Here is a 241,498-nt window from a genome sequence, read left to right as displayed (position 1 = left end):
CCTCCACTTCTGTCACTATCTTATGCGTTCCCTCTCTGCACCCTCATCCTATGCTCATACTGTAAGCTCTCTCTATGTCTGATTCTCTCTTGCTCTGCACACCCCCCCTCTCTCTCTCTCTTTCCCTCCTCTCTCCTCCACCTCCCTGCTTCCTTTCCTTTCTCTCTCTTTCTCCTCACAAAGACTTGTTAGCTCGATGCTGCTGCCGGCTGGAGCGCTGGAGCTTGACTGAGGTGAAGCAAGCCCTTTGAGATCACAGAGAGAAAGGAGGGAAGAGGGGGGGTTAGTAGATGTGGTTGTGGATGTAATGGGGTGGGGGTGGAAAGTGTAGAAATCTGCTGTGTGAAACACCTCTTCTCCACAGTCTTCAGGAGAATTATTAACACAAATATATAAGCAATTATTTCTACACTTGAAACTAAATAAGTGAAAACTGTTTCTCCACCTTTCTCCAGTTTTTTCACTCCCTATAATAGTTTATTCCTCATATTCATTATTATTATTATTACTGCAGCGTATTTATCATGCAAATGTGTTTTTTTTTTGCTTTGTATCGTTCTCTCTTTTTGTGTCCGTAAAGCTCATTTGAAATTGAAATAGACGGCAGAGACAAATAGATCAGAGGAAACCAGAGAAAAGAGAGATAATGAATGAGAAATCAATATGCAGGAAAAAAAAAGTCAGTCGGTGACATTCATCTAGTAGAAGAAGAACGTGAAGAAGTGCAGAAAGAGACTTGTGTAGTTGACCAGTGTTCAGACACACAGAGCAAGAACTACAGAAGCAGTAAAGTTGAAGAAAAAAATGGGTTTTTGTGTAGATTCCATTTATTCTGGTTACTTAACAATCTTCATGGAATAACAAGAGGAACATGTAGTATCTAGTATGAAATAAAGTACTGCTTTAGTCATCTTGTCCATCTTAAACCAGTTTAAGAACTTTATGTAGATCATTTAGTCCAATAGTTGAGGATTAGACGTATCTCTGTGCTTGTCTGTCTCTATATATCTTGTAATCTTTACACTCATAGGCTACTTTATTGGTCACACCTGTTTAACTGCAAATATCTAATCAGCCAATCACCTGGCAGCAACTCAGTGTGTTAATGGTATGTTGGTTGGTGCCAGATAAGCTTGTTTGAGTATCTCAGAAATGTTCACTCCCAATCATCTGAAGGGTTTATAGAAATATCTAAAAAAAAAAAAAAAAAAGGATATATATATCCATTGTTGAGTAGCAGGTGTGTGGGTGAAAATGCCTTGTTGATGGCAGGTCAGAGGAGAATGTGCCAGGACAGGAACTCAATTAACACTCGTTACATCTGAGGTCTGCAGAGGAGCATCTCTAAACATGAAGCAACACGTCGAACCTTGAAGCAGATGGGCTCCAGCAGCAGAAGACCACACTGAGTGCCACTTCTGTCAGCTAAGAACTGGAAACTGAGGCTACAATTTGCTCAGGCTCACCAAAATTGGACAATAGCAGATTGGAAAAATGTTGCCAGGTCTTGATTTCTGCTGGACATCCAGATGGTTTGGTCAGAACTCATTTAAATACCACAGCCTACCTGAGTATTTCCATGTCCATCCCTTTATAACCTCCAGTATACCTATCTTCTAACAGCTACTTCAAGCAACATGCCACAAAGCTCAAATCATCTCAAACTGGTTTCTTGAACCTGAAAAAGAGGCTCAAACGGCCTCCACAGTCACCACATCTCAATCCAGTAGAGGCACCTTTGGGATGTGGTGGAACGGGGGATTCGCATCATGGATGAGAGCCGTCAAATCTACAAACGTGCGATGCTGTCATGTCAAACATGGACCAAAATCTCTAAGGAATGTTCTCCAGCAGCTTGTTGAATCTAGAGCCATGAGAATGAGGGGCAGATCCGAAGGCAAAAGAGGGTCCAACCCAGTACGACCAAGGTGAACCTAATAACGTGGCCGGTGAGTGTATAGTAAAATCCATTTTAACACAAGTTAACAGTTTCACATTCAATTTAAATATGTAACTTAAAGGTAACACACAGTTTCACATTATTACAATCATCTACAATTATCTACTAATGCAGCAACAGTGAAAAAGACTGCAATCTAGATAATGTAGATGTAAACAAGGCAACATTTAAGATACTTTAAAAATAGGTTTTACAGATGTTTTATGTTAAAGCTTTAGAATACACACAATGGGATTTGGTGAGTGACTTGGTTTGAGCAGTTTAACTTAAATGGTTGAGTGTAGATAATAAATACAGATGAGCATGTATTGAAACAGCAACACAAAGCCAAGAGCTGGAGGTAGTAATTACGTTTTGCAGTAACTGCATATTTTACATGCTATTTTCACACCAATTTCTATAGCTGTTTTTTGTTTTGTTCTCTCTCTCTCTCTCTCTCTCTCTCTCTCTCTCCTCTCTCTCTCTCTCTCTCTCTCTCTCTCTCTCTCTCTCTCTCTCTCTCTTCTCTCTCCTCTCTCTCTCTCCTCTCGCTCTCTCTCGTAATTAATTTGAATAAGAGATTGGTATACAACATTATTTAACCAGGAAATTTACCTCACAATGACTAACAATATTTCTCAATAAGTCTCATCTAAGATAGGCAGCACCACATACTAGAACATATAACATTAACATAACTATTAAACTCACATTAGTTATACATTAAGTCATAATGACAGATTTACAAAATAATGACAATTTTATACCATAACCACGAATTAAATTATAATCCTAAAATCACTCTAATAATCCTAATATTCCAACTAACTAAAAGTTTAAAAGTACTTACTAAAAATCACTTTTCCAAACACAAATGTATTCCTGCCTGCCAGGCCTGCTTCACTGGGAGGATCCTAAGCTTGTCACACAGTGTTTGGAGCTGGTGGGAAGTGTTTGAAGTTGCATGTTCTGATCATATGCAGTACGCACGTAGAGACACACAGACACGTCTGACATGCAGAAGAGACATTAATTAAAAAGAGGAGAGGGACCAGCTGTGCAGACACGGCGGTCAATACATGTTCCAAACTGTCACATTCACCACAATACCGCACTATTACCACAACATCCTGTTCAGTTGAGTCACGCTCATGTTTTTCTACTGAAATCTTTGTCAAGTCATTTGAATAACACCAGAGCCTCACACCAGCAATTTCCAGGTGTTTCATTTTGTCTGAGAGAATTCTGGTTGGTTCTGTTTTTTCACTGAAGTGAACCTTAACAGAAAACCAATCTAATTAATAGTTCATCCTAGCTGTAATTAAGTAGCCTGTCTTAAACTCCCAAATCAAAAGAAATAGATTCAGCGCCAGGATTTTAGAAATACTGATGTAATGTAAGACATTTTTTCACATTTTCGCATTTATTAATTTAAGTGAGACTGTGGATGTTCAAACTTTCCATGATTCTCTGCAGCTATCTGATGAAAACAGTCAAATGAAAGTTCTCTGCAGTCTGGTGAAATCAATTAATTCTAATAGAAACACTGAGGTTAAGTGAATCTGCATTTTTTTTTTGTGCCGAGTACAACTACGGCGAACTTTAACCTTCTAATTCATGCGCTTGACCGATAGCATGCCTTCTTGACAGTGTTGTCATTTGAGGGACCGGAGGTTTGGAGAATCTTTGCTTATTAGCCGCGTTGCTCCGTCCACTTTCATTTAACCTCCTCTGTCGGAGTAAAAAGCTGCTCCACGGATACAGGCGGGCTATGTTAGACAGTAATGAGACAGGAGTCAATGGTACGAATATGAACGTCTGTTAGCGACCGTGCTAATGAGCCTGCTAACTGACAGTTAGCTCCGAATGAAGAATATCATTAATTTTATGATTTAACACTGTGTAGAATTTCAGTTCCTTTTCTAATTTCTTGAGAGCTAAATTTGAATCTTTAAACCTGATTTTATATTATAAAAACAAACGTGTCTTTACTGTACATATAATGCTCATGAAGGTTAACATAAATACACACAACAAAGTCTTTGAAAAATATGTTTTTAACCAGCCAACCCCCACCCACGAGCCCTTAAACATTGTTGCTATAGCAATGCCAGTCTGTGAATGTTCAGTCTTCCCATTATAGTCGTACTTGGTCGAAAAACATCAGAAATGAAGAGCCTTAGCCTTGAGTTTGTATGTACAGTACTGCACAGACAGAAAAAACCTGTTAGTATTCCAGCTTCGTCTGGAAATTAGATTTTTTTTTTTCTTTCATTTTTCAGAAGCGGCATCGAGGAAATGAAAAACTGAATTCCTGAATTAAGTTTATAGCTTAATTCTCTACAAAAATTAAATCATTTATGTAGAAAATATACTTATAATTGGTGCATTTATGGTAGATTCTCAAGAAAATATCCATAATAAATCTAGTTACTAGGTTTAATATAATATATGATAAACAAATATAGTTTTTATGTGTGTTTGTGACTATGTGCATCTGTCACATAGTGTATAATTGCACTCTGTACTAAGATCTGCAACAGCTGATAATTCTCCTCTTTCTCTGCAGCACAGAGCCTCATTAATTAGTTTATAGGGTGATTAAAAAGTACTGAAGCTTGTGTTCTGTCAGGGTGCTGTTTGCTGTTGGATGAAGCTACCGGTGTGTGTGTGTGTGTGTATGTCTGTGTGTGTGTATTTCTGTATGTGTGTGTAGACCAAAATGCCCTTGACCATAAAACTAAGGGTGAAAAACACATCGCAACATAAATCAAGTGCTTGATATGAATGTTTCACACAGCTGTGGACATCTATAAATTCTCTTTCATTATTTCTGTACAATATGTGAGGTGAAAATGTAAGTAATGACATGAAAAGTTAATGCATTTAAATAAAGAAACCTAAAAATATATATACTATGATTAAAAAATGAATCATTAGTTTTTATATATATATATATCTCAGTGACTAATACCTGATCTCCACTTGGTGCTTGGGATGGAGGTTTTTTTTTCAGTTTTGTGCTGTGCTCTAAATCGCCTTGTTTTCTCCTGGCAAGGATGGAGTGGCAATGTGCTGGAGAGACGGAGCGATCCTTCCAATCAGCTTCCATGGCAACGGGCCATGAGAGGGAGGTGGGGAGGGGCGGGGGGGGTGGGGGGGGGGGGGTGGGTAGGAGTCGTTGAAGAGGAGGAGGAGGAGGAGGAGGAGGCAGCTAGAGGGGTTGTGGGGAGGTGGGGGCTGGGATGTGGCAGCAGCTCCCAACGTTGAAGCATGAGGGGAGGCTGGAAGAGGTCTGCATTTTCACAGTGAGAGGAAAAATACAGTGTGTGTGTGCGTGTGTGTGTGTGTGTGTGTGTGTGCTTGCAAATTTCGAACAATGAGTGCAGCTAAGGAAAATGAGACACTAAAACAACAGTCTGCCAGGCAAGAATAGCATCACATTATTGTAACAACAGCACAGACATGATCATGTTTTAAGCGTGCCAGCATTCTATTTATTACAAGATCCATCAAATACTTCATTATTATGGGATGGCATACACACATAAACACCATAATGATTTCCACATAATACTCTCGCATACACATCCTTATAAAAGTGTGTGCTGATGTGGCTGTCGAGGTCAGTGGAGGACACTGCAACCATCTGTACATGTGCATTTGGCTGGGGCTGGGGTTGTGTGAGGCTCTAATCCAGAAACCTGTAATAAATAATCAACACAACATACAAAGATCCATTTCCTTTATTTTTATTGGATGTTTCATGGTATGCTGGAAAAATCCTGCATGGTACCAAACAAAATAATCACTGTAATTATCTTGTATTTTACCCCTGTAGTGCGCCCTTTGTATTAAATGTGTTTACTGTGACTTTACTGACCTTCTGCTGCATGACAACAACTTTTTTTTTTGGAATATTACAGTCATTTATTTTGTGTGTGCTCTTCCACCGATATGATATATATGATATATGATACAATAATATCGTAGAGAAGCGTACATGTCGGTGTGGAACAAGTCAAATTAAGTGATTCTGGGAGCTACACCGCTTTAATTTACCACGGTGTCGGTAATAAGGAAGAGGGGGTTGGGTTTGGGGGAGGGGGGAGGGGGTTCCTGGTGAGTGGCACCAACCGTTCACTGTAAGTTTTTTGCATCAGCTTGAGTCTTGAGCCCATCATTTATTCCCAGCCTCTGTCCTGCTCGGCTGCCTGGTTTGGGTGTAATTGTTTCCCCGGGGAACCAGACGAACGGCTCAGCTGTCTAGCTGCGCTGTGACCCACAGACCTGCGTGTGTGTGTGTGTGTGTGTGTGTGTGTGTGTGTGTGTGTGTGTGTGTGTGTGTGTGTGTGTGTGTGTGTGTGTGTGTGTGTAAGAGACAGTGAAAAAGAGAGAAACAGGAAGAGAGGTGGAGTTTCTTGACCTCAGGGGTAAAATAAATGGATAAATAATATGAATTACATCATTTCTGTGTCATCTATTTGTTGCATTCCCATTTCTACCGGAACAACATTTTTCCAGCTGACTGAAGAACAGGACGTAGAGTATATATAAAGTAGATTTCTATGGTGCAGGTGCAGTTTGGTCTTTACAGAAATGGAGTCGGGGAGAGATTAGCAGAGCTGCCAGTACTTTCCTTCTTGGGAGTCATAACTGTCATTTTGTTTAAATCTGTAAGCTCCGTTCACTCTTCCAAGTACATAAAACAGATTACTTACTTGGCAAACTTTTACTTTCCCACCTGTATCCCTCACCGAATCTTCACGCCATGTATATTTCCCTCTCACGTGATTCCTTTCTGCTTTAATTAACGCATCAGTGATCAGTGAATGTTAAAGCAAAGAAAAGCTCTACAAAGTTTAAAGGAATGATTTGGGGATTACAGTACATGTAGAAATAATCAGCATGGTGTGTGATGAGGCTTAGTTTAGTCTAAATATTGTCTTCACATGGGAATAAAACCATATCTAAGCAAATCAAAAAAATGTATGTTAGCAGTTGCTGTTGAAATATATGCAGTCAGTATGTTAATAGGGTGGACAAAATATTAGCAACACCATTCAGTATAGTGCACCTTATTAAATGGACTGTACTTAGGCTATATAGTACACCACCATCACCCACTATGACCTCAATAATAAGCACAAAGTATAATTATCCCCTTCCTAACAAAGTCAGCACATACTGAAAATGTCTAAGCTTCATAAATGTAGAATTTAAAGCAGAGCTGTTGTATTGGATTGCATTAGATTGCAAAGGTGTACCTAATAAAGAGGCCAGTGAGTATCTAGCATTTTCAACAGTATGTATATAAGAATGAGCTACATTTATGGGTCATATGTGCATGCTTTTAAAGGCTAGTTGGTCTTCATTTATCCTGTCTGATTAAACCTCAGCTCAGGGTGATGTTGGACGAGGCAATACTAGAAACCACGTGAGGTCACCGAAATCATTATAGTGATAATCAGGTGCAAAAATTAAACATTTTTATTGGAATCGACATGATCTGTGGATTTGCTAACGAGGAAGGACGTAGATATATGCACATTTTTTGTGTCAGCTTCAAATTTGATGAACTCTGACGAGCCAAAGTGTGCTGTTGATCAGTAAGAAACCATCTTGACAATGCTGACCTTTGAGAGAGAGACCAAAATGGACGGCGGTCGCACCATTTATTGTCCCGTTAGCAACCGAGCTAACGGAACAATGAGGTCGCTAACTGCTGTGTATGCCGGCTCACTGTGGATCAAGGGCGTGCAGTGATTTTGAATGCTGGCCCTGTAGATCTAATTACAGCAGCTGCATTCACCTGGTGTCGCAGGTGTGAATAAAACCCTCATTAACTTGCTAAAAGGAGAACTTCACTTCCTAGATTGAATAACAGTTGCCAACACAAAAGCTACTCAGCTCCTAATTCCCTTTTAAATGCTTTGTTGCCTACAATAATGACTTCCACTGCTGCTTTTAGTCAGAAAGACCCTGATAATAATCAATTCTTTGTTCAACATCAATCAGAACTTGATTAACAACTCTCTATCTTTTATCATAAATCATTCATCTCAAGTATACATTTTTTTTTAGCATAGTATGATATAATTATTAGAAATCTACATTTTTTTATTATCTATATGGAATCAAGGCATATCATGGAGTAAATAGAAGCATGGATTTAAATCTAATTCTAATTCTAAAACAGATTTGGTAAAAAAGGTGAACTGAAAGCTAAAACAGTTTTAATGATTCACAAAACCAAAATAAATGCATAAATGTTCTTTGTTCTGTTTTACATCTAGGGCAAAGTGGTGAATTGTTTTTGGAGATTTTATGCATTTTTTTTGGAGTGAGATAGAAATGTGTTTCTTTGATCTTGTTACTTGAATGAATGACCTCCTTTAGACAGCACCTCATAAAATTAATTTCATGTTATTAATAGGTCTTCCATTTCAGATTTAACAAAACTCAAAGTGCCATCCTTAATGAGTGTACAAACTACACTCCGTACCTGTAAATATATATTTTTTAAAAATCTGTACCGTTGATACCATGACACCAGCTTCTGTTGAATAATCTCATGGTGTGTTTCCATGTGTTGACCAGCAGAGGGCAGACTTGGCATTGAAAACAAATAAAGTTGTGCTGGTGGGATACAACAGATAGAATAGATAGAAAGAAAGATCATCATTTCAAGATTAATGCCAAAGCAGCCATATGTAGCAGCATATCTTCATTTAAAATATAAGGGGGACTTTTACTGTCTATAATATGCGTGGAAATTGTTCAGTAAAACCTATAATAGGAGAATTCTAATTATTTCTAGTTTGCTGGAGACCATATTGAGACCCCCAGTGGTACCCAGATTTAGCTTTGAAGACCTCGTAGATGCCAGCTGTGTACTGGCTTGAAAATGAGATTCCATTAGAGAAACAGCCTAATAGCCCATTAAAGGATTCATGCAAACTTGCAATATCTCAACAGAGGAGGAACCTTGTGTGGTTTATTGCTCTGTTTAAATCAGACTAAAGTGTTGCAGCCAGCTGTGATGAACGTGAAAAAAAAAGGAGGCAGTCACTTTTTCCTATTCAGTAAAGGAGGAGATGGCTGAGAACCGGTCAGGAGAGCAGATGGCATCTCCGTCTGTCTGGTCTGTTTAAAGAACACCGCAGGCGAAGCCCCAAGTCAAACAAGCCAACTACACGGCCCGGGGTGATCTCAGAGCTTCCACTGCTTTTCCACCCTGAACACATCAAGATTTAATTCCTTCTCCAATCTCCAAATCATTGCACAGTGCTGTGTAACCAACTCTAAAGATTTTTTCCTGGAATGCATTGATTTGTTATTTTGAGAGTCTTCCTGAAATTGGAGAGGATGTTACAGTCCCACAACGTGTAGTATAACCTACTCCGTATTCAGCCCAGCTGCACTTAACAGATTTAAATATTTATTTCTTTGCGTTGCCCACAGCTTCACCTTACAAGACTCCTGTGCATGCAGTGTTATGTTTTTACTAAAGGTTCACCAGACTGTTACTACTCTACATTGCTATCCTCTGGCCCTATCAGATGACCTGTTGTGTTATGGCGAAGGCGAGCTAGGAGGTAAAGCCTCAGTAATTGGAGTAGTGTAGCTGTCATCTGACCTTTACAGACTGCTGTGTCTCCCTGTGTGCCTAGAAAGCGAGCAGTGAGTATTATAGTGTGTATAGAGGGAGGTACAGCAAATAGAGAATTCCAAGAATTCCTACATGGTTCACAGAGTCTACAGGTGTTAGAAATGTCCAGATCTATGGAAGTTTAAACATTGACAGGATCTTAAATATGTTGAGGGATGCTTTTCTGGAGTAAGTTAACTCTATTCTGTAGTAGACCAATAATAAACTTGCAATTATAATTGGGTGCTAGGGCGATTAGCCTCATTACCCTACCACCCTATTATCAATGGCAATGGGGCTTGATTTAGCACAGTCAAGCCCTGTTGCTATTAGTAGCGGGGTTCCACAGGGGTCTTTTCATGGTCCATTAATATTTACATTATAGATGTGTAAAATTATTCTTCCAAGTCAATTCTTTAACATGCATTTTTACACTGACAGCATATTTTTATCGCATCTCAGTCATGGACTAGTTTTAAATGGATGTAGATATGACCAAGTACATGGTATTCTCTACATTAATCTATGTGCATGACTATTCTGTCATTAAAACTTTAATGGTTCGGAGTCATGCATGGATCTGGCTTGACAGCAGACATTCAAGATACAGTATATTCATTTAACACAGAAATTAAAACTAAAAATAGCATAAAAATTAAAAGCTGTCTGTTCTCTCTAAACCATAAAACCTTTGTCCAGACAACTATTATGTTTCACTTGATTCATTGGCTATGGTGTCATGCTGCCCCATCATATCTGCCTTCAGCAGTTAGCAGTTTATCACAGTGCATTAGGCTTTGTCATTAATGACACATTTCAAACTCATCCCTGCTGTCTGTATCACAAAGTTGAATTATGGATTATATAGAATAATCATCTCATGACATTGAGCTATAATGCTCTACTGTTAAAGCTGTATATGCTGTCATCACTTAATCTTAATATTCCATATGCATGCACTAATCTGCACTGACAGCTTACAGGCGAGTAGTAGTGAGAGATAGTAGTGCATTGTAAACCTACTTGTTAAAATGTAAGTTGAAAATTCTTGTCACTCTTTAAGAAGGTCAGAGGTCTGGAACACAATTTATTGGCCAAACATTGGACGTGAGTCTTTTAGAAAATCAATACTAAAATACAGCTGTTGGTTATATACTTTGCTTTCTGGGCCAATTCTGTGGTGTCTTTTCCCTACTTCTGTGGGCAACTGGAGTCAGAGTTCCAGTTGCCAGCAGGAAGGATTTTGGTCAATGACGAAATTCTGTAACTGTAAACATTTGCTTCAGCTGGACACATACTTTCCATAATCTTTTAAACGCTGGTTTGATTCTGCTTGTCATGTCATAACATTCAATATACTGCATCATAAAAAAAAGACACCAACTCAACCACTTCTCCAAGAGTTGTCCGCAATGCACATCTGATGTTGAAGTAGAGAAGGCGAGCTGAGGATAAATGATTATACAAAAAGAGCAAACTGCAGCTCCTCATTGCAGTGTAAACGTGTCTGTGGGGAGACTCTCTATTCAAGATGAGATGATGAGATTAAACGTTATCGATCCCCGCTGGAAAATTAGGTCACTGAAGTATCAAACAAGATAAATAGATTAGAAGATAAAAAGGCAACAACAAAAACAGAAAATAAAATACAAATTTAACAGAACAACTTAACATTTACATGCTGTATGCACAATGTAACAGTGAATGTGCAAGTTATTCATATGAATTCACATTAGTCTTAAGTAGTTCTTAGATATTACTGAATGTCCCTTCTTGATATGTATCACCAGATATCTCTGGTGAAAAATATGGTTTCAATACAAAAACTATTATTGGATTTTTAGCTCTCAAGTGCCAGATTTATCTCAGTCATACAGTTACATAACTTTTTTTTCTGAATAGTTGCCACTGTGTCCACAAGTGGCACAAATTGTGAGGGTGTGTTTATTTTAGTGATTAAAGAAGAGTCAAAAAGTTGAGACAATTTCTCAGTAATGTCAGTTAGTTGATCTATGTGAAGTTTGCTTATGATAGCGGTTAGCTTCCATAACCTAATAATACCAGAACAAGTTACTCTGCAGCAAAACCCCTGAGTGTACTGAACAGAGCAAAGGCATGTTTTATTGCTTATAATATTCAACTTTTCATTACTAGGTGGAAGGCTGCAATATATCTTCTGTCAAAAGTTACATTATCTCTCTGGAAAGCTGAAAGACTACAGAGCCCAGTTTAGGTAAGTAGCATATATCAATATGGATGTCATATAAAACTTTTTATGACACAACTGTTCCCATACACAGCAATTTAATAACTAAATTACAGTCAGGGAAAGTTTTTTATTCACTTGGAGATAAACAAAGAAACAAAAAAAGATCACCACCCCCACATGGCTAACATGTTAGCTGTTGCTAATTTTTTGACATCCAGACGAAACAGAGCTACATTAGCATTAACTTGGAGTTGTATTTCTGGCCAACTGAAACTATAAATTCAATATCCAAACTTTTTATTTATTTTTTGTTCTGTTTTGGTCTTTAACAACTTCTGAGAAATATAACTGTTGTTTACTAAATGCTCCGGCTATTTACATGCTAGTTGCTACCTTTGTAGTTTAGCTAGCCAGCTAGCATGAAGTGAACAAGGCTAGTTAGTGTAAAACACATTATATAGCCTAGCTGTAAAATAAGAACAGTTAGCTGAAAGATGCTAAAATGCTTTACAGTTGAGGTTACAACACTTCACTTTACACACAGTCATTTGAGCCATTATATAAGAATATTAGTGCAACTTCAATGAATGTATAGCGCTTATAGCTCAGAATGCAGCTTCTCCAAGAGCATGATGATACTTTGATAAGCCAGGCTTTTGAAAGGCCTCATACTTAGATCATTTCATCTTTGGCAGTCAGAAATTTCTGAGTATGGCATTCTGCATAATGTCAACAAACCAGCAAGAATGACTAATGTGTGGTGGGCTGGGAAACAATTTTTCCTGGCTGGATGCACCGTTTTACAGCTGAATCTGTGACTGATATATACTTTTTTTTTTGGTATTTCCAGACATTTTCTTGGGAATCAGATAGGACCTTTTGGCTCTTCTACAAAATGCCATGTTAAACTATGTTAAGTGGGGCTATTTGGTGACAGCAGCTTTAAATAGTTTTCTGGAAAATTTGACATCTGTGCATACTTCTTCGTTGCACTGTAGACTAAATAAAATAATAACTGTTATTTCTATCTTCTTATCTTATCAAAAGGATCATATTTCAGTCTGTCCTCTAAATAAAGTCTGGAGTCCTTGGCCATGCATTCAACATGAGAGCAAACACAGAAGTTGGACATCTTTTATTAAATAGAAGCAGGCAGTGTTTTTACCCTGGTGAATCTTCACCAGAAAGCCTCTCTGTAACCCCACAAGGGCTGAAATATTGCCTTATTGTATTAAAGAAAAGCTGCTCTGGAGCTTTGTGTTAGGGGCATTATGTTTGCTCTCATACTGAATTCCACTCAGCCCTGCATTTTAAAACACTGTATAGTAAATGTGTATGTGAGTGTATCTCCTTTCACAAGCCAACAAATCATGATGCATATCACGAAAAATCTTTATTACTCCATTAGTCCAGAACATGTCCTTCGCCTCCTGTTTTCTTCAAAATGTACCTTTTTTTTTCACCTGCATAAATGAAATAATATTGAAAAAACTAATGAATGGCACAACCAGATATGAATTGCATTTGTGTGTGTTTTTCTATGCAGACTATATGTGAGTAACTGCTGTAAACTGAGCGGCCTCTATGGACACAGGATCCAGCTGAAAGTGACACACATTCCTTCAGCCCTCCTTGAATAATGTATCCCCCTCTAGTTTGAATGGAGTGATACTATGTCCTCCAAAGTACTATCAGATGCGTATAACATGACCATTCATTCATCAAGATTGGATTATCTGGATTGCATCTCAGCTCCTTTCTCTGTCCCTCCCTCTCTCTATGTATTGATGTCTCTATTGTGTCTCTGACTGAGTGTCTCATGCTTGTAACTCTGCTGTATTTGTCTCTACGCGATCCTGTAACTAAGCTGTCAGTCTCTCTTGGCTTCCTCTGTCCGCCTCTCAAACTCCTCCCCTCCATCATTTGACCCCTGCCCTTCTTTCCCAGCTCACATGAGCATAACAGGGTGAAAATTGTGAGCCCAGCTAACGACACCCCGCTTTCTCAAGTTTTCGTGAGAATCACGTTTAAATCATGACGGGAGGAGACAGGAACAGCTGAAATATGTGTCACACAGGAAAGCCGAATCAACGTGTTAATTTCCTTTTTCATGCCAGTACAGAGAGCAGGAAAACACTCCCCTGGAAGTGCTGGTGAAAAATTAACAATATCCACAATCATAGCTGCAGGGCAGGCCAGCAGGGTTAGTTGTTATGGGCCTTTCCTTGATTTGTTCAGGAATAATAAGCTTTCCTACCCGCCCAAGAACTGGACCGATGGGTGAGGAGGGTAGAGGAAGGTGTGAAAGACAGGATGGGTGAGGCGAAAAGCTATTAAAGCTGTTTCCTGGAAGCCAACAGAGGTTCACTGAGGACCAGCTGATCGGAGAAAAAAAGTAATGCAACTGCATTGTTGTCAGCTTTTAACCCTTTTTTTATTTTGTTACCTTCACAGTGTTTGGGGTCCCACAGTTCCCTACGCTGCATCAGCAGTATAGGTCAAGTTACAGATGGAGAGCATGTGAGAATCTATTATATTTACTATGCCTTTAACATGTCATCTGTACAAAATCATGTTTAAAAGCAAGTATCAGTACAGATGACATCAATATAAGGTGACTTGACCGCGAGTCAAGACATTTAAAAAAAATCATAACGTTGTAGTGTTTACTGTTACCATGACAACAGACATGACCACAAATATTCTCCATTTAATGTGTAGAAACCAAAAACAAGATATTATATTTGAACAAGTAGTTAGCCTACATTTTGGAGGTATTTACTCGACGTTGGCTAAAACAGCAGCAGTCCAGAAGTCCCGTCCTCACAGTGAAGTTGCAGTATTCCAACTCAGAGCTCAGGCTAACCTGCTGCTTATGCTATCAAGACAGCTAATGTATACATTAGAGAATTTTGGATTAACTGGTCATTAACATGCCTCTTTATCTGTGCCAAGCTAATTTGTCCTGGACCGGTTTGTACACTGAATGCAATTAGACTAAACTAACATCAACACTCAAATCAAGAGAGAATAAGCTGACCCCTAATTGTCAAAGTAAAATAGCGTTTCTGAGATTATTACCTATCTGAATTTCAAATTGAAATCCCTTACTCTATCACAATTACCCGCCACTGAACAAAAAAAGTCCTCACCAATGTGATAAATTACTGCCAACACTATTTACGTAACGGGCTCTGTATGAACAAATATTTGGGGTCTTTTGATTGGAATAATAAGCATCTGGGAGAGTTTCCCATGAATTCCTATTGCACCATGTGGGGACTGGTTTGCATGTGTGTGTGTGTCCACATATTTAGCCTAAGGGTGGGGTCGCACTGCTTAAAAACTACTTTCAACAGCAATACCAGATATACAGCTGGTGAAAATCTATCATATTTACAATGTTTTATACCTCAGATGTCTTTAATATGGCATCTGTACAAAATCATGCTTAAAAGTAAATATGAAGATGATAAAATAATGTTAAGAATGTTTTTGAGCTTTTTCTAGAGCACAGAACTTTCTTAGAACTCATAACCCCCCCCCCCCCCCCCCCCCACACACACACCCTTTTTTTCTGTCACCCTCTCTTTTTGTGTTTTCTTTGTCGTCACTCTTGTGGCATGCTCTCACAACTCATATCTCAATTTGCTTTTCTTAGCCCACATGAGTTTACACAGGCTTCTGTGTGTGTATGTGTGTGTGTATGAGTAATTACAGGGCAGACGAGAAAGGAAAAAACTTCCCCTGTGAACTTTTCCTTTTCTCCTCCTCTTTCCTCCAGCCGCTCTGTGCCTGCACACAACCCAGAGAGCCTCGCAGACAAAGAGGAACCCCAGCAACTCCTGCATCTTCATCTCTATTCCTCACCCTCTCTTTAACTTCTTTTTTTTTTTTTTTTTATCCCTCACTTCCTCACCCCTCCCAATTCACCTCACATACAATAGACTTCCCCTGCAAAACGCCAGCCTGAAGGGAAAAGCAGGGGAGATACTGTTTCTCTTACAACAATGGAAATTCAATCAGGAAATGGAGAGGAGGTGGCGAGGGCCGTGTCGGCGACCTCGGGCTCCGTTTCCCGTAGTCACTGTGGGCCACAGGTAGAGGCATCAGACGATCCAATGCTCAGAGAAGACCTGCCGGCTGCTAAGAGGATTGAGAGGTTTGACATCCCACTTGATAGCCTGAAGAGGATGTTTGAGAAGCCTGCTGTGGCAGACACAGTAAGTACTGCACTTTTTTCTTAATCTTTTGGCTCTAAACTGTATTTTTTGTGCAATGAAATTCCACTTTTTTGCAGATTAATGGGCTGTCAGGTTACTGCCATTCCTTGACTTTGTGCTGAATGTGTCAGATAGATGGATAGTCTAGATGCAGCCTGCATTTCAATGAAATAAAAAGCTTCACTAACCTTTAAAGATACTTGAAAAGTCAGTAGTGGAGACACGACCATGAGGTCATGCCTCTGGCAAAACAGTTCTGGTGTCTGAGTGAGCAAATTGTACACTGTAGATTTCACTGCTGGTATGTAAGCTGTAGCTTTATATAATGAGGTAGGAAGTTATTGGTTGACCAAATGGGAGGCTTATTTATAGGATATAATGACTGGAAAATATTTGCGGCAATTATGCAAAGCATAGACAAAACAGGATGTAGCTTATCTCACTATTTGCTTTGAGTTCAGATATGATTCACTTGCTGAAAATTTGTGGTTTTTTCCCTTTCGTTTTGTTGATTTTGGACAAACACTACCACGTCTCCTTGCTGAAGAGGAGGGTGGCTTTCTCTCACGCTCTGTTTTTCCATCTCAGCTGGCTTCTGTGAGAGGAAAATCTAAGTCTGTTGGAAGTAAAGCGGGTCATTATGAGAAAACCTCCCATTTACCAAATGTCTGATGAGGAGGCAAAAAAAAGGCCCACATGACCTACTTTTTTGCCCTAATGTGGTTGTGACATCAAATCTTTAAAATGCTCTTGGCTGATGAGCTCAGTGATGCAAACCTCTCTCTCCTCATAGTATCCAAACTTGAAATAAAACTCAATAAAATCCCAAAGGGTCAATGCATCATGGGGAATGTAGTTCCTCAGTGTGTGCCAGTGCTAGCCGGTGGCACAGATACACACAGTGCAGTGCCACAGGGATATTTGACACCCTGTTATTTAAGAGCTATTTTGGAGAGCTTTATGGTTAAGCAGGATTTTAAAAATAACCCTGTAATTGGTATGTCTGCTGAGGCTGGAAGCAGCGCGGAGCTTCTCCACAAGGCTAAAGACACACACTGGGAGAGAGAGAGTGGACATGGATCTATTAGAATCACATCTGGCTCCTAAGATGAAAACATTTTACAGATTACTGTGGTTAATGATCCACATCACTAAAGCCAAAGTCAAAGATAGCATCATTTGAAAGTTTCTTTTTGCTGCTCAGTCCAGCTGTAAAAGCTGATATCTGGTCTAGAGAGTCTTGAGGAAAAAGGCTAATGGATCCTTATTTTTTTCATCAGACATGAGCGTTTGAGCCATAACAGCTATTGTAGTCTGAGCCATAACAATCACAAGTGATAAGAGCTCAGCTTGTACATTCCAGAGTTTCTCATTGACTATTAAGTATGTGTAAAACTCTCTTTATACTCTTTGTGTGGCTCAATGTTATCAGACTCTCTTTGTTTATAGTGTTTGACTATTAAAGCTGCTCTAATCACAGTTTTTCTATTAGCAAAGGATCACATGACTAAGTGTGAATTATCATGTGTTGCTCACAGTGATGAACCCACAGAGAATTATCACCTGCAGACTGTGCAGTTCTCCTTAAGCTCCACAGAGAATTTCAGCTTCTTTTTTTTTGGCACAGTGTTTTGGTTCTGCAGCTTGCAACTTTGCTCTCTACTTGATGCTCCCATCAGCGTTTTTTCCAGCCACAGCAGACAGCTGTTTTCAGGTAGAAAGATCTGGATAATCCACTCTATGGGAGCTAAGAGCAGACACATATAAAGTTAGCAGCTAGTCAGTTAACTGAGCATTTAGCAGCTTTATCGATCAGCTGAATGTTTTTCTCAGGAGTTGATGGAGAGCAGAACAGAGCTAAAAGGAGAGTAAGATTGGATTTATTTTGTCAGGTGGTTAGCCATATGACTCCAAATGAATACTAATGTTGCATGTTGTCTGCCGGATGTGTAAATAAGTAGCAATTTTCTAACAAATTTGCCATGTTGTGCCCGTCCTGTCCCAAAAAAATAATCATTTAATGCATTTGTACTCAAACTATTACTTATTGCACATAAAAACAATTGATTTTTAACATCTAGTTCCAAATACAGGAGCTATTTATGTCTTTTCCTTAGATTATCTCTGTCTGGTAAAGGTCCACGCCTTTGAAACTCTACACCCTCACTTTGTAACAGAGGCTTTCTGCCCCACAATCCCAATCAAGCCTTTTTACTTTCTTTCATACGTTTCTGTTGTTATGGTTAAAAACTTGGTCTGGTTTGCAGAATTATGTTTGTTCTGGTTAAAAGAAACCCAACACAGACCATCAATAGGAAGTAGAAAACAAACAGTGTCAAAGTTGGAGGTCCATCCACCCCCAACCTCCTTCCTCTGGTGACCTGGTGGCTCTTTATTAATGTCACATTATTTCCTTTTGCTCCAGATGGGCGACAGTTGCAACTTTGCTCACCAGCTTTGTCAGATGAAAGTAGACATTTGTTGTTGTTACTGGGAATATGCTTAAATTAGTGATGCAATTGTTTTTCTTCATCTCGTCTCCTCTATACTTGTAGTTTGTTTCTACTAAGTATTTCTTCTCCCTTGTTTATCCGTGCATGTATCTCCTTGTTTATCCCTGAATGCATCTTCAGTGTTTCCCACAGGATTCTGTGAGGCTGTGAGGTGGTTCGGGGGAATATTCCCCTAAAAGGAAATTTTGTGCATTTTAAAGTTAAATGAATCAATCTGGTGCACTTTGAGAGCAAAATTAAGAGGTTAGATCTTTGAAAAACTTAGTGCTCTAGTAAACAATTGTGTGCTCTAGTAAACAATCCTAAACACACTGGCTGTATAGACATGAATGGCGATGACACAGCAAATATGACCAACTTCTTGTGCTGAAACCAGGAGGATGAAAAGGTAGAGCTGCAATAATTAATTGATTACTTAAGTGAAGAGCAGAAAAATGAATCGGTAACCATGTTATAACCAAATAATAATTTTTAAAGGAATAATGCCAAAAATGTATTTGTTGAAGCTTCTGTAATATGAGTATTTTAAGCTTTTTTTGTGTCATACATGATAGAAAACGGAATATATTTGGACTGTTAATCAGACAAAATATGACATTAGAAAGCATCATCATGTGCTTTAAGAAATTATAACCAACTATTTTAACATGGCTGAAGCGACAGCATAAAACACAATATTAGAGCTCTTTTATGTTATTAGGAGATGCATCAAATTATTTTCAGTTCATTTATGAAACTGTGGTGGGACAAATTAGCCTAATGGGAAACACTGATCTTTTAACTTATCCATCCCAGCATTAATTCTACTCACTAAATCCTTTTGGGATGCTTGAATAATTAACTTTGACCTTTTCTGTTGACTTGTAATAGCCAACCAGCTTCCCACTTTACAACCATTTCCATCAGATTTAAGTTTAGCATTTGTTGTAGCTCTTCTAGAAATAGGTAATTTATTTATGTTGTTTTTTTTATAAATAGTGCAGTGCAGTGCAGCTGTATGTCACAGGCTGGTATTGCAGCACATGCCGTATCTTGGCATTGTATCATAAGTGCTTATAGTCTGTTCTTATCTTCTTCTTGTGTTCAGTATTAATGGAGCGTATGGGCAGTGTTCCCAGATTCCCAGAGAGAGGAGAGAGGAGCTGTGCAGTTGGCTGGTTATAAAACATGACCTTGTGTCCAACTCATCTGTAAGGCTGAGCTTAATATTTGATGATGCGCTGTATTTTTTTTTCCTGTGCCCCATTTCATTTATTTAAACGGTGCAATGTCATTGGCCAGCCAGTCATAACAATGACTGATGGATTCCCAGGTGGTCGCTCAGCTGTGGCCAAAACCCTCACTGGGGGAGAGGATAGTCCTTGTTTCCAACAACCCCAGATGTGAAGTGATGCAACGGTTTACCTTGAGTACAAAGTGCGTGTTTCCTGCTTGCGTAGCAGGCCCATCCTCAAGGGACTCATGCTTGTGTTTACAACATCTGTCTGAACCTCTGGTCATGGAAGAATACACTCACACTGATGCACATGTATAAGACAGATGAGGTGAAACTGTGGTGCAATGTCATATCATATTAAGCAAAGGTGCTAGAATTCTAGAAGCACACATGCACACACTGTTCAGTAATTTATATGCGCCAAATATGCACAAAATCTGTTCATTCATCAATAATGCTGAACATTTGCACTGTGGAGAGAATGGGCCATTATATTTTTACTAACTCATTAAAACATTCTGGCATTAATTAGTGGTTACATAAATGTTTCTAATACTTATGTGCAGTCCTGGCACTCATTCAAGCTGTGATGACAGGTATTGGCCAGTGGGTGGCAGTGTGGCATCTATGAGACTGTGTGAGGAACAGTCACTGTATGAAGCAAAGTGCAGGAGAAGGAGGGTAAATTATATGCACTTAATCAGGAGTTTATCACAGTGGAACAATTACTAATCACCTGGTGTTAATTGGAGTTTGTTTTTAATTCCTGGAGGTTTCTTAAAATGGCTTTTTTAAAATGTGTGAGCCTGTCAGATTATGCTGATTTGCATAATTGGCAAAATATCTAATTCTGATGTGCTTGGTAAATTTGACAAAATATAAAAGATTGTTAAAGGATTTTGTACATTGGGGCAAAGCTGGTCACACCTGTTTAATTGGATAACATGGTGAAGTTTATAAAGTGGACTCTGATGGCAGTGTGGTGGTGGTTGTTGGGGGGGGGGGGGGGGGGGGGGGGCAGCAGTCTGACTCCATGAGGTGTATACATATATCAGGACAGTGGTACTAGAGGTCTGGAATGTTCCCTCAGTGTATTTTCATATCCTGACTCGTCATTGTTACTAACTTGTGTTTTTTTAGATGACACTACATGCATCAGGCTTTTCATATACTTAACTTCTAAAGCAAAGTCACCTTTCTGCAGCTTTTAAGCGAAGAGTGGGAAATTTGTCACTCTGCCGTGTTCAATTATCACACTTAAAAGCGTCAAATGATATACTGAAAGATGAGAATGAGGCTTTTTGCTAAATGTGGACTATTTCCACCCCCATCCCTCCCAAAAAAAAAAATCAATCAATATGCACCACCGTTCCTAAACGCACTTAATTAAATGTTAAATAAACTAAACGCTGCAATGTGCCTGCAAGAAATTGATCCAGACTTGATGAGGACACCGGCGTCCTCATCAAGTCCATTGAGCTCGTAAAAATTCCATTAACTTTTACCAGGCATCTCTTTCATCTCAGTTTCACAGATTCAAATCTTTTAATGGAGCTGGCAGCGGGGCCCCGCATGTGTGTGACGCATTGCTTAGGCTGCTATGTGATGATGACTTGTTGCTCTCTACCTCGCCTACCGAGAATAGTTGCACTATTATGTGGTCTGCCAAACAAAGCTCTGAAAAAAAAACCAATCCCTGTTTCATTTTTGACTCATTCAGATAACTCCAACTCATTTGACTACCTGGCATTAGTTTTGTTTATGGATTTGGCAAATTGAAACATGAATAAAAGCTCTGCAGTCTGCACTGTGTTGATGTCAATACTTGCTAATTCAATTGTACCGTGAAACCATGTGCATATTCACTCCAACATGTGATAATCCATTCCCGTAGCTATAATGAATGCATATCTGCAGGCTTCTTTCCATTCAATACCGCTGTGTGACTGAGATTTTCTTTTCTTTAACACAATTTGACACCCACAGCCCCCAAAGAGCATGTGTTCAACAGTTAGCCAAAGACCTCAAGGCTTACTGTTTTAATCATTTATTGTAGATATGGCACTATGTCATCGTGAGGGCAACGCTGCCATCTCCCTCTCTTTCTGCCATTCATCGTTGCCATAGCAAAGAATGAGGAAGGACTCCTCAGACAAGGTTTGTAAAGGCAAATCTTTTGGCTGTATCTCAAACTAAAGCTCAATCATTAAACTGTATGACACGAGCAAAGAGAAGCAGAGAGTTTAGGAACACGCGGAACAATGAGTTCACAGTCTTAGCAGCTCTGGGAGGCTGTAGCTGAATACCGACGTCAGCATGCTCATAATGAACATGGTCATGTATAGCAAGGGTAATGTTCACATGTCAGTTTAGCTAAATGGCAATTAGCACCAAACACAATGTAGCTTTACAGATTTAATGAAGAGGAGGCCATATCTATTGTTAGCAACTCCCTCTGTTTAAATAAAATAGCACCTTTGTCTTTGCAAATATTGTAGAACATGCTTAATTGAGAAGCTGTTTGTGTTTCTTTATTAAACTTTATTGAACAATTTAGCATATTAAATAGTCACAGTTTGGCTGTCAGTACTCATTTGCTCGGGTAGAAATGCTTGTTACAAGTGCTTAAAATACTATACAGGATCAATTTATGGTGCAAGTTATATTAGTATTAATAGAAAAGAAGCAGCCAACCAAAGCTTAACTCATTTAAAGTTTCTACTGAGCCATATTTGAGTCTTTACAGATTTAATGAGGAAATGATTTATACTAACAAAGTCATGCTAGCATCTTTGTGAGGCTGTACTTATAGGCAACAGCAGTGCTTTGAGCTAACTGCTAACATAACAGTGCTAACATGCTGATATGAAGCAGGTAGCTTATATAAAGTTTAACATTTTCACCTTAGGTTAGCATGTTAGCAAGCAAATATTTGCCTTTGAACATGTATATCTACTAAATTTAACAGTCATGCTAGCATATTTGTGAACCTGCTAATAAGCAGCTGCGCTTTGAGCTAACTGCTAACATTAAAATGCTAAAATCCTTATATTTAGCAGAGTCATGCTAGCATCTTTGTGAAGCTGTACTATAAGGGCAACAGTGGAGCTTTGAGCTAACTGCTAACATCAATGCTAAGTTTTTACTTTAGAGGTCTGTCATTTTCACCATATAATGTTTAATAATTTTAGGTAAACAGACAAAGACAAACCTTTTTTTGTTAAAGTTTTGTTGGTTACATAGGGAGCAAAAGATTTTCAGATGAATTTAGTAAAAAGAAAAAAAGCAGCTTAGCGTAAACCCAAGTAATATTAATTAATGATTCATTTATTAGTGGAAACCTTATTCTTCATATATGTTGAGTTGGTGTGCTGCCTGTAGATACATTTTTACATTTTTCTGTCTTCAGCTTACTGCACACTGACAAAAAAGACTGTCTAGGTTACACTAGCAATTAATTCATTTTAATTATTGGAATTAATTGAACACTGTCTCCAGTTTTTCAATAATTAGTACTAAATTGCATAGTTCTTTCCAGAACACTCAGTGGGAATTTATTAGAAAATTACTGACCTGTAAAATGAAGCATTAGCCCAAATTTCATGGTTATTTATCCAACAGTTGTTAACTTTCAAACTCATGATGGACGGAAAATAATGGATTATCAAAGTCATTAGGATTGATCATCTCATCATTTAGTCAGTAGTTGTTGAAATATCTCAGTCTGGATCAAAGTGGTCGACTTTTTGGTTTAATATAAAAGTCAGTAGGTTAAGGTGACATGAAGTTCATCCACCTGCATGAGCTTGTATTACAAACTCGAACAATTATAGACTGAAATCCCCAGAATATCAACGAGGTATGCAGCATGTCAGCCGATGTCAGTTCCATGGTTGCGTGTATATTTGGAGAGGCTGAAAACAGAGCCGCATCCCAAGCCACTTTAAAGTCGTCATGTATAAATAGTAGTGCCTGGCGATGTTGGCTTTGCTCACAGAACATTAAGAGAGCACAGGGCCTGATGAAAGAGACTGAAATATGATTTACATTCAGCGAGCATAGGACCATATTGTGCAAGTGCGGACTGAGAGAATGGATGGGAGGGGAAGCCAGAGGGTAAGAGAGATGAAGATAGATAGGGAGCGATAGGGAGTGAATCAGCAGGGGGGGTTTAAAGAGAGAGAATCAAAAATGGTGAAATGAAGAGAGAGTCCATATTTTAGCAGATGAAGCAGGTCAGAGTCTGATTAACAAATTACATTCATGTTTCAATAATAATAAGCTTCATCAAGCCCTACTTCAGGGCTGCACAATCTCTGACACTGACGGTCTTTTCTTTTCTATCCTTTTCTCAATTTTCCCACAACTTTCTCTCCCTGGAGACAAGCAGATGTCTGTCAGGTCTCAGCCCTACTTAAGCGAACTGATAATCAGGGGAAGAAAGACCCAGAATACAGAGTGAGGAGCTCCGGCTAAGGCCACAATATACAGAAACAAAATATACGAGCACAGTTGCACCTTATACATGAGTCAACAAAAAGAAAGTAACTATCATTCATTCATATAACATTGTCATGAACATAATACCATGTTAATGTAAATCTGTAACTATAACAGGAACAATATGTAAAATGACTACATCCAATATATGTGAAACGTTACGTACATCTATATCTGAGGTCATCTTCATTGAATAACATCCGTGTTGCCATTTACTGGATTACCTCCCGGCTTCCCTGTTGCGACACTTCCCCCTTGAGAAATGATATAAAAATAGCAGCAGCTTTAGTCATCATCTCCAACTGCTCCGGTGACGCTGCTCGGTGACCAGCAGTAGACAGCTGAGGTTGTGCCGGGCGGCTCCCAGGTGTAAATGAGCGAGGATCGAGCTGTTGACAGCGTGAGGGTGAAATCCGCTGTGGATTGTGGATTTTTTGGAAATATTTGTCACATAGAACCAGCCTTTGAATGTGAAATACCACACCTGACACTATCTGAGTCGCACAGAGTCATAGTTTTAATTAAGAAAATGTTCGATCCAGTTTTTTTAACCACACTCAATGAAACAGAGGTTTGGGAGAATAAAGAATAAAGAGTAGATACCTCTGCGCTGTTTTTCAAGAAGACACAAGGGAGGAGAGTGTTGACAGTGTTGACAGTAGAGAACAGAACCACAAATACCACTGAGGGGAAACTCTGACTAAATGTTGCATCATGTATTCAGAAACCCCCCCCCCCCCCACCAACCAGTTTTTTTTTCACCTAAAAATGAAAAGTTTTTTGTGTCAGAAAACTGCCAGAGAGGAAAATGAAGCATGAGCTGCAACGAGAGCAGTAATATATATATGTGCCCTTTGCTCATATATCAAGCTACCATTCTTGAGAATTGGGGCAAAATCTTTTTTTTTTTGGGGGGGGGGTTTGACTTTTACTCTTCAATTATGCTGCGAAAATATATTTCCAAAGATCAAAGTCTTGGCTATTAAACCTTGTGACAGGCCAACCTCCCAGTGATTTCATTTTTCCTTAAATAGCACTTTTTACAGTTAAGGGCTTGAATTTTGTCAACCTCACAGTATTATGATATAAAACATGAAGGAAATGTTTAATAAGTAGTATCAAAGTTACTTTCTGATGATAATGTAATTTGTCTTTCTTATTTATAACACCAAGAACACACATTAAGTGTACCATACAAACCTATTATTGACATGAACTAGCTTTGTAAATCATCATGAACATACATTTAATGACTGTAACTAAAAATATCCATCTGATGCTTCCTCAATGACAGAGTTGACGGCCAACTGAAGGAGTGGTAATTGCATACATTCAATCATGCACTTACTGTTGTAATAACTGTTGTTTCAAAATCAATAACTATAACTCAGGTGCCCCCTCCAACCCTCTTGTTTGTTACATCATTAAACCAAAAACTCTCCTGGAAGAACACAGGAAGCAATTTCAAACATGAATCTTATCTTTTTGCTTGTTTTCCGATTTTTATAGATGTCATCCAAACCTTGAAAATGAATCTTAGCAGATGTGAGTCTAATAAAGGAGCTTCTCACACTAATCATTTTCTCAGTCATGGTCTGTGGAGAGTTCATGACACTTTTCTTATTTCTTTTCCTGGCTCTCTCTTCTGCAGGGGACTGTCTGCTAACACCTGGCTCATCAAGGCTCTCATCTAATGGACTTACTCTCCATCTTTCTCACTCTGTTGTAATTCTTCTGCCTTTCTGTCTGGATGACTATTTGTCCTCTCTCATCCTGTTCTCTGGTACTCTCTGTTTCTGGCTCTTTTTGACCTTTAATGACAGGTTGTGTTTTGCCATTTGTACCAGAAATATTTAGAAGTAAACATCCTTCTTAGTCATTGATATGTATCTATTAACACGCTTGATTTGCGTTATTTACATAACACAAATACATAATAACTTTCATACCATTAAGTTGGGGGGGCATGTCATGTAGTAAAGTGGGCATGTCATGATGTGAAGTGGGTGTATCGTGTATTAAAGTGGGTGTGTTGTGTAGTCCAGAGGGTGTGTTGTGTAGTAAAGTGGGCATGTTATATAGTAAAGTGGGTGTGTTGTGTAGTAAAAAGGGCATGTTATGTGGTAAAGCGGGTGTGTTGTGTAGTAAAGTGGGCATGTTATATAGTAAAGTGTGTGTGTTGTGTAGTAAAGTGGGCATGTCATTTTGTAAAGTGGGCATGTTATGTTGTAAAGTGTGTGTATCATGTATTTACGAAGTCGAGTGGGTGTTGTGTAGTGAAGTGGGTGCGTTATGTAGTAAAGTGGGAGTGTTGTCTAGTAAAGTGGGTGTGTTGTGTAGTAGAGTGGGTGTATTTTGTAGTAAAATGGGTGTGTTGTGTAGTAAAGTGGGTGTGGGTGTGTTGTGTAGTAGAGTGGGTGTATCTTGTAGTAAAGTGGGTGTGTTGTGTAGTAGAGTGGGTGTGCCGTGTAGTAAAGTGGGTGTGTTGTGTAGTAGAGTGGGTGTGCCGTGTAGTAAAGTGGGTGTGTTGTGTAGTAGAGTGGGTGTATCATGTAGTAAAGTGGGTGTGTGAGTAGTAGAGTGGGTGTGTTGTGTAGTAGAATGGGTGTATCATGTAGTAAAGTGGGTGTGTGAGTAGTAGAGTGGGTGTATCATTTAGTAAAGTGCAATAATAGAAAAGAGTGAAAGTGGTCCAAAATGTTTTATAAATGATATTTATTTCATATATATAAAAGACTTTAATCTTTAAAAAAAGCTTGTTCATAGTAATAATGTTAAGGTGGATTTTGGTAGGACATGATTTGTTCCAATTCTCAAGAATGTGTGCAAGACAGCTTTTTGTACTGCAAGGCTTTAGTATAAAATATCCCATCTGTTGCAGCTGCTACCTGTTTGTGTGGCAATGAATATGAATCATACATCCCTGTTGGCTTTGTGCTGGCTCGCTACATGTCGGTTTGTCCCCTCTCCTTTTTTTTTTGTTTCCATTCCCTCTGCTCTCCTCTAGAAATTCTTATTTGCGCCGTTGTCTGCCTCCTAGCTTTTCACTGTGACTGTGTCTGGTAGTTTGGCCTTTAGTTAATCCATTCTGTCCCAGCTGGCCTTGGTAGAAAAACTCAAATCAGTATGACAACACATTCCTTCTCCCACAGTCGCCTTCTCTAGCTCTCCATCGATCTTTTTCTGCTGTTTATCAGGTTTATTTCCTCCGTCTGGCTTCCTTCTGACTTTGCTTTTCTTTCTCAGTCTTTCCATCTATGTGTACGTCCATCATCTCAGTTCTTACTACTTGTGTTGTGGTTTATGGTTCATCTCATTCTCTAGCCTCTTGCCTCTTTCCTCTCTCTTTCTGGACCGTGTCTATTTTGTGCCTGTGTTTACCCACGAGTGTTTGAAATATTGATGTAGGCGATTCTCGCTGTGCCTCAGTTATGTCATAATGAGGACAGTCGATAGAGGATTTGTGCGGCTGCAAAACAAAACAAAAAAAAAAATTGTTTTCATACTTCTGCCGGATTGCAGAAGGGGAGCGCTTATGGCACCCGGCACAAACAAAAACACTAGCCAAAAGAAAGTGGCTGCCAAAGACTAGACAAAGAGAAGAGGGAGAGGAAGGGAGGATGGCATAAAAGCCGGGATGACCTTCAAAAAAATAATACACACACTGGCACCGACACAGACGATGTGATAGTCGTCGTCTGATTTGCCTTGAGATCCAAATTCAGGCATTATGAGACTTGTCTGCTTGCTGTTTTATTGTTGTTAAGCTGAGAGATTTTTACTGTTGAGGTTTATCGTCTCAGTGTAACAAAAGTTGCTCATTAGCAGTAGACACAAAGTACAGCTGAGCCTGATAGGTATTTCATTAGCTTTGCAAGTATTTACTCCCTTGTTTGAGGATAATGTTTTTGACTTTGCCCGCCAGAGCAGAATATTCAATGGAATAGTTGTTCCTGTACAGTATATGAATTTGCCTAATACGTGTGTTCTTTTATCGGCCAAGAGTTTTACATTATTCCTGGTTAGCCTGTGCAGAATAGTTGGAGGTATGAGGCTTTGGTTCACTCCTGTACATGCAGCAGTCCCACAATGATAGGCAATCCATCACAGTAAACACAGAGGCTTAATTTAATTTGGTCAGAGTTTCTCTTTACTATTTCATTACGCCCAGATTGAGTGGTTTCATTTTCCACTGCATAATATCAATCACCTGACACCCAGCAGACGAAACGAAAGTCACACAGGAAATAATCCCCTGAAGAAAATGTTGCCTTAAAGGGTTTATTTTTATATCCGTCTTTTGATAGGTTGCATGAACTGTGGAAGCTGATTTTAAGCACAGTGTGACACTGACATTAACATATAAATATAATATAAAAGTAGTAAATGTGAAAAAACTCAATTATACTTCCAAACATTGCAAAAAGGACTTGGGTAAATGTGAACTAAAAGGGTTGCACCCCTGTAGATTGAATCTATTAGATCTTTTTTGTGCAAATCAATCTCTTCTCACAATAGCTGTCTCTGTCAAGATGAAAATTACCTCATATAATTAACAAGGCCTCTCACTCAGGCACTCATGCGTTCATTCACTCAACTATTTATTCACAGCCTGAATGATTTTGCCCCAGAGGTTGAGGCATTGCAGAGTCTACAGCCAGCTGCAGCTGAATGTTGAAGCCAAAGCCAAAGAGGATGCAGTTAAAGCTAAAAAAAATGATGCAGTATAGGATACAATATCCTGATTGTTAGCACCTAAAAGCAAATGTTTCCTACATTTCTCATAATGCAACCAATGAGTGTAAAAAAATTAATTTAATTGTCAAAAAAAAGAAAGAAATTCTCTATTGAAGGTGCATTTCCTAGGTTTTTCTGGACCTTCAAAATGCATTTTACATGGAATGCTCTCAATAAATAGAAATTGCTGTTTGGAGACCATGAGATGTGGAAGTTTATTTATCATAATTCAAATATTTGTTTGGTAAATGTCCTTCAAACTCAACGCTCTTACTTTGTAACACATACTTCCTGTTCTGAATATATAAAACTTTTCACAAGCGTGAAATTAATTAACTATCCGTGTAAAATTGATGCAGTTCCTCTTTTAGTTTTCCCTGAATATTTAGTATGCTTTTACATTTTTGTTCTGTCACCGCAGCAGATGACTTTGTAAGAGTTCTCAATGATATGGAAATTGCAAATAAGAGTATAAAACAAAAAAGAACACCCACTGTCACCTTCTATTAAGAAGACAATCCATTCTCTATTAATTAGCCCAGTAGATTATAAATGCAACATTTTGAACAGATACACCTGTTCAAGTCTCACATTTACTTACTGTAACATGTTTTATTACTCAATCTCATTTCTCCACCGCAATAACCCACTTTCATCACATCATATTACATGTCAGCACTCTAGTCATGCTTCTGTTAATGTTACATGTGACTGGCTTGTAATTAAAGGAATAGTTTGAGAGGAATTTTGCAAGGTTAGGAATTTATAGTCGGTCGATCCTTGAAACTATGTATGCATGTTGACCTTAGATTATCCACTTATCTGTCTTCAGGAAAAGGAGACACATCTGATTGTCTGAGAGTTGAAAGAATCAAGAGATTTATGACTGATATGGGATGCTGTTTGATGAAGGTAATAACATGAGAGAGAAAAGAGCCCCAAGGTTGGACAGGTGAAAAGAGGCATTCCAGATGTTGGTCAGAAGAGTATTGAAACCCTGGGACTCGCTGTAGATCCAACAGGTTTCTTCAGTTCGGACTGCCTGATGGGGAGAACCCAGGTCATCAACAACCACACATTAATCCTTTTACACTCCAAATTTTGTGGGTTAAACAACAACAGAAAAGTCAAACTGTTCCTTTAGGTGCATATAACTGAGCCAGTTGATAACCAGCTTCGGGGACACCAGTTTGCCAGGACCAGCGATGTTCCTCAGTGAAAACATGTAAAACATAGAGAGCCAGAGCTGTCGAGCTTTTCTTTGTGAGTCAGACCAGTAGCTGTAAAAAAAATACCTTAAATCCAAGCTTCAGAAAGCAGTGGACAAAGACTGTGATGCTCCTCTTGCATAAAAACAGTTCAAAATGACTGCTGAGACCTTTGGTTCACTGGTTCACATCATTTGGAGAAGGTCAGGCGACACATCTAAAGTAGTAAAGAGAAACACATCTAAAGTAAGCGGTTTTCCTCGGTCAGCCCAGTGATTTGTTTACTGTTGTAGAACCTCATGAGTCATGTTTGAGAGCAGCCACTTGTATGTTATGCCAGCAAACCCATAAGGCAGCTTTCACAGCCAGAAGCACTCAGTCCAAGAGCTGTCGGAGGGAGTGTGCATGTGGGTGAACTGCATGTGAAAATACAGTGTCTGTATGCATGTGTGTGTGTGTGTGTGTGTGTGTGTTGACAAAGGAATCCTGTAATTTAAAATGAAGTACCCAAACAGTGAGTAATGTGTGAGTGACTTCTTTTCTTGGCATGCCCCTTGAGTGATTCGCCACTCGCCACTCACTACAGCTACAGTACAGCACTATCACAGACATGAATGGCTCATAGGCATTAAATTAACAGCATCAAATGGACTGTATCATTCGGAAAGTGCCAAGAGGACATGCGGTGGACTAATCGAGTAAAAGTCTGAGCGGATTGGTGAGGGAATTCGGTGTGAAAATAGAGGAGCAGAGGAATAAGCTTTTACACATTTTTAGCTTTTATAGATCTGCATTGGAGCGTTGGACCATCGGATTGGCAACAAGCTGGAGACACATTCGAGCACGCCAGAAAGCTTGCTTCCACACAAAGAAAGAAAGAACAAGAGAAAGGAGTAGATAGATGGACTGTACGGTGAATAAATAGGGAGAGCAGGGGAGGGAAATGAAAGAGCAAAGGAGAAGGGAGTAGAAAAAGGAACAGCCAGAAATACAAAAATAAATTCTTTAAAAGTGTTTAAGGAGTACGTCCCGTTTGAGGTGGATGACCTCTCTCCTCCAAAATGTCACATCTGATATCGAACCAGCAGTCCTTATTGATTTGAGCTACCTCTATATATCTTCAAGTCCAGCAAAACCACTTGGAGCAATTTCTGAGCTATTTGAGTCCAAAGTAGTCGCAGGTGCAGCAGAGACTCATGGTAACTTCACTCATAGTCATTTGTAATCTTTTGATAAGAGCCCTGACTGAGCTTCCAAACTCCATGTCTTAGCCACAAATATGATCAACAGATACTGTGTTAGAGAAGAAGATCGATACCACCCTTATATCTGTCTGTTATGTATATATGAACCTATAGCTAGCAGCCTGTTAGCTTAGCTTAAAGAAACTTGGGAAACAGTTAGTCTGGCACTGTCTGGTAACAAAATGTACCTACCAGCCCCTTTTAAAGTTCATTAATTAAAATATAAATGCCTCTCATTAGTGTAATTTGTACAAAAATAGAAGTGTTGATTTAGTGGTTTTATGGGCAGCTGTGTCAAACTATTTCTGCCACTAGAATCCAATATAACCAGATATGACATGTTAATCAGTGAGCTTTAGAGGTGCTGGTAGGTGGATTTTGTTACCTTTGGACAGGTGCCAAGCCAGCTGCTTAGGCCTGTTTCCAGTCTATATGCTAAGCTAAACTACATTGGCTGTAGCCCTACAACAGACAGACGTGACAGACCTTAAGAGATCCACTCATCTAACTCTGCTTAACTATGCTTAAAGATGCAGTGTGTAGAATGTAGTGGCATCTAGCAAAAATGGAATGTAATATTCATAAGTATGTTTTAATTAGTGAATCACCTGAAAATAACAACTGTATGTTTTCATTAGCTTAGAATATCTACATAGGGAGTAGGTCCTCTTCCATTCAGGACGCCACGTTGTACACTAAGTTGTACGCCACCTTGTATGCCACCTTGTACGCCACCTTGTACGCCACCTTGTATGCCAACTTGTATGCCAACTTGTATGCCACCTTGTATGCCACCTTGTATGCCACCTTGTATGCTATCTTGTATGCCACCTTGTACGCCACCTTGTACGCCACCTTGTATGCCACCTTGTATGCCACCTTGTATGCCACCTTGTATGCCACCTTGTATGCCACCTTGTACGCTACCTTGTATGCCACCTTGTATGCCACCTTGTATGCCACCTTGTACAACCACCTTGTACGTCACCTTGTATGCCACCTTGTACAACCACCTTGTACGTCACCTTGTATGCCACCTTGTATGCCACCTTGTACTGCCACGTTGTATGCCACGTTGTATGCCACCTTGTATGCCACCTTGTACTGCCACGTTGTATGCCACATTGTATGCCACATTGTATGCCACATTGTATGCCACATTGTATGCCACATTGTATGCCACGTTGTATGGCATGTTTCTACAGTGGCCTAGGACGGACAAACCAAACATTGGATCTAAAGATGGCTTTTCGCGTTTTTCATGTTTTTTACATTTTTCACATTTTTCACATTTTTTTGCTGCCACAGTAGGTTGTCCTACACACATGGAAGGGGAGGTTTAGGGGAGAGATATTCAGTTGGTTTCAATCTGCAATCTCACCACTAAATCCTACACACTGGTGCTTTCAAATGAAGTAGTTGTTGGACCATGTACAAACGTGTTGTAGTTGTTCAAAACACCACTCGAAGGCAGGGTGAAGAAGATACAAAAGAGAGCTTGAGAGAGAAATTCACTTCTGTCTAACGTGGGCGTGCTTGTTAGATTTTCAATGGTTTCAAGTGTTGTTTGGCTGTGAGCACTTTGTTTGAAGGCCTTTAGTTTGATCCTTGATTCACCATACAGCAGATGATCCTTAGTTCACAAGTCAAGTAGTCCTCGATGTTTGCATCTTGTTTCAGGTTAAGACAAGTATCAAAGCATCCAAGAGAACTTTTCCTTACAAACATATAACTGATGTTATCTCACCTAACCAGCATACCTTCGTCTAGACAAATTGACTTATTAAGACTGACATTTTTAAACAGAGGGTGACACAGGAGGGCAGATGGAGAGGACAGATAAAGAACATTTGATGAAAAAGAGGCAGACAGCTCTCCTCAGAGGCCCTCCATGCGCCGCTGCATGTCATTAAAGCCCTACTAGTAGGAGCAAGGGTTATTAGAGGACGAAAATGTCAACAGCTGACATCGGGCAAAAAAATTGGTAAAGTCCCTGCGTGTGTGACGGTTTCCCGGAGCGGTCTATGCGCTGGTAATATTTCCCTCTTATAGGTACCAATGTGAGGATGCGGAGCGGGGGTGTCATGGTGTCACCTCCCCAGGCTAGCAGTATTACTATTTCCCGTTACCATGGTTTCGCCATCACGGGACCGACTGGCCTCTTTGTAGGCGTCTGTCACACATGAAATGGTCCCAGATGGCCTGCATTGATTTCATTAGCCGAGCTTCTTTTAGGAAGATCCAGTGAATTTTTTTTTTTTTTCACTGGGATTATCTCTTGCGACAGGCCTGGCACGTTTAGACAGATTTCACCCGGCACTGTCCCTTATTAACTCTGTCAGTCTGTTGGAGATACGCAGACACACACCACCACCATAGCTACCCTCTATTCCTCCTTCCTGCGTGGCAGCCTGCGCCAAAAAGGAACATATGGCAGGGACTCAATGCGAGATAACACTTGATGACAGTTGCATGAGATACTGTGCCACTGTTCATCCAGTTACTGTATTTCATCAAATGGATAACTGCCGTCTTAAGTTGTGATTGGTGGAATCATATCATAACATTTCTAGTGTATCTTCTTCAGGGACAATCCTCACTTTAGTATCCTATCAGCTGATTGTAAAGACATCACTGGTGATTCCGGTTAACAGAAGGCACCCAAATAAGAAATCAATATTTTTTTGTCTTCTATTTCAAACTTAGACTTGCCACTCTATCTATTTCTACTCTCATTTAAAAATGAATGCATTGTCCTGTTTGAGTATACTTACTGTAGCTGATGCTGTTTACTGACACTAAGTAGTGTTTTTCTGTGAAGCTCTCTCTCTCTTTCTGTGTGTGCCCATCACCAGCTTTCTAAAGAGCCTCCTTGGTTGTTTGCAGCAGAATTACAGCACATTATCAATCTCTCGTGCAGACTGGCTGTTTTCCCCGAAAATTGCCTTTGTATGGCCTCTTCTGGAAAGAAGAAAAAAAAACACAACAGATTATTAATGCCAGTAACACGAATAACTCCAGGCCACTTTCCAACCTAATGTATTTTTGAGAAACTTGTTGACTCGCAACTCTCAAATTTTATTGGCTTCAATTCTAATTTCAGTCGTTTCAGTGCCAAATGTAGCACTCTGCTCAAAGACGTAAACAATATCTGAACAGGCTTGACACCTATTTTATTATCTTTTTTTCCCTGGACGGTAAATTGACTTTAAAAAAATCCTGAAGTGGTGAAGCCTCAATTCTCCAACTTTAGACAGGGTGTAGATTTAAAGACGCTTTAGAGATGTAGCCTCAGGTACTGTATCTCCTTTATTATTGCCTGGGTACAATATACTCTACTGCCAGCTTTTCTCCGAAATTTCACGCTGTTCCATCTGCTGTGATGTAACTGGAATGCATCAATTTACCCTACAGAGAAAGTCTTAGCAATGTATGTTCCCACCCACTCACCACATGTGTTGGAGGGATGATTTACCACACACAAAGACCAGATTCACTTCTCCAACATGCTATAATCATATCAAACTGCCACAAACACACACCATTTTTCACACGCTGGCCCATAAAACATCCTCACAGATAGTGCACTTGATCATCCCCGGAGCAAAGTAACACCCTGTTGTATATAGGATCTTGTGAGCAGTCACACACACACACACACACACACACACACACACACACACACCGCACAGGGAGTTGTGGTTATAGCAGCCGGTTTGCTTTTCGCTCTCTGATTTGAGCTTCATTCGATGTGAGTGCTACTTCAGCAACAGAGAGAATGACAGTGACAGAAAGGGAGAGATTATGTTTACATCCTTGTTTTGTCCTCGTGTGCGTGTGTGTGTGTGTGTGTGTGTTTATTACTGTAGGAAAGTATGCAAATGAGCATGCATGTCTTTCAGGGATTTGCTAAATGGGATTTTGGAGGACAATGTTTTGTCCTCTGGTGCATTTTGAAATTACGCTTGACACCTTCAGCTGAGAGAAGAAGAACCGAGCATGACAGGCACAAGTTTATGTATGAATGTGTGTGTGTGTGTGTATGCACCACATGTTTCTTTTTTTTTTGCCATGTGTGTAATTGCTGTGTGTTTGTTGTCGCTCCATGTTGATGCCCGGCTAGAAGCTGTCGAAAGAACTCTATGGGGGATACATTTGATTTGCAAATGAAAAAAAAAACAAAAAACACACCAGCGCATTTGCAAAGATACACACACACACACACGCAGACGCAGGTGTGTTTGTTACCCGCGGGGGATAATTTGCAAGTGAATAGGAGTGTAGCAATGGCTGACTTCTAAGTTTTGACAAAATGCTTCCAGGGGAAAAACAACCCTGTAAGCACCAATGACATGCCATTTACCAATGTTCTACCTTTTATCAATAGAAGCCTGTTCAAAAAAGCCACACTTTCAGTTACAGCTAGAGTGGCTCTATTAAAATTCAACTAAGTGCTGTTTGCACTAACTTTCCAGTCAATGCCTCATGCTCACATTCTGTTCAAGGTCATCTCTATTTACACTCAGATGTAAGTGTGTGTGTGTGTGTGTGTGTGTGTGTGCGTGTGTGTGTGTGTGTGTGTGTGTGTGTGTGTGTGTGTGTGTGTGTAGACCAGACAGGCAACAAAGTTTCACAGGAATCCAGAGCTTAACTGTCACCAGACGCTTGACTGTATCATTTTTCATACTTAAGGTATGCGTGGTGGCATGTGTGTCTTGTTTTTCTTCTCTCTCTCTGTCCGTGTGTCTGTGTACGTGTGTGTGTGAGTGTGTACGTGTGTGTGGGTGTGTGTCAGGGGTGTATACAGGCGATCTGGGCGCAGCCAGCTGGTTTTGACGACCTGTAGCAGCACCTTTCCATCTCCCTGCTGTAAAAGCACAGGTGTTTCCTCTGATAGCTCTCTCTCTCTCTCTCACTCTCTCTGTTTTCACTCACTGTCTCTCTCTCTCTCTCTCTCTCTCGCTCTCTCTGACCAGGAAGTGACAACCGTCCACACATCCCCAGCCAAAAGACTGACGTCCAGCAGTCTCGCACAGCCTGAACCGTCAGATCAGACCATGGCTTCAACTCAGGACGCCTCTCTGTGTGAGTGTTTTTTTAATTCTTTTTCATTTTTCATTTTGTTTTATGAGATACTTTTCAAAGCGCTTTGTCCACAACATCACTTATATTACAGAATATGACATGAGGCCTGGCTTTATGATTTCATCACGGTTTCACTAGTCTGCCAAACAAACAGCCAAGGCTCAGGACGGTTAATGCGGCGTGTTGTCCCATTTGTCCAATGAGATAAACATTTGTCAGAAAGCAGCTTTTGAAAAGTAGATTGCTCATTGCCAGATAAGGCTGCCTCCCTGGCAGCTTTTTAATGGGAAGCTTGGGGCTCGCTAGATACTGTGCTTCCATTATTGTGATAGCAGTGCTGTGGTGGCTACCTCCAGTTTGTTTTCCACTGGTGCTGATAATGATGTACACACAGATGGAGCTTACAGTGCAAGGTACAATCCATTTTTTTTAACTCTGCGAGGATCACAAACAAGCTGAAGATAGTGAGTTGGTCACATAGTCGCCTCTCAGGTAACTCAGTATGTTGATCATAGAGTGTGTACTACTTATGTGTGTGTGTGTGGAAGTAATAGAAAGTAGAAGATTCAAAAATGAAGCTACCCCTCAAAAAAACTTGAATTCTGTAAGACAATATTAAATTATAAATATATTTCTCCACACTGACCACTGCAAATATTCAGCTTTTGAAAAACACCTTAATTCAGTGAATAAATCTCATAGTAAACTGAGCTACTGCCAATCTCTCAACAGATACATTAAATTGGTATCTAAAAAAAAAAGAACTGAATGAAAGCAAATTCTTAATTTAATAAAGTGAGTAATCAGCTATGAACTGGAGACTCAGTTATTTGGGGGATTTTTTATGCTGTTATTGGACAGCGACAGCAGAGAAATAACAGGAAATAAGTGGAGAGATGTGGAATGGCAAACAACAATGGTACAGGATGCCAACGGGGGACATTGTGGTTCACGGTTGGTGCCTTAACCCCTAGATCACCAGGGCGCCTTTCGAAAAGGGTAACTCTTACCCTCTAACCCTAACGCTTTAACCCTAACCCTCTAACCCTAGAGGCGCCCTGGTTAAAGGGTAAAGATTAGAGGGTAAAGATTAGACGGTTATGGTTAGGGGTAGCAGACGCTTTTACCTGCAAATACTGTCACCTAAACACTATAAGAGGGGTCACAAATGAAAGGAAGAACCATCATAAAGTGTTGAGCCGTCATGTGCCACTAGAACAGCTTCAGTGCTCCTTGCCATTGATCCTACAGTCTCTTAACACCATTCTTCTAAAAGTCGGTCCACAATCTTTAAGTGTTCATTTGACTATGAAAGCCATAGCACCTAGTTCACATCACTTCCCTACTCTTCAACCCATTCAGTGACCCCTTGTGCCCTATGGATTGGGGCATTGTCATCCTGGAGGAGACCACTCCCATTAGGATAGAAATGTTTCATCACAGGATAAAGGTGATCACTCAGAACTACTTTGTATTGATTTGTAGTGACCCTTTCCACCAGGGGGACAAATGGACTCAAACCATACCAGCAAAATGCTAATCCTAACCCTAACCCTAACCCTACATCATAACAGAGCCACCACACCAAGCATTCAGATCTGTACCAGTTTTTCCTTTAATGTGTTATCCATGTGTGCCATTCAAGATAAATATTATCAAAGCTCCTCCAGGCTGTATGACCTTGTCTGATGATGATTTAAAAAAAAAACAACTACCTTTCCTGTTAGGAAAACAGGAGGACAGGAAAACAAGACTAGCAGCTCAGTTTGTTTACCTGCTGCAGCAAGTAAACACAGACAGATAGCAAATAACCTGAGAACATACATCTGTTTTACATTTTTACAAATAATATCTGCAGTGTACAGAATGTGTAAGACATGAAATCAGCTTTTGACTGTGTTTGTAAAATGTGACTGACTATATGAACATAATAGCTGTGGGCAGTGGAAACAAGCTGTTAACACAACATGGACTTTTAAAGGTGACCTTTTAGGGTGACATAGGAAACTTGGGAGCAAACAGTTGCTTATTAAACATCTATTAGATATGGAGCCATGTGAGCATTTATTCAGAGTTGTATTTAAGACTACTAACTGATAAATTCTCTCTCTTTTTAGCTTGTTTTTTTTGCCTCTACCAACTCCCTAAGTGCTCCATTATGTTCATCAGGTAGTTGTTAACTTGCTGGGCGGGTAGCATATTGTAGGTTTTTAGTTGGTTTTATTAAAAAAACAGCTGCCTGCTCCTGCTAAAAAAGGCTGTTAAGAGCAATGAGAGTGAACCAAAGCAGCAAAAAAACAAAAGCTTGAAAGATTAAAACGCTCTGTTGAGTTAAGAGGAACTGCAGAGTCTGAGATTCACTTGTTACATACAATTAGTCTTGATCAGTACTTTCCTATAACCAGTTTGTATCATAATCACCATTTTCTATGTTTGACCACACACGTCTTTACACGTCATGCCAATGCGAACAGAAATAAACCCTGACAGAAGGGTGGTGATACTGGATGACAAACTTTAGTGATGAATGTGTTGCTTACATTCAACACACTCAGACAGACAGACCGAGAAGCTCTCCATCTCTACCTGAGATCAGCGAAGCTTTCCTGTCGCCTCTAAATCTCCGCTCCATATCTAAAATTGGAGCTTGTTGACTATCCCGCCGCTTTGTCCCGCGTGAGCGACGGCTTTTGTCTAGGCAGATAAGTTGTCGGTGACAACGGCGCATAAATCTACGAGGTCAAATGACTGACAGCGGTGGCAGAGGGGGGGGGGGTTACGGGAGCTGTTTCCTGCAAAGCCGCAGCGTTTAAATAAAGCATGGTGGTGGTGTAACTGCTCTTTAAACAGATGCAAAGCTCACCTCTAAATCTCCATGCTGCTGCTCTTTCTAAATAGGCATCCTTGTTTACTTGTTTCCTCGTGTTACGCCATAATCACTACCATGAAACTGTGTCTGCCTTTGTGTCACACACAGTAGCGAGTGCCTTTTATTTTTCTTATTTAAAACTTGTGTGTGTAGTAAATATAAATATATATATATATATATATGTATGAAGCAGTCTGCAGCTGATTAAACATGTGTGTCCCTAGAGACCTTTCCGTTTGCGCAACTGTGCAAATGATGCCAATTGGAGCTAGATTGCCAAAAAACAGTTTTTTAATCTCCTCCCAGATTTTCCTGCCAAATGATGATGTCTTTATAATATTATCCTCAGGAAAAACAAAGATTTTTCTTTCTGGCAATTTCACTTTTGATTCCCTTAGCAGTAATTATGAGAGTCAATTTATCCCCCTAAGACCTGATTGATGTTCGTAAATTGAACATTGAGGATTTGGCTATATTGCCTATTGATGTATTGAACAGTGTAGGTTTGAAGTGGATGGAAATATGCAGGGTAATTGTTCCTTTCACCTTTAAGCACCTTTTTCAGTCTCATCTCGGGTCCATTGATTAGTTGTTTGGTTCATAAAGTGTCAGAAAATAGTGCAAAAATGTCAATCACTGTTTCCCAAAGTCCAAGCTAACTTCCTCAAATGTCCTGTTGTCCGACCGACAGTCCACAACCCGAACACCTTCAGTTTACTGTCATAGACTATCATATAAACATTTGAAAAGCTAAAATCAGAGAATTCTGAACCTTAAAATGTCCCAAAAATAATAAATAAATTCGTAAAATATAGTATTTGTTGATCAATTTAATTATTGGCAACTTAACAACATGAATCGACTAATTGTGGCACCTCCAGTTTGTCCTTGTTGTCCTTGACAACGGTCCAGGTTTGCAATGAGAGGCTAAGGTTTCAAAGTATCATTTTAAATTATTGCTTAAAATGAATTGTAACAGTGATTAAAGGCTATGTAACTAAACTTGACTTGCCACGTCTCTGACAGCCAATGGAAGCCAGTCCCTGCCGAAATCATTTACACATTACACATTTCTTTGATCAAAGCTTCAAGAGAAACACTGTATACATTGTAGTTCACAATGTAGTAATTGCACACCTTTTTGATGCGTTTTTGTGGCCTGAGGATAATATTCTATAACTGTGTCCATTAGGTTGTACATTACTGAAAATGAAATTGAAAGTGAACGGGAATGTCTTGAAATTGTGTTGTCACAGACAAAAAATATCAAGAGAAATATTCCTTGAGTCAGTAGTATTGATTAACAGTATATGAAGCTCACCATTACATTATGAGGAACAGTAGATCCCTTTACTTATCTTACTTTCACAATTTAATGATACTAACTATATGCACAGTTAAATTGTCATGTGAGTTTAAAGCTCATTTGATTGTGGACTTTCTCTGGACATCAGTCTGGGAATATTCTCATACTCCTTCACTAGGTATTCTACTGGAGTATATTTATTTTCCACTTTCGGAACAGGAAATCCATGTGCAATTTCAGTGGGATTATCAGCAGAGTGCAGCTTCTCTACAAGCCTGATAACCGTGCTTTCTGTAGTCGATGTGCTGCCAACGGCAGCTCATGGGGTGGGCTTCCAGGAGAGCACCTTGTGTTTCATAAATGAGGTGGGTAAACAGTTGTGATCACAGCTTATAATATGGAGAGGACAGACATAAATGATTCCCACAGGGTTATTTAAGATAGATACGCTCTTGTATTGTCAGGAAGGATGTAGGTAAAGAAAGCTTGAATAAAAAGGCCCTGAGGCTGATCGCACACAAACAGGAGGTCACTGGTTTGAAAGTCTAACTTTGCCATTGCTTTAGGGCAATGTATGTTCAAGATAGAAGAAGACGGGGGAACACAAGAGAGGAAGTCAGAGAGAAAGAGATGAGAAAGAAAGGATATGATATATTATCATATCACACATGGAATGTTTTCTGATCGCTAAAGGTTTCTAGCTCGGTCCTCTTGGGCCCTCTACACTGAATTTTTTCACTTTGCATTAGTTTGAGTGCCCTTCTGTCCATCTAAGGAGATGTCTTTGAAAAGGGTTCAAAGACATCTTGATGGCATACGGTGTACAAGATGGGTTAAGCAACGGTTCACATAGAAAGGTTCACAGCTTGTTTTAACAGAAAGTTTCATGTTCACCATGTTGAAAAAAAATCATCAAATTCACCGAAAGTCGGGTAGTTGAGACCTGCTGTATACAACGACAGTTTGAACAGATTGTCACACTGTCAATCACAGAAGAGGCATTAATCTAGAGGTAGTGTTAACATATCCATTCCCTGACGAATGGTTCCATAACTCAATCAATCAATAATGTACATAGAGAGGCAAGGCTCTGCAGTGAGACTGTATATTAGTATGACCTGGGGAAGTCAATTCCATGTCCAGCCAGAGATTTCAAAGGAGAGGTTTGACATTTGGAGAAAGAACTTTATTTCCAGCTGTGAGTTACATAAGCGATCGATACCACCTTCATGTCTGTAAGCTAAAACAGAAAGAAACAGCTAGCCAGTCTTTATGCTATGCTAAACGTTTTGCCTCCTGCCCTAATTTCGATACTTATGAGTATTGACATGATGAAAGTCATATCGATCTAACTCTCCACAAGAAAGGGAATAAGCATGTTTGCTGTAATTACTGTATGACAGACTAGGGGAAGCCCACCTCCCTGGTGTTTTGCTGTAGTTAAATGTTGTCTATGAAACATCTGAATGAAATCTATCTCCAGTGTTCATGGTGAGTCATTAAATGCTATGATATTTACCATGCTAACAACAAGCCAAGTCAAATGCAATGTCTTCCTGCTCTCTGCTGTTTAAATGACGGATGTATCCACAGTGTCTGTTTCTGCAGCTCAGAGTATGGGACGTCTGTGTCTATAAGGCTACTGTGACATAAGGCTAAGGGCATGTTGGGTACCTCGACACTTGATACTAAAAAAAGCCAACCCACATCCACCTACCCTCTCGCCTAAGTCCACCCTATTTTTTTTACGAAGGGGGACTTCTAAAATAAAATCAGCTGTCACTGGATGCCTGGGCCTCATTGAGCTGTGGAACACACTGCTGGAGCTGGCCTCCAAGCCCTTACTGTCTATCTCTGCCCAGGATTTGCTTTCTTTGCTGGGTTAAGGCCAGGTGTCTAAGCCTATTCCATTTTCCGGAGTTCCAAGGCCCTTTTCTATATAGCTGGATTCTATTGTCATTTGACATAAAGAGCAACCTACACATTGGAAGAAGGTAAGCGATCTATGTGGATTATCAGCATTTAAAGGCCGACTCTTGTTGCATAGCTATCAACATAAGCTCCACTGTCGGCACAGCTCTTTCAAGGTGATTTTCCACCAGAGCACAAGTGGAAGGAAACAGATTGGAAACGGTAGATGACATTTCAGTCGATAATGAATTGGTTTGATGTACCCAGGCTGCGCAGACAAGAAACATCTTCAGTGTAAAATCAGAAATAAGATGAGATGGAGGGGCTGTATTGTGTCGGAACATCAGACGCCGGAGCTTCACAAAGAACGAGACGTGATATTTCAGTAGGTTTACTGTGATTCCGCTAGGATTTGTGCATTGTCATAAAACATTCATGGGTTCTTTTTGTTTCCTTCCACCAGACATAACCAGCAGCAATCTGATCTGGAATGTTCCGAAAGCGTAGCAAATCGGAGACAAAGTGCTTAGCCTAGCATAAGGAAGCACTCAAAGGCAATCCAGTCTCAATTTAAAGAAGTTATTTTGATAGATTTGACAGCTCAATTATTGTGCCTGTTTAGCTTTCATCGGTAAGGAGGAAATCGCCCTCCACGGCTGACATTTCAATTAGTGTAGCTCATTTTGGCGCTCCTGTCAAACCTTGCCAGTTGAAAGCTTTGGTCAGTGAGTATTGAACAGAAAATTGGGTTGCTTAAGGCTTCTATTGTAGAGAGAGCAGAGAAAGGGGTGACACCTCTGTGATTAGGCAATGGCCTCTTCTAGACACAGATCTGTGAGTCTGGATTTAGCTTTGAGCTCTAAGCCATACTGCCTTTTTCTCACACACTTAAACGGTGAAATTGCTCTCATTTGTTTTCTGTCTCTTCCCCTGGCCACATTCTCTTCGGCTGTCTCTTTCCCAAACACACCACGCCGCCCCTTCGCCTCCTCTCTTCTAGCCAGCCGGCGGGGCAGCACCTCACCTCGCCAGGCAGCAGCGACGGGGCAGTGACAGGGAGGTCAATGGCCCTCGGCTCGGCCCAATATAGCCACTGAGTCGTGCATACCGGCAGCAGCATAGCCTCCCCTTAGTGACCCCCACTTCCATTACCCCCTCCCGCTCAGTGCTGCCTCTGTGAAAATGAGGAGATAAGAAACTAATGCTGAGAAGACTAAAAACAAATAACCAGTATAATGGTAAATATGCCCCCAAAAGTAGCAACGACACAGGTTTGAAGTATAGGCCTGTGAATTATTTATTTCTGATATCAATATCGCACTGTAAACAGAGACTTGGCCTTCATTATATTAGGGCATCTAGAGCAATGAGACAGTGTTTGAAAGCAATTATTTATGCTAATTAAACATTCGTTGGTGCCAGTACTAATTAGAGCTAGCATGGGGAGATGGAGAAACAACTTGATAATATTCTATTCTATTCTATCTCATTAGAAGGTCTTGAATTTTGAGTTTGACTTCTTTTTATCCTTTGATTTCTCTAGCACACACACATACACCGCTACACACACTTCCACGCCATAAATCTCCTTGTTACAGGGGAACATGACGCTGCAGACAGGCCCGGTTTATAAAAAGGCTGGGTTTTTTTTCTTTTTTTTTTCTTTCCTCCAGTCAGCCTCCCCCTCCTCCTCCTTGGAGCCTGGTTACCTCACCTCCCTGCTATGGCATCTTTGCATACAGCATACCCCTCTCAGGAGCCAGAGATATCCAAAGCGTTGTTGTCACCGCTCTAAGGCATAAAAACCCCTCATGTCTCTGTCTCTATGACAGCTCCAGACCATGACGTGAACATTTATCTCCGGTGATAAACGAGGGCATTATCCTTGCACCTCTGTCATCAAGCAGGTATTAGGTTACGCTGCAGCCTCAGGTGTAGGATTTCTGACCCATATTAATAGGACGTAGCCGGTAAAAACCCTGTTTATTTTCAGAGGCTGCTGTCTCGAACATCCTATTTTCTCTCCCTGATGGTTTACTGGTTACACTAACATGCCAGGTGTAGCAGAAAGCTAAAATTGGTAGGGTGAGGAGAGCATGCTTTTATCACATGGTGTCTGAATTAAGACCTGGTCACACAGCGGCATAGCAAAATTCATCCATACATCTTCCTGAAATATTTTTTTTTCAAGAAATTTGGTGGCGTAGTGACTTCTCTCAAGGCTAGCTAGTGAGCTGCTAGCGAGCAAACCGCAAAGATGCTTTTTTCCGTTAGCTTGTTAGATCAATCGCTAACTGTCAGTTTATGCTCTGACAGAGAAGGCTAAATAAAAGAACATGGCACAACACTGCTAATTAGCTATGATAGCTTCTGTCTCCGTTCCCTCAAAGTTCAGTACTGTCAAAAGTTCTGAAGTGGGAGGATCTATTTCCAGCGCCAGTAGTTCCTGAAATAAAAGTGCCATTCATTTTTCAACTGAACCAGGGTCAGAACTTGCCTACAGCTTGGATGGACATGAAACTATCCTGGTTGACTCATCAGTACAAAAGATGAACTACTGTTTTATAAAATATCTGGTTCTTTGATAAAAACTCAAAGGCACCAACAAACAATCACAAAGCATAACATTTTATGTACGTTGCTGACGATAGGTACCAGCTGAAGATAACTCTAACTGACAACACAACTTACAGCTTAAATCAATTCACTTTTGGATTCTGGGTCAGTTTGTTCTTTGTCCACAAATTCAATAGTGAAGCATTTGGAATTTGCCTCCACACTATTTGATGTCTCCGGCCGGCTTCCTTTTATGGAAGAGTGACTGAGGCTCATCTGTGTGACATACCATACAGATGGACAAAACTTGAATTTCTCTGAAATGAGGTTGAAAGGCTTCAAATTGGTGGCGCTATTTCACAATAAAAGAATTTTCGGTAAAATGTAACATATTGTTTGGATAAAAAAATTGAAAGGGGATTACAGAATGGAGAAATGTCTCTGGAACCTCTTTGTGGTTGTGTTGATCAATGGTAGGAATCAAATTGAGGTAGATGTGAACAATTTGCACGGACCTGCTTCACCCCCGGGAGCGAACCCACTGATCCAGACAACTTGAATTCCATTGGAATCAATTCATCATTTTAAAAGCTGGTGTGATTAGGGCTTTTTAGACTGGATTAATGACTCATATGATATCATGTGGTTTTATCCACCAGATACTGAGGTCAAACCTGTGGGTGTTTGATTTCTTCATTCTGATGATATGGATTCCAGGAAAAGGTTATATTGAGCATGTGTATTCATAGATATAGTGTACTATAAGTGAGCTGAGAGAGGTGGTTAAATAGCTTTCTCTGCACGGCTAAGCATGACCAGTATTATACCAAGTACTGAAGCACTGTCATTGATCTCTATAATACTGGATCCATATGCATTTAAGACGCAGCTGCTGTAAGGCATTCCTGCAGTTGAACTGATTTTCTACTCACATACATGCACAGAAAATATGTAAGCACCTAGTTTGAAAAACACAACAAGGAGGAGGATTTTAAAATGTCAAAAGGTTACCGGGTGAGCACATAATGAGAGAAAATACTTTCTATTTAGGGTCTTCTTTCATCCCACGGTGTTGTTGCCCAGAGAGAAAGAACATGCCAAGAGCTAAAAGGTCCAGTGTGGGTGTTATGCTGGGCCCTAGCCGAGCCTTCTCTGTTGCCTAATGATGCTTTGTAGCACAAAAAAGTCAAATGTAAAATCAATCCTCTTCACTAATTGGCTGTCCGCAGGGATGCGTTGAACAATATGAAGAATCACAAAGTGGTGCTTTATGATTGATGAATATTCTACGTTGATTTCGTGTCGACATTAGTAATGGATTGTTTGCCTCTGGCCACTTCTTGGTTGAAATATCTTCAGTATCTACAACTTAAGCGGATGTCTTGGATTTTAAAGCAGTTATGAAACTAAAGCTACACCACTCTAGTGTATACATGTGTTTGCTTCCTTTTCCAATGAAGTGGTGTGTTGTAAACCCGTCACCCGTGTAATTGCGGTGCTACAGTATGATTATGTCATATTTTAGTAAGGCTGCTGTTCTCTGTGAAACAGCTAAAAGAAAAATATACTCTTGTCGATTGTGGTTGGAACATCAGCTCAACCTGTTCCAGAATAATGATCTCATATAAACTCATACAAAAGCCTCCAAGTCCAATTATTAAAGGGCAAGCTCTGCCTCAGCCTTCATTGGTGTGTCAAGAGAGTAATGAGGAAGTGGCAAATATCAGCAGACATTCTGAGAAGACATATCTGATAATGACGTGAAGTTGAGTTTGGCGTTTGGCTACACCTTCCATAATGATCTAAGGATTCTTGCATTGATAAAGGGCATTCTCATCTCTTTGTGTTTTGTGTGTGTGTGTCTTTCTGTGTGTGTGTGTGTGTATAGCTGCAGGCAGTGCAGGCAGATCCAGGTCAGAACGTCCTGAGGAAGAGCCGAGCCAGGGGAACAGGGCCCCCAGCGCTGAGGAGCAGGAGGCCGAGCGGGTGTCAGTGAAAGAGCGGATGGCAATGTATCAGGCTGCCGTATCCAGCAAAGAAACCAGCAGTTCCTCCTCTGCTGTGGTAAGACAATACTTCCATATGGATGAAAGAAGAGATAGCAGTGAGGATTCACAGACAGCTGGCAGACAGTCGCATATGTTGATGTTTAATATTCTCTCCTTAAAGTGATAAATGGATTCCATGTGACAAACGTTGTCAGTATTAGGACCACATTTTTTACATTTAATCTTCCCTAAAGAACAAATCTGCCGTCACGGAACACTGTCCTGCTCGTGGGCTACTTTTCAGAACAAAACAAAAAAGAGGGACAGGTGCCTCAGGGCGGTGGTGGGAATGGGAGGATTATTTGTCAAAGTGTCAAAAGGCTCAGTTCTGGACAGGCACCTCTAGAGTGCGACTGACTCAGAAGGAATTAACAGTCATTTTATAAACAGTGGGGCTTTTGGTTCAGCATGACATGATGTTAAATTGCTCAACATGAATTTAGGAAATTTGGAGCCAATTCTCACAAATTAGAGCCAGTTCAGTACTTAACATGAGTAGCTGGAAGGTTCAGTCTAAACCCTTTGGTACTTTTATTAGTACTATAGCTGAATACTAATTTGACACACTGGTATTTCCAACATTTCAGAGAGAAATATTGTACTTTTAAGCCATTACAATAATCTGACAGCTAGTGACTTTTCAGACTCATTTCTTTTTATAAAGTTTTTTTGGTTAATCACTCCTTAGAGAAAAGCTAGTGTCTAGTCGGAGTTGTTAGCACTTCCACCAAAGACACATTTCTCCTCTAAACTTCTCATACAGTTTCATTTAAGAGGCTCAAAGAAGTCAAACTATATTTCATAAAACAGTTAAGATTAGAAAAAAAACCCAAACAATCAATAGAAATGTGTGTGGTAGAGCTTATCTTTTTTATTTTTCTTTCATACTCCATTAATCATCCCACAGTATGACCCCCCCCCCCCAGATTTATCTTGTGACCTTTTAAAGGAGGTCCAGAACTTTAGATTCTTTTAATACATTTACTTCAATAAGATTGAATGTGGAGCTTTTAAATGCTATGGAGTATTTATTAGTACTTTAGTTTAGCTTATTTAGTAAAACATCAGAGTACTTCTTCCTCCACTGGCCTTTAAGGTTAAATCTGTTAACTTAAAACATCAAACATACTGTAAGTCTCTTGCATGCATCATACATTTTATCCTCAGCAGAAAGCTTTTGATCTATTTAGTTTCTGCATTAAATGTAAAAAAGCTACTTTTTAATAGATGACAGTAGCAGTCAGAAGTTTGGACACACTTTCTTATTCAAGGGAATGTGAATGTGTGTCCAGACTTTACACTGGTACTCTATTTATGAAAATAATATTACATTTGATACACAAGTACAAAAGTGTTTGTGTCAGAATCTTAATATAAAAATATTGCTCAGGCGTAAAAGGCTTGTGTATGCACTGACAACATGTAGACAGGGGGTAGCCACACACACACACACACACACACACACACACACACACGCACACACACACGTCTTGTTACAGTACAAAGAGGCACAATACCATCAATCACCACGTAAGACTCATTTCATCTGCATCTGCGGGAGGAAAAAACGAAGTACTTTCCAGCAAAGTCAGATGAGCCCACACAGCCAGCACATCAGCAAGCCTTCACACATGATTCCTCCTTTAATTAAACACAAAAACCATTTCTGAATATCACTGAGTCATTAGTCAGTAACAAGGAAATAAGCCTCAGCGGCTTTGAAGAGCCTGCATGCACTTTAAAAACCCAATAATTCAACTGTGTGAGCAATCAGTCAGCCAAGGCCATTACAGTAAGTCAGCTCGTTTTCTAAAATAAAGCCCTACCAACTGGAAGATGTCTGTTCTTCGCTTGTAAATTATGGTCTACTACTAGAGCACATAACAACTTGATGGAAATATCACTTACAAGCACTGAAATGTTATTACCTGCTGTAGATTGAAAGAGAAGGTAGACGAGAACTGCAGTGGTGAAACCTGTCAGAAGGTTAGGCTTATAATGTCATAGCTTACATAATGCAGGCTATCTGTTATAAAATGCTAGTCTTAAGTATGGCCTGACCAATATTGGGTTTTTGGATGCTGATACCAATATTCCGATATCGATGTATCGGCCGATAATCTAATATATACAGAGTATGTACATAAAACACCATTTTTTTGGCAATCAATCAGCATTCCAGTCATGATATTTGAAGCGATGTACAACAGTATTGAAGAGGTCGAGTTCATAACAGTATAATAATTCATATCCACTAAAGATCCTAAAGTATTCAAGAGTTCTTCTGTTCATTTGTTAATGCGTAGGAAGACCCAACGGCACTGTGCAGGAACATTTCACATCATGTAGTGAATTTTAACATCGTACTGCTTTTTATCAGACTTGACATCTATAAGAAAGGAGGAGACAAACTCATGGACGAGGCTTTAATCTATGGAATAACACTCAAAATAACTGAACAAAGTAAATATAGTTTTCTTTAAGAAGCGTTTCCATCAGCAGATATGAACCTTCGTTAAACAGTATAGATAAAAAGCTTCAAAGGAGCTGAAGGTGTTGACGGGACGTTCAGAGCGTCGGGTGTTGACGTGTTGATGCTACCGACGGTGACATCATCGGCCTAATTAATGCAACTGAGCCATCACCTGGCGCTGGATGCATAAAACTCGTGACTCGTAACAGCGTGTCTGCACAAAGGCAGAAATATGCACACACATTCTTTTTGTCAGATTTATGAAGCCGTGCTCATGCATAACTCTGTTACATAAATCTCTATCACTGTGGAACCTGCACGAGCCTCATTTCCACTCCCATAACTAGCCATAAATGGATAGAGACACACCCTTAATCACCCGTTTGCATATCAATATGCAACCTGCTCCACCACTCATACATTGATTGTGTTGCATCAGCAAGGTTCTCCAGCAATGCCGGGCCAGCTGTCATTATGTGTGACCATTACACACGACTGTGGCTATTTATAGCACCAATATCATTAATTCATCATATGTACCTGCAGTGATAACTCACTCATCATTATTAGACATGAGAAATGTCATCAATTATTGCTTTAAGATGCTCATATCAAAACAAACTTCACAGGTAGTGTCACAATGAAGGATCAAATTAAAGGAATATTAGGAGTAATTCAAGCATCATGTCCAAACCTTGAATCATTGGACTGTTAGGGGATAAATAATCAATGTCCATCAGTCAGTAATCAGGTCACACTGTAGAGAGCGACCTGCCCCCTTGTGGAGTCTTTGTGCATAGATGAGACGACACAGTTGATGTGAAGAAGCCATTAAAAAAAAAGCTGTGATTAAAAGAAACAGAATTCAAAGTAAACTGGAAAATGTGAAAAAAGGATGATTATGTTCACTCTGTTTAATGTTGTCCTCCACTATGTGGTGTTACTTCAGCTCCCATGAGTGTTGATTTTCAGCGAGTGCATTATCTGTTAGCCGGTCGCAGGTCTGCATGGCAACAAGCCACTTGAGGCCTTGAGCTTTACAGCTATTTCAGAACACATAAGAGATGTTGTTAACATAATACAGAGTGCTTTTCTAGCTGCACTAAAACCACTGTGAGCACAGCCTCAAGTGGCCCGTTGCTTTTTATAAAAAGGCTGTAATGTAATTATCCTTAAAATAACAACCATTGGACAAATTCAATGGATCTTTTATATTCTTTTAATGATAGTTAAATAATAGCAATAGTTTAGCATTACTGCTCCCAAAGAGCAGCTTACTGTAGCTTCACAAAGGACTTAGTGAATCTTCTTTCTGCACTTCACTTCAGTAATTGCCGGTGTGGCTGTGCTGCAACCTTCCCAGCCTCACTTGATCCTCAGTGTCAGGCCTCATGCGGTGGCTCCTGACAGCTGAATGGGAATGAATGCGTGTGTGTGAGTGTGTGATAGGGGTAGTGGTAGGTGGTGGGGGCTACTTGCCAGACGGAATCTGCATGGGAATTTTGTTTTTCTCTACCTTTCGCAGCTGTCGTCTGCATGTCTACTCGCAAGTGACAAGGTGCTTAAAGATAGCAGCACTCCAGTCCATCCAGCATATCATCCAGCAAATATTAGTATTCCATTTCTCTTCAATGTCTGTTTGTAGCAATTAAAGCATGGTTACACCTTTTTATGGTAATGTTTCAAAGGTTGAAAGGAAAGATTGAGGTCTTGATTTAATTTTGAAGAGCACAAGAAAGATGTTTGCTTCATTAAAAAACACGTCTCCCAAATATTAGAGGACGTATTGGGAAATCTACTTATTTGCTTTCTCATTGAGAGTTACATGAGAGGATTGATGCCACATTGAAATGAAAGTGGTATCAATCTTCTCACCTAACTCTCGCCAAGAAAGCAAATAAGTGTATCTCCCGAAGTGTTGGATTTCAGATCTCAACCAAAGTGCACAAAGTCCTTTGCTTCTAATAGTTCCTCTCAAAATAAGCATGGTAGTTAAAACTATATTCAATGTTTTTAACTGTATTTATTGTAAGTATTCATGATTCAAAATAATGATTTAAAAATCCAAAAGGAACCAAAAACTGCACAAGAGACTCAATCAGTTTACGTATTTGTCAGATTTTCTTATGCTTGACCCTGACTGTACGCATTATGTGTATGACATGTCATTTTTAATGAGAAATGTTGCTTTCATGTCACATCAATGAAGCTATTGTATCCTGAAACAGTCAAATATTGATAACATGGTGGGCTGCCAGAGAATTTCACTGACCTAAACTCCTCTGCAATAACTTGCAAATTGCAGCGTACTCCTCATTTGCATTAAAAAGGATAGGTGACGGGTGCGTGGGCTCTGACATGCAATTACACACACACACACATACACACACACACACACAGTCAACATCAAGCTTGGAAACGCTCATATATATTGCAGCCTCCTTGAAGCTATATGCAGAAAACTATCTATAAATGTTTTATTAGGAAAGTAATTGACAATCCCAAAAGGAGATTATTGTATCAAAAAGTCAGTGAGCATTCTGGCTCAGATCGTAGGGTGAGGGCTGTATATTCCATACTAATGGCATTTAGAGAAGTCCTCTTCCTTCCATTGCCCAATAAAAAGTAATGAAAAGTTTTTTTCTTACATTAAACTGAATAATCTAGAATACCAAATTTTCTTATTGATGTTTCACTCTGTGTTGCAGGATAGACAATGAAAAGCAAATGGATTAAAACTGGGTGCCTGCCATCTATTTCCTAAATTCCTGCCAGAAATAAACACAAAAATTGACTCAGTTGATTGAATTTAGGTTTTATTCCTTTTTCAGCTAGTTGTATCAAAAAGCTGTAACTCTGTCACGTTAACATCTGACCACCTTGTCTCAGTATTATTTAAGGTGATACATACCAAACATTACCCTCCCTATTCCTATACATTCCCTCCAGGATCCTAAAGGAAGCACCTTATCTACATTGTTACAGCAATGTTTAAAAACTGCAGCACTGCTGATGTCTCTAAAAACATTAGCATAATGCTATTGCATCCACTTTTTGATTAGCATAAGTGAGTGTATAACATATTCACAAACAATGAAAGAAGAAGATTAGTTCATGCTGGGTCAAATTCAATCTACTAAATCCCATATAAACTGTAGGCTTTAGGTGTATTAGTCTATGATACATAAAGAAGTGGATTCCCAGGTGTAATGTTGTTGTTATGGAGAATTGTTTGTCAGTGGTTAACCTCAACAGGAGTCCAGGATGTCTTATGCTGAAAGTGTTGGGAGAATCAAATTATTATCAATTCACCCGTCTGATGCATGATGCCATCATGATTCTGAGGAGACTGTCCTCCATGGACACTCTTTAAGCCATCACATACCACAAATACTCTATGTCCATAAATAGTCAGACTCAATGCATCTACAGTAATGGACTTAGCCTATTTGGTTCATTATTCTACAAAAACGGGAAACCGTTAATAAAGTGACTTACTGCTTGCCCCAAAACACTACAGACAGTTGCCTTCACTGTCTCAAGGAGAGAAACAGTAAAGTCTTTCTGCAAAGATGATAGTGCAGCCTTTTACTGTGACATCAGGGTCCATGCTTGACCCTAAATATGGAACATTCTCTAACAGTTGTTCTCTGTTTTTCTGCTCATAGCTAATGGATGACTCAGAGGCTTGTTCGCTGCCTGGAGGCCTGGCCAGTGTGAAGAGACAGTTTGAGAACCAGGAGTTTACCTCCTCTTCCTCCCAGTCCAGTGTCACCCAGATCCAATACCAGCAGAGATCTGTGCAGGTGAGAACGTTATCATAATCACTGCTAAAAATCATCTACAAGATACAAGATATATAGTCAGTGCAAGTAGAGTAAAGTGTTGTCTACAGTCATTTAAATGTTCTTTTGAAATTAGCATGAAGTGATTTCTATACCACAAGTTAGTATGTGGCAAAGCTTGGTAGGAACATGGTATTTACAGTTGCTAATCACGAAAAAGTAAATCTTTTTGGGAAATACACTTAATCATTTTTTGCTGAGAATTAAATGAGACGACTGATGTTACTCTCATTTCTGTACACTAAATATGAAGCTAGAGCCAGGAGACCGTTAGCTTAACTTAGCATAAACAGTGTGAGCAGGGGGAAACAGCTAGCCTAGCTCGTCCAAACGGGGGGGAAACACCCTCTAAAGCTCATCATAAAAATCAAAACAAAAACAAAAGAACAATTACTAAATACTTAATATTAAACACCTTTGGACAGAATCATGCTAGCTCTCCCCTGTTTCCAGTGTTTTTTAAGCTAAGCTCCCGTGTTAGCATGCCATCAACTACCTAAACACATGAGAGTCTCTGCAAGAAAATAGTGTATTTCCCAATATGTCAAACTACGCCTTTAGATTTTGTGTTAAGATCATGGTTAAGATTACTGTAAGATTTAACAAGGTTTGGTCTTTGTTCAACACCTTTTCTTAGAAGTATAAATTTCAAAATATTTGTACTTTTTTCTTTGTTAAACCACTAAACCTATTTTATTCACAAAGCACATATTTTCTTTATGTGCACATAAACAACTTTCTCATAAATCTTGAATATGAGAAAAGAAGTGAGGCTGGAGTATGTGATAATATCATCAGGTATTAAATATGCACCTTATCCTCAGACAATAAATTGTTAGCGATAGTGAAGACGACACAGGAAAGGGACATTTTTCTTCCGTCTATTTAAAGTCGACAGAACTTGGAAGAGTGTTCTACTGTCCTTTCTGTTCCTGAACTCGGTGTAAAAGCAAGAAACACATTGAATGCCACTGAATGATTTACATTCCACTGTAGCTCTTTATTGGAAAATCTTGGCTGGTACAGTGTGGCTGCGTCTCCGAGGCGTTCTTGTAGGTCGAATCAAAGAGGGCACCTTGAACTTTGCTCGTCTATCTGCCACTGTCATCCAAGCGCGTGAGGAAAATGCCAGAGCATGTTAGCGGCCTGAGATGGAGCCGGATGTTGGTGAAGTAAGGTCACCCCCCACCCCACCTCCACTACTCCATGCATTCTCCCCCATCTGCTCATTCAGGCAGGAAGCAGACTGGATTAATTCAGCGCATGAGGAATTTGCTGAATGCTAAATTTTACATACGAGTTCGTGTGTGGAAATGTCAGAGCCTGTTAGATCGAGTTATTGCAACGGCAAACCACTTTCTGCTCAAGTTTTCTTCACAGGTGTAATATCCAAAACGGGCCGTACATCAGGAAAGATATTATTAAACTAAGTGGTTTCAGCAGTACAGAACTCCCTTATCCCCCATGTATATTTGATGTCAACAGCAGAGGTACAACCTCAAATATCATATTTTCCCCTTATCTTAAATTGTATGAATCTTACTGAAGGAAATGACTGATGCAGTTTCAGTAATCTATTGCTTTCTTTTCTCCAATACTGAAATCTTCCTTTAGTAAACTTAGTAGTTCACTGGGAAGCAGCTCAGTAAATGGAAACACATTTGTAACTGGTCACAGAGGGGTTTTATTAAGCTCTTTCATCATATAAAAATGACTTACTGTGCCGCTGCTTCTCACAGCTCGCAGTCATGGGGTGATTAAACCACTGTGTAGAGTGTGTGTGTGTCTTTTTAGAGGGTCGTATGTGTGATCATGTGTTGCGAATGGGCGAGGGGGTTCAATGTATCAACTTTCCCATTTCTATGTCTCTAACAGGAGATGTCAAGCTCCTCAGAGGTGACGGTGAGAAGCAGTGCCAGAGAGGTCGTCCCCACCACAACCCTCTTTCACAATCAACAAGAGGTACTGGCTGTTACACTCACCATTTGTCACTTGTGATCTGGTAGCATCTTACCACTGACAGACTGCTTATAAACACAGTCAGAACTTTATGGTGCACCCTGTGTGCCCTGTATAGAAAATGAATCTTTTATATATCTGATTGAAACCAGTTGGAGACTACAGTGCAGTTGCCAGTATACTAATGATTTGCCTCTGTCTTTTCACAGGTGATCCATGATCAAAGAGTCCACCATAACAATGTGGCCGCCACTGACGGGAACCATTACAATGAAACAGGTTATTCCGCTCATGCCTTTTATATTGTAATTTTCACGTTTTATCACAGCATGGCTTGTGTCCTGTATATTAATGATTGTTCCCACTATGGCTGAATAAGGGATGAGCTATGAAAATGAGTCGGAGGGCTGATGATTTTCTATTCAGTGCATAGCAGCAAATCTAATCAGGGCAAAGTCAGGAAGGTAAAATATTGGAAAGTGGAAATTGGGCAATCACCGCTGCATGGTTTCAGAAAATGAAAACTACTCAGGTTTTTAATGAAATGATTTATTTCTCTTCCCAATCCCCCTGAGCTCCCTCACTGGGAATGACTTAATGAGGCAGCCTTCTTCTTGTGTCTAATTCAGTTATGCTCGTCGGAGGAGAAGACCTACCAAAGGTTTCCACTCAGGCTTTGAAGCAGCAGTATGAAAAAACGATTGAAGAGGCTTCACCAGCCAAGGAAATTAAGGTAATGATGCTGTCTGTTTATCTAAATAGATGGTAGTTTGAGTTTTTTTTATGAGGTAACAGTATGAAGATGAGGCCACATCATGAAATCATCAAAAAGAAATTGTGCATGCCAAGATTTTATGGAGAGTAAATTGGATTGGATAACAGGACATCACGTCATTACAGTATGAAACTTTTTTTTCAGAGTGTGAAAATCTGTACCCAAAAAGAACTTGGATATATCAATCGCATCATTTATAAGGAACATGCATAACTAAACACGTCTAGACTGACAGATGTAAGATGTTTCTGTATTTGTGCATTTACAGCCAAATTAGGTTTGCTTATTTTACAGCAAAATTGAAACAAAAAAAAACTGTAGGAATAACATTTATAGGTATTATTATTTCAGATTTAAAGTTGGTGCTTCATTTCCTAAATTACTCTGTGACTCAAAGGTGTGCTATACATGACACGAAAAAGGGAAATCATTTCCATTTTCTAACTACAACACAACCTTCACTGTCCTTCTCTCCTTAACCAAAACCACTTATGAACCATAGGTTGATGTGGATTACAGCCAGTTTCAGTGGGTGCCAGTAAACCAGTCATCCAAAACATCAGCCATGACAAGCTATGACAGCTCATCCACTGTAAAGACTGCCACTGCCTCATCATTAGCATCTACTTCGACAGTGGCTCATGAGACAACGGATCATTTTCCTCCTCCGCCCTCAAACCTGCAGGTATCACAGGAGGTTCCAGAGTACAATGTCTCTTCCCAGTCTCATGAGCAATCGTCCCAACAAAAGTACACAGTTAATAAGGAACAGTACATTAAACACAGGAGCATGGCTGAACTAAAGCGCCTCTACAAGCACATTCATCCAGATGTCCGCAAAAACCTGGAGGAAGACTTTATGAGTGAGCTCACCGAGGCAGAAAAGAACCTTTTGGAAACTGAGGAAGTGGGTGGTGTTCAGCAGGCATGCTATATGTTTGAAAATGATGGTAACTCAAGTCAGTGTTCAAGCCCTGACGGAGAGTACATCGACTGGGATGAGATCCTTAAAGGGGAAGTGCAATCCAAGAGCTGGATGTTTGAAAACAAGCCACTAGATGCAATTAAAGATGACAGCCAAGATGAGAATGGGGAGAGGAATATTGCCCAGCAGGAAATCATAGCAGGCAAAGATGTCAAATACACAGCTTGGATGTTTGAGACTAAGCCTATGGATGCTCTGGGGAACGAGACTTCTGACTCCACTGAGCAGTCACAAAAAACATCCGATCTTGCAAGAGGAGATGTCCGCACTGCTACTTGGCTCTTTGAGACGCAGCCACTGGATTATCTGAATAAGATCTACCAAGAGGACGAGCAGGAAATAGAGGTTGTGATCACAAACGACATCACTGGAGGAGATGTGAAAACGGCCAGGTATCTTTTTGAAACCCAGCATCTGGATTCCCTGGGCAAAACAGAAACATTTGAAGAGAGCCACTTTCTGAACCTGAAGTCTGAGCTGGAAGAGATCAAAGGGGATGTGAAGACAACCACTCGCATGTTTGAGACTGAGCCCATGTGTGTTATCAGGGGGGATACAGGAGAGATGCTCGAGATTACAACCATCCGCAGGGAGGAGACTGAGAAAGGAGACGTGAAGACATCACGCTGGATGTTTGAAACTCAAACTCTAGATATGATCAACAAAGACCCTTCTCAAGTAAAGCTGATATGTGGTATTTCCATGGAGGACAACGTTCAAGGTGGCGTCAACAAAGGTAGATGGCTTTTTGAGACAAAGACTCTTGACACCATTAATGATGAGGAATGGGAAAGTTCCAGAAAGCAAAAGGAAGAAATAATTGGAGCTGATGTGAGGAAGCATTGTCTGGTTTTTGAGACTCAGCCGATGGATACTCTAAAAGATAACACCAATGCTAGACCTTTACCCTCTGAGGAGATTGTAGGAGGTGACGTTCGATCTGCGAAACACCTGTTTGAAACAGTACCAATTGAAAATCTGAAAGAACTACTTGAAGTGGGAAAACTTCAGAAAATGGTTGCATCTGAAGAGGAAAAGGGTGATGTGAGGCATCAAAAGTGGGTCTTTGAAAGCCAGCCGTTGGAGAATATAAGGGAGGAGAAAAAGGAGTATACAAGAACTGTGAACATTGAAGATCTTGACAAAGGAGATGTGACAAACTACAAAGAAAGGTTTGAAACGATGGATTTAAGCAAATGTGAGGGAACACAGAAAATTCAAATTGAGGGTGTCACAAGTGGATCCGTCAAATCCAACAGAGTCCTTTTTGAATCTACCCCTATGTATGCTATGCAAGACAGCTCTGGCCATTACCATGAGGTGAAGACTGTGAGGCGTGAGGAGATTGTGAAAGGAGATGTGCGCAGCTGCAGATGGATGTTTGAGACGCGTCCTATTGATGAGTTTGATGAGAGCATCAATAAGTTTCAGATCATAAAAGGTATATCCAAACAGGAGATTGAATCAGGGGATGTCAAAACAGCCAAGTGGTTGTTTGAAACGCAATCGCTTGATGCCATTAAAATGTTCACTAATTCTGAGGGTGAAGAAATCCAAACTAAGGAAGACGTTGAAATTGAGAAAGGGGACGTTAAGACTTGTAAATGGCTGTTTGAGACACAACCCATGGATGTCTTGTATGAGAAGGTAGAAAAGAGCGAGACTGATGTCGAGGAAGTCCAAAAAGGTGACGTCAAAACGTGCACTTGGCTCTTTGAGACCCAGACACTTGACAACATACGCGACCATACAGAATCCGAGTCTGAGACTATACTGAAAACCTGCACCGTGAACCAAGAGGACATCCACGGAAAAGACGTGCGACTGGCCCGCTTCCTCTTTGAAACAGAGAACCTTGAAAACATCACAGGTGAGGACAGCGGCTCTTTCAGACGGGTCACGGAAATCGACATCAACTCAGGCGACGTTTCCAGGATGAAGTTCATCTTTGAGAATCGTTCCTCTGACATCATGACCTCCACCTCTGAGGAAATGATGCAGAGGTTGAAGACGCAGCAGGCCGAGGACATCCAGAAGGGCAATGTGGGAAACTGCACCTGGATGTTTGAGAATCAGCCAATGGATGCCATCCGTGAAGAATCCGAAGAGGCGAAAGAAATCCGCACTGTGATTGACGTTCAGGGGGGCGACGTTGACAAAGGCCGCTTCATTTTTGAGACATTCTCTCTGGATAAAATTAAAGAGGAGTCCACTGAGACTGATATTTCAAAATTCACTAGTATCTTTAGAGATGAAGTAGAGAGGGGAGATGTGAAAAATTACACTATGATGTTTGAAACTCAGCCTCTGTATGCCATTTGTGACAAAGAGGGCCACTACCATGAAGTAACTACAGTTACCAAGGAAGAAGTCATGAGTGGAGATGTAGTGGGGGCCCGATGGCTGTTTGAGACAAAGCCTCTTGATTCAATTAGAGATTCGGAGGAGGTCTATGTTATAAAAGCTGTGACTGAAGAAGGCATCAACAAAGGAGACGTTAGCTCTGCCAGATGGAGGTTTGAAACACAACCTCTTGATGAAATTGCAGAGGAAATAAAAGAAAGGTCGAAAACAGTTGAAGATATTCAAGGTGGTGATGTAAAGACAAACAAGCAGCGATTTGAGACTGATGATATGTCTCAAAAGTACATCAGAACCGTCAGTGTGAGTGAAATCCAAAAAGGTGATGTCAGATCTTCCACTTGGATGTTTGAATCTCGCACAATTGACGAGATCCGTGGCGAGGGCGCCGAGTATGATGGCATGGAGAAAGTGACAAAAGAGGAAGTGATGAAAGGGGATGTAAAGCAGTCTGTGTGGCTCTTTGAGAAGCAGCCCCTTGATAGTATTAAAGAGACTGATGACACAGAGGTTGTTGTCACAAAGGAGGAAATACCACAGGCCGATGTGAAGTCGACAACATGGCTATTTGAAAGTACTCCTTTCCATGAATTCAATGAGAGCAGCACAGAAAAGACAGAAATAATAGGTAAAAGCATTAAAGAGACACTTGAGGAACTTTACTGTCAGAAAATGGTTGACTCACAAGGTATACTTATTGAGACAGATGAAATTGGCGATGTCCGTATGGCGAAATATAATCTGATGAACCAGGAGGCCCCAGAAATCCAAAAAGAAGAAATTATTAGAGGGGATCTGAGCAACATAATGATGAACCTCCTAAACCGCAGGGAGGCCACTGAAAGGGCAATAACTATTGACCAGGAGGAGCGGGGTAACATCAACACCACAGTGAAGCAGCTACTCACCCAGGAAAGGGGAATCAATGTTGAGAAAGAGGAAATTATCCGCGGTGACATTCAAGAGGCCATAAACAGTCTAGTCAAGAACGAGGGTTCCTCCAAGCGTGGCATTCTGATTCAAGAGGATGAGAAAGGAGACGTGAGGATGACTATCTATTCTCTCTTAAATAAAGATGAGAGGGCTAGCATGGAGAAGGAGGATATAATTCACGGTAACGTCAGCAGAACTCTTCATCGGCTTCTCTCAAACTCAGGAGCCGAAGACTCTGCAAAGATAAGGGTAGGAGACACGGAAAGGGGGAATGTCAGCTTTTACTCCACGTGCATTGAGTCTGGGGCCTTGGATTACCTGAGGCAGCTTCAGTACGAAGCAGACGAAGAACAGGAAAAGGTGGAGAAGGAAAGTATCATAGGTGGTGACATTGAAGAAACCAAAATCTTGCTGAGGAAGAGTCAGCAGGAGATAGGTCGCACAGTGGCAGAGGATGATATAGTTCCTGGTGATGTACACAGCAGTGTTAAAGTCTTTATGACGGAGCCTACAGTTGCCTACAGAAACCTAGAAGAAAAGGACATTGTTAAAGGTGACCTTAATGCAGCCCTGGATTCACTGACCCAAGCCATCAATCAGAAGGTGGTGATAGAGAAAGAGGAGGTGGTGAAAGGAGACATACCCTCTACTCTGAGGTCTCTGGAGGAGGCCCAGCGTCAAGCCAAAGATATGGAAAAGCCAGAAATCCTCAAGGGAGACATCCGAGGTGCTCTCGAGTCACTGGAGAAATCTACAACCACGAAAACAGAAGCGACTGTTGAAGATTTAGTATCAGGTGATATCAAAAGGACCCTGATGTCCCTGGAGGAGGCGAAGCAAGCTGTGAAAGACATGGAAAAAGAAGAGATCGTCAAAGGAGACATCCACACTACCATGCAAAGTTTACACGAGGCATCCAACGACAAAAAGGTTTACCAACATCAAGTGAGCGAACAAGGGGATGTTAAAGCCACCATGCAGCTTTTCCTCGAGTCGACGACTTCTCCGAGAATGCAGCGCCGGGGGAGCACCGAGGGAGATGTGAAAGGATCCATAAAATGTCTTTATGACGGACAGGACGGAACACAGTTGGAAAAAGAGGAGGTGGTAAAAGGGGACGTTCAAGGGGCGATAAAGTGCCTAATGCAAAGAAAGCAGTATTCAAATAAGAAACGTATGCATTCTTCCAAGAAAGCAAAAGCACCCATGAAAAATCCATTAACTGTAAAGCAAGAAGAGCATGAATGCTTACAAGAAGCTAAGAGGGAGAGTGTAGCAGTCTGTTCAGCCCCCGTTGTGAAAAACCTGTCTGAGAGCAGTGAGTCACAGAAGCACATACAGAGACACAACGAAAGCAAATCACTGAAAACACAGGTAATAACCCAAGAGGACCACTCCGTTACTGTAGCCAAAAAAGACAATACTACCGAGGCCTCTCAACAGACGAGCATAAAAGAACAGAAACAGACAGTGCTGCCCCCACAGAAAACACAAGCTCCAAAGCCCATTATGATAAAGAATAAACAAATGACTAATAATGATAAAGCAGAGACGAAAGCAGTTGATGTGAATGTGATGAAAGAGGTGCAAAACACATCACAGACAAATATTTCAAACAAGAAAATATGCGAAACAAAGACAATCAAACAGGTGCAGACTACGGTGACGGAGAAAACTGTCATGCACAAGCAAAATGTAACCGTGTCAGAGCAAATGTCGACATCTCAAAAGCAAACAGAGAATAAGGCTCTCACACAAAAGCAGAACTTCAAAAACATGAAGAGTGATTACCGTGGCCTTGACATGAAAGGGAAAGGTGTGATCAAAAAGGTGAAGCCAGAGATTCACTTCCCTCCTCCTCCCTCTTCGCCACCTCCACCCTCAGAGTCTGAACTCTCTCTGCCTCCACCACCACCGCCGGTGCTGGAGAGCCCAGCATCCTCCACGTCCCGCCCTCCTATCATGAGGCAGGACAGCGACCTCCCGCCTCCACCTCCTCCGCCGCCGCCCCCAATGGAAAGCATTAAGTCTGAGCTTGAATTTTTCCCCCCTCCTCCTCCTCCTCCTCCACCCTCTGCGAATGGGCAAGACTTCCTTCCTCCACCTCCCTCGCAGCAAGAGCTTAATGCGATGCCTCATCCTCAGCCTCAGCCTACAAAGCTGGGGAAACCCATCGGCAGGCCTTTATTCAAAATGCCCAAGCAACCAGAAGTGCAGAAGCCTATACAAGTTAAACCCAAATGGCAGAAAAAGATGCCAACTCCCCCTCCTCCACCTCCTCCTCCTCAGCTCCCTACTGACAATTTAACAACAGTGTCAACAGAATGTAAAGAAGAAATCAAAGTTCAGGAAGTGAAAAAGGAAACAACTCAACAGATTGAAACAAGCAGACAAAGTCAGTGTGAAACAGCAGCAGTGTCAGCAACAAAAATACCGACCATCCCAGTATTTAAACCAATGCAAAGAGAAAGCACACCGCCACCTAAAAAAGGGTTTGTCCCTCCCCCGCTTAAATTTACTCCACCTCCCGAATCAGCTCCAATGCCAAAGCCGAGGCCATACGCTCGCAAATTTAAAACCCCTCTAATGCTTGCGGAGGAAAAATACCGCCAGCAGATGATTGACAAAGAGGAAACAGATAGGAGTAGAGCCTCGACTCCTATTCCTATTTCCCCACCAGCTAATACACCAGTGCCCTCCTCTGTTGCCAGCCCCGAGCCTCCTGCAGTACAGAAAACTGAAAAAGAAGTGATCACAGAAGTAACAAAAGAAAAGGCGAAAGAAGCTCAGACAGTTTCTAAAGAAGAAATATCAACACCAGATACATCTGCAAAGAAAACACCCTCCCACATCCCTATGAGCAAACCCTTGATCTCGGCTGTAAATAAGAAATCAGCCTCTGGATCTTCTAATATATCCTTCGATAAAAAACATATTTCAAGCAAACAATCCTCAGAAAAAATCCTCGCCTCTACCGATGTCATTAAAAAGAGTCAAAGCACACCTGCACCCAAGAGTCAGGCTGTTTCACAGTCTCATCATGAGGCCTCAAATATTGAAGTCCAGTCATGCTCAAATGTGGTCACTTCTTCTGTCACGGAGCAGCAGCAGCAGCAGCAGTTTATTAAGAAATCCAGCACCAGGTCTATCACTGCCACACAGAGCACTGTCCAGGAAAATGTAAATCTTCAAAGTCAGGCTGCAGTCACATCGAGAGCAGAAGATGTAAAGAATATTAATGTTCCCCTGACACAAGAGGGAAGAATGACTCCCTCTCAACCTACTAAAATTCCAAAGGTAACACCAAGTTTCAAGGTGAAAACCTTTAAGATGCCAACAGAGAAAAAAGAGGAGAAATTTGACACTTTGGGACAAACGGAGGCGATGAAAAGCGAAATGCATTTACAGCAAGAGAGAAGTAAAGTGTCACTAAAAGGTGAGACAAAACTGAGTCAGGAAAGCAACCAGCTGACATCAGTGAAAACTGAAGTGAAATCAGACATTAAAGCAAAGGAGAAGAGGATCCCTACTGTAAAAGAAGTGGAGGTAAAGAAAGGAAAACAGGTGCAAAAGAATGAGACTGAAGTAAAGTTGTCACCAGCAGTTATTGCTTCAATGCCCAAGGAGGCTAAGATAACATCTGCAGCAACTCATCAAGGCCACATATCTGTCTCCCACAGTCAGCAGAGCATGAAGACAGAACAAATTCAAAGACACGAGGAGGTGGTAGTGACTGAAAGTGTAGTACAGCAGAGCCTTCATAAGCAGGAAGCTGTTCACACACAGAAACAGCAAATAAAGCAACAAGCGGTGGAAACAAATAAAATACAGATGAAAGCAGGAAAGTCAAAAGGCGAGTCTAAGGATGTGTCGGTGAAAGTGATAGGGAATATAACCCATAAAGAAGAAGCTCATTCAGAAAAAATCATAGATTTAGAGAAATGTAATGTAATGCAGAAGCTGCTCGCTCAAATGAAAGAGCTGGAGGGCACACCGAGCAAAATAGACTCTAACGCTGTCAGGATGATTATAAGCGAACTCCCTGACTGGGTCGTGGGCTCAGATGAGAAAAAGAATTTAAGTGAAATTGCTGCTAAACAGCAAAGTAAGAAAAAGTTGAAAGAGATGATGGTCTATGTGAGAAATATTGTTCAAACAAAATGCATAGTTTTGGAAGAAAGAATGACAGCTGTGGAAAAGGAGGAAAAAGAGGAAAAGGAGGAACTGCCAGCACCACCACCACCACCACCAGTGGCTCCAAAACCAGACAAGAAGGTTTTCAGTGGAGCAACTACAAACATATCAAAAATCAGTATTGGCTCATCCAAAACTGAAAAGAAGGTGGTTGAAGAGAAGAAGGTTAAAAAAATGCACCATGAGCTGAGTGAAGTGTCTGAGCATAGAGTGAGCTCGCCTTTAGCAAGCATCCGCTCCCCTTCACCGTCCTTCATTAGTATCGAATCAAGGAAGGTAGACTCCCCGCTCAGAGTGACCCCTTCTCCTCCGCCCTACAAATCTGTCGGGACGCCGCCGCCCCCTCCTCGCAGGTCCTACACACCCACGTCCACCTTCAGCAGGGCCACGCCATCCCCCACCTTGAGCCGCTCGGAGAAGCTGATGAAACTGAGGGACACCACCAAGCTTTCTTGTAGCATGACCCCTCCGCCTCCGATGTCGATGCCAGAGGTTTCTGAGGTTGAGGTTGAGAGAGAGCAGTCTTCCCCTTATGGTGACAGAGAGACTCCTGTAGAGAGAACTGAGGAAGGGTCAGTGGAAGTTGCGGAAATCGGCGACTCCATGAAGTCAGTCAAAGATAAAAAATCTTTCTTTGAGGAGGCACAGAAGGCTGAGGTGAACAGGACATACATTCGGAAGGATCCGATCGATATCCCCATTCGCCTGGGACTTGACGCCGAGGATGCTGCCGAGGTTGTGACCATAGAGCTCCCGAAACAGGATCTCCCAAGAGTGGATCTGTCTAAGCTGGTAAACCAATTTGAATCTCCACAACCGAAGGTCTACAGCAGGAAAGATCCTATTGTCATCACAGAGAGGCTGGGGAGCGATACAGAGGACGCAGAGGCAGACCCACTTACCCCAAGGACCGACGATGTCCCGGTCTTCAACGTCAAAGCAATAAAGGATGTGTTTGAGACAGGAGAGCTTAGTTCTCAGGCAGCCAGAGAGCTGAGAGAACAAATAGAAAGACGAGAACCTGAGTTGGCCCAGCCGGTGTGTCACTCTGAGGCGATATCAGTCACTGAGCAATTCTGCAGCATTGGTGACTTCGGAAATATAACGACAGAGACAAGGAGCGAGATGCATTCTGGGAGCTCCCTGACCCGTGGTAGCCCTCCGTCCTACGCCGACGTAGTGAGAGGCAGCGTCCCAACAGTCGGCGCGACCCCCGATGACCCCGCCGAGGAAATGCTGAGAAACTTCCAGCAGTCGTGGGCCGAGAGCCAAGGTGTTTTCCAGAACTTGGGTTTCAGTGTCACGGAGCAGAGGACCTCGCAGATCGTAACGCACCAGCAGGAGACTGTCGTGACGGGTAAACCGAGCTGTGCAGCATGAGGATACTAAACAGGCGTGACGGTGTGTTTAACACGCTTTGTGTGTGAGATTTTACAGCATCTACTGCATTTGTGTGGAAAGAAAAAAGACATTAATGTCAGTTTTTGATGTGTTTTCTTTTCTTTTAAACCTTCAAACAATGGGTTTGAGCAGCTAACAATGGAAATACTGTCAGCTTCACACCTTTTATTATTCACAGGTTACACTTTGTCCTGTTTATTCATGCCTCTAATGTGTGAAGCTGGCAGAGATGCTAACATATTGAACTAATATTTCTCATGCCTGGGTGTGTAATGCTGTTCTCATTGCACGACAGCAGAGAACTGCCTGAAATGTCTCCAGCAAGTAGAACAATGGTTTGAATTCATTTTTATTCTGCAGTTGAAGGTTGAAGGCGCATGAATACGTTTCTTTTTATTCCATGTTGAAGTGAATTCCAAAATAGTCACACTGAAGTAATTACAGTCATAACTATAGCAATATTTGAAAAGCTCTCTCATTCCTTCTAACACAAGACCTTTAAGAAAATACTGATAGTAATAACAATGCATTTCATACACCTTATTTTGTTTGTTGTCACCCCATATAACGCAATTAAAGTTTGTTTTGTCCTTTTTTGTAATTTATGCATTTTTAAATAATTTGACCTTAAATTTAATGGAAAGAACCAAGTCATTTTATTCAAATAACTTTATTTAAACCCACATAAATACTGATTCATTATCATTTATGATTGGAAACATCTCTATTGAACTATAATCAGAATTTGCTATAATTTAAACTATTATTTATATAGCTTTTATATATAGTTAAGCTGACCTGACTGTTGGTGATTGGTTCCCAACTTGCAGTTCGGGACCTCTAAGTGGTCTCAAGATAAATCTGAGGGGTCATAAGATGCTTAAAGGGATAAGATACACATATTGCGTTTTAAGGGGACTCTAAGTTATACTAGCAATTCATTAGAAATGTTCTAACTGTATGAACTATATTCATTTGTACCAAACTTGGTTCTGTCCAGGAAATTGCCTAAGAAAACTAAATTCAAATGTCTGTCTGACTGTAAATTAAAGTATCCCCTCTTCTTTTTTTTGCAGAGAATTCGCGTTCCAGAGTCCGAACTGTGTCGGGTATGTCGGAAGAGGGTGTACCCCATGGAAGCGCTGATAGCAGACAAACAAAACTTCCATAAAAGCTGCTTTCGCTGTGAACACTGCAGAGGCAAACTAAGGTGAAGCTATTTCACAGAGCAAACACACACTTATTGTTCGCCTTTGCATTGTTTTAACCTCATGTTTATTTTTTTTTTTTTGCTCTTTTCTAAAACAGTCTTGGCAACTACGCCTCTCTCCATGGACGAATGTACTGCAAGCCACACTATAAGCAATTGTTCAAGTCCAAAGGGAATTACGACGAGGGATTTGGACAGACACCACATAAAGAACTATGGAATAATAAGAACCAGCAAGATTCCGCCGAAAAGACAACAATCAAATCACCATCGCCTGAAAGGAAAGTCATGGAGTCCAGATTTTCCACCGCTCAAAGCACATTAGTTACTCAGGATCAGCCCATCAACAAATCTGTGGAGGAAAACAAAAAGCCCACAAGTAAGATTGCTGTAGTGTGGCCTCCACAAACAGATTCTCCAAAGAAATCCTTCTCTATCGAAGACGAGCTGAAGTTGGTTAAGCCGTCATGGCCCCCTAAAGAGGATTCAGCTCAGGATAATGAACCCCTGAATCAGCCTGTGATGCCTGCAACTCAAGACACACGTAGTCCCGCAGATAAAGTACAAAATGAACCCTGGGAAATGACGCGATGCAGGAGAGCGCCTGTTTAACAGAGTTTGTGAGAAAGCCTGATGAGACTCCAGCAGAGTCAGAGGGTTCGGCCTCCCCTGTAGCAGCCGCCGAGGAACCAGAGAGTGTTACTCACACTAGAGAAACCAAAGAGTCAAACAGTGTTGCTGAGGCTGTGGCACAAGTGGATTCTGAAATGGACTCTGAAGTGTGCCCTGGAGTGGAAGAGAAAGAACAAAGCGAAGGGAATGATGGCAGAGCCGTGGAAAGCATGAAAGCGCCAGAGCAAAATGAAGAGAAAAGTGTAGAAAGGGTGGAGGAAGTGAAAGTAAACGGACATGACGGGCAGATAGAAAGTGCAGCAGGTGAAGAGAGAAGCCAGGAGGAGAGAGATGAAGGGAATATTAGCAGCATGAACAATGGGGAGGCGGTAAAGGTCACGTTAATAGATGAGGGGGCGACAGCAGGGCAGGAGCTGAATGCAAACACCAACAATAATAACAATAATAACCAGACGCTGCTCGACCATGATATCTTGCTTCAAGGGCTTAATGAGGACGAAGAGAAGGAGAAGCCGTCACTCTTTTTGACAGATGCATCTCCAGCAACGGATCCTCTCCAAGCCGACCGCTGCGAAGAATCCAAATGGATGCCAAGCGAAGTGCTGCAATTGGCACAGAGGGATGACGCTTTCGTGCCAGCGGGTGCCAAATGTACCGAAGCCACAGACTGCTATTCAGACACTAATTTCTTCACAGACGCAGCCGAGGAAATGTACCCTTTCAAAGACGAGGCGGCCGAGCCAAAGATTAGCACGTCGAGCTTCCTCGAAGACATTTTCGCCGGCCTGAGCACCAGCGGCTCCAGCCTGCTCTCCGATTTCAAATCCGACATGTTCGGCGAATCGGCGAGGGATGGGCCCGCGGGGTCGGCGCTGGATGACCTTTTGGATTTCGGGATGGAGGCAGGAGAAGGTAAAGCGGCGGATAGGAAGGGAGAGGATGAGAGCGGAGATCTCTTTGCCACAAGCAGCACGCGAAAGGAAGGCAGCTCTCTGTGGGATGACGATGATGATGATGCCGATGACTCCCTGACGGTGGAGGAGAGGATCAAGAAGAATAGATACTACGACGACGACGACAGCGACCACTCTTAAAAGTCGACCCATTCACATTCTAATCAGGCGAACGTTGACCACATATAACTTTGCATCCGTGTCCATGGAGAGATGAACTGCTCTGAATTAATTTAGTGTTTTTGTACTGCTCTTTTATTCAATATCTAGCTGTTTTTGAAGTTGATTGAATGCACCTGGTGTGCACCGGAAAAAAAATGGAATTGTATTTTACTTAGTATGCATATCTATATTTTTGCTGACTTTGAGGAACTATCCAAACAGGGCTATATTTTAAAAACAATTGCAATATATGCATTCATTACAAGTTTCTCCTCTCAATGAATGGCTTTCTTTTGTGTCTGAATAAAGAGCTTTTCCCCTTTTTTTCACCTATTCTGTCTTCTGGTTGAAATAAAGCTTCATGAACTCCACAATATATGACTTTTTAATCAGCGAGCGCACCGACAAGCCGGAGCGATAATAGAGCTTAACCCGTATCCCTCTTTTGTGTGTGGTTGAGGTTTGTATGATGTATGGCTCACCTACATAACACAGTCCAGCTGAGATCTCTTTGGAGAAAAGGCGTATTGATTTTCACTGATAGAGCAGGCCTGTTGTAGAAGTTACAGATTTTTCCATTAGGTGGCTTTCGTCACCACTGACAGATTTCCCTGCCTCAGTTACAGCTTGAACACGTTGGGGTAATTGGCTGCAAAGAAAATATACTGCAATGTTAATTACACTGGTGAAAAAAAAAATACTGTACCTTAGTGTCAGGAAAGTGATGGCTTAACAATTTCTCTGTGGGTCATGCTTACATTTTGCTGACAGTTCCTTTAAGTTGGTGAAGCTCTGTTGCTAGTTCAATAATTCAGCATCCTTTTTGTGTCCCGAAATGCTGCTCGGCATATTTTTAATTGGGCTATTTGTTTTCCGGTAACGTTTTTTGCATTGACAATCCAAAAGTAGATGCTATTTTGTACATTTTTAATCGTTTTATCACGCTTGCCAAGCAATTATAAACCCAGACAACTGCCTGTCCAATTACACACAGGACAGGAAACGGATAATCAAAATCCAGCGCACAGCTGTTGGAGATATCTGAAATAGTGGTGGTTGAAAATGTTGCAATGAAAATGTAGATTTTAACATGAGCCGACAAAGGCTGAAGGTTCAGGGCTTTATGTGTGACCTGCTGACTGATAGATCACCAAAAGCTTAAAGGATAAAGTCAAGTGAGTTTTAAAATAATAATCACATATGTATATTGAAAGAGTGATTGTTGCTGCAAATGTTTTGTTCTTCCTGTGCATACTGGACCAGGGGCGGATTTAGGAGTTGACAAGATTCAGAGCTAAGCTATCCATCCAGAGCCAGGACCATTTCATTTGACTGCATTGTATGACCACTGCAAACATAGGTAGTAGGTAGTGGTAGTGATTTATTTTGGTCCTTATCAACAATTTCCCATAAATAAATAAAAATAAGAAATCAGATCAAAAGGAAAACAAAAAATATTACATTCATATTATATTTGATGCATTTATTGCATTTTATTTTGTAACATTGACTCAACTGAAATGTCTTCAGAAGTTTCACTCTTAATAACAATTGTTATAAAGTCAGATTAAGAAAAAAGAAAAAGATTCCCTTGCTCTGCCCCTGTACTGGACAAGAGGAGAGTCCTTCTCAATGTGATTCCAAAAGTAGGTGATGGGGGGGGGGGGGGGGGGGGGGGGGGGGGGGGGGGAGAGAAACCCACAATCCTCATTTTGTGTAAGACTGAATTCAAGCAAAGCTGACTCAGCAGTCTCTTTTAGGCAAAACAAGTGAGCATCTTCATATTTTTATCCTCTTTGTATAAGGCGACCTGGCCTGAGGGATTTGAGGCGCTGACCATGAACGGTGTCAACAGGGTTGAATCTCTCCCCTCATTTCTTATTCACACTGCAATAAAGGTGCTTATACTTATGGCAGCGTCATATTAAATTCCAACTCCACTCAAAATATGTGTTTTGCTTATTCACTGTCACTGTGACATCACATGTTTGGACCATTTAGCAACTCACACTGTCAACTTGACACCTTCCCAATCTGAGGATGGAATTTCAGTGAAGTCTGAGACATCTTGTGTCCAACTTTTCCACATTTGCATATTAATAAATTACATTTTTTTTCCAACAAGGCAGATGGAGGAGATGTCATTTTAAGATTAGATGTAGATAATTGAACTTTTTTTTTTAGTGCAAAACATCAGACACACATAATCATTCATAGTAGACATGTAATCAAACATGTCTGGAGGAGATTGGATTTAATGCACTGTTGAACAACAGGACGAGTGATTTAAAGCATCCAAGCACGTACGAGCGGGGGAGTATATTGTATGGAAATGGATGGATGACATGAATAGGCTTGAGAAACGTGAACCTATCCTTTAATAGGGTTTCAATCAAATAAGGACGAATCAATCAGCTGACTGATATCACCTGTGAAAGCCCCCCCCCCCGCAGTTTACTGGGACTTGCGTTTATTTTCGCCTACATGCCGTCAGATCAGCGAGGCATCTCTCTCTCTCTCGCTCTCTCTCTTTCCCTCTCTGCGATTGGCTGCTATCTCTACTCATCAGGCGGCCGCTGATTGGTCGGCTCCTCTCCTCCGCTCCGCCGGCTGCAGCGAGCGAGACTCCGCCGAGCAGAGGAGGCATCCGACCGGCGTGGAGTGGCAGGAAACCCCCTCGTGTACACGCAGGAGCAGCTGAGCCTGAGCGGACACTGAGGACAAAAAAAGCGGGGTAGGTGTTAAAAGAAAGAAGCAAAAAACGAAGAAAATGTTGCCTTTTTTTCGGTGTTCTGTGTGAACGCGCGTTTTCTAGGCACTAATTGTTCGGCGTGGACGCGCACAGCTACGGCTCGGACGCTGTTATTATTTTTTTAAATATTTTTTGGGAAGTGAAATTGATGTTTGACACGCGCTGTTTGACCCCGCCAGGTAAATATGTCCTCTATTGTTGGCAGGCTTTTCAAAATAAACAAAAACAACAGTCAATACAGTCATAAAGGAGGAATTTTAAACTTCCTATTGAGGCTTTTACTTTGAATACATGTTAGTTTGCCTCCTGTCATGTGTGGCTGCTGGTTGGAGCTGTTTGGAGCTGCTGTCATTGATGGACTTGACGTTTTTAAGTGCCTTCTATCATTTAAATAAGACTCGATTGTGTGTGGCTTATTGGCTTTAATGTGTGTGTGTGTGTGTGTGTGTGTGTGTGTGGGAGACCAAAAATAAAAAAAGAGCAAAGCAGAGATAAATCCAGATAAGCAGATGAGTGCATTGTGCATTTCATGATGCTGTCTGTGCACTTTATAGCCTAATATCAAGTGCAATGATTTATCTGGCTTCTAATCCATGTCACTTAACACGAACTAGTAAAAAAAAATCCCTGGTTCCCTTGTTCACCCCCCCCCCCCTCCCTCCCTCTCTCTCATCCTCTCTCTCTCTTTTTCATCGCATAAAGGGATGAGTGTCACCACGCTGTGTTTTATCACTCCGTCAGATGCTGCAACAGCACTCCAAAGGAGGTGGAAGGGACAGTAAAAAACGGAAAGCTGGGGAGATGGTGGAGAGGAGGAGGAGGAGGAGGAGGAGGTGGTGGGTGGAGGTGGGTGGAAGGGGGTATAACCCTCTGTGGCAAGCTGCTCAATGGGATTTTTTACCTCGTAGTCAAAGGGGTCATAACAACAATTCACGGCCACTGTCTTCTCTGCTGTGCTGTGAACAGAACTCCTAAGCCTTTAAAAAAAAAAAAAAAAAATCCATTTCTAGAGATTTATGTTGACAGAAGCTTTGAAACATCTCCCTCCTACAGGACTGATCCTCCTTTCTTTTTTGGAATTACGCCCTTGAAGTTGTAACATCAATACTTTTTTTCGCACTGTGTTTTCTCGCCGTGGAGTAAAACCAAAGAAGACAAGCACATCTCTTCTTTTTGTGTGTGTGTGTGTGTGTGAGTGTGTGTGAGAGACACCGTTGGCTTTCAACCTTACAACGCCGCCGCTGCCGGGGTCGTTAATACCGCTGGCCCTGCCAAATTCGCTCATTTTAAGCCTGTGTGTGTGTGTGTGTGTGTGGGCTGGCACGAGACCAGATGCTTCTATTGTATGAGTGAGAAGGGTGGGGGGGTGTTCCATTTAATTTTTAAAATGCCCCCCCCCCTTTCCATTCATCTCCTGTGACATGAAATACGCTGGTTTAATCTCAATTAGGCAGTGACATCAAAACGAGTACCTCACACACACACACACACACACACACACATGGATGGTTTTCAGATGATAGTGATGAATGTGGGGGTTTTTAGGGGGTGAGAGGGGGCTAGTTTGAACTTGGGGTGAAATGGGAACTGATTTCAATGTTCTCAGCTTTGTTTGATTTCCTTTTAAAATGTCCACGTTTCTCCTCTCCTGTAAAGCCTCCAAACATTCAGATTTAACTACTTCCAGAATTAACAAGCTAAGTTCACACCGCAGCTGTTCCTCCGGTTATGATAACGATTATAGATCGTTAAGTTAGTGCTGTATTATTGGCAAAAAACCTTTTTTAAAAGTTCCTAAAAATGAGTGATTTTCAGCCCTCTGTTGTAAATCATCATTAAACACATGCTTATCTGAGCTGTGTATCTTTAAGCAGGCTGTTTACATGTGCTGTGTTATAAACTACATCTCATTGACATCCCATGAGAGGAATCAAGCCCCTGGGTCTGTATCTAATAGGCCTGGTTTTAACTCATTTAACCCTCACATCGGGGGGGGGGGGGGGTGTTTGTATGTCAAGGCTGCCTGTCAGAGTTATCAGAAGCAAATGTGACACAGAACTGATCATTTAGAATGTCCTACGCTATATCATTTAATGCTTTTCTCATCTTGGGGGAAATTGAAGACTTTTTCTTAGGCTGAAATGAGTGTGCAAAAAGGCTTCAGGCAACAGCAGATTCTCTTAATTACATCATATTTTTGTGCTGGAAACGATTGGAATTCGATATACGGGTGCGACGCCGGGTTCCTCCGATGAGATAAACAGCATGTGACATTGATGAATGGCGTTTTGTAAAGAGCGCAATAAAGCGGTTTATTAAATCGCTCGCGATTTCAATGCACTTCTGACGCCGCTTGTTCTTGTCGACACAGATTTTAAGGGGGAAAGCTGTCAGTTCGTGGGTTGCCGATTTGTTACCGAGCGCAGTGGCATTTTTCGGTGCCCTCGGGGAGCGTATTTCTTTTAAGTGTACAGCCACGGCTTGTCAAATGTCACTGTTGTTTTGTAAGAGTGTCCTTTGGAAAGTGCTGCTTTATTAAGACCTTTGGTTTATGTCAAATGTAGCTTTTCTTTCCCCCCTTTTGACTGCTGCTGGTTTAATTTGATGCGGTTGATGAACCAGCCCTTGCTGCTCACCACCAGCGTTCACTGTCGGGTTTTTTTAGCATTAACATTCAACTGTCATACAGAGAGGAATCCTTCACAGAGGAGGTAGATATACCAATTTCTTCAGTGAGGGTAGGGGCACGACCGCAATCATAGATACACCCAAATGTTCATGGATACAGTTGGCTGGCGAGCTGCGTCTGTATGACCACCTGTGATTGACACCGTCCTGTTCAAGAGCGCCGCCATTGTGGGAAACATCCAAAATCATGGAAAAGAAATTGTAGTAGTTCTTCTTCTCTGCGCCCGAACATCCCAGAATGACTTTCAGTATTCAAGGCTGCTGCGCTGAAGTGACAGGTTGACAGTGGAAAAATGATAATAGAGGGAAATGTGTTATCTGCCAGGTCCTGCAGTGCCTGTAACATGCAAGTCAATATTTACATACGGCATGTCGTGTAATATATATCCTGTCATCAAGACACATGCCTCAGCACTGTCTTGCAAATGCATTTAAAATGCAGCCGGGGTGATAAAATGATAGTGATATGTACCTGCAGCTGACATTTCATCAACAGGAATGGTGAAATTCAGTTGCATGAAGAAAGTGGCTGGCTCATAAACAGCCTGATAACTGAGCGTGGTGCGTGTGGCATGTAAACAGCCAATCATTGAACAGCTGTGTTGTTTGGTTACACCAATGACATGTGACACAACAACAGAAACAGCATAGAGCGAGACAGTGAGTGCAGACAGGGACGAAATTATGGATAATATCAGCCTGATTTAAATGTGTTCACTGCATGTAGGGACCAACTATTGATAACTTTTATACTGAAATTGCGATTTGAAAGAGGGCAATTTATCAAATAGTTAACATCATTAATCACTTTAGTCAGTTTTACCATATGTAAGAGCTAAAATGCAGCTTTTTTTTATCAATAATTATACTACTACTTTTCACTGAGTAATGTCAAGTAAACCCTTTTAATATCAAATATTAATAAGTATGAGCTAAACTGGTTATTCCATGGAAAAAAAAGGTTGCTTTGAAGTTGACTTCCCTCTCACTGACTGGTTTAAAAAAAGAGCCATGGGACAAAAAGCAACTGCATTATTCAATCTGATTCTATTAAGACAGACATAAGATTATAATAAGTCTTTTTTTTAAATGTGGACCTCTCTTCCAGGCCTGTATTTGAATTTAGAGACAATAATTGGTCAGAAAAATTGAATATTTCCTCAAATCTTTCAGGGTTAACTAGTTGTATTGTGTGGAAATAAATGAGGAGGGCATCAACAGTGGAGCTTTAAAACAGAAGCATCTTTAAACAGGCTTTCAGAGTGTGCTGGAGTTTGTTGTTGACCTTGCACTTGAGCAGAACAGGAAGACACCTGAGATCAGTACAGTATCACATTATTGTTATTCAGGTGTTCCTCTTTTTTTCCTTCTCTTTTTTTAAATAATTAACGATCAAATAGTTTGATTTCATCTCAACACGGAGCGGAAGGGAAACAGAGAACGTTGCCCAGTTGCCCTTTTTTCATGCAGAATTAATGGTTTCTATGTTACAACTCATCATTTACAATGCATTGGATTTCATGACTGTCTGGTTACACTGTAATTACTGATAGCAGGAGGGCTGAGAGTTACAAGGCTGTCATCTTTTATAAGGTCTTGAGTTTTTGTGCTACTCTGGCTAGTATTTTCAAGGGATTCTTTTCTTTCTCTGAGGGCATTCACTGGTTTCACATTGATGTGCTCTGACCTGTGCTGTCTCTCTCTCTCTCTCTCTCTCTCTCTCTCTCTCTCTCTCTCTCTCTCTCTCTCTCTCTCTCTGTCTCTCGGCTATGTGCTTCATCCGCCGGGCCGAGCTTAGAGCGTCGCGATCATGTCTGTGACAGTCGTCCAAAGTTTATTGGATCATCTGATAATCTCGTTGGCCGGTGCTTAGCCACGCATTTCCCCCCCCCCAGTTCGGCGTGTGACTCTGTAGGCACAGATGACAGATTCAAGTCAAACAACACCATACTGTGATCGTCATACAGACCAACATAGCACACGAAGAAGCGAATAAACAGGCTTGTTGTTTACTGTGTATATTTACTGGCGTTGACATTGTAATACATGGATGCCACAGTGATGCTTACAGTGATAACAGAAGTCAAGAGGAAAGTAAATAACATCTATTGTCTTGTTTTTGTTTACGAAAATGACAAATGATACGAGACGACAAAAGTAAAGGGCTGTTATTATCTAAAACGCCCAGTCAGCACACGTCTCACGGTTTTACTGGAGACGGTGAAGCAGCACATTGTGAAAAGACTGACCCAAAATGACAGTGGTACCCTCGTCGCCGGTGCATTTCAGATTGATGAGGCGCTTTACCTCCCGCCACAGCCAGGACTGATAAAACAGCCGGGTGATTACATTCTTCGATTAAGCCGGGGGAGTCTTTAAGAGCTGAATTGCATTTTTATTCCTTTTGTGCAAAGCTCTGAGGTCGTGTCTTTTTATGATTGTAGTGGTATCACATAGCCGCTTTTAAAAAAGGAGGAGGGGAAGGGGAGGGGAGGCCTTGCCAAGCTTCACGGAGGCTTCACGCCGCTTCCCCCGCATCCCCGTTATCTCACACTGTACCAGCTGCGGTTGTGGTGTTGGCCACCGTCGCCTTTTCCATTTCCACACGCGGGGGCCCTGTGTTAAGCCCCCCCCCCCCTCTCTGCCACCACACTTGGCACGGGATGAGTGCCGGAGCAGAGTCTCCCTAGCCCTGGGTTTTTTTAATAGGGTTCTGATGATAGGAGCGCGCCGGGTTTGCCAACCTGGCCGGTGTGACTACTGATGTCTCCCAGTACCCCCTCGGTCAAGTAGATGATTGGATTTTCACTGGAGTTGTCAAATAACAGAGGCACAGAGGGGTGAGCACCCTATCTGCATTCTCCTCGTGTAACTCTACGGGCTGTTTGGGCTTCAAGAGCCCTGAATTGAAAGATAGAAGAGGATCATAATAGCAGCAAGCTTTGTTTGTGTCAGGGCATTTCCACCTTATCTCTGCTGCCGTATGGATACCTTGTCACTCTTAATTTTGAGCCCCTGAAACGAAAGTTTATGTAGTCTGTCATGTAGAGCATATTCAGAAGCCCTGTAGCAAATGAAACACATTCAAAACCATCTGTTTCCATATAACCCAACAGCAGAGGAAGGATTTTCTCTCAATTCTTTAAAAAACAGACTGAGAAGGCATGTTGGACGGTAGCATTATGCTTCTGCAAGGCATTATAATATTTTCTTATGTCTGGCCCCCCTCCTCGCTTTAATCCTCTTTATGGAAGCCCAACATGGTTCCATACTGATATTAATATGCAGCAAAGGTTCAGGGGAAAAAATGGGATGAGAAGTCAAAGTCATGCTGTTTAAAAAAAAAAAAAAAAAAAAAGTATTCAGCTAATTAAATACATAGAGAGGCTTACCCCTCATTCACCACAGAACATATTCATTTCATCTTTCCAAGGTTTTCTGTATGACATTTTATACTGCTTTTAACGTCATACTGTAGGTGTGATGCACGGTTGATTTCAATCAGCTTATGCTCCCAAATTCCTCCACAGAGCCCAACGTACACATTTGAATAGTTACGTGTTTGACTCGTAGGCCTAATTATACAACATCATTAATCTTAGCCTAACTAGACGTAACACCAATTACATCAGGTACGCCCGATACACTTGACGAGTGGAGTTTAAGCATCTTCATCCGTCGAGGCCTGTATGTAAATGTGACGTCGGCTTCTTAAAATGATGTCTAACAAATTGATTTTGAGGGGAGGCAGATTAAGTGTGGAGCAATCTTATCCTCGTCTTATCCCAGTTGGTCTAGTTAACCGCTTTCAGCCGTAAGAAGAAAAATATATGTACTAGACTGACAGACATAGGTATTGAACTGTCTGAGATGACCTTTTGGACTTAATAGATGTTCCCCATCAAACAGCTGAGAGGTTGATCTTGATCTGCGATGCCTCCTCTCTTGTTGACGAAACACCGCCGGTCGAGGCCGCCGAGCTGGAATACACAAGACGGCCTCGAGGGAGCGATGAGACAAGAGTCGAACCTGCAAAGTTTTATTCTTCACTTTCGGATTCGTACATGTGAAGCCTCGGTGTTATTTGAGGCACAAAGCAGCACTTCACTTTAGTGGAACATCTCATAGAAGTTGAGGAGTTGTCGATATCCAGCGCCGGCTGCTTTGGGGATTTGCTGCCACTGCTCACATTTAGAAGTTGTTTTTTTTTTTCTTCAGCTCTGTGATTCTATGATTGCGGATAGTATGGATTACTCCCTGGAAAGTTAGGAGTGGTTGGAAAGCAAGCAAAATAGTATATATTATCATTTTCTTTTATTTCTACTGGCAAGGAGTTACATTTTCAGTTTTAGTTTTTAATAAATGAATATTTGATCAGTACAACAGCTTTCCATTTAAGCCATAATGATCAAATTAATACACAGTTGCTTTCTGGATGAAAAAAGTGAATAAGTTGGTGAATGTTCAGCCTTGGTGGAAGTTTTACCCTCCTATTAAAAACTTCTCTTTTCTACATGTTCATGTTCAGTGTAATCATAGCAGTAGTGTACAAGGTTAAAGTATATTGTAAGTAAGTCCATTCTTTCCATTCATGGACTTCTAACATGCATTAAAGCCTTCATGTTCAATGAGGCAGGACATAAGGACATGAATCTGGAGAGTATCTTCTATATTTGTTCAGAGTTTTGTCTCATTTATTCCTTTTCTTTGCTTTGGAATAGCTGCGACAAAGCCTGAAAAGGTCAAATAATACCCCATAAAGTCTCCTCAATGAGTTTTATTCAGCATATTTTTTTTACTCTTACATGTTTGATCTTATATTCTACCTAGTTAAGAGTGTTATATCACCATGCATGTGTCCTGTGGTGTGTTACAGTCACCACAAAAGGCCCATGTGGTTGAAACATTGACGAATGAAACCAATATACTATATAAGGAGCATCTGAGCAAGTGTGTCGACTCTATTTTTCTTTTCTTATTTATTACAGCAGACATGGTTTATTTGTTGTTTGACGGTGCTCTTATGATGGCACCGGGGTTAAGAGAAAAAAAAGAAAAAAAAACAATTCTTCCCCTTGACCACCCATGAAGACACGAGGATAGAGGCAGCACCAGTCAGAGGTTTGTTTGCTGTAATCATTTCTCGGAGCATGTCTGTTGTTTCTGTGCTCCAGGCGGGCAACACACAGTCACCCTCCCCAGCAAAAAACCTGTAAATATTTCGCGTATCGATTTGAATACGGTACGTTTTAGCCCCATTAGCTTGGACCGCACACACACGCTCGGCAACATGAGCGTTACGATCTGAGAATGATAAATGACTGGTCTCGAGCTCCCCCCAGCTTCTAAAGATCCTTTTATCTGCTCAGATTACTTCAGGAATGTCTTGTCTCATCCAGTTGCCTTCACAATGAAAATAATGGAACCGGGCCGGGCTAAATGTGTGTTCTGGTGAGATGCACATTGCGTCCTCGCTAATATGTGAACTCCATGCATTTTTCACAACGCGGTTGATTACATTCTCTGGATGATTTTTCATATTTAATCAGCTCCGGGCGCTATGGGTTTTACTTGCACAAGAGTGGCCATTAATATTCAGCGTATGCACATTACAGACATGCATTCACTTATTGGTTTATGCGCTTTGAGTAGTTTCTGTGTGCTGCTCTTGCTCTTGCATGCATTTGAAACAACACATTTATTAGGTGATAATGAGCCCTAGTCAAGATTTTTATTTTTTTTTTTGGTCGAAGGCTTTTATAATAAAAATAATTGCAGCAACTTCATCTTCTGTAATGAGTTTGAATTAGATACAAAAGTTCTGAGATCCGTCTTCAAATAACTCAGATTTAATCTAATTTAATATTGAAGGTTGACAGAAATGAGAGTGAAAGCCGGAATGGTAATGATGATCATAATTGCACCTGAAAGCAACAAAACAAAGTTATCGCAATGATGTGGAACAAAAGCCGTCAGCCGGAAAGAGAATTCTTCGATAATTTGCTTGATTTATGCAGGCTCGCCTTTCTGTTTTTTAAAAAATGTGGAAACGTAATTTTGATAGTCGGATCATTTTTCATTCATTCGTCACTGTCATCGCCCAGCTGGCCCCGAGGGGGGGAGGGAAGCGGCGTCTGCTCAATCATGGACACCCGGTGACCTTTATGGTGGAAAAATCCGCTCTGGGGGAAGTTTTGTCACGGCGTCATTTAATTCTGCTGAGTTATCAGTGATGCTTCCCAACTGTCGGATCATTGCCGCGTCCCCTGCTCCATCATGTCACCGAGCAAACACAAAACTTTTTATAATACAAGACACCTGTTATTCTGCAGCCAGAAAACAGGAAAAAGCGTGTGAGCATCATCTATCTGCCGCTCCTATTCACACTGACATAAAAAAACAGGCCATGTGTAATGAACCAGAGGATGATAGTCCTGCTTTGCGGTTTGTAGGGTTGCAGCCCCGACTCCCCGCAGCTTTTTTTTTTAGATGTGTTTGATGTGCTGTGACGCCGAAAGATGCCGTAATAGTCCTGCAGGTTCAAAGCCTAAAAAAACACACAACCGTTCCCCACACATGCTAAATAGAACACATAGAAGGATCATATGGAGCCAGGCTGCAGCTATCCAGTTATTTAGTTCAACACCGCAGATGAAACGCTTGGCTGTTAATCCATCATGTTAAATGTATTTTTAATAGTTTTTTGATAAAGAGGTGTAGACTAGGGCTGCCCTCTAAACGTCAGTGATTAAAATCATCAGTCAACGAGGCCTCATGTCGTCAGTTAAATCATTGGCTTGTTTTTTTTGGCTGCATCATTCAGTGTTTCCCCTTGGTTCACTGCTTTGGTGCGGTGGAGGGGCAGAAAGAGGAGGAGGAGGGCTGCACTGAGCACATTTTGGAAGAGACTCTTCTCTGTTCTCAGTTTAAGAATGGCTATTGACACTAAAATGAGAATAGCTGGTCCACCTTTAAAGTTCAGTCCACCTTAAGTGAGCCTGGTCAGGTTAAGCCAGAGGTGTCCAAACTATTCCATAAAGGTTCATGTGGCTGCAGGTTTCCAACCAAGCAGGAGCACACCAGGCTTGACTTATTTAATCAACTGATCTCAGTCTTCAGACAGTTGATTGGTTGGAACAAAAACCTGCAGGCATATGGTCCTTTATGGAATAGTTTGGACATGCCTTGGTTAGGCTGACCCATTGTTACTAACTTTTGGGCTAACTCCTGTCACTCCCAGCAATTAGGGAAACAACAGATAACACTTTCTTGGTCTTGAGGAGCTGCAACATTTATTAAGTCTTGACTGTACATTTACTGCCATGTTGACAGCTTACTAACCTTCTGCATTGTACTACTACTACTACTTCCTACTAATTTATGACTAGGGCGCAGACTTGTTATTCGTCTGACTGGTGTGAAAGTTTAATGTTTTCCCAAAGGCACCTTACAGATTAAACTTGAGTCTTGACATAGGCTGTTCATGGAGTTAAGTAACATCTTGGCTTCAAATAGTCATCTCAAAGTAGAATGATTAGGGTACAGCTTGATAAGACCTTCTAGTTTACATTATTCCTGGTGGTGTCTGCCCACAATCAGTGTATAGAGCTAGAAAATTCATCATGAGAAGTTGCCATTTGGTTTCTGTAATAGTTTATGTTTCATTGTCATTAAATCAATGATGTCATTGTGCCTACAGTATGTTTACCACCTTACTAAAAGGAGGATGCCTGCTAGGAAACAACCACCAAAAAATGGCAGTTATCAAGCAAGTAGAAATTTAGAATAGAAGATGGAATTAAAGCTGGGTTAGGGTTAAAAAGTGAGGTACAGGAAAACGTATGTAGGATGTAATTTTTTTAATGTATGCATCATCTTTCATCTTCTCAGGTCAAACTGTGAGCACATACCTTTTACTGGACCGTCACCACTTATTTTAGTGCTTCCAATGATGACGGTTTGCACTCTGTGAAATGATGTAGAGTTATTGGTCCCTTCCATCACTGCATCTGTGGCAGTAAGGCTGACATTTCCTGTGCATTTTATCACCATTAAAAGCGCAATCAGTGGTGCTGAAGATCAGCTCAGGCCATAAGAAACATGCAGCATAGACGGCAGGTTAAGATTCAGCCACCCCCCCTCCCCTTCTTCCCCAATCACCAACTCCCCCCTTCCCGTCCCGCCCGATCATTTTATCGAGCGCTATGATCTATTGAGGGAGAGAGCCGGAGCAGTCTTCAAATAAAAGCAATAACTCTGCTGCTGTGGAGAAGGAAATCAGAAGGCAGGCATGTCCTACCAAGCCAGACAGCCATCCTTCCCTTACTCAGCTGTGTATATATGGACATACGTTTCTAACCCCCCCCCCCCTTTTGTTACTACCTCCTCACTCAAGTTTACTCAACTCAAGTTTATCATCAGCTGCTCCCCGTAGATGGCTTATTGCCTTTTCCACCCTCATCTGTCCGTGTGGCTGAAAAGGCCTCCCAGCAAGAGATTAGCAATCCAATAACTCATGGAGCATCCACCTCAGCAGCAGGTGCTCCCCAGAGTGAATGCTGATGAGAACAGCCAGGATTCAATAATAACAGGCAAGGACAGTATTTGCTAACAGCGAGCAGCCTCCCATAGGCCTCGACCTGCTGGTGATCCTAACTTGTTGTTAAGTTATAGCAGGTTTCAGTGCCATCCTGTATATAGTTCTACATTATTCAGAGAAATTGAGTCTCTAAATTGGCTGGGATTGGTGTCTGGGGTGTTACTGAACTGTTTAACTAGCCCTGATACTGAACACAATTGAATTAAGTAATGGTAAGTAAATAAGTAGTAGTATTAGGTTGTAGACGTTTTGTCATTATCTGAATCCAAATATTTACTGACTGAATTTATTTGTGTTGCTTAAATTCACATGTAGAACAGTTATTACCAGTGAACTTGCTTGGTGACAAATGATTATCAAAGCAGTTACACCATAATGATATATATTAGTGATAATTAAACAACTTAAATGTTAGACCCATGAGAGCAGCCTGCAGTACTAAATCTCTGAAATCTCTGATCGATTCCAAGCATGCTTCTGATTTTGGCCCAAACATTTCTCCATTGTTGAATAATCCATATTTGGACACCCAAATCAAGTTTAGACTGATTTCAAATGTAGAATTGTAGCAAACAATACTGTGAATTCACTAATGATACCCTTCCCCAGTCTTCAGTACTTGGCCATATCTACAATGTACTTTATTATGCAGATGATACCCAATTTTACATTCATCTTAAGGGCCGATCTCAAGAGCACTTTGAAAAGGGACACCAATTCAACACATGATTTAGCACTCTTGACCAATAGAAAACTATCTTGACAGGGTTGACCTTTAAGTGAACAGAAGCCTGTGTCTAAAATGGAAGGAGTCATAGCTTTTTTGCTGCTCCTCTGCTGTACTACAGACAGCTCCACAAAGAGGAATGGTTTCAAGGCAGTATAAACTGGCTTAAATATAAAAAGAAATACTTAACTGTGTGAACCTATATCTGTTAGCTGCCAAGATAGTTGGGAAACCTTTTGAACCTCATCAGTAACTCATACTACACAATCAGTATTGCTTACCGAAGCCTTAAGCCCAATTTCCACTGGGTCCGTCAGCGGCACGTTACGGCTGCGCCGCGGTCACCGGAGCTGATAGGTACCACTATAATCAATGAGAGTATTTCCACCAGGAGCGTCTCAGCAACGTTCCAGCAGCGGCTCTCCGCGCCGCAGCACTATCAATCCGCAGCATTTCTATTTTTGACGGAGCTGTTTCTAACTTGCGACAAGCTCAACAGAGCAGATTGTACCAGACAGGAAGTCAAACACAGAATCAGCATAATAAAACTTCTGTCTTTCAAAATAAAACAACCTGTGCAGCCTCCCGATCGTATTTAAGCAACAAACACGAATAAAACAGACAAAGACACCATCTAGCTACTTAGCCTAGTGACACATGATATAAGCACAAAAATCTAAGAAAATTACCAAATCAACTAAATTTTAGCAAGTTAACAAAATCGGGCCGTTTAGTTGTGCTGCTACTACAGTAAATACTAAAGTCACTCGTTCGGATTTGATTGGGCTGCCGTAATTACTGTATTAACAGTGCAACTTCATTTTAAAAGGCAGATTTCTCTCCCGTAACGCTCCCGGTGTGAGTTGACGCTGGGCAGAAGACGGAGCTAAACTGTGGCGCAGCTGTTTCGCGCCGCTGACGGACCCGGTGGAAATCCCGTGAGAACAAATGATCAGAGAGTAGCATAGAAAGAAGCTCTGAGAACTATTGTGACAGACTAGCATTGGCATTCTCCCTCTCCTCTCTCTCTATGTAACTATCCAGTTTATACAAGCTGCAGGAGTTCATCAACCATCCCTGCAAGTATTCCCTATGTCACCGAGCCTGTAGCACTGCTTATTTTACAAAGTCGCACAGGGGAATTTGTTTTGCATTCTCTTGTGTGACCAACTCAGCTGAAATAAAGTGATTACTATTTGCGATTCCTACTTAATTTAAGTATTATTGCACTCAAGGCTCCTCAGCAATGAAACTCTCTGTCTGAACGCCATAACTATTTTCATGCAAAAGCCTTTTTATGACCCCCCCTTTTTACAGACTTTTTTGATTTTATTGACTTTGGTTTTATTGGTAACTTTCCACATTCCTTATGTTCTGCGTTTTACGGTTTTGTTAGTTCCTTGTCTTGTTTCTCACCTCATTCTCTGGCCCAGTAGATAACTATAACCTGCTGTTTTATGGTGCTGTACAAGGCCTTTTTACTGCAGGCTAGTGTTTTGTTGCTTATTAATATAAGCCATTTAAAAAAAATACACCTTTCATATGAAGCTTTGAGGTCATGTGATGTAGTGTGGACTTAGATGCACTGAACAGTTAAATGTGGACAGTATTATGCATTCAAAAGTTATATAAGTAAGAACCCTATAACACATTAGCCATATTATCTGCAACCCCACAGTCCTTTCTAACTTTGCTTTTCTTTTACTTTATTATATCTACTTCTGATATCAAGCCTCCAACAAAAGACTGCACAAACACAACCTCAGCACAAAACCAACTGTGTATGTGTGTGTGTGTGTGTGTGCGTGTGTTTTCTTTTTTTTATGGGGAACACAAAAGGACTTAAACGCCCTATAGCATCACTGCAAGTCTTCTCCCTTGTCCATAAATCCCCCTCCAGCTTCCTGCTGTAGGCCGCACAGTGAATTTATGTGCTCTGCTTGTGTTATCTGTAGTTTGTGTTTTCTTCAATTTCACGGGGGCTTGTGTTTCATGATAAAGAGTCAGTCGGAGTCAGTTCCTCAAGGCCACCTAAATGTGGCTGCTGTAGTGTTGCTGTAGTGCATGAATCACAGTTAGTTATATATTATCTTTGATGCAGTAAAAAGGCTGCTTTTCATATGCTGATTTCAGGGGTCAGTGGGGATTATTTTTAGATTGGGAATATAAAAATGTCACCTGTTTTTTTTTTTTTTATATAAAGATTGACAGTCACACACAACTGAAATCGGATTTCTCCTTATCTTCTTCACAGCTTTCATCTCAGTCACCTGTCAACAGATTCACAGAAAGTGGCAGGCTTAGTTTGTGTTTCCCCAGGTGCTGCAAAAAATCACTCAAAGTATCTATTTTTGATAACCGTTTGCTGTCTAAATATCAAAGAGGAAGAGAGAAAAAGAGACGAGGATAAAAGGATCGTCTTCATTACGCTTCTGGATGTTTGCCATCTTTAGCACGGAAAAGGGAAAAAGGGCACGCACAGGCCGCTGAATGTGAGGCACAGGTGCAATAAAGGATATTCACTAATTGAGTGAAGTACAGGAGCCCAGGAGGGACGCACCAGGTGCACAGATACTAGTCAAGGTTAGCTGAGGTCCAGAACAAACCAAGTGAATCCTCCCATTTGCTGTTCTCCTATAATTGCGGTTAGCCTAATCTGTCCCCCCGGCTTCCTGTCTGTGAGGAGGAGAAAAAAAAAAAATAAATAAATATGTGGAGCGCTGAGCAGTCATCTGGCATGAGTCTCAGCAGAGATCTCTGCGGCAGGCTTGGCATTCACCAGGTTGCGAGATGAGGAACAAATGAAAACCGAATTACCAGGCTGAGAGATTAATGGAGAAAAATGAAAAAGGATGGATGGATAGAACTGCCGGAAACGACGGTGTTACAGGTGTCTGGAGAGCAGAGACGGATGCCAGACTAATCCAGCAAGTGATAGCCCTATGCTATAATAAAACAGGCTGTTGAAAAGTAGCATGATATTAATTGCAACAGGCATCCTCTTCTTCTTCATCTGTAACCACGAAAACATGTTCACATTTCATTTTTATCTCATTACAGCACCGATAGTTATGTTACATTTTCATCTTTTTCACATCTACATTGAATTTAGCTTCGGTTTAGTGACGATTAACAGCTAGAATGCATTGAAATGTTGACATTTTCAGTACAACCCCACTGGATGTCATTATTGTCTCCACTATGTTGCTCTCAGGGTCATTTTTAACGAGTGATTTCTCTGCAGATGACATCTCGGTCTTTATTTTCCATTCAGGCAAGGGAGGAGACAGTTTCGTCTTTCATGGGATTATGCAGAATTGAATTGAATGTCACAGGGAAGATATTCGGTACAGTCGTATTGATCATTGTGAAGCCTAAAGTTCAAGCACAATAGTCACTGTCTGAGGCATGTTTGAAAATGTCAGCAGAACTGTAGATATTGTAGTCATCTGTAGTAGGAGTAGAGGATTTTTTTTGCTGCTTTTACTACAACTCACCATGCACATTTACATCTGAATTTATGGCTCAGTGACAAGTAAGGGTTGGCAAGATGAGCAATTCAAAAATATCTTAAATAGTTTTAAGAATCAGGTTTGTTAAAATGTACATTTTTTAGTTTTGTTGGTTTTATATTATTTGAAATGACTTTGCACCATTTTTTTTTTAACCAAAAGTAAGACTGAATGATCCTGAAAATGTCAAATGGTGTAACCACAAAAGAATGATAATTATTACATACACCGTATATCACAAACTTATCAATTGTTCCAGCTTGTCAGTCTTTGTATCAAGACACCCAAACGATGAATGAATAAATGCTTACAGAAGCTTTTCTGCAGCGAGGCATCCCCCCTGCGTGCTTTTGGATTATAGATCGGACCTTTAATAATCAATGACAGCGTGGTTGTCGGAACAGATTAGCGGCATAATCTCCTGTGTGTGTGCCTTTATAATACTCTTTACACTGTAACTCTCAGAAGCAATAAAAAGCCCCGGCTTAGTGAAGCTGCAGCTAATGTTTGTCACCATATTGGTTTCCGTCAAGCGACATTGTCGAGCTCCTTCCTAACCCCTCAGTGTCAGCGTCGCTTGCTTTGAGGGTTTCATCTGAGGTTATTTTTGAAGTGACATTTTTGGGGGGGAACTTGACATTTTGATCAAATTGATAAGAAAGTTTATTTGACAGCTTTAGGTGTCACAGAAGGCTGCTGTACAGACTGATAGAGGAAATGTCGAGCTCAAGCAAAGTCGATGCAAACATCATTTTAAACTCTGCAACACTTCCCTGCCCTTCATTTCTCCACACGTTTTGCGAGGCAGGAGGTCACCATCTGTTGTAATCACGCCAGAGCAATGCCTTCCCAATTTACATTCATCCGTGTTTATTGAGGTGTGGGACCCTGGCACGCAAACGCCATTATTCTCACTCTTGCCGCTGGCTGATTTCCCAGTCCTGTTGGCTGATAGAGGTGAGCCGAAGACAGCCCCAGTGGAAGAGGAGCAGCGCTCTGCGGGCAACAAGTGTTACACAGTAATTATGAAAAACGGACAGCAATCAAGCCCGGACATAAATCTTCAGAGTGCACGCTATGTGACAGCCTAGTTTCTGTTTAGTGAATTGGTGGGAAACAGCTCTTTTATGAGGAAAGCTCTCAGTGTGAGAAGGATTGTGACTGGATTGGCAACCAGGATTTAGAGTCTGAGATCCACAGAAAAAGTCTTTTTGGGGTTTTTTTATTTTCTGGAAAGGAATGAAACTAGTTTGAAAGCAAAGTTTCACTGATCTGTTGCCTCCAGCTAAAGCTGCAGTGTGGGACTTTTCCCCCTCTGACAGTGAGAGTAATTACAAAAACACTGTTGCAATTTGCTAACATTATAGGCTTTGCTGTAGCCTGCGCTGTTGCTACTGTTGCGGCTGTAAAACGGTGGATAAATGATTGGTTTTTCTCTTAGAATTCGATCGATTTGGACCGATAACATTTGTAAAGTCTAGAAGAGCCACCCTCCAGTTAGCAGAGAGCTAATCTGAAGTTAGCTCCTCAGCTTTTGGAGCACACACTCAGCCGATAGATCACACACACTTATACAATCATCCAGCCAACGCAGCAAACCTGACACCAGATTAAAAACGACGGTACACTGTGAAATACAATACAGAGAAATGTATCTGGCAGTGATAGATTTAATCAGCATTGCTCAGCAAGGGCTCCAATGTAACGGATGTTCTTTTATTAGTACGGTTTAAATCAAAAGCAGCATTTGAGGATTCAGATAAGGTTAACTGCTAGAACATGCTGAATGGTACAAAATAAATCTGAGCCATATGATCTCAGTCACTTTTCAAAGTGACAAAGTGAAGTCTTTGTGTTGAAATGTTGATACTGTATCTATAGTATGGTGCTGCTTCATGTGCCTTTTACCTGACTAGACTTTGACTGGTAATCTAGTTTACGTGTGGTTTATACAGGAGAAATAACAAGGCCTCTCCAGATGGAGGCTCATATGTTGAGCAGTGACTCAGTGGTAGTTACAGATACATTAGATAACAAGGAAGCATCTGAAAACGCAAGGCGTATGTTTAAGAGTTGTTCAGATGGACGGTGGCACTTATAACTGGAGGTGTTTTTCTTCTGATAAACAGCAGGGGAGAGGGAAACATTGATTGTTAGATGCATCACAATGCAGACATGGAGGATTCTGCATGGATTCACAAAGGTCTAAAATCAATTTTCTTGATGTTGATGGAAGATACATGAAGAATATGGATCGTGGAGGATGTCAAGCAGCTAAAACAAGCAGGACCTGAACCACACAACCTTTTCTGTACTAAAAAGACCTGGAAAAAGGGACACACTGCACGCACACGCACACACACACACACACACACACGAAACCGACTCAAAGACACTCAAGGGAGAGAGACAACTATTGAGGACAAAGATCCAGATGCAAACGTTTGGAACGAGGCGCTGCCAGCCACAGGGAGAGAGAGAGGTCCCAGAACGGCCGACGGTCCAGCAAAGAAAAGCTTAAGTAGAGAGAGAAAGAGAGAGAAAGTGAAAACAAGGAAAGAAAAAGAGAGACAGGGACACACAAACAGACAGCTTGGACCCTCATTTACTCATGGCTGCTGGACAACAAACTAAAAGAGGGTCAAAGAGATGCAGTGTTTCAGAAAGTTTATCACTTTCCCGTCGGCAGGAAAGACATGGATTTTAATTACTGAGGCTTGATAGATACATCCAGACTGAGACCGACCTGCCGGAAGGATAATGGTAACAGGTGCAGGGGGGCTAAGTAATCGAAGAAAACACAACTAATTGAAAGTTTAGGTGAAAAGAGAGGCTGACTCATCGGAGTCAGATTGTCTGATGTCAGCAGGGAGATTATTCCAGAGAAAGGGGGCACGATAAGAAAAGCCCCTGAAGCCCGCTGACTCCTTTTATCTCTGGGAACAGACAGGAGCCCTGTATTCTTAAAGTGAACAGCACATGAAGCAATGTGAGGTTGGAGGGGTGTGTTATACATGTAGAGTCAGCTGTTTTGTTTTGCTCCAGTTTGACACTCTTAGGGCATGTCGGCCTGTTTGCCATATATACACTCATGACTGGCTAGGCCAATATATCCAATTCATTTGATAAATTCGAATTTTTGTTTTTGCATGATGTGTAAAATGTCTAAATCTTTCAAATCAAGTCATTATAATTTACCCAAATGTATATTTAGTCTAAAAAGTAACATAGATGACTCTGCAAACTGATCTGTGTGCTCAATTTGTGCTGACATGGCATGATGTCTGGTTACAGGAGCTGAAGTGCTTTTCTAGATTCTACTCTCATTTATGCATAATGATGACAGTCTGCAGGTAATGCAGCTCTTAATATTCTCGTTCAACTGTCTAAAAAATATACGACAGTTCAATCCTGCATTTTGCAAGCAAAAAGAAAAAGTCATGAATCGACCCCAAAGGCTGGAAAAGGTTTTAATTTTTCAGCCGTATCGTCCTTCCCTACTCCATGATGACCAGGAATGCATCATCATTAGAGGACAGCTGCAGGTTAGGAGGAAGATAATTTAACAGAAGGCAACCTGAGAATGAATACAAATGAATGAATTATGTTCATATACCACTGCAGTAGCTTATCAGTATTATGGTCTTATGATTCTGATCAATCAGGAGCTGGTATGAATTTAACCCATCCCTAGGACCGTCACGATCATTTGTTGGACGATATATTGTCTCAGAAATAATCACGATAAACTATATTATTGTCATTTGAGGATCATGTTATACCACTGATATAATGATAATATAATAGCATAATAATGCAAGGGGGCAGGGGGTGGGATTGGAGAGTGCCATTATGGTCGGTTATTTACCTTTTAATTCTTCTGCAGTCTTCCCATCCCTATTAGTTTGTGCATATTTCTCCAGGTTCAAATGACAGATGCAGTATCATAGCAACCATAGCAACGGTTAATATACTTTAACCTGCCCTGTCGGTGCTCATATGTGGAGAAAAAAGTCACCATTGAATTTGCTATCTGCAGTTTAAAAGACTAAATAGATTTCTGCGGAAAATTCCCTGGTCAGACTGAAGCAGATTCATTTACTGTCAGACATTATCCAAAGTAATGATATTTCAGTCTGTGTAAGGCTAAATGACACGCTGCCGTAGTGTGTGAACATTCCATTTGTTTGCGAGGACACAAAGTTTCATTTGTTGCCGGTCTAAACGTCGTGTTTTTCAGGTTAACTGGCTACACAGGCCAGGTCTCAGGGGGACAGCTTGTTTGTTTTTTTCCCTCTGTTGTATAAGAGCAGTGGAGCTGAAATCCTGTTGTGTCACAGGCTTTTCACATAACTCACACTTTGTACTAACCATCTCTGCCGCAGTGGCAACATAAGCTTGGAAATTATTGATTTGATCTCATCTCAGTTGGGTTTTTTGCTGCATGTGTTACATTGTGTGGTTCTAATAGCTCATCAGTCCATCAAAGAACTGAGAATGGTACCCATACATACACACACTAAAAGTCACAATAAGAGCTCAGATTCTAACAAAAAAAAAAAGAAGCTCATACTGTACATGGGCGTGTGGAATAAAATCCATCTTTGGTAATTTAATGAAATTCAAGCATCTCAACCCAATTAGAAATGAGAAACTGAGAGCACAAGGGTAGGTTATTATTAAAAGAACAGTGGGGTGTAAGTGGAAATTACAGAACGCCCTCTTCCCTTCGTTCCTCTTTGAAAAGTGAATGTCAGTGGAACATTGTTAGCAAAGGGTAAGGTGGTCATTAGAATTCCGCTCGCGGCACCTCCTAATTTATTCCCAAAGTGATGTCGTTCAGTTATGGATCCGTTCCATATTTAGGTGGCAAGATTTCCATCGCAGAATGTCATTTGGAAGAACGACATGTCTTATACGAGACACTTTGCTGGGTGTCTCTGTCTTTGACTTACAGGTCAGGGATTAACACTAGCAGGACGTCACCTGCTGGCATTCAAAGCCCGCAACTAAATCTAGATCATTTGAATAAAATGAAGACGTCCAAGTCAACTAAGTAAATTCAGAAGCCATTATGCGTTTTTACTTGACAACGCTACTTGATCTTCATTTTCTGTATCCCCAAGTTAAACATTGAGACAACAACACTTGTCAGCCTGATGCGCGGCTCAGCTGAGGAAAATGCAAAAGGCATTTTGTGGTGCCTACGTCTCTCCCACTGATTAATGGCTAGAGGTGGAGGACCCATGTTGTGGCTTTGATGAGGCAATTTGTACAGTTCTGCAGGAAAACAATGGCAGTTCATTTTATTGCAATGCGTCTCCAGGGATACATCAGCACCGCTGCTACTCCGTACAGTGTGGAGTTTAGGCCAATAATAAATCAAAAGATGTTGGTGTGCCAGGGAGGGGTGGTATTACATCTCACTCTTTAATGGCCCATGTGCTGCGTAGCTCCATTTGGATGCAGAGTTTGAAGCCAGCGTCTTATTGTACTCAGTTATGAATACAAAGTCAGGGAGCGTTAACGCTGATGCTTTTGATACCTCCCTCTGCGTGTGCAGAAAGGCAGCAGTTGATCATTTAGCTATTGTGTTCTAAACATGACATCTCCCAGATGAACAAAAAGAGTTACAGAGAGAGAGTTACAATCACAGCATACATAGAACTAGTCATCAATGACAGAAGGTTGTTAGCCTGATGACAGGCATTCATATATTCTACAGACTTATTGCTGCTACAGTTCTGTATGGCATCTAGTGACATACTGTAAACATGTTAAGGATATAATCAGTCAGCTTGAAAGAAAATGTACCACTTCAGATGTCTAATTCTGTCCAAATGATAGTCCACAACTCAAAGAGATTCTATATGCAGAACAGGAACAGATGAAGGTCAGTGAGTTCTCTGTACCTGTATTCAGCATTTCTCTATTCATTTATCAGATTTCTTCTTGTATTCCTCACCAGTCTGTCCATTCATGTCAGTTTTATTGTTACTGTCATCACTTAGTGGGTGAATAAGAGCAGTGGGAGACTCGGCTGAACTAGACACATTTTTCTGAGCTGCTGTTTCCATGAGGCAGGTTAGTGAATTAACTACAGTAACTAGCAGTAGCACCTACAGAGAATCCAGAAGTTTGGATTTAGGTCATGTGTTGATTTGGCTCTTTGTAAATCAGAAGTTGGAGTTGATAGAATATGATTTTCCTTTTGTTTTGAAGCCCCCGTTATCAAGATGACATAACCAGCATCTGCAGTATGATGAATATTGATCATGTAAATGAGGATAATGAGCTGTAGTCTTTCCTGCCTGTGGATATTTTTGATCAAACGCAGTATTTTGTCAGATATTCACACACACAAAAATACAACACCAGAAGTGAAATGCTAATTATCATGTAAATGTATTTGCAATATATTTGTAGCTGGGAGTTTAAAAATTCACCAAGGTGTTGCCAGTTCGCCTTTAGCTGCTGCTGAATTTCTGTTCAGTTGCATATCATTTTTCAAATGCAGTGATTTCCCGAAGTTGACTGGGGGGGGGGGGTTGATGAGAAAAACTCAGGATAGACTGCAGTTCAGTACTTCAGTCTGTTTTGGAGCAACTGAGATTGGCACTAAAATGAGAATAGCTGGTCTACCTTAATTTAGCCTAGTCAGGTTAGGCTAACCCATAGTCGCTAACCTCAGGGCTAACCACCTACACTTTTCCAGAAGTTGGGGAAACAACTGATGAGACTTTTCTTTGTCTTAAGAAACTGCATCTTTTATTAACTGCCATACTGTAGCCTATATGTAAGGGATAATGCTCGATGAGGTGTCCATTATTAAGAATTAATGGACGGTGGGGAGGTCTGTCTTTGGCTATGTATTGGACAGTTTCCTCTGCAGAGGCCATTAATTCCTGATTATGTACACCTCAAATGGCATTATCCCACTTATAACATGGTCACTGGCCAAAAAAGAAAAAAAAATTGTTAAAGACTGTTCATTTATTTTTTTTAAGTTTTTCACAAGCCATAACTCTGTTTACCTGGTAATATAATAACAATCAGTAGCATTACCACCACCATAAGGTTCTCATGCAATGGAAACATTGTTAACTATTCCAATAAATGGGACAAACATTAGATACAACTTGGCAACGGGAGATATTTCTAATTCGTTCAGCTCATAGAAACATTTGGCTCAGCTATGAGCCTGAAAGCTAACGTTATACTAGCGTTATACGCAAAGTCAATAACATTGCATACAATTGACAAACAGTAAACATAATTGACAGTATGTTTACAACAAGACCAGCTAGCTAGCCTACTGTCTCATAAAGTTCTTATGCGATGGAAACATTATTTACTATTCCAGTAAATAGGATGAACCTGAGATACAACTTGGCAATAGTAAATATTTCTAGTCCACTCAGTGAACAGAAACCTTTGGCTAAACTATGAAGCAGAAAGCTAACGTCATGTTAGCAAGCTTCAAAGTCAATAACTGTGCACCATTTGACAGTGTGTTTACAACAAAACTAGCTAGCTATTGTATTAGCTATAAATGATAGGCTATATGTAATGTTAGCTGTAGCCTGAAGTATCTTGTTGTGATGTGAGATTTAAAGTCAAATGATTAAGTTCAGAGGAGCAGTGTACTTCCTGAAGGTTGTGTGTTACAGTCGCTAACCTGTGGTGTTCAGAGGATGAGGCGCTAACTACACTCAGGATTGTTAATGAGATATTCACATTATGTTCATGACTTTATTGCTAACGTGGAGGTCTCCGCATGCCTTGTTAAATCATTCTCCCGCTGTTAACTCGCAGTTTCAACCTTTTCTTTTCGATTTCTCTTTATTCAGCTGCATCAAAGTCATCATTATTCTCTAAATACGAGGTCCAAATATTGAATTCACTATTGTAATTAAATGATAGCTCATTAACATGTTGCAGTAAATATCTATTGTAAATGGAGGCTTTGACTGTGTTGCCGTGGTTACTCTTTTTAGCCAGTGCATTCATTTAGAACGGGGACTTTTTCCAATGAAACTACTTAGCAGGTGTCCATTAACAGGAATTAATGGACGCCCTGCAGCCAATCAGAGCTGTGTGTTCACCCACAGCATGATATAATGTACATTTACTGCCAGATTGACAACTTACTGCTAACATTTTCCACGGCTCACCTAAAGTCATTTTTCTGCCGCTTAACCACACACTTACTACACACACACACACACACACATAATACACCGCCCTAAAGGAGCTACACTATCCTTATAACAGCACCTTTCACACAGATGTCCTTTTGAGGAAAGAGGAGAGGGAGGATTCTGGGATTTGACGCACTAGTCAACGACTACACATTGTACGGTAACGCAGGGTGCGATTGTGCTCACACAGTGCACGAGCGAAAGTCATTAGTCGCCCATTGATATTAACGATAATGTGAAATTGTAGCAGTGGCGCTCATAATTCAGAATGAATAGAGGGGGAAACACTGAAATGCATATTCTGTGACAGGTGCAGCTGCTAATGTTAACAAATGTGGTAGCGAGCGAGCATTAAGGTTTGTGCCAGGGCGGTCATTACTGTGTTAATGCAGGATATATAGCTCTACAGCCATCAGCTCAGAGTGGTGCAGGTCCAATTGACTGACTTCATGGGGTTTTTCTATTTGTGGCACTGTGTAAAAAGCCTCCAGACTCCAGCAGCCCTGAACATGGCCATCTCCAATTGTAGATAGGAAGCACTGCCATCAGCCAGCATAACCAGCAGTGTCTTAAGATGCTATAAAATGTGAGAGTTTGAGCCACTGTCCCTGCTGTATCTATTTACCTTTTCATTCCGTGAAGTTGGTGGAAACTGTTCTGTGGTTAATATCCTCATAAGCCTTTTTTATGGACTACTTTTTTGACATGAACAGAGGCTTTGGTAATGTTATTAGTAACACCTGTGTTTTTCCTAATATGACAAGTCAAAATTGCTGCTGTGGAAAAAGGCCTATTCCCTGTTTTCCATTTCACTGTCTGTACATTTAACTTGGCTGAAGATGGTTTTGTGTAAGAAGAAGCACCACAATGTGAGACAGCTGGTGAACAGAGCTGTGGGAATTGCACAGTTAAACTTATAAGCACATTATAATATCATGCTTTAAGCCTTTATAAAAGCTCTAAATGGGGAAAACCTCCAGGACTGAGAGAATTTCATCATCTTTGTGGCTTTTTTTTGTTGTAAGTATGACACCACTTTTTTTTTTTTTTTTAGAACTCAAGGTTATATTGGAGTATAATTGAGTTCACCACTAATGTAATATCTTAACCTTCCTCTTATCTACCTGTCAACCGTGCTGGTTTGGTTTGGTTTCATTCCAAGTTATTATAGGTTTTACACATATTTTGGAAATTACAGCCAATACGCTTCATTTAAATGAAATTATTGAGTTAAAAAAGCAGAAATGAATAAATTATTTTAACTAAATTTAAGATCAGAAGAAAATATGTTGATGGATGATCACAGACTGGTATATGTCAAAGATTAGTCTTTTTTTTTTTAAGAGCAGCATACATTTATTTATATTTACATGTATTTATATTTATGTAGAAAACAAGCTACAAGTTATATTATCATACGAAATAGCTGCAGTTTAAATCACAATATTTGTCAGAGATATTATACTGTAGATATTTTCTGTCTGAAGGTGTACTCTGTTGTGACTCTGTGGCAAAAATGGTCCCACTTTTTTTCCCCCTCTTTGTCCAAACTAGCTTCAGATATGAGGCACATAATAGAGCAGACAGCAGAATGGGACTGAAAGCCCAGTGATCATGTGTAATGCGCAGCAGTTTGCTTTCACTCGGAGATGTTTTGCTACCTCTGAAGTCATTTACTTGTTTTTCACAGTAAGACTGTTCCCGAACGCCGAGAGGCCGCACGGTAACAACAACGTACTGCTTTAGTCCACAATCCTACACAAAGGAACGGCAAATTGAGAATCTCAAAAAATATCATTCCTCGCAATATTGGATTGAAACAGCGGAGGGGGAATGAGGAGCGAGGAGACAGAAGCGATGGCAGCAGTGAGGGGGTGAATACAGAGAGGAATAGAGACACTCTGAAGAAAAATATTCTGTTTTGCAGACCACTCATCCTCCACGCTCGCTCCATGCATAAATGAATACAGATAGCTTTGTGAAATCAGTACAGCTAAGAAGTAGCTTGGCACAAGATGTTGCTGCTAATCAGTCCCCTCAGCCACTGTCCGACCCTGCATACAAAACACACACACGCACACACACACACACATGTAACCCTGTGTCTGGCCTAAACAATCATTTTCTCTGATATTTCCCCTCACAATTGCTTTTCTCCATTCATCACTCATACAATTCCTGCAGAAATCCGCACCGCAGCTTATTACAGAATACAGATGGAGGAGGATGTTTTGCATATTGACAACTTTGGCTTCTTTTTCTAGCACATGTCATCATTAAAATAACAAATTTCAAAAACTTAACGCGCTCCTGCAAGAGATTATAGCCGGGTAGTTTTACCGTCCGCCAGCAATCCAATCAGCATTGTTAAGTCGCACTACTCTGTTCAGAAAGGTGGAAACTAGTATGAAGAGAACCAGTGATTTTTTATCAAAATGAATAATCTGTGAGAATACATTAAACAGGATATTAAAGGTGAAAGAAAGCACCCGGGGGAATTTTTCCGGAGGATAACGGTATATTTTCTGCTTCATAAATTATAGTGTTATCGTAGAAAGGAAGCAGGTTTAGGAATGTTTCTACGCATAAAACAGCCCATATAAATAAATAAATAAGCGTATAAATGTAGAAACAAGACATAAAAAGAGACTTTACAGAGAACCCGTTTTAATCCTGTCAAATTTCGTATGTATGGTTAAAAAAATATAATTGGATTAAAAGTCAGAACATGGTACAACATCTGCTGAGAGATTTTTTTTTTTTATCTATTTCTGTTGAAAGTGTAAAACAGTGTTGTACTGGAAAGCTGTCTCCATCCTGTCAGCCTTCTTGTCCCTAATTGGACACCTTTCCGACAGACGGCAGACCCGAATCTTGATCCATGAAGAAGAAAACACCTCCTTTTCACTCTCGCCTGAGTCCGTCTCGTCACACACACTCCGCGGTACATTCGAGTCTTGTCTGCCGTTAAGTGTGATGACCCGTGGAAAAGAGTGCTATTCACAACATGGAGAAAAGTCCTCTCCGGGGTGTGTCGTTTCTTCTTAGCGCGGCACAGCTGGAAACATACTGCTGTTTCCACATACCAAAAAGAAAAAGAAAAAAAAAAAAAAAAAAACGGAAGCAAGAAGAAAACTAGAGTCCATTCTTTGGGCAAGTTAAAGTATAGAAAAAAGTAATTTAAAAAGTCACACTCGCTCTTTCAATTTTCACTCTAAAAAAGGTGAGAAAGGTTCTGTTTGCAGTCAAGGTCTACGAGAAATGCTAAGAAGAAAGAAAGTCTAAATCCTGAGCCTATAAAAGCCTTTCACATGGCATAGCTTACACATTTGCATCACATTTGACATCATTTCTAGATTTCAGACTCTCTCTTTGGAGTGGTTCCACTTTCTTTTACATTGATTGGCCTCTCCTGGACTATATGTGCTAACTGGTAACTGCTTTGAATATATTATTCTATAGCCTGATTCCACCTGATTCCAATAAACTCGTTATCAAGCAGCTACAGCTTGTCAAAGGTCTTGATTGAAGTCAATAATAACCTTCAATTATCATCTTCAGCTGTGCTTTGTCTTCAGCGCTAATTAGCAAATGTGAGCATGCTAACTTGCCAAGCTAATATACTGAACATGTATGCATTAGCTGCTAAACTCTAGCATGTTAGCTGAAAAATAAAAAAATAATACACACTGAATTGACTTTATTAAGAGTGAACAGTGTGTTCCGCCTGTAGCTTCTTCAGGTAGCGTGTTAGCATCATTATTGCGAACATGTCAGTACAGCTGCTAGCATGATTAGCTCCGCTGTGAGCTAAATAGCCTAGAAGATTGAATTTGGCAACATACACTCATCAAAACGTGATCTACATCTTGAGTTTATTTAATAGCTTTAAAGTTTGCATTTGGGATAACCCCAGCGGTAACTAAGAGTCTATCTGGTTGAGCCTTGAAAGTTTACCAAAATAAACAGCACTGTAACAGAATGCTTAATGAAATACTACATTCAAATTTAAACCTTATGATCACAGCTACATGGAATGATGTTAATTTAGAAATGTTAAAGCTCTGAAGAGCCTCGCATGAATAAGATCTGGCCTGTTTTATCAATGTTGTGAATCTCTTACACTTAAATAGACGCAAAGCCTGAAGAAGCACATGTATTGATGCTTGAGAGACAGACTGAGGAGCTGCTGCCACTTCAGCTGTGTTCCTTTGAGCTCCACACATCTCATGAATATACTCTCTCTCGATTTTCACCGAGCCGTGTTTCGTGTGTTAAAATCATTCTTTTTTTCAGTCTTGTGTTTCTGGTAATGTCTTAATCCATCTGTTAGGTTGTTATCGATAATTGGAACACATTGGTTGATATGTGTGGTGTGTGTGGTTAGAAGTGGTGGAAACAGGTATGGATCATTGTTAAGATGTGGGCAGATGGTTGTGAGGTTGTTCTGACATTTGGTTGAACTTGGTGCACTTGTGACTGTGTTTGTCCGAGTGTAAAAAATTGTGATAGTCAACAGCTGCAACGAATCCAGTGGTGTTCCAGTGGTGCTTTTATAGCCCAGTATCTGTGTAGCTTACCTGAGGTTCCAAAGGCTTCCAAAGAAGGTGAAATGCCATTCAGTGGGCAGCATGTAAGAAGTAAGACAGCTTGCCACAAGGCTGCAGATTTTATATGTTTGTTTGCTTTGACTTAAGTTATATTTTATTGAATTTCTCAGGCTTCATTGTCGCCTCTGTTTTATTCATATTTTTATTAATAAACATCACCTGTTTTTTGCACATAGTCCTGCCTGCTGACCTGCTTCTTTCAAATGCATTCAGAAGATTCCAGTGCAAAATAACATCATATCTGCCCTTTATGTGAGGTAGCTTAGTGGTAGAGGAAATAAACAAGATGTTGGGAACAGTGTTGTAGAGGCAATTAGGACTGCAACAATGATTATTTTCATTACTGATTGATCTGTTGATTATTTTTTTTGATTAATACATTTGTTCTCCGGTCAATTAATGGTGGAAAATGTTGTTCACTGTTTCCCAAAGCCCCAATATTCACATCGGAATCTCTTTTTCTTAAAAAAGGACTCCAAACTATTAATTGATGATCAAAAAAGTTGGTGCTTAATTTAGCAGTTTGCAGCTAATTAATTAATGGACTAATCAGCTGCTGCAGCTCTAGAAGCAATCATTTATTTTTCACATCTTAATCACCACAACATCATATTGTACTTCTATCTGTGTAGTCTACATATGTTTTCATTTGCTATCATTAACTCCAGCCTGTCTTGACATTCCTCAGGGTTTGACTTTTTTTTATTCATTCTGAACCACATTTCATTTTTTAAATGTTCCGAATGAATCGGCCGTTGTTACAGTTTCAGGCTGTTTATCAGGGATTTGCTCCCATTTAGCCTCGAGAGCATTAGTAGGTTCCAACACGGATGTCTGTGATAAGGCCTGGCTCAGCACTGGTGTTCCACTTCATCCCAGAGGTGCTGGACGGGGGTCAGGGGTCACAGCTGCGTGCAGACCAGTTCACGTTGTTGCCCGGCATACTGGAGAAATAAATCCCTCTTCTGAGCTGCAAGCTAAAATATATTTAAGTCAATAAATTACATAAAAAATACCCAGACATCTTGTGAATATTAGTCCTTAAAAAAAACGTATTAAAATAAATGGGAGTATGTCTGTTAATGGGTGAAAATGCAGATAGTAATGGTGTTGGGTGGTTTTGAGTATGGTAATTCCTGGGGATGTGTCTAATTGCTGGTGCTTATTAGTATTTTCACTTTACATAAAACCTTGTTTGAGTTCACTGGACTAAACTGAATCACTCCAGGTGTGAAGGGTCATCATTTATTATCTATGACAATGTTCCACTACTCTGCAGCACATCATCTTTCTTGTTGTTTGTGTTTCCCCTTCCTCCGTCTCCCTCTTCTTCTTCTTCTTGTCTGCTTGACCCGCCTTCTTGACATTTGGCAACCGATTGTATGACAGTGACACACGGAGCACCTTTCATAAAGCCCATTCATCGAAAGCGTGAAATAAAAGCGCCTCGCCTTCCGCGCTTTGATAAAAATACATCAGCGGTGATTCGTGATGATTAAACAGCTCGGTGACACTTCAGTCAGACGGTATAAAGGCAGGGAGAGACGGGATGACACACTTTCATTCATTCACACCCCTTATTAGCTGCTCCGTGTACGCATCCAATTCGTTTACAGACAGACAGATGGAGAGACAGAAGGAGAAAGAGGGGAATCATTCACACTCGAGCGCGCTTGGGTGTCCTTGCGTGTTCATTTTTGCGTAACAGCGAAAGCCGTAAATACACCGAGCACGGACCGCACGCCTGCCACAGCAGAACTCGTCCATTACAATCAACTGAATCTGTGACACAGACAACGGAAGCTGTCACAGATGCTCATCTCTGTTTTTCATGCCTGGTCTCATTTTTCTTTTTTTCTATGTTAAAAACAGGTGAAAACTGCTCGGCACTGTGTTAATAACGGACTTTAAACAGATTCAAATTTGGCATAAACACCCATATGGATTCAAGGATGAACTGATTAGATTTTTTGTGATCAAAGTCAAGGTCACTGTGACTTCATATCCTTCCTAATCTCGTGAACGTGATATCTCAGAAAAAATCCAAAAGGGAATTTTAGTACATTTGGCACGAACGTTGACTTCGACTCAAGGATGAACTTAATTAAATGCGGTGCTCAAAGGTCTCTATCACTCAAGAATTCACATTAAGTATGAAAAAAATTTCACACAAATGTCTAATGGGATAAAAGAAATAATGACATTGTCTATCCAAAAGGTCAAAATGTGACATCATAATGTAAAAACATTATTTAACACCATTACTCAGGAGGAGAAAGACTGTGAGCGTATTTCACATTTGATTGGATACTGAACCGGTGACACTAATCAATCAATCAATCAAACTTGATTTGTATGGCATTTTCATACATAGTGAACAAGGCTGGATTAATATTACCAGGGGCCCCCGGGCACTGCCGAAGCCCATGCTACAATCTTTATTCTATTCTGATTGGATAATGCTGCTGTCAGGTGAAACCTCAACTTCATATTTCATTTTGAACATATTAGATTTCTGAGAGTGACCAATAACTATTAACATTAAGAGAAAGGTTAAAGCCTTGTGTTGTTTTGCTGTAGACAATAAAAATCATTGAGGGCCCCTTTTACTACTAAAGTGCCCCTGGGAACTTGCCCAGATTGCCCTTATGGTAGATCCGGCTATGATAGTGATATATTACAAAGTGCTTTACATAATAACCAAAAAAAAAACAACAATAAATACCTATGTTATAAATAATGACTCAATATAAACAGGAACTGAGGAAACACTATCATAACTCTCATGAATCTGCACCAGAGGTAGGATATAAAATGTATAAAAAAATCAGATGCGCCCAATAAAAGAAAAAAAGACAATATAAGATTCATAAAATATAATAAAATAATGGATGTAAACTATAACTTGACTCGTTGGCAAGGGGCATACAAGCATATTTCTTGTTTTTCATTGCATATTAAAATAAATCCAATCAGTGTATTCATGGTGCTGTAGTTAAAACAACAGTTGATATAACCTACAGTTCCAAAACCCTCCATAACAGGTATTATATTTGTAATACTTATAGTAGAAAATGCTTTATTAACCGTATGCAACAAAGATACAGTTGGTGGACCAAGTAAAAAAAACAACAACCTTGCTCTGCTCTACCTATGAGACTCGATGTGTCTGCGCCAGATGTGTATCAGTCGTAACTGTTAATGTTTGATGTGCTTTCGGTGTGTGTTTGTGTGTTTGTGTGTGTTATTTGGCCTCCATCTGCATGCCACCACCATCCCCCTATACACACACACACACACACACACACACACACACACACACACACACTCCCTCATCAGCCATCAGTCTTATGAACACATGTTCAGTTTTCATTGCAGCAGCGCATCAACCACCTGGAGGGGGGAAATGCCTGGGTGGCATTTTGACATGCTGTTTGCAGCTGACAGATTCAGGATAATCACTTCACGACTCCCATGAAATTTCCTAATAAGCCGCTCGCTGAATGTCAATCCGGATTTACCTGCGCGAGGAGCGACTATATGAATTCGTAGGGATTTCTTTTTTTTTCTCGTACCCCCGCCTCCCCCTCCTCCCCTTCTTCTTTTTCTTCCTCTTTTTCTCCTGCTCACTTCGCTCGCTGATTTGACAGCTGTTGTTCTTAATTTTCTCTCTGGCTATTTCCCCAGGATCCATCTGGTGCTGCTGAGAGTTAGAGGCTGATGTGGGAGCACTGCTCAACGAGTCAGACACACACACACACACACGCACACACACACAGATATATACACATACACAAATCAAATACTTTCAATCACACCTGGGCAAGAATAGCATTAGGATTATCTGTAGGTGCTTGGAAAGCTTGCACGTACTGTACATGTCGATACAGTTTCTTCACACACTCACACACACACACACACACTCACACATACACGCATTCACAGAGAATATACCCACACAAGCCGATGATGTGCTCAAACAAGAAGCATCAAATAATCATAAATAGGACAATGGGAGAATAATAAAAAGCACTGTCTGCTGGGAAAAATCAATAAACAGAAAGCATTTGTCCCTGCATGTAAAAAAAATACACCAACAGCATTCTTTGTGTGAGTTTGTGTGTAAGCAGAGAACAAATAAAGGTTGTTGCACATCTATCAGAGGCCCTGAACAGCGCACGCTTCTCTGTAATTTACCCGCATGCCGTAACTTTTAAACAGCCTCGCCCTCAACGGGCTGAAAGCAGCTCAAAGTGGATTTGATGGAAGGTATCGACTCTCGTACGCGCTCCTGTAAAGCAGCCAATTATCGTGCACGCCTAGAAGACGCGCTAGCCTCTTCTGTGCACATATTCACAAGCATATTCCTCTCTGAGGAAAGAAAGAGAAGAAAGGCAGGCCAATTACAGCCAGCGATTTTTCTATTTTGGCTTTCGGAATAATAAGAGCTTTTGTTTTCTTTCTTTTTTTTTTTCTAGCGTGTTTTTGTTAACGTTGCGCCGTGGGCAGTTTGGTTTTTGTCTGCTTCCAAGTACAGATTATTCCTACTTGGAATAACTGTTTGTTTTGGTGTACAAAATACTGGCAGAGTCGCCCGCTTTCCACCCTGCAACAGACTGTCTTATTTGTACATCCCCTTGTTTTCTCTGCAGGTTGTGATTCTTCCGTCTCAGAGGGGTTAACGACAGCTATAATCCTATTGATCCAGAAAACTGATCCCTCCTAATCCTGTATCATGAAAGTTGGTTGTCGTATGTGCGTGTCAGTACAGTACAGTACAGTACAGTACAGTACAGTACAGTACAGTAGGACTGATAGCTACAGCTTTATCGACTCCCAGCCAGAACCTCAAGCCTGCCGTCGGTGTTCATCTCAGAGCTGCTTCACAGACAGAGAATTTCCAGAAATGTACCTCAAGTTAAAAAAAAAAGAAGGCAGCTCTTTATGAATCTGTTATTTGTTTCTCCTGTGGAGGACGGCGTGTCTTTTTTCACCGTGCTGTTATTGTGGACTCAGACAGAGAACAGAAGACGAAAGAGCATTTTCACATGAGCCTGGGGGAATGAGTCAGCCTGACTTCACTGGCTTGCCTTTCTTCCTGCTTCCCACTCTGCCTCTCGCTTTCTCACCTCACATCGTGGGTTCTTACTCTCTGCCTCTCTTGAGTTTTGCTCCTGGTGCGCCCTCACACTTATTCCTCCTTTTTTAAAAACCCTCTTTTCCCACCTGTCCCCCTCCTACCGCGCGTCCCTTTAGGCCAGGGGCCAGGTAACGGCCGCGTGATGGCAAAAGCATGTGACAGCGCCCTGCCACGACCAACACCCGTCCGTGCCAGTTAATGACACTTAAAGGCATCCCACGATGCACATCACCATGGTTGCCAGGCTGAGTGCTGGCTGAATCAGCGGTAAAAAGTCACATTTTGGCAGCGCTCCCAGCACAGGGTACAGCGGAGGTGACATCAGCCACTGTGGATGACACTGTTCTGGCAGCCTCTGCCTCCCACACTCTGTCACTTTCATCGATTTTCACAGTGTACGCTGAGAGAGAGAAAGAGAGAGAGAGAGAGGGGAAGATACAGGATTGAGAAATTAGGGAGATAAACTGGTTTTACCTGCGGTGTAGTCAGAGTAGTTATGAGTGTGAGGGGAAAATGGCAGAGAAGAAATATTTAATCTTGAAGTGTTTCTGGCTGTTTCAGTTATTGAGATTTTTTACAGAATAATTCCTTTTAGCTGCTGATTTACTCAAACCTTGACAGTCTTACAGAAAAATCACTTCTTTATATCCATTTTATGGCTGTTTATATGCATATTTAGCTTACTGTAGACGGCTTATTAAGAAGATAAATTCAAATAAAAGCCAAAGTTAGGCTAAATATATAAAAATACTACCTTACTACCAAGTCTGACTGTGTTCTTATAGTATAGAATCATAGATGTGTGCCTATATGTAACCTATATGAAGGTACAGAATCATGTGACACTCCACTCAATAGCTAAGTGCTGCCATGCTGCAGGAACAGCAGCTTTTGTCTTTGAAATAGCTACACTAATGAAGCCTGACCTCCATCATGCCTACTATACCTGGAACCACTCTGTCAATGAACGAAACCTTTTTTCATCAATAGCACGAAGACTGTCCTTTCACATATATCAAGATGCACAGAAATCCTCATCAAGTGTAAATCAGATCACGCTTTCTGTGAACACATTTTTTATTCAAGCCGGGGGAATATAAGTAATCTAAATTATACAAGTTATCCTCAGAGTAGCACAAGCTTTACAAATGTTAGAAGCATTGAAAGCAGACTCATCAGGTCAGCGCTTGATCTATCGCTAGTCTGGAGGAAAGCAATTTATGCCCACTGGAGTTTCTCAGCTGCTCACAAACTTGAGCTTTTTACACATTATTCGAAGCGGTAACTTTGGAAAAGGAGTAAACGAATCCCTTTCAAGCTCGCCGCTCCGAGGGGTTCCTAAGGCAACCGTCGACCGCCTCCTTCTGTTTGGCAAGGTGTGAGTCAACGTCGGCCAGCTATTTCAACATTGTTCAGAGGATAAATTCAGACATAAATAATAGCAGGATTAATTGACAGTTAATCAGGAAGATGTTCTCTTTCCACATTAAACAAATGAATCGTCACGTCACCCTACTTGACTGGATTACAGAATCTTTATTATTTTCTACCTCTTCCAAATCCAATTTATATGCTTGGAGTGTTTCTTTTCTTTCTTTTTTATTAGGTGTTGGCCCTGGAAACTGCTAACACACCAGTGCATCACTATAGAAGTGATGGAGCAGCAAATTAGCGCTTTATTCAACATAAGAATGACATGCATGTACAGGTAGCACAGTATAAAAGGAATGGAGAAAAATTGACCGCTAACTGGATGTGTATATAGTGGCATCACACTATCGCTTTTGAGAAGTCAGAGTTTATTTTAATTGGAACACTTGTAACTCATTTTGTGTTAAAAGTATGTTCTGGAGCACTGAAACCGGGACCTGTACCACAATAATGTCTGCTGTCAATTAAACTACAGCTGAAGTGAGAGTACTTTCCGTCTGGCGTTCATCCCTTCAACTCTGAAGACTCTCCAGAGATCACTCATAACTCTACAGCCTCCCATCCAAGTCATGGACCACTTTTTAGTTCCAAACTTCGTCAAACCATTCCTTCTTTATTTCTGGCTATGTGATGACGCACCATTGGCAGCTGTAGTAATATGACTCATCTTCTTTTTACACATGGCTTAGATTTTTTTAGGAATAAAACTTACTCACAAATAGAACTGAAGAGGTACAGTGTAGTTTTATAGATCACATTCTGATGAACGCCCGCTTCTTCATGAACAGGATGCGTTCTTTAAGCTAAAAATACAGCAACTTGTGACAAATTTGTACGGTTAAGACTTGCAAAATTCGTACGAACAAACTCACGGAAACACGTAAAAGAAGTTCACGATAAAAACACAAATACGTTGTTGAATGTACTTTGGTGGATCTTCCTTCTATTGTCTATGGAAGTATTGGAGGTTTACCAAAATGTGCAACAAGTTTCTTACTATTTTACTGATGCTACTTACTCTACTCAGACATTCACTTTATGTTACAGTGTTTCAGAAGGCATCATTCTTTGAAGTCATCTCCTTTTCTAATGCCTCTAATTTTTCTGTGACCCGTGGCAGCAATACACGGGGGAACATCTTATTCTGAACACTTTGTCCTTTCTTGCAACATTAACCTCCACCGGTTTACCCTGCGGCAACTGGGATCCAATCAACTCGCACGCTTTGTCAACCCCCAATGTCTCTTTCTTCGGAGACTGTGACTGAGAAATTAACACCCTGCATATTCATCACTATTACCGGCGAGTAGACCAGGAATTTAATTGAATATGTAATAGCACAAGGGAGCGAAGTGGGGCTTGGCTCATTTCATTGTTGAAGCATGAGGCCAGTCACTGGATCTCTTCACGGGGAGATAACGAACGGTGGGCCAGTAGAGATGACACGTACGAAATCCCACATCGGGAGCTTCAAGTCAGAACGGTTCCACCGGGGTGAAATATTGCTTTGTGATGTGCAAAGTGATGATACACAAGGACACACACGAGTGCGTAGTGTAAATAACACGATTAAAGCAAAGGCTGAACTCTGATTGAAGCACATCCCTCTGGGCCTGAATTGATTGCTCTGTCCAGCCGCTGTCGGTTTAACTGAAAAGAAGAAACATTTTTAGTTAGTGTGTTTGGTTTGCACATTTTAATACGCGAAGCTGATCAATTCTGCAGGATCAAGCGTGGTAGCTTATTGTTCTTAGCACTCATACACCGAGCTGTCAGTTCTTCAATGAAGCGATCGCAACAATTACCTGTTAACAGTGAGGAACGAGCCCCCTCAGTGTCAACTAATGGCTGCGCTTTGACTGAAAGAAAAAGCCAAGTCGGATTAAGCAGGGCGCTGAAAGGAAGGTGGTGTTGGTTTCTCCTCTCGGGCTAGACTTTGGGTGGCTGCGAGGTCCTTCTGGGACTTGAGCCGCCTTCGTGAAGCGCTGGGCAGGAGGATGAAAGAGCCCGGAGACACGGCCGGGTGGGATGAGGGAGTCAGAGGCAGACAGACCGAGCCTTCAGAACTCCTGACAGCTCGGCACCAGAGAGGAGAGGGAGGATGATGGCATAAAGAAAGGAGGAGGAGCGGAGGCGCCTCTGAGAGATCAAAGGTGCGCTCATCAAGGGCTTGTCTCTCCTTTCCTTCGACAGGGGCAAAGAGGTGGAGAAGGGTGGTGGGGAGATTCAGTGAAAAGTCAATGACGAAGAGGACAGAGAGGGCTATAACACAACCAAAGAGAGGAGAGTAATCCATTTACCTGTGGCTCTGTCACTGTTATTCCACTTGACAGTCTTTGGGCTCAGCTTGCAGCAGCTGCAATATTCTCCATATCATTTATTTTCCATGCACTCCTCAGAAAGCTTTATGCATTTGTAATGTAACAGGAGTATGTACAGTACACAGACACTTAGCTGCAGGCTAAAAGCATTGCAAAAATGATTTTTTCATGTGTTCCATACAGAACTTCAGTAATGATGCATTTTAGAGATTCAGCTTGCCTTGTCAACCGCAAGAACATTGGAAGCTTTAAATTCAGCATGCATATATGTATGGCTGGGCAGTGTGTGAAAAACTGTTACTATGATTTTTCATTTTACAGCACGATACAAAATGAGTCACTATTTCTTTTGAGATTAAAGATTCACTTACTCTGAAGATCCCCTCGTAGTAGATGCTGTGATCAGCAAACAGAAACAATCTATTGGAATGAATAAATTGTCTAATATTAAATATGAATCTTCAATGTTTGTACATGTGCTTATAGATCTTACAGCGCGAGATGTTTACAGTTATGTGAGTTCATCAGTTAAAATGCCTTCTGACTGTGCCATCCTGAATATTGTAGAGCCAGACCGATATATTGGTCAGCTGATATTACCCACTGTTGGTATTGGCCCCCAAAAATCCAGTATCGGTAATTCCATATATTCTGTATATCTATAAGATTATCGGTTCATATATCGATATCCGAATATTGGATATCCCAAGGTAGAACCACAATGATCCCCAATAGCATTATTTGTATTAGCCATCAGTAGTCAGGCCTTAGTGCGTTACTGCTTGTTTCGGGGGCTCGGTCTAATTACTGGTTTTTGACGCTTTAGTTGTATGTGTTTTGTCTATGTTTGCACATGTTTTCATCAGTTATGAAAATATGTGACCAACCTGTTTGGTGCCCTTTGAGACCGCGTCATCCACCGCACGATGAAACGCGGCTTTAAGGAGGCAACATAATTCTCATTATACCTCATTTATTCACAACACGTCTTTTCATTTAAGGTTGTTGTGACTGTGGAGCGTTCTGTATTCATGTCATCACTGTCTGAAAATTCACTAATTAGTCCGATATATGTGTTGACGGAGTTTGCTGAAACCTGAGCGTCTCGCCGCTTTAGTACCGTACGCTTATATTCATCATTTACACTGATCAGCCACTGTTGGAGGAGCTATATAATTTGTTTGCCCACTCATGTGTCACATGCAATATGTCAGACTCCACTGATCGCATGTTGACAAAACCTTAGGAAAAAATGCATCTCACAGCTGCACCCAGCCTTCAGAATTACACTGATTGGCCCGAGGTAGAAGTACAATTATAACTAGCATAGCCTGGATCTTTGTTAATCACCTTGTTGCCTAGCAAGAAGTGGGTGGGGGGCACTTACCTGCTGAAAAGCACAATGAAGACGGCATATTTCCTTACTGAAGAATGCCTGGAGAGCATCGTGCTCTCTACACACTCATTATGAACTGAGAGGTCACGGAGGCGAACTAGGGAGATGTGACCCATTTCTCTCTCATGAGAGCAGCTGCTCTCAGTGCTAAATCAAGAGGAGGAAGAAAAGAAAAAGTGAACAGGACACATTATAGTTTGTTATTCAGGATGAATAATTTCTCTTTCATCTTTACTGTCCACTGGTTATGAGATGTAAATGTGAGCTTTAAGTGGATGTGTTATGAATTGTGTAGATGGATGCTGAGCGAGTCTCCATCTGGGTTGCATTACTTTATTCAACCAGTATACGGAGGACAAAGGGAGGAACATGTCTGTCACATTATTCAAATATAACTTTTTATGCATTTATGCTTCTTTTTTTTTATATTTATTTTTGGGCTTTTTGCCTTTATTTAGTCAGTCGCTGGCAGAGATGCTGACAGGAATCAGGGAGAGAGAGAAAGGACTGACCTGCACCATAGGTCCCTGGCTGGATCCACAACAGGGACGCTTCGATTATGTGGCATGCACTCTAACCACCACCAGGGCGCTCCTGCATTTTGGCTTTTATTGAATGGAGGAGACAGGAAACAGAGGGAGAGAGATTGGTATAAAAACACACTAGGGATGATGCAGTTTTGTGGCATGTGCAGTAACCATTAGGCTACTGGGATGCTTTCAGGACTCTTGGAGAGTTTTAACCAGAGCCCGGCCGATATATTGGTCAACTGATATTATTGGTCGATCACAAATATATAGTTATCAGTGTTTATACCGTCTGATGTGCCAATAAGTATTTTTTTATTCCCTAACATCTGTATATGCCCCAAAAAATCCACTATCAGTCAGGCCCTAGTTTTAACACCTTTAAGGGCAAGTTTAAAAATTAAACTGAGGTTTGCTCCCATCTGGACCAGAGCTGAATCCGGTGTGACTCATGGGTTGTTATTCATCCCGAAGCTCCGGCTCTGCTCTCAGCACTCAACAGCCGTCTGTGCCTCTGCTCCGTCTGCTGGGTTCATAAACATCTCACACGCTCAAAACAGCGCTGCGACATCGCTCGTAATATATCTGGACACATTTTCATGAACTAACATACTGCGAGCAAGTATGTTAGGTACTGTCTGCAAACTGTGTGTGTGTGTGTATGTGTGATTGTGTGTGATTTAAACCCACGTCACTGCTTTTTTACTAATATCTGAGTGGGCATTTCTATTTGAAACAACCTCAGATGGACTCATCCTCTAACATGACTCACTAATTGACACTACTTGGATTAGACTTTCAGAAACAATGTAGATTGTCAGTCAAAGAGTTTTAAAACGCCTATATTTGAGCTTTTTTAATTAAATTCAGAGTAATGTAATTGCTTTGAGGTTTAACACAAGTGTGGTTTCTGTGTAAGACAGACAGCAATAACAGGCCGGCTTTCCACTGTCACGAGCTGACATTTGCCTCCGATGATGACTGCCAAGACTGAGAGAGACCTAAATCTTTGTTTGAGGACTTAATTGACAATACCTCAGATCCAAATGGGACTCTTAATTAGAGCTTTAATAAAGTCGTGTGCGACGAAAAGGCCAACCAATTAAGCCTATAGTCATGTTAAAAAAACACCTAGACGGGCCTCTCATCCAGACAAGTGTACTGTGTGTTGTCTGCTCCAGGTGCATAATTAGTGTAATCAAGATCTAGGCCATTTCCTAATAGATCTGGGTCATTTTCATTAAAATAAAAAAAAAGTAATCCCAACGCTCCATTCCTACATCGCCACTCTCAACAGGAACAGTCTCATTTGTTGTCTCTGGATTGTTTGAATATACAGCAAACTTTCATCAGAAAATTTTGCTCAGACTTTAAACTCACAGCAGTAGAAGTCAAGGTGGGGTCAGGTCCTGTTTTGAGGCAGTTTAAAGTCATTTCTTGTTGAGGCATAAACCAAAACAGTCAGTTATGTGTAACTGCTTGATCTATTATTTCTTTCATTCTTATACAAATGTATCAGCCCCTGAAACAGAATGATACAAACTCCTGAAGCTTGGATAGCCTTAAACTTTTTAAGTTCCAATGAAAATAAAACTGAAATCTTGATTTTTGGAACCAGTAATGCCTGTGTTGCCCCTCATATGGACCTGAGCTCTCTGAGTCGGTATGTAAAACCCACTGTAAAAAATCAGACTGGACAAGCCGATCAATTCAATGGTGAAATCCAACTTTCTCCAGCTGAGGCTTTTATCTTGATTGGCCGCTGTGGCCACCTTGGTGTTGGCCAGGTTTCCCTTTTTCACGCTTACAACTGGTCCAAAATGCTGCAGCTCGTCTTTTAACAGGAATTGATTGATGTACACTATTTGATTTGATTTGATATACATGCAAGGAAGGAAGCAGGTATTTGTGTAGAGCTGGCAGCAGTTCATATGAAGCAACGGAGTATGGCTTCTGGTTCGACAGAGATTCATGAATATATGATGAACATGTTGTAGAATTTCAATTCAAACCGACTCTGGTGAGCAGGGGAGTGAAACGTGACCTTGAATTACATATCCCACAGCACGGCGCGGAGCACACCCAACAGCAGCGAGGGCCGTCTACGGAGCGTGACGCTCTCGTGAAATGATTGAAATAAGCGAAGACGGGGGGGAAAAAAAATCGAACATCATTTCCTTATCTGCCGTCTTATCTTCTGAGACTCCTCGGACAACGCTAACAACAGCTGACAGGAAGTTTTAGGGACGCCTTCGAGCTGAAAGTTAATTATCTTATTTTCCGCGTTGGGTATCTCAGGATCTGGCAGTGTCTGTTTCAACCTCTCAGGCCGGACAAAGACATGTTTTGAATTGTGATGGACCACCTCCTCCTCCTCCTCCTCCACCCCCTCCAGTTAGCAGCACTGATCGGTAATCAGGATTGTCTGCGTGTCAATAGGACTCAGAGACCGATCGCCAGTGGTGACAGACGTCTGTTTCAGCCGTCCGATCATTACCAGAGAGGAACAAATCATTACTTTACTTTCTCCATTATGCGAAAATCATCTCATTTGCTCATTTATTCGCTTAATTTTCTGTTGAAGGACGGCGGTTTATAGCTCCAAATCATGTCTGCTGTAATCACCTGTTCTCGAGACGGACTGAAAGTTGATTGGCAACCCGCTGTGAAAGGTCACAGGAGCCCTGCGGTGCCTGTGGAATTTGTGGATTCAGCTAAAAAATCTTTATCTCTCACAGAGAATCTACTGTAATGAGTTTGACCTCATCAACCTGGAATTTTGATACCACGTTACATATTTTTCAGCCTTTGAAATTAGGAGATAAAGCAGGATTTATCAGAGTTTGCTAGTTTTGTTTAAGGATGTTATATTCGTGATTAAAGGAGACTCAAAATCCTGAATATGCAGCTCATATAAATGTCATGAATCCCTGTAAATTGTTCCATTGTGGTTTCTTTTTTAACCGGATGTCATCACTTGTCAGACACCAGCATGTCCATGTAGACCCCATAAGGGTTACATTTTGGCTGCAAATATGGGTCCCAAGTGGGTTTGTCCATAGTTTCCATGGTTTCAGGTGGGCCCCAACTGTGTGAGACCCATGTAGGCCCCATGTGTTCGCCATATGGGGTCTAAGTGGGATCAGAATGGACCTCACATGGGATTCACATATGGGGCCCATACAATTTGCCCTGTTTATGCCCATGCCTGCTTAGCCCACTTACATCCCTTATAGGGCAGTCAGCCCACATGGGCTTCATATGGGGCCCATGTTACTGAAACCAAGTGGGACCCCAAAAATGTGCCCAGTTCAAGCCCATGCCCACTCAGTACCCATGTAGCCCGCATTTAACCCATGTGGGGCCCACATGGACATGCTGGTTAGGTAATAGGAGTGTCCAAATAAGAAGTACCACCTGTTAGGCTTCAATATTAAAAAAATCCAGTGTTTATTGTTAAGAATAAGGAGTGAGGTGGAGTGGACTCAAACGCAGCACACTGAGAATGTTTACTTCAGAGAAACGTAGATCTATCAGTCTAGATTAAGGTAAAGCAGAGCAGAGCAGCAGGGAGTGAGTAGTGAGCGACGCTGTAGCCGAGCAGGCAGGAGTGGACCTGGAGACAGCAGCGCTGGAGAGCCAGGCAGGCAGGCAGGTGCTTGGAGCGAAGCAGAGCAGCGAGCAGGTAGACAAAGAGGCGGGTAATGAGCGCGCTTGTAGAGGAGTTTTGGCAGGCAGGCAGACAAAAAAACTGTTGAATGGAGCTGAGCTGAGTTGAGCTGGCGGGTACAGAGGAGAGGAGTTGTGGAGAGTGGAAAAATACTTTAAGGGTCTGGAAAGCCTGAACATCTAACTTCCACAATGGGTGACAGAGCGCTGTGGTGGAAGAGAAGAGAGAGGGGCTGGGGTAGATACGCCGTCCAATCGATGAGGTAATGATGAGCTGGTGTGTCGGTCTCAGGCTGAGAAGGAGGAGGAGGAGGTAGGAACCACATAGACAGACACAAAAGGACACACATGAACACCGCGGGTACATCTCAAGTCTTATAATTGCATCTTTAGCACAACTGCGTCTTTAGTCTGTCCCACCAAGGATGCTCAGAGAGATGTGAGGACACCATGTGAGGAGGAAAGAAAAAAGGAAATATGATTGTTAGAGAAGTGAGACATCCTGTCCTCCAATGCATCACGCAGAGCAACGGCTGTTTCTCATGACGGCATCAGCTGATCACGGCTGAATCAGTCGGCTTTGACAGCTGTATAGACTTTTAATGGTGCTGATATTAATAAAAAGCTGCACCTGCACATCAATAAAAAACCATCATTCTATTTTTCTACCGTGTCCTGCTCAGAGGCAAAGGCACATTTCTACTGGGGGAATGCATTCATATTATTTATTCATTATTTGTGTCTGTATTTATTGATATACTGATTATGAATTCCTTGTTTAATCATTTAAAAGTATGATCAGGGTGTCTTCAGAATGCTCCAAATTATTTATCAGGGTAAATGTTTGAGGGAAAATGGAAATGATATAACTCATATCAAACCAGACACTGAGGAATGTTTTTAGCCTCACATGTGAGTGAATGGAAATGATGATGAATAATGTAAAATATAAATGTGTTTCGGCAGTTAATGAGGGAAATAACAGATGATGAAGAGAAAAGTCCTTTGAATAAATGAAGAAAGTTGTTTATGGTTCCTTTGTTGATTAGACTTGTAATTAACACAGATTTTGAACTAGATAGTGAATCAGAAAAGTAATAAATATAAAACTTGGGAGTGATACATTTGAGTTTAATCTTTAATATGTCTCCACTCAATGTAATGTATCAGGATCAGTCCAATCAGCTGCAGCATCCAATCAGTAACTGATTACCAATCCATGTTAAGACTACAATTAAGTCTGCTCTGGTGTAACCTCACTCATGGCTCCTCAGAGATCCAGAAGTAAGAGCTTTGAGACAGCCTTTGGAAAATGGCGAACCAGAACGAATTCAGCACAAGCGAGGAAAGATCAAATCAAAGAGACTTGAGATGTGCCCAGAGAGACACAGAGAAACAGAGAAAAACAGCAGACAGAGCTTATTTTAAGTGGTGAGGAGTGAGACTTCTTTAAGTTAAGCAACAGGTGATTTTTTTTTTTTTTTTTGTTCATGTCATAGTCTCTCAGAGCATGGTTGCAAACTCTTAAGGCCCCATTTTAACGATCTATGGCGCAAGTGCCTTTGGGGCGTATCCAAATCCACTTTTGCTATTTTAACGGCTGAAAACGGTCACTGTGCCAGGCGCATGGTCTAAAAGGGTCGGACTTAAGTCTCCTCATTAATCATAAGCGTGTTTTGGGTGTAAACCAATCAGAGTGTCATCTCCCATTCCCTTTAAAAGCCAGGCACTTTGGCAGATTGCTATTATAACGGCGCATTCGTCAAGCAATGTGTTTCAATAATAAAACATGAGTCACTTTGGCTGAAAAGAAAGTTAGAACTAACCAGTCTGATGAGTGTAGAGGTGTGTGTGGTTATACTATAGCAGCCTGGTGTCATCAGCTGATTTAATAAACAGTGATTAGCTGTGTGTAATGGCACTGTGGTCTGTGGCTGCAGACTTCTCAACACATCAGTCCTACAGGATAAACAGCTGGATAACAGACACTGTAAGAATCACACATTTTTTTTGTATGTTTGTGTGCAGCTGCCTGTCCCTGTGTGTGTAACAGGCAGAGTGTACATTCATTGTGCACCCGCCTATTAAACTCTTGATAATGGACTCTTAAAATAACAGTGAAATATGCACCAGTGACTTCAGACCGGGTTTTTTTTGGGTCAGTGGGACCCAATGAGATTCCTCCATTAGTGTTACACTATTGTCTATGTGTTTGTGTTTCCATAGTAACCTACATCATACAATATGGGTTTGTTGTTTAAAAAAAATTTGTATATGTATCTAATTGAAGCTTTTCTGCCTGCTACAAATGTTTTGCATAATTAACTAGAACTGCAAAAGTTAGACAATCAATCAATAATCAATTAATTATTTTAGTCATTTTTCAAGCAAATATGCCAAATGTTCTTTGATACCAGATACTCAAATGTGATTAAGATGAATTTAATCTTTTTTGAGTAAATTAAATATCTCAAGGTTTTGGATTTTTAACACTTCATTAACTCAACAATGAATTGATTCATCAAGCAAATAATCATTCGATTAATTAATATTGAAAATAATTGTTAGGCTCGGCTCTATATATCAAACATGTATTCTTATTGTGTGATTCTAAATCAAGTCTCCTGGACCTTTTTAAAGAGACTCAAATGATTAAGCTTGACTTTATATAACACTTACATATAGCAGAAACACCTGTATGATGATGATATAATAGTATAATAATGCAAGGTGATAAAGATCAAGTCCATAAGTCCATATATAGACATGATGATACGTTATTGAGCACTTTTAAAAAAAAATCTTTGTTGTTTAACCTCCAAAAAAAAGCAAATACATAAACATTTAGGATCTTAACTGACTGAAGTAATATTTTACATTACATTTTAGTGATGTAATCTGCATTAACCTCAGAACTTGGACCAAAACACACTTGCCGAAATCGACCCCGACTGAAATCACCTTCCCGATGATCGTCTCTTTTAATGGCGCGCAGACACAATAACAATCACACACCACAAATGATAACGGGGGGGGGGGGGAACTATCGCAAAGCACATTTTTATTGGGCTCTAATGGCAATTTCCGGCACTGAGCTCTCACAGACAAACAACGACAGGAGTATATTGGGAGGGGGAAGGAGGGGGAGAGGGGGAGAGGGACCCCCATCACTCATCACAACCTTAGAAATGATTTCCGCAGCAGAGAAACTGAGACCGGTTCTGTTCCCAAACGGGAAAGAGATACAAATTCTAATTATTGTTGGCAGCAGACACTAAAGGTGCATTTGCTTTCCTTTTATTATTCCTCGTTGTGGAATAATTAAGACCTATTGTTATTTCTCGGCCACCCGCCGTAATGATAGCAATAATTCATATTATGCTTATTAGCACGGTGACAGAGGGGGGGGGGGGGGGGTAATGTATTCTGAATGGCTCGATTTTCTTCCGGCGTCAGAAAAAATTATGTTAATAGCGAGCGGAGGCATGTTTCCACAATGAGATAAATGTATGAGGGAAATGTCTGAATTAGCTCGTGTGTGGCAAAGCAAGGATTGTGTGAAGTCCACCGCGCCGTGTTTGTAATGCGCTAACAAGTATCGCTCCGCATCTGTATACTGAGCCAATTTGTGAGGTGATTGCTCATCAGCTGCCTCCTCAGAGCGTCTGCGTGTGGGGGGCTCGCCAGCACGGACGCTGTATCGTACATGCATTGTGTGTGTGTGTGTGTGTGTGTGTGTGTTTACTTGTGTGCTCTCCCCTCGCTCTGAGTGCCATGTTGGAGCGTGAGAGGCTTCTTAATGGAGGTGTGTGATTACTCCGGAGCCGAGCTGACAGCCCAGTGTATCCAAGCTCCGATCGGGGGTAACTGACTTCATGCCAGGGCCGAGACATGCCACTCAACGTCCAAGGGCAGGAAGTTCTTTCCAATTACCCAGAGCGCACTGCTCTCTCTGCCTGTTAGCAAGAGAAGTGACAGCGCTCCATCCTGACATTGACGTGGCGTTTCCTGTCCGTCTCGTAACATTGATGGCAGCGTGATAGTCACACCATGATGGTCTCTGCACTTTGTTTGACTCTCTCTCTTTGCATTAGTGATGCAGCTCTGTGTGGATGTCTGTCAGTTCTCAGTCTAGACTGGAACTATTTATCACCAGCAGCAGCTTCACCTTTAGTTGTTCCGAACATTGATTGCTCACCTTTCAATGTGGTGCACACTAGGGCTGGGTATCGTTTAAAAAAGTACAATACCAGAAGGAGACCAAATACACCAGCCTCAGCTCTACCTTGTGTTTAGTGCATTTTACTTGCTAAATAAAAAGCTTCTTCAATAAAAACAAATATAACCTCGAAATACTGTTCTTGCTTTTAAAACTTCAGTTTTGGCAGGATATCTAAATTTCTAATATGCTTCTACTCTTTAATAAGTCTTCAAAGGATATTACCTTAAATTACTCTTCTTGCATTTTTGACTTTTTTAACCTTTTTAATTTTCAGTAATACTTCAAATGATGAGAGAAATGTCACAGAATTAATTGGTTGACCATTTCAGGGAGAACACGAACATTAGGTCACATTTAAATGATCACTTCAATTAAAAAAAAGACAGATGAAGATTCCTGAAGTTTACAGTAATTAGATTTTTAATATTCAGTTTTGTGTACAAACCATCTAACATATATATATATATAACAGTCTGTTATATCCTACCTTTTGCTTTCAGATTAAAAGTAATACTGTTGATGTGCCAAGACTGGTAATTGAAATATTTTCTCTTTTGGAATATTTAATTACACTTGTGTTATCTTGGTTCAGTGTCGTTCTCAAGGTAAAAATGAAAACCCGAAAAGCATTTTTGAAATTCATTTTGTGCAGGCGCGGCACGGCGTCCGCAACGGAAGCTTATTAAAACGAGCGAGAAACTCAATTTGATGCGAGAGAATTTCATTTGACCTTTTTTTTCGTGGCGTAAGTGGGTCTTGAATGATAAGTCTCATGAAAGAGCATACATCAATCGACCCCTTCCACCTTCTCCGCCTGTTTGTTGCCGTAGTTAGGCGGAGATAGCGGCGGTGGGCTGCGGCATACTGATGAGCCATTGGCTGATTGCACTTCAAACTTTTCCTCACGGTGTTTGTCGAGATACGTTTGAGCGAAGATCTTGATTTAATGCAGTTGGCATGAAGGAGGAGAATATGTGCTATTTAAAAATTCTAGCGTCATGTACCGTTGTTTTATTTTTGGACAGAATGGGTTCAACTTTGAACTAAATTAAAATGCATTTATTCATACTTACGAGATGCTTTCACAGATTACCTTCATTTGAAATGTTAAAATAGTCTTAAAGCTTTTGTATCACCTTCACAGTATCATCTAATCTCCTCTTTTCCTTTTCCAATATCCTCTCTCCAAAGTCTCATATCAGCTCTCCTGACCTGCCTGTACTTTTTCCCCCCCTTTTTTCTTTTCTTTTACAGAGATGCTATGAAGAGAGGGAGCCCATATTGTGGTGAATGAGAGCCAGCTGTGTCAGGTACGGTATGCTACACTGACCTCAGCTTCCTGTCCGTTTGTCAAATCGCTGCTCAGTCAGGGATGTAGCCTATTTCTGCTTTTTAAAAGGCTTTTCATAATAGGTAGACAGAGCAGTCCTGTATCTCACACAACTCTCTCTGCTGGAAGGAAGTCAGAGGAGAGCGACCACTGAAATAGAAGCCTGGGATAAAAGTTATTGTTGCCTCTGAGGTTCACTGCCTCAATCTCGCCATTTAATGAAGCAGAGGTTTTATCACCCTCCCATGCATTTAAGCCTCCTGCGTTCCCCTTTGTCATCAAAGGGAATTGCTGAATTAATTATTGAATAGAAAATATGGCGCATCACGTCAGCTCCTCTTAAGTCATTCCTGTTGCTCCACACGCTCAAGCAGCACACTAATCTAATGCAGTATATTATACATACATTTTAACATGTGACTTCAGTACATGAGATTGAGGAGGTTGTATAACTCAGTTGTTGTCTCTGATTTTGGTGACACCTTTTTTTTTAATTATGTCAAATTATGAACGCTGGCTTTTTGCATTTGCTTTTAATTCTGAATATTAAAGGAGACCTATTGTGCTTTTCCTGATTTTTCATATGACTATAATGTTAAAGTGTCACATGTTCAAGGTAAATGTAGCTAAAGTTTCAAATAATGAGGTAAATGTATGTAGATGTTAATCCCTGTACTGGCTTCAGACTGCTCTGAATGCTCGGTTTCCTGTGTTTTTTTTCTTCTTTCAGCCTCTGCTGATGTCAGCTTGTGTTGGATTTCCTTATATGGTCATCTGAGCCGCCGAAAATAGAGCTCCAAATATCTATGCTATGTGAAGTTATATAAGCTGTATGAAACAGAAAGAGCAGGAAATGTTGGGTTTGCAACAGTAGTAACTTAACACATGCCCTGCAAGACTTCCTGTAGGCTAACCAATAAGAAGAGAGTGGGTTCTTTTGGAGGTTGCCTTAAAGAGACAGGAGCTAAAACTGCCTTTTAGAGACAGAGGCTGAACTGAGTAGCTGAATAAAGAGATAAATAAGATACATTTTTGAATCGTGAATCATGAAAAGGTACTCTAGTGGAGTCCAAAAATACATTTATAAAGCAGGAAATGAGCATAATAGGTCCACTTTAATGATGTTTATCATTAGTTCGATCATTTTACTTAATAAGCATTGTAATGAGGAGGACCTTTATGCCAGTACTGTGAGCTAATGATACTGAGCCTTGCTGTGGGCTGAGCTGACACACATACACACACACACACACACACACACACACACACACACACACACACACACACACACACACACACACAAAGTGGTACAACCCTACCTTGATGTGACCTGTTCTTTGTATAGTTCCATATCTCATATCCTGCTGAAGCATTGTACACCAGACAAAGGGCAAAAAGTCAAAGGACAAGGAGAAAGAGTTTTATCATGAGCTGCACATCTCAGCCATCACTGAATTTAAGACAATGATTGGATAGAATTAAGTCCTAATTGTATTGCCAAAATTAGCCAGAAGACTTAAGTAGGACTTATCAAACGATCAAATGGTGCAGAGTGGAGCTGAATAATAGAACATGGAGGTACGGTCTATTGTTGTGGTTGCTTTCAGAAAATAAAATGAGTAGTTGGATAAAGGTCAGGCTTGTTATGCTTCTATAATTCACTGTGTGCAAGCTTCCACAGAGCAGCCAGTCTGCAAACTATGTCATGAAAGAGTGCATGTGGCATTTATTTGGTGGATTTGTTAGTTGTGTGTCTTGTTTTTGTTGGAAGTGATTCAAATTAGGAATATGTTGTCTCTTCAGCAACCTTATTCTGATAGAGATGGATCACTCTGCCCATGTACTTCATGTTGTGTTGTGTTTTCATTCCACTGTCATGGATTGATACCGTTTGACATATGAACAATGTGTAATCTGCTGAAGGGAAGATGAGCTCATGACCCTAACAGTAGGAGTCTGAACAAGAGGTTTTCATGGACCCGCTCGATTTCTACATAGTAAGGCATTACCTACGACTCAAGCATGATTGAAAAATGATACTCAATCTAATCTGGAGTCCAGTTGTATTGCCATAGGTTGTCCTGTCAGCTTCTGTGTATATTATAGAAAAATAACTTAGCCCCAATCTTTGGTTTCTATGTTGCTAAAACATGGAGGGATGTTTGGTAAAGATAGATTTACATTATCTATCATAAAGTATCAGGTCTCTATCAGTCTATCAGTGTGATTTAAAGTAGGGATAGTGCAGCAGTTTCAAGTTCAAGCACTTTATTGTCATTGTATAGCACAGCCAGCATTTAAAATCCAACACAAATACATTATAAATATAAAGTAGAGCTAAATAGTGAAATAATCATACAAAATAGTTCACAATATTAGCAATGATGCCAGAGTCAGTGCAATATCCCATTCAACATTTTTTTACTTCTGTTATTATGAAGCACATTCCTGCAATTTACTTTCCTATATTTTGGGACATATCAGCTCCACTGCAGCTCCACTACTTTTGCCATAGGTCGTCCTGCCTATGATAAATCATTGCTTTTACTTTTTTAACAAAGTAAAGCAATGATTACTTTGTGAGCATGCTAAAACATAGACAAGGTTCACTTCTCTCTGTCCTGCTGTATTTATAGACATGTGACCCATTGACTCACCTATGGACCTATGGATTATGGGAAATGGTGTTTGTTAAAAGCAGCCGAAAAGAGATTTACATACTGTAAGTTACTATAAATCTCAGTTGGATTGTGAGTGATGTTGCTGGACTCGAACCAGGGACATTGCAAGTATGTGCTATAACAAACTGGCTACGAGGCACTCCAAATGTTCAATTTTGACTCTCTGTACAAACATATATATAAAAGTAAGAAATAGCATTCACTTTTTTATTCGGGGTTGAAGAAACTCTGATTCCTTCCCACTTCTAAAACCAAACTCACACCCTTGCATGTACTGTCTCAGTTTTATAGACATACTTCTAACTAGGTCATGGAGAAGATGTAAGCAAGTAAGATGATAAAATGACAGTGTGTGTACTTTAGCTAACAAAGACTGACTCTCTGGAACAATAGCAACCCAAAAGTCCCCACAACTGATGTGGGAGGAAGTTCTTGTGATTTTGGTGTTGCTCTCGGGCATCTAAACAAAATCTGGATAATGTCTTTAAAGAAGAAAAAAAAAAACACATTAAGAAGAGCAGTGATTCCGCCTGCTCTGTCTCTTTACTGCGTCGTTCCTTCTCAGCGCCTCGCCGGTGTATGTGATAGCCCACAGAGACACAAACAGTTAGCATACATATGTCACATGCTCGACGCTCCGAGCCGAAGTTCTCATGCACGCTTCCTTAGCGCCACAGGCAGGGACTCTGTGGAAAAGGTCATCTTCCACACTGAGAAAAAAGGAAACTACCGCCTTTTCGCTCCCCTTCACTATACTGTTTTTAGCCACTGCTGAGCATTAATGACTGCCGCACACTCCCACTCACCTAATCACCACTCAGCATGCCAAATTAATACATGAATCATATTACTCATTTGCATATAATTAGCATTTTCTAGCCTTCAAGAGTATTTTAACATGATGTCATTTTTAATTGCGGCATCTCTGCAGCCAGACACATTGTGTTTCCAGCTGTGTGTATGATATTAAAAAGGACAAAAATTCCAGTTTCTAAAACCATGATGAGGAAAGTTTTAAGGAATTATGACCTAAATTAGTGGTACCAATATCCAGATCTCTTACATTAAAAAACATGTAATTTAATGCCAAACAACACATTTAGTTTAACTAGATAGTTGGAGTATCATTCTCATTAGTTTCCCAGGGAGCATACAAGATATTTGATATTTGAACTTTAATTAGATTTCAAACATCATCCAATCAGAATGCGGCCATGTTGAACCAGTGCCAAGCGTGAAGCATTTTGATGACGTTACCAAGGAAGAAGTGTGAAGCTTCTGGGAAGAAAGCAGAAGGATATGTAGGCTGGCATGTATTATAGAACTATTTATCTTAACTTTTGAAGGATATAAGCTTAATTCAAAGGCGAAATCTTCAGAAATTGGGACCAAGTGGGACTTATCTTGGACTTTAGTTACTTAAAATAAAAATCCTGAAAGTCTTAATGTAGTTTCTGTAGTCTGAGTCACATTTTGATGGACATTTCAATAGATTATGTCATAGATGTGAGATACTAGACAAGTAAAAGAAGCAAAATACATACTGTGTTGTGCTGTGCAGTCTTCATTATGGAAAGCCTGAAACTCTACAAACTGCTCATCTCACTATAAACAGTAACTTTACTGGCTGTAATACACCACTGGCCTGTATGTGTCTGGTTCTGTGGTTATGTGCAGCACCATATTTCTCCTCCTTCCCCCCCCTGTCGCTCCACGTTAAGTTCCACTCTGTTACATTAAGATACCAGGAGCAGAAATATGCAGCTTAGCTCAAATCTGGGGCAGAAGCAGTGGCGGCCCTCAGGACCTACAGGACAGACCCAAGATTTGGTATCACGATCATAGCCGCTGTGTTCATTCCTGCTGCCGACATGAACACATTGTGGAGTATGTTTACACTGAATATTGAGGGAGAGAACATTGCTTTTCTTTCCGCTTTTGGAGGAATCAGATGTGTCAAGTACAAATATTTCAAGTACATGACCCTCCCTATCCAACGCAGCAATTACACGTCCAGCTAAATTGCTTTGAAAGTTAGTGTAAAACCTTGCGTTTGGAGATTCTCTACCAGTTTCTTCACTGCGGGTTGCAGTGAAGTTAGTTTCATTCGAAGTGCGCCTGAGGCCTTCAAGTCCAAGTGATTGCAGTGCTGGGACTGCATGTGGAGGACTTGGCTGAATCCCTGCTCAATGAGAAGTGTTGTTGGGAAAGCAAGAAGAAGCAGCCTGGTCTTCTCCCAGAGAGTGGAGTAAAGAATCGAGGCGCGTTCTTTGATGGAGGAGTATGCCTGAAGCACCAGAATATGCTGTTACATATAAAACAATGAAAAGCTGCGCGCAAGCGATAATAAAAAAAAAAGTAGTTTTCTCGTTTTTAGCAGGGAAAGCCTCGACAAAAAAGGTTTCAGATGATGGTGCTAAAAGCAAGTCTAATAATAAAACTGTGAAAATGTGCATTTGAATGTAGGAGTAAACTAGCATTAAAAAAACAGACTTCTCAACGCCCCCCTTTCAGAAATATTGCTTCCAACACCCCCCACCCGCTATTCTCTGAGCGCCCCCTGGAGGGCAGCACCTACCCCGCTGAGAGACACTATCCAAAATTTAATACAAGAGATTTTCACCCATCTGGTTCCACTGGGTTGCTTGGACCATATTTTTTGCAGCATCTTTTTCACTGGATACAAGGAAAAGAAAACAAAAACTGGGCTTCAAAGCTGCGTCTAATCACACACTACAAAGGGCCGGCTGAAATTTTCTGCGCCACACAAGTCGCGCTGTGGAACATGAAAGTCAAATCCAAATGCATGAGCGATTCATGCATAACCTCATGGTGAAATATTTAGTGAAAGCTATATTTCTGTCACCAAAAAAAAAAAAAAAATGCAGAATGTGTTGATGGGCCTTGGGGAGGAACAGTCTGTATCTAAAAGGCAATGCAGCCTTCTTTGAACTGCTTCCACTATTTCCCAGATCAGGACTGTGGGAGTTGCTGTGAATTCTATATGAATATGTGCAAACAGTTAAAAGGAAGTCCATTTTGCATCACTTAATATAGTTCTTTCATTTATAAATCGCAGTCCCTTTAAATATTCGATCAGCCCACAAGATCATTTATGAGACATGCTGGATGATTTGATTTCTTTGTCCCGATTTGATTAGTGAAGCAGAAACTACATAAATACACTATGAAGAATTATGGTTAATACACTTCAGTAGTTTTAGTGGCATCCTTCTGAATATAGAGTGCTAATGTCATTTAACTCAAGATCTTAGTGTCTTTGTGTCATTGTTAGCTTTTTTAATTGATTATCGGACCCCAAAAGCCAAACTCAAAAAAATGACTTTTGATTTCATTATGATGTTGGATATCAAATGAGTATGAATTTCAGAAATTGCCAAATTAATTGTCCACCCATTCCCTCTATTAGTCTACAGTGTTGGGCTAATTGAACAGTACCAGGCCAGAGATCCAGCTGCTGGAGCTATTTGCATAGCTTCATCATAATTCATCAAAGACACTTCAGCAGGCGCTTTATCATGTCTCAAGACCAATTTCTCCATCTTATTTTTTTCTCCCTCTATGAATACATTACACCGCCGACTCATACATCTTCCCCCAGCTGTCCTTGCATTGAGCGGTAGCCCCCGAATGAAGTGCGAACACAGGCCCGCAGTTTGTCACGCACTGTTTCCCGGCTGCTGTGTGTTCAGCGTAAACAGCAGCCGAATGCAGCTAGATCTCGGCCAATGGCGGTGAGTTATCCGGCCGGGTCACAATGCTCAATGCAGTCGTGAAGAAAAACCTTTGAGATTAACGCCTTTGTCTTGACGCGGAAGTTGTAACTCATTAGTCGATTTTCGCTGATCAATCACGGTTGAGTTATTGCGGGTCATTAGGAAAGTAAACCTTGGAAACTGGCCTCAGGGAGAAATCCATTTTGGCGCCATGGGAGGTAAAGGGTTGATGTGTGGAGACAGACAGATGTGTGAGACTGTAAAGACTCAACTACATATAAAGGCTTTGATTGTCAAGGAAAATAGTACCTTATCCCCAAAGAAAGAGGTTATTCAATCAATGCTGCTTCAACAATAGCAGCTTCTTTTGTTACATTAAACGAGCTGCACTTGAACTGTTGGCAGATTTACAGACAGGAAGGCGGTGACACACACACACACACACATACACAGATGGACCTCACTATTTTCAAGTAATGATAAAACTATTAGACCTCCATTGCACGGTTGACTTCCTCACTGACTGGCATTGTTTGGCATTATTCCATTTCAAAGGGTCTATTTGTGATTATGGCATTGGAACAACAATAAGGCCTCTTAAAGTGTCTTCAGATCAATGAAGTGAGTCTTTTATAAGCTTTCCAAACATCACAGCGGGAAAGGGCAATCTCAGAAGATTATACTTGTCAGAATAAATGAAAGTGTGGCGGGTGTTTCAATTGGCGAGCAGCGAGAAACCCTCTGATTCGAGTAATAACGTCTCACCGGTTAGAAAACAGAAGCCGGAGGAGAGGACTGTGCACGCACTTGAGTTCTTCCTCCGCCGTGCACTTGTTGATTTATAACGTGTGTCTGGGTTCAGATAAGCGCTCTGTAGGATGGAAAGGTGATTAATTAAAGCTCACAGTTATTTGTCTCCCTGCAGGATTTCACCTGCCGCACTCCCTCCGCTGATTTTGAATCATAACAGGAATCGACCGGGCTGAAGATCACTCCAGGGTCGAGTGATTAATGCAAATAAGGGTTACATTTAACTTGTTGACGGGTGTAGGTTGCTGGGTTAGGACAGCTCTAGTAGCGTCAGCTGAACTGCCAGTCACCCATTGTAGATCACTATACATCCACTGAATTAATACATTTCAATCAATAGTCTCAATGTCATCTAGGAAACAGGACAAACAGGTTAAACCCTTTTAAGGAAGTATAAACTATACTGATACTGTTAACTATTTTAGGCACAACAAATAGGCCTCTGGACCAGTGTTTCCCATGGCAACACTTGATATCTAATCAGTGTTACTAGATGCCACGCTGTCAACTTCCATACTACCTGGAGAATAGTACACAGCAGGAATGTCCAAACTATTCCTTAAAGGACCATGTAGCTGCAGGTTTTCATTCTAAACAATCAGGAGCACTACAGGCTTCATTTATTTAATCAACTGATCTCAGTCTTCAGACTGATTGGTTGAATTGTGTGCTCTTGATTGGTTGGAAAAAAAAACCTGCAGCCACAAGGCTCTTTATGGAATAGTTTGGACATGCCTGGTATACCGCAACGCCTATGAGTGTTGATAAAAGACAAGTTCTCATAGTGTTAGCTAAGGTATCTGTCCTTGTCCCTCAGTATTTAACATTGAGGACAATCCCACTTTCTGTCAACCTTCTATTCAACTGACAAAGTGGAAGGTAGTCACCGTAGCTTGTTAAAGTTAACATTGATTCCCTTTTTATTTATTTCAACTCCTGCTTACTTATTATCAGCCCCCAGACAATCAGTACAATGTTGTTCCTGCATTATAGAAAAGAGGAGGGTCTACAGTTACTTTATAGGTCCATTGGCGTCACAAAGTAACATACAGAGTAACTAGTAAGTAAGGAGTGCTCAGATCACAGATGGAGGACATAGGTGCTCCAGTATGTGTGGACATTAGAGTTGAAGTCAAGTTATATTTACGACTTTTAGTCATGGTCCACAAAAATATTGCACCAATCAGTCACCGAGCACACATGTATACTAAGATGAATTTTAATTTCAGTGTGACATTAACATCTGTGAGGCCACTGAGCTCATTTGCATGAAATAACACCACTTCAGGTCTCTTCTTTCTGCTCTCTTCGTGTGTGGTTAAGCTTGTCCAGCTCTTTGTATTCTGTGGAGGTGGAGGCTATGCTGATATTTTTAGTTGAAGGTCAGAAGCATTACGAAGGATTTTTGAAGTTGCATGCATCAGGGAGCCCACGAGGCTGAAGACTGCAGAGCCAAAAATCAAACAGCCTGTGGCTTCAATGCACATGTACTCTTCTGCCTTCATTGTTCGGTCTCCAATTCCTATACTTCTCAAAGTAGTATAACTATAATAATCATTTGAAAGAGTTGTGCACATGCAAAGATAGTCACTGTGTTTTCCTGCAGGCGGCTTTGTCTTCAATGTTAAACTCCACTCGAGCCGAATCAAAAGCAGCCATTACAAATATCAATAAGATCAATCAATGAGTCTGCACTTAACCTGTCTTGAGTCGTGGCGGTATTTACCTCAACTCACAGGTTTTTATTGCTTTTAACCTTCTACCACAAAGCCAGGACTGTGTAGTACACTGGGCCAGCCTGCTGTCAACTGCTTCTCACCAGGAGGTCAAACCATTGTCCATTTCCTGTTAAGGTTAATATCTGTGAAAGAAGCAGCAAATAGTCTTTACGCGGGCCTTTGACACCGGCATTGTGCAGCGCTGTATAGAGCGGAGCCATTTCGGAGCGCTGTTTTGTTTATTGTGGAGCTGTAATACATATCCACTTGAGCTCGAGAGGGCTCTGCCTTGTCCTTGCCAGTCGGCATCTCTTGACAAATGAACGTTTCATTTATAGCGAAGGTCGCGAGCCGCGTTTGTTTTGAAATCGGCGGAGTGGATCCTACCCGCCCCATCTCCGAGTTGTTTTTCACCATGGCCCTAATTTAAAGTTTTTTGGCAGGCACGTTTCTTGGGAGGAGTCCACAAGCAGTCAGTCACCGGTGTGAGCTGTCTGCAGTTTTAACCACTTGTGTTTGGTTGGAATATCACACGGTGAAGCAGACGTCAATCCAGTAGAATAAAGGTTTTGATCCCCGGGGGCAATAAAGGTGTCAGAATGCACCAATCAAAGTGCTTGTCAGTACAGCGTCTGAAACACCTTTATACAATCAGACAAGCACTCCGAATGTGGACAACGTTGGACGTGGTTGCATCTCAGCCTTTAAGGAAAGCAATGTTAGTTCAGTGGTGCAAAGGTCTGTCAACACTTTGGTCCTCTGCATTGTCATTAAATTTGGTATTGATTGCCTCGTTCTCTAGGGCATCACTCCTATTGATTTGATTGATTTGAAGTCGACCTTTCCTTTAAAACCACCGTAAAGTCAAAATTTCCTCTGAACAACATTTTAGTCCAAACCAAGAAGGCCCAATGTCTATCCAGATGCCCGTTCATTATCTATATCTATATTGTCAGTAAAATTACAGAAAATAGTGAAAAGTGGCCATTGTCATTTCGTAGAGCTCATAGCAACGTCTTCAGATGTTTGATTTTGTCAAATCAACATTCTGAAATCCAAAGATATTGAGTTTACTGTCAGGTATGACACAGAAAAAGGCTTCAAATCCTTACATTTAAGAAGCTATAACCACCAAATATTAGGGCTGCGTATCGGTACTCGATATCTTTCTAAGGACCGAAATAAATCGCTAACAAGTAGTATCGAAACCCATCAAACGATACCTGCAATCGATCGTTTTTGCACCCAGAGCTTGAAAATATGACTATTTGTATGGACTTACAACCAATCAACACAAGCGGTGTTTGATTTATAAATATTAATAATTTAAAGACTTTCAAAATGTGTTTTAGGTAAAGTTCAAATGATTTGGATGTGGAGGAGTGGTGGCATTGTATGCAATTTAATGCTTCTATTCACGTTGATGAGTATAAATGAAGAACTCAATTGGTATGAGTATCACTTTAAAGTTACTTGGATTGGTACTGATATCATTTTTTAACAATACCCAGCTCTACCAAATATTTGTTTTTGGGTTTTTTTAAACATTGGATTAGAAAGTTATTAAAATACTCACCAATTAAATTCCTGGCAAGCAATTCATCAACTACTCATTGTTGCTCTATATCCCACTGCCTTTTAATGAAGGACAAACTTAGTAAGACTCTTAGAGTAGTAAAATAAACAGCATGTTGTTCATTCCGTTCATCATTACTGTGTTGTAGATTTAAATGAACCTTAGAGCCTCAAGGGGCCACTCACAGAGCTGGTTGTACATTAAAATAAAAGCCTACCAGTGACTAATGCACATTGGAGGAGAAAATGATGTTTGAGGTTGACTGTTGATGACAAGGAATCAAGGTGAAAGTGCCTGAATGTGCAAATGTTCCACTGAGAGACATTCAGGCAGACCTTATGTGGACCGCCGATGCATTTTTCATTCTTTGCCCCTCTTGCATGCTAAATCCCCTTTGCCTACTCCTGCTTTGACCATTTACCCCCTACTTCTACTTCCACTTACCATTTCCTCCAGGTGTTTTCACACACATGTACAGTGTAGTGTACACACACACACACACACACGCTGCCTATCTTTTTGAACAGTGCTGTTTGATGTAAGAATTGAGGCAGGGAGTGTGGACTGTGATTCTTTCCCCTTACCCGAATCCTTTAGTCTTTTTGTGTGTTCAATGAAAGATTGCATACTCTTAACCATGCATGACTTTGATAAAGCTAAACTCTGTGTAGATGAATAGGACCCCCCCCCCTATCCACTCCCCATACACACACACTCGCTGACAGCACACTTCATAAGAGGTCTTTTATACATTGCAATGCCTTTACTTCAATGTGGGGGCTTGGACTTTGGCACAATAGTGTTTTGATGCAGCATAAAATTAGAACCAGGTTCAAAAGGCAGAATTTCAATGGCTATTTATCACGTCCGCCTTTATCAACTAGGTCATTTTTCATTTTTTTTTCTCCTATTTTTGGTGAGAGAGGAAGAGAGAGAGAGAGAGAGAGCGCACAGGAGAAGAGTGAGAGTTAGAAGAACACAGCGAGGTAAAAAGATAAAGAGAATGAAGAAGAAAGAAGAAGCGCAGGATATATTGTGGATGGAGCGTGTTCATCTGTGACTTTCAGTTTGGCAGCTCTGCCTTTGGTAAACATGTTGACATTCGCTTTTTACAGTTCGGAACAATTCTGTTCTCCCTGCTTCAACCGAAGTGGAAAAGACAGCCAATAACTTTCAAAGCTCGGCCCCGAAAAGTGTTTTCTCTGGACGTAAGCAACTCGTGCGCCACACACACACACACACACACACACACACACACACACACACACACACACACGCTCACTCCTCGCTCCTGTCTGTGGGAGTGCAGCCTTTGTAGCCGTCTCTGGTGGCTCTAAGTGGGTTGTATAGCATACTAAGTACTTTGTGTCGGTGGTACGTTATGTAAAAGTAATTCTAGGGCTAATTTCAGTTTAAAGGGGCAATGCTACGGTACAGCTGTGGGCTGTGGCAGGCATGTGAGTAAGATGAAGATGAAGATTAAGCTTTCTTGCTGTAATTTTAGGTCAAACTGGAAATAGACTCACACCAGGAACAAAGAACATCCAACAGAAATGATTAAGCCTACACTGTGTATGCATAGATTTCTATTCAAATTATGCATCTTCAGTGTTGGCTAATGATGTACAAAGAGCCTGTTGTTAAATTAGCCACTCATGATGTTAAGCTGCTCTGTACCAGACATGGTGCATTAGTCAATTAATTCTTTACTCCATAAAACAGATGAAAAAGTATCATATGCAAATGATGTTTATTTTTTTTCACCAATTAAAAAATGCCCATCACAATTTCCCAAAGCTCAAAGTGACATTATCAAAAGTGGTGTTTTGTTCAACCAACAGTCAAAAAATCAGATATTCAGTTTATAATAATTAATTAATACAAGAGAAAAGCAGCAAATTCTCACATTTTTAGAAGATTGAGTCATAAAATATTCAGCATTTTGCTTTTATTCATTATATAAATACTTGCTGATTCATTTTGTGTTGACTGACTAACACACTCATCATAGCAACCACACACACACACACACACAAATATTGAATTTACAACAGGAGAGTTCAAGTATTTATGAAAATAATCAGGTAGAATAAAGCAGTCCATTGAGTAGAGTGATTGTAAGCACATGTAAGTATATTGTATGTTAAGAATATTGGATGATCCTACCAGACCCTTACGTTCAGAAGGGTGTCTATGTTCCCTCAGTTTAATAATAAAATAAAGATTTTCACCTGTCTTTCTAGCATTTTCATAGATGGAAAAAAAAAAGCGTAAAAAAATACAGGTTAAAGGGAGTCAACAACACGTTATGAGCATTAGGGAATGGCTATACCGGTGCTGTGGGAATGTAGGCCTGAGGGAACATAGGACCTAATTTGGTGGAAAATCCCTGAGGGAACATACGGCTGAGGGAACATAGGGCCTAATTTTGATGGGAGGAAAATTCTTAGAAATGGGGGAACATAAGGCTGTGGGAATATAGGGATGACCTCTTATATATATATACCTTTTTTTCAATTAACAACCACCACACATGACAATGGTTCAGGTTAGGGAAAGATGGTTATGGTGAATAAGTCATGGCTAAGGTACAGTTAGTGTTAGAACAGTTAGAACAAAAACTTTTCATCTATAAAATGTTTAAAAAAAATAGAGAAAAATACCAAGATGTCCACATGCCAATGAGTCCAAGGTAACATCCTCAAATAACTTTTATTTGACAAACAACTCCAAAATGAAAAAAAAAATCAGTTTATTGTGATTATAAAACACAAAAAAGTAGAAAATTGTCAATATAAAGAAAACTGCAATTAAAGAAAACATGTTTTTTTGCCCACTGAGTGACTCGAATTATTTCAAAATTGTTGCTGAATCATTTTCGATCGATCGGTTGTTGCTGTTCTGAAATACTTTGTTAATGTTAGAGAGAGACTGTGGTTAAAGCTTACCAGGGTTAGCACTGAAATCAGATCTCAGAGAGGTGTAAATGCAATATTCAGGTGTGACCACATTCATCGGCCTCATTAGTTGAAAGGTGGCCTGGCTCCATCTCTGCCTGCAGTAGATAGAAGCCTTGTGACATAGAAATGACCTGTTATTCTGTGTGTGTGTGTGTGTGTGTGTGATTCCTGTTAGTGTGGCGACCAAGCCTGCTGAATTTCGATGGCTATCAGACCGAGGTGTTGTGGCCGCCTGTGATAGTATAACCAGCAGTATAGATGGCATGATGGATGGATAGATACTTCAGTCGCACTACAATTCTATTCACCTGTCAAATTTATAGTTTCCTCCTGTACAATAGCTCAACCTGTAATAGCACAAGAGCACACAACATATCATTCATAAAAACAATGAGTGAGGAGCCCCCCCCCCTCCCCCTCCCTCTTATTTCTCCCCTGCAGTTTCCTGTGTGTATGTGTAGGACTGTGTATCAGTAGGCAGGCGTTTATTTTGTGTTTGTGAGCGAGAGAGGAGTTCAAGGACTCAACAAGGGCTCAGGTCCCCGGGGGCCCTCCCACAGAGACAATGATGACTCTCCCCTCCCTCTCTCCCACACACACACACACACACACACCCACCCACCTACCTACCTCCTTCCCAGCCCGTCCTCCATTATGACACTGAGCAACGAGGCCCGCTCTGACCTTGCAGCAACCTCGCAAATGCGAACCTAGCCGCTCCTTTTCACAGCGACGGGAGGAAAAGGAAAAAAAAAAAAAAAAAAACACCCCGCAGCTGACGGACCAACACTGACACGCACACACACACACACAGAGAATACATCTGCAGTGGGACGCTGTTTCTAGGTCCCTCATCTCCCCACGGGAGCTCCCTATGATCACAAGGTCCAGCAGCCAACATAACCCCTAGACAGCTCTGCCATTCAGCACTCCCCTCCTTCTCTTTCCTCTCCCTCTCTACACCCATCACACCTTCAGCATAATAAGTGTCTGCTGCAGTCACACCATGGCACCGTGTGACCCTCTCAGTCATCAGCGGCATAACCCCCACACCCCCTTTTCTCCCAAGCAAGACCAATTTACAATACGTCCGCCTCCCGGCCGTTCTGTGACACCGGCGCTGCCCGTTTGCCGTGTTGTTTATTTATGACCCCTGGCCCATCCAATGAAGGGCATTATGAAAAGGATTACACAGCCAAACGGCTTGGCTCAGACCCCACTCTCATTACTTACTGCTTGTCATGAAGGATAGGGGAGGACTCAGAGACACAGAGAGAGAGAGAGAGATTATCAAGGTGTCGGACTGTTTGATCACTCGGGCGTACTTCTGCAAACTGAACGTACGCGCTCCTTTCTGGGCGAAGAGGTTTCGTCTTTCAAGGGGACACCTGAAAATGCGCAGTGCGGTGGGGGGGGGGGCTGCTCCCGTAGCGAAGGCGGATGTAATTGAAGTGGAAATGACAAAAGGGACTCTGGAGGCCCGGCTGCCAGGAAAGAACTGAGAGTCTGTACGGGAGGAAGGAAGGACGATGACACAGCGACTTTTTTTCTCACCTTGGCGTGGTCATTTACGTTAGCATAAAACAAGTATAGCATGAGGAGCCAATGGAAGAGGCAGCCAACTTTAGAGAGAGGTGAGAGTCAAAACCTCAAATTGCAGTGACTTTTAATATGTATCAACATTTCAGTTGTAGCCTTAACTTCATGTCTACATTTATGTAACTTCTTTTCAAACTATTCGAAAGCCGACCGTCCTAGTCAAAAGCGCACGACACCAAGGCCGGAAGCGAGGCCGGCTCCGTTGAAAGTCGACATTTTTTGAAATACGACACACTAAGCTTTCCTCCACAACGGCAACCGCACAAAAGAGAAACGGCCTTGCAAGCGTCTGCAGTTTCTCCTTATGTGAGAAAACACTACAAAGGCTCATCAGCAGAGTGTTAAATAGTCGCTATTGGGGATTCAGGTGTGAGCTTAGTATTCATTTTCAACCTAACAGAAAGCTGGAGGAAAAGTACACCGTGCATCTAATGCAGTTGGTAATTTTTTCCCAATGAAACAAAACCTGCAGATAAAATGCTGAAGATTATTTTTCAATTACAGTTCAAAGTAAAGGGATAATGTGTGAGGACGAGGTTTGAATTTATTAATGAATGAAAAAAATGGATTTGAAAAGTAGTATAAAACATAAAGCCCAAACAGACGCACATTTGATGAGGAAATTCTCTAAAGATATGGGAATAATGGATATATGGTGAATTTTAAATCCAATTCAAGGGGATTACACATACTATCTCTCAGGTACAGGAAACTATTCAAAACTTTTTGTTTTCTAAAGACAAAAAGTATTAAAATTGGCAAATACTGGACGTATTTAAGAGAAGTAAGGTAAAAGGTGCTGGTATTTAGAGTGTATAATGTATAAGACAAGATTATATAATGTATAAAGATACAGAAAATATAAACCTATTAATATTTTGGGAAGGGGGTACAGGTTGTTCAAAGGTGTGGAATAATAACGTAGGCCTCTTTTTTGAAATAACAAAAAGGAAATGAAAGAAAATCAATCAAATGGAAAATGTAGGAAATAGAAAAAGTACTTCAAACTTTGGGGAAACCTCAGTTAACAAAAACGATACAAAGGTTTTAATATAAAGATTTTAATAAGGGTCTGGAATGAGATCGAAAATTAGTCAAATATTATTAGGATCTCTATAAAACTGCACACAATCGTATAATAAAAGATGTTGTGTTTGTAAAAGTCCAGATATGTAATAAAAAAATGATGAGACATGACAGAATACTGATTTCTTCATTAATTAGTTGGAACACAATTCAATCCTGTGGTTCATATGATTAGTCCTGTAACATTATAGAGACAGTTCAGAACCAGAATCTCCTCGTAGGAAATGTGTCTGCAGGTTTTTTGGTCCAATCAATCAACTGTCTGAAGACTGAGATCAGCTGATTAAATAAGTCAAGCCTGGTGTGCTCCTGCTTGGTTGGAATGAACCAAGCAAACCTCCAGCTACATGAACCTTAATGGAATAGTTTGGACATCTGTCCTAGACTCTGAGAAGGCCCCTTGATAAGGTCCTCTGGTCTTAAAACCTGAGAGTTAATAGGGTAGTGTCTAATGTCTTAGATACCGAACAGTACCGGACAGGATGATCCATTATCCCCACTGTTTTTCGTTCCATGTATCGAACCACTGCCAAAAGAAATGGGTGGTCTAGATTTACCAAATGTGCAAGCTTCCTATCAAGCAGCACAGGGAAGAAAATGTTTGGATGCTAGAAAGCCTACATAGAAGATGGGGAATTAAATTATGGAGATATAACACCAACTGGTCGGCCTCTCTCCAACGATAAACAATAATGCACGGAGAATCTAGACATTAGATGGGTAGTAATTATACTTAAGGTTGAGATGGAAGTCTGTCGGAATCCAAAAACTAAATGAAGATTTCATTATTTAAAAGAAAGGGAAGAACTGGTCCAGACTTCTCTCCAAACAAAGCTGATCAGACTCTGACAATGTGGGCTTCTAAAGGTTTTATGTAAATGTGGACAAATGTGTGGGGATAATGAAATGAAATCTTTTTTGAACAGCTATCATCACAATACAGTCTACCCAAGTCCTCATTTATGTAGATTCTTCCAAGTGGGAAGCTTTTTGATGTTTTCAAAAGAGATTTCTTCCAAGATATAAATCTGCTGATAAAATGATGTGCTTAAAGATGAATGACTGTGGATCGAAACAAAAACTCGAAGCTGATGAAGTAATAAATCCAAGCTGACCATCAAGATCAACACATTCATGCCAATGTAAAAAATAAATAGGAAAAGGAACTCATAATACATGAAACCACAAACTCAAACCATTGGAAAGAATGTAAATGGAAGATTAGAATTCAATATTTAATTTAATCTTGTAAATGAAATGTATGGAATGTAATAATATAACAATGAGAATTACAAATCAGGTTCATATCTTTAAGGAAAGATGTGAAATATGGGTGAGCTGTACAACACAAAGAATCCCTAATGATGCTCCAGTTAGATGTGATGACTAAGACCATAGTCATATGATATTAACTGTACTGATGTCTTTATCTTTGTACATCGGTATGCAATGCATGTGTATGTGTGTGCAAGTACATGCGCGATGTTCCAATATTAGAACGTACCCTCTGACTTTAATGTATCAATTTATTCAACCATATACTGTGAACTGATAATTATGTAATCACATATTTTATTCACTATTTCTTTATTTTCTTCCCTTTTTATGTTTCTTTGATTTTTCTTCTTATGCTCTGTAACTCCAGAGCATAAGAAGAAATTATATTATTTCTTAAAATGCAAATAATAATTTCCTGTTTAAACAAAGAGCATTGTCAAAACTTTTTACAGCGTGCACCGATGCTACAGACTTTATCCTTTATTATTTTGACTATTCTGACATTCGGCTTGATATTAATCCACCAGGAGGAAGAGGGATGTTAAACATGAAGAGATTAGAGAGATCAGAGAGACTCTGGATTTTAAAGGTGGTGTATAGCAGCATGTGTGTGGGTGGCTGTGATGTGTGCTGGCAGCATGACTTGCAGCAGGTGGGAGTGTGCAGTACAGTAAAAGTAGACAGAGTACAGAGTCACTTTATGGATTGGACCAGCACCTTTTTTTTTTTTACCTGTTGTTATAATGCAGGGTAACTCTGCATCCCTGTGGCTGGCGGATGCCTCAGTGATCTAGTCTCCTTGTTTCCTGCGGTTGGTTACCATGGGACCCTGCGCTGGCGGCAAGCCCAAGGACAGAGCTCAGTATCAAAGCATAATGGAGAGGCGAATAAGATCCCACTATCTCTCTCCATTCTCTCTTTTCTCCTTGCTTTTTTCCTTTTGACTCACCCTCTGTTATTCTTTCTCCCTTAGTTCAGTTGAAAGAGTTTTATTGAGATGGTTCAGGAGAAGCTGACATAACCAGAAAATCAAAACAGGTCTCTTTGTCACCTTCACACAATGTCTGATGGATGCATGCACGCATGACCTTCAGCCGCGAGGCATTTTTCAACATGTACATCTCAATAGAATGAAATGATGCCATTCCAACATCTCCTCCGCTGCTCCCCGTCTCTATTTTCCCCCACACTCTCCCCTCTCCATCATTCCTTTAATTGGATGAAGCCAATGTAATGACACACTATTTCACGAGAAAATGGATGGGCTCCCAAAAAGAAAAAAAAAGAAAAAGGGGGGTCGCTTCATTCCGCGATGACTCAAAGCCACGCCGAACCCGATAACGCTTATGAAAAGTACACGGCAGATGAGGAAGATGAATAGATTCCTCGGTGCGAGTAAACTGCGGCGTTGTGTGTGTGTGTGTGTGATGCGTATCTGGACAGCAGCTGTCTGATACCGCCAGCATCTGTCTGGACATGGAATATTTGCAGAAGTCCTGTGTGGAAGCCAGATAGCAATCCGAAAGCCGGGAAAGAAAGGGGCGATAAGATAAGGAAAATTTGTAGCTTCTAGCCGATCAAATGCTACAAATGGTTTCCTGATGGGTTTTAAATTACAATTAGTCCAAAAACCAAACAAAAAAAGATTTGCTAAGAGTAGAAATCCGTTTATTTTCAAGCTGTTAACTCATCACATTCTAGCTAAGAAAAGCAATTAACTACTTAAGCATAATTAATGCAAACGATTAGATCTACATAACAGGAACAGTGAAATCCTCTAACACATCTTTGAACTGAAGACAACAGCCTGAGGCAGTGTAAACATGTGTTTAAACCTGTTCCATGAACAAATCCGCCATAAGGCTTCCGGTAAAGATATTTGCACAAAAATAACTTCAACACGCCGAACAGATTAGAATCTTTCTGATCTAAATGGTTAAAGGAATCTCTTAATAATCAGCCCATTTAAAATGTAATTAAAAATGTAATATTGAAAAAGCTATGAAATATTCATTAATAGTTCATGTGCTGTATCATCCCAGCTATAAGCTCCTTCATCTAAGGAGGTTATTGTGCATGAAATGAGAGGAGGGAGTAAAACAAGCCTCGGTGAATATAACTGAAAATTATCTGCCATCCAGCGTAATGACCTGCCTTCCTACACCGCACGCTGTGTAATTTAACGCCATCTCTGCAGGACACACTCAGCGGTTGTGTAACATATAGTGCTTTACATGCAGGGTCATGTAAGCCTTTAATGAGCAAGGGACTGATTAGGATTTGGAATGTAATTTTTTTTTTTTTCGCTGAAGGAAAGTTTTGTCAACCCCGACATCTCCCAAAAAAAAAAAAAAAAAAAGACCCCCCCCCCCCCAATCATCTTTGATGTTGCTGCTGCTTGCATGATTGCATGACTATTCCTTCACCGTTTTCATGTTAGATAATTAACTCCCACGTTCAGATTTATTTAAAAAGTGCACATGCTGATTAGTTTTCTCCTCTGGATGGTGTGGGCCTGTATATTTGGCAGAAAGCCTCCCCCCCCTCACAGAAATTTGACAGCAAGGAGAGAAAAAAAAAGCACAGCGGTTACTAATAACATTAATGATCTACTATCTTCTTGAGGGAAAGGCCTATTGATTGACATCTCCCTCACCTGAGCAGAGGTCTAATCAGCTTGGATAACTGAAAACAGCTGTGTGGCTGAGCAGAGCTTTAACATGTGACATTACAACCTCTGTTTGTCACATTGGTCTGAAAAATATTTAAAGCTGCTGAGTTTAGTGCAAGAAGACGAAATGAAAAGCAAAAACTTTGATTACAAGTGCCATGAAAAAGCCTTAAGGAGAGTATTTTTTTATGTGACGTCTTTAAAAATCAATGCACAGCAATCAAAAATGTATTTATCAGGATTTTCCAGCTCAACCACATCCACTTTAAACATGATGAAAAGAGCCAGGAAAAAAGCATGTGAACTCAAGGCTGTCTAAACTTTAGTCAAAAAAAAAAAAAAAGTGTGCTCATGGAGGACCCTCACTGCCCCTTGTACAACCTTTAAAACTGCAATCGCTGTCCTTGTTTTGGCATGAAACCAGCTGGTCCAACATGAATGATCACCGCAAGGAAAATTGGTTCCTGAACTTCAAAAAATAGACACCGAAGGTCGAGGTGAAGAAGGGAAAAAGAGCCGCATCTGCTCTTGTACTGAACTGTACTGTTCTGTTTGAGCTGTTAGTAACAAAAAAATAGCTGGTGATGATTAGAAATGCTCAAAATGAAAATTAAAAAATACCAGCACAGGTTGTAGAGCAAGGGGAGATTTTACTAAACGTTTGGCTGGATTTTTCTGTACTACAGTGGAAATATTGTAGTAAAATTACAGCAGAAATAATAAATAATAATAGCAATAACACAGACACCAATATATCTGGGATAGGCCAATATCAGCTGACTGATATATCGGTCGGGCTCCAATAAACGCATTTATACACGCAGTATATTTAACACATTTTTGGTGTACAGTGAAGGCAAAGAAAGGCTTTCTTTATTTCATGGGACATTTTGAACACCACAGTATGTTAGAGTCTATCATCTATATGACTTTTCTTAACATACCCTCAGAGGGATTTAAATTCTGTACAGCACGTCTGTCCATAAAGACACTTTCTCACTAGAGGTAGCCAGCATAAGAGAGATTAGTATGTCCTACATGACTGGTGTATCACTTGACACCACAGCAAAGACAATTAACAGTCATTAAGACGTTTTTTTCCGCCCCGAGCCTTTGTTCATTTTCCGTTTCATTTCACCCAAAGCGCGGGGTCGCAATTGTCATTCAAGTGCCAGGACGGAGACACTCGCGAGGTCACGCTCGCCAGCTTTAAATATGAAACTCATTTATCGGTGGAGAAAAAAAAAAAGTTGGAAGGGAACAATGATGAATTCATCAACGGTGCAAATTGTTCCTCGAGCTGACACAGAACAGAGTAAGAGTATTGGAGTTCAATAGCGGCTCACTAATGGGCGCGACACTTTGTCACGTACAACGGTGCATTGTTAGGAACAGTTAATGCAACTTACACCCACGGGCGCACACCTACACAATGACTCCCGCTGCTGCTATCTGCACTCACAGGCTCCCGTAGCAACACTGAATACCTTTTTACACGTGTTACATTATTTATTCATGTATGCGCTAATATAAAAAAAAAGAATGACATCTTCATCTCATGTGCTGAAATTACAGAGACGAGGTAAAGCGTGTGCTTTTTCTGTCTGAGCGAGCGAACGAGTTCAAGAGTGCGACTGTCACTCTGACGTGGCGCCGCATCTCAACAGGAAGCTCCCTCTTCTCCTTCTTCTTCTTGATTTTGTTGTCTGTTCTTCATGCGTGGGTAAACAGGCGGCGGTGACATCCACAGGGGGAATAAAGAGGCTGCAACACAAGATCACAAACCCCCACAATGGGCGTCACGGGGGACTTTTAGGTTTACAAGAAAATTTCATCGACTGAGGTCAAAGACTTTGTGTATTTCATTTCTATCCACTCTCGTTCCCCCTGTGTAATCACCAAAAAATACAAACCTAGTTCTTGTTGTTCCACAAGTTCTTTGTCTGTGTCATATTCATCTTTTTCCCTCCATCTCATTCCCTTCATTGTTACTTTCGTTCAGCAGTTATGTTAATGATCATCTCCCACATTTCTCCTTCACAGCTGTAACTACAGTCATTTTTAAAACAAAGCTGCTTCACTACTGTAATGATCGTAGCCCGTTTGTCTTCTTCCGAATTTCCGTGAATCCCTGCTGCTTCGAATCAGATGGAAGCGGGAAATAATTACGGTAGAATGGCTACAATTTACCGTGATTTTGTGTTTTTTGGTTGTGAAGTGGAAAACTAATTATAAATCCCCTTCGTGTTCGTCACACATCTTGAAACTACGGGAGTGTTATTGACAGTCGTCACGTAATAACGTTCGGAACTTTTGAGGCAACAGAAAAATTCGAAGCCTTTATTGATTTAGAAAAACAAATATTCAACACAAGCAAAATGTCACATCCTCTTTTCTTACTTTTTTCCTTCCCCTTCCCCCTTCTCTTTCTGACAGACACACACTTTGATGACGCTGGTGTGTGTGTGTGTGTGTGTGTGTGTGTGTGTGTGTGTGTGTTGGAGGCTGTGTCGCCCCTCAACATGTCGTGCCGTACGTTTCGAGCCTCTCAAATATTCCCTTTGATGCCACCAATATGTCGATGCCGGTCCAAACCCAGACGCAGCCACATGTTCAAAGACCAGTCGAACATCATGAGCAACACCTCCATGGCTAATGAGCCAAACACACACACACACACTCACACACAAACATGACGCTGGTCTGTTGCGTAATGTAGATGTTTTTTGGAGGAAACATCACTTTTCATCACTGTAATCATTTCCAGATAGATAGATACTTTATTGATCCTTCACAGTAAATTACATGGTCAGCCATGTCTCTGAAAAGCACTAGACTTCTCTCCCGGAACACTTTCTAGCTCCTGACAAGGGTCTCCAGACTCCAACTCACATCTCCTCCGCAATATTTCGGCCCGGGATATCGTGACTTGTTCCGGAAAACCGAGCCAGGTCAAGTAGATCCCATTGGGAGTATAAATGATTGCTGGCTCCGCTCCTCTGCATGGTGGAGTTTCCCCAATAACATGCATATTCCACACTTAAAAGACCCCACTAAAAACATGCAACAGACTAAAAAATGAGTGAGTGTGGGCACGATATTTTTTTACCGACAACACTTTTCAGAGCTTCTTATGATGTCTGGGCTCCTTTCTGTAGCATTTGTGTCTCTTTCAACATATAACAGTCTCTCTAGTATTGGAAAAAAGTGGAGTTTTAATGCCACGGGGGGAAACAATGAACTATAGATACTGAAAAAAGTACCAACTAAGAACCAACGTGAAAGCCAACTCCTGTTTTAAAGGCGAAAAAAGGAAAGTGTAGCTTTATTAAGGTCCTACAAATGTCAGCGCTGCAGAGAAGCCCGGCCTGTTTTGGATGAACCCCCGTCTCCCGCTGGCCGCAGGAGAATTCTCACTTCCATACACAAAGCCTTCATACGGCAGCAGAGTTCACAGGACAGAGTCTGCTGGGTATTTGCAGCTAAAACACTCGCAAGCTTTACAGCTGGAAAAATATCTGAAATAATTGGCCATTAGTGTATGTTGGGTAAAAGAGCATAATGAAACAACGGGTGTTTGTCTGCACATAGGGTGTGTACATCCCCATTTCTATGCTCGTGTGTATGCTTGAGCATTAGCATTACAGACTGACGTGCACAGTCATTACTACACAGCAGGTTACTGACGGGGCATTAGGCTCTCCCAGCGGTGCCTGTGAAAATCGGGCTCGTTACGGCGGCTCGGTTTCAGATCCGGGGGGCCTGATTTCGCTCGACTTTTGCATGGCTTATACCGGCGAGTGTGGCGGGCAGAGAATCAGCAGAACAAATCTCATTAAGGGTGGGAAAAAGACAAAGTTACAACAGGAGCTATGATCAAACCCCGAGAGGTAAAGAAGGACGAAGCGCGGCAGCGAGCCAAACCCAACAGCGCCGGCGTTACTTTTGTTTGTGACCAGCTACTTTGTTCTCTTCACATTTACATTTGATGTGAGGCACAGTGGAGCTTTACTGTTGTGTATCATCTCATTTCAGATCGCTGTTGAAATATTTAAACATGTAATTGGCGGCTTAGTGAAAACAGTCAGGATGCCGTTGATGAAAACGCAGTAAAGGCTTTAATTTCTTTCCATTTGGAAACAGATAAGACTAATCATCGTGATTTTTATTTTAGACAAGATTAAGCCGTTTTTTCATGCTCGCGTGATGTTTTACGAGCGTAGTTACTGTTGCTACGCCTGTCGTGCAAACAGCGGGAGTCACTTTTGGAGGAAAAAAAGTGTCCTTGTCATCACAAGTTAACAAAAGAAGGCTTCTGACTTGTACCCTCGGGCCGTCGATTTCTGTCAGATGAAAAGTCAACTGGCGCTCGCAGCTTTTATCAGTTTCAGCTGGTTAATTAACTCGAACTCCATGAGCTGGTAGAAAACTTCAGCTACAGTTTTTAACGTCTCCATCGAACTCATCTTAAAAGGACATCAGTGTTAAAGGGTTTTGACTATACACATACATTATGTAATGACAGACTGAGGCTAAAGCTGCATGTTTCTGAGCAAAGGTTAGCATCCTCACAGTTAATAATTCATGCAGAAGATGTGGAAATAAGAAGCAGCATTGTGGGGTTACTCTTCGTGTGAGTTTTAGACAGAAGGAGAAAAGGAACTGCAGTGTTCTGGGATCAAAAATAGCTCAACTATTTTATTTCCTACTACTATCACTGCTGCTGAGTAAAGCTGAGCTGATATCTCCCAATAACTGAGCAGTCAAAACCAAAAGTAAGCTCTGACCTCGGCTCGAGTCTCACGTGGATCCGAGCAGAGCATCCGACTTTGGCGGAAAAATATCCATGTCAAGGATTCGGACTGTATATTTAAGCTACCATCACCAGAGATAAAGAACATTCGCAACAGTTTGTGCATTTTTAATGAGCGCTCAAATCCTCCTGCTGCTTATGTAATACCTGACAGTGAAAGAAAGAAATGGTATAAAAGGTTGGATTGATATGTTAAATGCGGATATCTAAAGAAATGCCACCCTGGCGAGAGGGATGAATAAGCATTCGAGTCGTTCACAAAGGCTGGTGAGCTGTGTTTTTTTGTTTCGGCTCTATCATAAGGAGCTTTGAGTTATAGTGGGTAGATGCAGTGGATGGAGGAAGCAAGAGACTGGTCCAAAAATGTCAACATGTCTTAACTGGCTGGCCTACACACACTGCAGCACTCAGAGCCAAATTTACTGTTGAGTCATGAACCCCCAATTTTGCCTGTAAAAAATGCCAAATTCATACATTCAGAGCTTTTCTTCTTCATGGGTCGGAATACGCTGCCAACAACACATCCTTTTTGGAACATTCAAAAACCATAAACAAGTTCCAAGAGATGAGCATGTATTCATCTCATCATCTCTCGCTATCAGCCATTCTTCTATTATGTAAGTAAATCTAATTGCACATTCAAATCAGTACAGCTTGATGGTTCTTTCTAATTGTTCCCACATTGGAAACCATAATTACCAGCCATGGCCGCAGGATAATACGTTTGCATCATTATTGTCACTCATTTTCAGCTAGTATTCAACATTCTTTTGTTTTTCTTCCATATGCATGTGTGCGTTTGTAGATGTGTGTAACTGCTGAGATGTTTTGTTGCTGATTTATTCTGTTTAAAATGGGTGCAAGAAAATCAGAACAACACCGAATACTGTATATGCAGCTCTTCCATAGAAGACTTAAGTTAAACAAGCAAATAGTAGATAGAGGAAGTTGCTACATTAAAAAAAAAAAATCATAAGAAGAAGAATCATGGCTACTTTGAGAAGCGTATTGCTTTCAGGAATAGGCTGTATCTCACATGAATGTATGGATCAGCGAATGTATGAATCACTTTATATCTCCGGATATCTTTAATGTACACTACTCTCAGCTGTAAATAACATAGATGATAGTGATAGTGGGAACAAGCAACAATGCACATGCATCTTCAACCTGCAGGTTGTGATAAGGTGAGCCATAAAGTACATACTCATGTCTGCTCTTGTTATCTACAGTACAGTAGTAAGGCAATATGGTGATTATACATTTTTGTGTAACATGAAAAATATTTCTTTTCCTTTTCATTTAGTTGTTTTTTTTATATTTATATATGGTATTTTTTTAAGTCTTGTGTGTTTATTCAATTTAAAAGCTTGTCTGCAACTGTGGAGCTAAAAGAGGGAATTGGAGAGGGACGGATTTGGTTGCTGAGATACTATTTTCTTCCTGATTGTTCTTGTCACTGTTAAACAGTAAATGCACCAGTGTGGATAGTACAAGCGTAGAGATTTGTTAAGTTTAAGTGAACTCTATAGGTAGACCTGAAAATGAACAGCTCCCCAGGGCCTTTACTAGGTATCAGGCTGAACGTTAAACTAAAACTATGTCAGAGTAGCACTCAGTTATCCATGAAGCTTATTTAAGCTGCTTATACTAACTTTTGGATTCTACTATACAGTGTTGTATTGTGGGTTGTTTGTAACCTGAATGTTGTACACTCTGCTTACTGTATAATTTCACATTATACTCTCAATTAAAACATAATTTAAATCTCAAAATTATATAAATTAATCTTATTGACTTATCGTACAATAACGTAATTATCAACATCATTATTTCTATATATCGACTTATCGTACATAATGATAATGTAACTGTCAACGTCATATCTATATTTTGACTTATCATATGATACATGGACATGATCTTGATCATTTTTTACCTTAATATTGCCACACACTGTTATTATATTATCATTATATCAGTGGTATAAAATAATCTTCAAATGACAATAATATCGTTTATCGCGATTATTTCGGAGACAATATATCGTCCAACAAAAGTAATTAATGTGATAGGCCTACATCTAGGTTTGTTTTTCACATCCTGTTAACTTAAGTGCCCTCATGTGTGGCTAATTAGTATTTCTATAATGTGAGCCAATAACAGTATGAACATATAAATATTATAACTCTCCCATGAATCATTTAAAATGAATGAATAATCCACAATTTGCAGGAATGTAGTTCATGGGAAAAAAAGTATCACTCAAAACATGACCCTTTACTGCCATTGTAAGTTTGGACGGATCTGTGCTGTCTTCAGTATTAAGCACAAGGCCATACACACACACACACACAAACACACACACAAAAAAAGTAACTCACAGCTCAATCCAAATCAGCTTTAGTTCAGTCAGATTGGGTCAATTCTGGCTGCTTAGCAACTTGTTCATACTGCCTGCTTTCTCTTGAGTGGAATACAGTATCTGCAAGTCAATACAACTACACAGTTTGACCTGAATTTTGGCTCTTGCTGAACACTGTTATGGAGGGGAATGAATAACATAATGGTTTTGGGTGGGGTTTTTTTACAAATATATTCTAGTTATTATTGTGTGTCTGATGACCAAGATAGAAAATAAGCTTGCCCTCTCACTCGAGACATGCAGTTTAGCAAGCTCAAAACAACAAAAGAGCTCATATTTAAGGATTGATACTCAAACTATATGTATGCAAACTGAAGTTAAAGGTCTCACTAAAGTTTTTTTCTTCATGGTCTGCTTATTTTCTTTCTAATACATAAGGAGGATGCTTATTCTCCAGTGCTCCTCCTTCCACATGCACTCGTTCCACTGTCGAATTTATTATTATTATTGGCATATGTTTGTAAGACCTGCTTCTCGCTCTTGTATTCTCTCTTTGCCTTGTCTTGTTCCTTGTTTGTGGCTCTGTCGACCCAATTTCCACACGGGTGTCATTAAAGTTTTATCTTAAAATCTGAAAGCCAAGAAGGAGAGAAAGAGAGAAAAGCAAGACAACAGAACTGAGAACCGGCGCTGGATATATCAAAAGCGTTTATCGCACGCCACATCTCATCCCTGTTGTTCTTCCACCAGCTGACAGGGCGGGGGGCGGGGGGGGGGGGGGCTCCAGCATGTCCGCTTCCATCTAAATGAGACCAATGTGGCAGAAATACAGACACGGCAATGAAAGACAGAAAAATCTCACATCATTAAAAAACAAAAAAAAGCACTTTCAAACACTATTTCATCTCTATTCATTAATTGCGTATCTCAAATCTGACGTAAGTTACTGGAAAGTTTTAATTTGAAAACACCTTTGACTCATTTGCATTCATTTCGACTCCTCTTGCTCTCTGTTGATGTTTATTTCATGCCATTAGTCCAAAACGCCCACGTCCAAGCACATAATACTCGCTGATGTGACCTCCGTTGAGACTGTGTTACCGATAAGAGGCGGTAATTGATGATGAGGGTCAGAGATAAAAGATAATGTCACGTTAAGTGTTATTAAACCAACTGAACTGTGTTAACAAGCTTCCATGAAAAGTGAAAGGCTGCGTTTTAAATGAAAAGGTACATTTTGTCCATCAGTGACAGGACAGGATGGAATAAAACTAAACTGATTATCCCTCATTATTTTAAATGTGTAGTTTCAAATCAAATTGACATTTTGCAAGTTTTAAAGAGTGAGTCCACGCTAGATTTTGAAAGGAAAAGCATAGCTGTACTGGCCTCTGTGGAATGAACGGTATAAGATGAATGAACCCCTAATCACACACAACATTTCGTCTGGGTTGGGGTCTGTTTATGATGTTAATGCAGCTTCTGATAACTAACATTTTATTGATTAATGGATAGGGTTGTAAAGTTACAGTTTGGTATACACCTGGGTTTTGGGGTCATGGTTCGATACGATTTTGCAGAAGGAAAGAAAATGTAGAAAATAACATTTTGTCTCTTATTTAAAACAATGGCTCATTGGGCAAAACTATCACTGACACAGTTTAGTTGCTGCAATGAAAAAACACCTTTCTGTTTCCTGCAAGTAGTCAGACTATGAATCAGCAGTTGTCCTAACTGTATAGAAAGTAGTGTAAGTTAGCTCCACCTCCAGCAACATGCTGCTCTAACACTGATGCTTCAGTATAAATACTCTAATGATATCGTATATAATAAGCTAGCAGTCAGAGGGACCAAACCACTACTTTTACTCTAATACTTTAACATGTTTTTCTTTCTCTTAGAACTGGTTCTTACATCATGCTGTCCTATAGTGCAGTACTATAGTCCCACTATTACTAGCATGAACTCATGCTACATTTAAAGCCACACAGATGGAAACAAACTTTATTTATTCTTTTAAATGTTGACTTAAGTTACTTTCTCTAAAATTGCAAATGACCTATTGATTATTGGACTTAGTGATGTAGTGTATTGATTTGTTCGACCCAGCAAAATTATCTCTAGTAATCCTTACTATCAACACCATCAGACATAATTAAACATTAGCTGTTATGACATTTAGGAATATCACCTGGGTAACTCTTTGACGCTAGAAACAATGATACTACACATGAAAATACATGAATACAACTAAGATCAGCACACAAACCAACCAGTTTGTACCGAACAAACAAATAAAAAGAAGCTTTGTGGGGTGAATGAAGTGTGAGCTGTCATAAATTCTTGACACACAGTGTAAATATTAAATCCTTTGCGCTCCTGAAGTGTTGATCCAAAACAACTCACCTTTGTCTGTACAGAATTATTACACTTTGCTTTTTAAAGTGTTTTTAATCTGATGAATTGTTATTTTGTGTGAACTGTGAATTCAAAGAAATCCCTATAATTCCTTTACCCCTCAGTCCTGGATATGTGTGTGTTTGTGTTTGTGTGTGTGTGTGTGTGGCTCATACGGTCTAATGTGCAGCAGAGCAATCACAGATTGGTAGATTTACACCCGCAGCGTCTCTCTCCCTTGTGAGATCTGATCGTGTCTGTACAAGAACTTATTGGATTACATGTGATGTGAGATATTGAGTGTCTGCTGCTGTTGCTCACTTACTCATCAGATTCAGAAGAATGCGCTCTGTGATTTCACTCTCCAGTTTATTCTTTATTACACTGAGATAACATCATTCTCTAATGCTAAGATGTTTTCTTTAGATTCTTGCCTGAATTATTAAAAAACCCTATCTCGTATCAGTTAATAATGCTTTTTCTATTTGTGTCAGTCGTCTCTTCTAGCTCAGTTGTAGTGTTACATAACTGGAAGTATAACCTTTCTGCGTCGCAGTGGGAAGATGGATAAGTAGCTCTCTCAGACGTATCAGCTGATGTATCACACATAAACTCTTCACAGGCACTAAAACAACGGGGGTGTGATTCAAATACATCATGTAGCGGCGTCAATTTTAAACATATAGTAGGTCCTTAACTCCAGGCTGTAAAAGCTGACAGTCAACATGTGTACAGTCAGCCACCCTCTCCAACATGGCACCATGAATCATGAGTGATACGATAAAAAGCTTACAACCACCTTCAGCTGGTAAAGATTTCACTTGGCAAGCAGTCACATTTACAGTTCAGTGATTTATATTTAGTGTTCAGTTCAATGACAAATTCATTGAACTGAAGTGAGGATTTTTTGTTTTCTTACTTAGGCTCTGTTGGAATAAGATAGGCATAGACCAAGAGTCTGTGTGTTGATGTAAGACGCTACAAATGTTAATTATGTAGCAGTTGGTCAGGAATTCTCATTGGGATCAAGATCTCATTTACAAGAGACATGAGTACAAATTCATAATATCAATCAATCAGTCAAACTTTAAATATAGCACCTTTCATACAGGTTAATGTAGTTCAAAGTGCTTCACAGTTAATAATAAGTCTAAGATAAAAAAAAAAGTGTAGACCGTGCAAACAAATTGCAAACAAAAAGAAATAATTGAGACCAACACACAACAGAGGAAATAAGAATAATAAAAATGTTTTTTAAATAGTAAATAAAGAGGAAAGAAAAAAGTTTATTAAAACGTGCAGTGTGTAGGATTTAGTGGCATCTAGTGGTGAGATTGAAAATTGCAACCTGTTGAATACCCTACTCCCTCCCTTTCCAAAGGAGGAGGAGAACCTATAATGGTCTCGAAAATCATGAAAAACGCAAAAAGCTTCTATCTAAAACCAGTATTTGATTTGTCCGTTCTAGGCTACTGTAGAATCATGGTGGTGCAACATGGCGGACCTCCGTGGAAGAGGACCCGCTCTCTATGTAGATAAAGGGCTTGTTCTAAGGTAATGAACACACAATTATTTGCTTTGTCAAGACTCAAAATCTCATATCTCAAAATGTAACCAATAAACATGTTATATGTTGTTTTTAATCACTACACAAGCAGAAGTGTATAAAAACATGGTTTTACAGGAGTTATGTTATGCTAAGCTAAGCTAATAGCCTTCTAATTCTAGCTTCATATTTAATGAACAGATATGACAGTAGTATCAATCTTCTCATCTAACTCTCAGTAAGAACACTAATAAGCACATTTCCAAAGATGTTCAACTATTCGTTTAACATTCTTAGATCTTCTTTCATGCCTGTATTTCAGTCGCAGCTAATTATGCATGTACTTTAATTTTCTCACCATAGCTGTCATTTAAAATGAAGATAATATGACAGTCACTTTCTTTTCTGCTCTCATGCTGTTCAAGACTCCATCGAGTTTGAATATAGAGCACATATCCCCCGTTCACAATCTTTATGATTCTCATCACGGGTTCATCTGTTAATTCTTCCCTTAATTAAATGAGATTACAATGAGCACTGCAGCAAATAGCAATTAGCCTAATTAAACCGATAGAAATATGATCTGTAAACTCTTAACATTGACTATGGGTGTTTTGAATTAGTGATTTAATGGAAGCTACAATGTAGCGCAATAAAGGCCTGCAGCATTAAATGTTAGTCACTGTTGTCTTTATGGTTGGAGTGCAATGCTTAAAAAACAAATTTGATGTCTGGATGTACAGTCTCATATATTCTAAAAGCTCAAAGTGCTTTACAGAGAAAAATAAAAAAATACAATACAACAACAGCAAATGAAAGTAATAATAGAATGATAAAAAAAAATACAATTAGACAATTTGTAAAAAAATAAGTTCAAAAAGAATTTAATAAAATAATTAATTAATTATTAACAGATTAAATAAATATGTTTTCAACTGTTCTAAAAAAAAAAAAAGGGTTCACAGAGCCCACATCTTATAGCTTTAGGTAGAGTCTTTCCATTATTTTGGAGCATAATTAAAGAAAGCTGCACTTCCTGTTTTCTTGTGCGCATAATTGTGTGTATTTAAAAACTCAGCAGTAGATGATCTGAGAGGCGTGAAGCATTGTAAAACTACAGAGATTCTGCGTCTACTGTATCTCCTCGGCTAACGTTACCCACCAAACTATTTTAGCTCGTCTCCTCAGCTAACATTAGCCACCAAACTATTTTACCTCGTCTCCTCAGCTAACGTTAGCCACCAAACTATTTTAGCTCGTCTCCTCAGCTAACGTTAGCCACCAAACTATTTCACCTTATCTCCTTGGCTAAAATGATTTGACCTTTTCTCCTCAGCTAACATTAGCTACCAAGTTATTTTACCATTTCTCCGTGGCTAACGTTAGCTATCAAACCATTTTACCTTGACTCCTCAGCTAATGTTAGCTACCAAACCATTTTATCTCGTTTCCTTGGCTAATGTAAGCTACTAAACTATTTGACCTTGTTTCCTCAGCTAACTTTAGCTACCAAACTATTTTACTTCATCTCCTCGGCATAGTTAGCAACCAAACTATTTTAATAATGTTAATAATAATAATGATAAGGAGGAGAAGAAGAAGAAACTTTATTTGTAAGGCACCTTTCATACACCTTTCATCAAGAGAGTCTGTGATGTAGCTGTCCCCAAAAACATTTAGAGCTTCAAAAACAAGTAAAACAATCTTAAAATCTCTTCTTAAAGATGCTATAGATATGTATATGTGTTTTCTCAGTTGGAAACAAATCCTAGCAGACCGTTTACTGCATCAAAAAAAGAAAAGAAAATCAATCAGACAAAGTGCCTCGTTGAGGTCGGAGCGGCTGAGTTTAGTGTTCACACCGCGTCTGTTTCGAAGTTCTGATCTTGACAGCTCTTGACTTCCTTCTCTCAAGGATGGGGGCAGACAAATGATTTAGCAGCAAGAGTCAGCCAGGAAGTGGGGGGGGGGGGGGGGGGGGGTCAGTGAAATACTATGTTTATGTAGCCAGCAGGTGGTAGTGTGTAGGACACAGAGGGGAGAGTTGCACAACATCCTCCTCCGCCTCCTGACCCTGAGCAAACATGAAGCTATACTTAACAATGAGTGAGAAGGTGACAATGCATTCAATTACAACATCATTGACTTTGCTTTCCAAGCGCACAATAAACTATTTCTTCTCATCGTATGGAGTGGAAGGAGAGTTTGTTGTCAGGTGTTGTAATTAAGTCAGGTAAAAACACTTGTGATGTGTAGAAAAAGCTGTTAAGCAAAAGCAAGAAGCAGGAAGGAAAATAAGAACACCTCTCTCTTGTGGACTTTGTGAATCATGCCTTCGAACATGATAAAGAAACTGCTGAGAGAAACACACTGACCCGGATGATACAGATAGAGGACTTGAGGATAATGGGCAACATTGTTCACCGCCTAGCTTTGACCATTCACCAAACCATCTCTGACACGATTCAAACATAAGGAATTTAATTTCTTATACAATTCTAGACACATCCTTCAAGCAGCAGGTACACCGCCACCAGCGAGAGTGAAATGTAAGTATACTAGATTGTGCCTGTGGGCTCAGTTTGAATTCGGCACGCTAAAACATGCCAACCTGAATTGGAAACACTGTGCAGCATGTGAACAAACTAACATGTGTACCAACAGCCTCATAAATAACACAGACGCATAAAAAACAGACACAGTTCTGTAGTATCTTTGCCAACACTTCCAAGCTGTAAACACATTGAAGTTTTCACAGCTTCTCTCACAGTCTCTCTAACTAGGCTGTTATTGTGCCTAGTGCTTAACAGTAGCATCAGCAGTGTCACCCTGGCATGAATTGAACTAATTAACCACTGTATGTTTCATTTAACATCTAAAATTGTGAACAACGCATCTGAATGATACAATAATTTAAACTTCTTTTTTTCTTTAATTAGTCATCAGATTTTTAGACTTTACTAAATCAAAAAATCATGATAATCTTTGAAAACTATGTCATTAATGTTCCAGAGCACACGCTTTGTGTATCCTTGAGGTCTAATAAATGCATCGAGTGCATTTCCTTCTTCATAAAACATTTGTGAAACAGATTTTTTTGAAAGGATTTAAGCTTTTTAGCTTCTTTGCACGTCAATGCCATGGTGGCGCGGGTATCGTTTAAAAAATGACGATACCAGTACCAATCCAAGTACCCTTAAAGTGATACTGATAGCAACTGAGTGCTCCATTCTATACCCATTACACATTTAATACACTCTCTTTTATCCGGTGTAACAGGCGTGTAGTGTAGACACACTTTAGATCATTAAGGGTGGCATCTTAGCTGCTGAACTGCTAAGCACGCTAACTCAAATTCACCATGACTTCACCTTAGTCATATTTTCTAGGACCAGGTGCAAAAAGGATCAATTCCAGGTATTGTTTGACAGGAGACGTTTTGATACTACCTTAAAGGTATCAAGTACCGACACCAAGCCCTAATGCCAACTGTCAGTCAGCAGAAATAGTGTGAAACCTGTATTCCTGCATGTGCATCCTCATTCGTCAGAGTGTGCATGACAAACTAATCAGGGACCATGAAAACTTTACACCATCACCCTACTAGTGGTCCAAAACTCCACAGGTTTCTTTAAAGTTCAACACATTTAATATATCAGTTTCATTATATTACAACCCATTAGTGCTGTTTAAGGGTTAATAGTGTTGGAAATGTACATTTTCTTAGGGGTTAGAAATTTCACATCTCATTTCTGATGTGCCGTATCTATCTATCCCATAACTTTCATCTTGGCTCATGAGAAAGTCTAACAGCCCAAACTTAGTCAGAAGATGTGATTTGCCTCCTATTTGACTTGTGTCGGTGTCACGTTGGCACTGCTGCAGGGACAGGATCCAACTAAAAGAGTAGTTTGTGTTCTGTGTAAGAGGCTCAGAGCTCCTGCAGAGAGCAATGACTCAGAGTCGCAACAGATAAAGAAACGGAGAAATGAGCCGCAGATGTGGATTATCTCACTCTGAGATTTCTGCTCAAATCAGTGAAAGTTATCCCTTCCAACAGCGCAGACCCGCGCTCCCCTATTGCTCGCAAATTATTAGGCATTAACTCTGCGGAGTAGCAGACAAAAAGAGAGAGGTGCTCTAATCAGAGATGCTGTGAGATGTAGTTTTGGTTTCATCTTGTCACTGTGCCCCTCCAGTGAAGCCCCATCAACATTTTTTGAAAAAGACTAAACCCAAGTGACATGGGGAGCTGTGTGACGCTGCTTTGATGGAGGCTATTTTACAGTTGGACAAGCAGCACTCCAACTTCAGGATGTCCTGTTTTTCCAGGGTCAGTAAAAATAGCACTCGGGAACTAAAGATATGGTATCTGGGACAATTTTGGGACAGTAGAAAGTCAAAGTGTTATTTGGTTAAACTAAACATATAGGAATTTCACCTGAAAAACTTAAACCTTAACAAAGTGATATATTAACAATGAAAATACAACAGCTTTTAGCCTGGTCCAATTTAATCTCCACCATGACGTCAATCCCTGCTGGTGTTACACTGCATTTGGTGAACATTACATTCTGTGACTTGACCTGATTGTCATTTCTCTCCTCATGCCTATATTAATGCTGTGTTCCATTTATCCCAGAAGTTGTTTTTAAAAGATACCCATCCCTAGTTACAAAACACGTTGTATGACCTGTTGTTGCAAATGCATTCTGGGATACCCAGTTAGCTGCTGATGCAGTAAAAACCTTGTGGTTAAAAGCAAGTAAGAACAGTGACAACCATCATGAGCTTAGGAACAGGAGAACGTCAAAGAAATGCAATTTATTTCACCAATTTTCTCCGACAGCATGAGAACAGCTGTTATGAATGGTACACATGACCATTATGCATTGCTGCACATTATTTAAAAATGGCGCAATAATCCAATTTAAAGGTGAAGTAAACCATCAGTCAGTCATCATTATTCAACATTAGAAAGATAATCAATGATTCATTTTAAAGCACTCGTATTGAGGCAGACTTTACAAAATGCTTCACAATTTAGGATAAAATGTTATTATCAATTCAGGGAAATAACGACACCAGTGATAAAAATTCATCACTTAATTAAATGAAATATTTCGAAATGATTGCAGTCATGTTGTGCTTTGGCTCCTGTTAGAAACACATCTCCTTTAGGGTGGTCAACAGTAAGTAGATAATAATGAGATTGATCTACATAAGAACTCAAAACTAATTGAACTGAGTGTTCTGTTCTGAGGCTGTGTGATGTTTAAAATACAATTAAGTGTTGAGAACGTCCATGGTGGACCACAGTGAGTCAATGAAATGATGCAAGTTACTGAAAGATATTAAACTATATTTATTAGGTTCAGATTGAGACCATGCCTGTTAAGTCTGGGACAGTTGAAGGTAGAATCAGGGACAGCTGCAGGACACAAAGTTAATTTGTGGTCAAGGACGGGTTGGAAGATGAGAGGAGGGTGTCAGAGGAGGAGTGGAACAGAAATGAAAAGGTAGACGGAGCTGTGAAGGTTTTGTCAATCAAGGACATTTCAGTTAATTTGTTGTTTAATCCACCGTGATGTGAAGCGTCCTTAAAAAAAACATCTAATTAAATGCAATCAGTGCTTTTCATCATATTTTTCCGCATCATTAGCTCTGCATTTGACGCCTGTTGACGTGCTGAAGAAGTCAGAAGAAAGCAAATTACATACAGGACCCCGTTGCTGCTGCACACAAACACAAACACAAACACACACGCACAAACACACACACACCTAGCTTTGACAAGAGGAGAGGGGGCCAGCATAAATCGATTTGTCCCAGAGGAAAGTCAAGCCGGTCCAGCAGCTAATCACACAGATGGATCTACCGTCTGACAGCCGTCATAAGCAGTGAGACTGCTACTGGATCACTTCCTGTCACAGCTGACACACACTCAACATCAAAACACACACACACACACACACACACAAACATTTCTGTCCCCCCCCCCCCTAAAGGCCTTTAACTTTAAACCTCTCATTTACATGTTGCTTTAATCATAATTACAGAGATGCTTAAATATAGTGTTAAGTCATTTAATGGCTGCTTTATTTACAAAGTTTGAAACTCGCTGAGTCAGCAGTTGGCCGAATAATTGATGAGTCATTGTATTTACCAACAACCTTATTAAGCTCACTGCAGATATATTATGGTAATTAAGTGCAATGGCACACTAAAAAGTTGTACTTATAATGTTTAACGTCGCCCCCTGACTCTGCCCCCCCCCCCCCCTTCCTCCCCCTCCTTCTTTCCTTCATCTCCATTTTTTTTATTTCTTTATCTTCTGCTCCTTCTTTGTAACAATGCCTCCTCTGTCAGAGCCTGACTGCGAGGTGGAAATGTTTGAAAAGCTCTCATTAAAGTGGCGTTCACACATCCAGAAACCCCTCCTCCTCCTCCTCCTCCTCGCCCCCCCCACCCCCTACCCTGGAAGGTAAAGTCAGCCCAGTATCCACACCAGTTAACCTCGTCCTCCTTCGCTGCCGAACAATTCAAATATTCATCATATGCATATAATTTACTGTCAATGTTTCCTCCTCTTTAAAGATGTATATATATGTGTTTCTTCCTGGCCCTTTCTCAATGTAGTCGCCATGGTAACGCTGTCACGGGGTGCGTTTTGGCATCATAGCTTCACAATCACTCGTAAAACATACATACAGTGGAAATAAATAAATAAACACACACGCATGCCTTCACCGTGTCTAGCCCACGCTTTACTATCCCCCTCCTCCCTTCTAGGCTCGTAAATTCTCTGTCTCTCTTTCTCTTTCTCTTTCTCTTTCCCTCGGCACGTTTATTCACACACTCATCACATGCAATCCCTCTGATGTCCCGGTGTTTCCCTCAGGGCTGCTCTGGCACAAACAAATCACAGTTTAAGGTTAATACCACTTCTCTGAATACTCCTCCAGCCAATACTCATGCGTTTGCCACAGGTTAAAAGTTCAGAGAATTTGCAGTCTGCTTTGTATGTGCTCGTGTGCGTGTGTGTGAGAGAGAGAGAGAAAGAGTGTGTTTTCAGGCAAACTACATCTGACAGGCTGACAGAACAATGAGAACTAGATTGTGCGTTTCTGTCAGGGTTCAGGTTGAAGGCAAACTCCTGTACACCTATCCACACCTCTCTCTCTTTCTCTCTCTCTTTTTTTTTCTCTTACATTTCTCAACAGTAAATTTGACTCACAGACATGCTCTCTCTCTCTCTCTCTCTCTCTCTCTCTCTCTCTCTCTCTCTCTCTCTCCCTACGTCTCACCTCTACCAAGCCAAAGCTTAGCAGGTCTGGCAGGTGGAATCATTTATTTACTGGGGGCATACTGAGCAGCCTGGCCTCTGACCACACCTCCTGCCGGGCTGGAGATAGCGGCTTCACCTCCGAGGGGCCCGAGGCGGCCGTGGGTAGCCGGGGGCCCCCCGCGGGTTATCACGCCATTCGCGGGCAGCAGAGCGGTTGAAACGCCCGCTGTGATTTCCGCAGGGTAGCAAAGTTTGCGCATGTGTGTCAGCCAGAGCTCCATTAATATTTATCCACCTCTACTTGCCACCATTTGTCTGGAGTGTTATTATTTATTTATTCATTTTTAGTATTTCCACCTCAGCGCGTGGCAGATATGAATCTTACATTTTCATACTTATGCAGATGCACCATCTCAGTGTAAATACTTGTTACCTCGTTTTTAATATCACTCGGATTTATAGTCATTGGAGTCGGTTGGCGGGGATTCGTGAGCAGCGCATGTCGCCCATTTTTCAGAAGTGACAGGAACATGAAGGAGATTAGATCAGCAAAGTGAAAAGTGGAGTCTGTCTTTCTGATGGAAATCTGATTATTCATCTCAGGACCACGACATACGCCTGCCAAGGACTTTTAGTTTCACGCTTTTAATCCATCTGTCAAATCAGCCTGCAAAAAAAACTCATAGAAGACACGTAAAATCCTTCTGGAGTACACACACAGCAGAGTAGAGGTTTATGGCACAGCTTCACCTACTTCCAAGGTTCATGGAGAAGGGAAAAAAGTCTAAAAAATTCAAAGCTCCAGCAACACTTGTAGTATAGAAGAACTTAAAATGGTCAACAATAGGAAAACTGTTATATTTTATCTTGCACCATTTTCTGTCAAAATACTCCCATTGGTTAAGAGTTGATGCTCCTGACTGAACCTTTCATCTTTCTTCTCTTAATGAGTAAAGAGAATCATACAGTAGATACATTTAGGCAGCAGACTTCTAGCTGACCCTGCCTGTCAGCTGTTAAAATGACAAACTGCAGCACTTTATATCAGCTCATTACAGTTATATTAATTTCTTAATGGCTTAAAATGAAAAGCCCGTTCTCTGGTTAATTTGCTCTCAACAAGTCAGTGCGTGTACCCTTGGAGAGATTAGTTGTGAATGAAAGTTAGAGTGGGGACTCTTTGACATGTTCATTTCAAGAGAATCTCAGTCATTAAAATCAATGAATCATCTGGACCTCTAGTGTTAATGAGGCAGATGTGTTTCATCAAAGTCATCGTGTTAAGACTACAGTTTAGGATCATTTAAACTTGCCACTAAAAACATTTTCTGCATTATAAGACAACAAAATCTGATTACAGATCTGAAGTAGACCTTTGAGTTTTAATGTTCCCTATAAAATTCAGCACTAATTCTCTACATAAACTGAGTTTAATATAATAAACACACTCATAAACAGATGATCATTATTCTTACCTGTGTTTCATTTATAATAGTTACACCTGCAGCAATTTATAACAGTGCACGTTAGCTGTGGAGACACTGCACTCTAACTGTGTGTGTGTGTGTGTGTGTGTGTGTGTGTGTGTGTGTGTGTGTGGTGTTCCCAGTGCCCCCTCAGTAGGAGCAGTGTTATTTACCAGAAGGAGTGCTGAAGCTGCATGTCCTCAGCCTGTGCTGCCATCAGCAATGGCAGAGGTGTGTGTGTGCGTGCATGTGTGTGTGTGTGTGTGTGGGGTGGGCAGGATTGGAGACAAGGTAATTACCACAGGACCCTTCATCTGGCATCCCCTCAGCTCTCAGGTTCAACAGAGCAACTCACTCTGTCAGCTCATATCTAAGACACCAAGCAGGTGTGTGTGTGTGTGTGTGTGTGTGTGTGTGTGTATGTGTGGCTCGGGGGAGGGGGAACTTTGTGCACACGTGCCTAAAAATTGAAGTCCACTACTTAGTTTTTTAACATGGACAGACAGTGGGGGACACCTGCACGTGAGCACACGTTAGATAAAAACCTGCTGCATTACCTCCAGCATCACTACAGGCTGGAGTCGTGTTTTGTTATCTAGAGAGGTGCAGTTGTCTGCACCCTGCTATATAATAGGATGTGTTCAGCCTGTTCCACACTGCACCCGTCTGCCAGCACTGAGATTCTGTTCCTGATAACTCCTCGTCCCCTGATAGAGGCTGCAGCTCCACAGCAGGGTGGAGCACAGTGGGGAATACTGCCATTGGCCCAGTTGCTAATCCTCTGTCCCCATCAGCTCCCTCCAGATGTTTTCCTAGGTAAATTATTTACTGTGAACAATTTGTGTCTGTTCACAAGTTAATTTGCTGAGTTGTATCAGAGCTCGACTTGGGAGGTTTCGTGTTTGTGTGCACACACGTGTTGGTAATTGATGCCCGTAGTTAAACAGCTCTTCTGGTGTGCATCTGGCCACACCGCTGTACCACACAGGGGGTCATGGGAGGTTTTTGCTCTGTGTATGTATAGGTAGTATTTTACAGCTGCAACGAATAGTCAATAAATTACTATTTTGATAATCAGTTAATGATTTGGAGTCACTTTTAAAGGAAAAAAAATCCAAAATGTATGATTCAGTTTCTTATATTATTGAATATTTGATGTTTCTTGAGTCCTCTATGACTGTAAACTGAATATCTTTAGTTGAGCCAGACCAATATATCAGTTAACCGATATTATCAGTCGATATTGGCCTATCACAGATATGTTGGCGTTGGCATATAGGTTGTCTGATATGCACCAGTATTTTTTTAAGTTATAAGGACAGCATTTTATGTATATGTATCCTTTTTCTTAATTCAAGTTTAATGCATACACACATTTTTCTGTTGTGTTTTATTATTTATAGCCCAAAAAAATCCAGTATTGGTCTGGCCTAATCTTTAGGTTGTGGACTGTTGGTTGGAACCAAAGACATTTGAGGATGTCCTGTTAAACTTGGACTTCTCTGACATTTGATGGACTAAACAACTAATTAATAAAACAGTTGACAGGTTACTCAATAATGATGCATAAATGACACCCAGTGCCCCACTAAACTGATATGTAGATGGAGCCATTAGTAGTATGTAGTAGTAGGAGAAGTTTCAATTTCCCTTTAACAAACTTAAACCATTAAAGCTTCTCACACAAAGTAATGCTTTTAGTCACTACTTTATCGGTCACTTCACTTCCTACCCTCCTGTGTTTCCTGCTTGTCTGACTACCTGGCCCCGCCCTAATGTGTTGCACCTGTGTCTCATTGTCTCCCCTGTCTGTGTGTATAAAACTATGTCTTCCCATTCATTCCTCTTCGCCACATCATCTTGTCTTCTTGTAGAGAGCGTTCCAGCATCTTTGTTCTTCTTGTGTTTTGACCCTTTCCTGATTCCTTGGATTTTTACCTTTGCGATACCTCTAACTTCCTGTGTTTTTTGACCATTGCTATTAAAGCAATTTTGACTCTCTCATATCACTCAGTTTGAGGACTCACATATTTTGAGTTGTTTCCTGCATTTCTACGCAACCTATTACATCAAGAACCATCCACCTGTATTATAGATCAATTAGATTGAGGGTGCTATGAAAACCAAAAATACATCAAGAACAGCATATAATAACTTTGGGTGGTCAGTTACAACAGAAACCACAGGAAAGGATTATCTTAAGAATGGTGATTTCATAGTTGAAATTATTATTACAAAAACATAAGATAAAATGGAAATGCTTATTATTAGGACTCTAGAGTTTCAGAGCATCTTTGTAACCATAGTGACTAACTCTCACTTCTGCCTGCGTGCGCACGGCACGAGAGGAAAGAGAGAGACTCTGTGCTGCTGCTGCCAGAAGAGCTGCTGACTGAGATTACTCTGAGCAGCATGCATAGGAATACATTACAGAATCATAGATTTGTCTTTATATTTCTCACTGCTGTACGGTGCTGCTGCTGCTGCACTGGGCTGCTCTGTCTTGTCCGTCTGCGCGCCGTCAGTGTCCTCTTTTCGTAGCCGTTTCGGGTCATTATTCCCACTAAAACATGTTTTCCGATGTACCCTCTGTGCTATGAAGCCATCATTGAGTTTTTTGAGAAACCTCTGAAACTGTGACATGACTGTTTTTATGGTAGAAAGTAGGTTCTGAACATCAACACCCCACTTAGTGCTGAAGAAACACTTAAAGCAAAACACCACAATTCCAGTTTAGCCGTGGGGAATATTGCTTACCTCAAATCATCATTCATTATCCTCGAGTACGTAGGATGGTGTACTTAAAAGTAATCACATTTGATCAACCTAGAGCTGAAATTTGGTGCCATTTGTGTTCAGAATGTAACATCACTTACCTCAATTTTTTGTCCTATCCATCATACGCTGAAGGACCACTTTTTTCAATTGGTGGTTGAATGAATGAAACACTTCATATGAATAACGCAAGTGCCTAGCAGACGGGCGCTTTTTCGTCCCCATAGAAACTCCTGCCATATGGACAGTGGAGGATGATGGGAGAAAGGTGATCACTCAGAATAGTAATATTGGTGGTGATTCAAATATTTAAGCTCCCTAAAGGATCATTTAGAGCCGCCTGTCTTTTGATCTACCTCACTGTGTGGATTATATTCTGTGCTTGTGATGAAGGGTCCTCAGGATATTATACTCAAGTCTGATTAATCGCTTCGCTGATGGACGGAACGAAAGTAAAATGAAATTAAAGAGAAACGCCCCGAGAGACCTTCCAGAGCTGGATCAATAACAGAGAAATTAGAAGCTCATCAGAGATTTATGGCTGCTGATGCTTTTAGTGTTAAAGATGCTTGTAGACACTCTCACAGGTTTAAGGTCAATATTGGAGCACAGGAAGAAGAGAATAGGTGGAAGAGGTGGGGAAAATGTTTAAATGAGAAAAGTAGACTGAAGGGAAGGGTCTGAGAGGTTGGTGCTTCATGTGTCTACATCTGGGCCACAGGCTGCAGCTGTATTGATCGCCTTCTCAATTTGTTTCTCAGGCTTACACAAAGGTTTGTTCGCATCTGTCGAGAACTCCAAGAGACACATGATTTACAGATGATCAGATAGGAGCCAATGTGAAATCGCTACAAAGAATTTTATCAGGATAAACCACAAAGATGGATTTATATGAAGAAGGTCAGATACTGTAGATGGATTTGGAAAGCATCGAGTTTGGAAAGCAGCTGAGTTAAACGGATCATTGGTGGATGAGCTCATTGTTCAGAATAAACAGAACTCAGCTTTTGGCTCTCTCTTTGTCTCTTTGGTAAAATTCATCAACAAAAGAATACTGTATGTTTTCTGATGATAACACCTTACATAACCAATTCAGTAAAGGTGTTTCAAATAGCTACCCTTCACTTTCAATTTAAGCTTACTCACACATTTGCATATTCACTTCAAATGCTTATTCAGCATTCACTTACTACAATTACTTCCTATTTTGTTGTTTCTAGTTGATTTATGTTGAAAAAGTGTTGTGGGATAGATGGTTACGTTTCACTGCATGTGGAAAATGACCTGCTATATATGAAGAGGAGATGCCAGTCAGTTTCAAACCATTGAGATTCTTTTTCTTGCTCTGCTATTTTCTTTTTAAACCATCTTGCGGTTGGTTTCATCTTATCAAAGAAGCCAGGATGTCAGTGTGTTTGAGGTTGTCAGTTGCATTTTCAGTATCACTTCAACAGCCACACATGCACTGGAGGTGGTCACCCCCACCTGAATTAAAACAAACTGAATGTTACATTTGATTGGTAGACCATAGTCATGACTTTAGACATAAAGTTCTGTATGATTTATGACACTGTTGGACTGGCAGATTGCTTTGAAGGAAGGTAGAAAATGAAGGTTTCAGTAGTCTACTATGCATTGGGCCTGAATTTATATAGGACAATTGACCGGGAACATTTGGAATTGAATACAGTGACCAGAAACACAAGGCAATGTATATATAAAGCACATTTAATACACAGTGGCATTTCAGTGTGTCACAAAGCTAATAATTGAAATGAGAAGGGTATAACTAAAGTGGCGATAAATGTTACGTCATAGGCATTGAACAGGTTTAGATATGGACACAAAAGATCAGGGAGGTTGTTCTACATGTAGTGACAAAGTGTTGCTTCTCTATGTATTGTGTTGAACATTTAGCAGCCCTGCGCCAGAGGACCTACATTTTCTAGAGAAAGCATGTCATAAATATAATCTGGCCCTATGGTCCAAATTGATTTGTTGTAGTATTTTAAAATTGGTTCTCTGACTTACTGCTAACCAATGTTGAGGCTTTACAATGGGTGTAATATGTTCATATTTCATTGTTCAGCTTATAATTTACAATTCTGACAGCTGTGATTTGAAGTTGATACTACCCAAGAGCTTTCTTTGGTAGAGTAGAGAGAACTGTTACTATAGTCTATCCTGCCAATGATTAATGCATGAATCAACTCTTTCATGGCAGTCATTTTAGGTGATAAAAGGCTGATTTAGTATGAATGCTAGAATATAGCGTGAACTCAGACAATCACCTCAGTTTTATGTGGAAGAGAAATGTAGATCAAAATATCGTCTGCATAAGTGTGAACATTCTTCTTTAGAAAATAGTCTGGCAGCATTTAATTATTTAATAAAGGGGGTAAGTAATAATCCTTAGGGCATTCCACTGTTCATGCTTGACGGGTTGGAAGTAATGGAGATAAAATTAACACAATTTAAAATTCTGTCTTGCAAGTAGCACCTGAACCAGCTATGAACATGACCAGACTAAAGAGGCCAACCTAGTTTTCCAACCTGTGTCAAAAGTTATCTTTCTTATGGGTTTGTACTTATTAAGCACAGCTGGATCCTTTTTTAAGAGGTGGTAAGCTACTGCTGTTTTAGGGCCTTTGGGAAGACGTCTAAATTGAAGGGATGAATTTACTATCTGCACAAGTTTGAGCCAATAAGTGCCGTTCCCTGTACGTTTCCATAGCAGCAGCAGTCTGTGAAATATTTACCTACTTCTGGCATCCTGTGGCAAAACAATGCCTGGCAAAAAGAATAATAATATACATTTTCCTCAGCATTTTTCAATTCCACGCTCTTGAACAAGACACTTACCACTGAATCGCCCCACTGCAGATGCTTAGTGCCTGACAGTGGAAAATGGTGCTTGTGCTGAGCAACCAAGCAGCTCTCAGGTACGAGTGTGTGAACGGGATGCAGACCACTGCTGAAGTACTGAGAGTTGTGTGCTCAGCAGAACTGGAAAATGTAAAAGTTTAAAAAAAATAAAAAGGGAACACTGCCTTGCCTCGGGCGCCCGCGCTCTCTAGTGACTACAGCTGATACATTTCATCAATAATATAACACTCTGACTTCTATGACCAGATCTGTGACGGTTATAACCACCTTCTTCTGCCATATTAATCCTAAACTGGTTGTACATTTGATTCCACTCAGCAGCGCATGAACAGAAACGTCCTGCCTTTTTTCCTTAAGCGTTTATCCTCCGGTATCACACAACGTTTAATGCCTCAGTGGCATTACCATAATTCCAGTGTCTTCTCAATGCATCGTCCCCACTTACCCCGACGCAGCACCGAGCTTGAATATTGCATAACGGCAATGTCACCCAGTCGGACAGTGAAATGTATTACCTGCATGAATCAAGTTGTCATTTCCAATTCATGAAGGAGCTTAGCATTCAAAGCACGGGGCTGGACGGTGTGTGGGGAGCTGGCTAAAGCTGTTTGCAGTTAAAGCTTCCTCTCAGCACCCCCCTCAGCGATGCCTGGCGCGGTTTGGTCTGCAAAACAAACCCGAGTGCACCTGCGCTCCTGCTTGTGTGCTCATTTTACTTGAGAAAACACTGACTGTGTGATAATTAAATGCAGCTGTGTTACTTTGCCAAACCCGGTGTCTTTTTTTTTCCCTGCTTACTCACCCACCAGCACATTAACCTGTGCACTTCTTCCTCGGCTTATTCTAACCTGCGTGGAACACCAGATGGGTTAGGGTCACAGTTCGCCGAAATAAAAAAAGAGATACTGCCTGATGAGTTTGCAAGTTCAGGAAACTAAACTAGACTTCAAAGAAGTAAAAAACTTACAGCACTGATCCTAACGTCCTTTGAGAGAAGCATCAGTTCTCTGAGCGAGTTAAAACAATCGCTGGAAATTTTCTGCATGCACTGCTTGGCCTCAGACTGATATGCCCCTGCGCTGTTTGGGCTCAAGTCAGCACTGAAGTGGGGATGGAGAATCAGGCTTTTGTACAGCAGCCAAATCTGTTGGCTACTATTGATATCCCATTTCCTCTGTCACTCCTAAGCTGCTTTGCATTCAGAGGCTTTGCACTAAGCCCAGAGTGTCCAGCCTGTGGCCTGTTATACTGACTATATATGTCTGGCTGTGCTTCTCCAGCAACAATCATTGAGCCCTTTATTATCCAGGAAACAAAAGCATAGCTAGTGCCCCACTGGGAGCCTTCCAGTCCTGACATTTTAATTGTGCTTCTTTCATATTAGGTGGGATGCTAACCGATTTGGCCATTGCCGTTAAATTCCTCACGCATTAATTCCTCTTTTGAATGTTTAGAAGGCGACATAATGGGTTTTAGACTTGGCTGAAGATTGGAGGGAAAGAGGATCAAACATCGAGCAGAAGACGGTTTTGTTTTGAGTTTTTTTTCTGTTGGTAGACAATTATAAACCTCCTGTTGAGCTTATCTCATATTCAACAGCAGGAGCCTTAGATAACGTGTTGAATTTATAGGATATGGGCAGGATGTGAATGTGCAAAGATGTCAGCATGTCTGAGAGAGGTTGGCTGTGGTTGTGCCATTGATACTGTATGTTTAACCCTTATAAATGTGACCCATTTTGACATTTGACAGCTGTAAAAAAAAAAAAAAAAAAAGTCTTTTAACCTGAAATTTGATGACTTTTCCTAAAGTGACTATTGATATTCAAAATTTGATATAAACACTTTTTATGAGGGGATTCTTAGACTGGGTCTAAATTGACCACTGTGTATATATAGAATATGAACAGTATGGAAGGGGTTAAATAGAATTATGGGTTATGTAGAAAAGTCCAAAACTCCCAAAATAACACATTATTCATATCCTCATGCTTCACTGCATTCATACACAGCTCTCATTGGCTACGGAGTCTATTTTGTTTCAGCGGCAGAGGGGAAATTGTGTTTCAATTGCTCCCTCCAGGGATGCTGTTGTTTTTTTCAGTAATCATAAAGCATACAGCCACTCTTAGACAATATCACACACTCACAGTGACATGTGTGTTGGGAAAATATAATTTGCTCTCGAGTACGTTTTCTTTTTTTCTTCTTCCATCCTCAGACATAAATAGCAATTATTTTTGCTTCCATCATGCACCCGATCAATTTTTTTATAGTTGTCGTCGAATTATATTTACAGGTCATGTCTCAGCCGTCATAATGCTGCTATGTAAAGAATTTCTCTACATGTAACGTTTGACAGCTCTGCTTAAATCAGCAGCCGTGAAAACTGCAAGTGATGGAGGCTTTTTCCTCTTTCCCTCTGCCAATCATTAAATCTGTATATTGAAGCAGGCAGCGTGGATGTAAGATGTCATCTCTGAGCACAGAATATGATTTATTTACCTTCAGATGTGTCCAACCCCCCCACTCTCATCTCTCACACACGCACCTTTGACACAAAGAAGACCGTACACATTACAGTCTATTAAAGCACTTCCATGTTGCCTGTTTCTGTCTCGTAATCGCTCGCTGTCTCTCACACACACACACACACACACACACACACACACACAAACAGAGAGTCATCGCCCCCCTGAGCAAGGTCACTCCACGCTGCACTAATGACTGCAATCAATTATCTGGTGCAACATAAAACGAGACAGAAACTCCCACATCTCTGCAGCCTTTCAGCTTTTTTTCTCTCCAGCTTGTGGAGGTCACTTGATTATAGAGACAACAGAGCAGAAAATACCATATACCAGTCAAATCTAATTCATTTCTGAAATGTTTAATTACAAGATGCTGCTATGAACTCAAGCTCTTGAAGCAAGCGATCCAATTTGCACAAAACAATACAATTTGATTAAAAACTAAGAATATGAGCCGTTCGCTATCTTACACAGTGGGGACGTGGAGTTTGAAAGATTTGAGTGTTTACCAGGCAAGCGTCTAATAAAAAAGAAGATCTCAAGTTGCATTGTGGGAATTGTAGGATGCAAGATTTGTGGAGCTTGTCACATACTAGACTCGAGACTAAAAGCCAGGATGTGTTGGCGTTTGTAGGGATTGGTTCACATAGCTGGTTTTGGATGCGGTTCACAGTTGGAATAGTAACCAGATTTGTAAGGCTGTGACAGTAACACACATATTAGTTCTTAAATGAGTTTAATTAACAAGAAGCTATATAGAAAACATTCAGGTAAACGTAGCAGAATATATCAAAAATAGATCAAAATGGTAAAATACAATACATAAACAGTCCAATTAAGGATATGATGTCACTTGATCAATAAATATGATCTATAAATATGTAATCAGTGGTCAAAAATACAACATAGGATCACTAGGCCACAGACTCCATAAAAGGTAAGAAAATGTCTGGCCTTTAATAATAAAACATTCCAATGAGAAGACGTTAAGACATTACATGTTGAATGTTACATTCAGGCTACTGCTGCAGGTTATAATCATAAAGTGAAACTAATGCTTCTCTGTTAGGTCAATAAAAAGTAAAGGTCTCAGTTTGAGTTTAGTTATATTTAGCTTTGGCTTCTTGTGCAAACTGCAGCCAATTAGTTCAGATAAGGGATTTTGGAAGGATTAGGAATTCATAAGTGGATTTGTTAAAATGCTACTGAACCCCAACCCTAGGCATCCTCATCAGTATTTTTAACATGTTCTCCAAAGATTTATGGAAGCGTGACAATACTACTACTATTACTGACTTGTCATTTTGTCAATAAAACGTCCAAAAGTAATGAAAAATATCCCTCACAGTTCCAAAAGCCCGAGGTGAAGTCTTCAAATCACTCAAAACCAAACAATTTATAATGATATAAAACAGAAAAAAGCAGCAAGTCCTCTCAGATAAGAAGCTGGAACCAGTACATGTTTGGCATTTTTGCTTGATATATGACATAAAACTAATCTATACTCGACAGACTGTGAATAAATCAATCGATAAATGACTTTAGCACTAGACGGTATACCAAGGTGTGGAATAATAAGAAGCCTTGTCTCCACTTATGCTTAGAGATTATCTTTCAAGATCTGGATAAATCTTTGATCAGTGTGTGAAAGTATTTTAAGCTCTGTCTTCTCCCACACACACACACACACACGCTCCATTATAATGTGGAGTCTTGGATCAGTGTGAGGCGTAATGGAGCGGCGACCCGTGCAAGCACAGCTCAGTATGACGCTGTTAAATTGACTTCCCGGAGGGGGGGGGGGGTTACATTTAAAACACTTAACACTTAATGCCAGCACACAGTAGACTGACTGTATCTCTCCCCCTCCATTTCTTATAAGACTCCGTCTCTTTTCCTATGGGCTGTCACAGTGCTGTCATGGCAACCATTTCAGATTAGCAGATCATTAGCAATAAGCCCTGTGAATGGTTGTTAATAATAAGTAATTACTACATTTAATGTATTTTTTTCCCTCACTTTTCACACGTTAATGCCTGTATTTACTGCAACGTGATATTTTAGAGTAATTCTTTCATCGGTATGTTTACTGTCATTTTCTCAGCAGGGAAGTTATATAATATAATGTACAGTGATGCCGGTAAAGTATCTTATTCTTGGATATTTCTGTATGAAATTAATATCAAGCAATTATGATGTAAATGAAGGCTAATGCATTCTGCGGTTATAAACAGATCACAGGAACAGCATCCAAATGTTTGCAGTAATGCTTTTTTTTTTTTTTCTTACCCCTTTCACATAATTGACAGAATCCTCCACAGACGTCACACCACTTCTACTGAGTCATAGCTTCAATAAATCATACAAACACTGTTATAGTTAAAGTAGTGGCAGGGATTTCTATCAGTTCCATAAATCTGCTTAGAAGTCATTGAAAAAAGGTGCTCCCTATAACTTTTTATCGTCACTCATAGTCATCAGACTTTTTCATCAGTGTCAAAGGATGTACAGTACCAACAGAAGCTGCTTATAGTCAAAGCAGCATGACTTTACATGATGTGCATATGCCAACAATTATAGAACATGCTGAATGCTAGCTTGACTATGGTATACAGTGTCTCAAATCTTGTACTTCTATACTTACTCTTAATATTTTGAGTGCATAAGTGCGTTCACACTGAGAAGTATGGGGAAAATGCAGTGCACTATGAGTACCTGGATGGTTTTATTCAAAACGGTCAAAAAGTTGAGTGTGGAACTATGGACACTTCTCACCCTCAACAGTTGCCATCTTGGCTACGTAGCAGAAGGCCAAGGATGTATCATACATGTGTTTTTTTACACTAAGCATCACTAAACTGTTGTCACATATAAGCCATCGGTAGGTTTACGGGGTTAATTTAGCTGTCTGTAATGATTTGGTACCGCGAATGCTAATGCTAGCTTGCTAACTAGCTAATTGTCATTTCTGGTAAGTGCGCAATGGCCGTGTGTGATTTGAGACACTAACCTGTCTGTAAGTAGAGAGTGTACACACTGTACTATACAGAAGTGTCTGATTTGAGACACAACACTAGATTAACAAGTCTGTCTGCTGTATTTGTAACATATTCACAATGTTTAGATGATGTTTAACATTTTACTATGTTCACCATCTTTGTTTAGCATGCTAGCATGGCTATCAATTGCTAATTAGCACTATAAAAAGAACAGTGGAGGCTTACGTGAATGTCAGTAGTTTTGCAAGTATTTGGTCATACACCAAAGTATTAGACTAATTTTGACCTGGTGATGGCGCTAGATGAAAAGTGAAGGGAACGCCAAAGTTCTTAGAGTTCATCCTGCAGTGAATATGAATTTCCATACTAAATGTAATAGCTGTCAAGACATTTAACTCAAAGCTACAAATGTATAAGCTCAAAGTGGTGCTGGGGGAAAAGTTAAAGGATCAAAGAAGTCATTAAGATTAATACTCTGGGGACCACGAATGTCTGGACACAATTTTAATCCATCTGATAGTTGTAATAAAAAAGAATTGAGGTGAATATAGGTTCAATATACAGATATTCAGAAAGGGTCATCCTCTCAGTTTACAGCAGATGTGTTGTGCAGTGCAGGATGAAGCTGGGCTGATGTTGCACTGATGTGCTATTTTTAGCTTGTGATCTGAAATTGAAGCTTGGAACCTTGGTGACAGTTGACAGGAAAGTGCAGAGCTAGGGATGATCTAAAAAGTGTGTGCAAAATGGACAAGAAAGCTTCTGAGATTTTTTCAGAGAACATCTGGACCTCATGTATTTTCCCACCAATAAAACCTCTATATAAACCTATATAAAACCAAAGCTTTTTTTTAATGGTGAGATATTATTTGAATAATTTAGGCATCGTATTAAAATGTATTGTATTTTTTGGAGCAGCTAAATTTGTAAATGTACTGTAATTAAGACCGGTATAAAAGACATTGGACAACAATTTAACACATGAAATAAAGACAAGACAAAATCTAATACTGAACGGACAGATCAGGCAAAAATCTACCACCATGATTCCACATCCTTCATCTGCTCTCTCCACACTGATTCATTACACTGTGTGGTCTGTTTTGCCATGCTAAATTAGTTTCTGCCAACCGCAGATTAGCACTGCTATTACTGAATATTTCCCACTGCAGGAGCCGCATCACCACTACTAAAGACCAAGATAACTTGCGCTGATATTCCCTGGGAAGCGTAACATATTCAGGAGGGGACTTCTACTGAGTGCTAATGCAATTCAAAGTGACATGGCGGCATGAAACGATACGGCCTTCTTTCAATTTGCTCCAAGAGGAAGTCAGGTTTCAGGATTCCGTGAGGTGCATCGCCAAACGGGGATATTGGTTTTATTTGGGATCAAGAGAAAATTAGGTTACAGTAGTTTTAGAGGATTAGGAAACAATAGAGGTGAAAACAAGCAAACAGGAAGAGTGGAATTGAGGGGCGAGGGTGAGGTGAAGGAAAGGGGATGAATATGATTCTGTCAGAGGAGGAGGAGAGAGAGAGAGAGGGAGGTGAAGAAGTGGAGATTGAGTGGCTTTAAGGAGACTGATTGCAGTGTGAGCTGTCAATAAATCAGAGGATATCTGGCCAGCTCTGAGATGAGGAACACTACATTACACAGAGAGAGGAAAGAAGAATAAAGGTAGCTCAGGATCTGAAGAAAGAACAAGGGAGTGTGGGGAAACTTGAAATAAGAAGCCACACGGATGAAAACAATAAAAAAAAGTTAGAGTGAGACGAAAGGCAAAGCCGGACTGAGAGGTAGTGAGACATATAAAGACGGATCAAGCGCCCGCTGAAGTAGAGAAGAGGAGGGGAGGATGAGAGGATGAGAGGGAGGAGGTGTGGAAAAGCAGCCATGATGAGATGGATTCTGCTGGACCATGAGATTGATGACACTGCTTCAGAAAGAGAGACGGAATGAAAGGAGAGGAGATAGCAAGGAGAACGGGGGAGGAAGAGGAGAAAAAAAAAGTCCTGATGAAAAGAAAATCTGGAGCCTGATTAAAGAATGAGTTTTTTTTTTAATATATCTCAGCCGTTCCATCTTTAAAACAGAGGCGCAAGCGGAGAGCATCTTCACACATTTCAGCACATGCAGTATCTCTAATAGGATCTATACCACTCTTCTTTTTTTTTGTTCATCATCAGTTATGCACGGTAAAGAAATGTGTTTCCCCCTCCGTCTGTGTGCGTCAGAGTCAGAACGGGGCTGCTGCTACATCAAAAGAGAGATTATGTCTGTAGCAAATAAAAAAGTCTGCTTGTAAAGAAGGATTAGATTTAGTTTGGCTTTCAAATACTAAAATCCTGTGAATTGGTTATCCATCACTGCCTCACCAAAACATATTTGAATGTAAACTGACTCAATAGAATAAACATGCAGGTTTTTATCCTATTACGTATTTAGGGCTTAAATTCATCCCCCCCCCCACATGGTCTGTCAGTGTGTCCAATTAGAGCAGTGATTCTAAAAAAAAGTTGCTGGAAATACCGGCGCTGCTCAGCGGTGACGGTTACCGGCTAACGAAGCGGTAGCTCATTATGGAAGTACAATATGTAAAAAAAAATCCACAAGTTTTGACTGTGAGCTGCGGAAAGCATGAGGAGGAGGAGGAGGGGAGGGGGGGATGGAGGGAGTAAACAGGGGGAGTGAGACCAGGAGGATGAGAGGAAGTGGATATTAATCTTTTCCCATAGGAACGTTTCACTTCCACCTTCACCGCCTTGATCCTTCCTCCCTCCCCCCCCCCGCCGCCACCGCCTCCTCTCAGACTGTCGGAGTGGGTCTGATTTGCTCGTCTCTGTCTGGCCCAGGGGGGATAAGAGGGAGATAAATAGCGTTTGCAAACAGAAAGCGGTCAGAGCTGAGGCAGAGCAGGCCGTATCAATGGAAAGAGTTTACTGGGATATTCACTTTCTTCAGACCAAAGAGCTCTTATCAGAGGCAGTGATGTAGCGATAGGGTAGCTGGCTGTGGCACAGTGCTGCCTGCCTAACCAGTGGACTGATGTGATGGGCTGTAATGAACAGAGAATAAAAAAATATTGTTACATATGGCCACACGCCTGGTGTTATAAATGCCTTTTCAATAAACTGAGGCAGTATATTAAAAGCTCAACATGCTTATCTTAGTTCTGCAATTTCATTATGTAGTTATGATTTATGTTGCCACTGACTGTCTGTTTTTCTCTTCTCTTTTTAGACGCTGTCAAAGAGAGCTGAAGACATTCCTGCGAGCTGCGATGGGACACAGTAAGGCCGTGGCCATGATAAGAAATCTCTGCAGTGCTCTTTATCAATCACAACACCAGCACTAGATGATAGAGAAGTCCATTATCCGAAATTAATGTCATCTGTGTTGCGGAGGCAGCTTTAAGCTGCACCGCCAGATCTAGGACAACCTATGGAGGCATGGCCTCAACGTTTCCAACGCTGCTGCCACTGGTAACGCCAGCCAAGTGAACAGCGATGCCTTCTAAAGTCTCCTGCTTATACTTACTGACAGTGGTTTGCTGGGCCAGCGCTCTGTGGTACCTGAGTGTGTCCCGCCCCTCCACTTCCTTCGTGGGCCAACTGAATATCCCTATCCGCAAGGTGAACAAGAACTCCACCTTCACCAACATCCGCACACGCTCGCTAAACCCGCACGACTTTGACTACGTCATCAATGAAGCCAAGAAGTGCGAGGCGGAGCCCCCTTTCCTTGTCATTCTGATCAGCACCACACACAAGGAGTTTGACGCCCGTCAGGCCATCAGAGAGACATGGGGTGACGAGAGCACGTTCCCGGACGTGCGTGTGGTCACGCTCTTCTTGTTGGGTCTCAGCACAGATACTGTCCTCAATACGATGGTGGAGCAGGAGAGTCAGATCTTTCATGACATAGTAGTGGAGGATTTTATTGACTCTTACCACAACTTGACGCTTAAGACTCTGATGGGCATGCGCTGGATGGCCACTTTTTGCTCCAAAGCTCAATATATTCTCAAGACAGACAGTGACATCTTTGTCAACATGGAGAACCTCATCTACAACCTCCTGAAGCCCACCACCAAGCCCAGGAGGAGGTATTTCACTGGCTACGTCATTAACGGTGGGCCAATCAGAGACATGCGCAGCAAGTGGTACATGCCCAGGGATCTGTACCCAGAGAGCAAATACCCCCCCTTCTGCTCCGGCACCGGCTACGTCTTCTCGGCAGACGTGGCCGAGCTCATATACAAGACCTCATTACACACCAGGCTGCTGCACCTGGAGGACGTGTACGTTGGCGTGTGCCTCCGTAAACTAGGCATCCACCCCTTCCAGAACAGTGGCTTCAACCACTGGAAGATGGCCTACAGCCTGTGCCGCTACCGCCGGGTGGTCACCGTTCACCAGATCTCCCCAGAGGAGATGCACCGTATCTGGAACGACATGACCAGCAAGAAACACCTTAAATGTTAGCAGGACTGTGAGGGAGGAACTGAATATCCTCTTAGCACCTGCTTTCCCATCATTGACATTGGCAAATACTGTACGGCACGTAGCACTGAGTTGAAAGAACGGTATTGATGAACCATCCTGGGCTTTGTCTGGATGCTGATTGCTTTGCCAGGAGTCTCTTTATTGCAAGTCCAAAGCAAACTCTGTATTATTCCTCGTCCTCTTTCACTTCAAGGTGTGTTCGAGTGCTATCAAGCTCACGGACACACAAATTAAGCACAAAGTTGGAAGTGTTTTCCAAATAAATGTGCAACATGTTCAAGCGGCTGGTTGCCATGGCCGACAGCACCATGCAGATTTTTATAAGAAGTTACAAGACAGGAAGCTTAGCAGCGTGCTAAACTACTCATTTATACAAGAGACAAACTGTCCCCATGATTAAATGAACAAGAACACACTTCTTTTAGCCCAGACATTCGCCTCTTGGGTTGATCACAAGTTCTAATTATGAATGTTCCTCATGTATTTTCAGTTGTCCTTTCTGAACAAGGTGTTAATGTTGGATGTACTGTCTAGCACAGCAGCAGCAGCTGTTGTCATCGGGAGGACCATTGCGAGTTTACAGTGTAATGACTTATTTAAATAGGCTGAAACACATGTATTGTGTTACACTAGGGAAGGTGTGTTTTACAACCAGACCTGTTTGCCTCTGTAAGCTGTAAAATATTCTTTGCAGAATCAGACATATTTTCTTACAACAGATCTTTGAAATCGTGCATCGAGAAGAAAAGAAGAAGTCCTTTTTCTTCAGAAGGCATCCAGACAGTGTGAAGATATCGACTGCTTGCATTCCCAAGTGAATGTTACTTTTGTTAATGTGTAACGTGCAGTTATTTGTCTCAGGCGGTGCTATGAGCAGGCCGCAGACTATTATATTTTCTATTACTTGAACATGAAGGAGAACAGATGTAATGATGAGTGTTCTGAGGACAAATGTTACATTTTTGAGTGCTTTCTTTTCAGTTATTTGAGATTAAATAAAAAAGATTTTATAAGACTTGATATTTGTATTTATTACAGAAAGTCATAAAAGTTCTGCTCAATTTAATACACTCACCCTGCAACTTAATAGACACACGTGCATGTAAGGAAACTAAATTACAGAGTGTGTGACTGTTGTGGAAACACGAGCGGTAGAAATGAGAGCGTCTCATTAAGACTGCTGTTCCTCGCAGCAGCTGCGCTCGGTTTGAAGCGGCTCCCGACTCTCAACACATCACAGACGGGCGAATGCCGAGCGTCGCTGAAATCTGCATGTGGCTCTGGAAACAACACGGCCACGTTCTTTTCCGTGCAGGTGTCGGCGCGTTGGCAGGAGGCGAGCAGGCTGTGTGCGGCGCATGATTAAATCAAACATGGCATCTGTGTTATTGGCAGCTGAGCGGCTGTTTTCAGTGGCGATGTCGTAACGAGGTGCTGCAGAACAGAATGGATTTTTATGTCAAAATAAAGCGCATGTTTCACCATTCATTCAATGAGTTAATTCAGTTTGGAATAGAAAAATAACCCCAACCTTAAAGAAATGTTTCATTTTTCTGAATGACCAAAAATGTCTTATTTTGTTTTGTCCAGCACAGCCATGAGCTGCAAAGTGCTCTCACCGAATGGGAGCATACATAGGTTTAAGACCATTTTAAGGTCATATGTAATTAAAAAAAAAACATCATTGAAATGATTTTCAAGAGATTTTCCTCTTATGACAGATGTTACCATCATTGTCGGATTCATCAGTGATGGTAGATATGACCATGTGCTTTATTAGACTCAACAAGAATGTAGTGCTTGAAGGTCTCCCTTCACTCAAAATGGTTTTCTTCTTGCTCCTTCAGTTGGATGTTGGAGCTTCACTGTGCAGAGTTTGACATTAGAAGGTTGTTTTCATATTCGCTTGCTGGAAGTGGAACGTTTCTATGTGCTCACTGGAAATCCAACATTTTTAGGGGCGAGCCTTACGAGCAGGATTGACATGAATGACATCACAGCTAGTTTGGAGCCAATAGTGCTCCAATATTCAACTTTCACAAGTGTGATGTGGAAACCTGAGGCTGAGAATGGACTTCACTGTGAAGTAGAGACATCTTGTGGAGCAGCTTTGGCTCAGAAGGTAGAGCAGAGCAGGTGAACCACTAATCAGAAGATCGATGGTCCGATTCCCGGCTCCTCCGGTCCGCATGTCAGTGTGTCCTTGGGCAAGATGCTGAAACCCCAAATTGCTCCCAATTGTTGCGCCAATGGTGTATGAATGTATGAATGTGACATGTATTATAAATTCAGTGGTAAAAAAAAACCTAGAAAAGCGCTATTTAAGTACAGTCCATTTAGCATTTGTGTCCAGCTGTTAAACTTTTAAGATGAAATATACTCATATGTTTGTAGATTCTGGATTGTTTAATGAGGAAGAAGGAGATGATGTCATTTTATGGATTTTTTTTCTTTTTTTTTTCTGCAATAACCATATAAGACTATAAATTATTATTCAAAGTAGAGTAATTCATATACAACTTAAAACCTGCCTGGAGGGGATCTTTAAGCATGGCACAATTATCCTTTATGTTCTGCCATGCTGATTTATCCAATTTGTAGTTTTATGATGAGACAACGCTCTTGTTTTCCCTAACGACTCTTTGATTTGACATGCTCACAGTCTACAGGGATGTCTGGTGGTCACAAGTCGTCAAATCGGCTTCATTAGTAATTAAATGCCTGTAACTTCATCACACACGGGCTACAGACAAGAGGGAAAAAACTAATAAATCCAAAATAAAATTCTTCCTCCGGTCATTTGTTATTGATTTAATGCCATTACAATGATCAGAGTAGCGTAGCCTTTAAACCAAGATATTTCTAGTGAGTCTAATAATATCCACATTTCATGACACACAGACTGCAGGCTGTGTGTCATCACTGGTGACGCAGACAAGTCAAGGTCTAGCATCTATAATTAACACGACTTCTCCTCTGATGTTATGCAAATGTCACTTTTTTTTTTAATGCACACAAAAAACTCTCTTTTGCAGTTTCCAGATTAAATCATACTATAATGACCAAATGGATATAATTGGTCAGGAGCTTGTTAAGGTGTATGAACAAATCAGCACCAGGCAGAATCGCTGTAATTGAATTGTGTTAGTCTGTTATGCCTACAGGTGTGTATCTGCGTGTGTGTATCTGTGTGTACATTGGGTTTGTGAACTCTTTGTTCCAGGCATCATCATCATCCGAGGGAGCGGCAACCCCTCCTGCGGGATTTGGTGGCGCAGAAATGAAAAATGTCTTCTGTTCTGTACTTGCAAAGATAAACACAAAAATGTAGGAAGCACTTGTGGCAAGGATCTTTCTTCAAACAGTTTCCTGCTCAAAAAAAAAAAAAACCTTATGGGAGCTTGTAGGCAGAAAAACACACCATTGCCGTTATGATTTTTCTTCATAATAAAACTATTCCCGGTTGGCATCTTCGCGTCAAATACTTCCTTTTGATCCATTTCTGGAGCACTTTTTGAAACGAATTATATAATTGAAACTGTTTTATTCCGATGTATCTGTTTAGGATGCATTTGTTCTTTGGTTTTATTGTGTGCGTGAGAAAGAAAAGTCATCATCCTCCCCTAACAGCCACACTATGTTATCAGTTAATGACTTTATTTCCTTTCATGAAATATATAAGCATAGCCTGCCCAGTAGTATACATGTGATATAATTGTTCTTCACAGCTTTGTATCCTCTGTGCAGTGTTTTGCATTCCTCTGATCACTCTGTATGGCATATGCAATTTGATACAATATGCTAAGTAATAGATAAATCTGTGCTGTAATTGGCCAAACAACCCAGTGGTAGAGCATTTAAAAGGCTAAAGCTTGGGGAAAATGAAAAGCGAGTGATTATTCCGGGGCTTGTGGTAAATGAACCTCATAACGAGCAAGGCGGAGTGGTAGACAATTGGGAACGCTCTGATTTGAAAACAAAGCATTGGCAGGCAAGCTTTGTGATGCCTTGAGTGGGAATAAAACACTATTAGGGCGCTGAGGAGACCTTGGTTGGGCATCGTTGTCTAGTTATATGGTGTAAAGACTGCAGGGAATAGTTTTTTTAAAGCCACGTAATCTGCTGCAGAGAACATCTAATGAAAAAACAGCATTTTTTTTAAAATCCTTCTATACATATTCATGTTCTTGTGCATATTCTTTCGCTTTAAAAACTTTGTCGTGACCTCTTCACGACCTGTCCTTTGAGGCGCAGAGGAATAAATGTTTACGGGAAAATAACCGTGGAATAAATTGGCGGTGTGCAGTCTGCCATCTGTGCCTGTGCAGTTAGAGCAAGGTGAGAGAAAAGAGCTTATTGAGAGCGGCTGGTTGAATCCTCTTCTACCTCCACAGAAAGGGCCATGAGAGCAGTGCGTGATGCTGGGATGCATGTGTAATGCTGCAGCTTCCCTTACATAATGATGACTGGATGTGAAAACGGCCTGTAGTGATTGCTAATTTTTTGGGTCTACTTGATGGCTTTTTGTTGCCTGATTACATGCTTGGATGTTTTATGCAAGTTTGTGGATTCAGACAAGGATCATTCAACTGCCCCTTCAAACTATTGAGAATATGGGTCTGATTATGTTTAAAAATAGTTACATTTCATTGTATTGTTTATCTAGACCTGTCACGATAACTACTTTTGTTGGACTATATATTGTCTCCGAAATAATCGCGATAAACAATATTATTGTCATTTGAAGATCTTTTTATACCACTGATATAATGATAACATAATAGCGTAGTGATGCATGGGGGGGGGGGGGGGGTTGGAGAGTGCCATTATGGTTGGGAACTGAGTCATTTACCTTTAATTCTTCTGCAGTCTCCACTCAGGACGTACACAGTGAGGAATGGACGACACTACTCGCTTAGCCAATGTGACATGAATAGCCTCTTAGCTGCTGATGTGATGTGTGGTAATACATGATGATGACAATAATTACGTTATTGTACGATAAGTCGATAATTATTGCGACAGGCTTAGGTGTATCAGTGTGTGTGTGTTCATATGGAAACAAGCCATGTTAGCGGCACCGCTGTCAGTTGGTCCAAACTGAAATATATCAACAAGTATCAGATAGATTGCTATTGAGTGTTACACAGATACTCATGGTCTCCAGAGGTTTGTTGATGCTATGACTTTTTCTAAAACGCCATCATGAGGTTGACATATATACATTTGTGCTTTTACGTGAAATGCTTTGAGTGATGATCTGACACTGAGATCAGTTGATTAAATGAGTGAAGCCTGGTGTGCTCCTGATTGGTTGGAATGAAAACCTGCAGCTACATGAACCTTTACGGAATAGTTTGGACATCCCTGCTGTAGACCCTTTACTCTCAACCCCCTCCCCTCAAAGATCTTTGGCTCATGAGACTCCTGCATGCAGATGTGCACAGCGTCAGTGCGCTCTCTGCAGTCTTGGCCCTGCATAGTTTTTTGGGACGAAGCAAAGCAGTGACATTTACTCTGCACTCACAAAGACTCAAAGGTCAAAACTTGATGCAGTTCAGGATCAAAAGCACCGAGGCAATTAATCTTCCTCTTGTCTGCCAAGTGTTAAACATTTGATAAATGTACATCAAACAAAAGTCGATTTTTTTTTGGGCGGCTGCTGCCTCTCACGCTGAACATTCAGATTGTTTTCTGAAATGACTTCTCTTCAAAACAAAATCGATGGCAGCAGAGCAGAATAAGCTCCAGCCCTACTTCCTGTTGCCTTTGCACGGCTGCATAAATGACTCTGCTGTTTTCGAGTCGATCGCATCCTCACATCTCACATCTCACAGTCGTTTCATGTGTGGCCAGCAGGGGGGGGAATTTAACCTCTGCTACACGGCCAACTCGCATATGTAAAAACTAAATCTTAATATTGATATGTGGCATTAATATTGATACCTGCCAGGAGAGACCGTCCTTGTCGATGACAGCGTTTCAGCAACATGAATTATTTTCTGTCATCCATAACTGATAGATTGGATTTAAATAGGAAGCGTACATCAGGACGTGAGGCAGGGGCACCACGAGCCTGCTTGACAGTGATAAGTGTGACAGCCGGCCTGAATTTGAATTGCGATAAATTAACTCTTAATGCTCCGGGATGGAATCTCTTGGAATTGATAGTAGGGGATGGAACTTCACCTTCATCTGCAGGCTCATATTTATGACCGGCTTCAAGCTTTCGGAGGAATATTTGCATGTTGAACGAAGTCTCATAAATTGCTGATGCGGGCTCGTGGATTTCAAGATGATTCAATTCAGACAGCAGCTACAGGAACAAGGTTCTCATAACGAGCTTGCTGTGTATTTGATGTGAGTAGTTTATAGTTTAGCATACCTGGGGAAAGTGTGCTACTCATATTGACGTGTCTTGAGGGCTGTGCGGTGTGAGGAGGATCTGTGAGTGTGTCTAATTGATGTAAATGAAGTTGATCTTTGTGGTTCTTTCATGTGCTCGCAAGCAGACAAACAAGCAGAGCTCGCTCAGTCTTTCCAAAGCCAGTTCGGAGGTTTATAGTGTCGTATATTCACTTGATTTTAACGTGGATGAATTAGGTTGGTTTTTGTCTGTTCGGACTGACAGAAGCTGGACGTTTCGACCGTTTATCTGTTACTATCAGCTAATAATATGAACTGTTTATCCATTGCATTTTAGGTAGCTATTTCAACAGTTTATCCAATTACTTTGTGTTAAATTTTTAAAGATCCCCTCCAGATATGTTTTAATACTTCTCAAAATCCTCTGCTGTGAATTATGTGTTTTTTCCCACAATAATATTTCAATTACAGTTAGAATTTCTTGAAATTACATCTAATCCCTCTCTCTCATAAATAAAATATCATGTATCTATGAATATGCACATATTTTATTAGTATTATATTCTACTTCACTATCAGTGTTTGTGCAGTGGAGGCTTCAGGTTTCTACATCAGTTATGCAATAGTGTAATATTGTGGAACACACATTCCACAATATACTTTACTATTTATACATTAAGATTTCAATGTATCTGTAATATATACTTTTTTTCATGTATGCTGTTGGGATGGGGAATGCAAAAAAAAAAAAAGGTGTTATTGTATTTTATATGCAATGACAATAAAATGTCTATCCATCTATCTAATTTGCATACCCACTTCAGCAGATGAATGTAAAAACTGCATTTTTATGTAGAATAATGCAGACACATTATTCTGCACTGTAAAGCTCAATCGGAAAGAAACAATAAGAAACTCATTGTTGACCAGAGGATGGCTTCCAGCTGTTTATTTGTTGCTTTTAGCCATTTTTTTTCAAGTGTTACTTTAAATTAATTATTTTAACTGCGTATCAGTTTCTTTTAGCTTACTATGTCAACAGTTTAATCATGACTTTTTGATTATTAAATTGACTTTTCTGCAAACTAGTGGTAATGGCAGCTCACTGGCATAATAGTTAATAATTACAATCAGGTGTGTTAGAGTGGGGAGACACCTAAAACATGAAGGGCAGTAGTTCACCAGGAACAGGGGTTGGAGACCACTGGTCTACAGAAATTCAACACAAGGTTTGACCCATTCTATTGATACTGATAATTCTGCTCATTGTTTAAAACCTAGTTTGTCCAAAACTAAATATGGAGTTACAAGGTACTAATGCAGCCTTGCTTACTGGTTACTGAAATAAAGAAGAATCAGACTATTTAGTAATCTTATTGGGTGTTTATTCCCCCTCAAGTCAAATATGTGAGTCTGGGTTTTTTTTACATAAATCATGATTTTTTTTGTTTTTTAATTAGTTGAGCTACTCCACACTACTACTGAAGTATCCCCTGGTACCAATCCTTCTGTTTGTTAATCACTGCAATACTGTGTCTCACTGCACTCCGTCTCGTTGTCTCTATGAATCATGGATGTGAACAGACGGGTGTACAACTGCACTGCGGCTTTGTGAAACTTCATTATTGAGCCTAAAAAACTGGCATGAGATTCACAACAACGAGCTCTTGCCCTTAAATATATCACATTCACATTCACAAACACAAAAGCAGTGATTGCAATCTTTTCATATTTGTTCACCAACTCTAGAGATGCAGAATGTGGCCTCTCTGAATTCATTCTCATGTGATAGGAGGTACGGAGTCCTTTTTTGTTGTCTTAATTAGATTTTAGTGAAATGAAGCTGCGAGGCCTTGAGCTACATTGTAAGATAGTTTGTAAAGAGAAACTAGTTAATTTGTTATTGTTGCATGTTCTCAGAGAACCAAACCAAACTCTTCAAAACAGGAACTAATGTCAAATTTAAGTTCCCAGGACAGTTTTGGTTTTGTGGTTTTTCTCATGTAAGATCTGTAGTTTTTATGGAAGGCTTGAAGTGGTCACATGATAAAATAATGATGTAATGATCTCAGCATATTACACTTTTTCTAGACTGCTAAGACACATTTCATAAGATACCTTTTAACTTAAAAAAAAATGGCTGCTGCTGTTTTCCTGCCACTTTTTTCATAATTTTCAGTCGTGTGTGTGTGTGTGTGTGTGTGTGTGTGTGTGTGTGTGTGTGTGTGTGTGTGTGTGTGTGTGTGTGTGTGTGTGTGTGTGTGTGTGTGTGTGTGTGTGTGTGTGTGTGTGTGTGTGTGTGTGTGTGTGTGTGTGTGTGTGTGATGTCTTCATGATATTGTTTGTATTCTTAATGTATTGGAGGAAGCCAAAGACAAATTTCCTCTAAGGTGGACAATAAAGTCAATTCAATAAAATGATGCTCCATTTCCCCAAAACTCTAACTGGTCTTCATACACATAAAAACTCTCCACTCAAACTCATGTAATCCTACATCTCAACCAAACTTTGTTTGTAATAATCGTAATAACTTTATTTGTATAGGCATTTTTCTACAAGAAATGCATCTCTAAGTGCTTCACATTAAAAAAGCCTAAAAGCAGCATCAAGCAATGTTTAAAAAGAACAGAAAGATGAAAGAAGAAGAAACATTGATGTAATATATGATGGAAAGATGAAAGAAGAAGAAACATTGATGTAATATATGATGGAAAATAAAAAATAGCAATCATTTTAATATAGTAAAAATAGCACATCATAAAAGTAGCTTAAAAATACCTCCATACATGAACACAATATAAAGACACAACACATGTATATATATATTGTGTGTGTGTGTGTGTGTGTGTGTGTGTGTGTGTGTGTGTGTGTGTGTGTGTGTGTGTGTGTGTGTGTGTGTGTGTGTGTGTGTGTGTGTGTGTGTGTGTGTGTGTGTACACAGTGAACAGTTTTGACTCTTAAGGGTCTCCACCTGGGGAATTGTGTGTTAATTGGCTTCCAGCTGTGAAGGCTGGAGTTAATGACACTGAATGCCGGCGTTTTCTAAATGAGCACATGAGTGAAAACAGGGGGGGGGGGGCAGTGTTTATATTTTTGGGGAAAGGGACTGTTTTGGTGACATTTTTGTTGGTTTTTTTGCTTTGTCATTGTTTAGTAAATGATGATTGCACGGTGTAATGGCTGTAGAATAATGACACCATCTGTGTTTGGATTATAAGCCTCGCTTTCACTGTGCCTCCGGGTACGAAGGCTCGATTTACGGCACAAAGGAAGTGAGTCATCCACTGAGCAACCGAAAGAGGAAGAGGATAGCACTTTTATTTCCCCCGGTAGCTATCGTTTGATATGTCTCAAAATAATTTGTTAGGTGGCCAACCTCTTTCTTTTGACTTATAGCTTTAGAATAAATGTAGAATATTGCACAGGCTAATCTGATGATACACTACTTATATCTGAGTATGCATTTGCATTTTCATTTAAATGTACAACCTGTATAAACTTGTCTTTTGATTTCTAGAAGGCTTTCATTTCATCATCTTGAAAACCCTCTAGAAGAAAGGAGTTAAAAGTTGTCTGTTTCCACTTTGATCTCCTGAGACAAGCTTTTGTTTGGTATGCATTTTTAATATCCCCTAGATATTTGGGATCATTAGAACCTGATAAGTACAAAAAGTAATCATTGTCTTTGAACAGGAAGTAGTAGTTTCTGAATATGGGGACAATGGGTTTCTTTTACTGTATAACACAATTAATTCATCAGTGTATAAAACTATTTATTTCCTTAAGTCCCAATGTATTCTTCAGATGAGTACTTCCTATTGCTAAGATTAGTCAAATTTGTATAGGGGATCAAACGACAAACGTTGATAAGCATAAATAAAACATTACATTTTATAAGGTTTTGTTCCTGGTGCGCTTTTGTTTGAGGATCAGCTGTTGATTGATGTGGCCAAGATGCCTGCCATCTAGCTTATTTACACTGATTAATGTATTATGCTTTTTCTACCACTAGGTGGCACAAAAACTTATGTACAAACAAGGACAACAGGTCACAGTTAAGTAGAATGAAGTATAAGGCCCAGCAAACCCAAAATGTAATGTCCCCATATGAGGACGCAGGGTCGCAGGAGGTTAAGCCTTATTTGATTGCAAATTAACTGTGCCTTGATATTCAGATCTTCTGTTCCGACAAACATTAAAAAAATGACTTTTCTTTGACCATAAAAACTAATCTGACAGTGTTTTATCGTTGTAGAGATTATGCCTTCAGTTTTTATGCCAGGCTGAGCTAATCATCTCCTGGCTCTAGCTTCATATTTAATGCACAGTATGAAAGTAGTATCAGTCTTCTCCTCAATATTGCAAGAAAATGAATAAGCACATCTTCCAAAATGTTGAACTATTCCGTTGAGAAATTTGACAGCTACGGTTGAAATTTGCTGATTTCCAACTTCTCTTTCTTCTTCTTCTTCTCTACCCAGCGAAAGAAAACCTTGTGGTGTTAATAGCAGGTCGTGGACCAAGTTTACCCAAACCGACTGCACTAATACTCTTAACATTGATTTATCAGGTTAGGTCACTTTTATATTGAGTTACTTTTGTCCACCCGTTGCTATTGTGATGTGTTTTGTAGACTTAAGTCTAAAACTAGAGATTTTCTCTATATAAGATTAGTCCAAATCACTTGGGCAAGGACCCTTAAGAAGTTCAGTGCTTCATTTGGGATGTAATTAATCTCTATTAAAACCACATCCATCTCACTCCTTACCTGACCCACATCTCGGATGCAATTTTGCGCTTCAGAGCACAAACCAGTGGGATCATGCCTGGAGAGACGGTGGGAGGAAAAAGACTATTCCGAAGCAGGTGGTTGAGATGGAAGAGTTTAAAGGTGGATAATTCTCTGTAGAGCAGGAATAGATGGCTGAAAAAGATTCAATCGTGACACATAAAGGTGTTTTATAAGAATAATAGTAGGTTCTTTTGTGTAACTGCAAACTTATCAGTTTTTTCGTTTTTTTCATTTCTTCCCCTTCACTTCCCAGTCCCATTCCCACAAGGTCTCCCACCACCTTTCCCATCTCTTCCCATTCTTTGTGATGATCTAAGCCACACTTAAGCTTCCATCTACTCTATCTTCCTCCCTCTCTCACAGTTTCCTCCTGTCTGTTTCGTCCTTACCACAAGGCCCGAGAAATCCCCAGCAGATGCCTGTGAGAGTGTGTTTGGCTTGCTCTATTCTGTTGACAGACAACACAGCTTTAGACAGAGAAAGAGTGGCAGGAAAAACCCTCACAGACTCTTTTTTTCTTCTTTGCTCTTGCCTGACATTTTTCTCCAAACTTGTCAACATGAAATGCTTTGTGAGAACAGCATGGAGGAAAATGTAAAAAAATAAAAACTGAGCCTGTCACTGCAAAAGCTTTTATCTTGAAATGTTTCTGCACATGAATACACATAACAAAGTAAGTGCCTATTGATCTAGATTTGACACCATATATTTTTCACTAATTGCCTGCAGCTCACAGTATTTGTTGTTATATTTTGCAAGATGTAAAGATCTACCAACACTCAAATCAATATTTAAGTAATTCTCAGTTTAATATCTAGATTAAAAAAAACACTTACTTGACTGCAATCACCTTCGTTACCTTTGACAACAGAACATAAATTCCGAGGTTAAATCAAATAGTCAGAAAACCATGAATACCACTTACATTTAAGGTGGACTCTTTGAGATAGATACATTTATTCCCCCCTTTCACTGACAAAAAAGGTAGAATTTATGTTTTCATTGTGTTGGCCGTCATCTTTATTGGTTATAATAATAATAACAGTTGAGTATTCCTAGGGATGATGTTCACATTGGTTGATTCCACATCTCATTCAACTGAGCAGTAAGAGTGTGGAGGTCAAGGTTGGTTGATGGTGTTATATATGAGACTTGTAGGACACTGCAGTTCTTCTCTCATTCTCTCTCCTTCATAGACCAGCTTTGTTTTTATTTAATTATTGTTTCTTTCTCTCCTTAAGTAAATGTTATGCCACTTGGTTAACCTGCTCTATATGTTCCATTTCTATGCCAGTGCTTGATTAGTTCTAATTACTAGCACCTGGCATTGCTCATCTGTTTAAAAGCAGCTGGACTGTGACAATCACTGAGCCTCACACTGAGGAAGACATCAGCTGGAATGTTTGTGTTTGTTACTCCTCTGCAACGCAAAGTATTAACGATAATATAAATGTGAACTTTGAAAGACACATATTTAGCCATGTTGGTAGCACAGCTCTTGATACTTCACCACTTTGGTCCACACTGAAATATCTCAACAACTATCACATGTATTGGCATAAAATCTAATATATTCATGGTCCCCAAATGATGAATTGCAAGAACTTCGACACCCTGGTCTTTCAGCTTTGGTTTAATTCCTGTCAGCCTCAGCTGTGCTTTGTGTTTAGTGCTAATTAGCTAATGTTAGCATGCTAACACCTTAAACTAACATTTTAAACATGGTGAACATCATACCAGCTAAACATCAACTTGCTAGCATAGTTGTCGACTCTTAGCTGATCCATGAAGTCAGTATGTAAACTGTGATGGATGTTTACAACAGACATTTATGGGGAATTCATTTTACCGTTAGCTTGCGTTTGTTTCCAATCTGTATAATCATTTGACTGCTGTTTTCGTGCTTCGTCTTACCAATTTTCTATTGTCATCATAACTCACGATGGGCACATTTTATGATAACAACTTCCAGTTGTGGAATATTCCTTTTAACCTCAACTGAATCTCCACATGATGTGTGTTTGCTTTTTACACAATCCCATTATGTTACTCTGGTTCTGTCGGACGTGTAATCGTCTTATCTTGTCTATCCCTTGTCATTTTTTTCCTATGCCATCTCTGGACAGATAAGCTCACTCTGTTTGTTGTCCTTCACTCTATCAGACAAATCTGTATTGAATGCAGGTATATTGTTTTTTTCTTTAGACAGAATTCTTGCGTCGTGTCAAGAATAGCTTCACTGAAAATTAATCAAACTTCAAGTGTCCAGGAGATTAATAGCTGCCATTAATCAAACTCGATCCAAGGTTGCTAAGGTGCTCTGCATGTATTGTTTATGCCAGTGTATGAATGTGTCTATGTGGGTGAAAGATGATTGAGATGAAAAGGGAATAGAATTAATAAGATTTTAGGTGGACAGGGTAGACTCAGGTCAGGAGAGGAGGGAGAGAAACACAAGGTCGACCTTTTGCATTACGTCGGAGGTTTCTCCCTAGCTCCTATCGCTTCCAATTTACTTAATTACAGTAGAGCTTCTATCTTCTTCCCAGCGCTCTGGAAGATAATCAACAATGAAATTAAGTGGCGGCGGGCTGGTTTCAGCGGGGGATTGTGGAGGATGTGACGGCTCAGGGTTGATGGGAGATAATCGCAGGACACAATAACCGCTGCCAAGACAATTGCTCTGGGCTTCTTTAATAACTGTAACCTTGTCTCACACTGTAAGGTAAATGAAATACGTGGGCGCAAACATTTTTGTTTGGGTGCACAGGCACACACACACACATATAGCTCGTGGACACACACTCTTGCGAAAAACAAGCTCACTAACTTCCCTTCTCTCTCTCTCTCACTAGACAGAAGCTCACATGTGTGAATTATGTCACTGTCAGCTCAAAGTCTCGCTCCAGGCCGAATCCATATCGACTCCAATACACACACATACACTCGGAAGGGGAGTACACTTACCCAATCATGACAAATCACCCTTTCCATTGGCTGTCACACCTTAGGGGGCTGTAACAACAGTGTCAGCTCAGATGAAGGAGGAGGCAGCTCACCAGCATGAAATCATTGAACCCTACGACCACTTTTACTTTACCTTTATTTCATTATGCTCTTTGTTGTGGAGATTGTAACTCAACTAAATTTCCCAGAGATTACTTTAATCTGGCTTTTTTTCATCTCACAATTTCACAGTTTCTTGGGCTTGTTGAGTGTGACTCCAGTTGAGGCGTCTGTTGAATAGCTGGCAATTTGCTGCAGTTTTTCTAACAATTGGTGGCACATTAACTGTTTTGACATTTGTTTCCTTTAAGCAGTTTGTCATGTAATGCTTTTTTGTTTGTATGTTAATAGCAAATTAGGAAAACGGGCAACGCATTGAAGTCCTTTCTCTTGTTAATATTCAGCTGACTGACTGAACACTGTAAAAGACCAGTGATTGTCAGGACTAATTACCTATGCAAATAGGCTCAGCACTGTAATTACACCCTGCCAACAGTATAAACACATACACACATGTGCATATAGACATTGTGAAGTCAATCCCTACAAAGTAAACCAACAATGAGTTTTTTATACAGAATAAAAATGCTAAAATTAAAGCCACAGCCCTATTTTTTTCACATAATTACTATTTTTGTCAAATAAATAAAGGAAATTGCGTCTCAGTTGGTTCTCCTGCATGAACTGACTTTCCATTCATCATAATACAGCTGATTTTATTTTTGTAATACCAGCTCATACACAGAACAAGAGAATAACATGTCTGTTTTTTTAAATGTCAGGTCAGAACACCCAATACATCATCAAAATGTTGCCAAAAAAAGGAATATATTTATGAATGACCAATAAATAACAGAATTATATTTTTCAACATGTCTTTTCATTTCTTTACATGTTTATTAATTTCCACATCTTGGCTAAAACAAGTCCTGTGGAGCAACTTCTGTATTGAACACATAGATATGAAACTGATAACTATTATATCAGATCATACCCAACAAATAGAAAAGACTAAAATGACCAAAATGTTGCTTTTCAGCTGTTCAGCGTCTCACAACGTTGGTGACTGGCTCTGTCTGTACCCTTTCATTGTTATTAATCATCACAATCAACCCAGACTGCTCAGCCCATATGAGCCAGGAGAGACTGTAATAAGGTTAAGTGACACTTTGCCTCATTATCATACTATTGTGAAAATGAATGTATACATAAATTAGGAAATACATCAGCCTGATATCTGCAGACAGCTGGTGTTAGATAACAGAGGGCTGCATGACAGTCAGTCTAGACAACTAAAATTCTAATGAATCGGGTTCATTTGATCTATTGTGTAGATGTACACTGTACACTAATTGACCAACACCAAACCAGGCAACCAGACAAAGTTAGCAATTAGCTGGTGAAGATAGTGTAGTATTTTGCAGCTCAAGAGCCAGATATTACCTTCAGGCACTGGTGGACTCAGGCCATGCCCCCACAGCAAGATAAAATGCCTTCCAAATAACCCCAGAAGCAAGAAAACATGAAGAGGATATAACACAGTGCCCAAGAAGTACCCTTTGTGATGGGTGAGTTGGAGAATGCCATTCTAGTGAGAGAAGAAAATGGAGAAAGTGCAATTTCGACTTCCCTAAGAACAGAATTGGTGCCCTTTCAGTGGAAAAAGTGCCCTAGGAGAAAAACATTGTGAAGTGCCCCTCAGGTGAAGAACATGAGATGCTGTGCCCTGTCAGATACCCTTTGATGGAATAAACTGCCCATTATGGTAGAAATGAATGTCCATTCAGTTGATTTTGGTACAGTTCTATGATTAGTTTCCCTAGTCACACCTCCTTAGATTAGATCAGTGCAGTGGAATTCAACTAGATGTGGTCAACTTTAAGCGTTCTTTATTCAAAATGTGTTTACAACCCTTTAGCTTGGATTAACTTGCACTTGTAGAAAGGGAGATTACAGAATGCCTTGAAGAGACAGACAATTGAAGACAATGCAAAGGGATCTGCAAAATACAACTGGAGGTAGCAAGGAAGGAGACCAAATAAATAAAGGTATATTTACATTAGCCATTAGCAATTAGATGGGATAGACAAGTTGTAAAGTTTAAAGATCCTGTCATAAAATGGTTATGATGTCTGAAAGAGAACCTTTTGAGTAACCCTGCTAACAGAAAAACAAATGGAAAGGTGTGAAAATGTAACTTCCCTTGTAGGAGTAAAAACATACATGACAAAGGTAAGAGGGCTAGTGCAGTTCTAGTGCTGTATGTCAGCGCCCTGCCAACACAAGGAACTGGAAAGGCATGACAAATGTCAGAGCTGCCCAGCCTTTCAAGGAGGATGTTTGCCAGTTCTGTGACATGAAGTAAGACAGTATTGTCACTGAACACTGAGGGTGGTCCACTCCTATTATGCCCTCCCTACCAGCAATGCCCGAGCTATGCTTACTGTATATGCCTTAAAGAAAATGATGTGGACACAGTGACAGCTGCATCAGTCGAACAATCATTCTCTAAACTGAAGCAGATAAAGACCCAGCTTAGAAAAAAGATATGGAAGGATCTTAGCGCTGCTGTTGCTCATTGAGAGGTACATCCCAATTAAACATAACGAGGTCATTAACATTTAAAAATTCATCACCACAAGAATTCAGTTTTTATTTCACCTATCTTGTGCATCTTGTTCCATGTTTTTACCACAAATGTGTTGCAAAATAAGTGTTTAAAAAATAAATAGTTTTTAATACAAAGATTTTGTTTTCCTCATATTCTGACGTAGTATATAAAATGATCATCTTAATTGGGGATGCAGCCTTTTTACCAAACATGCATTGTTGTTTTCTGTTAATGGGGGTCCATTGAATGTATCAGGTGCCCTTTTATATCTTTTCGCCCACCACTGCCTTCAGGAGTTGGTGGAGACCAAAACAGAGCTATAAGGAGAGTGAATATTGGTTTACATTCATCGGGTGACATAAACACTCCAAATGAATTTTAATGTTGCTACATATCTGCCGATGTAGCAATGTTATATTTATAACTTGTTCTGCCCCCCAAGTGGCCAAGAGAAATGATCAATTCTGCTTTATAGAAAAAAAAGTTCCACAAAATGTTTTAACTACAACAAAAATATAGTATATTTTATGTAGTGAAGTATTACAGTTAACATTTCTAGAGTTTCTTCTTTCCTCTCATGACTTCTGTGACTTCCATCATTGTGAAAGTCTTTTATCCATCTGGCTCAGGAGAACAGGTGTGAACTTGTTGCTTTCAGCAGTGGGGTTAAAGCAAATAATCCGTTCGTCGAAACACAATATGTTTTGTGATTGCATTGCATGCCGGTCTACTGGGACCACTGTGTGTTGAGAAATGGGTATCTGTGCCTCTGCTATGATGGATTTCTCTCTGTGGGATTGTTGATCGCACAAGCAAAATGGTACATCTAGAAAAGAAGGTCTCCTGCTGGTACTGGTGTGTTATATTGAATGTGTTACATTTTTATGTTTCCCAGTTATAGATAGAGTATAGAGTAATCCTCTAACACAAATTGTAAAGAAAATCATTAATCATTAACACATTAATCTGTGTTAATAGCGTTTCAGTTTTGGTCAATGCCTGCATTGGGGGTAGACTACTCTAGAGTCGGTTCGTATACCTTCAAAAATAATCAGGAGCAACCTGTTCTTCAATAAATTCATAACAGCTGTATAGAGCAGCTCTCCTGGAATTCACTGCTGTTTCATCATCAAAGGCATGGTAACAGGGATGTCTTTGTTAAGTCTTTACTTTCAAGTCAGCAGGATGTCTGAGCCGTGAAGTGCAAGACTTGTTGAGCTGTGTTGAGCATCAGCCAAGCTCACAGGTAGTTCTGCCAGGTGTCACCGCAAGGTCAATCATCGCCTCGTTTGCCGTAAAGCTATTTGCTAATCCCGCTAATGGGTCCGCTCAGAGACTGTATCTGATTGAGAATGTGCTCTCTGACAGCATAGTATTTAGACAGCACTACATTAATGTTATCTTGGGTTATTTGAAGGGGATTTCTCAGGAGCTCAAATGAGAAATGTCTCCTGGGTAGGAGGTGTAACAAATCGCATGAGGCTACTGGAAAGTGGCTGCACTGGCTCACAGGAGCAGCAGCTGCAACCAACAATGAATGCCAAGTCATGATGTAGTTTAATATGGCTGTCCGCACACCATTTTTATTCATCCCAGTGGGGATATTTTCTTATCACCGAGGTCAGCAGAGAAAAGACCCGGTAGAGTTTGTGAGCGGCTTCTCTGGTTTAAAGACAAGACCCCAGGACTCAGTACCACCCCGCTTTTATAATCAACTGAGAGATCAAACGCTGGACCTCATACAGGCTAAACATGTGCTCTTCCACTGAGCAACATCCAAGGTCAAAGAGGTGCAGTGCACATGATGTGGCTCAGCATGAGATGAGATCTGATGTCTGTCCAGACTGGCCAACATGTTTCCAGAATGCTCTGCTTTCATCCACAGCCCGATCACCACATCATTTTCAGTCAGCGAGGTACCTTTTTATTTACACTAACAACTGTGAGTGATTATAGCGGCAAGTGAATGCAAATTGTATTCCTAAATGGCACATGGCACATTAGCAAGGTTCACTTCTTTATACACCAGGAAACCCATTATACAAAATAATTACCTTGATTTAAAGAAACATACATCTCAGTTATTTAGAAATGGTGAATTTAGGGACAAAGGTCTGATACAGGATGAGTTGCTTTTCATTGCCAGATAAAACGCCTCCACAACTTGCCTGCAGATACTTTAATTACCACTTGAATGCCTCAGCGATAGATAAGCTAACCTGAGGCCAGTCACTGTGCTCAGAAATTAACAATACTCGTGGGTTATTTAAATATACGTCTCGCTTTTGTGATTGTTTTGGATTTTTATCAGGTGTATTCACAGTTACCAAAAATGCAATAGTCAAGATAAAGAGGAAATTTAATTCTGCTTTTGGAGGCATAATGTAATTCATTCATATGTTGCAGCGCCGTGTGAAACGTGCAGAATACTACATGCTCACTATCGCAAGACAGTACATCTCAAAGGTCACCTTTAGGGCCGCAAAGTGATTGTAAGGCATTATCTTTGAATGGAAAATATTAATGAAAGGACCCATATATGGGTCAGAGACAGGGGAGCGTCCAAATCGATTGAGTAAATGTGTAAAAAAAAAAAAAAAAACCCAGACAGTGCTAAAGGTTATGTCCTCAGGTTCACAGTCTACACATGCTTGTCTGAATAGTAAATGATGGATGATGGAATCAATTTGTTTGACTTTCATTTGTTTGTTTTTTTAAAAAGAAAAAAAAGATAGTTATTGAATTAATAACTATCTTTATTTTAAAAAATCCTGGCTATGACCTATGTGTATCTATCCTCAGATGATTTGATACATATCCAAATACACAATCAATGATCAGATATGAAAGCAATACAGATACATTTGTAACAATGCAATACAAAGCAGTTCACAGCTGATTCAATATTGATTATTAATGAACTAAATTGTATTAGTTTAGAGTAACTGAAAAGAATTAGTTAAAAAACAACTTGTAGATTCTGTTATTTCCATTAACAGGAGTAAGTTAATGTGCTTTGGAAGTAACGTTAGCTGCTATATAGCATTATCAGGTAGCTCCTGCTTGTTGCACCTAACAAGCTATCTGAATATTAGCAAGCATGTTAGCTTCTTTTTTTAGCTATATTTGAATAGAATTTTCCAGAGAACATGTATAGGAGAGAATAGACGGTACAATACAGAGAAAATAGAAAGAAGTAAAAGCTATTGCTTCCAGCTAGCATGTGCTTTCCTGTTACTTCTTGCTCATATTTACTTATTTTTATTACAAAGCTGTGGTGACAGCACATGATGCTTCAGTTAAATGTCAGGTTTTTGAGGAATATTTGAAAAGAACACAAATAATAAAAAGATGTAAGAGAGATTAGTTAAACCATTGACTGAAGGAGATTGCTCTTTATGCGGAGTGGGAGATGAATTCCAGCTCTCTTTTTCCTTTATGTGTATGTCCCTGAAGAAGAAATCCACACATTTAAACAGATTAAAGCCTCCCTCTGTCACGGGAACAGCTGCTTAGGACTATTTTTGTTTTTCTCTTTGTTCATGTGGGGTTTTTTTATTTTTTATTTTACTAACTTTCCTGTCATTGAAGATCTTGCCGCTCCCTGCCCTGCAATCACCTCGTTCCCCTCACCTGAGCTTCCCCATCCTCCACAGCTGGCCTTCATCAGCCTCCCAGTCAGCCTCCCTTTCATATACAGCCCTTTCTCAGTTACTCTCTGTGCTTTGCTAGAGGTTTTTTTGTTTGGGCCACCCTCTTTCAGTTCAGTTAGCTTCTTTTAGTTTGAAGCCTGGTTTTTGTTTTGGACACTTGATTTTGCATCAGGGTTCAGCACCTTCTGAATCATTACACCCTCATTCATTGTTCCTTTTTGTTTTGGCTAGTTGGGGGCAGCACAACTGACAGACACACAACCCTGCCATACTGTCAGTTTATTAAGGAGTTTATTTAGTGCAACATTAGTATTGATTTGCAGTTGTGTTACTGGCTGTCTGATGAATGAAAGTCCAAAAGACACGTTTCTAATCGACAACGCAGGATAGAGAACAAACCAGAATAAGAGCCTATGAGGATATCAATATCAGCGGTGCCTTAAGCTCCACAAATCACCAAAGTAATGCAGGTTTATTATTGGCTTGGACCGCATAAACATCCAGCGATATGATCCAGATCACAGGATTTTAATAAGGTAGTGGATAGTTTTAAACAGATATTGGTGAGAAAGACAGCTCCCACCGTTAGTGTGTCTTTATGGCTGTTAAATAGAAAGTGCAATAGTTTATCAGGCTTTACAATCAATGCTCAGGTGATCATATAAATGAATAACAAACTTATTACAGGATTCTCTTCCACTTCAGACCCTTGCTCTCCCTGTGGCCATAGTAATTCTGTTATTGGTGCCATAATAATGATTATGATAATGAAAAGCTTTAATGGTAATTACTGTCATCAGTAATGACGGAATTAAGCTCATATAATATCGCAGCTCTTTTTCAAGTCCCCTTTGGTTAATGATACATCTTCAAGTATGGATTTATTTTACAATGGCCGCTGTAATTTCAATTTTATGGGACTGTCCCTATTTGAGCCCAGCATTAAAAAAAAAAGATGTGACACTTTCAGCTGTTTTTAATATGGCCGCAGTTTTTCTGTGTTGAAGCTGGAAGAATTAAATCAAGTCCAGACAGACATTACATAACCCTAATGCAGATTCATGAAAGAATGATGGAGGAAACAAATCAAAGGGCAAATAAATTCAATTTGTTTATGCAGCTAAGCTAAATTCTGTTGGTATTTGCTGTCACCGCACTGGTGGTTTTGCATCCATTAAAGGTCAAGCATGTATATTTATTAAGTGGACACTTTAACAGAACTGCTAAACAGATGAAAACCTGTTTATGAAAATCCTCTCAGTGAGCCGTAATGACTTCTTGACTGTCAGCGCTTTAAATCCTTTAGAGAACTGCTGTTTGTCCAGCTCACAGTAGGTGAGGTCAGAGCTGACAGACAATAAAATAAATTATTCTTAGGGGAAATTAAGAGGAGATGTAATTATGAGAGGTGCACACAATAATCCACGTGAATGCTTCTGCACTGCACAACTAAATTGAGTTTACTTTGAGGCTGAACCATCAGTATTGATCTCAGTGAATTATTAGCATAGCTAGAATAGAAAATTACCATGCAATTCAGCTCACAAATTTTTGGGGATCATAAAAAAGGAAAATAAAAATCAATATCCCTTGAGTTATTCTGTCTGTTTTCTCTGTTGTGTTTGAATTTGAAAATAAACCGAGAACACGCAAAACAGACAGAGGAGCTTGCTTATCGCCCTCACACCCAGCAGACACACATCACTCAGCCTCCGGCACCTCTTTTCATCAATCAGAATTGCATTGGCATTACATGGCACAAAGTCAAACAGTGTCCTCTCACTGAATGAATTGGCAGGAGAAGCTGCGAGATTAGATTGCATCTGAGGAATGCTAATTCACCAGGAGCCGGGGTCTGAAGATGTTGTGATTAAAGACTCAATTTCCCAGAGGTCAGTGTGGTGTGATCACATATTACCACTAACTGATGGAGTGCCTCTGACATCTGCACTCCTGACGGCAAAGGCTGTCACAAGCGGCGGCGTCAACACCCGTTAACATGGAATAGAGAACCAGGCGGCTGCGTCGGATTAAATATTCATGTTGGAGTCAAGAATTCATTCAGTCATGGAGTTCTTAAGCAGCTGGGCTTTGCTATCAAACTGCTTATTCATGGTTTAGTTTATGTTAGTGGAAAAAGTAGAGGGAGCGGCCTACAGCAGCTCTCTGATATAAACGGCTAAGCCTTGAAATGCTGCCATCCTGTATTATCTTCACGTAGCAGGGAGCCGTGCTATGCATTATCCCAACATGTGTCCCAGTAGGTTTTAATACTATTGTGCTTCACTATGGTGGTACTGAGTAACACTGACAACGCTTGGCTGTGTATATTACAAGCCTACCACGTTTCATTTGAATAAGTGACTGACAGGTAATACTAAACAAAAATACTATACTAAAAAAAAAATCCAATATTCTACATGATTTTTCAAAGCATAACATGAGGATTTCCTACAGTACCTTTCTATGCAGAATGTGATTTGTATTCATTTCAGCAGGGCGCAGAGCCTGAACCTCTCTTATGATATGTTATCCATCACACTGACCATTTCCTTGCCCTTGTTTTTTCGTCAGTTATTTTATCATCATGCAGCTGAAAGCAGAAACCATTTTCATTCATTTATAGTGAGAGTCCCAAAGCTGACAAAATGTAGTAAAAAGTTTATCCAACCAGAAGTCAAACAAACTATTGCTGAATACATCAGTAAATATGCTAATAAATACAATACTGGTAGATAAATAATTAAAATGGAGTGGAAAAATAAGTATATTTTCCTTTTAATCATTAATTGGTTAGTTTATAAGCTAGTTATGTACTGTACAGCTAACTTGCATTAATAAATTACATTACCTAAATGTTAATCATCTATATTCTGCATTTTATACTCATTTAATTAAGTAACAAATTTTAGCCAGCAACCCAGGGCTAACAAAGCTCACTGCCATTAGCTTCGGCTGTAAGCCTGCTGCTCAATGTGCTACTAGTGTTTTCAGGTAATCTAGCAAGTCACACAGTCCCCTAATTGTCAGACAGTCCCCTAATTGTCAGACAGTCCCCAGTCTGAAAAATAGAGAATGTATACATGTAAATTAAGTTTGTGCCTAGTTGAAAAAAAATATATAGGAAATGTATCTTTGTTTATATTATTTATTGATGCATTCAGTTATATGTATTACCTGTCTGATAACCTTTTAACTCATTTTGCCAGTATAGGCCAGGGTTCCATACATTGACACTGCCATTCAAAATACCATCCACTTTAATGCAAAAAACAACCAGACTCACACAATCCTTTTTCAAAATGCCCATGTTTGCTTTTCATTTGCATTTCCCAACTCAGTGAACCAGAAGTTTTCAGTGGCTCCAGTATTGTCAATATTAAAGAGCCCACACACAGGTGATTTCACTTATATGCCTGATTAGATGTCTTCTCACGACTGTGTAGACATGGGCAGACTGCTCGACACCTTATTAACTCCCCTGTTATTTTTGTTGCAACTGTTAGGGAAGAAAATGTTATACATCAACATCAAACATTTAATATTCTCATAAATGTAGCATTGACCGCACTTAATATACAACTAACATAACTTTTAACTTCAACCGGAGCAGAGGTCTAGTCATTATAACTTCACTACAACACAACAAAACGGTTGCCAGAATTATATTGAAGGACACCAGATATTTATATATATTATCTAACTTTCATTACACTTTATTTATTTATAGTAGCCTATACCTGAAAATGTGTCATTTAATTAAACCGCAGCACAATCAAATTGTTTGTCCTCAGCTACAACCTCCATGTAATAAAGATGAATTACAGAGTTGGATCAACAACCTGGATTTCAAACTGTGTTTCTGGTCCAATACCATCATTTTTGGTAAATTGCAAGTGGCTACTTGTGTGATGTATTTCGGTAGCTGCCAACAGTGACCAAGTGCCTTTTAAGTTTATCAGAACACACTGGGACATGCTTGATTAATGAGGCTGTTATTTGGTTTGTGCAAATACATGGCTCAATAAAGCAACATGGTTTATATGGTTTTTTATTTAACTGTCACATACAGAATAAAAAAATAAGACCGTTACAATGTGATGGCTGAAAACAAACACAAATTCAAGAGCAAGAAGAAATACAATTAATAAAGCAATTACATTGAATTATCTGTCAACACATACTGTACATAAATATCATACTATTTTGAATGGTTTCTGTCTGACATACTGTTTGAAAACATAGTTTAACATTTTCAGAAGTATGCTAGTTCAGAAGAATACAATTTTCATGTTTGTATGCTAAATATGAAGCTAGCAGCTAGCAACTAGCAACTAGCTTACCGCAGTATAAAGACTAAAAATAGAGGGAAATGGTTAGCCTAGCTCCTCCTCTTTTGTGGTTTTATAGGAGTTGTGTGTTTGTAGGTATATTCTTTAACCCTTCAAAGCTAAGCTAGCTGTTCCCAATGTTTTCCCTTTTCATGTAACCTGCGCTAATCGTCTGCTTCTTATCTAGCACAAAAATATGAAAGTGGTATCAATCTTCTCATCTAACTTTCAGCAAGAATATGAATGAGCCCACAATTATTTCCCAAAATGTAAAAATAATTCTTGAAGGAAGGAAATGTACTGTGTGTTAGCATTTCCAAGGCGTGGGACACACTTGCCTGGTATTTGGTAGTGTGTGAATGTGCAGTAGGACAGACCCACTACTCAAGATGTAAAGAAAAGATAAAACAACAGAAATACATTGAGTAACCTTAAAATACTCCCAACAATAATAAAGTGTATCTCACAAAACCCTGCTCTTCATGACAACAATCCCTACCCTAAAATAAATACTGTAAGAGTAAACCGGTGCATCTTTCTTTTTTTTTAAAACATACTTAGTGATCTAAAGTATGTGAAATATTCCAGACCTGGCCTCTCTAGATGGCAATAACACCGCTCTGTACATTTGTTTCTCTCGGCTGCCTCGCTAATTGGCTACACTCTCTCCGAGCAGTTAGCTAATTGGTGCTCCTGTGGTGACCAGCTTGTAGTAGGCTCCCTTCAGGGACATGAGCTGGTCGTGCGCTCCTTTCTCGATCACATATCCCCTGGACATGACGGCGATAATGTCAGAATTCTGAATGGTCGACAGGCGATGGGCGATAACGATGCAGGTCCGTCCTTCTCTGGCTTTGTCCAGCGCGTCTTGCACGGTCTGTCGCGGGCAGAGACACACACACAAACACACATGAACCAAGTGTACATGGACTCACACACAGGAAGGAGCCATCATCAACTCTCCCACACAGATACACATGCTGTCCAATTATAGCAATTTCACAATCATGTGTTGATTACTATCATTAGAATGTTCCAGTGTGCTGCAGAAGCCTCTCTGCTCCTCAGCAAGGTTCAGCCATTTGAGCTTGGAAAAACTCCTAAAGAGACTGTGTTGTCTTAAAGAGGCTCTACTGGAGGGTTGGTATGAACTGTGAGCTGCTGCTGATAATAATAGACATGATGAATGATAATGATGTTAATGATAATAATAATTAACTGCCTGCTCTTCTTGCTCTTTGTGCCCGGAGAATATCAAGCAGCTGCACTGCACTGAGGATATGAAGCATGTGGATTCAGCAAACAATGATAGCGCTGTTGATAATGTACTGGAGCGTACCTTCTCGCTCTCGGTGTCCAGGGCAGAAGTGGCCTCATCCAGGAGCAGGATCTTGGGGTCGCGTATGATTGCCCTGGCGATGGCAATGCGCTGCTTCTGACCGCGAGACAACTGAGAACCTTGGGCGCCGACGTTGGTGTCGTATTTCTGAGGCAGGAAAAAAGAACAACAGTAATTAAACAGGAGATTTGTTGTATTAGAAATCTCTGGTTCAATCCTATTCTCCTAACTGGAACATTGCAAATATCAGACTGCAACTACAGCCTAAAGATTTGGAGAAAGTAATGCAGTCGTGCCTCAACTAGTGTAACACCTTGTTCACCTTCCTCAAGAAAGCTTCCCTAAGTCTTCTGATTTAAAAGCAGCCGGCAAAAGTCTCAAAGGCAAAGCAGTGCAAATCTTTAAACACCTATTCATAGTGTATGATTTCTGCTTTTATACTTGTTTCTCCATGTTTTATATATTGTCTTCTGTCTCTTCCACATATTGTTTGTCTTGAAACTAAAACCTAATTATGGTACTTTTCTGTTCTTGTCATTCACCATCTGTCCACCAGATGCTCTTACACCGTGTCCAAAATCACATCCTATTTCCCCCATCACTCCGGTAATGCAGTCTATCGCATTTTATACGTGTAAAAATGACAGTTGAGGAGGTTTACAGCTGATTCATTTGTGTCTGGCATCTCAAGCGGCTACTCACTATTTAGTCAACTATTGAGCGTTGTTACATAAGTGTTGAGTGAGTGAACAAGGGAGTGATTTTGGACACAGGCCTGGTCGCCACAGCAGCCAACACACCTGCTCCTCATTCCCACATCAAGCCAAACCTGTCTCTCATCAACTCCACTGTGTATATACACTGGCATCTCTCTCAGCAACATTTGCCAGACCATCTCTTGTGCCACCATATTATTCCTGCTTGTTTTATTTATGATCTCTACCTGTGTTTGCTTCCTCTTTTTGATTTATTTGCCCTCGCCGCCTGACTGCCTGTGGCCAATCTGTCTGATCATTAACCAAGTCAACTTTGTTTTAACCTTCCCTTCCCTGCTTTGCCTCTGCTTGTGAGTCCGCACCACGCTCTCCCTTACAAATGTCGCCAACAGAATGTCCGCAGTACCTCAGGAAGTGACATGACAAAGTCATGAAGCTGGGCCTTCTTGGCGGCCGAGATGATCTCATTCATGCTGATTTCCCGCAAGTTGTCGCCATACTTGATGTTCTCTCCGATGCTGCAGTCGAACAAGATGGGCTCCTGGGATACGATGCCAATCTTGGATCGCAGGAAGGGCACGCTGACACGAGTGGAGTCATGGCCATCAATCAGCTGCGGGAAGTGATTGATTTTACAATTAGTAGAAGGCAATATTATGAGCAAAGACTGAAAAAATACAATCCACTTAATGAGCTATCATATTGACATCTCTACTGTAATTTCTCTCCCGACTATGCGAGAGTTGATACTGTCCTTTTAAAAATCTCAGACAGAGAATCAGGACTATGAATTTCCAAACCACTTTCAACTCAATTAAGGCCATTTGAATATAGGCAGTGATCTCTTACTGGCACAAAGGCAAACCTCTATCTTGGGTGAAGAGCCTTTTTTTTTTTTTTTTTTAATGAAGCACAAAGTAATACTTTAATCACCAAGCCTACTAAATGTCTAGGTAAGGTAATACTGAATCTCATGAGAATATAAGTCCAAAAAAGACTATACCTACAACTTATTCATTTTAAAATGAGATGTATGGCATTTTTAAAAAAGGTCAACATCTGATTTGACGATGTAATGCTGGCTGGTTAAAAGTCAGACCTCTCATTTATACATTTCCAGGTTGAAATATGCAAAGAATTCACCAGATTCTTCCCATGGGAAACACATATTATTTAAACTTTATGTATGTGTAGGAGTATAACTAGTGGCAGTTTCTCCTGAAACCTGCAATAAATTATATATTTTTTCTTTTTATGCCACATGGGGCCAGCAGAATCAAGCTCCATTCATTACAGGTAAAAGTACAGAAGTATTAAACATGTACTTCAAAATATCAAAATCAAAACTAAGTACTCTAGGACTGTGCTTAAGTACATTATTAAGGTACTTGTACTTTACTCGAGTATTTCCATGTGATGCTACTTGATGCTATGTGATACCCTAACCCTAACACTACTCCACTACATTTATTTGACAGCTTTAGTTACTTTTCAGGTGAATATTTCACACAATGGATAATATAACATGCTTTTAAACCTTTCTGTCTATTGACCCCCTTAGATTTATCTGCTGACCCTTTGGAGGGGCCTGACCCGTAGGTTGGGAGCCACTGGACTAATGTAGCTAACTGTATATAACTGAAACTAGCTCCACCTCCAGCAGCTACAACAGTAACATGCTGCTCTAACACTAATGCTTCAGTATTAATAATCTAATGATATCACAATTATAATAATATGAGTCAGAGGGATTAAACCACTACTTCAGTAAAGGACCTGAATACCTGTTTACCACTGGGTAAAACTATTAAAATGCATTTTATTTTTCATATTTTGTACATATGTAAAATCTTCATTTGAAAACTAACTAGTATAACTATTGCAATTGTAGTAAAAAGTGCAATATTTAGAAGTATAAAATGAAATGCAAACATACAAAATACCTCAAATTGCACCATTTACACTATGAAACTATAAATAATGCATCAAACAGAGCATGTGCGATAGATATGCAGCATTTAGCTGGGTCCTCCTCACCACTCTGCCATGATCAGGATCATAAAACCTCTCCAGCAGCTGCACGCTGGTGCTCTTCCCGCAGCCGCTGCTACCAACAAATGCCAGCGTCTGGCCAGGCTTCACCGACACATTCAGCCCATTGAGGACCTGGATGTCTGGTCTGGTGGGGTAAGTAAACTTGCAGTCAATGAACTCAATGTTGCCTTGGAAGTTATCCTGAAAACACAGCAGAGGGAGGGAGGAGTACAAAGGTTAGAGTAGGTTTGTGTGTAAGGGAGCCACATCCTGTCCACAAAAACAGTTTTTTTCCCCCCTTTTTTTCTGCACACATGTGATTAAAGGACTAACAATCCTTCCTTGTCTCCTTTTCCCTTCTACAACACAATCTCTCTTTCATGCCTGATGGAGAAGAAATGAGTGAAGCAATGAAGGAATACAAAGACTTTCCATCTGGATTCCCTTCTGAATCTATCACAGAAAGAGCAGGCAGAGCTCATTTTTTACACGCTCAGTGCTTGGCGGCATAGCATAACATACAGCGTAACATACATCCTCATACCCATTTATCTCCCTTGTCACTGTAAACGCTGATGCTCGGCACTCGGTCAAGCAGCTGGAAGAAACGTGCAGCTGAAATCTTGGCCTTGGCGTAGTCTGGGGTGTAAGAGGAGGCTCTGCCGAGGGCTGTGCCGCTGGTGACGATGGCTGAGATGACCCTGCCAGAGACAACAATATATAAAGTCACTTATCTTCAACCACAGCAGGACGGTTTATAATTCATTTATCGGTTTCAAGACTCCACTGTAGTATAAAATTTGCTCACGGCAGTATTATTATGTCGCTTCTGTGACGGTCAGATCAATCACACAGTCACTTCATGCAAGAATTTGGAGACTGGTGTGATCTTTTTGTAAATTTAAAGGCATCAGATTAAAGAAATTATAATTTTACTCAACACAATAAAAGATAAGAGGAGTCAGTGTTGAAATCGTCCACACCCACAAATACTTGAACTGTGTTGTATAATGGATGACATCGGTAGCCTCTCACCCTCCTACATTAAACTGGAGTGGAGTACATCAGAATATTGATGTTTTATATCTTTATGTTGAAAGTGTTTGAACATACTCATTTACTTGTTGGTTTACATTCATTTGTCAACAGGACACGAACCAATTTCGAGGTGGTGTTAACTTTGACGCTAAAATTACTTACTTACTGAACATGTCCCAAAAAGGCTTGTAAGATTATCAGTAAACCCACACATGATGTCCTCTATGCTAGATTTCCTCTCTGTAAAAAAAGATTTTACCAATGTTATCAACATGGTTTTATGGATGGCAGTGTTGATCTGTCAGTTTATCCACCACTTCGGTACAGACTGAAATATCTCATAACTGGTGACCTTTCCTCTAGCACCACTATGAGGTTCAGTGAATGACGGTTGTTCTCCAGGATGAACTACAATCACTTTCACTGTCAGCATCAGGTTTCAAGTTTCAATTTGTCAAGTATTTAGCTTCCTGGCCAAATACCTGCACTCCCATCAGTTCAGTCTGTGTTTTATTGCTATTTAACAAACATTAGCATGGTAACACACTAAGATGGTGAACATATGTTAAATACTCCCCCTTGCTGGATAGGATGTGTACAGCATGACATTCCATTTATAATGTTCCGTGTTTCTTCCCAGGTGGCCATGATTTAGACTAATTGAGAGAGAACCTATATAGAGGGGGAGGAACTTGGTTCATTCCACTTCCAATTCAACACAAACTTGGCAGCAGCAATTTGTGTTGAGTTTTCTATGTTTTATTTCTGTCAGGTTTAGTTTTTATGTGATTATTAAGCCCTTTGTGGGAAGGCCTGGGTGTTTTCCCTTTTTTTTGTTCAGTTTGGCCGGCCCATCAATTTTGCTTTTGCACTTGACATAATGTACCTTCATAATGTTGGACATGGTTAGTCAGCTATGGATTGGTATCGCCATTAACCCTCTTCCAGCTTTGTTAATCAACTGTGTATTTTTGTGTTTGCAAACCTGCTGGCCTCTAATTGTCCCTTGAGAGATAAATGAAGTATTCTGAATTAAAATTAACAGATTAAATTAAAGGCAATTGTAGCCAAGACGACAGAACAAATATGTATCCTGTTTTAAGGAAGAAGAAACAAGACTGATGGAAAGGAATCAGCTATGGATACAGACACCCTCACACTTCTCTCACCTGAACACCAGGCTGAAGTGGAGCCCCTCCTGTCGAACCAAGTAACCCCCGAACCTGTAGGAGGCCGAGTTGGTCAAGAAGACGACGCACTGGGCGAAACCGTAGCAGGCTCCATACACGTTAGCCTTCTTCAAGGCTGCCTCGTACGGAGCGTCCAGCTGGGCATAATACATGTCCACAAAACTCCTCTCCTTCCCCAGGCCTGCGATGGTGCGGATGTTGTTTAGAGCCTCACCGGAAATCTGCAGAACAAATAATGAATTGAGTTTCCGTGTTGATACCAGATAGAAATGGCACAATAAATAGCTGAATAGAAGCAGAGTTTAATTCTTATGTTTTCAATATGTGGGGGAGAAAAGAATATAGATAAAGTATTTGCTCTGATCTTATCTATATCCTATTTTCTGCTGCTGCAGTAAGCCCATTTCCCCCCATAGGGATCATTAAACTTTCATCTAATCCACTTCATTTGGATGGGTGGGGTTTACTGCATCAGGATAATTAAGATAGCGTAACGGAAGTTCACAGTAAATTGACTTTTGAATACTTTCCCTTTGATTGCGAACTTTCTGGCTCTCGCAGTATTGTCCTGGGGTTTTATCCAATGTGCCTTCCAGTACCATGACTGCATTTTAAGCATGGGTGGCCCCAGAAGGAATTGAGCCTGACAATGTTACTGTAGCTCTGTGCTGAACTCACCAAATTACAGTAGCACGGAATAAAATGCTATTGTACCTACATCTGATTTCAGCTTCAGGGCTACAGGGTTTTTCTTCAGAGATGAGAAAAAGCTGAAACCTGGAGACTAAAATAGACACTGTTCAACTGTCTCTTATCTGCTGCCAGTAGATAAGTCAGCTGATGTCACCCTCCAACTGTAAATTTTTGCAGGATTATTGTGATGATGCTATTGATTTGCCACTGGTGGTTGTATCTTCAATCTAAAGACTCATAAACAATCACTAAAGAGTTTGGTCATTCCATTATGGCATTTAAGTTGAACAGTATCGACAATATCTGACCTGTCCAGCGGCCTCCATGGCCTGCTTGTCCTGCTTTGCGAAGCCTGTGAGCATCTTAGCCTGGAAGCCACCTGACAGGGCAATGAACGGCAGGAAGCACAGGATGAGCAATGTGAGCTTCCAGCTGAAGTAGAAGGACATGAGGATGGCCACACCGATGTTGGTCATGGAGTTGACGATCATACCGATCTGTGAGCCCGTGGCCTTAGAAGACAAGTAGAAGACAAGGATGATGCTTAACTCAACATGCATTGTGCTGATCCTCCTCATAGATTTAAGTCACAGTTACATGTTTGTTTTCCAGATAAATAGGATTTATCTCATTAAATAATTCTACAATTAAGGCCAAACAATTCAGAGAACCATACAAAGGCAAAATGCAGTTACTACTGTACATATTTGATCAAAATGTACTTGAATCTCATTTCTGGACATTTTATGTTGCTATATTATTGTGGTAAACTTTCATAAAAAGTACTCTGTATGATAAAATGCTTTGTGCAAGCCCATTTACTTAGAATATCAATCATATACAAAAGTAATGTTAGAATTAATTTCTTTGGTCATGAAAACCTACGTTGCTGTATAAACAGCCTTTGGGTGAAGTGTAGGCTGAAAGTAAAATATTCTAAAAGAAAAGAATGGCTCTACTGTTCCCCTGTGTTAGATGGTGTCAGCAGTTTTGGCTCCCTTGTAGCTCTCCAGGAGTGTCATGCTAATTGGTAGAAAGCCCCTCATGATTCTCTAGTAGAGTCACACTACTAGGATGTTGACATAATGCTTGTCCACCTGGCCTTGACTCCCTCGTTGGTCTCTAGTAGATCTAAGTAGTTAAGTTTGGCATCTGGGAGATGTTTTGCTATCTGGCCTTGGCAGGGAAAGCGCTGACACCAGTAAAACAGAACTGCCAAGGGTGGTGAAGCGGTATCGCCTTTGGAAGGTACAACACCACTGTTATGGGGCTATGATGGGATGCCCGCTAGTATAGGGGTGAAAAGGAGAATGAGAAGGTTTTCCTCAGTCTGATCCTGGGATCTGACTCAGGCTTTGTGTACCTGTTTGTGAATAAAGCTTTGAACTCTGACTTTCTATGGTGTCTCCTTTTGAGCAACTTTTATTAGTTATTTCAGTTGAGTTTTAGTTAAGCGTTGGTGAAGAGTCCAGGCACATCATCTGGCCCTGATCTGGACTTCTGACATTCCAACAATATAAACATTTGTATTGCAATCAATAGAAGCCACCATCACACTTACTTAACTCGTTGTCTTAGAGATACAGCCAACTACACAGCTAAAGAAAAATGGCTATATCAAGTGAAAGCTAGCCCGTAAGATAGCCAAGGCTAGCTTTAGCTAAAGATAAAAAATATATGTACTGCAACTACTGAATTTTCACTAGTTGTTATCTGTACATGAAAAATGTGGTATTCATATTGAATAACTGATATCTTAATAATTAAGTTTGGTCCCCTAACCAGGTCCAATCGTTATGGATAAAAAAAACCTTCCTGCTAACGGTAACTAGCTTAGCTTAGCAGAAAAGGGCCTGCTATCTCAACTTGACCCCAGTGGAATTTGTGTGATATGTTGTATTTAAGGTTCTTGAATTAAGTAATTTAACTCCTCTAAAAAAAATGTCAACAGTATGAGGACAGGCAGACACCTAGCAAAACAGAAATACATTTATTAATAAAGTTCCTTGGAAATGACTTATGTGGGGTAAAATGTTCAACCTAAAGAGTATAAAATGAAAGTATTACAACATTTCAGTCTATTACACAGTTTGCCTGCCAGTCTGAATCCCTTTTTCCATTTTTATACCTCTCTGAGACTGACAGCCTACTTGAAAATAACTGAAAAATTCACTGCTTTTTAATAGCTGTTGTGCAAGTGACCCTGCAGGTTAGCAGCACTTTATAAAATGCATTAAATAAAAAGTAATTGCAGGTCTGAAAAAAAAGTGATTAAGCAATTAAGTTGATATAATTTTACATCTTTTTTCAAATCAAATTACACTTTAGTACCAGTTTGGGGATATTGTCACTTATTTAAAGACAATAAAACTGCATTGGAAACAAACCTCACCCAGACAGCTTTTTATACAAACCTATGATTTAATGGCTGAATATGAGGGCCAAGCGACTCATTATCTTTGGTACTGAGGCTGTAACTCACCCCTTGAACTTGGGAGGCATCGGTCGCCAGACGTGTGGTCAGAGCTCCAGGGCTGTTCCTGTGATCATCAAACCAGCCGATCTCTTGGCCCAGCATGGCGTGGAAGCCCAGCCTCCGTAACCTGCGGGTCAGTAGCTCTCCAGACTTAGAGAATGCATAACCCTGGATGGACAGGCACACACACACACACAAAGGAAGTTTTTTTTAATTAAATCCAAAACACCATCACATTCAATATAATGTAATATAATGGTAATCTGGGGGAATTGTCTCTTTGTCCTTCTTCTCCACCAGGGGGTCAGAACTCATGGATCAATTATAGAACTGCATCTCTGCAGGATGTAGGAAAATCTCTTTCATCCAGATATGGTATTAATTTGCCAAAATAAAGGAAGCTCTCTTATGACTTTACCCCAACCTTGAACAGAAGCAACGGGTAAAGGCTACACAGAAGCACTAAAGCAATCAGTCTTGCTAAAGCAGACTGCTACTGTACCTGCAGCATCTGGGTGAAGAAAGAGACCACGCCAACCATGACAAAGAACAGGCAGATACCATCAATCTCCCGCCTCTGAGCATCAGAATCTGTAAGTGAGAATGTCTATACATACACACAGACACACACACACACACATATATATGTGCAAGTATAGAAACATGTTAATATGGTCCATTACACATATAAATACATACATAATATGTTTCTATGTGTGATAATTAAACATTTTCTTGATATCATTATAAAAACAACATTAGAGAAAACTTCATAGAACTGTAGTGATGTGCTCTCGGATTATTTTTCTTAGATCTCAATTAAATTATTGGATCACTGACTGCTTAAAAGATGAGTTAGATATGACGGGAAATGCACTTTCTTGTTGATTGTTAGATGAGAAGATTACCACTTTCATACCAGTCAGGCGGGGTATCAATCTAATCATCTAACACTGTTCATTTAAAGCCACTAGACTAGATTTAAAGTTATTATTCAGTAAAAAAAAAAAGAAAACCATATAAGGGGAACTTGATGTTTGGGTGTTGCTCTCACCATGTCTTTTTTTATTTGACCACTTGGGGTTGCCAATGTAATCCAAATATGCCAAATAATCACTTTCATCATCAACTGTGTATTACAGAAAGTCAGATTATGACTTGGACCTTACCGCCAAGATTTGACTGAACAATAAAGAGTAGACAGGGTTGACCCCTCCGTTTATGGCAGCCCCGATGGATCCAAAAAGCATGTATGGCCACTCGGGTATATTGTACTTCAGGATCCTGGCAACCGGAGCTGGCTCCACGAGTTCCTGTTCCTCCTCTTCCGGGATGTCATCCTGAACATTCACACCGACGGGTGATGGAAATAAGGAAAACTGATATGAATGTGGCAAAAGTGGCTTTATACTTCAGTGGTATGTGACCTGCTTTAACCACCCACACATACAATTGGATACCAATGCTCCCACACACACACACACACACCTTGGATTTGTCTGCATAGGCTCTGGGGCTGAGATCTCCAGCTATGGGAACAGCAGACTCTGGGATCAAGTTGGACAGCTGGGATCTGGACCGCTGGCGGATGGATGCTCTGCAAGAAATAAAGAACCATGAATGATCTATATGAACAACAGAGATATATTGCAGCTAAATGGCTGTGTTGATGCTCCTGTTGTTCTCTTTCTTGCACTCATTACTGGCTCCTTGTAATGGTGATGATAGCCTCCTCTGCTGTTGCACAATTTGTAAGAGGCTCCGGATGATAGTGTCATCTAAATGCTCCAAATATCAAAGTAAACCTAAGTGGGTTATTAAGTAAATGACGGTACTGGTTTCTGCCATGACACAACTCAATTTCAGCTACAAAATGACTGCTGTAATAATCCAATTTAGATGCACAGTCAGGGCCATGTAAATGGGTAGACACAGGTAAGCAAATGAGCAAGTGATAAAGGGTAAGAGGTGATTGGAAATGTGTTTGTGTAATACCTCAAACTGGCACGGTAGCTGCCGGCTCTGGATAGGCTGAGCTTCTCTGGCTCTTCGTTATTGTCAGCCACTAATTTAAAGGGATGCAAGACAGGGTGGAGATCATAATGAGTGGATCCTTATAGCAAAGATTTAGTAGAATCCAGAGCTAAAGCTTTTATACTCATTATCTGCCGTGTTTGGACCTACTTTTTTGAGCCTTCTCATTGAGGGCCTTGTCTCCTTGGCTCTGCAGGGTGACCAGAGTGAAGTAGACCCCCTTCCGCTCCAGCAGCTCATTGTGTTTGCCCTTCTCCACAGCCCGGCCATGATCATAGCCCACAATCACATCAGCGTTCTTTATAGTGGACAGCCGGTGAGCGATGGAGATGGTGGTGCGACCCTGGCGTACCTACGACCGAATCAAAATTATATCAGTGCATCATTTCTACTGGAAATGTTTGCCTCTGATTTTAAATAAATAAAAAGGATTATGGATTGAGACCTTTCTCAATATGTTGCACTGTTTGTTGGCTGTATCATTAAATTTTGATGAGGCTCTTTCCCTCTTCCATAAGCCTAGGTTATTGGGGCATCGAAGAGCTATATATTTCAGGTTGTCTTTTGTTGTGTATAGTATATAGATGTTAGATGTTGATGATGTACAGTATGTACTCAGCTGTTTTTCTTAATTCAGAAAATGCTATGTGATGGCCTCAGGTGTGCCTTTAACTCATTGATGATGTCACTGATTGCATATTGCCAATATGTTGTGTATGTATATTTAAGGCTCCATCTAATGCTTATGTTAAACTACAAATAGAAACTAGAAATATGAAAACATATGGGGACCTTCATTTTTCATTGTCTTGCCACCAGGCTACATATTTAAACCATAAATGGTTAAAAACCTGAGGTGAAAACAGGAGCTAATCCAGTGTATAGAGCAGTCAGACATACTTTATCTAAAGCCTCTTGAACTGTAGCCTCGCTCTCGTTGTCGAGGGCAGAGGTCGCCATGTCCAGCAGCAGGATACGAGGGTTCCTGACCAGCGCCCTGGCGATGGCAATACGTTGCTTCTGACCGCCGCTCATCTGACCTCCACCCTCTCCCACCAAGGTGTCAAATTTCTGTTAGATTTAAAGCAGAGGTGATGTTATATTAATCTGTGCTTGTACTTTTTGCACATCAGCACTAGAATAAAAACTAGATCCTCAGTGTCTCCACCTGTGGCAGATCCATGATGAAGTTGTATGCATTGGCCTCCTTGGCGGCACTGATGATGTCGTCCATGGTGACGCGGGGTCGACCGTAGCGTATGTTCTCAGCAATGGTGGTGGCAAACAGCACAGGCTCCTGCTCCACAATGCCAATCAGCGAGCGCAGCCATTGGATGTTCAGCCCTCTGATGTCATGACCGTCCAGGGTCACCTGAGATGGAGAATGCAGAGAGCAGCTGATTTTGCTACAATTGATTGATGATGGTATAAAGAGCTTAGCTGCTATGTGTTTTTTTTTTTTTTGCAACAATGCTAGGTTCAAATGATAAGGGTGTTAGTCTTAGTCTAACCTTCATAGTGGAGCTATTAGAGGCTATTTCCTTCTCTAGAAAGCAGAATGGAATTAAAAAGTAAGGTGTGTAGAGGCCTGTAATTCCATAAAAATGAAAAATGAGGCTGTTAGAACCCATTGGCTGAATAATGAAACAGATTATCACGTACTTCTATCACCCTCAGGGGGTAGTTATTTTTGAAATGACTAGAATGAAGCTTAAAAGGAAAAAGGTGGAAGCTACAGTGTCTCGAGGGAATCTTTAATCTCAGGAGTTGAAAAAAGGGACCACTGATAGAAGCATCATGGTATATTACACAGTATATTGAATGACACTAACATTCCGGTTTTGGAACTTAAAAACATGCGTCTAACACCCACCATTCCTTCTTTAGGGTCGTAGAAGCGCTGTATGAGTTGAATAGCAGTACTCTTTCCAGCTCCACTCGGCCCTACAAACGCCGTGGTCTCCCCTGACTTCACCGAAACACTGAGCTGGTCCAAGATCTGAGTATAAGACAACAAGACACCATGACAAAGTGACACTGATAGAAGAGATCATGCTTCTTGTTGTGAGCTAACTGTTATCAGAAATGTAATTCCTAGTCTCAGTTAAGAATGCAGAAATACTCACGTACCTTGACTTCAGGCCTGGAGGGGTAGTGGAAAGTCACATTGTGAAACTCAATATCTCCTTTGACCCTGTCAAGCTTATAACCAGCCTCGGATAAACAGTCAATCTCCGGCTCCTGTCGGTTTTTAAAATGAGATTTGTCAATAAGGGGAAAGAGCTGCTGTGAAAATACAGAATTTTTATGGATCGAAATCAAGCATTCTCACTCTGTCAATAGTCTCAAAGATGATGGTAGCAGCTCCACGGCCTGCAGCAAACGCCTCAAGACATGGAGAGGCCTGCCCCAAATTCATGGCCGCTATCAGAACACCAAAAAATACCTGGAATGGCAAAATACAGCAACAATGTATAACGTGCCAAAAGTTTCTTGTCCTGTTACAAGGCAAAATCATTTTGTTTGTCAGCGTAGCCATTGGGGAATTGCACAGGATAATGATGAAAGTCTATACTATATTTCTATGTGATCATTTTTCCCTCTGGCTTCGTCAAAGCAGCAATTTCTTGTTTTGTCAGTGTATGTGATAAAAACAAGACAGGGAATTAGAAGGGTGTTTGTAAGATAAAGAAACGTTTAAAACCTCCCATCACAAAATTAAACTGGACATTTAAACTAAACAAGAAGGTAGGAAAGGTTTAATTCCCCCACCTACTCCAGTGCCCAACAGTCAATAGAGGAAGTAATGAACCAAAAGAGCACATTATTGCCTTTTTTTGTCAATACAGTGAGTGTGATACCTGCAGTAATGTTCCTGGTGTGTACTCCCCAGCATCAACCACAAGACTGGAACCGTACCAGAAGGCCAGACCATAGCACAGGAAGATGATCAGCCACATGTATCCAGTGAAAAAACCCATGATCAGACCTTTCCTGATGCCCCAGCGCTGCGCTGAGATCAAGTTCTTGTCATACCTGAAGAGAAGAGGAGCTTCAGCAATGTGTATATGGGAAAAAGTAGAAATTGGGTTCAATTTTCATCTTGCATACTTTACCTTTGCACTTCTTTCAACTCCCCACCAAAAGCAGCTACAGTCCTGATAGAGGAGAGGACCTCATCGGCTATAGCTCCAGCTTTGGCATAGGCCTGAAGCTCCAAACTGGTCATCTTAGCAACAAACTAGACCCAGAGTAAAGACAGAGTGAGGCAAAGGTGATGGAAAGTCAAGAGAAATCAGCTCAAGAGAGGTTGAGTTATGAGAAGTCAACATGTCAAGTTAAGAAAAATCAAGACAATACATGTCAAGTCAAGAATTGTCAAGCCATGAAATGTCAGGTCAAGCCAAGAGAAGTGAAGTCTCACCAGAGCCATAAGCCCAGCTCCAACACCAATCAGTGGACTTGCTGCAACGATGACAAGTGTTAACTTCCATCCTTTCACAAAGCCAACGCAGAAGCCACACACAAAGGTGGTGAAGCGCTGCAAAAAAATGGCAACTTGATCCGCGATAGCATCGTTGATCTTGTTGATATCACTGCAACACAGATACAGTTAATATAACACAAACACACCAATACTTCAATGTAAGACAGAAACCAAATCATCTTCGTCTCACTCACTCTGACATGCGAGTGTTGAGCTCCCCCACGGAGGTGCAGTCGAACCAGCCGATCTCCATCCTCATCACTTTACTGAAATACATTTTCCTGATGAGCTGAATCTGCTTGGCAGCAGCCGTCACCCATAGAGAGATCTATCAGTGGTTAAGAGAGAGTTTCTATTTAGATTCATCAAATGTTAGACGTGAGAGCATGCAGAGGAGTAGAACCCTGACCTCTGACTTCCTTTTGAAGGGTAGAAAAAAACAATTATATGTGAAAGGGGCACTCCACTGATTTGACACATGAAGGTCAGTGTCCTTGACATGACAAGTGCTGCTCAGGTCATGGAAACAACTGAATTAGGTCATAACCTAATATATGACTGTATCCAGAATAACCAGGCCGCTGATCCAGAGCATTAAGACTTCTGCATCATTTGAGATTATTTCGATTGACTATCTACACTCCGAAAAAAGTAAGGGAGGTGAAGAATACAAACTCATGGTTGTGAACCATTTCACCAAGTATGCACATGCATATGCAACTAAGTACGAGTCTAGGGAGGCTGCATCCAGAAAACTCTCTGATGACTTCATCATGTGCTTTGGTTTCCCATCCAAGATAAACCACAACCAGGGAAAAGAGTTTGAAAATAATCTCTTTCATAAGCTCCCAGGGTACCGTGGTATTCGCTATTCCCCCACATCCCCAAACCATCCCCAATCCAATCCTGCAGAACGCTTCAACACAACTCTGCTGGGTATATTGTACACGCTTGAGGAGACTCAGAAGTCGAAGTGGAAAGAGAAAATAAATAAAGTGATCTGTGCCTACAATTCATCTGTGCATGAATCAACAGGGTTTTATCCATTTTTCGTTCTCTTTGGTCATGAGCCCACCTTACCAGTCGAGCAAATGTTTCCAAGAAGGGGACATGTCAGGAACTAGTCACATTCTGGGTATGCAGAGAAGTGGAGAGAAGCTATGTGAGAAGCCTATGCTATTGTAGTGGAGAATATGAAAAACCCTTTAATACTAATGGACTGTGGACACTTATATTATTACTAATAGGAGTTCATGGTGAACAAGAGAGAAAGGAACAGGTTACCCGTTAATAAAATGTCATAAAATAAAGAAGAAAATGTATGAATGTGTGTGTGTGAATGGGTGAAAGTGGCATGTATTATAAAGCGCTTTGAGTGGTTAGAAGACTAGAAAGGCACTTCATAAATGTAGTCCATTTACCATTTTACCATTTCCCCAGGCACGGAGGGTCTAATGAAGAGCCTCTATTAAGTAACATCATGGGATGTTAGGATATCTTAGCCTCCGCTGTTCTGATTTGTCTTTTCTTTCTTGCATATCATTTATTATCATGGTCTCATTGTTTTATATCTTCAGACATGAAAATGATGAAATTTTAAGACAAACCTGAAAGTATCCCAAAATGAATACAGCTGCTCCAATTCCAACGTAATAGAAGGCAAACAAGGTCATTTCATATTCAATGTCGAGAACCCTGAAAGTCAGCACAAATACAATAAATTAATCATATATGATGACAACAAAACCACATAGTTAAACTTTTAATATTGCATTCTAAACTACATTTGATGTTCAAAAATCATGCATTTCTCACAACTCACTTACCCACACGACCTGTTGCTGATTGGTACGAACATCTCCCACGTTGCATTGTCAAAGTTGCTAAAGTTCAGTGGCGTTCCCGGGCTGTGATTTGTGTAGTTCCTCTTCCACTGGATGGTGTTGTTCACGCACTCCTTCCTGTCGTCGCTCAGCTCATTGAGCTCGATGTCGTACTCGATGAAGGTGTCAGTGAGCAGGCCGAACACCAGAAGCATGAGAGGCTGCGCTGAACCGTGAAGCACCGCGCACACACTGCCCACGACCATCATCAGCCTCTCGTTGCATGTGGCAAAACGGAACTGGACGAGCATGTAAGTACAAAAAAAACACACAGTTGCACCAAACAGGTAAATCTCTCAAGCAGATGTGAAGATAGACTACAAACTTTTAAATTCTGAAAAACTGAAGAAGTATTTTACCAGCTGAAAGAAGCCAACCCTTATCGCTGGCTTCTCTGTGTTTCCCTGAGCTCTGTTTGGAAGAGAGGACCAATTAGTTTCTATATGAGGTGAATGTTAAAAAGAAAAGTTTCCAGAGCCTTTACTGCTATCTCATACTCACTTCTCCTTCTCCTTGGGAGTTGTCATGGTCCTGCATGGAAGAAAACACAACACACACACACACTGAGCACCTCTAATTAAAGCAAACCAGATGGATCTTGTAGAATAGGGCTGACACATCTATGGTACTATAAAGAGATAATGTGACATATCCAACTTCAATCACAACAAGCATATTCAAAGATCATCAAAGAATATGATACACATAAAAACACTGCAGTACTTTTTATGTAAGTCTAGTGTGCCGTTTCATTATCTTTATGATCAGTATTGGCTATAGCTGAGATTAGATGTAGGGGATATGTTCTCCCATCACAGCAATTTTGGAGCCAGTCCTGGTCTACTATGCAACTTACACAAGTGTGATGTGGAAACTTGAAAACTCCCTTATACTGAGAATGGACCTTACATTGAATTAGGAGACATGTTGTATTCAGACGTTAAATTAGCATATTTATCGATTCTGGATATTTCATTGAGGAACATGGAGTAAATTTCATTTAAAAGATAAAAAAAAAAAAATTCTACTTATTCAACACGTGAATGAATTCAGGATGTTGGTTGGTTTCTTTATATTTGTTAATATAATTTGTAGAAATTGCCAGTTATAAATAATCACTAAGCTTGTTTTCATACTGCTTTGTCCTTTATTTGTTAATGGATAACCACACACACTCACACTTCAATAAATAAGACAAAATAAAACCCTCATCAGAGTCTTCAGTCTCGAACGACACTCAGTGACAAGCATCAGGTCAAACATTGACCAACAACAGAACTTAGATAGAATAGAATGTTCTGTACCTCACTGTTTTACCTAACTGTTTACTGGATATGTTAGCCCTTATGCACAGACCTAAATTTCCCCTAGGGGATCTATAAAGTATCTATCTATCTATCTATCTATCTATCTATCTATCTATCTATCTATCTATCTATCTATCTATCTATCTATCTATCTATCTATCTATCTATCTATCTATCTATCTATCTATCTATCTATCTATCTATCTATCTATCTATCTATCTCTAGAAATAGAAATGTAAGTCTTTATTGTCATTGTACAAAGCACAACGAAATTGAGATGCCGTCTTTAAAGTGCAGAAACAGTCTCACGTGAGGCAAGATAAACAAAACGCTATAGTACGTTAGCCTGCCAACATACACACGAGCACACACAAGCACACACAAGCACACACGGTCATTGACCCTCCACAGAGATAATAGATCTGCCTTTCTAGTAACTCAACCTCCATGTGACGGGGCTGATTGTCACTCACTGTAGCTTGTAGGCATACAATGTAAAAATCAGTCAATCAATAAATTCTTGCTCACTGATGGCTGCACTTTGCGCTAAATTTGTCAAGCCATGGATAGATATTAAAAAATACTTTCTTTCAGACTCTCTATACAGTCCTTACAATCCTCAACCTGTGATCAAAGAAATCCCTCAATCTCTAAAATGATGAAACACAATAAAGTACTATACTTACATATAGGTGCCAGCTGGTTCTGCAAAATAGAATAGAATAATGCCTTAGAATAAGATAGAAGGGTGCATCATGTGTTTTTTATGTCATTATTTCTTGAAGAAACCCTCTACGCTAGGTAGAAAATGAAAGGTAATAGTGCATTACCGTCATCTGAAACCTCATAGCTGTGGTTTTCCTGTCCCAATTTTTTGATACTCTGCAATCTCACTGATCCGGTCGGCATGTTGACTCATCTGGGAAAAAGCAAAAAGAGAGGTATACTTTAGATGTCCAAAACCAGAAGACTAAGAGTGTGATGGTCATGTCAAAATTTCTCCCTAAGGAGTGTGTAGATTTTTTAGCAGTCATCCTTGGAGGGAAAATAAAAAAAATGTTGATGATGAGTGTGTGTGAAGAGCAGAAAAACTCACCTACAGCTGTGCTTCTTATCGTTGTGTAAAACCGATCATGAGTATTAAAAAAAATGAGTGAAGTTAAATTACAACAGCAGCTCTCCTACGCTTGAGTCCACTATCCTGACAATCATTCGTTGTTTTGTCCCCCGTGGTAGCTGCAGTTGTGCCGCTGGTCACTTGGGTATAGGTAGTACCTACTGTGTACCTTGGCAGAGATCCACGTGCTCTTATTGAGCAGAATTGGGCTCGGTTGGAACTCAGGGTCAGTGTTTTGTTTGAGGGTAAGTGTCCTGTCGGTTTATGCTGCTGAAAAGGCCGCTGACCTCGCAGGAGCAAACATGTCACCTGAAGAATCCCCTGTAGCTGTTTCTGCATCATTACTTAACAAATGTGATGGAAGCATTCACACCAGTGATGCACTCTTTAGATGTCCAATTCTTTAGCCTTTAACCAAAAACACACAAGTGTATATGTAGATCTGTAATGTAATCTGGTGCGGTTGGTTGTTTATAAAGTGTTCAGTCCTCCAAGTCTTTGACAAAGGATTTGAATGGCAGTGGGACTTCTTAAGGTCTTAATTAGTGTAGGGATTAATAGGATTTAAGTGAAAACCAGGCACTTTGGTGAACAATTCTTAACTACTTAGAATTTAGTGGCTTTTTAAAAAACAAGATTGTGACATCTGCAAGTTGCCATTAACAGTAGTTCTAGCAGCAGTGCTGGAACTACAACAACATCACTTGATTAGTATATTCACATAAAAGTTGGGCAAGCAGAAATAGATTATACAAAGATAGAGGCATTCCTGCCAGCTGTCATATTTCACATTGATTGCAATACAAAATAAATCTCCAAAGCCAAACCTCTTAAATCAACAATAAAGAAATGTATGCTCAACAGTGTCAAAGGCCTTGAATATAGATAGAAAACTGAAATAAGCTACCATGGCAATTCACTCAAGAACACAAAAAACATGAGAGATGACCTCACAGAGACCTCATGGTCAATGACTTCAAACATATAAGAACAGCCTTCAAGTTTAGCTTGTCCAGGCACCTCATGATCCACACTATATCTAAGACAATAGGATTAAGGCAAAGGGTTCTCTAGTAGTTTGCTGAACCAGAGGAGTAAGATTACTTCAACCAGTGTCACAGTGACATTACTATCACATTGAATTGAGAACAAACATTGATCTCTTAGTTTGAAAATAACATTTGTAACATATAATATATATACTCTGTTGATGAAAATGTGTACGAACTTTTAAAAGAAGATATAACACATCCTCCTTCTTCTTCTTACAAATGAACTGTTTTAAACACAACCTTCAGTTCAGTACACTCAGTAGTTTTGATGCTACAGCCTTGGTCTTATATGACCAGTAGCTTACGGTGTCTAAATTAAGCTACATGGCACATGTTAGATAGATGTTGCTGTAAAACAGACATTACTGACTATTTTCTACTTTTGTTATCTTACACTATGTTTGTGCATTTGAGATTATTCCATAAACAACACACTGTTCAACAAAAGTTACATAGGTGCTTTAAAGTAACAATATAGTATTGAAATGGTCTTTAAATGTGAGCATGTGCAGAAAATGGATGTAAATGTTGTCGCAGGTTGACATTTAAACACTTTGTACGAGAGGTTATTGCCCTCTTCCAGCTAAACTTCCTGGACAGGTTCATGCTGCAAATATTTCTGTCACCTTTTTGGCTGAGCTGCAAAAGCAGGGCCAGAACATTAACTATATCTGTCCATCACTGGCTGACTGAGTGACTGAGTGATGAAGTTACACCATTATACCAAGTATTTTATAACAGCACCATAAAGTCTGCACCCAAAATCTGATGCAATGTCTCTTATGTTGTAGAGATAACTGACTAAATGACTGTGTGTGTGTGTGTGTGTGTGTGTGTGTGTGTGTGTGTGTGTGTGTGTGTGTGTGTGTGCAAGTCTAGCTTAATGAAAAACTCACTACAGTGAGTTGGATCAACCGATAAGCTTCACAATTACGGAAAAAAAAAAGATTTAAAAAATGATTCCTACAAAGAAGTATTTAGCATTTTAATAACGTGCAATCTTACAGCTTACTTTGCCCAGATGTCAGCCTTACATGTTGGTTGTCCTTGTTCTGATCAGAAAAGGGTATCTATTTTAGCTTTGTTGGAAGCACAGCACAGAGAGAAATAGAGCATGTCTATGGTGTCCATACCCTGCTGAAATTGGAGAGTTTTTAGAGACTTGTTGGGTCTGCCTGATAATAAGGAATTGCAACAATCCAGCCTATAAGAACAGAGGCGTGGACTACATTTTCGGAGACAAGGATGTTCCTGACACCGGTCACGGCAGTCTTTGAAATCTGTTTTAGGTGGGAGTTAAAGAACGTATCCTGATCCAAAGCTAATTACCAGATTCCCAACGCTGGTGCTTGAGGTCAGAGTGATGCTATCCAGGGTCACTCTATCATTCAAACACGATAACTTCAGTCTTGTTTGAGTTTAGTAGCACAGGATCAGGTTCGGGTGGTTGATGAATGTATATTTTTGCGGTAGGGAGGTGTGGATTGACTGTTATGTAATGGGAATTCTTATTATTCATCTTCTCTGATAAAATGAGTAACTTCGGCAATCACACTTTCATAAAAGACGTCTCTGAAATTCCTGAGTTAAATCAGGTACCATCATGTTTGTGGGCGAAACACAAATATGATGTAGGACTGATTAAAGGTGCCGAACCGGTTGTAATCACACCAAAATCCTCGTACAGAAAATCAAAAAATCAATATCCTTTGAAAAAAACGCAGTTGAGGGCTTCAAACCAGTGTTTGTATCCCTCCTTGAAGCCGGAGTAATTGTTCCATGTGAAAAATCTCCTGTGCGAACACCAAACTTTCCTGTAAAGAAAAAATCAGAGATGCTGGACAACCTGATGAGTGGAGGATCTGCAAGCAATAAATGCAGCAGTCCACGCGCAGGCACCGAATGTACCAAATCCACACACAATCCTCTCTCAGGTTCCATCCGACAGTAAATGGTTCTCCGTTGTTGACCTCACAAATGCATTTTTTCAGTATCCCAGTGGATAAAAATAGCCAATTTTGGTTTATGTTTCTATTTGAATCCAAAATGGACACTTTCTCGCAGCTCTGTCAAGGTTACACTGAATCTCCAACCATTTTTAATGCAGCCTTAAAAGACAACCAAGATTCACTCAACTTACCAGCTGGTAGTGTTCTTTTGAAATATGTGGATGACCTCATGATTTGCTCTCCCACACAAGAAGCCTGTGTACAAGACACACTTGCTCTCCTGAACCATCTAGCTGATAACGGCCACAAGGTCATCAGCGTCACTTTTCTGGGTCATGTGATCACAGTAGTGGGCAAAACCCTCTCACCCAAACGGATTGAAGCAATCCAAAACATTCCACAGCCTGAAACAAAGAAACAAGTTATGAGTTTTTTTTAGGAACGCAGACAGTGGATCCCAAACTATGCAAAGTCACATGGACACCTGAGGCAGTAAAAGCCTTTGTGGATTTGAAATTGGCATTGCAATCTCTTCTGACATTGGGCCTTCCAGATTGCACCAAACCATTCACACAGACTGTTGACGAACGGGGTGGGTACATGGCTTCGATACTGACACAAGACCATGGGGGACGACAGAGACCTGTAGCCTATTTCTCATCAAAACTGGATTGCAGGGCTCACCTTTGCAGAACGCTGACCTGGAACTGTTTGTGGACGGTTCGAGAAACTCAACAACCGGTAAAATATCAAACGGGCTTTGCTATTACAACACTACATGACACAATTGTTGCACAGCCACTCCCCTCAAATTATTCTGCACAAGCGGCAGAATTAGTGGCACTGACAGAAGCTTGCAAGCTTGCGGCTAACAGAACGGCCAACATATATACTGACAGTAGATATACATGGGGAGTGATACATGATTTCGGCCGTCTTTGGGCCAATAGGGATTTTTTAACTTCCACAGGCAAACCTATAGCCCATCACACCATGGTTGCTGCACTTCTCGATGCTGTCCTCCTTCCAAAACAGGTCGCTATCTGCAAATGCCAAGCACACAAAAACAATGATGATTTTGTTTCACAGGGGAATGCCAGAGCTGATGCTGCAGCCAAGGCAGCGGCACAGCTAGATAATACTCAAAACACCATACAATGTCTTGCCATTGTTGACTCACCACTGACACCCACAGCTGATTTGCTGGACCTACAGGCCAGAGCCAGCCCTGAAGAGAGGCTGGCTTAGAAAAAAAGCAGGCTGCTCTGCTACTAACAAAGTATGGTATGGGCCAAATGGTAAACCATGTTTACCCAAATACTTATTTCCTCATTATGCTAAGTTGTCACGTGGTAGGAGAATAAGGGGGTATGATGAATGAAATACAGAGGTATTGGTTCACAAAAGTGAGTATTTTGGCATTGAAATGAGGCAACATTGTGCTTATCACCCAGCCAGCACGGGGGCTGTTGAAAGAGAGAATGTTACATTGAAAGGGAAGTTGGCTAAATGTTGTGAGGAATCTGGTTTAACTTGGACAAAAGCACTACCAATTGTTTAAATGCACATGAGAGCTAGGGTCAGAAGCAGAAACGGACTCAGCCCATTTGAAATCATCTTCGCACGGCCAATGAATACAGGGACTGGACCGGTTAAGAGGCACCTTCCCCATACCAGCCAGTGCGAAGATGAAATGTTACATTATCGTGCAAACCTGTCCTCTTTGTTTTTTAACAAACTAAGGACACCCTGCCAAAAGCCACGGAGCGAAAACTGATGCTCATTGTACAACACATTATGACGTGCCTATTGTGCTGACATTGTTCTGATGGTTAGAACAAGATAATCCTTTTCACAAGATAATGTATTGTATATAATCTGACAACTTCCCCTGCTCTGGCTCATTCTTGACATCTCACACTCGAGATAGCAAGGAGTCCGTCTGCAGGTGACAGAATAAACTTTGTGCTCTTTAGTACAAAATTGCCAGAACATGAGAAATGTCAGCGAGGAAAAAGTTATCACCTGCATTAGTCTCGCTCCACACTGATTGACCAACTAGATGTTGCAGTGCACTTAACAGCCACTGGTGTCACTAACGAGAAAGAATTTCTGATTGTTACAAATAGAACCTTTAAAAATACATTTAATTACAGCTATTTTAAATGACTGTGGTGCCTGTTAATAAAGACTGCTTGATCATATCTAGTTTGGCGCTAACTAAAGGTGAAACATCCTTAAGCAGCCTAGTTAGGAGACAGGCTGACGATTTAGATGAAGAAATTGTTGAAGGTCAGGAAAGTCAACTGGAGAAAAACTGTCTAAATATATATCAGCTTTTACAGCTGTTTCTATGGTTCCCGTGTTTGAGGATAAATCAGTGCCTGTTGAGGGCAGGAGGTGATAAATTCTGTCTCTAATGGTTATAATTGTATCATTAAAGAAGCTCAAGTTGTTACCACTGAGAGCTATAGGAGTAAATGGATCTATAGAGTTATGAATCGTTGTCAGCCTGTCCAAAGTGCTGAAAAGAAACCTCAAGCTGTTTTTATTCTCCTATATTAATGATGAGTAATAAGCAGCTCCGGCTTTACAAAGGACCTTGTATATTATAAGACTGTCTTGCCACACTAAGCTAGACTCTTCCAGTTTGGTGGAACCCTGTATCCATCAAACTATGTATGCTGCTGGTTTAGGCTGGTATGTGTTCTGGTCTTACTGGTGACCAACCTTAAGTGTTGGTTTTTGGCTGGTGTATCCTGGTATTTATTTAGGGTCCAGTCTTGTCTGGAGAGGAGCCAGTTGCTTATAGCACAAGATGACCAATTAACTACCCTCCAACAAATTATATGAAAGTGAATCCATTAAATAATAACAATAAGTCATTTGAGTATGACCATTCATATATTTTATTTATTTAAACAATAACTACAGTTACCACAATATAACAATAAAACTGCAACAGCAACAAGCCATTAATGATAGTAATAATTTAAATTATAGTGCTTAACGCTTAAACCCCCCCCCCCCCCCCCCCCCCCCCCATTCACACTCACACTCTTTTATCTTTTTTAACAATGTGCTGTATTTTTTCTTTTATGTATCTCCCCACACTCCTCTCCCACTTCTCAGTTTCGCCCCCATCACCACTCTGCCCCCGCAGCCACCCATGGAAGCAGCGTAAAAGCAAATAAATGATTATGGAGAAACTGTACGAGGTTGAAGGAGACCTTACTCCTGTGTTACACCTCAGCCTGTCTGTGATCCACTTCAAAAACTGATTTCTTTCACGAGTACAGCTAGTGACAGCAATGACTGCCTGCGTTCACCAGACAGCAGCGGGGATTTAAAAATGTCTACGTCTGATAACCTCCACTGTCAAAGACGAACAACCATCCTGTCATACTCCAGACGAGGTCATCATCAAATATATATATATGATAATGTGTGTGTGTGTGTGTGTGTGAGTGTGTGTGTGTGTGTGTGTGTGTCTCTTTAGCCACATGTGTCCCTGTGCTGTCTGCTCCTGGTGCTTATTCAAGCTATAGCACTAATGTTGTCTTGTTACAGTCACACACACATGTAACACACATTAGTGTCTTGAAACGGAACTCACTGGAGACAACTTAACCAATCCTGCTGGGTTGTGACATCAGCAGCATTCAAAGTTGCTTGTAAAATGATGCAAATATCATCAGTGAACATACTGTACCTCTCAGTGGTTACAATTTTAGCGTGGTCAAAGGAGGTTGGGTGTCCACCTTGGTGGTTGAGCACTCTTTGGCTGCCAGTCCCTTGTATGTGCTATAACCTTGTTCCACATGTCCTCCCTGAGCCACACACCACACATAACTTGAAATAGATGAAAACGAATGTTCCCCACAGTTTAATAATAAAATAAAACATTTCACCTATCTTTCAAGCATTTTCATAGATGAATAGGAAAGCTTAGAAAAAAATGATCCTCCTCTGCCAGCGATAGCCGTGGCCAGAGGCATTGTGTTTTCAGGTTGTCCATACAAATGTACTGCACAGTATGTTCATCCCACCCATTGTTGAAGCATGATATCTCAGGAACACCTTGACAGGATTGCTTCAAATTTGGTACCAATATCCACTGGCACTCGGAGATGAACTGATCCCATTTTGGTGACCAAAGGTCAAAGGTCAAGGTCACTGTGGGAATGTAGGCCTGAGGGAACATAGGGCCTAATTGGGTGGGAAATCCTTGTGGGAACATAAGGCTGGGGGAACATAGGGCCTAACTTTGATGGGAGGAACATTTCTTAGAACATAGGGCTGTGGGAACATAGGGATGACCCCTTAATATCCAAATGTGAAAACATGAAGGACTTCTGGGAATTTGAGTTCAACAGCTTCCTTTATTTTCCAGAACATAGAGCAGTGTGTGCAGGCCCTTGAGTTACAACTACTGTATGAAAGTGTTATACAAACTTCTCTTGTTTGACCCTGAATGTAACAATTGGCCAAGGCATACTATTTTTATTCAGCAATTTTCAACAAACAAACACAGAATAAAAGTAAAGGTTTAGTCCCTTAAACTTGACAACCAATTAAAATGTAAGTCGAAGTTCTGTTGTACCTCATTAACCTTAGAAGACATTTCTTTGAATATGTTTTTCTCAGAAAACTTTGCTGAATGCTGAACGAGTATTATGATAGAGACTGCTCGTGTTTAGTTTGTTTGTACCTCTGTACATAATGAGGATTCCTCTTTGTTGAAGGTACAAATGTGATGCAAAGGTGAACAAAAGGGCTGACCTGCTCTGAATCACAGCTCAATTTTATTCAGTGTCTTCTAAGTCTCAAAAAATAGTTTATATATATATTACATTACAATCATTTGAGACTTACACAAAATGCGTCATTTCCACCTATGAGTCAGATTCTTATTATGTATGATAATATTCACTATGATTTATATTTTCATTAAACTGACTGTTAGGGACCGCATTCTTACAGATGAAAACAACTGATTGTAGGTTTGTGTACTGTCATTCAATCACTGCCTGTTCTGCTGTTGCCTTCACATGCTGTCAGGAAACGTGAACATTTCCTACACTGAATAGCACTTGAAGGTAGCAATAAATAGTACCAATCAATCAAACTTTATTCATATAGCATCTTTCATACAGGTAAGTGTAGTTTAAAGTGCTTCACAGTTGATTGACAAGCTGATAATAAGACAGAACAAGTGATGACATAAAGAAAATGAATAAAAAATTATGAGGGAATAAAACCAAAGAACAAATTACATAGAAAAAAGGAAAAAAAGGATAAAGTATATATAGTGTGTTGCTATGTGACTGTGTGACACTATTTTACGCTGCCATTTCTGCCATTTGTTCATAATTATAAGGAGTGATTTTGATGTTAAGGAGACGACAGCTACAAATAAAATTGAACATAAAGATTTTTTCCTTTTGAACATAGTGGAACATGTACTTTACAGTGTTTAGAGCTAATACATTTATTAAAATATGCAGCACAGTTCTTATTTTTGTAAACTAACAAGAAAAATCACAATTTTCATCACAGAGTTCAATACTATGAATGGCGACTGCAAGCATTCATATTTGGAACAAGCTCTTTTACAACTTTTACTATATGAAATAGTAGTTTATAAGGAGTGCTTGAAGGCAGCATCTGCACACCGAACAACATTGCTGCCATCTAATGGTAAAAATGTAAAATGCATCAGATGACCCTTCACACAGATTCCTGGAGATAAGGCGGACGGTGAAAATAAATAAGCTGTATTACTGGTATGCAGCCCAGTTATTTCACACTTGCAAACAAATAAAGTCAGATGGCATGGAAATATGTGCGTTCTGTGGATATTATTTAAGTGTGTGCACATCCTGTTTTGTTGAACAGAGGCAGGATGTTTTGTTATTGGGTGCATCAGGACTGGAAGGAAACGGCAGCTAAGAAAGCAGGTTTGCAGAGAGAAATCTGATGCAAGGGGCCTAAAAGGTGGTGGAAATGTGATTTAACTGTGAGATTTTGAGGTATGTGTTGTTTCATAGTAGTGCATATTGATATGAAGGTTTGTATTGGAGCGTTGCCACAACTGAGCACAAGCAAGTGGTTTATATAATCATTGGTTTATAATTGTCAGGTTTTTTTCATTCTCTTCTCTGCCGGCACAAACTGCAGCAGCTGATTCTATATTTTTTATGCTACATATTCAAAAACATGGAAGTGTAGAGGATGCAATGTAAGACATGGAGGCAGTATAACTTTAACATTTCTTAAATAAACTAACAAAACAAAAATCACTGCAACATTTCAGAAAACATCCCAACAAAACAGGAAACCCCAAACAGAAAAACACACACTCTTCCAAATGATCTTAATCGCTCTTAATTCTGATTGGATGTTACCCATGGCACCAAGTTAACGAGATGATATATGAGACAGCTTGTTTGTCGTCAGTACTGCCTTTGTTCCTAGTTATTTGCTTTCACCTGTCATGAATCTCAAATTTGGCAGCAGTCAGTCACAGATGCTGTCATTGAATGGCCAGAGAAGGCTTAACTAAACTTAACTGTGAAAATGTGAAGCTAAAGGCTGAGATACATATCCAAGCACCTCTGAATCAAGTCCAAATGCTAGCAGGCTGGATACCCATACATGTTTTCAGGAGCTGTTGGAGCCTAAACAAAGCAGGAAGGTAAGTGATGTAAATTCACCTGGTGGCCAGATGCACAACTCAAGTGTTGCCTGCTGCATATGTAAGTAGTCAATGCTTGTTCACACCACATTAGAGTAATTTAAAACAGATTGATAAAATGATTTATAAGGTGTAAGTGGGTTTGTTTAACCTGACGTGCCAGATGGTTTGTTACATAGAACCATCTGAGAAGTCTTGGAGTTGGAAACTGTTCTGAAAAGAGTAGGCGTTTTCAAAAAATACTTGGCAGGTGATTGGATGAACCATCTATCTCTATCCTCGTCTATCACTGTCCTACCTTGCAAGGCAGTTGGATTACGTTGATTGGTCTGAGCTACCGGTGGTTCAATAATGTTAAATGTAATTTTTTTAAAGTAAGAAACGTGCTTGTGAAGTTGTTTTGTTTTATTGTAAAGGTGGACTGAAGTGCCTTGTTTCATTTATGCAAATGTAATCATATTGTTTTTGAACTTTGCGTTTACTTGGCATGAACAGAAAATGCACCATTTCTTCAGACCCTCTCCTTTTCCTGTTGACTTTATACGTTCCGATATACATTCTGAAATATTTCAGACTCAAAAGAACTTATTTTTCCCTCAATTTGCATGGCCTTCAAGGAATTGTCAAATCAGATGCAACTGATGAGACTGTGTTTCCTAGTTTGTGAAACATTGTGAAATGTTTGTGTTTTGCATTTCAGAGCCACCATATTTTTACCCTTTGTGAAGTCTGCCTTGCAACCTCTCTTCTCAAATAGACATGAGAGTAACAGGGTAATGCTGTTCTTACAATACAGTTTTTTAGGGTTTTGGTAGTGATTCATTAAATGTACTAATTGTACTTATTACTACACTACACTACAATTTATCTGAAAGCTGTAGTTTCTAGAAATGTCTAGAATTTTCCATTAATATAAATAGTAGTATACATGCAGGGACGTTAAGCCCACCAGTTCAGAGATCCATACTACCCCAACCAAAAAGACTGTCTGAAATGAAGTTAAATTGAATTATTATGTTTAACAGGTGTCAGGAATGTCATGCCAGTGTGCATAAATGGCATATTTACAATTGCTGAAACTGCACACTTTTAATAATGACATCTGTGTCACAGCCAAGTGCCAGCCAGGGTTGATTAATTCCTGGTCATAATATGATGTTTCATGTTGGAGCAAAACAATCCCTTACAAGCACTTTTATAATATTAGATTAAATCAGAGTAAAGAAAGTGGGATGGAGAAAGGGAATCAGAAAGAGATTCCAGTACATTCCCAACACAAAGGGAACTATTTATTTTCACTATAATCACATCTGTTAGTTACACAATGAGAGAATTTATGACTAGTTTGGTCATGGGGTTCATACCCTGTAATAAAACATCTAAAAGAAAACATCTTGAAATTGAAAAAAAATGAAGGTATGTGGTCCAATGTGTGTTATTTTTTGGGGTCCTCGGTGTTAGTAAACATGAAGAAAAGACAGTTTAAACATGAATTAATATCTATTATGTAATGTATTCGAACAAACTATACATTAGGGTACCTTTTTTAATGTAGGATCTGCAGCTATGCCCTTTCTTGCCGCTAGGTGTCTCTTTCACATGTTTGTAGAGGGGTGTTTTCCTCCAGCACTTTGACCAAGTTGTACATTGATCCAACGGTCTGTTAACCGGCTGAGACGAGCCAGGAAACCTCTGCCTAACAGGTATGATATTCAGTTTGAAATATCAGTTTGTAATGTATTATCTGTGTTCGTATGTTTAGCCAGACAACTTAAATAGCTAGACGAAGAGAAACACAGTGATGCCCTGTACTGATGTGAACGGGTAAGCTAGACACATAACAGGAGAGGCTATTTCTTTTAAACTGCTGTATAAATGTACAGGTTGTTATCAGCTTACCGCTAACGTTACCCCAATATAAATTAACTAATGACGCAACTTTAAAAACGTAGGCCTACGTAAAATGCTATGTCGTAGTCGATAAAGTGATGAAAATACTGTTCTAAAATGTTCACCACGTAAAGAAATCTCTGCTCACTGCACTTTGAAATCTTTGGATAACCTCATTGTTTGTTCTTAATGTCAAAGTTGTGTAACATGGCCGCATTAAAGTTTGTGAACCCGGCAAGTACATTTTTTTTTCATAGCGTAATTAATTTAACAGCTCAGTTTAATACCTGCTTTAATGGCAAAAAGTCGTTAGACAGTTTCCTCAACTGCAGTCATTCGTTACGAGCCAAGCACTGTGTAAGAGATAAATATGAGCTGTGTCATAATTCTATAATGTTGGGTAGTTAAATCTTTAGTAATGCATTGTGGTGACATATTTACATTGAAAAGTTGAATCGAACTGCAGTTATTATTCGACTAATGGAATATGAATTATTTCCCATAATCAATCAAAATAATCTTAGTACGTCACATATGAGGGATTTGACTCTGTGTTAGTACCTTACATAGAATACCAACATAACACAATCTTCAGAAATATACATGAGGAATACAGCTGAAAATGTGTAACTCTAATCTAATCTGTTGGTAATTTTAGTCCTTTCCTTTTTTAAAGTCGAAATTATAAATATTTGCTGGTTTCAGCGTCTCAAATGTGAGGATTCATACATGATAGTGAATTGAATATCTTTTGACTCTAAGACTGATTAAACAGAACAAAACATTTGAACTCACACCATGAACTCTACAACTTTAAATATGCACATTTTCAGTATTTTCTCACATTTCATAGTCAAAATTATTAGTAGAAAATGACGAAAATGATGATTAGCTAGAAGTAAAATTCCATTCCCATTATTTCCCTTTTTTAATGTAGTGAAGTGGAAGTAAAAAAGCAGCACCAAATGCGCAACACTGGAGCAGATGTAGTTAGTCATTGCACTCTATCAGTGAGTCCTCACCTTACACAACAGTGTGTTGAAAGATCAAGGACGTAGGTTTGACTTTAACTTTGGTTTTGGACGGTCAAAATAATCGGTTGTGTACTTGCTCTCTATCTCTGTCGCTCTTTCTCTTTAATAGGCACATGTACATACACGCATAAAGAGTGTGTCTCTGCAGAGCTCACCTGAGAGGCTGCGACTCACTATTTTCATAATGAAATGATGCTTGACAGTAACGAACAGATCAGGTGGACAGGCTACGAGCAAAGTGGAGAGATGGCATTAAACAGTAAAATGTCTTCCACTAATCTAAGAGACTGATTTGATTACAGAACATTCTTAACTAAGTTCAGCTGTTACTGACACTTTCGCTTCTTTTTTAAGAAGGACCTGATGTCTTCATTTATTGTTGGGAGGAATTTCCACCCACAGTAATAGAGTTGTGTAATTAAACAGCATGTCTGAGCAATAATCATGTGTGGAATGTTTAAACTATATATAAAAACCGCTTCAGATTCTCCACCTCACCGAATCTACTACTGCATGCATACTCTTTACATACATCTTCATGTTGAGGAATAGAATCTTGGCAACTCTGCAGCGATCTTTAAAATCACATAGAGGTAAAGTAGCTAGATTGTTTGAGATCTGTAAAAAATATGAATTGGGACAATCACGCAACACCTTGATATTGGTAGGAACATGTCCTCACTGTCCATTCCCAAATCCACGCCCGTATACCTGCTCATTCAGCATAGCATGGCTCAAAATCAGTGGTGGGTAGAAATAACAGTTTCCCTCTTTGTCCCCTCAGTCATGTACCTGTACCTCCTGGGGCTGGTTGTGTTCTACTACCTGTACCGCTGGGTACGGGAGCTGCCCAGGGTCTCCGACAAAGGCAGCAAGTATGTGTACATCACCGGCTGTGACAGCGGCTTCGGTAACCTCCTGGCCCGCCATCTGGACAATAAGGGCTTCAGAGTCATCGCCTCGTGTTTCACCGAGAAAGGAGAGGAGGATCTGAAGAAGTCCTGCTCCAGCAACCTGATCACAACACACCTGGATGTAAGGTCGAAAGACAGTGTCGCCAAGGTTGGGGCGATGATCAAGGACAAAGTGGGGGAGCGAGGTGTGTGTGGAGTTTTTGTTTCAGTGGAACGGAACGGCATTATCAGTTTAATCTAGGTTAAATTCAACACAATCAAACATACCAACCAACACCCTACACATCACTCATCTGTACTGTATTCAGGACATGTATTAACATGCTTTTGAATTGTCTTGACTCAGCCCAAAAGGGTTCAAAATCATGACTTGTTGTTGTCTCTGCGACTCTTCCAGGCTTATGGGCTGTAGTCAACAACGCTGGCGTGGCCGTCCCCTCCGCCCCGTGCGACTGGCTGACTATTGACGACTACAAGTCCATGCTGGACGTGAACTTGAACGGGGTGATAGGCGTGACCCTGAGTGTCCTGCCGCTGATTAAGAAGGCCAGGGGGAGGGTGGTGAATGTAGCCAGTGTGTTTGGGAGGATCAGTGTTACAGGGGGCCCATACACCGTCTCAAAGTATGGTGTGGAAGCGTTCAATGACAGCCTCAGGTGAAACATTAACTCAATTATTTGTCAATATGTCCAGGAAAAGATGTCTTTCTTTCAGTACCAATGCCCGCCAGCTCTGATCAAATGTAATGTCTTGCTCAGGTTAAATATGGCGCCTTTCGGTGTCAAAGTCCTCTGCATTGAGCCGGGCTTCTTCAAAACAAATGTGACCGATGTTGCTATCTTGTCCAAAAATGTCAAGACGCTATGGGAGAGAATGCCCCAAGAGGTCAGAGATGACTACGGAACAGAGTATCTTCAAAAGTGTAAGTTTTAATCACTTATCTTCTCCATTCATGTCTGTTTTCTATTCAGCTGTGTATTTATTCTGATCATTTTCCTCTGGTAGCTCTTGAGGTAATATCAGGCAAAGTTGCCCAGATAAGTGATGGAGATCTGATGAAGGTGGTCAGCTGTATGGAGCATGCCGTATCCGCCGTCCGGCCCCGCACCCGATATTCCCCAGGCTGGGATGCCAAGTTCTTCTGGCTGCCGCTGTCGTACATGCCAACCTGTGTCAGTGATTACATCATGAGCAAAGAAGCCATTCCTGTCGCCAGGTCAATGCAATAATCTGTAGTTTATTTGTATCTGTACAGATTTCACTCTCCAACTAAACAATTTTACCAGTATATTGGATGTCTTGTCATTTCTATTTTAAACATTATTGTGTAGCCAACATTTGTCTGGAAAGCAATTATGCATTATCTTGATATTGATTGTAAGAATTACACAGCTAGTTGTCTTCTCCCAAGCAGTTGTAAATGGGAATGTTCAAGGTCCGCTAATCTACAAGCAGATATTAGTTTGCTCAGTTTAATGTTCTTTGCCTTGGTGATAGGCATGTGTCAAAGGTCAAGGACGAGCAATAACATTTTTTGACTTGATAACAAAGTATGTATGGAACAGGGCTAAATTGTGTGAAATGCAGCTTTAAATATAATTCTAATATACGTAATCTGGGGAATCCAGAGCAGCAGAGAGAATGTGCTGTGATGTCAACAATATGACACATGACCTACTTTGTAATGTGGTCATCCAGATATTCAGCAAATGTGGATGTATGAGTTATTAGTAATTGTGCATAATTGGAAAGTCTTGTTCTTCCACACTGGGTGGTTTTAGTGTTAATATGGAAGCATCAGTGCCATAATGAGTTATATCTAATTTTGAAATTGATTCTCAACTAAATACTAAGTGTAGAAATTAGAAGTGTATCACTGTATTGCACTGAAATATTTGAATTTGTAAACCAGCTTTCTGAATTGGTGTGGTCTGAATGTCACGTTCAAGGTATGCAATTTCAAAAACTTAATCTAAACTATTCTTAATCAGAATATTTCAGATTTTTTTTAAAAAGTGCTATTTAAAAGTCTGGTTGCTAAAATATGCTTTGTATTATAAAAAAGAACTTTAAACTCTAGTTATAAGAATGTATAAAACCTTCAAGTGGAGTATCTAGCCATTGTATGTTCAGAGTAATTATATTTAATTACTCTGATTTGTTGTTCTTGTGGTAGACAGATCATGAGTATGTTAGCCTCTAAGTTTAAACAAACACGCACCCAATTTTTGTCCACTGTTTTATTTCAGTATATGACAAACTGCAACAACAGGTCAGATAGATCAACATGGCTCAATACTGCCATCATGTGGTCAAAGTGGATGAGGACAGCCATTTCATGAAAATCCTCATTAGGAATAAGATTCTCAACTACAACATATTAAAGCCTCAGAAATATACAGTTGACAAGTTGGTTTTGTGTAAAGACAGCATTTATTCCACCTTTCTTTCAATGGAAACATTAAATAGAACTTTCTTCAGGATGACAGGACAGGTACATTTGTTTTCTTGACATGTTACAAACCAAGTGCTCCTAATCGCAGGATCCCTTCCTTTGATTTCTCCTCTTCTACTGACAACAGTTACATGTTAAGATGTTTATGAGTGCTCCTCAGCCAGCTTCTCAGCCTTCTGGATGACTTCCTCGATGGGGCCGACCATGTAGAAAGCCTGCTCTGGCAGAGCGTCGTACTCACCTAAAAAGGGAAATAGTATAAAAAATGTTTAGTATTAAAGAATAGATTGAAATAGATGATAGGGATACAAGCAAGTCAAGAGCAATGTGAATATCTCATCAGTTGCTAATACACTCACCGCCAAGAATGCTCTGGAAGCCCTGGATGGTTTCCTTGAGGGGCACAAGTTTGCCCATGTGACCGGTGAAGACCTCGGCCACCTGGAAGGGCTGGGACAGGAAACGCTGGATCTTACGGGCACGGGCCACAGTCAGCTTGTCCTCCTCAGACAACTCATCCATACCCAAAATGGCAATGATATCCTGCAGGGATTTGTAGTCCTATAGGAGGAAAATAATCAGAATGGATTAGCTTGAGAAACACTTAATGGATCTGTCAAATTAAAATTATTATTTGTCAAGTTGTGCACCTGAAGGATTTTCTGTACGCCACGAGCGACATCGTAGTGCTCAGATCCGACGATGTTGGGGTCCATGATACGGGAGGTTGAGTCCAGGGGGTCGACAGCGGGGTAGATACCCAGCTCAGCGATGGCACGGGACAACACAGTGGTGGCGTCCAAGTGAGCGAAGGTGGTGGCGGGGGCAGGGTCAGTCAAATCATCAGCGGGCACATAGATGGCCTGGTGGGGAAAATTTGGAATTTAGTCACTAAGTACTAATACTAGACGTGTGGCTATGTAGATACTGAACCAGTGTACTGGCACAATGCAGGTCAAGTCAGTTATACTTTTTAAATCTCACTATTTACCTGCACAGATGTGATTGAACCCTTCTTGGTTGTGGTGATTCTCTCCTGCATGGTACCCATGTCAGTGGCCAGAGTGGGCTGGTAACCCACAGCAGAGGGGATACGACCCAGCAGAGCAGACACCTGAGAAATAACATGACTTTAGTCAACCTCAAGTCTCAGCTAAATCTGATTATTCAATAGTTATTTTATATAATGGTTTTGTAATATTTAAGAAAATCTACATTTGAAAGTCAACGTTGCTCCCTCTAAGATTTGACTGCTATTTTACATTTATCTTAATATCTTCAGGGAAACACCTGCTGCCCTTGGACGACATGACTGATAATACTGACCTCAGAGCCAGCCTGTGTGAAACGGAAGATGTTGTCGATGAAGAGCAGCACATCCTGACCCTCCTGGTCACGGAAGTACTCAGCCACAGTCAGTCCAGTCAGAGCCACTCTGGCACGGGCACCGGGGGGCTCGTTCATCTGTCCGTACACCAGCGCCACCTAGCAAGGAAGAGAGGTCAGTGTTAAAAACCATGATGAATAAGCTTTTCCCCCTATCTCACAAATCTATGTTGTAATTTATTCTAGAGCCGTCCACAATTCTCACCTTGGAGGTGGTATCCTTCAGGTTGATGACACCAGACTCAATCATTTCATGGTACAAGTCATTTCCCTCACGGGTACGCTCTCCCACACCGGCAAACACGGAGTAACCACCATGGGCCTTGGCCACATTGTTAATCAGCTCCATGATCAACACAGTCTTGCCCACACCAGCACCACCGAACAGACCTGTGAGCAAGTAGTCAGGTAAGCATTACAAAACAGGTCTGATTTCATGATATTACAAAGTTGCATGTCCTCAAAGATGACAGTCACATGCTGCCCAAGTCTATCATGAGCAGTCACTTGTTCTTTTTCACATACCAATCTTTCCTCCCTTGGCGTAGGGGGCAAGCAGGTCCACAACCTTGATGCCAGTAACCAGAATCTCCTGCTCCACACTCATGTCAGTGAATTCAGGGGCTTCAGCGTGGATGGGTGCAGTCCTGTGGGGGAAAGAAAGAAAAATATTCAGGTAACTTCATTAATCAAAGTGCAAAATACCTTTAAACTCATTCTGAATGCTCCTTTATGCTTCGTGTGACAAGCTTTTAGCTGAATACTGACCTCATAATTTAATAATATCAAAAGATGTGTTTTGCTCATTGTGGAAGTCATTACATTAAATCAATAATGTTATTTTGACTTTGAGCTTACTGCTTGGTGGAGATGGGGCCTCTCTCATCAATGGGCTCGCCAATGACATTCATAATCCTGCCCAGAGTCTCGGGACCCACTGGGATTCTGATGGGGGCACCGGTGTCCAGAACTTTCTGTCCACGGACCAAACCTTCAGTACCATCCATAGCAATGGTACGCACTGTGTTCTCCCCTGAAGACACAAAGTAACTTGGGTTAATTTTCTATTTTAACAATTTCTTGTCTTTTTGTGTTTAAAAGGGGAACATGACTGAGGACTAATCCGGGTTGCTCACCAAGATGCTGTGCTACCTCCAGGACGAGCCTGGACTCACGGTCAGCGACTTCCAGGGCGTTGAGGATGGGTGGGAGGCCCTCATCGAACTGGACGTCCACAACGGCACCGATGACAGCCACAATGCGCCCATTGGCAATGGCAGCAGCGGCAGCAGGTGCGACATAGTCTCTGCCTGTAAAGTTATGCAGACAAGTGTGTACTTTTAGCTCAGTGTCATACAAGTGTGCTACAGTCATGACCTTGATGTGCCCCCTGGTGCGTTGTCTCCAATATTTACCACCCTGTGAGATGCTCTAGTTAGTCTCTAATTTGGGGTAACAGAAAACACCAATAATTATATTCAGCTGTAGAATTTGTTTTTCAACCACTTTCATATAAAAGAAAAAGCATGAACACTGCTAACCACTTTCAGATTTGTGTAACCTTTATTTTGCTTATGAAAACTGAGAAGAGGATGATTTCACCCCACCCAGACCACATTAGACCAGGTCCAGCTAAAACACCACTAGACTTAGACTTGTCAAACCAAAACTACATTATATTTTGATTTGACAGGTCTCAGTATAGTTGTTTTTGATCTGGACCTGGTCTAATATTGTCAAGATGTGGAAAAATAATTGAAAATCAACCTTTCAGTTTTAATATATAGGAGTAAAGGTTTCACATGTTTAAAACATGTTTGTCTTAATGAGTCTCTGCAGTCTCCTTGTTAATCTAACCCCGATTTGACAGGTGTAAGGATAGTAGTTTCTAAGCTGGATCTGGGTTGAGACATCATGTAATCACTTGTTTATCTGTTGATATGCAAAATAGAGGTTTCACTAATTTGACATTGAGGTTTAAACAACATTAGCCTAAGGCTTTTGCTAGGACACTTAATCATAACAGGTTAATAAGAGAACCAGCTGCTAAATCATATTTAAAGCACTAGCAACTGCGTGTTTCAATGTCAAATGAATGTTGTTGGCCTACCATTAACTCTGATTCAGCTTTTTTTTTTAAACAATTCTAATGATCGAGGGACGCCCTACAAACGAAACAGTGAATGAACTTATGTGAAATATCGGTTGACTTTCGTTGATAGCAACTCTTACAATGTAAGGTTATGATACAAAGACTGACTACTGAATGAAGTGTAATGTATTTCGGGTTAAACGACAGCTACACGACCAAAGAGTATAGTCTTTCATGTTTTACAAGCTTCTTTAGTATGGCTGTGTATATATAACGTGTCTTTACTGCTGCTAAATGCCTTCTAACCTTGCTAATCTGCTAGCCTCGCACCGCCTCATGTCATTACGCAAAGGTCATTGCTGCTTGCACATGAAAAACACAACCTGCTCATTTTTTGACACATGAAACCTATCAGTAGGGGTAAATATGTGCATGTGTATCCATTTGATATTTTGGAATAGCTCCAATACATTGCAATTTTGACATTTCAGGTTCAAGGCCTGCTAACGCCTTCAGCGTGTTGCTAGCCTAGCATGACGTTAGCCCTAAGCCGTCCACTGACAGGCGCTTAAATGCGTCTTTTCTTAACAAGACTTCACTCCAAAAAGTACCGTGCATGAAAGACTTACGTGAGAGGACTGCTGGGGATCCAACAAGAGCCTTCAGGGGCTGGACCCCAGGCTTGAGAGCCTGCAGAGCCCCGGTGCAACAGCGTCCCACAGCTCCTAACATGGTTAAAATGGCTGAAGGTGGAAAGAGACAGAGAAAATCAGCGCTTTATAATGAATGACCGCTGAGCTCTACTGCGCCTGCGTGCAACGTAAAAGGGCTATACTGAGCATGCGCAGACCAGCTGACAGTCTGCCCTCCACAGTCTGCCCCATTTGTCAGTAAATGTGACTGTTAAAGGTTAAACACAATGCAACTCCTCTTTAAAATCTGCCTGTTCTTCAACTAATGTAGACATAGATAGGAGCAGGTGGTGCAGACAACCCTTTTTGGTGTCATGGTTCCATAAGTACACAATGTCCCATATCAAGGGAAGTGCTGCACCCCCTGATTAACTTTGTGTTCAGTGCAGACACTGTTTGCTTAGGTCACTGACAGCACCCTCATCCCCCAGAAATATGGCAAAGACTTCCAAAGTTGTGGGTTGTTGCTGACTGTATGTGCCAACCTTTCTGAGGATAAAGGCCCCCTCTGAACATTCTTTAAGATGTATATAAAATACTCTATTTGTGTCTAATAACTTGTGTCTGATATGGTACCCCCCCCCCCCAAAAAAAAAAAGTTAAATTATGTGGTTAGAATTGTTAAAATTACACATTTTCCTTCTCCCTCATTAAAATGTTCAGTCTATAAACATGTAAATATTGTTTATTTATACAGGTTTTGAAGCCAACTTGACATAGTGGCCAAACTGTGTAATTACAACATCACATAACACGATTAGGCCCAAAAATACTTTTTTCCCCCCATTGACTTGCATTGTGAAAGAGAAGTGTGTAAATAACTACAAACATTTTCTTGTGCATCACAACTCCTTCAAAATGACTCATTTCACTCTCAGAATTTGATCCATTCGGTCCAATCACATTTGGATAATCTACAGTACAAGAGCTGCATAATTGAATTGTTTTATCCTAATTCAAGAACGCCTCCTCTATAGGCCAAATGATCCCAAGGATTAAGGTAACTTTTTTACTCAGAAGTCAAACTTCACAAGCAACTTTCATAGAAATGAATGGGAGGTTCTGAACTGAAGGCTCAAAACCAGACTTGAACTGTTCATATAGGTTATTGTAATGGAGATGAGCATGAACCTGTGATGCCACTACTTTTTCCAGGATTTTTGAGATAAATGGTAGGTTAGAAATCGGAAGAAAGTTATTGAAGTTGTTGGGATCTGAACCAGGTTTCTTCAGAATAGGTGATACAACCGCAGATTTGAGAGATGATGGAACAGAGCCAGAGGTTAGCGAGGAGTGAATGATGGCAGTTATCAGGGGCAACAGAGAGGGAAAGCATTGCAGTGACTAAA

The 241,498-nt window shown here is 40.4% G+C and overlaps 5 protein-coding genes and 1 long non-coding RNA gene across 6 annotated transcripts; 4 read left to right on the top strand and 2 right to left on the bottom strand.

The window, feature by feature from the left end:
• The first annotated feature begins 15,908 nt into the window (after positions 1-15,908).
• On the top strand, positions 15,909-67,312 carry xirp2a (xin actin binding repeat containing 2a). The gene is made up of 9 exons (XM_062445606.1): positions 15,909-16,022; positions 36,417-36,525; positions 47,056-47,231; positions 53,357-53,494; positions 55,409-55,495; positions 55,702-55,771; positions 56,122-56,225; positions 56,770-66,097; positions 67,218-67,312. The coding sequence occupies exons 1-9, from the start codon at positions 15,921-15,923 to the stop codon at positions 67,310-67,312; spliced, it is 10,209 nt and encodes a 3,402-aa protein (XP_062301590.1). The 5' UTR covers positions 15,909-15,920.
• A 4,460-nt stretch (positions 67,313-71,772) lies between these two features.
• Positions 71,773-174,694, top strand: LOC134006659 (uncharacterized). The gene is made up of 3 exons (XR_009927959.1): positions 71,773-71,833; positions 120,149-120,204; positions 174,650-174,694. It is a non-coding gene; the product is annotated as an uncharacterized LOC134006659 (long non-coding RNA).
• A 203-nt stretch (positions 174,695-174,897) lies between these two features.
• LOC133976516 (beta-1,3-galactosyltransferase 1-like) lies at positions 174,898-175,918 on the top strand. Its single transcript, XM_062414736.1, has one exon. It carries the CDS (start codon positions 174,916-174,918, stop codon positions 175,891-175,893), a length of 978 nt encoding a protein of 325 aa, XP_062270720.1. The 5' UTR covers positions 174,898-174,915; the 3' UTR covers positions 175,894-175,918.
• Positions 175,919-200,377: 24,459 nt separating this feature from the next.
• On the bottom strand, positions 200,378-220,125 carry LOC134006654 (bile salt export pump-like). The gene is made up of 29 exons (XM_062445603.1): positions 219,968-220,125; positions 219,702-219,790; positions 219,558-219,576; positions 218,065-218,094; positions 217,923-217,974; positions 217,507-217,802; positions 217,288-217,375; positions 215,875-216,008; positions 215,618-215,789; positions 215,310-215,434; positions 215,055-215,229; positions 214,526-214,639; positions 214,324-214,434; positions 214,067-214,192; positions 213,362-213,565; positions 213,094-213,264; positions 212,344-212,545; positions 212,155-212,224; positions 211,648-211,756; positions 211,329-211,499; positions 210,662-210,766; positions 210,166-210,327; positions 207,992-208,195; positions 206,970-207,211; positions 205,307-205,463; positions 204,766-204,963; positions 203,135-203,341; positions 202,013-202,159; positions 200,378-201,550 (listed from the first exon to the last, which is right to left on the bottom strand). Exons 2-29 carry the CDS (start codon positions 219,778-219,780, stop codon positions 201,350-201,352), a joined length of 4,071 nt encoding a protein of 1,356 aa, XP_062301587.1. The 5' UTR covers positions 219,781-219,790; positions 219,968-220,125; the 3' UTR covers positions 200,378-201,349.
• Positions 220,126-231,285: 11,160 nt separating this feature from the next.
• Positions 231,286-234,812, top strand: LOC134006656 (retinol dehydrogenase 7-like). The gene is made up of 5 exons (XM_062445605.1): positions 231,286-231,389; positions 233,395-233,709; positions 233,922-234,180; positions 234,283-234,446; positions 234,530-234,812. The coding sequence occupies exons 2-5, from the start codon at positions 233,397-233,399 to the stop codon at positions 234,751-234,753; spliced, it is 960 nt and encodes a 319-aa protein (XP_062301589.1). The 5' UTR covers positions 231,286-231,389; positions 233,395-233,396; the 3' UTR covers positions 234,754-234,812.
• Positions 234,813-235,751: 939 nt separating this feature from the next.
• Positions 235,752-240,237, bottom strand: atp5f1b (ATP synthase F1 subunit beta). The gene is made up of 10 exons (XM_062414585.1): positions 240,087-240,237; positions 238,502-238,675; positions 238,224-238,398; positions 237,891-238,012; positions 237,571-237,755; positions 237,306-237,464; positions 236,971-237,093; positions 236,630-236,842; positions 236,339-236,540; positions 235,752-236,220 (listed from the first exon to the last, which is right to left on the bottom strand). Exons 1-10 carry the CDS (start codon positions 240,187-240,189, stop codon positions 236,123-236,125), a joined length of 1,554 nt encoding a protein of 517 aa, XP_062270569.1. The 5' UTR covers positions 240,190-240,237; the 3' UTR covers positions 235,752-236,122.
• Between the last annotated feature and the right edge of the window lie 1,261 nt (positions 240,238-241,498).

Source organism: Scomber scombrus, chromosome 24, assembly GCF_963691925.1.
Source record: "Scomber scombrus chromosome 24, fScoSco1.1, whole genome shotgun sequence".
NCBI lineage: Eukaryota > Metazoa > Chordata > Actinopteri > Scombriformes > Scombridae > Scomber > Scomber scombrus.
The sequence above is the reverse complement of the archived record's forward strand: the minus strand, read 5'-3'. Positions and strand labels throughout refer to the sequence as shown.

Excerpts from the sequence above, each read along its gene's own strand:
- xirp2a (XM_062445606.1), top strand. The coding sequence starts at position 15,921 with ATGCTCAGAGAAGACCTGCCGGCTGCTAAGAGGATTGAGAGGTTTGAC. Across the intron at positions 16,023-36,416 it reads AGCCTGCTGTGGCAGACACA|GAAGTGACAACCGTCCACAC; the intron begins GTAAGTACTGCA and ends CTCTCTGACCAG. Across the intron at positions 56,226-56,769 it reads CACCAGCCAAGGAAATTAAG|GTTGATGTGGATTACAGCCA; the intron begins GTAATGATGCTG and ends TATGAACCATAG.
- LOC133976516 (XM_062414736.1), top strand. The coding sequence starts at position 174,916 with ATGCCTTCTAAAGTCTCCTGCTTATACTTACTGACAGTGGTTTGCTGG.
- LOC134006654 (XM_062445603.1), bottom strand. The coding sequence starts at position 219,780 with ATGCCGACCGGATCAGTGAGATTGCAGAGTATCAAAAAATTGGGACAG. Across the intron at positions 214,193-214,323 it reads CCTCCAGGCCTGAAGTCAAG|ATCTTGGACCAGCTCAGTGT; the intron begins GTACGTGAGTAT and ends TCTTATACTCAG. Across the intron at positions 211,757-212,154 it reads AGCTACCGTGCCAGTTTGAG|AGCATCCATCCGCCAGCGGT; the intron begins GTATTACACAAA and ends TATTTCTTGCAG.
- LOC134006656 (XM_062445605.1), top strand. The coding sequence starts at position 233,397 with ATGTACCTGTACCTCCTGGGGCTGGTTGTGTTCTACTACCTGTACCGC. Across the intron at positions 234,181-234,282 it reads GCGTTCAATGACAGCCTCAG|GTTAAATATGGCGCCTTTCG; the intron begins GTGAAACATTAA and ends TGTCTTGCTCAG. Across the intron at positions 234,447-234,529 it reads AACAGAGTATCTTCAAAAGT|CTCTTGAGGTAATATCAGGC; the intron begins GTAAGTTTTAAT and ends TTCCTCTGGTAG.
- atp5f1b (XM_062414585.1), bottom strand. The coding sequence starts at position 240,189 with ATGTTAGGAGCTGTGGGACGCTGTTGCACCGGGGCTCTGCAGGCTCTC. Across the intron at positions 236,843-236,970 it reads GTTCAATCACATCTGTGCAG|GCCATCTATGTGCCCGCTGA; the intron begins GTAAATAGTGAG and ends TTTCCCCACCAG. Across the intron at positions 236,221-236,338 it reads CTTCCAGAGCATTCTTGGCG|GTGAGTACGACGCTCTGCCA; the intron begins GTGAGTGTATTA and ends TTCCCTTTTTAG.